Source organism: Pezoporus wallicus, unplaced genomic scaffold, assembly GCF_028554395.1.
Source record: "Pezoporus wallicus isolate ANWC-B61680 ecotype Strahan unplaced genomic scaffold, APGP_CSIRO_Pwel_v1 scaffold_3294, whole genome shotgun sequence".
Classification (NCBI taxonomy): Eukaryota; Metazoa; Chordata; class Aves; order Psittaciformes; family Psittacidae; genus Pezoporus; species Pezoporus wallicus.
In genome coordinates, this window is record NW_026635478.1 from 7337806 (window position 1) to 7582585 (window position 244780).

At 38.9% G+C, this 244780-nt stretch overlaps 1 protein-coding gene and 3 long non-coding RNA genes across 6 annotated transcripts; 1 reads left to right on the top strand and 3 right to left on the bottom strand.

Annotated features, from left to right (window-relative positions):
* Window positions 1-7834: 7834 nt before the first annotated feature.
* PPARA (peroxisome proliferator activated receptor alpha) lies at window positions 7835-39722 on the bottom strand. Of its 2 annotated transcripts, none has more exons than XM_057426585.1 (7): window positions 39600-39722; window positions 22931-23175; window positions 19913-20073; window positions 18398-18536; window positions 15855-16057; window positions 12525-12972; window positions 7835-10258 (listed from the first exon to the last, which is right to left on the bottom strand). In XM_057426585.1, the coding sequence occupies exons 2-7, from the start codon at window positions 23136-23138 to the stop codon at window positions 10011-10013; spliced, it is 1407 nt and encodes a 468-aa protein (XP_057282568.1). In that variant the 5' UTR covers window positions 23139-23175; window positions 39600-39722; the 3' UTR covers window positions 7835-10010. The 2 variants fall into 2 exon arrangements, with proteins under 2 accessions (XP_057282568.1, XP_057282578.1); XM_057426595.1 differs by lacking the exon at window positions 39600-39722 and adding an exon at window positions 26342-26556.
* A 16780-nt stretch (window positions 39723-56502) lies between these two features.
* On the bottom strand, window positions 56503-75785 carry LOC130608638 (uncharacterized). 2 transcript variants are annotated; one of them, XR_008974590.1, is made up of 3 exons: window positions 74388-75785; window positions 61926-62058; window positions 56503-56755 (listed from the first exon to the last, which is right to left on the bottom strand). It is a non-coding gene; the product is annotated as an uncharacterized LOC130608638 (long non-coding RNA). The 2 variants fall into 2 exon arrangements; XR_008974591.1 differs by lacking the exon at window positions 74388-75785 and adding an exon at window positions 68297-68929.
* An 11319-nt stretch (window positions 75786-87104) lies between these two features.
* LOC130608625 (uncharacterized) lies at window positions 87105-206605 on the bottom strand. Its single transcript, XR_008974586.1, has 10 exons — window positions 205758-206605; window positions 203667-203697; window positions 201856-202003; window positions 180975-181055; window positions 180805-180898; window positions 160554-160742; window positions 122973-123084; window positions 100618-100695; window positions 87983-88194; window positions 87105-87339 (listed from the first exon to the last, which is right to left on the bottom strand). It is a non-coding gene; the product is annotated as an uncharacterized LOC130608625 (long non-coding RNA).
* A 35-nt stretch (window positions 206606-206640) lies between these two features.
* On the top strand, window positions 206641-213156 carry LOC130608644 (uncharacterized). Its single transcript, XR_008974595.1, has 3 exons — window positions 206641-206695; window positions 212285-212429; window positions 213010-213156. It is a non-coding gene; the product is annotated as an uncharacterized LOC130608644 (long non-coding RNA).
* The last annotated feature ends 31624 nt before the right edge of the window (window positions 213157-244780 follow it).

Sequence of the window (244780 nt, forward strand, 5' to 3'; positions counted from 1 at the left end):
CATCCCCATCATCTGTCGTTATGTCAGCATCTAAACGTGATCATTTTAGTAGAATGAACTGTGTGTCTGTTAAAAGAAATCAACATTATTTCAGTGAGTGTTTTTTAGACCTTTAAGCTATATTGGCATCCTAAAATTGTCTTAATTTCTGAACTTAGTATATTGGTGTCCTCTGTCGAGGACTGGATTTTCTTGCAGTTACTAGAGAAGCAATAATGGACTTATTCATACCCTTTTCAAGCTCTTAGATGCCTTAAGACCTAAAAAATATATATATATATCTTTAATTGTGGGGAAAAAGATACATGTAAAAAATCAGTATTTCAGGGGTTTTTTTTTGCAGCAACAAGAGCCTATTCTTTTAAAGAAAGTGATATTAAGTTTATATAAAATTGGAAATTTCATTTTCATGTTAGGCACACCAAAAAACTGTAAGTGTACCTATCTGCTTAAAAGCTGTAGTGTACCTATCTGCCCTGTATGAGTAACAGAAGGACATCCCATGCTAAAACATCAACTGTAAAGAGAATGAGAGATGTTAAAAAAAGAATCACAGCACTTTTCCATCTTAAAATTCTAGTGTTATAATCAAGCTGACAGAAAGCAACAGTTACATGAGATCACATGTTTATACCAGCAAATGTTTTTCTAAAACATTTTATTTCCTGTATTTCACAATGTTTGCAGCAGGTTGCATCTTAACTCTTAGCTTGAAAATAGGCTTTAAAAGCCTGGCTTGCACAGTTCCCATCTAAATGAGAACGTGCCTTTTGGTTGTATGACGCCCAATCTGTTTTGGCACTGGGAAATGCACCCACTAATGTGCTGGGCAGTATTTCATGTATCTGAGCTATTCTCCTTCCTGTTCAACCTCATCTGTGCCCTTTAAGAAAAATGCAGTTAACTTAATCATTATCTTTACCATCTTGCTAAGATATAAGAGTCACTTTAAGCCCTCAGAAATGACCCTGCCTTTAAGTACTTATTAAGTTGAACCACAGCTTAATGGTGGAGAGGGAGTAGACTCATGTATTGAAAGGTAACAGAATCTGTAACTACAGGATTTTTACTTTGGCCCAGTACAACTCATTATCTATCTTGAGTACAGTACAAAGAGCCAAGTTAAGGATACCTCTGCTTCACAGTGCGTGGTTCTGCATACCTTTTAGGTGAAGAAAAGCACACTTCCAGCAAGTACCACAAAGTAGTTTGTAGCCCAGGGCCATCAGATATGTTCTGTTACCTCTGGTCCATGTTTTCAGGAAAGAAGGCTGACCCATATGCAACTTACTGTTTCCTGGAATGACAAAGGGTTATCATCTGTGCCCAGCTTTTAAAACTTAGGTATTCCGTGTTCTCATATTCCCACTGAACATGAGCATTATGGTCTCGGTATCATAATTCTGGTATATATGGGATTTCATGGGCCAAATGCCATCGTGCCCAACTTACCACAAGGCCTACTCTTCAAGATGAGAACGACCTTTGCAGTTTGGTTTCATCAGGTTCTCCGCGTACTTTCTACTGCTCAAAAATAAGGACTTCAGTGCTGAGCACAGCTGAGGAAGAAATGTGATTCTTTATCCTTTGCTGCAGTTTTTGCTTCATCACTGTTTTATCACCTTAATAAATCCCCAGATTCTTGATGGAAAACAGTAATCTGCGACACATTGAAGCCATGCTCATCAAATTAGTCAGCCTGCTACACTACATGTAAAAGTGGATTCAGTGTTTGTGAAGTTACAGAACCATAGAATGGTTTGGGTTGGAAAGGACCTTAAAGCTCACCCAGTTCCAACCCCCTGCCATGGGCAGGGACACTTTCCATTAGACCAGGTTGCTCAAAGCCCCATTCAACCTGGCCTTTAACACTGCCAGGGATGGGGCAGCCACAGCTTCTCTGGGCAAAAACTCGACCAGATGTCTTAAACTGGTCATACAGTCAACGAGAATGGAAGCACACAGCAGGACTGTGGGTCAGCAGAAAAACTGATGAAATATATATATATATTATAATAAATATATTATGGATGCAATGTATATATGTATGTTGCACACACATTCCTAATTTAAAAGGTGTGTCTAACAGCAAATTTGTAAGCATCAGCACTTTAAAGATGCCTTCAAAATGTCCTTGCAATACACACATTATGTAGCAAACAGAATTAATACAATTTGTTAACAGATACTTGATGCTAACCCAAAACAATGTTGGCACCAATCCCAACAAAGGTTGCTTATCTACTCTTGTTAGTACAAAAATGAGCACGATTACTCCTTGGTATAAAGTTAAGCAGCTGAGAGTTTTCTGAAGCAGGGCTTTGTGTACCAAATGAAGGCAAATCAGGTTAAGGCAAAACCATTCAAGTTTGTAACTGCAGCAGAGCAGCACAAAAGACACATTCCTGCCACTGGTACTGTTGTGGAAGGAGTGACGGGTGTCACCGTCCTCAGGTCTCAACTGCAAACATTTACACAAGCTATCAGGCGAGATCACAAGTGGTTATACCAGGGTAAAGATTTGTGTACATAAAAGTTACTCATGCAGGCATGGTCACTGAATGAAGGACTCAGTTAAGACTTGGCAGCTGCCCTGGATAACGCGCAAGAGGTATCCATCAGAGGGTAACGAGCGTGTTTGTCTCAAGCCCATGACATTACAGTGAATTACCTTCCTAGAAATAAAAGATCAGCACAAGTCATTAAATTCACTTTTAAAAATACTTTATTTTTTTCTTGAACCATTAAGGCAAATCCGTATTTCAAATTAACTGTGTTTACAGTCTTAAAGGGTTACTCTTTTTTAAAGCACATAGGTTCCTACCAGTCTCTATGCCAACACTATGAATTCAACCTCTTGTTTTTAAAGGAGACAGAAAAAAAAAAAATCAACGTAAAAAAAGAAGAAGAACGTTTAGTTCAAGTTTGTGTCATCCTAGATCAGAAGGCTGGTAACATTTGAGAACACATCATCATATTTAACCATGTGTCATTTTTACATTCACAAGTGCAAGTCTTTCCCACAAATCCCTGCAAGACCAGGGCTTCCACTCTTTCTTGAAAATGTCATTTGCATTGTTCCGACAGAAAGAAACTTGTTAACTTGGCTTGAATTAGTGGTATTTTACTGGGAAACAAGCATTCCATGAGAATTAGGTTTGACTACTCCCTGCAAGAAATGGCTGCTCTTTGTAGGTTCCGTATTTATTGTCATAAAACGTACCCAAAGCCTAAAACTAGAGGTGACTGGAAACAATGATCTATTTTTTTGTTTTTTGGTTTTTTTTTATTTATTCTTTAATATTGATCTCTTGCTTTAATTAAACACTTGTTAGCTGCAGTAATTAGGGTTTGGCAACCTTAACAAAAATGTGCTTTTTTGTGTCACATCAGATATCAGACCATTTAAGACCTGATAAAGGGTGTTAACATCATGATGTAATTAAACTGCTGTGTTACATTCCTAAAGAAAATTCAGAGCTATTGTTTGCAAAAGCTGTGAAATAGCCGGAGCAACATGAAACAGCTCACCTTCGGAGCTGATAAACCAGACTTTGTCGAACAGTCACGAGGGGTGTTCTTGTTCAAATCCCTAATATCAAAACGTTGATTAGATTTGTTGAGACTAAAGCAATAACTAAAGCCGTAAGTGTTCCTCCACTTCTGAAACCAGAGGAAAGTACTTGTGGCTACTGAGACGGAGCCGTGGTTTCACATACCCACCTGACCCCCAGGATTCATTTCCCAGGGGAGTGATTTGATCAGAAGCAGCTCCCTGCCGCTGTCTGCGGAAGCGCCAGCAGCAGAACTGCCGCAGCAGGCTCCTCAGTGACCCTGTGCCGAGCAGCGCTGCTGGCAAGTACCTGCAGATACCCGAATACACGCACGGCACCACAAACAGCTCTTACTAACAGGATGGCAAAGGCACCTTGCCTCCACAAAGGCAACCCTACGCTACCGCGTGGCAAATTGCACCTTGAGTATCCCAATGTGCCAGAGGTAACGAAGCGTGGATTTGAACAGCGCTCTGCATGGTTATTTGCATATGAATCAGCCACCAGAAGGTTTGGTAACCTTCTGATGCTGCACGGCACAAACACGTTTTGAATGATTACACTGCATTCCTACGCAGTAGGTGTAGGGTGCAGTATTCGCACGTTGCCAACCGTGCGGATGGTTTGTGTTTTCCCATGCCACCAGGTTTTTTTTCCTTTCAAGTGTAAAGAATGCCAGGAAAAGTCTTGCATTAATCATAAGGCTGGCTGGTGTCTCTTCCACAATGGGGATTATTGTACCTGCATATCCAGCCTAAGAAAACATACCAAAATACTCAAACCCAATTTTAAGTACCTCATGCTTGATCTTGCAGTCCTTATTTAAGGCGCAACCAGTAATCAGATTAATCTCTTTTGTGTATGCAGCCTATCCCCTGGGCAGAGGCAACTCATCTGAAATTGAGGTCCTTGCAATAGAAATTCTCTTTTGAAACACCCTGGCAATGGAATCTGACGAGATCGACAAGGACAATAAAGGTGTTTAAGAAAAACAAAACAGAACGGCTTCAGAAGCAGAAAAAAGATTAAAAACCCCTGTAAGCACATTACAGAAAACAAAAGAGGCAACACCCTTGCCCTAGGATGGGTTTAGTTAACAATGAATTTGTATCAGGTATTTACAGTGTAATGTGACATCTGTTAGTACCTTTTACAGGGGTTTTTATCATTGCTGCCTACGAAATTCAGAAAAGAAGTATCTGTAGGTTACCACAAGAAAGTCCAGCAGAGCTTTCACAAATATGACACAAACATCTTAGTAGGCAATATGCCTGTATGGTGACACCGAGCAAGTGAAAATTGCAAGTTGCAGTGATTTGGGGAAATAAAATACTATCTATTACAAATAAAATGCACTAAGTATAAATCGCAGCTGGAACATTCATAATAAACTGTGCTTGTACTAGATGCTATGTTTCGAGGACAGCAAAATAAGAGGCATACCTTTAAAAGGTAACTTAAAAGTGTTTCAGTACCAAGATTTGTTAGCAGGAAAGCTGTAGGCACAGACTGTCACACTTGAATCACAGGACACAGAATCCCTACAAACAGATTCTGACTTCATCTCTACTAAAAATCATCAAGGGAATGCTCCTATATAGAAAAGCCAGTAATGGCATTTCAGCATCTTGCGCTCGAAACTCTCTTTCCCATCAGTCAACTTGATTTAAATCATTAAGAATACCAACTCGATTTTGGGATTGCAGCTCTTCCTCACCTAGGCTTACTTTTATTAAAACTGTGAAAATATATTCTAAAATGTCGTTACAATTATACCAAACACTGATAGGTTGCAGAATTTGTCATACTTCTTCACAAACGGTACATTAATAAAGACAGGGATAAATAGCAGTTTGTCCTTGACTTCAGGCCCATTATCCTTGCCTCATAAAGTACATCTTTCCTCACTGTACAAAAGGGTTCACAAGATAAAGTATGAAACATATATTTAAATTAAATAATTTATATATTTTTCTTAAAGCACCTCTGTAATATAATTTAGTGAAAGTTTATACCCTGCAATTATCTTCTTGTATTTTACAAATTGAAACATGAAGAAATGGTATTACATTAATTTAAACAATAAATCCCACAACACATAACAATATCAATAACCTTAGATCAAACCCACATATAATTTAAATCTCTAGTAAAAGGAGGATAATAAAGCTGATTAAACCTAGATTTAAAAAAAAAAAACAACATATGCAATGGACTATCAAGAAAGCACTTGAGATACAAGCAAGCACCAGATGCCGTGCTACACCTTACATTTCAACACTTACTAAAGGATTAGGGTTTTCAGGGACGGACCATTATTTGTAAGAAAGACCTCGTGCCTAAGCAGTATCAGAGTAGCTGCAAATGTATTTGTTCAGTGTAGTTGCAGGTTTTCAACCAAGTAAGAGGGATGCTGTTAAGGAGAGACAGGGCTGAAATTGTTCAAACACAGTACAGGCAGCTACAGGGTAATCTCCAACTGCTTTGTCTGAGATGGTGCATAAGTCTTCCAGGCTTTCCATTAGAAATTAAGGCGGAAATTCAATTCAATAGTATGTGACCCAGCTCCCGTGATGCATAAATCTCCCCAAGTTTTAGCAGTTTGAATAAACAAACAAATGTTTAGATGCTTATTATAAGCTCTTTGATATGCAAACTTGTGCTAGCTCTCTCATGAGAACAGACTTAGTACAACTGCTGGTATTTCCTAAATCTGTGCGGGCCAGAAATGAGGCAAAAATACACTCTTTGGCAACAGTTCAGCTTCCTAGCAGCTGGCTAGAACCAAAGCACAAAGGCACATAGAAATGACAATTAAATAAAAAAGTTTCCATAAATGCAGAAAAGATTCAATTTCTCGACGTTTTTACCTATTGTCTGTCAGTTGGTGTTTAAAACAGAAGAGGGATTCTGAAATTTAAAAAGGTACAAAGCAACTGACTTTTGCTTTTAAGCAGCAGTTGTGTGCTGTTACACTGAAGACAGTACACCTTTAAAGAAAATATCTAAGAGGGAGATACAAATGAACATCAGATTTCCCTAATACTGGACATGAAAACTTTGTTTTCTTTCCCCTTGTCAAAGTACCTAGGCCATCCCAATAAATAAATAAGCCCCCCCAAAACAACCGTCAAAAATGAGCAAGCTGTACGTTTGTTGAGAACTTAAGTCGTACCATTGTTTCCTAGGATTTTTCTCTATCCATCTCCTGTCTCTTGTCTCAAGCTGTTGTGGGTACCTGGTTGCTAACCAGAGCACTTCGGTGCTATGATAGCAGTTACATTGGTAAGAATCAGACTAAAACTATCCCTAACAAGTCAGTAAATCTTTGATATTTTTTTAATTCTAAAATCTGAACCCTTTATTTCCCTCCACAGAAGGGGCATTTCAAAGTATTAGATGACCTGTATAAGATGGAGATGCTGAAGGCTCCTGTAATAGATTTCAAACTAGTTCAGACTCCAAACTTCCAAGAAAGGAACACAAATGGGGTCAGTTTGAAATGGCAAAAGCCTGTTGCAGTCACCTACTGAAGTAGTGAATGTACTTCATTAAAAGTGGAAAGTAGAAATTCAGAATTTGTTTTGGCCATTAACGCTGGGGAAGTGAATCGTCTGTCCTGTGCCACTCTTTAAAGAGGCTGTGGGTAAGTGCACAGTGCAGCAGTGTGGGCAGTGGAATCCATTCAGAATTTTAGGGTATATTAACATCTGGTTCATATTTCTGTAATTCAGAGATGTGTTCTTTCCTTTTTTCTTTTTTTTTTTTCATTAAAGGTCTGCAATTTACTTTAAAACAGAAATAAAACTTCAGTGTCCAAGGAACTAGTCAAAAAACGCTTGCTGGTTTTCAACTAACAAAACAAAATGGATCTGGAACAGGAGAAGTGCAAATTACACCCTTTACTAATGCCAGTAATAGGAACCTGTTACAAGCAGCTGCTAATACAGCTAAACATTATGCCTTTCACTGCATTTTGCTGTTTTCAGTTCTTTATAGTTTAGCTGAGAATTTATATATTTGTTATTAAATTTTCCAGGTTTTTTAAAATTTCAGAAAACTGGTTTAGACACTTTTGAGAACAAGAGCAGGAAAACCAGGTTTTGTCCACACTGACTGTGTCTGGGTTTCTTGAGAAACTTCTGTACTCCCAAACTATGGAACGTGACTTTGGGATCTCCTCTTTGCAAATATCTAAGCTTTGGGGGAAGAAAATTCAGCTTATACTTTTTTTTATAGAAGATAAAACATTTGGGTATTAGAGCCATCACAGAACGGCATTGAGTAAGCAATGTTGCAGATCAGTTATTTCAATGCTGAATGTCTTGCACTTAAACCCCGCAGTCCTCTAGTGAAACATAGCTGACTGGAAGAACAAAGCAGCATCACTGCTAAAATCCTCATGTTATTTCGGAGGGCGTACCTTGTACTGCTGTAAACCACAAAAGACAACCCATTTCTCATCTGCTGTTTCCTAGTAAGACCAACTATCTTCTCTTAATGAAGTGTTAGAAGTAGCTGTAATGTAAGGCCTATTTCTTCCTGTTGCTCACTGGCAGCAGGAAAGGGGAGAAACTTTTGTGCATGTGTTTCATTGCTTCTATCCTGACCTCAATGGTCACCAAATTTGATGCCTATGCTTCAATATTTTATACTAAATATATCTGACACCAAAACCTCTGCTAATGACCATTGCCTGGATAAATGACAAGTTGCTTTTAAACCTGTAATTTATCCAGTGTCTAGCCATGCCAGCAGGCCTGTAAAGAAACGAGTGACTAAAATGAGAATCATAGTGTGATGTCCTCACTTCAATGATCTTACTTAATTCGTCTAGTAAAGGTGTATGATTCTGAACTCTTCAAATGTGCTACAATGAAACAAGTACAAAGTGTTCTCCTGTGCCACTGCCACTGAAAGCTTAACTATTGTGAAAATGCTAAGATTGGCTCCTGAGGTCTTTGTGTTATGAAACAAACACTAAAATAAGAAAAAAATGTGAAGTCACCATATTAAAATAGAAAAAGAAATAGCACAGTGTCTTGCATGCAGCTAGCACTTTTGTGCAGTACTTTCTGATAAAAGATCCTGTAAAATGGCAAAGTCAAGCACTTTCCTTACGGCTTATTTTGCATTAGCAGTACGTACTATCGTAAAATCAGAGTTTGCTCTCAGTGATAAACTTACTCTCAACTGTGCTCTCTTTCACAATATTGCACAAACGATACCTACAAATGCTGTTCTTGGTAATATTGTCCCCTTATCCACTGCGGCTGTATGGACAAGGACAAAATTTGGTGAAGTAATCTAGCTAATACTTCTATTGACAAGGCCTAAGACAGAACAGAAAGAAATACAGGTGAGTAGACAATTGGAAAGAATGAAACACCATATTCATCACAAAAGTAAACAGATCCAAACAATTCTGTACTGCCAAGATACTTGTCAAGAAAGAAGGTGCCTTTTCTATACAATCAAATCTTCAGAATCAGCTATCACGGCACTAGAATGCTGTGCAGTTGAAATTCTTTTCTCTGGGCTAGGGTCAGAGTTTTCAGTCTCTCCAAAACTCTTGCTAAGACAAGATAGCATTTTTAAGCCAAAATTGCTTGAGCTATTACAAGTTCTCAAAAATACACATGGTATGACATCATTTTTACTCAGGGACACTTTCATACTTCCTTAAAACACTTGAAAAAAGGGTTCCATTGCTTTATCACATTTACTCTCCAAGAAACACCTGAATGGAACATCTCTACTGTATTTTAGATAACTGTTTGGACTTTAATCCATTTCATAAAAGAACCATCTTTTAAACATGCTAGTCCTAAGGTGTAACCTTACCAGGATACACCTAGGCTAATCCTAAATTATACCAATGTAATACTATATGAAGCTGTACTGCATTTCATGGAATTAAAGCAGCAGTGGATCAAAGGTCTTTCAAATTTTTTAGATGTGTATGTACAGTAATATCCAAGCATTTCATATACCTAGACTGACTGCTGTAAGGAAAAGTGTTAGTTGGTTCTCAGTAATTACCATTAGCCAGAAGTGCATAACCTTTATGATTATGCATATACCTGCAGAGAATTTGTGGGATTTGTTATAGTAATTCTAAAATGACTAAGCCAAGAGGAAATACAATTTTGTTCATTTCTGTTACTTAACATTCTGATTTATTATACAAATATGTATTCCTTACCAATCTTAAAATTTCCAAGTAAAAGAACCATTGTAAGACACTTCACGAGCACTATGATCAGTACTTTTCTGCAGAAATCTTTCAAAAAAAGACAGAAGATCCCAAACCAAAAGAAGTGTAACACTCCAGCTACCCAGCATTAGATTTTTCTGGGCTGAGTGAACAGCAGATAACTGTGCAAGTAGTTTTGCTCCCATCCGTTATTAGTATTGCTCGTCTTCAAATATTGTGGAAAAAATTACTAAAAATCCTTAGTACATATCCCTGTAGATTTCCTGTAGTAAAGGGTGTAAATGTGCATCAGATTCAGTCTTCTTAATTATCTGAACAAGCTGAGCATGCTCTGTGACTAGTTGTCGGAGGTCAGCCATTTTTTGGAGGAGTTTCGGGAAGAGGAAGGTGTCATCAGGATGGTTGGTTTGCAAGTGAAGTTTCAGTACATGCACGATGCTCTCCTGCATTTTTTCAATGTGTCCTACATTCACAAGACCAGGGCGATCTGTTCTCAACACAAGCAAAAGAATGCATGTCATAATTTTATAATTATTCCTTAAAGTAAGCTACTTTATAGGTTTTATGTTGTAGGCTACAGTTACATTATACACTGAGGGCAATGAGGCTTAAAATGAATCTGAAAAAGAAAGACAAGAAAAAAAGTAGTCATCCCTTTTGCCTGACTTTCATCAATGCCAACAGTTATTTGAGGAGAGATTTCATACCACTAAATACAACTCATGTCACAAAAGTACAAAACCCCACCCATTCTCTCACCCCCAAAACCAGAAGTATCCAGTTTTATATTCTGCATGATAACAGAATTCAAACAGTAACGATGGAAAAAGCATGTGGCTATTTCTAGAGAGTTCTTGAAGTTTGGTAGCAATGTAGCAAGAAGTAAGTAGCAGGCTTTCACTCTCGGCTCCTGTATGTATACTGTCATAGCACAAGTTATTGACAGGATGTAGAGAAGCCCCTATTAAGGATGTTTCACTCTTTCTATTACATGATCTCTTTTCAGCTACTTAGTCCTGTAATACCTTCACTCTCCAGATTAAACTTCTCTGTAAGAAGTCTGGGACAACAGACTACATATGCTTCTTGAAAACTTAAGCTAGTTCCTAGGAGGAGGATAGAGGGGTAAAGCAAAACAAAACATTTTGCCTTCACTCTCTTCATTTCTGAAAATGTGAAAATACCAATTTATTATGCAAAAATAATTCAAGATTTAATCTTGATTTGCTATCTAAACTAGCATATAAAGCTTCTGAAAGTCCACAGGTTGTATGTCTCCTTGTAATTGCTAAGGATGCAACCAGAGCAGTGAAACACCCTGTGAGTCTGGCAGAATGCAAAAAAGGCAGGCAGGAACAGTTGTTAGAACTTTCTTGATCTTTTATTTTCTTTTTCTCTGTTTAATATCTTTGTTGGCAACAATGACAGTGGGATTCAGTGCACCCTCAGTAAGTTTGCTGATGACACCAAACTGTTTGGTTCAGTCAACAAGCTGGAGGGAAGGGATGCCATGCAGATGGACCTTGACACACTTGAGAGGTGGCCAGTGCCAACCTCATGAAGTTCAACAAAGCAAAGTACAAGGTCCTACACCTGGGTCAGGGTAATTCTAAACACAAATACAGGCTGGGCAGAAACTGGATTGAGAGCAGCCCTGTGGAGAAGGAGTTGGGGGTTTTGGTTGATGAGAAACTGAACATGAGAGGGGTTCAGTGTGTGCTCGCAGCTCAGAAGGTCAACTGTAACCTGGGCTGCATCAAAAGGAGCGTGACCAGCAGGTCGAAGGAGGTGATCCTGCCCCTCTGCTCTGCTCTCGTGAGACCTCACCTGGAGTACTGCATTCAGCTCTGGGGACCTGAACATAAGAGGGACGTGGACCTGTTGGAACGAGTCCAGAGGAGGCCATGAGGATGATAAAGGGGACTGGAGCACCTCTGCTATGGAGCCAGTCTGGGAAAGCCGGGCTTTTTCAGCCTGGAGAAGAGAAGGCTTAGGGGAGATCTTAGAGCAGTCCCTCAGTGCCTAAATAGGGCTTACAAGAAATCTGGAGAGGGACTTCTTACAAGGGCATGTAGTGACAAGGAGGAATGGCTTTAAACTGACAGAAGGGAGATTTAGATTAGACATTAGAAAGAGGGGTTTTTTTGGCAGAGAGGGTAGTGAGGCACTGGCACAGGTTGCCCAGAGGACCCGTGGCTGCCCCATCCCTGGCAGTGTTCAAGGCCAGGTTGGACAGGGCTTTGAGCAACCTGGTCTAGTGTAAGGTGTCCCTGCCCATGGCAGCGGATTGGAGTGGGATGAGCTTTAAGGTCTCTCCCAACGCAAACATTCTATGATTGAAAAATAATCTTTCAAACCCCAAACAAAAACCCACCTACACTCTTCACATCCCACTTTTAACAACAGAGAGTAACTAGACCCCTCTCTAATGAGGCTTAACAGTAACTCCAAACACATCTACAATTTCATTTATATAAAATTGGAAATTTCATTTTCATGTTAGGCACACCAAAAACCTGTAAGTGTACCTATCTGCTTAAAAGCTGTAGTGTACCTATCTCCCTACAGTCAAATACAGCATCAAGACTGCTAATGGTTACACAGTATCTTCCATGAAACATGCTAAAAGGCAAAATGACATTGTTAGAGGTAGAATTGAATCTTCAAGAAGTATATAAGCTTTTCCATTAAAATTATTGATTCACAGGAATATTAAAATTTACCACCTTAAAGACCAAAGATGCAATGCTTACCTCCACAGCAAATGATGGCAGCAACAAAAAGGGATATATCACTATCATCCAGTTCCAGTGCATTGAATTTCATTGCAAAATCAAATTTTGGCTCCATTATATCACAGAATGGCTTTCTCAGGCTTTTCAGGAACTCCCGGGTTATAAAACCGTTTCCATAGGCGACTAGCATCCCATCCTTGTTCATCACAGATGCTAACATGGCAAATATGGCTTCATAAACTCCGTATTTTAACAGTGTCACTTGATCATTCAAGTCGAGATTGGAGAAGCCAGGTATAGATTTGGCAAATTCAGTAAGTTCAGTGACTGTCTCTACAGACGTACACTGGCAGCAGTGGAAGATTCGAACCTCTGCTTCCTTGTTCTGAATTCCATTGGCCACCAATTTTGCCACCAAGGTCTTCTCTGCCATACACAAGGTATCCATATCATGTATTACAAATGGCTACAGGAGGAAAAACCAAAACTAATTCAGTTTCAAAATAATGGTTATTAATCACTGCTTTCCTAAGGAATAGGAATTTTGATAATCTAACTTTCGTGCTGATCAGTCTTCAACTATCAGTAAACCATGAGTTCTTTCATATTTCTGCATAGAGAAACCAAGTATTATAGAACTACAAACGGCAATATCTAAGTCTGCTCTGCAAATAACAATGCAATTAGTAAAATATAAATATGTATGACATATCTTTAATCTAGTTCTATGTAGCAGTTTTAGTGAAGATCCAGAAGTACTGTGCTTAGTATGCATATATCCATTTTAGAGCAAGTCCCAGAAGGTTCACAAAAGACTCGTATTACCTTCTCCAGAAGTCCAGGTTATTCTGCCTACACTCCTATCGATTCCTAAACTAACTACACTTGATGCACATCATGATGCTTTCCTGAAGTATCCTAGGGGGAATACAGACAGTCATTTAAATATAGGACAGCATATTTGTACACAAACATGAATCTTCTACTACTCTTGTGTTTTATTATCAGATTTTCATAGACCATGTCCCAGCTGATCTTCCACAGAAATTCAACTCATCTTTCTAGCTACAATTAGTGCTAAGTCATCTCTAAACCCAAAATCCCACTAGAATGTCAGACAACACAAAATTCCAGTCTTGATCATGGTCTTTTCAATAATCCCCTTAGCTTAAAGAGGTATGTGCATTACAAACTGATGAGCCAGTCTCTTAAAACATCATATAAGAAAAAGTATTCAGACTTTCTTAAAAACAATTGGAATTCAAAAATATTTTGATACATGTCTGAAGAGGGCAATCCACTAAAGGAAAACAATGAAACCCAGTGCTCCCTGGCCTACCAAAGTCATGGCGATTGAAGATGTATCTAGTTCCATACATGCTAAGCAAAGCACCTTCCCTGTGCTGTTTTGGTCATCTCAGATTAAATATCATGAGGAACACCTGGTGTTCTGTTAAAAACCTACAGAATTCACTTATTTCACTTAGAAAACTGCCAAGCATGATCGTTTCCCACAACTGTCCACTTTCAAATGCTTATGGCAGCTGCACTTTCCAGCTCACTTCTATACTTAGTGTCACACAGAACGGAAATTTCTGTGTGCATCTGGATATGAATGGAAAGTGGCAAAGCAATAAACACATTTCTAAACCCTTTGAAGATGCAGACTATCTCGTAAATCTTTTTGGGGATTTATCATCATTTCACTATGCAGAAAATATGTATGGCCAATGACTTAAAAGCTAAATTTAAAAATGATACCTTACCATCGTTAAAAACACTAGTTAATTCTCAAATGAATTATAGTGGTGACAGGAATTAGGATTCAGTAAATCAGCTGTTAATGCACTGTTCAGAAGCAGGTGGATTACTAACAACAAATCCCCCCTTTTTTTCTTTAATTTTATATTAAAAAGTCACAAGAGAATTAAAATGTTTGTTTTCCCCAGAGATGATGAAATAGCTTAAAAACCATCTTCTCTTCCCTGCACATTGAAGAATGAGAAACCAGTCTGTTGATAACATACTAGGCCTTATTCCTCATTAATTTTTACTTGTAAATTTACCAAGACACACGCCAGCCACTATTAGCTAGTCAATCAGATGACTATAATCCAAGAGCCTTGATTGCATAAATAGAAACTCAACCATTAGGATGAAGTGATCTGGGATCCCTACATGTATGATACATATTTTAACTGGTGATTCTGACATGTGGCAACAAGCGTGAAAAGAACTTTATGCAGATACCTACTTGGTAAGGTGTTAAAGCATAGTATTTACTGTAGGCTTATGTCAGCTTGTACCCCAAAAAGTTTAAGCCTGGGCTTAATTTTAGACATCTCTTTAATCCAATGAAAAAGACTGGGTTTACTCGTATGTCTCTTTTAATGTAGCAGCCTGTATTCTTGGCTAGACTAGACTATAATATGCCAAGTTCCATAATTTAGAAGACAGCTTGCTTACAATTTTTATAACACTCATCCCCACAGTTACATGGGATTTTTTATTGTGGCATATGTAAAGCCTCTTCCCTGCAAATTTTTCCTGAAATTAAAAATTGTTGGTAAAATAAGAGACTGATCTTCTCCATATAATTAACATAAATCCCAACAGAATTTAAAAACATATGCATAAATGAAAGAAGTCAGTCCTTACAAGGGTTATACAATCTCATGTGCTACACAACAAAAAGAAAGTGATAGCATTAGGTAGACCTTGACTAAATTATCCTGAGAGGAAAATAATCTCTACAGCATACGTGTCTTTACAACCTTGCTTGCTTCTCCCTTTCAAGGTAACCATACAGTAAAGACCAGGAAGGCCAGGTGAGGAAGTGACCAGAACTGTAAATAAAGAATTACAAACTCAAGTTTTCTTTTCCCTCCTGCCATTAATATTGTTGTGATTAAAACAGAAGTCATACAGAGCTCCTGTACGCCTTAAAAGATAACAGTATTTATCCTGGCATTTGTGGCAGAAAAAAAATATTTATTTTTCCGCTGTCAAATAGGAAATTATTTTGGAACCATTTCCCCCACCCATACCAAGAGGTATTCACATTTAGATGTCTTTTTTTTTTGCTTTTAATTAAGAACTAATTATCTTTCCCTTACTATAATTTGAGATTTTAAGCTTCCATTTACAAGTTAATCACCTGATTTTCCTTAAGTTTCCTATTTTTCTGATGGTGGCTAAAAGCAACTGTATTTACTACAGGCATTCTTTTTACATATTTATTGTCTATATTAACATGATACTTATTTTCCAGTAGATCTGATTAGGAGTTCAACAAATTATCTTATATATCTGACAGCTTTATTTTAAAGTTAGTACAAAAGTACTTACAGGATTGTTACTAGTTTTCCCTGCAAGGATGATTCTGGCTTTAACCTTGTTCATATTGAAGTTTTTCAGGTAAGCATCATGAATTCTTTTGGCAAGTGATTTAAGATCTGCCATTTCTGAATCTTCTACATAATTTTCACCTGTTAGAATTTCTGCCTTCAACTTGGCCTTCTCAGACCTTGGCATTCGTCCAAAACGTATTGCTGATGGGAAGACACAGTTATAAAACAAATGTTAGTTACACAGAAACCTGTACCTTTTAACATTGCTGGTTAGAGCAGTAAGACTTTGTGACTAGAAAAACTGAGATAGAGGCAGCATCTTTATTATGAGAAATTCACAAGTGAAAAAATCTCATCCTTTCTAACACAGTGATTAAGTATTTATGCAAAATCTGAAGGTAATCAGATGTTTCAACACACAACCTGGTATCTACAATGAGCTAGAACGCATGCTTTTTTCCCTTCTACATTACCTAAGTAGTTGTATTTATTTTTTTTTCTCTCCTTATTGTGTTCTACAGCTCCCAGTAAGAAATTCAAAGTATGCCTTGGGAATTCTAAAAACTGAGTAAACTCCTGTCAGGAGTTTGGCAGAGAGTGCACATGCCAGCTGGAGACCTGCCTGGAAGGTTACTCCACAGGGAACACTGCAACAGGGTTGGGCCCAAATCCCACTGCTGATCTTGAACCTGCTGGGGCATTAAGTTCTTTATGCACTCCATTTTCAGTTCAACATATCTGTATTGTTTAGTGAGAACAAAACAGACCAGAGACTCTGATTTATGCTTAAAGGCTATTGTCAACAAAACCTCTTCCTAGCCTCAGCATTTTATGCTTCTTTTTCTTCAATAAATTAGTCCTTCATGACTGGAGAGGATGAGAACAGAGTTTGAGTATCCAATCTAGTCATCAGGATATACTTTTGAGAAGGAGACGTAAGTTTGCAACTCCACTGGGATGGAGGTCTCCCAGTTCTTGGGCAAGTGGTCTTGCCATTTAACAATAAAACAGGCATATCAATATCCTTCTTTAGTTTCAGTCAAAAACTAACCCAGCTCTATTTTAAAAGGGGCCTTACCCTCTGATGGTGTGCAAGGTTTTAGAATGGCTAATAGAGATGGTTACTCTACCACGTTTCAGCATCTCACCAGTGAGAGGACAGAACCTCACTGCTTAGACTGAGCAATTCAGAGCATAGGCAGAATTAGCCCTTCAACATACCCGAGCAACCTTCTCCTGACTTGAGGAGGTATCTAGGCATGATCTGAAATACGGTTTTGGATTTCAATGGAAGCCCAACATGGAAGGCCTGTTTGGAATCTGGCCATGGATCTATTGGAAAAGTGGAAGAATATCTGCTCTAAACTGAAACTTAAAGCTTCAACTGAATGTTAATTCCTGCCAACCAGCACAGCTCCCTGTTCAACTCCTGCCCCTGGGCTGTTACTTTGTTGGCTGGCGCATTCTCCCTAAGCCTGCTGCTTCAGGAAGCTTACCACCAGTCTTGTAAAGACTATTAGCTCTCTCCCAGTGGAACTTAATCTCAGTCAAGGCTCACCACAAGGAAGTCAGACTTCCCCAGAACCAGAAAGTCAACTCTCCCAATGTCATTCTAGGACTCTAGACTTACCATGTCATAGGCAGCTTCCCCAACCACATCCCCACCCAGCTATCTCGACTGCATATTTTCCTTAGGAAGTCTCCTAACCCACAGCTCAGCATTTTCACCTACTTTTCACCCATTCCCAAATTGCACCTGCTCTCGGGGTGAGCCTTGACACTATCGGACCTAGGCAGGAAAAGCAAACTACTGTCATCTGCCTGAACAAAATGTGCTTTGTCATGGCTGGGCCTCTCCCTGTTTACCAAAGTTGCTTAGCAAGCTACCTACTGTGCATAAAACTGCCTTGTGGGTTGAAATTGGCCTGTAAACCACAGGCTTACCAGCCTTATCTTAAATCATTAACACAATAACATAATTTTTAAACTGAATATCTAATCACTCTGATTTTTTACCATTCCATTTAACAATCAACCTACCAGATTTTTGTTCTACAGTCAGCACAGATCTTTGCCCTCCCTCACCACTCCTTGAACCACCTGCCCAAGAGCTGTTGCACTGTAACCTGAAAAATCATAAGTCTGGTTTCCTACAGATTTCTATCCTACGTCATTCCCTCTCACAATGAGCTAGTTGTTCTCCTACTCATCTAAAATGCTCTTGATCAGAATTCTTCCAGTATTGAAACTTGTTTCAATGGGAGTAATGGTGCAAAGTTCTGGGTGAAGAAAGCAACTAAATGAACACTCATATGGACAAATAGACATCCAGCACAATTGAGTGTAAAGCTCATAACAGTACATTTGGCAGCTATGTATCAATTACATTAACTACTCATTAGGGAAAATGGTGTCCCCCCTATGACTGTAAAAATCTGAGGTTCAACTCATATGTACAAGTAAAAACACTATCCAAGTGCCTGCTTCTAGAAGCAGACTCTGGGTAGGACCAAACAAATTATTAAGGGCACTCTTACCTACCATTATGTGACATTCCAACTGAAAGGCACTTTTGAAAACGACAGTATTGGCACTTATTACGATTTTTTTTCTGAATTTTGCAGTTGCGATCACATTTATCATAGATGAGTTTTAAACGAATTGTTCTTCTAAAAAAACCCTATAAAAAGTTTGAGAAAACAACATGCAATGTTAAAGAAAGTTGACTACTAAGCTTCAGTCATACAGGTGATTTTTTTCTTTCATTGTTTATTGATGTCACTAGCAAAAAAATACACAAGGTATAACCTCTCCAAAGGTAAGAATCTATGCAGTGAAGTGGTAAGTATGAAGGAATGTACAGAATAGAAAACACAAAAGGAAGGAGTAACTACCAGCCCTCTTTCTTGGGAGAGGACCGAGAGCCCAGAGTACCTGGCTAGATTTGTCTTTAAGGATTAAGCAGAACAGTGACATACTGAGTTTGTACACATTCTCTAAGCATCCTCTGTCAGAAATAACCTTCATCTTTCATATGTATAAGACACACAAACACACAGATTTAGCACATCTTTTCTTCATCCAGCAAATGTGAGGGGTATGACAGCACAGCACAGTGTATGGAAAAAGCCAAGGACACAAAAAAAAGCATTACAGAAGAGCCTATAAGTCAACTTCTTACCATGATGTCTTGGTACTGCAATGTAAGGTTAGTCTCATACTACAAAATCATAAGGTTAGCAAATTTAGAGACACTGCACCATTTTGTATTACATGGCATAACAAGAAGTCATTTAGACCGTGGGACACAACTGACTATGAACTGGCCCCACACCTCTCATAGATATTGTAGCATTATTCTGGAAGATTTATATTGGAATTATCATATTCTGACATTGTGCATGAAAGAAAAATGTACATGTATATAATTACTTATCTAACTTTGCATTATAATTTAGAAAAAAATGGAAAACTAAAACACTGGAAGGAAAAAGAATCTTCTAATTCATTGGCCAACAATCTGTGATAAAATAGCTGACGATAACACTGATAACATTAGTTTGCTGCAGAGACATGCACTGGCCCCAGAACTAAAAGAGGTACAATATTAAGTGATTCAGGCAGAATGTGGTGAAGATGAGAAATTCAGCATTTGTTACTGTTATAATGGAAACCTAGCAAACTGGCATGCTTCTCATAGCCATACTCCCAACACAAATAAAACACTAGTGGAGCAAGTAGGCTTTGATTTTTGGTCACAGTTTAGTGTTTTAAGTTGTTTTAGTGATTAACTACCTATATGCAGAAAATCAGCATTAAAAATATAATTGTGAATTGCCCCTGCTTGATGAAGGTCTGATATTGAGTTGTGGTATCCAGGTATGTATCTGAACAATTTATTTCAGAGAAAAGGTCACCAATATGTTTACTATTTAAATATTTTTAATGGCTAGAATTATATTAATTAAAAATTTATGTAACAAATGTTTATCTTCATATAACCCTGTAAATAAAGCAACATGATTTAGGTTCTTAAAAAGAAAATTATGACTGTACCTTACAACCTTCACAAGCATGTACTCCGTAATGGTAGCCTGAGGCTTTATCCCCACAAATTCTACATTCAATGTTTAATGCTCCACTGGGTGATTCATCTATGCTACCTGGAGCTGTGGCAAAATTAATGGATGAAGGACTGGATGCTGGTGAAAGGGTGTCTAAAAGAAAAAGGAACACTTCATAAACACTATACTATCAAACCTGATACCATTGCTATACTAAAACCACAGGAAAAAAAAAAAAGCTTATGCTAAAAAATGATGAGTTTCTAGTCATTAAGTGATATTATAATTTGGCCATAAGTGTTTGAAAATAATTCATAATTATATTAACAGTGCAAACAAACACAAAACACAGGGTGTGCCTTGCTAATTTTGATGAGACATACAATGTCAACAAACAAAAAGCCTTGCTGAAGTAACTCTGACAACAAGAGCTAGAAGGCTGATAATGGTCCTTGAGGATTCAACACACAGCACACAAAATATGAGAAAACCAAGCTATTCTGGATTTTTCTACATTCCATTTTTTATTTGGAATATTTCAAATGTTTCTCAATTTGATGTGAACATGATTTTTTTTATCCCACAATGTAAAATAAGTAACACTCCCCCCCCCCCCCGCCCCGAATTATTATTTCATTTAAATCAAGGAAATTTTCTTAACCATAGGAATGTACATGTACCATTTTCACAAATAACATGAATTTGAAACCAAAAAGCAGTATTCAACATGTCCAGAGAATTTGTGGCTGCCCCATCCCTGGCAGTGTTCAGGCCAGGCTGGACAGGGCTTGGAGCAACCTGGTCTGGTGAAAGGTGTCCCTACCCATGGCATAGCGGTTGGAACTAGATGAGCTTTAAGGTCCCTTTCAATCCAAACCATTCTGTGATTCTGTGATTCTATGTACTGTTTGTCTTGAGCAGTAGATACAAAATATATTAAAAAAACCACCAAACCCAAAACAAGAAACACCCCAACCCAAAGCAAAACCAAAACCAACCAGCCTATCAAAAAAACCCACAAGGAACTAAAACCCCCCATGACTTCAAGTTTGTATCATAATGTCCATTTAACCTGTCATTCACGCTTTCCAGAAAGGTTATTAACATCTCAACTTGCCATTACATATTCCATCTCTTGTGCCTTAGTGTGGAGCATAAGATCTATTGCTATGCTATGACAAGAAACACATTCCTAGCTCATGGCAAGTTATACTTAAGATACACTTAAGGTCCCCCTGACTTTTGAAGAGGTACCCATAGTTTTATATGCTAATCGAAACTGAAGTCTAAAAAACAGTTACACAACTTCTTTTTCTAAAGAGATTTTCTCAAATTGAAAGCCTGATCCTGCACATCAGTAGAAAGGCTGAACACGTATTAAACGGAAGGTAACGCAAACGTTTGCTTCCAAGATAATTTAGCAATAGAAGTCTTGCTCAGGTATTTTACGTTTTGATTATAATGGGAAAAGCATTTCTGAATTGTTGTACAATGAAAAAAACCTCTCCACACATTTTACTACTAGATGAATATGCTAAAGACCTAACGCATTCCAACTTTAATTATTTCAATTAATTTTTCCACCTTCTTCAAGGAAAATATTTTCTGAGGCCAGAATTTCTTTTATCTTCCATCTTGCACCACATGACTTAAGCAAATTAATGGGTGTGTTATTTTAAAAGAAAGATTAAGAAACACTCATGAATGTAGGTCAGCAAGTATTATGTTGGAAAAAAACCTTGGCATAGAACTCGGTCTGCACTGCCAGCACTGCCAAGCCCACAGGCATTAGAGTCATCAAGAACAGCCTAAAACCCAAGAGGTTTTTTAAGGTGGGATTTTAATTTCTTTTTACTTGCCTTATGGAATTTGAGCCTTGAAAGTTTACACTTTCCATCTTCTCTAACAGCAAAACTAGAACGTTTTGCAATGAACACTGAATAGTCAAATTAGAAGGTGACACCAGAAACTTGTACACCCATACACACAATTAATTTAAAAGCCTCATGTTTCAGGACGATGCTATAAACCCATATAAACTTTTTCTCTAGAAGGCATCTCTCTAATGTAAAGGTCTACAACCAAAAGGGACACAAATGGTTGTTCTACAAACATTTCTTTGGGCAGTAGTGCCAAGAGGCAGCTCTCCCTGCTGCCTTTAAAACTCATACTATTCCTTTCAACCACTTCAGCACAGAGGCACACCTCAGATCTGTTTTTGTAAGGTAAAATAGCAATCACAGCCAGTAAATTGATTTAAAGTAAGAAACCCAAAAAACCAAAACATAATGTAAACCAACCAGAAAGCTAATCATAAACTAGCTCTACTGCTAAAAGATTTGTAAACCCATAGTTTCAAAAGGAATACCTTACTGACATTATTGCAGTGCCCCATACCACTTCAATGAATTCCATTTTGATCTCTCAAAGCCTCTCACTAGGATCTTTTGACTAAAGACTATGTAATGTATTAGCAGTCAGAGTATTACTTGAACCAGGGTAGAAGTCATTGACTAAATAATATTCCTCTTTGGAAGTGGGAGAAAACAGCATGTTCAGAACACCACTACACCAAAATACATGGGAATTCTAGGGGAGCTTTTAGGGGTCAGGTTTTTGGCAAACATTTCACAACACCTTTTGAATATATGTGATTTGAAGAAACTTAAAAAAATTAGGAATTCCTTCAGTTCAATGTTGTGAATTCCTATATGACTACAATATATAGTAACTTCTTTCACAGTGATTTTTACAAGTTGTGTTGAAAAAGGCATTGATACTAACGATAATTTAAAACAGTGACTTTACAGTCATTTTTCAACGGCATTTATCTAAGTTAACTTCAGCCTTAAGTATTTTATGACTGCGCTAAAATCAGCTTATATATTTCCAGTGTCACCTAGTCATAAACAACGGTTATTATATTTAAGAGGTTTTTCAATTTCTGTCACTGTGCAATACTACATGTATTTATAAAACAAAGTTTTATGGTAAACCAAAACTCTCTTACCTGTTATGACTGATCCATCAGATCCTGGACCATTTCCCAGTGACTGGAACTCTGTTAAACTTAAAGCTCCAGAGCTATCATCACCTAAAGACTGAGAGAGGTCTTGAATGTTCTCCATATCTTGTAGGAACTCTCCAGATAAAGGGCTGCCTATATCATCCTCCTCCAAAGGAGTAAGGGGATAGAGCTGGTTTTCAGTGTCCACCATGTTGATCAAATAGAGCGGTCACTTAAACTTCTTTATGCTGGTGAAAGAATAAAAAAACCTGTACTTACAATACCATAATATTTTATTTTTTCATACATATTTGAATCACAGCACACAATACATGACTTTTAATCCAATAGTGAAATACTATACAGCATTCTGTTCCTCCAGAAGCTTTATGCACCATGAATTGTCAAAAGGATAGGGGAAAAAAAACCCAAAACATGCCCAAAATATTTCATTATGAGAGTTATGACAAGATTAATCTGTGGATCATTGTTTTCTCTCCTTTGCTGATAAAAATTACATATTGTGCATTATACACCTCCTATGAAAACTGATATGAAAAAATTACAAATATCAATACACATATATTTGGCAAGTCTTTTCTCACTTCATCCAACAGGTTTAGATATGTTGATTTTATCCTTTGTTCTCATCTCTCAAATTTGTTCAACAGGTCTTATGACACTGTAGGGAACAAAATACTGTCTTATATTAAAATCTTTGTAAAAGCGGCCAAAACTAATACCTTTTTGTTACCTACTTTAGTCAGATAACATCTTCAGCAATCTAATACATCAGTAATTCCTAGAGTTAGTTCTATTTCCTACAGTGAAGTAAGCTTTCAAAGTTGCCTACAAAGCTAGCCACCACTGTCATCAACTTCGAGTAACAGCACAAATCCCTTAGAAAACATCACAAATTGTAATTATTCTTTTGTTGACTTCTCAGATAAGGAATTAATAAATGTACTGCAGAATGTTAACTACTGCTGCATAGATATACTTCTGCTAAAAGAAACTGTCACACTGAGTAACTAACACTTGTGCATACACATAGTGCTGCAAGTCTTGTCCATGCAATGAATATGCACAAGCATTTAGAGAAGCTCTGACTGTTACTGTGGTTACCACTCAATGCTGGCCTTTCCAAAGAACCCATGTTCACTGCAGTTTATTGTGAAGCTTGAAACTACCAATAAGTGGCTATGTGGACACATATAAATGCTGATTTTAAAATAAAAGTGCGATGTTCTGATTAAAAAAACAAACAAAACTTCCTTGATATTAAAGTTTTAAATACCAACTAGTTTGATTCACATGACACTGAACGTTTTAGATTAAGAAATCAATCCTTTTCTCTGATAATCTGTGATGGATTCATCCTATGAAAATCAGTCATTTATTCTGGAAAAAAAACCCCTAACATACTGAGTAACTTAGCAGATGAAGAGTGCCTTACAAAACATTACTTTTACAAGAAAAAGAATCAACTGCAAACATTTCTGGTTGACACCATTTATTATTCTCTGCCAGTACTTTCAGTATTGAATATCTTTGTACAATTTCTCTGTTGAGGCAGCATGAACCAGCCCAGTAACAGCTGGAATTAACGTGCTGCTTGCTGTTTGTTAGATCTGAGTCCAAAACATTACATTATTCACCTGATATGCCTGACATAATTGGAATATACTTGAGCTGAGAAATGAGAAATCACTTCTGTATTTTATTTGTGAAAATGAAGTTAAATTGCTATCCCTGTGATGTAGCGGTTTTGTGATGAAGGAGAAGAATAAAGAAACCTTGACATACGTTGGTTTTGTAATGATGGCTGAGAATAACTGTTCTCCAGCAATCCAAAGCAGACTACCAAATTTGTCTCCCTAAGGAGCCATCAACAAAAAAGGAAGAATGCAATGGTGGAGCACATGATGGGCACTGCTCCTCCAGCTCCTCCAGTGCCCTCCAGATGGGCACTGCTCCGCTTCATGAACTTATCCAAGGGTAAAGAGTTGTTCACAACACAGAAACATATTCCTCAGCAGATACATAGCATGTTCTTTACTGTGAGGGTGGTGAGACACTGGAACAGGTTGCCCAAAGAAGTGGTAAATGCTCCATCCCTGGCAGTGTTCAAAGCCAGGCTGGACAGAGCCTTGACTGACGTGGTCTAGTGTGAGGCATCCCGGCCCATGCAGGGGGATTGGAACTTGATGCTCTTAAGGTCCTTTCCAACCCAAACCATTCTATGATTCCATGAGTAGTATGCCTCAGGATAGCTGGGGAGGTTCCAGGACACACTACTCTCCTTGTACTCAAATTACTTCAAGTACCCTACTGAATGACATACATCTCTCCAAGTATCACTTCTTCATCAAGCAAGAGCATTTTTAAAAGATTAAGTGAATGCTGAAGTCTACCTTGAAACAACATGGACATTATTCGACATGAAAGCAAAGCTAGCTGAACATAACATGGCAACAGCTCTTCCAGCAGCACGCCTGGTATTCCCCAATTTGCATTATACTTTTCCACATTTACAGTAAATATTTAAAATTCAGCAGTCATCTTAGCTGAATTGATGTAAGAACAACCTAACAGCTAGTGAAACATAAATGGAGTTCTTATTGTTTTAACTATTAAATTACATACCCTTTTGTACTTTCAAACACTACTAGTGAATTACAGCTGCTTAATCATTATGGCTCTTGTCAAAGATTAACTAGCTACCTTAGGAAGCATAGCCATTTCTGAGACTCTCCATTTCTGGAGACTGTCAAATTATCTTTCTTTACTGAAAAGGTTATACTTATTTTTTTCCATAAGCACAGAAAACCTTTAGGTGAAATGTCATGAGTTCATGTAGTAAACCATTTGCCTTCTGTCTTCTCTGTATTCTGTGCATGTTTATACATGCATATGCTTTTATTGGCAGGTTTCACTTAATATGTATTGATCCTTGCTTCTATGAAAGTAAAACTTCTAAAGCAAAAAGGGTAATGAGTATGAAATTCATTTAGGTAATATTCCCAGAGAGTATTCTGCTTTGCAAAAAAAGCTGTACATGTTACAACAGTAGATGTGGTAGCTGCAGCACGATAATTCCACTAAAGCATCTATATAACTTCTAACTCTTAAGACTCTAGAAAAAGCCTGTGCCAGACATTCACAGAGGATTTTCTCCATTCCCCATGTGATATTTTAGTCTTCATACCCCCTTTCCTATACCCACATACAAACATGCACAAAGTAAACTGAAAACAAGAGAGCATGACATGGAGAAATAAGACCACAATTCATGTAATTATGACTTTAAGAATAAACAGCCCTCTCTCACAGCCTTTTATCTCTGAAGTAAGTCTATTTTCAGAAGTCTTCCTTTCCCACCACTACACTGCAAATACCCAATGAGTAACTTACCTATAATCTTGAAACAGATCTTAAAGAAGTCATGGTCAGCCTATCAAAGGAAAATACCTAATCATGCAGCATTCGGTTAATTGCTTCATTTTTGGAAAGGGATAGTGGGAGACTGAACCACTGGCCCTTCCACATTCAGTACTTGCCACACTAGGGATAATCCCTTGGGTTGCCCAGATGCAAAGGTCTCTGAGAAGCAGCAACAAAGTCTGGATTTACTGCATAAACAAATTGATCGTTTAAAGGGCTTGCATGCAAACATCAAGGTTAAAGTTGAAACAATCATTACCTCTCGGTCACTTTGAGAATGCTGTAGCTGAACACAGCACATTTAAAACTAGTGGCTGCAGTAGACAGGCTTAGAAAACTTAGGTAAATAGGAAGAGGTGAATTTGTAAGCTACAGGGTATTTCCAGTATCCTGATTCAATACATAAAAAACAACTGAAAATAAAATCTGGCACCTAAAATACGAAGTACAGTCTCCTGCCTGGGAAAGGATGCATGTTTTCTCCTCTATCCTAAACTGATTCAGTTTTCATGCTTTGTAACCTTACATACTAGTAACATTTTATATATCACAAAGTATTAAGAAGTTAAGGCAAAGAGAATTTACTACGCATGGAATTAAAAACCTTCATGAGCCACCTCTTCAGGACTGCCAGATGCACCCCTCCCCAGTACAGAGTTGTACTCCAAGATATCCTATGCAACTTATAAGCATCCTTGCACTTAAAACAAATAAAAATTCCTATACCCCGATTTTGAAAAATGATACTCAAATTGCAAACTATTAAAAGCTATGAAATTTAACAAAAATCTCAGTTCTTAGAATGTCACTGTTTTGTTAGGCAGTTATTTTTACTTTGAAAAAAATCGAAGGAAATTACTTAATAAAATTACAAAATGTAATTTACTGCTCAGTGCTACAAATCCACAAGTTTCCTGGTGCAAACCTCTCTTAAAAAGTAAAAACATATGTAAGGAAATACTAACATAAGCAGCACCTGTCATGTGGCAAGAAGAGTATTATGGACAGTAAAACGTAAGATCAGGATACAAATTCTGTAGAGAAAACAAACAAGGGTTGTGAAAGATGGGGTTGCCATACTAAACATGAAAGACTCCTTACATATTACATGCAAAGTAGCCATGATGCAGGATCTGCATTAATAAAAGTTTAAGGTTCTAGGAACATCTGTCTAACATTTATGTGCCTTCCAAGTAACAATCTAAAACCTCAGTCTATATTACTACAAAAAAACTCAGTTAAAGGCAAGGTATACAAAGTCATCTTGGATCACTAGACAAAATGCTACTGTATTTCCTCATGAAATAGAATTTTGAATTGCTTATGATTGCTGTATATACAAACATACAGTTAGGAAAAAAAAACAACAAAATAGCACTTTCACCAATATCACAACCTTTCTAGGTTGTGACCAAAAAGCCCAAAATACCTACTGAAATGATTTCATAACACTGCACAATTCAAAACTTTGGGCAGACCCTACACAGAAACAGACAGAAAAAGACCGGAAGAAAGCAACTAATCAGCCAAGGATGGTGTGGAAAGGTGGACTGAAAAACTAGGGAATGATGCCATAATCACTAACATCACTATGCAACTACTTTGCAGCTACTGAGCCAGCTTCAGTCCCTGTTGGCATCTCCCTGTAGCTTCTTTCCAAGATTTAGTGGCACAGGGTAAAAGCTACATCATGGGCTCCAACTCCAGGAAGTGGGAGACTCATTGCCTAGAATATATTAAAGATAAAAGTCTCTGAGCAGGACCACTCATTCCATTCTTAAATGCAACAATTCTGCTTTACAACTGTTCAGCTTCTTTCTATACCTTCGTGATCATCCCTGGCAGTGTTCAAGACCAGGTTGGATGAGGCCTTGGGTGACATGATTTAGCGTGAGGTGTCCCTGCCCATGGCAGGGGTTGGAACTAGATGATCTTAAGGTCCTTTCCAACCCTAACTGTTCTATGATTCTATGATTATGATTATGGAATTGGTTGCCCAGAGAAGCTGCAGCTGTCCCATGCCTGGAAGTGTTCAAGGCCAGGTTGGACAGGGCTTTGAGCAACCTCATCTAGTGGAGGGTGTCCCTGCCTGTGGCAGGGGCGTTGGAAATGGATGAGCTTTAAGGTCCCTCCCAAGACAAACCACTCTGATTACAAAATCACTATTTCCTCCAGCGTTTTCTTTCAATCATGTAACACGTTCATTATACTCCAAACAGTTCTAAAAATTGTTCATTTTGCCAAGATTACTGTCTAAGAAATAGCTAATAGCAAGACAGAACAAAATTATTCAGGAAGTGATTACACTATCTATCTCAAATATCATACCCTCTCACTTTCAGATAACAGATACAATTAACAATGGAGAAAAAATATTACAAAGCAGAAATTAGTTTTCAGCAAACAGAAATAAAAGCAGTAATTCATCTCATGTCAAGCACCTCACATTTGGGTTGAGTAGAACTCAATGGGCTTTCCAGAGCCGCAACTGATCTCTGAGGCCACGATTACAAACTAAGAAGTGGTACTTTCCGTTCATCAGATTTGTGCTGGCTCAATGCTAAGCAGCTTACATGTGCTGATGGCCAACAGTTCACTGAAGATTCAATAATTGTATAAACAGCTTTACAAATATTTGCCTCTTAAGTCTCTGATGAGGGCTGAAAACTGCTCTACAGATCAGACAGCATCTCTATTACATCAAGCAGCAACGTCTTTTGACAGGGCCATGGAACTGTCATATAGGTGGGGAGATAATGCACATCCTACACTTAATTCATCATCCTTCCTTCCAGCAGTAGAACTCCCACAGAAATCCAGTAAATGGAAGATACAGATATTTACTCTGAGTTGAAACAACATACTCCAATAAATAAATAATTCCAATGCTGGAAGCTGAAGCTGAGAGTAGAATCTATCTTAAAGACAGATTTCAGCTGCTTGTAAAGAATAAAACAACATCTTGGCATCAAATGGGTTTCTAATGGGAAATTTTAAACTCAACAAGCCCCTAAAGAACTTGGTAACTAGGAACCCAGTTGAGAACACTTTACATTTAAATACACTACTTTTACACTGACTTTATATTAGACCAGAAAATATATTTTATCATATATAATCCAAAAATTAGACTGGTCAACCTCTAGCAGACAGAGCTCAACTTAAGATGTAAAGAAATACCGCAGCTCTAGGTTATCAGTACAATGAGATCAGAAGTCTCCCTTTAAGCCTGCTGACCCCTTTAACACAGGAGGTTTGACTTCATCAGCAACCGACATAAAGGTTTTGTGACCTCTGCCTTCAGGCTCTAGAGACAAGACTTACAAGTCTATCACCTCAGAGTTACATCTATCTGAAGTTATGCTTGCTTTCTGCCACAGGAATGGAATGGAATCAGAAGCATTAAAAGTGATATTACTCAAATTTGTATCAATTAATCTATTTCGTATCAATAATATCTTTTAAACTAAATTATATTCCAGTTTGATGTTTAGATGATTCCTGACTCTAAACCAAGCAAGCACTGTCAAAAAACACTTAAGTGGAAAACTTCATGTTAAATTCTTTATTGTCGCTTCAACTTTTATTGTTGAGATGCCTAAAAATCCTGAAAAACTGGCTATTTGTAACTTTTTTCTATTTATCTTGTCTCTGTTTCCACTTTTATAGTAAATAATGTGCTCTGACACACGGTTGAGAATTGATTACAAGCTTAATCTATAGAATAGCGATTCTATTATTAATATGACATTAAAAAAGAAAAATCAGCCTGGATAACAGTATGAGGGGAGTTTTTTCTATTTATTACATTAGTTATTAATGCACGTAAAGCACAATATTCAGACTGAAGTTAATTATATTCTGTATTTTTGAGACATGATCATTGCAGCAAGTATATTTTATTAACAAGAGATTCAAAAGAACAACAGTAATTTTTTCTTTCTGCAAGAAACTAAGCCATGGCAACATCTTAGTAACCACTATGTCAGAGAGTACTCTGTTCTCTGACATGTGCTCTCTTTCAAGTTGAAATACAGTTCCACAAGTACTACTTACAGCTCACCAGTTTCTAATAAAACCTCCACTTCACTGTTTTGTATACTTTTATGCTTGCAACACACTCTCCCTTTTCCTCTCCAGAGAATCTCCAGGTTTTGCGTTTTATCCAATGCATTTTGATGTCAATATCTCTTCAAGTCACTGTTCTATTTACTCAAATTATTTCATACTTGAGCAAGATTCAAATGTTTACATGCTAAGCATAGCAGCCGTAGCAATTTGTGCTTCAATCTTTCACAGATTCTAAACCCTTCATGACAATATCTTGTCATGATAAAGCTAGGCAATGATGCTAAAAGAATACACCATTTAGCACATTGATGCTCTGTGTGTTTGCTGAATAGTGAAGACCACAGCTACTGTGAAATGAAGATTTGATGCATCATTTAAGAGGCCAGGGTTTTTATATGCACATTAAAAGCTATGATTTGATTTATGACTGATATTTGAACCAATGCAAAGTCATGTTCGGACAAACATGGCACTTACGTATTTGCTATTTGATCCAAGATCACGTTCACACAGATGTATCAACTGAGTATTTGCTGTATTTTCATTACCCAGCTAATGAACTCAAAGCTCTCTCAGTTTCCCTGTGTGTCCCAAAACTCCTTACCTATTTATATGGAAGTAATTTGGTTTTCCTAAGGTTTGCAATACTGTAGAAATGTCTAACAGGCTTATTATATAAGCCAAGATTTTGAACTGATCAACATTTAGGGATACAGTTAGGGATACTGCAACTTCAGGAATCAGTGCTCAGGCTGAGGCTAAATCTGGTTGCGTGGCATCCCCGGAATTAAGACTTTTTTTTTTTTTTTCTTTTTTTAAAAGGAACAAACCAAAACCACCACAAAAACTATGTCTTGTGAACTCTAAGCACTAGTACATGTTCGAAACCATTACCAAATTTTTCCTAAAAACAATACGTAAAAGTAACTTCGGGTGGTGAATTCCAAGTTGATTCTGACATGTACGGCATTTACAAACAGCCTACGCATCTGTCCTGACACGCCACTGACTGGAAACCAGATCCTTAAAACTAAATTGGAATGCTGCAATTGTTTCCTTACACACGTGATTACGGCATCTCAGATTATGCAAAGCAGCTTCTCAGCAATTTTCTAACTATACCCTGATACTCTACAGAGACTTCATTTGTTGAAGGATAAAGATACCTGAGGGTAAAATGCAAGCAGAAATTGCATTTTAGTGTGGTGACTAAGCGATTATCTCCAATATAATCAATTTTTGAAGTAAATAAAACATCAGCCTCTTGCTAAGTCTCCTGCAGAGTCCATTTTTGCTACATATGGTAAAAATAAACTTCAGAGGGTATCAAATTAAAGACATCTGTGCAACTAAAATTGTCAATTAAAATTATAATCTAATACATACAGAGGCAGTGCCAGGCAAAACTGGCCATTTTCCATTAAACATCCTGGCTGTGCTGTTACATAAACTTCTATAAGCCAAAAGCTTTACTTGCTCACGTGCTTGATAAAAATGAAACAAAACAAAAACCCATCAAGACTAACAACTGCTCTATCCAGAAAGACATCATACCTTCTATAAGCAAAGCTGTTTAGTAACTCACACTAACAAAAGTGAAATTTTAGTCATACTACATTTATGAAAAGAAATAAAAAACAATTGCCACCAACAGTCAATTAAGGACTGATGCACTTTCTAAAACTGATATTTCAACAATCTTTAGGGTTCATGTACATGTACGGATAATTTAAAATGTGTTCTTATAAACTACGATATAAAAATCCCTTTTGTTTTATATCCACAGATTTTATGTGTGATATAGCAATTGCTATATATTACCAATAATCCCTTGGCATAATTATTGGCAGGACTGGGAGTAACACACTCTTTACAATTTAGAATCCTTGCTGTGTTATAAATAAAAGTACCTGTCTTAAGTTTAAATTTATAGTAAAATGAAGGATAAGATATAACTAATTAATTTTTTGTTCTGAGAGCATATTTATCCTTCCTGTATGATTTCAACCTTGCTTGAAGAGGAATATTCCTATGACATCAGTACTTCAACTGAATACAACCTAATTCAAATTATATTATATATAATATTAATATTATTTTTCAGCCACATAATTTAACATTATGCAGAAACCAACTAGCATTATTTTAAGTTGTACATAATTTTGTGATTTTAAACAACATGATAAAAGCTTGAGAGCATTAAGTTGTGACAGTACACACATTTGAAAGGCAGAATTCATTCAGTATTTACTATTACTGATATTAAAATACCAGGAAAAGAGCAACTTTGGTGAGAAGAAATTAAAAAAAAACCTTTAATTTCTATTCATTTGCTTCCACGAACATAAAATTTTCATAGCACTGTCACCCCACATTGTTGTGTCACGTCCCCCTGTTCCTTCCCCTTCTCACTATACTTACAGTTCCCCCTCCCCACACAATGTCCCTGAACTACTTACTATGCAAACAGCAAACATGCTGTAGCTGGTTCAGAGCCGCATGTTGCAACTGGCTCCCTACTGCTCCTATGCTGATTGGCAATTGACAGGCCAAACAGAACATATAATTGTTGAATTCATATTGCATCATTTCCTCAGGAGAGTCAATAACGTGTTTTCCTTTCTTCTTCCCAGTTACCAACTTTCATAAAAATTAAAGAGCTTTAATGCCTTTGCCACCACTACTCTTCTGTCAAATTCAACAAGACCTGCAGGTTCAAAGTTATTGGTGGGAGGAGAGGACAGCAGATAAACTGCATATACCTGACATTCTTAGGAAACTAGACTAAGAGAGATGAGAAAATCTTGAGAACAGTTTTCAGAATAGCAGTTTTGGAGCATAAATTTCCTCCAAGACAGATTTGGACATTTCCTTCCCCAGTCCCTTCCCCCTCCCCCCGCCTTCTTTTTCTTTTTTCAGTTCACTTTAAGTATTTGTTTTATATTTACTAAGGTTTGTAGAACACACAAACAGTACAATGGGTGTCTGAAATTATGTCAGTACTCAGAGTATTCTACAGTTTTCCAGGGTCACTCACTTTTTCTCCTAATCACATACTTTATTTAGAAAAAGATAACTGGCTGTCCTTGAAATACTGGTTAAATATTCACTTTGGCTGAGGATTTCTGACCCGTGGGCAAGTTCTTACAGACATCTTGATGGCAACATTCTTTCTGAATGAAGAGCTATTGTTTTGGAACAATACTTTTAATCTGAAAAGGGGGGAGGGGGAGGGAAAAAAGGTATCTTACGTTAAAATTACTTAATGTAAAAAGTTGAAAGATGACCTGGACTTTTTAGCATGCTGATGTTTCACTAGAATCTTACCTGCCCTTCAATCATAACCTAAGCCCCCTTTTTAAAAACACATAGGCACAACTTTCCACCTGACCAAGCCCAGATTTTGCCACCTTGCACAGGTCCTGCACAGGTCCTGCTCAGAATAATCAAAATAACCCCCCCACAACACTGCATCTGTATCTGTTACTACAATAGCTTTCCTACTTAGGAACAGCATTCCTTTAAAAGGAACATGAAGTCTCATAGTTTTCCCTTTTCATTTACAGCTTAAACTTCCACATCTAATCGCTGCCTGGCTTGGGGCAAAAGTCCAGTTACTTTGGCATCTGACGTTGCAACTTCTGCTTCAAAGATCAACAACAACAAATATTTTTCTGCCTCAAGTATACCTCCTTTTCAGTCTCCACATCCCCAAATCTCGGTTCAGTTTTGCCTTTACCCTGGCACACTTAGCTTCGATACTCTGTCAGCTGTCCTACCCTTCTCTTTCATAAGTCATGTCAACCCATCCTCAAATCACCTCCTTCATCCCCTCGGGTCTTCTAGTCTTCTATCTCTGCCCTCTAGTATCTGCACAGCTGCACTCTTCTCACCATCTGCACCCCCTTGCATGATTCATCACCAAACACAACAGACCGGGATTATTCACTATTTGAAAAGCTACAGTGGAATTTACATCTGTTTCTGGAAGATATTCAAGAACTCTGAATTAGCCTTCTTAGTAGAGAACACCACCACTGTGTATTTGCAGTGGTTTTATTTCACTGATGAACTTTATTTCCTTGCCCGCACATAATAACAAGTCGTATTCAAATAAACTAAATTCAGCTTAACAGAGGATACATATCCTAGTGAAGAGAATGACCCTCAGGTAAGATATTACAGGCTTAGGCCCCTTCCACTTGCAACTGTCTTTTTGAAAATTAATTGAGTAATCCCAGTGGGCTAGCTTTCACAGTCTTCTACTAGTAGACAAAGTCTAATGTCTCCTATAAACAGCACCTGGAGTTGTGTAGTTTACTCATTTTTTGGTGTAGTACAATTTTACTCATTCGTTCAAAGTATTTTTACAGGCTCTTGTTGCTCAGCTAGTACATTTAAATAAATAAATAAATAAAGCTTTCTAAAAATAAACTAACTTTGATTTAATGGCATGCCACAACTCAGAGCACCCAGACTGGAACGTGAAACAAAATTCTCTTACTTTTTGTTGCTGCTGGTTTGGGGTGGGGCTTTTTTTTTGTTAAGAAAAAGACCTTCATTTTTGTTCTGGTAATTTAGAAATTCCCACCTTAAAAAGTTTTTCTTTGTGATAAATTTATCACACAAAAGCAACATTCACACTGAATTAGCACGGCTGACAGGAGTCTTGGCAACAGGTATGAATGCAATGAATCTACATTATTTGGCAAATGGACATCAAGTACTTGTACTTCCAAGCTACTGACATGTCAGATAGAGGATATACTTGGGACACATGACTTCACATTTCTAAATCAGGTCACTCACTACAGTATAGAGATCACAAGCCTCACACTCCTGCACAATTAAAAAATGTCAAAATATAACCAATTACTTTCCTGGCATCTAACCTCTCTACTCACCCTTCAAATGACATGAAGGGCGTCTACTTACTGGTTTAACAGCCCCATATTAAAAGCATCACCACTGCTGTCTGCCTGCCACTTCACTTCTCCTTCCCACTTGCTTTTACTAAGGAAGCACCTGAACTGCAGAAAAGTGGAAGAAAAACAGCAGTCCAATAAAACAGACAGGATAAGATAAGCTGTTTAAAAAGTCATGTATGTACTTTAATACACCAGTATTAATTCACTTTGTAATGCATTTCAGCTGACTGAGATAAAGTAGTTATAGGGACATAGCACCTGAAGCCTTCTGCTGAGCTAAAGCTGGTTGCAAAATAATGTTAAGCTACAGTTAGACAAACCAGATTAAGTAATGGAATAGTTCCCTGACATCAAAAGGATATCCCTTCTATAACTCCCTGACATTGTCAGCCCTGCATCTTCCCTCTCCCTTCTTTATTTCCAGCCACGCAGCTCCATCCTGCCTGTGCTGGCTCTCTCACTTGCCTGACCTCTCTGATCACATCTGTAACAGTAAATAAAACAGGGCCAGAGCACAGGCTCAAGCCATGCTGTTGGCATCCTCTCTGACACCATTTTGGCCCATAGCAGCTTGGCACTCTCCCAGACAAATGCCCAGGCACAGTTAAGGGGACAGCAAATGAAGAGCAGCAAACTGCTCTCCACTGGTATCTGGATGCAACCATACTCCTTTTCAGAATGAAGACTGTCAGGTGCATCCAATTTTGCTACTTTGTTCTAGGTCCAGAGAACAGTCCCTGGCATATTTTATTCCCTAGTGTAGACACAGCCTTAGTGAAACAATTCAGCTCATTTAGCTGGTAGAAGTGTAACAGAGATAAATAACATTAATAGTTAGACATAGCTGAACAGACTCACTAAGGGGCAGCAAAGAGGAAGGACGGAAACATGAATGGTAGCAAAGGAAAGAAACATAAAGGAGCCTGGCTGATCTTTAACAACAGTTGCTAGATCAGATCAGGCCACGCTGTATAACCACACCTCTGGCTGTAAGCCTCAGATATGCAGGTCTGTCAGGAACAACACAGAGAGGGGAATAATCGTTGTTTTTTTTTTTCTATTTATGTGTTCATTCAAATACACAAATACACCTGTGTGTCATATAGAAGAGAAAAAAAAAGAATGATAGCTGCAAACTGAACAATTCTACATTCTTAAAGGATAATCACTATTACATTTCCACAGGATTTATAATCCTTAGAAAATGCAACTCTGTGTAAATTTGGTTAGAATTATGGCAGCTAAGTAGGCAGAAAAATCAGGTGTCCAAAACATATATTCAAGTTGAACATTTGACAGCTGTCTGAAAACACTGGCCTATTTATGTACACTTACATCTCTGTAGAAGAGATGTATAGTACACAAAGAGAAGCACAGTACACAAAAATGTACAGCTGTTCCATTTTTCAAAACCACTATCCCATGCTGATTGTCTCTTAGTTACATGAATAGTTAAGCTTTTACCTGACTTGCTTCTAATCAGACTGGCCTGCTTAAGTGCACATAGCAGTCTTGTGTCCTGAAGTGGGTAAGAAGAAAGAAATTACAGTTATGTATGTTTGTAAATATATATATACAAGTTCATTTCAGAGGTAAAAAAAGCAGTTCTAATTTCTTATGTGCTCTTCTCTGTCGGCAACTATGTGCAAGATGAATAAACACATTATACCATATATACAGTATAACAACATAAGTCTTCCTTATGCTCACAGAATAAAATTTCCAACAACCAGCTGGTCAGAAACAACCACAGCCAGAACATTCTCCTCCTTACAGCTCTCTCTTACAACGAAACTGTATCCATCCAGCATCTTTCACTGATAAAAACCCCACTCAACCCCCCCTCACAATGCAGCATACTTACTGCAAACTGAATATTAACCTAGAGTAAGAAAAAGGTTTTGAAAACCACACTTAAGCATTCCCAACCCTGCTGAGTAAACTTCAGTGACCAATATTCTGTGCATACCTGCATTGGCTAGTTTTTAGAATTAGAATTCCTAACCATCAAGAATCCTCCATTAGAAACATAATTTTTATGAATAGTTTTTGTAATCTTCCCCTGAAAATTGCCAACAAGCCACCAATATTCATTACAACCTGAAGGCTGCAATTAATTTTATTTTAATATAAGAGCGGGTGAATTCCTCAACCATTGTAACGGAGCATTCATCAGCCCTATTGTAAAGAGTACTGCTAAGCACTGCCTGCTAATGAATCCAGGAGTCACCAAAGTAGTCTTCTGACACAACACCCACCTTCTCCCTCTTCCTCCTCCTCAAACCCAAATGGTTCCATATTGTATTTCTCAGCTTTACTGCTCCAGGAAACATTTACCATCCATATTTAATAAAGATGCAGGAACGATTTGTTTTGTTTAATATGAGCCAGCACCATGACTCCAATGCCATGCACTTCATGACATTCCTGATGAAGCAGTAACACTAACGGGAGGCCAGGAAATACCATCAGGAATTCAAGTCTTCACTTTCAAACAGATTTTGAAAATAGAAAATAGTTGTTCTTTGCATCTGAATATTCATATTCTGGTTTAAATTCAGTGTTTTCTTCTGTGAATTGTTACACCAAGCATTTCCAGTAAATAATTATTTAAGCCAAAACAAAACAGGCATCTTTCCCTCTTATTTCTGTAACAAAAAAATATAATGGCAATACAGGCCTATATGCAGATAAGAGAACTTACTCAGAGTAAGTTTGCTGGATGCATAGGTTCATAAAACAAGACAGTAAGCCCTGCCCCCAATACTTAATCATAGGCTGTAGAACAGTTTCAAATGACCCCATTTTTGTTAAATCTAAATAAAAGTAGGATAGATTGTGGTATCATTTTTCCATGCAAAATAAATCAAACTCTTCACAAACTGTTCATAACAATTGTTCTCAGCTCTAGGATATTATACACTTAACTGAGTAAGAAATTACTCAACCAGCAGTTAATTTGCACATTGAACAGCAGTTCTGGTTTCCTTTTATATACTTAGCAACAAACTGAAAAGATAAAAAGTACAAGATATGAAAGCACTGAACTAAGTTGCTTTCACATGTATTTCAGCTGCCTGGAAACAAATGCCAAAGAACCTTACAACTTCAGTGGCTATTCTGAGGTCCTCAAGGAAGAGACATTTTTTAACAAGTTCATTTTACTATTTGGAAACATTAAGAAGTTGACATTTTTTTTTTAAAAACCATGACAGTATGTCAGCATTTCTAGAAAGGGAGAGGTAATACACCAAATGCCTGCAATTCTATCTCATACTGTTAGTGTTTCCACAGGCATGAGAAAACTCGAACATAAACCAATAAATTTAGATTAATATAGTGCCATAGAACAAAAATTGTCTGTTTGGTTAATTCTCATCTATCAATCTCCAAAGTAAAACGAAAATCTACTGCTTATGCTTACAGCATTTTAAAACACAGCAAACAATCACATAAACCAGTCATGTTAACAATTCAGGCCCCAGTCAGGACTAGCACACCAATGAACTGTAATTTGTATTAACCTGTGCACAAGAAGCCCTCCACTGGACACAGAAATTGTATTTCCTAGGTACTTAAAAAGACATCCTAGATACTAAAAGGCACATGCAATGCACTTATAAATAAATATTGTTTCATAAGCAGAAACTATGAGAACTGGTATGAGGAAGTGGAATTAGATTTGGCAACACTTCAATTCCACATGCAATCTGGTCACATAACAATCTCCTCGTACCAATTTAATGTTTTTAAAACATGCCAAATATCACACTTTTTAAAATTGAGAGATTTTAGTTTAATTTTGAGGATATCAGTGACTTTGAGCCTAACTTTACTGGTTAAGTACTTTTCCATTCAGTGAATACTCAGCATTCTACTTCATAAAAAGTCCTTCAACATTTAATTTTACAGACCTGTCCCTCTGAAATGCTGAGCACTCCTGAAATATTCAGGATTCTGATGAATAACACATATATACAACTTTCACATAGCAGTCTAACACAGCAATAGATATCAGAACATAAGGAAATTTTATTTACTCTGTTCTTCCAATTGTGCTACTACTTTCCATTTATCAACTATCTGTTGGCGGATCTTGCTCAGTACTTCTTTCCTTATCAGTTGACTATATATTAATCATTCTTTACAGATTCTACCTCCAATGTTTTTCCTTCTTCAGTTGTTCAAAAACAATCCCAAGATAGCTCCCAGTCCATGTATGTACTCACCAAGTCATGCAACATCTTGCAAGGTTGAAATCGAAGTTATTTTCCAGAATCTGTTCCTTTTCCATTTCATGTGCACATTGGTGATGACTAGTGGCTCTTCGTTAAGAAGAAGCTGCTGACATTCTTTAAAAAAAAAATAAAGAATTAACAAAATTTCCCAAAGCTTACTATTCTAATTTTATATTGATAACATGTAATATGCCTTTTTTTATATTTATGCTTTTTCAGAAAAAAGTCACTCATTTCACCTGAGCTAAAATTATTTTTAAATGACTGATGCTTTCAATACATTAGTTTTACAGCAGGACTACACTGACATCTAGCTAACTATGGTATATGACTAGTATATCCCAGTATCATTCTCATCTATATTTTTCATACTAGAAAAATTCAAAACCACTCAACTAAAACCACCACATTATAAGGACTGTTCTCACAAGAGTCAAAGTCTTTACATAGATAAACTGTTAGAGTAGTTACAGTTTTCAAAGTGCACACATACATGTCCCACAAGATTTCTTTTGCAATTGGCCTTTTAAGTACCATTTACACCGCAAAGTAGAGATTTTATTTTTATATACCTTATAAGATTTGTTAAAAAAAAAAAGCATACATTGCTATAAAAATAAATGATTTGTTTAAACTGACTCCCCTGTCTACTCCACTAAAAACAAATAAGATTTAGAGATTTTGATGAAGCAGTCAGATTTAATTGTTAAAATTCCAAAATCCTGTAAGAAAATGTTTGTAATTATAATAAATATAAATTCAACTATTTTCCAAGCCAAGTATAATGTTCTCTTCTTTCCCCTTGCAAAAAAATATGCCATATGCAAGAGAAACAGAACTCAGAACTCCAATCTCAGCAGGCAAGCTAAAGCAAGGTAGAGAAAACAAGTGCTAACTGAAGTAAGAGCTGCTTCTAAAAAAACACTAGGAAAATTTACATCGCCCTCTTTGACCACTTTGGATCAACAGTGAGCATCATAATCTATTTTCTAGAACAAGATGAACATCCTAGGCCATGTATCCTACTCTCCTGTAGGACATTATCTTCTCTAATATTTTTATAACACACATAAAATATTAAAAGTATAAGGATACAAAAAATCACAACTGAAATGCAACCCTTTCTAAGGGTTTAAAAATCATAATGCACTTTAAGAAGACTATAGTATTGAGGGGCATGAATAGAAAATGAAGATATTAAAGAACTACTGAAAAGCAAATGAGATAACCACAAGGTTTTCAGGATGTACAGGTTTGTAATAGGCAGACAAAACTCCCATGTCACCTGATTGTAGAGGATGACAGTCAATATAAGGCATCAGCAGATTGATAAGGACTCTTTTTTTTTGACTATGCCAAGTGTTCCTTCCAAACATGGGAAAGGAAAGGGAGCGTGCTGGCTGTGCAGTTCTACAAACCTGTGATAAGGACTGCGCATACTCTCATCCTTCTAAAGCACTACATCACACTACTTAAAATCAAGAAAGTTGCCACTAAAAGTAACTAAGAGCCAATGGCTGCTTGATAGTTCATGCCAAATAACAAAGGTTATGATACTGGTTTAGCTTTGGGTAGACTTGTGACCACATCACATGAACCACAACTGCTGTCAGTTTCAGCATGAGACCAGGTAGCCTCAGTCTTAAATCAGTGATTTAGAATTCATAAACACTTTTTATAGCCTATCAGTTTTGCTACCTGCAAAGACCATGCAAATTTCAACCCAGTAACCACTGTTAGATGACGATTAAGAAAATCTCTGTGTGTTCCATAATACAAGTACAGTTTGATTGAAACTTTCATTCCCAACAAAACTTATGCAATGTTTTTATTTGTGCAGTAGTAATAACATCCAATGCCAAACTGCCAAACATCATTATTCCGGATAATCCTGTCTGACGAATCCTACACTCATGCTTTTTCCATCAGAGAACTTAGGAACAGCTACTCGTGTCAATGAGGCTGTGCTAATCTTAAATATAAGGCAATTCCTTTTAGCACTCTTTTCCATTACTTTTTGAATGCTACCTTTTGTCACTTGCTTTTCAGAAAGCAAGTGGACAGCCCCGTAGGGATAATCAAGAACAGGTTTTTCTCATTAAACTACAAAAGCAAATACAGGGGGAACTCCCAAAGACCCACTCCTCCCTCCAAGGATACAGGACTCCCCTCTGACCAACCAACTGGCGAAAGCACAACTTGCCTGATCAAGCCAAGCCAATAGATACAACCTGCAAGCACGTATTCTTGCCTCGTGCCCAAGTTCCTTTCTCAAACCAGCTAAGGACAATTCAAACGTCCTGCACTTAAGAGACACGACAGTTCCAAAACAGCACCTTATATGACAGGACGTTGTTTTCTCCACCCCTCGGTACACTGAAGTCTCCCCACCAAGCTCCCGAGATCGCTCTTTACCTACAAACGCCAGCCTGCACCAGGGCCGGCTCCCACCCGGCCTTTGGCCGCGGTGAGCACGGGCTACCGCCCACCGCGGTCCCCGCACGGCAGGCAGCTGGCGCGGAGCCCGAGCGCGGCAGCAGCTAAAGCATCTCCCCAGGCCAAGCTAACTCCTGCTCCTGGCCTTTGCCACCGGCGGGCTTCCGCAGAGCTTTCAAAACGCGGCGGCGAGCTACCTAAATACACGATAAAATAAAACCAAAAGAAGGGAGGGGGAGGAGAATAAAGGAGAGGTCATCACCAAACCCGCCACCGTGTTACCGAAGCGGGAGGTCACCCAGCCGCTCTCCCACCGCCTCCCCGAGCCCCACTAGGCCGCCGGAGCCCCAGCCGGGGCACGGGCAGCCCCTGCACCGCAGGGGGCGGCTGACAAGGGGATACCGCTAAGGCAATACCGTGCGTTACAGCACACGCGCGCCCAACGCCTGTCCAACCGCGCCAGCACCTCTTCGCCGCCAGCCTCAGGCCCTGGCGCTGTCAGCGCGGCGGGCGGGGGTCGGTAACGGGGGAAGAGGTGAGGGGGGGTTGCAGAAGTACCCGGGTCCGGCGGCTGCCTGGCGACCGACCGACCGACCGACTGACTGACTGCCGGCGGCGGGGTGACAGGTACCGGAAGTGAGGTCGTGGCACACACCTCCCGCCATGGCCGCGCGCGATTGGCTGGGCGGGGAGGCAGCGGGGGCACGCGCGCTCTTCACCCTCATCCGCCCCCCTCCCGCCGCTATCCGCCTCAGTCTAACGGCCCCCTGCTGCTCCCGGCCCCTCCGCTCCTGTCACCGGGGCCTGCGAGGGGAGCGGGGGCCGGCGGAGGGAGAGGAGGGGAAGGGAGCGATGGGAGGGTGAGGATGAGGCGGGCAGACTGGTTGTCAAGGGCGAATAAAGCCTCGCTGGGAGGAGGAGGAGCGGGCAAAGCCTGCCCTCGCCTCGCCTGACCCGGCCGCCGGCCTCCGAACGGGCTGAGGGGGGTGCCCAGGCCCTGAGGGAACGGGGTGTGGAGGTGCCGATGGCTCCTCGAGTGCCGCTGGCTGGCAACAGCTTTATCGTGTCTGTAAATTGGCCGCGGGACGCGCCGAAATCAAACCTGAAATCCTGGATGAAATTCAGCAATCTCCTGAGCAAGGCTTTGTAATGGACTGCGCCTTCCTGAAGTTCTTAAGTGTTCGGAGGACAACCAGAAGCATGAATACAGCAGTTTTACAAGAGGGTCAGCTTCCCCCAGCTCCTGCTTTTTGGCTGTTTCACCTATATTACACCTCATGATGACCCTCGTGATTGTGTCATCACAAAAAATACCACTAGCTGTTTTTAATCACATAATTGCATTTTCACTTTCATTTTCCTATTCCATTTAGTAGAATCATAGAATCAGTTGGGCTGGAAAAGACCTGAAAGATCATCGAGTCCAGCCATCAACCCAGCACTGCCAAGCCCACCACCAAACAATGTCACTGAGGGCCTCATCTACAGTTTTTTGAACACTTCCAGGGACAGTGACTCCACCACTGCCCTGGGCAGCCTGTTCCAGTGCCTGAGCACCCTTTCTGTGAAGAAATGTTTCCTAATACCAAATCTAAACCTCCCCTTACGCAGCTTGAGGCCATTTCCTCTTGTCCTATCACTTGTTACATGAGAGACCGACCCCCACCTCACTGCAACCTCCTTTCAGACAGTTGTAGAGAGTGATAAGGTCCCCTCTGAACCTTCTCCAGACTAGACCCCCTCAGTTCCCTCAGCTGTTTCTCATCACACCTGTGCTCCAGACCCTTCACCAGCTTTGTTGCCCTTCTCTGGACCTATTCCAGCACCTCAATGTCTCTCTTGTAGTGAGGAGCCCAGAACTGAACACAGGATTCAAGGTGTGGCCTCATCAGTGCCCAGTACAGGGGGATGCTCACTGCCCTGGCCCTGCTGGCCACGCTGCTGCTGATACAAACCAGTATGCCATTGGCCTTCTTGGCTGCCTGGGCACAAGCTGGCTTATGTTCAGTAGCCGTCAGTCAGCACCCCCTGGTCCTTTTCAGCTGAGCAGCTATCCAATAATTGCATTTTCACTTTCATGTTCTCACTCCATTTAAAGGAAAAAAAAAAAAAAAGGTGGCACTTCGGCACTTTATTACTGACCTGAGCAGTCAATATGATGGGTGCCAGGAGGAGAAAACATGACTCAGTTCACCTGTTTCTAATGGGAAGTTGTTTCAGAGGTACCAAGGACACGTGCAGCTTCTACTTCTTTTTTTTTACTTGATAGAAATATAGTTTGTGGCAGTTCAAAAAATAGAAATGCATGCCCAGAAGGGAAGGAAGGAGAGCACTGTCCTGGAGGCTTAGCCCCTGCTGCAGTGAGCACCATATTTTATTCCATAACTGTCTCATAAATCTGGTTTAAGCACATGGACCTGGACACCAGAGCACTCACTAGTGGAACAACAGCAACAGTAGAGGCTGAAAAAGCACCAGAAAACAAGCCTCAATAACAAACAATAAAAGGCAGTGTTCACCATGTGAAACGGAAGCTACAAAAGCCCTCACATTTATTTAAAGACTATTTTCAGACTATTTCAATATGGTTCTGGTTACACCCCAACTTCTCAACCACTACTGATGCTCCAAGGTCTGTCCCAAGCTGGGCCAGCACCCAATGCTGCAAGTATCAGTTGATCTAGTAAGTTAAGTCTCAATTTTAACACCTATGTATTTCCCTACAGAGCGTAACAGAGCTCAGCTGATAAGGATCAGGGACTATATACATAAAAGATGTTATCTGAGCTTCCTTCCTTCTTTCCTTCCTCCCTCCCTTCCTTCCTCCCTTCCCTCCCTCCCTTCCCTCCTTCCCTCCCTCCTTCCTTCCCTCCCTCCCCTCCCTCCCTCCTTCCTTCCCTCCTTCCTTCCTCCCTTCCCTCCCTCCTTCCTTCCTCCCTTCCCTCCCTCCCTTCCTTCCTCCCTTCCCTCCCTCCCTCCTTCCTTCCCTCTTTCTTTCCCTCTTCCCTCCTTCCTTCCCTCCTTCCTTCCTTCCCTCCTTCCTTCCCTCCTTCTTTCCCTCCTTCCCTCCTTCCTTCCTTCCCTCCTTCCTTCCCTCCTCCCTTCCTCCCTTCCCTCCTTCCTCCCTTCCTTCCTCCCTCCTTCCTTCCTCACTCCTCCTCCCTCTCCTCCCTTCCTCACTCTCCTCCCTCCCTCCCTCCTTCCTCACTTTCCTCCCACCAACCCCCCCCCCAATATATATAAGAATATATATTGGTTTTCTTTGGGTATATAATCATATCTTAAAACTGTTTCCCCTCCTCTTTTGGCAAGGAAGTTACGGAGAGTGAGGTTCTGTTTGAGTTTCCATATTGAACTTTCAGACTGGATTTAGGAGGTCTGTTTCGTGCATACCCATGTTGCTGGTCCCTGAGGTGACATTGTACAAGCGCTACAGTACAGTTCTCTAAGATCATGGTATGGTTGTGAGATTTTTTACCTTGCAATATGCATATTTTGAAAGATTCACCACATCAGGACTTTGCTGTTGCTAGTGAGAGGCATGCCAGGCTGTCTAGACTTTATTCTAGCTGTTGAGTGCAGCTAGCTTTTCTGAGGGCAAATGCTTCATACATCTTGTCCTAGCTCAGACGCTGATGCTGTCCCAAAGGCAGTGAAATAGCAAAATATTTATTGGAATTTAAAATGAGTTGTATGCTGTTTCCTGTTTATGAGCTGTGGGCTCCCAGCCCACACTCCCTGATAACCAAACTCATAGCAACCTCCACCTACAGTGTGGTCAGCAGAGGACCATGTTATCCAGACATGGAGAAGACCTCTGGTTTAATCCCTGTTTTGGAAGTGTTTTCTTCTAAAGAAGTTGCATACATTTTTTCCCATAAAAATGGCTGGTGCCACAGAATGCATCTGCAGTGAAGGAGGAGAATGTATTCCGCATTTACAAAATTCACCCAGGAGACCATACTGATTCCTTTTGTACCGAAAGTGCTTTTTAAATATAGATTACTGACTGAATTGTGTAAATTTGTATCACAGTTCAAATCTTAATAACATACTAAATATTCTAAGCTCCATTAGCTATTTAAATGTGCAAGCTTTTAGAAATCAGAAATTAGATTGTTTACTAGGCTTTTAGCTGGAATAAGCTGTAACAAGCTGTAACTGGTGTTATATTCCTTCCATATGCAATAACCATATTACAGCTCAACAGTTAAACAAGGAGCCAGACTTGTGCAGTCATTGATTTTCCATCTTTCCAGTAGCCAGCTGGCTTTGTCAGAGGTCTCCATGGTCATGCACAGCATTTCCATAGCAAAATGTTTTCATTTGCAAAGTAAGAAATCCTTTCCGTTTATATAAAGGCCAGATACGGAGTCTCTCGTAACAATTCTGTGGAAGCAGAGCAGATCCAAGTCAGCGCAGGCTCATTCAGAACTCTGGGAAATGAATTATACCAGCAAAAGTTGGCAGTGCCTTTGCCACCTCTTCAACCACAGGTAAAATGCAGGAAGTGGGCTGACCCCCATGCTCAAATATTTACTGTGGTTTCTCTTGCTGATCTGATGATAGAGATCTTAGCAGACAACATGCCTCCTTTTTGCTGGGTCATCATGAAAGACTTTCTTGACAAAGTCAATATAATAAGCAAAATAGAGCTTTCCCATTTGGGAACTGAAGAGACTAAGCATTGTAGCCAGCATTTTGTAAGCTGAAACAGTGTAAGTATGGTTCTGTTTCTCTTTGTGTGACTACTGAAGTTTTACTGAACTAACATGCAGTAAATGACAATTATTCTAAGATTATTGAGCTACGTTTCTTGAAAGAACAGAAGTGGCTGGATCATCACAAGACGACAAGTTTTATAAACAGAGGTAGAAAACTATTGGAGAGTAATTGAAGACTTCTTTGAATGCAATTTTATGCATGCTGAATCCTGCTCATTTGTGGTCAAAGTAAGTTGAAGCCAAAAGTCCCATGTGATAATGAAAAGGAGATTATTACATCTCATTATATAAGTTAATACGTGGGTTACATGCATATACAGTATGCAAATTATTGTTAAAAGAGCTCACCAAATGAACCCCCTTAAAATAAAAACAACAACCAAGAAAACTGGTGAAACAGAGGAGACCTGTGAGGTTTATCCATCCTGACCTTTCATTATGAAGCTCTGTCCCAGCACATCAATCTTGTTATGGAAATGTCTGCGCTGCTTTGCTTTGTTGTTGGTATTAGGGCAGGTTGGTTTTGAGGGTTGCTTGTTTTTAAATGCACATCTCTCCTCAATTAGAACAAAGCTCTAAGACTGAAGGTGATAAATGAAAATGTTTTAAGATAAATCATATGATGCTCATCTGTCTCATTTTAGTATGACAGGTTCTGGATGGAACCATGGTGCACATTACAGGTTTACACAAGTTTTATGTTCCACAAAACAATTTAGACATTGTATATATATATATATACATTTAAATATGACTTTTTATTTCCCAACAAAACAAGCAATTAAAGTTGTTACTTATATTAATTTTCATCAGACACATTCACCATGCTATCCCATCAATGTAAGGATTGGATTGCCATTTAGATAATTTCTATCCATATCTGAAAGTTACTTTGCTCATTACTCTTTACTTACTAGTGAACTCATTCATCATTTGTCAGAATGTCAAGAACAAACATTCTAGAGGTATGTCTCCTACGTCAAAAAGGCTAAGCAAGTTACATGAAAATAATGGTGCTTTAAACTTATCAATTAACCCTTCTTAACCCAAAACATTTAGACTTTCTCTAATAACCAGTGCTTTTTATGGTGGTGCTGTCATCATCGCTATGGGCAGCTATATGATTGGCAGCAATGTTGAGAATTATTGAATTAACATTTTTTTTTTAACATGACAGTTCTTTCTTCCTCTGTCATTATTATGGTCAGTCTGTTTCATATCTCCATTTTAATAATAAAGTTCTTTAAAGAGGAACTGTTAGCAGTGAGCATTATGTTTTCCAATCGTGCAGCATACACAATATGAACGGGAAGAGAGGAGGAAAACAGTAAAGCCCAAAGCTTTTTTCTAAAGGACAGCCCATACTTGAGCCTTCTGCAGGATGTGGAGGAACCATAGAGAAGGATACCAACTTGAAAACAGTTTGTGGGAATAACTAATTACTCTTAAAACCCAACTGTGCTTTTCTTTCCCAAATCTCCCTTCCTTCTCACCTGAATCATTTCTTCCTCCAGTGTAAGATTCCTTTGCCATAAATTTCTTTTTGTATGGGACAGTGAATTACCAGATTCAGCAAGATTTAGCAGATTTATTTATGGTTTGGGTTTGGTGTCTTCTTTTTTTTTTTTTGTCTCTGAGAACTGCTAAAACCCCCGACTTAGTATAATAAAATTATAAGACTAAGTCAGAATAGGTCAGACTTAGTATAAAGTTACACCATTTTAGAAAACAAATCACTGCTCCATATCTTGAACTAGAGGGAGTTGTTATTCTGTTACTGGGTTTTTCGCTCCTGCCTTCCTTTGATGCACATGATGTGTGGCTGAAGGGATAACAGTAACCTCCTATATGACAGATTTTTTCCTATTATTCTTGGAAATAGGTGTAATCTTAGTTTAATTAATTCTTAATTTAATTGCTTAATGAATTTTAATTTATTGATCCCTGCTTTTCCACTCCTTTGAACTGAATACTATTTGAATGTTTCCCATTTCAAATAAAGAGTTTTTTCTTATCCAGGTTCTCACTTCTGCTTTTTGCTCTGTTGACTCAATGAAGCCTTTGTTGCCCTTTTTTTTCTCCAGTCTCAGTTTCACATTCAGTGTTTGATCTGACTCACTGAGATTCTGTTCTTGGATGACATCTTTAAAATCTCTCCCTGCCATCACCACCGTAACTGTGATTCAAATCTTATTAGCTGACTATTGCAACATCTCTTTTGGCCTTCATTCGTCCTCCTCTCCAGCTAAAGCTATCTTTTACTGTCCCTCTCAAGTCTCTTTACAACCCTGTACCCCTTTCTGACCTCTGCTTCCAATTCCCAACCCTTGCTTCCTGTAACAACCTGTGCTCTCTCTACTATTCTTTAACAGTTATGCAGAAAATCTACACTTTCCCCGAAGAGCCTGCATGTTAGCACTACATATCAGAACACAGAAGCAAGAAAGAATGTGTGGTGGATCGTGTTTCTTAATACAATTATTAGCACCTTCTGCTTGGTTTTCTTTTAAATGTGTCCTCCTATAAACCTCTGCAGTACATACGTATTCTCTTGCATGCCTAGACTAGCTTACAGTGTAACTGATAAATTCTCCCAACATACTTCAGTAGATACTTATTTATTCCTGTCTGGCTTTAGTTGTAGCCTTAATCTAAGCTTCAGTAGTTTCTGGCTTGTGTTTTATGCAGATTTCCAGGAGGAATTGCCATGTAAATGTCAGCTTGCCATGTTCTCATCTCTTTGTAAATAATTCAGTCCAAGTGCAGAAATTAAAGCTGAAGATGGAACTTATGTTTGCCTCCATACTGTGCATGTACACTTAAGACCAAGTTCTTCATGCACCAAATGCATAAGCATGTTTATTTAGCAAGCAGATGCAGTGATTTTTAAGAGCTGTATTTTTGCCAGAGCATCTAAGGGGAGTCAGTGTGAATCACGTGCACTTATATTTGTTCAGGTGCAAAGTCCTGTGGCTTTTGAAGGTGAGTTTAAGGCTAAGCTGTTTAGGGTTTTTTTTTCTTTTTTAGTTTGTTTTCTTTTTAACCAAGGCAATTAAAGGGAAAGTAGAGGTTGCATGATGCTTTAAGAGTGGTAGCACGTGGCAAGCAGGTAGCATACGCACCAGGTGGCACTGGTACTTTGTATCCGCTCCAGTGCATTTTCTACAGCTCATCTAATCACAGTTTTGCTGCCCTCCAAGATCCTTAATGCAAGCAGTTTCTTTTCCTGCTGCTTGTTCTACTGCAAATGCAGGTTTAGAAAGCCCCAAGATTCCCCCCAACCCCCCGCCCTGGAAAAAGGACAAGTATATGTCCCCTACTGTCAAGTAAAAATTTTGAGTTTGTGTTCTAGGGTGTGTAAATCTGAGACTTAAAGCAATTACCTGAGTAACTATTCACCTTAAATTGTTTTCCTACCGGGTTTCCAGGCCATGACTAACACTGCGCTACACCCAGTCTTTTCCAGCATTCACAACTGATACACTGAGCTAGAACTGCCTTGCATTGAGATCAATCATAGATTTCATTTCATTGCATAGTTACAAGTCAGATGTTTTAGCAAAAGTAATGCACATATAGTTGCAGTGACGATTTTCAGGTACCAGTTTTTCCCTCACACTTTGTCTATCCATGTTCTCATTCAAGAATTTCTCACTATTTACACTGGCCAGCTTTACTGTGTGAATAGGAACTGCTCACAGCTAAGACCTATATAGATTTGTTTAAAACAAGACTGTACTTCTAAACTTGTTTAAAGTTTTTGACAAAATAATTTTCAAACAAGACATTAAATAACATATAAGACAGAGGTGAGGTGAGATGAGGTTTGAAAATGTGCAGATTTACTGTGCTGCAAGACATACTAACATATTAACAAGCTCACTACTTGCTAGAAATTGAGTCAAGGCTCATCTCGGGCCACTAGCAGAAAGGCCACTGTTTTCTGATCCTTTGGCCTCAGAAACACCCCAGCACCCAGTTCCACACTTTTTGTCTTCATGCAGTACTGCACCACTCCTCAATTATCCCAAACCCAGCTCTTTGCAGAGCTGTGTTGTGAGCTAGATCAGGTTCCACTGAAAATAATGAAAAGGAACAGCAGGAAATAAAAATGATTTCCTGATCTATTTCATGGCACAGTCTCCACATCCTGGAGAGGTGGCATGCTGTGATGAAGGAATGCTGGCTGAATTCCTTCCATCTGCGCTACCTCTGAAATCAGCCTGGCATCAAACCACAGTCAAGCCTGACCAAAGAAACAGAGAAGATGACTGTAGTGGGTGATCGGATAAGAAAAGAGAGTAAAGGGCTTATTTTCGTTACAAGGCAACTACAGGGAATCCTGGAAAAAGTGGTGATTTTTCAACTGTGTTGTGAGGAGCAAAGCCAGAATATGCCTGTAGGACTGGAAAGTGTACAAGTCCCAGTTGTTTGGACATGAGGAATGCAAGCAGCAGCAGAAGCCATAGAATTGGCTTTCTTAGGGCTTCTGAGCTTGGAGAACTGGGGAAGGATATCATTTCAGCAACATGAAAACACCAGCCACTAACACTATACTTATCCAAACCGTAAAGAACAATTTTAAATAAGAAGAGGTTTCAGAGCTGTGTTTAGCTGGAAGATCTGTGTGGGAGAGGGGTGGATACCTTTGGACTTCGTTAATAATTAAGTGGAGGAGTATGTTTAAGCCTACGGAATGGATAGCATGGTAGCAAAAATGCTGTGACTCACTGAAGTTGGAGGTTAGCAAACAGGCAGCAGTAAACAAAATTGCACATGAACAGATCCCTGTGTAGCTAGACCTGTCCATCTTCAGTGAAACTGTGCCTGAAATGCTCCATTCAATTCTGGAAACCTCATGGAAATAATTTGATACTGAACCTGCAAGATATAAAAACACTTTATTCAGACAGAGCTGGATGCAAATCCGGCATGTTTTCCAAAGCTTTCCTATAATATTTGCAATATTTGGTGTATTTTCCAAACTTTTTTTTTCCTCATAATAATCCTGAACTTATGTCTTGCTAGGTAAAAAAAAAAGTACACATAGAAACCTTCTTTTCTCAGATCATTTCACTTGCTCCAAATGCAACAAGAGTCAGAACAAAAATCTGGATACACATGGTTTAAAAAAAGCAACAGTGAGGACTTCTCTAAGCAGTAGGTCTTGGCTATGGAAACTGAAAGAGAAAATTCATAAAGTTTGAACGTAAAGCAGCAAATACTCAAAAGTTGGTCTCCTGCCAGCTGCCAGCCACTCAGGGTTCACATACACTTGTCTGAGTTTCCTGTTTTGACAGCCAAAGCTGGAGACCTCAAATGTTTCCAAGCCTCTGGGAAATGCCAATGACAGCACAAGCAAATGCACCAGGTGGGTCACCAACGCTGTTCAAGAAGAGGCTAATTACAAGAACCATAGAATAGTTTGGGTTGGAAGGGACCTTCAAAGCTCACCTAGTCCAGCCCCCCTGCAATGGGTAGCGATATCTGCAATTCCAGCAGGCTACCCAGAATCACATCCAGCTTGGGCTTAAATGTCTCCGAGGCGGCTCGTCCACCCTCTCTCTGGGCAACCTGCAGCAGTATTTTACCGCCTTCACTGTAAAGAATTTCTTCCTCAAATCCAGCCAAACCTCCCCTTTTAGTTTAAAACCATCACCCCTCGTCCTATTGCAACAGGTTCTGCTGAAAAGTTTCTCCCCATATTTCTCGTAGGCCCCTTTTAAGACCTGGAAGGCCACAATAAAGTTTCCCCAGAGTCTTCTCTTCCCCAGGCTGAGGAAGCTCAACTCTCTCAGCCTTTTGTCATAGGAGAGGTGCTCGAGCCCTTTGATCATTTTTGTGGACCTTCTCTGGACCTTCTCCGACAGCATTGTACAAGAGTGTTTAATTAGAGGCGTATCAAAGTTTGGCATCCATTTTGAGTCATGTTACCCGATTCCAGTTGCTTTGGTTACCTAATTCATCCATGTGTAACTCTGCAAATATTTGCTAAAGAACACAAAATATTTGTTGTTTATCCTAGGTTTTAGCATTCCAAATGTTTGTTTAATGTCCAGGCTGGGATTTTCAAATGCACCCAATAGCTCAGTATACCCTCAATTTATTTCTATTAAACCTGGAGACAAAAAAAAGCTTGTCTGTATACCTACCCTGTATGTCTCATCTTGAAATGTTTACATTCTTGGAGTTTACCTGTTGAAGCTATGTAAAAGATAAAGTGCCCTGTCACTCTCCTGCATGTCAGCAGGCTTGTCATTACACACACAGACACTCAAAAGGCCTTTAACGCAACATACATAGCACAAGCTACCTGTGCCACTGAAAAATGGGTGAAGGCAAGGCACTGTTATGTTATTATAGGGTAAATGAGGCTGGATTAACCAAGGGTGTGAGTGTGCTGACATCACCTAATTACTTGGTGGTAGAATTACAAGTGCTGTCTCTCCACTTCAGATTTTACAGTTAGATTAACTATTACATATTGCTGTGCTCTAAGACAGGCGTTTTGGTGTCAGTAAAAACAAACACAAGCCCTTTTTTCTGACTGGGCAAAGCTCTAATTACAACACAAAGTGAAAATGTGTCTTTTTTCTTGCTAAGGATAATATCATAGGGTAATTTTAGGACTGGAAACTGAGTCAGGAAGGAATCCTCAAACGGAAGTGTCACAGGCTACAGAACTGTTTTTTGTGGTATTCTGGCAGCAGAGCAGTCCTTTGGGGTAATGTTGATGTAGCTGCTCAGCATTGCTGAAAACACAAAATCCCATTTTCTTTTCCAACCCCTTCCTTGAGGCACGGGCTTCACAATTTACCTTCTTTGGGCTTTGGTATCTGTCAAACCCTTTAGTGAGTCAAAATCTGGCTCACTAACCTGCCAAGAAGACTTCTGTAGGTTAGTGAGTTGAGTTGACTCAAATGGGAGCGACTGAACACCAGAACACGCACAAGGGTGAGGAGACGACCTCAGAAGAGGGCAGGAGGAAGCAAGAGCTTCCCCCTTGCAGCTGCAAGGTATTACATCAGTTCAGTTGTTTGTTAAACCACACTTTGGAAGAAGGTGGTAAAGGCCACTTGCTTTGGATATTCAGAAGTAGATCAAGGAGCTGTTGAAATGACTACCAGGATATTTGGTTTCCCACAGTATCAATATTAGTATTATTCCACTTTTCTTCCTCCCTATCTACAACCCCCTTGACTGGGGCAGTGTCCCTCTTAACATCCACCCATTATCCTTTCCCATCATCTTTATACAAGTCCTTAAAGCCTGTTAACCTATTTATTTTGCAAACATTTTTTAATTAGTCAACTCTCTGTTGACAGCCATCAACATAATTATACTGGAATTCTTGCTCCTGTTTACCTGAGTATTTGGGGCAAAATCTTAGCATTCATTTAATTTTGTAGAGTGATCTTAGCCTTGCTGAACAGTTTAACAACTTTCATATGCTTTTAGAGAGAAGACAATTTAACAATTTTCATGTGCTTTTAGAGAGAAGACAAAGACTCGAATCAGTATCCCACTATCAATCCCATAAACTATATAGAGGAAAGTACGTATTATTAAGTAGATGAAGGTGAACTATATAGTAAAAAATCAGAGTGAAGTGCTGGAGTCAAAGTGTACTTAATCCAAACTCAATTAATCTCTGATTAAAAATAGAATACTAAAACAATGCTGATTTTAAAAATATCTGTAATTCCTAGAAAAGCCCCACTGGAACAACTAACCCGTTTTCATTATTTTTTCTGTTTCTAGCTAGCTCTTACTTTGGTGGGTTATTTTTCACTCCATAAACAGCAACTTTACAGCTGGTATATATCTTACACTAATGATGTCTGATTTAGAGATGTATCTGTAGATGTTAAATTAATCTAGTCAGATTTCAGCTACCTTTGAGACCTAGCTAACGGGTTTTCTTGTGGAATGTATTCACATTTTATTTGTCCTGGTGGTTCATGAAAGTCAGGCTGCCTTTTGATAAATTACAGCTGATTTCACGCTTTTCTCAGATGTCCACTCATGTCCATAAATTTGAAAGATGTGTATTGTACTACCGGAGAATGTACTTTGAAATCAGTTTTAGCTTTGGCTGCTAATCTCATGGCCCTGCTTTTGCCTTCCATAAATAAGTTAAATAGTGACCAACGGGCCCTAGTCCAGCAAGGCTGATCAGTAAACAGCTTCCAGGTAGAGTTACTCCTTAGTGAAGGGACAAAGCCTACGCTAAAAAAGATGTTTGGTAATATGAACATATGAAAATCTATACTGAATGTTTCTTGCAGTATACATCTCTTTCAGGTTTCTGAATTTGGATAGCTGAGCTGGATACCATTCCAGGCTGTACCTAGAGCACTAGTACCTGACAGAAGGTTTCTGATAAGCTCCTGGGTACCAAAAAGATTATTGAGCAAATACGTTTGATACAACAGTCTACTAACTTATATAGTTTTTCCATTTCTGATCTCAAGTCATCCTAGGACTACTGAGAATTAGGTAATTTAATTCTAAGGCTTTGTCGCTCCAGCAGAATTAAAACTTTCTTTAAAAAAGTATTTAGCAAAAAAAAAAAAACAACAAACTTTGTTCACTGAATTAATCACTTGGAGCAATGTGCTAAATACACTGAGCTGTTCTTTTTGTGGAACATGAGGATCAAGCCTTGGTTCTTGGCAGTCACGTCCTTCATGCCGTGCATGCTGTAACCCACTGTTGTTATTTTTTATTCGTCACGGGAGAGCAGGGTGCTTTACAGCAAATAAAGGGACAGATCCTCCCAGAGAAGCTTGTGATACAGTAGGAAATAACACCCAGGAAGAGTTAGGGAACAAAAAAGTCACTATAAAGGTCATAATGAAAGCTTGATGTGGCACATATGTTCTGTTAACACCACTTTGGACTTGGCATGCTTCATCGATTTTTGTGGCTTAAGAATTGGAAGGCTCAAGAACTGGAAGCTGGTACATTAAAAAGAAAAATAATGGACTGCCAAGATGTACCAGATGCAGAGACATCATGGAGGGAAGAAATTGAGACCTTCCATTTGTACTTTGTTGACAGTGAAGAACTTTGAGGGAGATTGCAGGCAGAACAGCTATCGACACTTCTGCCATTTTGTCTCTATTAGTACTAAGCAACCGGCGCATCCATAACCTGTGAGCAGGTTTTATCTCTTTTGTGGGGGTGCTCTTTAAGATAAAACTGTTGGGATTATTTTTGCCTTTCCTCATTCACTGGTATAGAAGAGTGAAAAACCACAGAAAGTTATTTTTAAAAATCCCCAACAAACATCAAAATTACATTCTTGTCTTCCTCTTATGTCATTACCAAAAAGCATTAGTGGTCAACACAGCAAAACTACAGCCTACGGGACAGTTGATGGGAGGTCAGTTCTCATGCATAACAAAGACAAAGTTATAATCCCTATCTCAGAGGTAACATACATGGATGCATGTATTTCTTGTATATATTCACCTTTTACTGACATGCCTCTAAAAAGCTGTGCCAGAACTTATAGAGGGATAAAGGCAGAAGCAGAGAACACATTGACTTATACTAATCTTTCTAGCATTCAATGGATTTAAAAAGTATTGTTTTTCAGAAACAAAGGAATAATAACTAATTATTACCTTAGCTTTACGAAGTGCAATCATTCAGTATTAACAAAGTTAGCTACTTGCCAGCAAGCACAGAAACCTTGCACTGCTCACACTCAGAAATGTATAGTCAGTGTCTAGTCATCATCTTAAAATTGCTTGTAAGAATTCAGTCCTGCAGAAGACAGCAGAGCTCATCGAGAATGCTGACAGGATGTACTCATGAGCTGTTCAAGCCATTCCTCTAAGTATTAGCCAAAGTGAACTTAGCTATTGCAGGGTTTACAAGGACTGTATGTATGGAAATAAAACACGTTTTCGTTTACCTCAAGGCAAAACACATCCTCTGACCCCACATGAGATGGTGCACACTGAAGCCCAAACAGATCTGTAGGGGATAGAGAAGATGTTGGTACTAAAAGGTTGTCCATGAGGTTGTTGTCTTGCTTTAGCAGTTCAGGACACACCAAGGTGCTTCTGAAGCTACAAAAAATTACTATTAAAAAACCCCACACATTAAAACTAATGCACAGTAAGTATTGTAGAAACTTCAGGCATGATGACAAGGCAGGAGTTTGATATAACAGATCATATTTTAGAATGACTTTCTAACATTCAACATATTTACATGACTTTTCTGCAAGCACCATCTACATGAAATGAAGATGAGTGTCCACCTACAAAATTTTATTTAGATTTGCTGGAAAGCACACCTGACTTTCAGATTTAATAGAACCAGTTTTCTCTCATTTACAAACATTTCTCCTTGCATTTGTCTTACAACATTACAAGAACACAAATAGGTGACTTCCCATAACATAATAGTAATAAGTAATATGTAAGATTTTGTCTCTACCAGTAACAAAAAATACCCTTCTGGAAACAATTTTAACCTAAAAATGAAATATTTTCTGCTGAACTTACTCCCTGGTTGGAACAAAATGTTGCAGGACCCTCTTCTGGGAACTTTCTCAAAAGCACACAAATCTGAGCAACTTAGTCATCAAAGTCACTAAAGTAAACCCTAAATCCAGTTTTAGAAAAACTATAAAGTAGTGTTCTACAGTGCTCTGTGAATAGTTCTGTATTACCAGTAGCTGGTTTAAAATAGTAACAGGACAATTGTGCCATCCTCTAAAATAAAGATTCTATCATAACAAAAATATTTGCATGAAGTAAATGGACATTGAGTAACTTGGACTTTTGTACCAGTGATTACATTGCATCAAGCCATGTTGAAAACAAGGTGGAGAGACTAGAAACAACCCAGACATAAACTGACTTGCAGCCTTTTCCCCATCCCACTGCTAATAAGAATACCCATTTGTCCTTTGAACAAAGACAAAAAGACATTTCTACTACAAAAAAAACACCACCAACCAAATCCACCCCCCCCATCCCAAATAAACACATTCTTTCCTATTCCTGATCCATCTGACTCATTCTTCAAGCTTTGTGATTTTTATTCATTCTTCTGAAATCATCTTAGAGACTTTTATAGAAATAAAAAAAAAGCAAGAATATATCTCTGATGGATTATGGAGTTTTCCATATTAGACCAGATCCTGGCAGATGTCCTGAACTTACAATGCACTTTCCTTAATCATAACCCTTAGAAGAAAAATAGAGCATATCTGTCTGTGGATGAGAAGGGAGGCTAACACGCTCCAACACAAAGAAATGTAGGGTATAGTAACCCCATGTTTAGACCCTGAAGTTGGAGCCATGTGAGTTTGATGTCTTGATTCAATTTCTGCAATTTAAAAGCCACTCTCGCATTCCTTTTTGGAAGTGTAACTCCAGGACATCACCATCTCCAGGTGGCCTTTTTTTTTTTTCAACAAAAAAGGCTTAAAATCTCTAACAAAATTCACAATTTGCCTGTGAATACAGTTGATTTTACAGCTGTCTCTAAAGCTCACTGATTGCAGAGATCTGGTGAATATCAGGGTGCTCTGAGTATTTACTGTATTGCTTCTTCTAAGAGCGCAGCTCCATGTAAAGTTCAAAAAGAAAAGCCAGACTTGCTTATAGATGCAGTAGTGAGCCAAATATTTAAGGTGGACCTTGTCTTTTTGCTCTTAGAATGCTTTTGTCTTTGCTCTAAAACACTAGTGAAGTTACAGAAATCCTTTTACTGAGTGAAAAGCAAGTTTTGAAATATAATCAGGTTAACTTAGAAGATACTCGAGCCATCAAAAGAAATGGAATTCTGCTTCTGTATGTTCCTTTGTGTCATGGCAGCTAACAGCATGATTACAGGTTTAACTTTCAACTATTGGTAACCAAAACAGGGTATTACAGAGCTTCCTGGTGCTGCCCTTTATCACCCAGCCCTGAGGTGATGAAGTTTATAAATATATATATATATATATACACACACACACATATATATATATATATATATATATAAAGTGGGTTTACAGACCGATTTGGCAGTGGCCTGCATTTCTGAGAAGAAAAGTGCAATTTTTGGAATTACAGTCTTGAAAATGCTAAAGGTTTGGTTTAATGTGTGGCCTATGGCTTTCCATAGTAGTTTCAATGTCTTCTACTGTTCTGGAGTTTGATTCTCTATTAATTAAAATGAACACAGATTCTAGGGAAGTTTGGGGAAGAGAAGAGGGCAACTGCCCTGAGAAGAGAGTAAGGCCCTTTAAAAGCTGGCTGTTCAATCAATTATTGTGTTTATCTGTTTGCTAATAAATTGAATCTCTCTGGAACTTGGAGCTGCCGCGGAGTTTTTCAATGATGAAATTTATGCCACCCCTCAGCCTGTCAGGGTTCTAAAACATTGCACCGAAGGTCCCCTGCAATTTTGCGTTGTTACAGATTAAATCACAAATTCGAAGTTCTTCGTAAAAAATAGTTCATATATTTAAAACACAGTGATGACAGTGAAGAAAAGACAATGCTCAGGGACATGTGTCATGATTGCTGTTTCCATCACAGAAATCTTTGTAAGAGAATTTACTGCCTCCTGAAAGAGGTAGTGAAGGAAAGAGTAAGCTTTGTAGACAGTCTCTGTGCATTTAACACAACATATTCCGCATATTTGATGGAATGCATTTTAAAGAGAAGCTGGATTCTCTCCAGATTTTTTCTGGGGAGAAGCGTCTCCAGTGCAAAGCTAGCAAAACCAGAAGTTTAAACTTCTGGAATGGCAGCAATGCTTGGGGCTGGTTAGCACGCATCCAGAGAGCTCTCTTTTTGCTACTGAATGGTTTCTGACAAAATATTGAACCCAGCTGTTTCATTCACCAAAGGAAGGATGACAGATCCTTGCTTAGATCTATGGAACAGAGGCATGTCATGAGAACAGTCTCATGAAAGAGAAGGCTAAGTGGGGAGTTTCTTTCCTTCTCCTGAGCTGTTTTGGTCCTTTAAGAACCACCATTAATCATTTGGATATCATCTCGTGGTGTTTTCAGGTGACTTGTCAGGCTGCTTACTAAATACCTGTTGCATAGGCTATCGCATGCCATTGGCCTATAGAAGGCATCACCATAGGATCATTTAATGAGTATTCCTATGGAGACAAAGTGTTGGGAGTGCAACAGCATAGGTGGAGTTCTGCAGAGCTAGATAGTATTGCAGTGGTGTCACTGGCTCATGCTGGTTTAGTTAATTGATTTAAATAGCAGCTTATTGTAACAAGTTAAGCTCTTGATTTTTCTTAGGCAGTTTTGAGCCTTGCTCAGCAAATCATTATATAATATATATCCTGTATAAAAATAAGTGGTCATGATCTGTGAAAAGATGACATATTTGGACCTGGAATGGTTGTTTTACTTGTGTCAGTCTGTATGAATATTCACTGCATTCACTGGGAAAGACCAAACCCAATAAACTTCTACATTCTTCGTATTTTTATACAAGCTAGTGTTTACTGGTTGTGTAGCTAACGAAAAGCTTGGGAACAAGCTGGGAAAATTAAGGACTTACTTTAGTAGGACTGTTTCTATACATATACACGTTGTGTGCATGCCAGAAGACAAAGACTGATTTCTCATGCATTTTGTGTGATGGGAACATCAGCCGGCCATCTCCTCTCCCCTAGTTTCTTTAGCTCCATATCCTTGTTTTCAGGCATATACTGAACAGTACTTTTCCAGCATCCATCATTTTTGGGTAAAATAGCTGATCTGTTCCTATGCTCATGCTGCCTGCCCAGCTGACTACTCCATTTTGCAATGGTAAGAGACCATATCACTAGGCAAACTCTGATCTCTGTTGGTTTTGACTATTCAGTTGCCAATTTTTACATAATTTGTGATGACTTGATTTGTTTGAATCTAATATCCCTCTGGCAACTTTGGTTTAAGTCAAGTCAGACATTGGGGTCTACGTTGCTAAGGCTACATCGTGTCACTGTTCACCTGCCAGAACCCAGTCTAAATGCAAGAAACAGGAACATCCGTCACCAAATGAGAAGCATATTCTTCTAGTTAGGGCTGGCACAAATTGTTGTAAAAAAAGACTGTATAACGTTCAAAAATTGCAAGCACTGCATCTAACAATTGTTTTCACCATCACTAATGTGCAAAGTATAGCTTCTCTATTATTTTTGATACAATAACTCAAATCAATGAGCATTTCATTGCATGTTGGGACAGTTCGTCTTTGTACATAGCACACTAAAAACTACAAATCTCCTACCCAAAATTCTCATTTTAAGTCTTCTGATTCCTAAAGAGCACATAAGCTTGGTGTAAAGTCACAATTCATCTTTGCTCTCAATTCTAATTTGTATTTATGTTTACTTGTAGATACATAAGGCGCTTTGCAGCGACGTTATTTTCAAACTGTACAGCACTTAATGGTTATTAATGACCCTAAAGAGAATGATAAACATCTGACCTCTAGCGGCAGCTATCTCACAAATGACTGTAGAGCATACCTGATGTGGAAGAAGCGAGGGACTTGGAAAGGGGGAAAAAAGTGGTTATAGAAGAAGATGGAATTGTGAATTGGAGCCTTAACTTTCATTAATTCCTTTTTAGGTTTTAATTATCTTTTGTATCAAGGTCCCGGTTCAGAAGCCAGGATATTTTTGTTTCTGAAACTTTCATTCTTGAATTGTCAGAGTTTATTACTACGTTTATGAAGTGTGTAAATGGCCTTCCAAAAGGAGGTTTTCCAAAAAGCAATACAGCAATATTCTAACAGGTTTTATATCTTCGTATAGGAAGGTTTTGGTAAGTTGCTTTTGTTCTCCCCGCCATGCCCACATAGTATTCAATAAGCACATTTAGACCCTCAGACTTCATTCCTTCTCCTCAACTGACACATAACATTTCCCAGTGAAAATATATACTTCACTATCAGCACTCTGTACATCAAAGCTTTCATTCCTATTGGGCTAAAAATACAGAATCTATTCCATAAACACAGGTCATAACCTTTCTAATCAAGTGGTTAATCCAAATATTAAATCCCCTCCATGAGAAACAACAGTCTTGTTTTTATCCCCCCCTAGGATTCAACTTCAAAGTGCTGATTTACACGAACTTTCTCCTAAGCCAAACACATTATCTGCAAGCTGAGGTTAAACTCACTTTTCGCTACAGCCTTCTGAAGCCTTCAGTCCACTGTTAGTCTTTTTAACATGATGGTGGCAAATCTGCAGGAGGACTGGAGCAATAGCACCTTCAAAGTTGAGCTGGAGTTACAATAACATACACTTATTTCCTGAAACCAGAATAAAAATGAAATTAGGTACAACTTAAATAATTTTGTACATTAAAAACCAGTCGACAGAGCCACGTGAAGATAGGGTTTCTGTAAAAACAGCTGTGATAGCAAATATTTTAGCCCATTTATGTGACCAGAATAACTGGGACATAATAGGTATAAATTTGTGTTTTCCTTATGGCTGACAAGCAGTGATTTGAGAAGGGCATAACCAAGTACTATATTGTTTAATTCTAATGTTTCTCATTAAAAAGTCAAATTATCATGGTTAAATTTAGACATCCTGTTATCATAGAATATAGAATCATAGAATCACAGAACGGTTTGGGTTGGAAGGGACCTTAAAGCTTATATAGTTCCAACCTCCCTGCCATGGCCAGGGACACCCTCTACTAAACCAGGTTGCTCAGTGTTTGAGCCACTCATATGTTTTCTATTTAATAGAAAAATTTCTATAATATTTTTCATCAGAACCCTCTGAGATTCTCTTCTCTTCAGATTTTTCTTCTGTCTGTAGAGACTAATTCCAAATCTCTTTCCCAAGCTTCAAGGTGCTTTGGCACACACACAGGATACCCAATGTCTTGTCCTACACTAGATGTCAAAGTGAATTAACACCAAAAAAGATGTGAATTTAAAGTGAATATAACTCAAGCATATATAATTTCTCTACGGACACTCATTTAGGAGTCAGCTGGCCATAATTACCTTAACTTAATTCATTCTCAAAGTGAATTAAACTGAACAGAATTAATGGCTTATCAACATGGAAGAGACACTGTTCAATAAGCTCGGTGTAAATTCACAATTCATCAGCTACTTTGCTCTGACTTCCCTTATGGAAATACAGCGTGCCCTCCAGGTGCCGTTCTATGAGGTAACCTAATTTTTTTAGGGGAATAAAGTGCTATGTATGGAAGTGTGGGCTGATTGATAGCGGGTGCAGAATGATTATATTTCAATGGTGCTACTTGTGGAAAGAAGGTCAGCGTGTATCATTTGAGCACTTGAAGCTTTTCTACTATTTTGTGACCATAATGGCACTCGCTGTGCTGCAGGGTCCATTTTGAACTGGAGCAAGCCAAACAGCATTTTTGGTGTTTCTATGGGAGGGGAACAGGCAGCAGATTCATACCAGGTAACTTGTGTATTGTCAATTCATATTTTTATTCACCGTTCAATTACTCCACCACGTATGAGTGTAGAGAAGCCTTAACCGTTTCTGAACAAAAACATCCAAAACCAGTTACATACTTTAAATTTACGCTCTCAACCTGGCTTGGTTTAACTCCAATGAGTATCTTGGTATTAATTTTCCCCTAAATGCTTTCCCACATTTCATTATTTATTACATCGAACAGCATTTTCGGTTAGCATAAACAAAGCGATGCAATAAGGAACATGGAGAACTATCCCTACTTGCAGTACTCCCTTTAAATTGAATCACCATCATCAGGCAGTCTCTGACATTATTATCCAGTTATGAAAACATCCACAGCCCTGTTCATTCAGCCATTTCTGCTCATTTTTCCAGGCACAGACCGTTTGCGCCATAGCACGCCTTGTCAGATTTGGAGCCCTTCCAGTACCTGATGAGCATATTAACAGTGCTCCCATTCATAGACGAGAGCCTGCCAGTTCTATCTAATTTTAGTTAAGTTTCTATTTATAGTTAGATGGCTGCGTTTTCCCCTCTGAAAGCCTTGCAACTGGGAGGCGCAGAGGGAATACATTTTTGTGCTGTTTTAGTTGGCACACAAAAGGTTCACGGTTGTAATTTACCTAAGTCCAAAATACTCTGCAGTCCACCCAAAGCAACAGCGATGCTCCTCCTAACAATTTACACCAAAAATATCCTGGCACTGCTGGCTGTTTTTTTTCTCAGTCCAGCTAGATGCTTCCCGTGTTGATAGTATAGGAGACCCAGGAGGCAGATGATAGTACAGAATCATAGTCTTTGCTAAATATTACTGTATGCAGAAAGGCTCCAAGGTCAAAAGAATGGGGGAGAGAGAAAGAATTTTGGGTCATCTCTCTCTACATTGTGACACCTATAATACAGGCCAGTTGAACTGAATTGTTTCTGCCTTGTTGCACTGTATAACATGTTAACAACATTAGTAATAACACCTACCTTTTCACTACAGTATTTTTGTGATAAAACTTTGCAAGTACTGTTAAATGCCAAGAAATGTTATGGGAAGAGACTTTCTGCTGTAGACTTGGTAGTCAAATTTACATCTATAACTTGTTACAACTTAAGCATTTCATTAATATACCAAGAATTTATGCCCCACTATGTCTCTGTGTACATATGTGTATATATATATAGATATGGGATACTGACAGACAGCTAAGAGGAAATCAACATTACATATGTGTGTGTATATATACATATATATATATATATAGATATGGGATACTGACAGACAGCTAAGAGGAAATCAACATTACAGTTCATTTTATCTTGCACCAAACATGCATATGAAAAACAAGCACTTCAAAATGATTTCATTTAGAAACACAGTGCTCATATTATATATAGCCTAGTGCTGCAAAGTTGTATAATGGTCCTTGAGCAAACACAAGTTGGCCTCTTTCAGTTATTTGTTCCCAGTGTTGTTGACATGTCAAGAAGGTGGTTGAAAGATTAAATTTGTTTTCTGTAAGTTGAAATTGGGGTTCATCTTATCTTGGAATTTCAAAATGAGTTCTGACTTCGGTAGGGGGAGGATCAAGACACAGAATTTCAGTCCAGGTTTGGCCTCTAAACTCTCAAAGATGACAGTGTCTGCTCTCGTCTCTGTATAGGCTTCTGATGTTGGTAATATACGTCTTCCATGTTTGTAAGCAGTGCCTGCAGGGATTGTTTAGTATTTTTCTGATGTTGCATCATACTGATGTAGAATACATATTCTAATCATCCCTCATTCTTGCTTCCAATAGCCATGCAGAATTTGGAACAGAGGCAATTACGAGAGTCACAAGAAGTCAGAAAATAAACTTCATACTCATCAATCTTAATTGTGTTCTGGTTCCTAGACAACATGCGTATCACAACAAAAAAGAGGCATTGAACCAGTAGAGATTTGGTTCAGGTGCAATTTGTATTCAGCCTGTCTGGGATGATGCCACAGCAGAGCTGAACTGGAATTGAACCAGAAAAGTAGCTGAAGAAAGAAATAATGGTGTAATTCTGCACCTATTGTAGTTCACAGGACAAAAATTAATGTCTTCCCTATTCATTTGTAGCTAACTGTTCCACAGGATGAAGTCCATACCCACCAATCCAGAGGTCATGGGCTGGCACAGGACTGTAATTTCTCTAACTTTCAGAGGCAGAAATATTCTTTAGCCGCATGGCTGTCTCAATAAGACTGTTTACCTCCCTCCCTCCCTCCTCCTCCAACTGAACACAGATGTTCCAGAAAAACAACTGGTTTAGATGTGACTGCAGATAAAATCTGCAGCGTTGACCAATGAAAATGACAGGTAAAGCTGTAACACAGCCTTAAAAGGGCCCTAGATTGACAAATATTTAGGTTAGGTCAAGCACGGTTTGTGGCAGATGAGGATGCTCCTTGTGTGCGATTGGCAGGGTGACATTGAGAAATCCTTGCAGCTTTAGGTGTATTTGGTTCTGTTTTTTTTCAATGATGTAGAAAGAGAGGTGATACAGCATGTGGAGGTGACAGCATCAGATGAGGGCCATGAGTCCAGAAAGTTTTAAGCTCTTGTATCACTGGCAGACCCAAACATCTGTGTGGTGGGTAAAACACATACATGTGTGCTTGGGCAGCCTGCGGCTGGAATTGTACCTATGTCTCGGTGAAGTCTTCAGAATCTCAGATGGGACCAAGAGGTAAGCAGTCCTTTTGCTAGGTGCCCACACCACAGGTTTCTCTTGTGCAGTCTGACAAAACAGCCAGCCCCTTGTGCTTTGCTAAGACCATGGCTACAGCTCCTCTAGCAGAAGCCCACCCCTCCCCACAGCTCATGTGCTTGTCTGAAGGCCAATGCCTGGGCACATACATTGCCTCCCCTGCTGTAGCTGCAGTAGATTATTAACCCTGTTCTATAATCACAAATCAAGTTCATTTTTAAATCATACTTATTGTCTAATGTTTTGATGTAAGCACTTCTGAGAAGCTCCTCCAAGCACAGCAACTCACAAAAAACCCACCACAATCTGAGAGACTCGTCTTACTACACAGGCTGCCAAATCTCTGTCCTTGCATCACATTGAGCTCTCTTATTTGCTTATCTTGGGTTGCTTTGTGGTGTCTAGTAAGCAAATTAATTATACTGTCTTTCTTGTTTGCATTACTGTATTATACAAGTCTTTGCAGCCCTTCCAGAAAAAGCTGACACATTATCGCTGCTTCCCTAGGTTGCACTTTCTTCCATGTTTTCTTGTGACCAATGGAGATTTTTTCATTGTAAGATTCAGATCTAATGCAATTCTTCTTCATAAATGCTTCTAATTAAAACTAATTCGTCATTGCTTGTTGCTCTAAACACCGTAAGAGAGAGTAAAATCCGATGTAGTGACCAGCCACAGAAGCTTCTCCTGCCACCACCTGGTGAGTTGCAGCTGGGCTTTGCAGGCACAGAAAGGCAATGTCGCCATCCTTCTTGGATTTTGTCTGGCATCGGTACTCCTACTCATCCCAGGCATTTAGAGCATTGATGAGTTTAATTACAGTCACTTTATGGAATGATTTTTAAATAATCACCCAGTATAAAATTGGTGACATTTTTCATACACCTGTGGTACTCAAACAGCTGCTGAGTTTGCCTTTATGGAGATCTGGCAGATAGTGAGACAGGGATTATAGCTTCAGGGAAGGTTTTTACTTATGTGCTGAAATAAGGCACTTTCCTCTACAGCTAATATTTCCCTTTTCCAGTTATTTTAAGGTAAACCAATTGCTGCCATCCTTGCTAACCCCTCTCCAACTCCTTACCTTTTAAGTCTATTCTAGTTTATTGCTCCCAAAACCAGGAGTAGCAGAATCATTCTACAGAGTTTTGACTGATGCTGTTTCCGTAGGAAATTTAGACTTTTACAGTAATAACCTTCACTCTCTCTTCTGGCACTCTTTTTTTGTCTATAAATGCTAGCATCTATTTCCAAAGTAAAAGATAATTTGGAATACTGGAAAGACCCATGCCTCTATGTCATGGAATCTTGACAGCTTTTAATTGCTTGCCAATCTTTTCATTTCCTTTTGCAAGTTCCTTGCTGCTGCAGATTCTCTCTGCCAGTATGACCCAAAGCAGTCGAGGTTTTTTGTTCTTCTATAATTCTTAGGACATTTTCTGATCACTGACAGGCATCTGTCTGGTGGCTTTATCCATCCATCTTGTCTTTCTGAACTGGCAGCACTGCAGCTGGGCTTCCTGATTTGCCCAGACACTGTGTAGCTGCCTGAAAGGTTTTATCTCCTCACTCCTATGCCACCTGTAAGCTCATCTTGGGAAACTACCTGCTGTGGCTTTAAGTATTTTTAGGAAACATCCAGCTCTCATTTAAGATTATTTTGGCATTGTTTTGTTTTCTGAAGCTGTCAGAGTTTGTTCTCTTTAGCCCCAGCACTTTATCAGCTTTCAAACCTTTCATGTTATTTCTACTGGGAAGACTGATAAAGAAACAACCTGCACTTATTTATTTATTTAATAGAAACCTGCTTATTTTCAAAGAACATACACAGAGTGCTGTTTCCCCCAAAACACCTCTCTGCTTGTGGCTTTTACCTTGGACACACTCAACCTCACCAAAATAAGGACCTGGCTCCCACATCTGCTCTCTGAGGCAGGAGGTCTATTAATGAGGCTTCAGCTCACAACCCACCCCAGTACTGCCACGCTGATTTCCAGTGGGCATGGTGGCATCTACTACTTCAGCTTTCCATAAGCAAAACGGATGAAAGTAGCTGTGGTGTCTACAAGTTTCAGTGAGGCTGGGGGCTTCCTAAGGATCAAAGAAACACTACTTGTAGAAACGGCCCAGCCTCAAGCATAACAATTCATTACTGCTCTAAAATACGATGCATGCTGTTGGTGTGCAAACAACCAGAGAGTTAAAAGATAGGACAAAAATTAACTGTGAAGTTTACTGCGCATTGGTCATCATCCCAGAAGCAAGGTGCCCAGCTCAGCAGACTGCATGCTGGATGTGCTATTTGGAAATCAGGAACTTCTGTTCTCCCTGTGCAGCATTTCTGTCACCCACCTAACAAGCACACCACGTGTCTCTCTGCAGCCCCTTCCTTCTCATTGTCGAAGCCTGTCTTTTCCATTTTGCCCACCCTCTCTTCATGAAAGTGCGTTGTCTTTTTAGATGAGAACATCAGTTCTGTGACTTTTTTCCTGGCCAAACTCGTTATTCATTTTTCCATGAGCATCTAACTGCAGCTTTCAAGGTTTCATGCTGTGTAATTCATTTGTGAATAAACTCTTCGCCTGAAAAGTTAAAATTAAACCAAGCAGCTTCCTGCTCACATCAAAGCCAATACAAACAGGCCTCCACCGGGGAGCGAAGAAAGCAGCTCTGCAACTCAGATTTTGGTGGGAGAGGAGCACAAAGTTGAAACAGAAATATTTAGAAGTGCCAAAAGGGAAAGTAACTCTTCCTTCAAAAAGCAGCTTTATATTAAGTCTGTAACACTTGCTGCAAAAGGGTTGAAACTTTGTATAAAGGCAATATTGTACATGGAAAACATGTTAAATAAATACCAAGGGAAGAAAGAAGATGTTAAGACAGATTTGTATCCGGGGGCTGTGAGCCATAACTGAAGTTTCAATGCTTTTCTTTATAATTTCTACTGTTTCTTTACAGTAGAAATTATAAAGTATTTCACAACTTTCAAACTATTTTCTTAAATAAGATTTCCTACTATTTTAGGTGGTTCAGTTTCTGTCTTTCGCCAGGGAGCTCCACGTACATCTCCCAGAATCCCAGATGAGCCTAGCAGCTGAAACTCCAACCCAGACTCCCAGTGTCTGGAAGTTGAAGAGACCTTATTTTGTATTTCTGATCCGTCAGTATAATGCTTCCACATCCCTGCTGATCACTGATGCCCCAGTCTGATCTTTCTCCAGCCTCTCTTCAGATCTGGTTTATTTCAACTTGATGTGCTATATTAATCCAGTATTTCATTTTTCATCCTTGCCACCTTCAAAACTCATACTGCCAATTTTGACAGTGTTGAAACATCACCTTTCTCAGCAGCTCCCCTGTGTGTCTCCAAGTCCTCTCTACTGGTTCCCCCATGATTCAATCTTCAGTGGACTTTTACACCTGCAAGCCAGTAACAGTGCTTCTAAAATCTCTTTTCCCCTGACTCTTTTTTCCATGACTCCCTTTGCACATTAGGAACTTAAAAGCTTCAACAGCTGCTGAAGATTGAATTGCAGGAGATCCTTCTGGCTCTTGCTTGGCTTGCAGAATCTCACACGCTGAAGAGTTCAGATATTGTTTGAGACAAACTCTCAGTTTGAAGACCAACTCAAGTGGAGACGTTTTAAGTTACCATATACCCCTTCACTGATGGTGCTCTGTTGAGCAGGAGGAGCCTGCATTTTGAAGAACTCAAATCGGATTGATCAGGCTCAACTTCAGACTGTCTGTAGCATCAGATTTCTGTCTCCTGACGAAGCCAACTTCTTCCACTACAGGTTCCTTTTGGCATCTTCCCAGCTCAACCAACCATTTTTCCATCCTGATCATGTTGCACATATGCAATCTCAGTCGCATTTTCGTCACTGCTTGAGTAACTCCCTGCATCCTCCCTTCCTCACGCTTCTAATTTTCCGTTTTCTATATTCCCTCCTCCTCTAGGACAAGTGGACAAGTATCATGATATTGGCTTTCAAGCTTATCTTGGCTTGCAGTACTTTTAGCCCACTTAACATTTGATTTAGGATCAAGCTTGACATTTCAGAGCATTAATTATTGGATTAATGGATTATTAATCCATTGGTGCATATCCAGACCTTATTCTGCTCTTCAGGAGCTCGTTATTTAGTTAGGTTATGTTAGATAATATGAACTTAAAAATAACGAAAGGGCTTCAATACTTTAACTGTGCTGTTCAATCATGGCAGGAATGCAGGAAGAGACAGGTAGATTTTTCTATTTTTTAATTTCTATTTTTTTAAAAAATCCATTAGATTTTTTACGTTACAGCATATTGCTATGGATTTCTTATATTATATGGTTTTGACTCATTTCACCATGCTTTAGTCTTCATGCCACACTGCTCATGGAAGGACAACTGCCACGAAAAAGATGAAATGGGCAAAATAAGTAAGATGAAAAAGGCAGAATTTGTTTTAATGCCTACATTTTGGTGAAACAATCAGTTTTGTTGTTGTCATTTGGTTTGGTTTCATTCGGTTGTTTTGAGGTCTCATCTTTGGACTAGTATTTTGAAACAGGGATGAGTCAGTCTATGGTTCTGAACTTGTTCTGGTACAGAAAAAAAATTCATTCTGTATTTCCAAGCTGAGTTTCAGATGTTTTAAGATGAAGTCTTTTATTTTTTTAATTCACACATTTGGAATTTTACTATTCCATATGAAAACAAACTTGAAGTAGCAGTAAAGATGTCTTTTATCTGTAGGCTGTCTCTTCATTTACTTTGATTTGTGTGATCACTATTACAGTAAATAGAGCTTCAGTTAATGAACAGGTATACTGGTGGTTTTGTTTTGTGATGGGGCTTTTTGTTTGTTTTTTTCTTTGTTTTAAAAGCCTCCCCTCAGTACAAAATGCAGGTGTCTGTTCTGGTTTAACAGTAGCTGATTAGGATATTCCTAATTCAATAATCTTCTGGAGGTCTCCTAATACAGCTATGGATGCAAGAGTTCTCTCTATTGATCTAGCTGGGTATACATCAGCAACATACACAAGAATGTAAGAAAAGTTTTGGCTATGAAGACACCATCATTTAGCAATGCACCAGCAGAGTGCGTGAGAGACAAAACACCATACGGATGTAAATCAAAGACCACTTTAAATAAATGAGATTAATAGATTAATTTTTGATCAAAGATATAAGGCATGGTGATTTGGTCCCCGATATACACGACCTCCAACTTTCGAGAGCTAGCTAGAACTGTTTATTTCATTTCAGAAGCTGTTTTCTACAGCAGTTTGGACCACATGATCTCCAGAGGTACCCTCTAACCCAGACTTTCCTGTGAATTAGATAGGGGGCTTACAACATCACATCCAGCAAACAGCTACAGTGCACAGGGGTGCAGAGGGGGAAGAGGCCAGCTCAGGCTGGAGTGCTAGGATAGACTCAGGACAGAAATCAACAGGAAACTGCATTTCATTAAATGTTTATAGACCGGCGTGTCAAACATTGCTAACATGAGCAGAGCTCATCTGGTTCTAAAGCATCAGTGAGACATTTCCTCGACGCTGCCAAGCTACTTAAAGCCAAAATATAATCTATTGCATTAGTGCTGTCATATCCATTAACTGTCAAATGTAGTTCCTGCTAAAAGTTCAGTGATGCCTGGCTATTTAGAGCACAGGGAAATGTCTCTTCAATTAGGCAAATAACTCAACAGCTGATATACTAGGCATGTAAAGCAATGGGAGATCAGTGCATTTAGTTAACAGAAACTTTTTATGTGGAGTGTGCACAGACACTTGCTGGATAGTATTAGTTGAAAGGCTTCTTAAGTGAAATTGAAGTCTAAATCATGGAGTGTCTCTAGGAAGAGGCGTATATATATTTCAGATGCAAGAGTGAGAGATTGCATCAGCAGATTTATAAATATCAGTTTGCTTTTAATTAAACTTTTTGCTTGGCTCTGGAGTCCGCAGCATTTATTGCAGCTAGGTAATTGTGGCTTACTACAGCCCCTGGTTGAGATTAAGTACTCTGTAGAGCCAGAAGAATGTTTACAGGCCTTCGTTACTGATTCATGGGTATTTTCTGCTTGTAGCTAAGAAGTAGAAAACTAAAGCTATATTTAGGAGTTTTTGGGGTTTTCCACATAAGGTGGATCTAGATTTGCCACCAAAAGAAGAATGAACATTCTTCTGATGTTCATTCGAGCTGATGAGCAGCCTCTCTTACTTATGAGCAGTGTGGTCGTATTTGAGTCTTTGACTGTGTAGGAAACAAGAGGCTGTGTTCACCCGAAACTGTTAAATCTAAAGCAACAGCAAGAGTAAAAGGTTCAGCCCCCTTGGCTACCGTTTGAGAGTTAAGCAGTATCTGACAGTTGTGACAAAATATCCCAGTCATGCTAAATAAAACTTTATGTTTATGCCAGTAAACTTACAGGAAGTCATAAAACCGTCAGATTTTGTGCCCTTCAACTTGTAGTAAGGCTTGGTACATAAGCATACAGTATTAGCCCTGTTCTACAGCCATGTGCCATTTTCTGCAGTGGTGCAGTATTTTGACCTTTATTTAAATATGCACAACACAGCCCAGCAAGAAGTGCCAAACAGTTTAAGCTATGACTTTATCTTTTCATTTTATGGTAAAATCTGAGTTATGTATCCCACTGGAATGGTTATAATTGAGCACACAAATCAAGTGCATAGGCAAGAGGATCCTGGCAGGAAGAACAGAACCCGAGAAACATCCTTAGGATTCTCGCATAAGCCAAATGCATTATATTATAAAGGTAGTGAAACCTAATGCAAAAATTACTAACTAGCAAGTAAATTAATTACCCCTAGCAAGACTGCTTTCAGCTGGAAGTCTACCTTTAGACAAAGTGGGGGACCCGCAAAAACACAGCAGCTTTGAGATTTGCCTTAACCATGTTTATCTCCACAACGTTCACTTTAAGCCACGTCACTTACTGCATAGCAAGCATATCAAAGACAAAGCCATCTACATGAAAGCAAGTTTAGTACTATAGCAGCTTCTTGCTGTAATTTTCTTGAGCCAGTGCTCCTTACCGTAAGAAAAGCCTTTTACAACTTCAAAGTGAAAAAGTCCCTTCAGAAAATTAGACTATGTCCTCCCAAGGATCCATCCTTATCTGAGACAGAAGTGCCACATCTGCTATGGTCGTCTGCATACGCCTCTCACTCTTACTGCTCTTTGAGCTACCAAGGGCACTGTGGTACACTCAGCAGAAAATATTTCCACTTTTTAATCACAACAGATAAAGCCTCTCTGTTTGATCATTTTGAATCTGCCATTGCTAGGTCTCTTACTGCATGACAGGATGCAGTTGTTGCTCACCTGCTCACCTTTATCCATATCAATAATCAAAGACTAAGCTGAGGATAACCACATAGTAAATACATAAGATCTTCTGATGAGTTAAAACAGCACTGGTAAAAATAAAGGAGGTAGCATGTTCATATTGCACGAGGTCTTGCCATATGGCATGTATAACATATTCAAAACACACAAGAACTGACCAATTTAGATGTTAGACTTAAAACGTGCTATAATGTTAATGTTTCCAAAAGATACCAGTTTTGATGTCAAGATAAACAGCACATACTCAGTAATCAGCTGAAAACCAGAGAGCGAGCTGGGGAGCACAGGGATCCCAGGGCTAACGGGAAAACACACACCTCCCCTTACAGCAAAGTTACATCACCCACTCTTATTTAGATGCCATTTTGGAGTAGACCACATATCTCAGGAGAAGACCCACAGCTGTGACCTCCTAGGGCAAAGCCCCAGGCTTTGAGGAACAACACCTGGGGAAGGAATGGCAGCAGCGGAGCTGTGTGACAAGCCTTCTGCAGACTATTTCCAACAATTATTTTCCTTGAAAGATGTTCTGTGCTGAAAACTAAACAGGTGCTGCTAACTTTATAAACACCTCTGGACTTGGGTAAACCGACCTGCCTGCAGAAGACCCCCGGCGAGGCAGTTTTCTGCTGACCATCAGTTCTGATGTCTATTTTACATCTTGTGAGAGTCCAGACTTCCAAAGAAAAGGTGCTTCAGACTTTCAGAAATGGTGCTTCAGAGCATCTATGGCCCAGCCTTTTTTAACCTTCTTTACTTTGGAAAGGGCTTACAGTGTGACCAGCATCGAGCAGCTGGAGAGTATGTGGCTCTGGCAGCTCTGAAGAGCAGGTAGGCTGTTATTTGGACTGCTGGGTGCCTTTCAATAAAACAAATGAACAAACAGAAAACCCACCCAAAACCACATGCCATGGGAGCCATGCTATAGCCCTGGGCTGTAACCAGAAGGAAAGCAAATTTCTTTCCTCAGATAGAAAAATAGTGACAATAAATCTGAGCAAAAGGGAGCATGCCAGAGCCTGTCTTATTAATGAAGGGAATAATACTGCAGCTGGAGAAGATTATGGCACTCACCTAGGAGGGTAAAAGCTCCTCTTCCTGGCTTCAGTTTCAAGACCAGGGCCTCAGCAGTAGGTGCTGGCACAGGAATCATTTGTTGACTGTAATTACAGCTTTCCTCCCTCTTGCCAGCTGCTTTGCTTTGCATCTTGATGCAGAGCATTTAATGAAGGCCATGGTCCTGCAGGTGACTCTATGCAGATTTGCCCTTGTGCTTGTGTCATCCTGTTCGTGCTGCAAGGTCCCACATTATCCATCTGTAGAGTAAGGGCAGTGCCTGTGTTTTTGCTGTGTGCTACAGGTCTGGAATAATTGATGAACATATGTAAATAATGCTATGGAGTGCAATTATTTACAGCATTACTTTCCTCCTCACACTATCCTATCAATGGGATCAGGCTTAGCTTTTGCTCCACTTTTCTATGAAAGACCATCACAAATTATTCCCCTTCAGCACCAAAAGCAGAGTTACTCTGCAGGACATTGTTAACCTAGGAAAGCACAGATCAGTGCCACAGTAAGAGATGGCACAAGATAGAAAGCCTGTTCAGATAATGTGGGATTCCTACCTGCCCTGGTGAAATCTGTGTTTCTGGGGCTTTGTGTCTAAAATTCATTTAATTCACCTGTGGTATTTTGGGATTTCCTGCACGTGCTAAATCATAATAAAAGACATCCGCTGATGGCGAAACATCTCAGCTCAGTGGATTACAGGCTGCTCCCTGGCCATTGGATAGGGCTGCCCGAGACAGCCAAAATCCACTTGAGATTGAAAAGGTGTGAGCAGTAAATAAAAGGAAATCCTGGATCACCATGTAGTGTTCAGCTCCCACACTTTGACCTCCTTTGGTCCCTTCTCTATTTAGTTAAGATCATATTTCTTTATGTGCTGCCTTGCTTAAAAGTCGTCATAAATCTGTGGTGTGCATTAAGAATAACAGAGAAGGCACCGTGTAATACAAGGGGCTATAACTCCATCCCAGGCGCTTGGAGAGAGTCGTAAATCAGTGCAGTGAAGCTTTAGCCGGGAGAAGCAGGGGCTGAGGCTGGGAAGGCGGCAGCAGCCTGGCCTCTGCCTGAGCATGGTAGCCAGCAAACCCCAGCCTTGCTCAGGCTGAGGTGAGGCCACTTGCCTTACTAGGGCTTGCTTCCTTACTGGGGCTGGGGGGAAACAGCCTTTCCCTCCCATGCTGCAGAAGAGGGGCTCACCCCTTCCCTCTTCCCTGTTAGCAGAGAGCTGTGCCCAGCACCCTGCCCCTTCTGCCAGCATGTATCCCCACAGACTGCTCCAGCTCCTCCTGGGCTCCTGGTGCTCTCTCTCCCTCAGCCATCAGGCTAGCTAAATGAAGGTAGAAATTGTAAGCATCTAATGAGTAATGTATCCTCTGTGCTCCTGATGATTAAAAGCTTGCTCTGCAATTAGCCCAGAGCACACAAAAGATGTTCCTAGGTTTCTCCAGGCTTGGACAGTGATAAGAATGCTGGTTTTGGGCAAAAGCTCACATTGCTGCCTTTGGGGGAATACCTTGCTGAATGTGATGCACAGCTGCAGGTTTGTGTATTGGCAAGTTGGAGCAAAGCCCTGGCACTGCCCATGGCAGGGGGGTTGGAACTTGATGATCTTAAGATCCTTTCCAACCCTAGCTATTCTATGATTCTATGTCGTGTATCGAGGTGTTTGCCTCCACTTGGCGTCATCTGAAAAACAAAGTCACCACATGTTTCTATATAGTCAAACCTCTTGTCTTCCAGCTGCAGATGCTGAGTATGGTTCAAATAGCAGCAGGCAGGATTACATCGCCGTCAGCTGAGAGCAGTTTCCTTTTGTAGCTCCTTAAGCTTTACATGAGCAATGACCACTTCCTATTGTGTGTTCACATTCTTAACCAAACTCATGTAGATGTAGCTCCTCTGTTAGAAATTTGGGAACAGCTTGAGCTATGGATACACTACCTCGATAATCCAATCTCTTTTTCTTGCCTCTAGTGTGAAAAATCTTCCAAGCATGGAAACTTTCTGAGGGAGATTTTCCTACTTCTCATTTTGCTCAAATTTTAATAAAATTTGGGAATGAAAATTTCTTATTTTCTGTCAGCTAGTACAATATGATGAATGTCTGAAATGCCATGTGTTTATGGGAATTCTTTTTGCTACAGTTAAAACTTAAGCTTTGGAGAAGCTGCTGAAGCACAGAGGGGAATAAAACAGAAACTAATTTGTCCAAGCAAACTTCCAAACTCCCTCTCTGTTTTGATAAGATGGGGAAATAGAAGGTAAACCATGAAATCACGGGCCATCAATAATTTTATTTTATCCACAGTAAATAGCAAAAAAGGGGTGAAAAAAAGAAAATATAAAACAGAGGTTTGGACATGTTGAAACTTCAGAGGGAAAAAAGGGTTTATGTTGTAACCATGGGTACGTATCACATGCTACACCTCAGTGGAAGTCACTAGAACAAGCCAGCAAGCCAACCTTAAATAAAATAGAACCTGTGTGATTTCCCACCTGATTTCCAAACAGTCACTGCTGCAGCACCATTTGTGAAGCTTGCAGGGTAGCTTTAAACAGACATAAGACAGATGGTACCAAATTCAGGTTAAATCCAGAGAGAAGAGCGTGTGTGTGTCAACAGGGGAACAACCTGCACAGGAAGGCCTGTAAAGACTGAGTTTAGGTTGAAACCTCCCAGGCCCTCAAGTGCTGCAAACTGTGTTTTACTCTTAACAGTTTCACAAACAACGAGATGTTTCCATCACCACAAGCGAGATGTTTGAGACCTGGCTTGCTGTGAGAAGGAAGGATGAAGCTGCCATTTTTCACGACAGGTATATGCCAATTTACCTTATCTGGAATTCCTTTATTTGCAGTTTAGATGTTGACATTGAGAAACACGTAAGAAAGGTACTTTTATTTGTGTAAGTTCTAAGGGCATCAAGGGTTTCTTGCACTCTTCCAAGTGTTAATTAAAACCGTACACTAATATGTAAACCACTGCACACTTTCAGCTGATTGAGAGACCTTTTTAACACACTAATGCGTTTGTCTGCATTGTAAAATCTCACTTGGGCTCCTTGAGGATGGAAGTATTATTGTTTACGTTTGCATATGCAAGCTGGACAGGGAAAATCTCAAGTAAGAGCTTCAGGCCCTGGCTGGAATACAAACATATGCCACATCAGGGAACTTAGTTACAGTTTGGTTGTCTCTTAACCTGGTTACTCATGTGGTTTTGATTTGTGTTGGAGACTAGACATGAACTGTATTCCACAACCAGACAAAAGCCTTTATACCACCAAATGCTTAGCATGACTGGTAATCATTACTGTTAATTGTAAAATAATTAGAAGTGCCAAAGTGACTTAGGAACATAGACCTATTTGAAAATCAGTGTGTATTTAGGCCTTGGGTTTTTTTTTGATGTCTTTGTCTTGCTCTGTTAAGCATCGCTGGCGTTGATTTTTTTTGTGAGATCTGGACATCTAAGTCACTGAATCCCAGATCCTTGCAGACATCTTCACAGGCTCCCATCTCCCATAGTTTTTGTAATGGAAGTTAGTACCTGGGTACCTTCATGGATGGTGCACAAATGCAAATATAGCGTGAAAAATGTTTTGTAAATACTCCTCTCATTCAAGTTCAGTGTGCTGCTCTTAGGACTGGGCCAAGTTCTACTTCTTCCCACCAATTCCACTTCTTGCATCTGCATTGCAGCAACAAAGATGTCTGCAGCTCAGCTGCTCACAGCTCTGCCTGTTCTGCAAAGCCCACGGTCCTGGAGGCTTTTTAGCAGAAGCCCAGATTTGCTTCCTTGATGTTGTCTTGGTGAAACTCCTGCAATGCACAAGGAGAATAAACCAGGCAGACATGGCTATGTGCTTCAGCGTTGCCACAGGCAAGTATATCTACAACCTAGAATAAAGGAGGCTGCGCTACAGCCCAAACCTGAATACAACTTTGAGTTCAAGCACTATGGAAGACAGCTGAGGTTGTATTTAATCAGAGGTACAGGCTGTGCTTGAAGGCCCTGGAGCATATCCTGGGTAGTAAATTTTTGTAAGGGCCATTCTTTTTGCTTCAAAAACCCTCCAAACATTACCAGCAAGTGGGGCACAATTTGGTGCATCCTGTTACTGACTGGCCCCTGTAGGTGGACTTCAGCTCTTGCACTTCCATTACATGTATTAATTAGTGTAGTAATTCAGACCAATGCAGACAGCTACAGGGGAGCAGCCCAGAAGAGCCTCACACAGAGACGTGAAGATACAAACACTTCTTGGTGTCTGTAACTCTTGTAGCATTTTGATGTCACTCAACTTTGCCTGCAGTGATGGAGCATGTGCATGGAGCTGCTTCTTTCCATCTGCCTGCCTGGTGGAAAAGTCAATTCAGTGCAAGAGGCAGCACCTTTCTTCTTAATGGTATTCCTGGGTTTTGTTTTGTTTTTTTTCCCCAAGCATTTGTAGTTTCACCATGGAGTCCTGGTCAAATTCCTGCTTGTATGAGCACCACCCTGCTTTTACCAGTCCTTTTTCCAGTTTTAATCAAATCCTCCAGCCTACCTTCCCACCTCCAATTTGCTGTTGCATTTCACGACAGAAATGACTGTATTTCATCAGTAACCCTGATAACCATTATTCCCAGAATTAGTATGCATTCATATTGTGAGAACTGCTCAGTGTTAATTACACAATCCCCTACAAACCCAACGACATTTTAGCGACACCATCTCTAGGTAACTGTTGTGCACAACTGCATTCATGGTAATTACCAATATGCTGAGACCTCCGATTCTCTGAATGGCACATGTTGTTTCACCACAGATGACTTTTGCTCACATTTTGTTTTGTTCTCATTTAGTATTTGTGTTCCAGTATGGGACGTGGTCTGATGTGTGGAACCTTTCCTAGCACAAGGGAAAGCAGGCATTTTTTACTTCCAGAGGAGCACCAGCTCTCTCTCTGCAACCACAAGTGCCACCCCTGTTTAGCAGTACGTGGTGTATCATATTGAATCTGTACCAGCTCAAACTGGCATGCCAGCTACGGCCTCAGTGCATTTTTGGATTCTCTCCCAGTACAAATCCCGCTTTGTAATTCGTGCTTTCAGTGGAGTGCCTGGGAACTACTTCTGTGTTCAAGGTCTTTGCGCTCTCAAAAGCAACCATGGAGGAACAGCCCCAGCAGCTGGCATTTCACGGTACCTATGCACAGTTGCAATGCTGGATTTTCACAAGTGGGGCTGGCAGCACAGCCTGTTGCTAAGACTGCCTAAAAACATTTACCTTTGCATTAGTGTTTTGCAAAAGAAAGTAAAAATTTTCATGCTGGGCATCTGGGTTTAGAGAATATGGAGGTTTACCCACATTAAAAATAGAATCAGCAAAATCCTAACAGCTTGAACAGGATCACAGAAGAAGAGGTATAATGCTTCATGCATCCACACAGCAGAGATGTAAAATTCCACAACAGAGGCTTTAATGACAGGGATCTGCTTGATGTCTTTTTTGTACCTTGTCTCAAAACACCACATACTTTCTCCAAGGCACAGAAGGGAAACTTAACAACTGTAATCCTGGCCTCACAGAAGGCTTTGTCCTCACTACTTTTCACCTGGCCTGTTATAAACAACATGTAAAGGCTTTGTTCCAGCAAGATGCATTAAGCTTCTGTTCATCAATTACTGCTGCTGTTACACTGATAAAAAAAGATAAAAAGATTAAGATGGCACAGATTATAGAAGTGTATGTTATATTTATCAGGTTATATGTACTCATAATTATGTGTGGGCAACACAGTGGCGCGTGACTTCAAGTAGTGATGTTGACTTGAATTTTAAAAACCAGCTTGTTTTTCGTCATGATTCCAGCAGCCCAAGCTACTAGTTATGTTTTGATACAAACATTTTCAGGATATAGTTCTGGAAAACACTTTGTTCCATGGAGTTGTGCTTTAAAGTTTCTTTTGGAGTTCCCATTAGCTATAATGACACCTACTGCTAAGGACAGACATGATTAACTGCAGGCTTGCACACTGCTAAATATAGGCACATGTTTTGGCATTTACTGTAGATCCTAGAGAAGAGAACACTATGGATTTTTTTGGCCCTTTGTTTTAATGGGATTGCCAGAATGACTAGAATCTGAAAACTCACAGCTCATTACCAATAACAAAATGCTGACCCAGGCAGAGCCGGAAGATTTCAAAATGACTTCAGAGACAAGAGCTAACAGGCTGTTGTAGAACACAGAAAGAGTTTTCCCCCCTTTCACCCCTTTCTCCCATACAGAACATTTGCTATCTATTTACTGGGTATAAGACTAAGCTAGAAATTTCTAGACAATTTTGTACCCTGGAGAGGTGCAGGATGTTTTAAGCTACCCACAACACAATCACTACTCACACTCATCTAAGATGTTTCCACTGCAGCTGTGAGTCTGCACTTTCAGCAGAAGAAAGAGTTCAGAATCTGCAGTGTGTGTTCCGCAGCCCCTGAGCAAGGCCAGCATGGTAAGTATCCTTACAGCAGTTTTAAATTAAGAGATCCTCTTTAAACAGCAAGAAGAATAGAGAAGATTAAAACCAGCCACAGTATCGCCTATTCTCCTATGTTTTTCAGACATGCAGCAATTTTCCCTCTCGTACCAACGGCCTTTATCCCTCTCTATGAGCACGAGTCAAATAACATTCCTAACCTTTCATTAAAGGGATTAACAAAAGGCCCTGTTTCAAGGTGTTGAATGACCCCAAATATCATTTGAGTCCAGAGACATGTGGTATTCTTGGACCAGAGGAGCAATAAATACCCAGTTTTCCTGTCAAATATAACATCTTTTTCTTTTCATTTGCTCTCACAGTGGATGTCACAGCTTGCCTAGCTACAGATAGGAGGGTAATGCTTTTTACATGAGCAAGGCTCTATTTTATGTAACATATGTCTATAATGGACCTAATATTTTCTATCCATGGTTCTCCAGATGCAATTTGTACCTTAGATAGCAGAGAATTCTCTTCTGCGGGCATTTAAATGAAATGAGCCTGCTTATGGGAAACTGAGGGACCAAAGCAATGTCTGGTTTTGTTTTTTTAAATCTGGTCCTTGATTTTCATTGTTACTTTCTATTTGTAATATAAAGCTGACCTGCTGAAGAATGTAGTGTGACTTAATCTGCTATTATTTGTAAAACACTGGAAGATTCCTGAGGGGGAGGTAAGGTTGAACAAGAACAGTGCATTGCTAGTAAAATTTGTTTAATTCAAATTTAGATGTCCAGGAAATATGAACATCTTGAATGTAAGTTCACAGTGGTTTTGGAATCATTTCCCATGATAACTTCATTCCACTCATATGAACCAGAAACAGAACAGATCAAGAGCAGACAAACTTTGAAATAAGCAAAAAGTCTTTAATTCAATTTTGCACAATAAAGAATTTAAAAAGATAATTATTTTGCTGGAAGTTATTAAAAATAATACGAGACACTAAATGTAGAACTAGTAAGGACAGGATAATAACAATTATATGTAGACTTACTTTGCTGGCCTCAGAAGTGTATTTTAGCTCTTGTTTTTCTGTGACTTAAGACAGTGATGTTGTTATGCTGCTTATCAGGGAAGGCAGTAGGTTGTATAGTTATCTCCTGATTGGGGCAAAATCACTACCCTGAAACCACACAACCTACTACCTCATCCTGTTAGAGCACCAAGTGTGTCTTCTGAAGGAAAGTAACATTTCACCATTTGCAAGTAATACACTTTTTAGCCCACACATATTTTAGCCTTAAAAAGATCATAATTATACCCTGTTGGAACTTCCTCACAGTTCTACCTGGAAGTCAGTCAGAATTGGTAGGGTGACCACAAAGACATAACAACCGCAGTGGCAAGCACTGTCCCTCCGAATTAGCATTGTGTAATAAAAAAGCAAGTTAAATCAGTGTACAAAAGACTGATTAAAGGAAAACTCTTCACTTAGGGCTCAAGTATTTACCAGTTCCATGGCAGGATGCAAGCAACTGGAAGACATCATCATTGTTTTTTGTCCAACTCATCACTTCATATTTCCTCAAACATCCTATGCAAAGTGGATTTAAATAGCTGCTGAATGAAGAGTGGCATTTTCTGTTGAAAATGAACACATATGTCACAAAGTAAGGAAAATACATCAGTTATTTCTAAATGACCACTCTCATGGCAATCCATGAAAGCTGAGCATAGTGAGTACATCGCAGGTTGGGCTTAGCTCTGTGCCCAGTCACACCCCACCTCCTCTGAGAAAATGACAGAAAGTAAATTGTTTTTGAACCTGAATGGGAAATACAGGAATCTAAACACTATAAGGGAATTTGTGTACTTTCATAACCCTGCTATGAGAACCAAATGTAACATGTAGACAAAGCCAGAGAAAGTTACAGTTGAAAAATATTTGCTTTGTCTTTTGAATTTATATCCAGCGATGATATCACAGCCACTTCAGGAAAGACAGTAGATTGTATAGTTATCTGACAGGCAGGGCATAACCCTAAAACTATACAACCTACTACCTCACCCCAAAGGACAGTCAGACTCTGATCAGATGAAACAAAAGCTGTACTCCCAGACAGCTGGATTGCTTGGTGACAACCTAGAAGACAAAAAAACTCTGGAGACAAATATTAATAGTCTTGAGTCTGAAACAGTTATATACCAGTCAACATTTTGCTTAATGAGCTCTAGTTTCATGTTTGAAATGTTTAATAGATTTGCAACTTGTGAAGTCATGTCAGTGACAAGATACACAAGGCAAAAGAGGATACAGCATTCATTTTTAATAAATGTACTTTTGTACTTCCAGCTCTGACTTGACTGCATCTTACCAAGCCAGTTTTGTCACTTCATGAAAGGCATTGCTATTAGTTAAGAGCACAGATGCTGACTTAGAGGGATTGTTTAACATGCTTCCAGATATTTCTCTATTATCCTAACATGGAAGGGCTGTGCTTCTCTAACTGAATTTCCTGAGTTCTGCACGGTCAAACCCGTAAGACAACAAAAAATTTGTTAAGATTGTGTGGAAATGTTATGGCTTAATAAACAATATGCCACTCCTCAATGAACAGTAACAGAGCTCTGCAGTACCCTATGGTACTACAAAGACTTTGGTTAATACGACTAGTAAAATTGCCACTACAGTATAACATCACACATATGCTAGAATTTGAGGGGGCTGTTATTCCCCATCAGCTGGGTTGATGGTCCACAGCACTTCTCATTTGAGGCAGATCTAAAGAAGTGAAAATAACTGACATACCAGTCCACACTGTCATATAAATATTGCTTTAATAAATAAGTGAACTTTGAAAGCAAATACCCTGACTTATTAAGCTAACTTACTTTTTGTTAGCAGTTAGCTAAAGAAATTGCTAAATGATACATACATCATCCACAGATAAATTAAAGTGATGTTTCACTATAAAGCAGATCTCACCCCAAAGGTTGTAGGTCACATTTCAGGGTAACTGAAGTAATCTGCCACTGCTTTCAGCATAACTGATATGGGGACCTAAAAAGAGAGGAGTAAGAGAAACCACATACATATCAGTTTCATTTCACTGCATACTGAAACAGTTATAAGGTGAGTGAGAACATATGCAAAAACAGAGCAGCATCTCTGTGCATTTTCTCTGGGAGAACCATATCTAGGACCAGCTTTCCCATTCAGTTGTAACTACCACAATTACACCATGGCTCATGGGGACCCCCAGCTCAAAAGAGATAGGCAAGAGAAAAAGCATAGTGAAGAAATAGAAAAGGTGTTTTTTTAGATTTACTTAAATGCTAAGAGCATTGCAGAGACAGGCAGACAGACGTATTGGCTACTTCACCTTCAAGGAACAAACATACTTTTAGAAGAAACAGATAAGGAATGAGAATGCAGATGTCTGACCCAATTAGATATCTGTGTTAATCTACAAAAGGCAATATTATACCATAAGCTTCAAAGATCACTTCAGCTGTGAACTAAGACCACATGTAGAAAGTCATTACTGGTTGCTGCGAGCTGTACATGGTGCTGATTTGTTGCACTAAACGAGAACAGTGCAACTCCATCCATTCTGAGACTACTGTAATGGAAGAGATAGCATACAACCCTGGATTTCACATCCTGTGACATCAATGCCTTTGTAGGCCAAAAAGAATATACATTAAAATATTCTTTTTGCACTACACGGAAGGACTAGCATGAGCGATTTCAACGTCTCATTAGTGTAAATTGGTAAAAACTGGTAGTAGAAGCCACTTTGTGACCATTACCAAAGAAAGTAATTTGGAAAGCTCTGTAGCAGAAAGCATGCTAATCTTCTCTGTGTACTGAAGTGTTTTAAATATCTAAATTTTCTTAGTGTCAGGTTTTTTGCAAGGTCAATTATCTCTGAATAATCCTCTGAAAAACATCCTACCCTGTAACTCTTTTTTTTAAGGTAAAACATTTAAACCCCAACATCTTCTGCAAGGTCCTGCACCTTTGTTGGGGCAATCCCAAACAGAACTACAGGCTGGGCAGAGGATGGACTGAGAGCAGCCCTGAGGAGAAGGACTTGGGAGTGTTGGTTGATGAGAACGAGTTGACTTCAGTGTGCACTCGCAACCCAGAAAGCCAACTGTATACTGAGCTGCATCAAAATGAGCATGACCAGCAGGTTGAGGGAGGGGATCCTGCCCCTCTGCTCAGCTCTTGTGAGACTCCATCTGCAGTCCTGCATTCAGCTCGGGGGGCAACAACAGAAGAGGGATGTGGACCTGTTGGAGTGAGTTCAGAGGAAGCCACGGAGATGATCAGAGGGCTGGAGCACATCTGTTACAGAGACAGGCTGAGAGTTGGGCTTATTGAGCCTGGAGAAGAGAAGGTGCTGGGGACACTTTACAGCAGCTTCCAGTACCTAAAGGGGGCCTACAAGAAATCTGGACTTTTTACAATGGCATGTGGTGACAGGACAAGGGGTAAAGGATTTAAACTGGCAGAGGGGAGATTTAGATTAGACATTAGGAAGAAATTCTTCACTATGAGGGTGGTGAGGCACTGGCCCAGGTTTCCCAGAGAAACTGTGGCTGCCCCATCCCTGGCAGTGTTCAGGGCCAGGTTGAACTGGGCTTTGAGCAACCTGGTCTAGTGGAAGGTGTCCCTGCCTGTGGCAGGGGGTTGGAACTGGATGAGCTTTAAGGTCCCTCCCAAACCAAACCATTTTGTGACTTTACGATTCTTTATGCATTTGGTCAGAGATCTCAGTGTTTTCCCTAAGAGTCAAGAATTTGTATTGGAGCTTCAGCTAAAATTCTATGCCATCAGGGTATCTTAGCAACGCAGGGCGGGTACCTGTGTATTGTGCAGTCACCTCACAGAAAGTTCTTTCAGCATAAAATAAACCCTATGCTTATATAAATATATCAGTGTTACATAACATAACTGAAGGAAAGCTGCGTATTGTGTGATTTACTTCAAAGTGAGAGTTTTGTACAAGCATTCGCTTTATAGTGGAAGAATAAAAACAATGAAATATTTCAGTGTAGCAACTCTTTATGCTGAACGGTCCAGTGGAAAACAGTTTGAAGGACCAATCTGGCATTAAAAGGATGCATTCACAGTAGTAAAAAGCCCAAACAACCCCACAGACCCAAACACCTCAAGTAACTGGAAATTTTGGATTACGATCCTATACTTACAGCTGATTTCAGTGACCCTAAGAGACAGAAGCAAAAATGCAGATCCAAACAATGGTAACATTTTGGAAAACCTGAATAAGTTCTAGGGATTTACACTTCTTGCCTATCTTTAATATATCTTGACTTCACTTTCACTTTTAAGTACTCTGCTAGGTGGGATATTGGAAAGTGTTCAACACTGCTGAAAAACTTTTGAGCTCTTATTAACCATTTCGAAAGGATTCTCTTATTTTCTACAATGATAATGATGCTCAAGATTTTTTTCTTTATGTGCAGTTCTGACATAATGTTGCCTTGGTGTGCATTTTCCCACAAAAATAGGAGTCATTTGTTAATTCAGAAAGATATCAAAATAATTATTTGTAAAGTACCATAACCTTTGTGTAATACTATTTTCTGTAAGATCTGACTTATGGGCATTAGTAGTACTCCTTAGCAGACAAAATTGGAAGAGAATATCCAACACCCAAAATTAATTAGTCTTCTGCTCTCACAAGCTGTTATAAACTTATTTTAATTTACTAGATCACCAAACAAGGATGAACTTTAAAATACTTAATGGAAGAAAAATGCATGTTCATTTTCTTTCTATGAAGAAGACATGCATACAAAATAACTATCTGGCAAGACTCATGTTTCTAGTTTAATTACTGTTTAATATTAGGAAAAATATGACATTTCCATATTCCAACTTCCACTGCTCACCGAAAAATGTCTTGGAACTGATGTTAATAAATACCTCAGCAGTCACTTTTAAAAAGGCAGAGGTCCAAGTCTGCTATTTCTATGATGCAATAGGAAAGAAGACAGTTTTAAAGTAGGATTGTTATATAATTAAAACCCTGACTTATTAAGCATTTTGCAATTTCAGAGCACCTTCCATCCAAAGCCTCAGGATGACTGAAAACAAAACCTCACTGGGCTCCCTGGAGGACGATAAGTGCGCCTGGTGTATGTCCTAGGTAGTGCATCATGAGTACACCAGGGAAAAAGATGGCTTGGAGGCCCGCAGCAAGTTAGGGATGTTCCCTAGGAAGGCTGAGGGTCTGGATACAGGTCAAACCAGCAGTTTCTAACACCTCTCCATAAAGCAATTATCTTGTGGCTTCCAAAGTGATGTAAAGTCACTGTTCTGCTCTTACAGTCTATTCATTATTAAAAATGTCACAAACCTTTGCTGGCAAGACTGGTTGTGGGATAAATGGCTGAGGATCTGCTATGGTGGATGTTGCAGCTATGGAAAGCTTTCTGACTGAATTCAACAGGATCTGGATGGGGCAGGAAACTGAACTGCCACATCATTCTTTCAAGGCAGAGTTGTGACAGAGCAGTGCCATGGCAGGCAACTTTCCTAGAGATTTCAGATAGAAAATATTTGGTGGAGGGAAGGATTCAGTTTCCTGGGATCTATGTATGACAAACTTCACATACAATATTTTAAAATATATTTTTAACTAAATATAACAAAAATGATACTCTGCCTTCATCCTTCAAGAAGTAAAAAGTATTCTACAAATACAGATTTTGTGACTCCTGTGAAGTATGACGTATATCATTATCTTGCCCATTACTTAAATACAGCTGCTTCTAAAATGGCAAGGGACAGCTCCTTCACCAGTTGTGAAAATTTACTGTAACTTAATAATACAGGGCAGATTCTGTCAGAACTTTAGGCAGGCACAATGGGAAATGCTCACAGGACTGAGCTTCCACAGCCTCCTCCTACATTTGATGGAGATGCACAGGTTTTTCTAGAATTCAATTCAGTTAGAGTCCTGCTCAGACAGCTCTCTGTACAAGTGTCTGTCCTGTCAGTTGGCTGCAGAAGAACATTAGCCTGTGTACACTAACTTTTTAGTATCTTTTAACTAGGCGCTAGTATAGCCAGGCATAATCTTTCCATCTACTTACTTCCCAGTCGAGTTTTGTTCACCCCACTGGGCTTTCTGTCCAGGTCTAAGGTGGCTGCGAGGTGTGACATGGGTGGCTGCAAGAGCAGCAGCGGTGGTGGCACAAGGGACCCCTGCAGGGCTGTGTTCCTGAGCTCTCCAGGGCAGAAATGATGATTACTGGATCCTAATGCTCAGAAATCAGGTGAGGCCAGTGTCCAGGGGAGATGAAACCTGTGTGGAAATAGCAAATCCACCGAGGGTGAGGTATGTCTTATGAAACACAAATCATAGAATCACAGAATGGTTAGGGTTGAAAAGGACCTTAAGATCATCTAGTTCTACCCCCCCCATCATGGGAAGTACCCTTGCTATCTTGCCATACATAAAAGTAAAAACGCAAGGGATGGATTATCTGGGAGATAGGTGTCTGCAGTAAGAGCAGATGAAGCTATGGCAAATTAGGGATTGTTTCTTGTTAAGGAAACAGCTAAGAAAATGTCAGTTTTATCTTCTCTTGTCAGAGACAGCAAGAATGAAAGGGGCATAGAACACCTTTCTTATAGTAAGCACTCCCTAAACATTCATAATTTATCTCCATGCTCTAACGCAGATTGTATTCATGCAGATGACACAAAAATGAAATATTAATGACACCACATCCTCCCTTCATCCTCCCTCCCTCCCAAATATTCACAAATTTTAGGATGTTGAATATTGGACCCTATTTTTGGAAGAGCTGAAGTCACATAACCCAGCTGACATCACCTGGATTTGCTTAACATCTCTGAACACAAAATAGGACATCTAAGTCAAACACCCTTATCTTTGATTTCATATGTGATGTCCATTCCTTAAAAATTTTGCATTTCCCACCTCTCCTTGAGCTCCTTGAAAATAAAAACTGGGCACAGTCACAGATGTAGAGAACAGTCAGAATCACAGTCTGCTGGTCTCTCCAACTCAGCCATCCCACAAGCAATTGAGTAATGTATATAAGCATTTTTGGATGGAAAAAACATTTACTACATAAAGAATCTTGTCATGTGACTTTTAAGTCAAGCAGATTTTCTTTTTTAATACATGTAATTCATACCATATCACATCTAACCTACATGATACCACTGACAGGAAGTGTTATTTATTTCAGTTCCTTATGTAAGCTAGGAAAATAACATTAAACAGACTCACAAGATGATTGTGAAAACAATATTCATCTGACATCCTCCTTACTATTCCCAATCTCAAACCACAAATTCCCCTTTGGGAAAACTGAGTTTTCAATCTGAAATGGATCTAAATCCCTGGAAACTGTTTTTCTTTTTAAAAGACATGCAATAAACCAGTATGTGCAAGTCCTAACTTAATTAAGCACCAAGAGGGAATGCCTGTCAGGATATGTTCTAAGCCTCAACCAGAAACTGAAATCCATTTTGCAGAAATGCAGCTGTGCCAATAATTCTAGTTGGTAAAAAACATCTTCTGCCCTTTGCCCCATAAAGCTTTCATTTTAAATTTTAGACTTTAGTGAGATCAAGCAGCTGACAAGTAGGAGTGAGGAAATTAGTAGTCTGGGAACCAGGATTAGACCAAAGTTGTGAATAACCCAGCATTACAAGGTTTTAGACTAAAATTTTGCATTTACATCAATGCATACTCACGTTTGCCAGCACCAAAACCAGGATAAAGTTACTTGAGTGCTAATGAACAATAAGCTTTGTATTACAGCAGGCAAGCAAAATCCATCCTTTACAAACTGTTCCATTTGTCATGATCACTTTATACCCATAGCATTTGAAATCATGGATAGCATTATATGAAAAGCTGGCATGAAATCACCAATCTATGTGGTATGTTTGTTTTAAAATACTGTTAAAAGCTTAAAATTCATTTCCATTTCAGAACAATGTTCTGAGGTCTGGACTGCATTTTGGCTCAAGCCACTGGGCTTGGTTAAACCTGACAGTGAGGAAGCAGAAGCCTGGAAGTTCACATACATTAACAAGTTTGCTAGAGGCCTAGCAAACCAAAACCTGAAGCAGGCTGTTTATTTCTGGTTACTTTTTTCAGGGAAGGGGAGGCTATAGAGCTGATCAAAGAAGCCCATTTGTAAGAGCAAGTATTTTCATTGACCCCGTTAGACATTTTCATGCCCCTGGCTATGTCACACCAGGTGACAGTGAGAAGCTTCTTCCAGCCAAGGGACAGCCTGCAGTGCCTGCCTCTTGAAGGTGCAGTGGCTCTCTGATTCACATCCTGCCCTGTGTCCTCTTCCTCTGCTGTCCCTCTGGAGTCTGAGCCGGGCCCTGCCTCTTGCATGCCTCTAACTTCCAGGGACCTCCAGGAATTTGCTGCTAACAACACTGCTAATTACCGAGATCCCCTTTTCCTTTTAGTTACTCTTTTTCTTTGGTTACCAGCAGATGATCTCTGTGCACAGTAACAGCTTTGTTACCACCCTTTGATATTGTCTGAAGTTGTGTTATGATTAAAAAAATATACACATGTGCTTTTGTCACAATTGCTTTGCCTCTGCTCCGATCAGTTATTTTCCAGAGTACTCCATGCCGCAGGTGGCAACAAAGGCACCTAAAAGAAGGCTTACACACACACCTGCTGCATGAGCTTGTGAGATTACCAGCCTTATTAGCCAATGCAGAGCCCAGTCTAAGATTCAGACCAAGCTTAAACACAAGCCTTAAAAAAGCAAGGGGGGGGGGGGGGGGGGGGGGAGGATGAGGACATACACTAAAAATTGCCATTTTCACTGCAATGGTACAATTTGACCCCCAAGGGGGTTGAAGACTTTCTGGAGTGCCCAGGGTACTGGGCCAGTGACCCCAGTATGGTGCTGGCACAGGAAGCGCTCCTCATGAATTACAGGGGAGGAGCTCGGGTGGCCAGACGCACAGCACTGCCTGTTTTGGCTCCCTCTAGACAACCTGATGTTTTCTCAGGGGACCAGGGCTCTCCATAGAATTACAGTGGTGTAAGTCTTTTTACCTGAGACTAAAGCTTTCACTGGTTAAACATTCATTAACGGTCTTAAAGCAGGCTTCAGGTGGTAGAAAGTGAGCAGATCTTTGCCAGCGCTCCACAGTGTGTTAGATACTTTGTGTCCATTATTCATGATGCTGTTGCTACAGGCCCTAATTTTACATAAATGAAAGTCACAAGAGAACTGTTAGGACGAGCAGCTAGGAAAAGCACAGGAAAAGAGCGCCTCGTCAGTCGGTATTAAGTATTAAAGACACAGTTTAGTATTACATTTTCTGATTTTGAAAGCCTCTTGGGAGCGGAAATATGCAACACATTTTCTCTGAAGAGTGACAAGTTGAAACCTAAAATCTTGAAAATGGTCTTTAAAATCAATTTTTTCATGTCCTCTGCACAATTCCATTCCAATTCCCCACATATGAAAAATACATAACCTCTTATCTCCAAATTCATATGCCTTATAGTTCCTTTTCCTTTTAGCTCCTTTTTAAAAACTACTAAAATCTTATCTTAGCTATCATGTAAGCTATTGTTCCATGCCTGCCGCGGCATGCTGGAAGATTTCAGCCTTTACAAATTGTCTGGCAAGTAGCATATTATACCTTCTCTGATGATAGTAACATGCACACTAATAGTACCAACCCAGCCATACAGCAAGCAGATTCGGTGCAACTGAAATAATTAATTCCCCTTCCCTTATCAACATAAAAAATAGAGGCATATAAAAATACTTACTTTTCTATCTCACAGCATTTATAGCAAACATGTATACATAGCAAACACATATTTATACCAAACACACTGGACAGTATTTCAACATTCTCCTGTAGGAGAAATGACTTTAAGCTTCAGGCACAGAGTCCATGACATGTAAATTAATATATACTTCACAAGATATATCATAGTTGTGAAAGTAGGTCATGCATTTAAGGCATTTCCAGACTGTTTCTGGACGTAAATATTCTGAAAACATTCTTGTGTGTATAGAATAATATTTTAATTTTTTTATCAGATTTCATTTTCTAAGGACAGTAAAGGAATGGCTATTTCTAAAACTCCTCATAGGTTAATAAGTACTCTTTTGTAACCTTTTATAACTTTATATAGCATATACCTAAGGGAATTGCATGTTTGAAGCACATCACAAAAAAGCAGATACAGTAGGAAAAGTTGAGTGCAAAGATCACACTCTGCAGATAGAGGGATCCTGACTAAATGATATAATGACATTTTCAAATGTTTACTACCTTGTATTATTTAGGGACTCCTCAAGACTGGTGTTGGGTATTTGTTCACCTGGCTATAAGCAAGTTATTCCATGAGCAAAGTTAGCTGGTGGGAGAAAGTAAAAAAGGAAGAGAGTCTACGTGTTTGTAATGTGAATTGAGTTTCCAGGCCAGAATGTCTGTCAAGAGAATCTAACAAACCCAAGGAAATTAAAATCAGCACTACTATCAATTTATCCACTAGGTGTCACAAAATAATCACACAACCAGATGAAAAGCAATTATACCTAAAATGTGTCAGTGTACTACATCAATGAAGTGCTGCTTTGAAACGAAATCTGTTATAAGAGCAGATGCAGGAAAATGTCATGAATCTCATGAATATACATACTGTCAGGAGTGTATGGGAACCTGAGCCATGATACACAAAAGCTGTTGCTAACCATGGTGTATGTCATGTAACGAATTCACGTACAAGCGTATAAATGTTCCATTAAAAAAAAAATAAAAAAATCTTCTTAAATCCTAAAAGCAGTATTACCAGTTCTCAGAATCACAAGTCTTATGCTTCTTGCTTTTTAATACTCCAGCTACTGAACTAATGCATTATGTTAGATTCTCTACAAATACACGAAAATCCCTCACAACTACAGGGAAAATGCTGTAAAGAAAATAAGTTCTGAAGGCTAAAATGTATGATGGAAAGAAGCAAAAAAAAAATTATTAATATTATTATAAAATTACAACAAATGCCAAACAGTGGAGTTTACAAGATGCTGACAGACACTTCTTATTAGCCAGCCTGCTCTTACAGAAGGGTATATTATGAAGGTTAGGGTGGAAAAATACCAAATTATTTTGTAGCCATTATTCATGAGAAATTAACCTCTACATTGGAGGTATTTTTCATCTTAAATATTCCTGGACCATTCTAAATTCATAATCACATGTACACCTGCACTCATCCAAGACACTGGCTGCAATAAAGGATCAAGACTGGGCTGCTGAAACAGGCACTTTGGTTTCCAGAATGGTTTTTTAGTAACAGTAACTCCACAGAGTTGCATAAGAATTTTACAAGCCAAGTACACTCCAATGTGAGTTTATCATTATCTGTACTCACACGCAGAATCATCGAATGGTTAGGGTTGGAAGGGATCTTATACATAACGTAATCCATACAATCAAAAAAATGTAATCAACAGTATATGTAACATAAAATAAGCTGGTTAGATAAGAGGAAGAAACAGATCCTGGATATTTTTTGTCATATAAACATAACAGTAACAAGGCTATATACACTCTGCTGACGAGTGCCATTTCATAAAGCCAGCCTAAGCAATGTTAAAAAACCCTTCCCCCTTTTCAGAAATGCAGGTAAGGAACATAAGCCTTAATACTGCGCTGTCTGTTTATACTGCATTTTCTATGTTTTATCGCCATTGTAAAAGGCAAGCATTTTTAGGGGATAATTAAGCTCAAATGATAAGGTTTGGACTTTTTACATAGTCCTTTTTCTCGAAGATGTTTTTTCTAAATGTCAGAGCTGGCCAACAGTTTCCAAAGCTTTGAAATAAATACTGTCTAACTTGGGGATCATAGGAAGGACGCTTTTGTTCCCTGCAATTTTCCCTCCTTTTATGAACAACTCAATTAAATATTTGTCATTACAGGAACACAAGTACAAAGCTGAGAGAGAAACACTGGGTTTTTTGCTTCAAATACTAGGATAACTTTATCTGTATATAATAAAGGAGTCTGGTGGTTGTGAAATATACTTTCAGAAAAAATGAAAACTATTCTCTGAAGTTCTCCTCACATCAAAACCATTATCTGACTTTACAGAACCCTCCTATGATGTCAATTTAAGCTGACAGAATTCAGAGCATCATGAAGTCAATGAGAATTTTGTTATCAGACTTCAGTGAAGCTGTGATTTCACTTCAGGCAGAACCATACAGAAGAAATGCTGAGGTAACTGTTCATTACATAAAGCCCTGACTTGATGCCAGAAGGTGAATTGATCAGATGCACAGTATTATTAATTCCATTCTGATTTTTAACAGGTTGTTCCTTTTCACTATAATCTTTCAGTGGTCCAAGTCTGCAATATTGTTCTTGTTTTAGTTCTTGTTAGGAAGGTAGCAAAGAACCGCAGAATAATTCAGGCTGTAAGGGACCTCTGGAAGCATCTGGCCCAACCTCTTGCTCAAACCAGGTTTTATTAGGTCAGGTTGCTCAGGCACGTATCCAACTGAATCTTGAACACCTCCAAGGATGGAGAATCCACAGTCTCTCTGGGCACCTGTCCCAGTGTTTGACCATTCTTTGGTAAAAATCTTTTCTTTGTATCTGACTGGAATTTCTCATGTTCCAACTTGCAGCTGTTGGCCCTTGTTCTATTGTTGTGTGTTTCCAAGAAGAGTCGGGCTCCATCTTCTCCTTAGCCTGCGATCAGGTAGTTGCAGACAGCAATAAAGCCTCCCTTTTGCCTTTCTCTTTCCAGCCTGGACAGACCCAGCTCTCTCAGCTTCTTGCTTACCACATGCTCCAGCCCTGACTAGACTGGTGACCCTCCATGGGCTCATGTAAGTATGGTGGTATCTTTCTTGTACTAGGGTGCCCAAAACTGGACGTAATACTTTAAAAATAGTCTCACAAGTGATAAATTGAGGAGCATCACTTCTATAGAGCTGCTGGCTGTAGTTTTGCTAACACAGTGGATGCAGTTGGCTCTTTGTCCAAAGGGTACAGTCAACTTGTGCACCAGGACTCCTAGATCCTTTTCTACAGAGCTGCTTCCTAGACAGTTGGTCCCCAGCCTGCTTCATTATAATCTCACTGATGGCAATATATACGTATATACACTATTTCTCAAATCATCAATATTAAAACCTTCCTCTTTTTTTTTGCTTTAATTTTTATTTGAAAGCTTATCTAACCTGGGCCTCATCTGGCCTTGAAGTGCCATGAGTAAAACAGCTTAAGAATGTGAATGTACAGCAAATGTGCTTCCCATTAGCTCTTAATGCCATAAATCCAAAATCCTTGATACTGCTGTTATAGCAGAGCTTCCACTCATATCTTAAAGAAGCTTTAGACAAGATAGTAAGTCTCAAGAGCAGCACACAAGACACTTTTGTGTAGGACAGGCTTTTAAATGTATGTGGTTAAGAGGTCCTGCCCTTGTGCATCAATTTCACTTAAAATGGAGTAATTTTAAACTACATTAAGAACTATAATCATATTCTACTATCATTTACTTCTTCATATCCTCTGCCACTAGAAATAAGCTTGAAGAAAGACATCCAGCCCCAAGTGCGCTATTCTGGGAAAGTTTCGATTTAGATGAGAATGTTAATGCTCATAACTACATGACTTTCTTTTTAAGCTTAATTCAATATGAATAAGTGATTCAACTTGGTTTCTGCTCATTAGTGAGCACTTGGAAGGAACTGGTTAATCATTGTTTGCCATCTGAGTTGGAGAATCAACACTGTACAGAACCTTTTCTGTAGCCAATGTAAAACCACAATGCACAAAGAGCACTAAAGGAAAATCCTGTTTTCAGCTACAGTTTTGTTGGGTTTTTTTTTTCAGTGCACATAAAATGGTAAATATTTTGTGGTTAACCCCCTCTCACTCTTTGTCAACACTTTTCTCTGGACAGTGGTCTCTGTGGTACATACCACATCATTTAGCAGTCCCTATAAAGATACAGCAATAGTGCTGTGGAGAAGCATAGTGGTCTGTTCAGTAACAAACCTACTCACAGAGAGCCAACCTATCAAACCACAAGGTCACCTTTCAGAAGGAGGTCAGAAGGCTGCAGGCCACATACAAGATGCCACCTGTGGACTTTGCTGTAATTTACTTTGACAGAACACAAACCTAGAGAAATATTAGCAGCATTATTAGTTTCGGCTCCCCCCCCCCCACACTTCTTTCTTCATATCTGATCAGCAAATTGCTCCTATGGATTCCCATTGGACTTCCTGGCCAAAAATGAAGGCAGCCCCTTTCAGATATTTGCAGTTCTCTCAGAGAGGCTCTGAATTTCCTAAACCTCTCCAGGCTTTTTTATTAAAACCAACTCTTCAGTTCTTCTATACATACAGGCCAGGAGTTAAAATGCTGTACTGAGTCAAAGAAAAGCATTTGCCTCTTCACAGAAAAAGTGAAAATGAAAGGATAAAACTGGTTGGGTATCCATGCTACTTTCTGCTTATCTTCCCCATCTGGTGACACTGACAAGAGCTGTGTCATAATTAGAAAGGGAAGGAAGTTTTCATTTTTAGATTAGTTTTGGAATCCAGAATCTTCTTCAAAAACGTGGGTTTTCTTCAAAATGAGGAAATATATATGTGAAGGATGTAAAAACATTCCACTTAAACATAGAAAGATTGCTGAGAAAAGGCCCTTTATAAATGGAGGTTTTATTAAAATATACGCTGCTAACGAGTGGCAAAACTATTCAGAAGAAATGCTAAGCATTAGAAAATCAACACTGCTAGGCTGCCTCACCTACCAAGGGTCTAACACTGGGGACCATAATTCAGGTTATTAAAGTCTTTTTTTCAAGATTGATTAAAGTTCATTTTAGTAACATCAGCAGGGAACCCTGGCTCCAATGATCTTAATATTGAGAACGCTAAAGACTGAAGTCTTCCAGTAGAAAAAAGCATGTTCCTCTAGGCCTTCTTGCAAATGCAAAACTCATAGTGCATTCAATCACTAGAAAGGCCTGTCAGTGAATGGTATTTTTCCTTTAAAAAACTCATAAAAAGAGCACTAAGAAATGGTCCCTCTGACTTCTTTTTGCTCACGTCATAAACTTTAATCATCCTCCCTTTCTTTGTACATCTCCTGGGACATACAACAACTGGGGAGACCTACTCTTGCAGATTTCTGAGACCTGCCAGTTGTTTGTAATTTGAGATAACTGGTACCAATAGAGATCTTAAAAGGAGATCATCCAGTAAGCCTTTGGAGACTTCTAGGTTCAGGACCCAGTATTTTCTAATGTGCACTATAGGTCTTCCTGAGAGTACTGTTGGGAGTCCCCCACTATTACAGCTTGCAGCAAGAGAAAGAGAGATTTAATGAGAGCGCTTCACAGAACAGCTATATTGTCTTCCAAAAACCTCAGCAAAAAAAGTCTTTGAAACAAAAAAAGAGCATAAGGAGGGAGGGAAGAAGGTCCTTTGAGAGAGCAGGATTCATTTCACAACTGTATCACAAATTTCCTTCATGATCGTGGGCAGATACTTGTGTCAGGTTTTCAGAAAAATAAAGTCAGCTCTCCTGGTTTCTTTAGATGAAATAACCAGCCAGACTTTCAAAGGCAAACCACAACCTTGTTGTTGGTCTCCCTGAAAATGTTACAAGATGAGCTGACCCATGCTGAATGCTTTTAAATATCTGTCCTCAACCTTTGAGGCTATACATCCTAAAGTATTGACAACTGTGCTTCACTTCCACAACTGTAAAGTATTATGTTCCTGACTCTGTGAGCTGAGGAGAACGATTTGTAATGTCCATGAACCAGCTTTGGCAACGTACAGATCATGTAAGCATGTAGACTGATACAGGGTATCTGTTTCCTAGGCACCCATCTCCTACTTCCGATTTTGAGAAGAAAGGAAGTGAGATTCTACAAAGCCCAAACTCATGATCATGAGATGCCACAGATGCCAGAGTAGGTTGCTCTAAGCTCTGTGAGAAACTTGGCCTTCAGGGCAGTCATGGGACTGAGTAGGGCACTTTTCACTCTTTAACTGAGACAAAGCTCCCCTCTAACATGTGTCTGAGTTCAACTATTTGCTATGTGGGTATACAGCACCTCATTATAAATCAGACATATTTAGACCAAGATCTGACTTCCTTTCCTAAACTTCGCAATTCTTTAACAGCAACAGAATACTTAACCCAGCAATTCAGATTCCAGTTCACATCATCTTAATATGTCTTCGAACTCCTAAAGGTGTCTTAAAATACCCTGCCTCTACCATAAGGGTCTCCAGCTTGCTTAAAATTTAACTAAAACATTTGGATGCATTGGGATTAATACACCCGTGCTCAAGGCCAAACTCCTGCCACCCAGATCACCCTTGGAGCATTCCCTCATGAGGAACACCGTGTTTCTTGAATTTATTTTTGCAGAAGGATGTGGAAACACTTTAATTCACTGCTCATTAGGGCGAGATTGGCACAAGTAATGATCTGAAATAGCTGCAAAAATTTTCTCTACCATCCCTCAGCTGGGTCCAGCAGAAGCTGCAAGTCAAAGGCCTTGCCAGCAGGAATTTCATACCAATTGACTCCACATTCTGCAGCCATTTTTCTAAGAAATTATTATTTTTTGTAAAATCAATTTAAAAGACCCATAGGAGGACGTATCTATAGTTTTCTGCAGACATGTAAGAGTAGACAGAAAGCAGATTACTAATGGCAGAGTATCATCACCCTTAAACTGGGCAGGAATCAAGCACAACACAACATAAGGTTTGAACAAATACTTTCAGTCTTTTTCTATGCTAAGACACAGCTATATAGGGCTGTATTCTTGTAAACACAACCCAAGAGAGAGTCTATGCACTGACATGAACATCTCTGGTGGAGGATCATGCATTTTTTATACACATTTTCCATAAAAATCAACAACCTTTCTCTAGCATTCAACTCATTATCCACACTCCCCACATCACCATATCAACATTTTATTTGAAGTATCAGTGATAGCATCCCATCAAAATTTAATAGCCACTTTCTATAATTGAAGCCTATTAACTCTTGGTTTCACCTATGCTAAGGTTTAGCCTTCCCCTTCTTTTAAAATTCTAATGATATTAAAAATAAAATACCTTTCTACAGCGTGACTCAGAAATGCATAATATTGCTTTCTTCAACTCATGGTAAAGGAAACAGAAGAAAAGGCAAAAGAATTCTGTGTTCCAGTTTATAGATTTATACTGAATCTTGTGTGTCAAATGAACAGGGCTTTTAAGGAAAATGTCAACAACTGTAACAGTTACATAAGATACAGTTAGAAAAATATTTTGCAAGGTAAAATGACAGTTTCTGTCACTTGAGAAAATGATTTATACTTGAGTTTTAGAATGCAAGCAGCCAACATGTGACCTGACATTTACTAAAGAAAATCAAAGAGATGTTCAGCAAGATTACAAAAGGAAAATCGTCCTATACCAGCAGTTCCGCTCTGTACTACAGAAAGATCTGCGTAGTCTTCCTCTCAACAAAATGCAAAAAAATAGAAAGAGAGGTCACAATAACAACTCTCCCTTTTGGCATTTTGTGCCTTTGCTCAGTTTATAAAGGCCATCTGGTGCTATTTATGCTGGCCTTTTTGCACTGCGTCTCATGTTGTTCTTTATGGACCAGCATGATCCACATTAACTGCATGCCTTAAGTTACTCTGCAAGAGAATTTGATGGTTAAAACAGTGCATAAAGAATGTATAGCTCTTGATGTACACATTCCAGACATGACAGAACATAGTGAAAAGGACACCAAATGCAGGGATGTCCAAATAGGAAGGATGGCAGGTCGGGTGAGTTGGCTTTCATTGCTGGCTCTATTACACACTACCTATATGACTTGAAATGATTACACGAGGCCTTTGGGGCTCAATTTTATCACTTTTTAAATGGAGATCATAATTGCCTATCTCACGTTCATTAACGGGTTCAATTCAATGATAGGCAGATGGTCAATACAGATTTTATGCATCACTGAAGTAACATTTAACCTCAGAACTCAAGTGGCATATAGCTTGTGCCAGTCTCTTAGCAGTCACTGTGTAAATATTATACATCCACATTACTGAAAATATTTGAGAGGCATGAGTTGTTAGTAGTGCTGATTTTGCTTTCTTCGAGTTACAAATCTACAGGATGACAAATGTAAAAGACATATTCTTTAACTGCAGTGTAAAACGGGTACTAGCACATCTTCTTGTAATGGTTATAAATGACAAAGAAAGAGAAAATGGTACAACTCCTGCACTGAGTGTACCGTGATTTAAATGAATCCATGAAATGATCATTTTAAAGTCTCAAGAACGACCATTGATAGTATCTGGAGGGATTTCAGCTTGGTGTTGGGAGAAGGGTTGTTTTTATTGGCCTCTGCCAAAAAAGTCCTTAATTCATGAATGTGACTGTCATTTACTTGTAGAAATACAACTCCAATTCAGCATAGTAATGAGTTTAAAGATGTATCTTAAAGATATTTCTAAAGACATAAACACTCACTTTGCTTACTCTGGCAATCAAACAGAAGAAAAAAGCTCTTTTAAAAACATTTTTTTCTAGGTTTCTGAGGACTATTTTTAAATTTTATTGCCAGAAGTAATCTACCATGAAGACCTAAGCACCAGCAAGAAATGAATCTCCAGTGTGATTGCTATGCATACCTTGTCATTTCCTCTGCATAGATGACCAGTCTTCACTTATTTAATCTTCCAGCTTGGTTCCCCACTATGTTATTCTTTCTGTTTCAAAAAGTAAAGGAGAAAAAAATAATAAAATCTGTATGTTAGCATTATGAGGGGAAAAAAAGTGAGAAACAGACACACAGACATTAAATGCAGGCCTTCCAAATTCTTTTCTGCAGGTGAGGAATATGCTTCAATAGAAGGCCAGTGTCCCACTTCAAACTTACTTTGAAAGCCTTAATCGATGGTAGATGGGGCATGAATGGCACTTTGTAGAGGGATGACTTTACCGTCAGGGAAGCAATATGACTTCAGATTTTGGACACTACTCAATTTAGCTGCCACAGACCTTGAAAGCTTTGAGTTAAAAAGGTCTCCTCTACTTTTACAGCCAAGCAATTTTAAAGAAAAGTTACCAGATAAAAATATTTCAGCCTTTACTCCTGCATATCAGCGTTGTTTTCAGTCCTTTAAAACTGCTATACTGATTGGCAGCAGAAAGATTAGCTGTGTTCCGACTAATCAACAAAGCATGGACATCAATACATTATGTATCAATTAATCATAAAATAGTAGTATTCAGCTGTTTAGTCTCAGTAGCCAGTGATACTAATGTTTTTTGATAATGTGTTTGTGTCAGTAATACCTCTGCCTGCCCTTTGTGATTACAGTGAAATACAGGCGCAACTAATTACATGTAAAAGTATTTATAATCTGGTGAAATAACTTCTGTTTTCTTGTATTGTGATAGTCATAGAACTATGAGGAATGTGAAACAACACTTGATAAATTGTTCTGGGTAATCTCACAGAAGTGATGCTATGACAGTTCTCTGCCTATTCAGCAGACTGAATACTTAATCTATTCACGTCTTAATGCTTCTAGTTTTTTACAGCTAATTCTGCTGATGGTTTTTGAAGAAAGGTTACTTTTCTCCATAATGACCTCAAAACTTGCATATATTCAACACCCCATCAAATATTCTTGGAATATTGCTTTCCTCCAACAAAAAGACACCTCCCTTTTGGCATTTCCCAATTCATACCAATGCCTATTCACTTCTTATTCCTATCCTCTCTTTCTATGAAGCTGTGAAGATATCAATTATGTTATGGCTTTTAGAAGCCCCCCCCCCCCTTTTTTTTTTAATTTATGTCCCAGACTGATTTTCTGTTTTTTTTTTTCCCTACCTATTTCAGTATTGCTCTTGCACTCCACAGTATACCTTTATGCTTTCCCCACATTTTTCCTTTGGTAAGATTTTCCCTCTCTTTTGTTGCTGCTTCCATAATTCACCCAAGTACCAGAATAGTCTGGCTTATTTTTCTCAAAGCCACCATCTCAGTACTGCTTTATTTTGCCTTAGTGATCAGAGACCAGTTCCTCTTCTTCTGCTCCTTTGGTGACAAAATACTTTGCTCACAATTCAGCCTACTCTGAAAGTGTTAGTACATCTGTGTACCATTCTGAACAGCTGAAATAATTTATTTTAAATTGTCACTCAGTTTATTAATAAAGAAGAAATATACATGTGTATTTTTCCTTAAAATAGAATATAGGTACTGTACACAAAAATAATCTTCAGCTTCAGTCAGACATGCGGCCAATGGGAACCCACATGCAGAAAAAAGTCCAGACACAAGATGGGACAGAAAAGCTACAGATAAAGAAACTGTTCAAACATGACTACTTTAAAGCTGTATAAAGAGTATGTGTTGACACAGTGCTACACTGAGACTTTATAGACATGGTTTTCAGACTATTTCATTATTACAGTAGACTACAACCCTGCAGGTGTTTAGATGTGAAAAACTTTACTCAGTCATGTCAGTGTTTTCATGATTGGATCTTAAATTCCTCCTCCAGAGAGTTAATAAGTAAACCCTCACTTTTAGATTTATCACAGAAGAGCAGCAGTTCCCCAGATATGACTTATGCTGAAACATGAGAACGTACAAGAAGCACCATATTAAACTTGTTCCTGTTTTCTGAAATGCACTATGCCCACGTTTCAAGGACTTGAATACAGAATTTAAATTAAAGATGCTATGTATAATTCTGAAATTGGGTATTACTGAACATCAGATATATTGTTTCCCAAGCAACAAATATGACCTTTCTTAGCAAGAACTGTATTTTAACATTGTGAGTAAAAGCAAAAAGAGAAGGCAAGCAGCAGGAGTGTGTTAACTACAGTATTTGAGACAGCAAAGTGTTACAGCCTGAGAGTCAGTGAACTAATGATAATGCATATTTAGAACAGAGAGTAAAATTGTTCTTTGCACTCAGTATCTACACACTGAGACAGTTAAGCAAGTGTACATCTAGTTTTAGTCTAAGTCACAGAGCTAGTCATTCCTCACTATACAACGCACCAAAAAAGGTGCTAGTGATAACCTCAAGGATTAATAAGCAAATCAATTTACCTGTTTTAGCTTAACTTGAGTATATATTTTTGAAGGCCAGTAGGAAAAGCCACCCTTTTACAATAGCAGGTTTCAATACAACAGAATTGGTGTTTTAACTCATGATTACCTAAAAGTAGTTCTTACACACAATGACAGTAGTGCAATGCAAAACACCAAAAGTACAACTGACACATAATGTTCACTAAAACGGAAAAGCCACAGTTCACTGTAAAGCAATGCAAGATGTTTACTTAATGGCAAGAAAGGAGAAATTATCCGTCTAATTAATTAAAACTCCCAAAACAACATGACTGACCGGAACTCTGCTGCTGGGGTGTTTTTGACCACTTGAACAATACCATGCAAGTATTTTCTTGAAGACTTGCCATCAAGGGGAGTAGGTTTGAACCTACATTACCTCTTAGCTGACTTCTAGAAAGTGGAAGCCCATTGCTCCGTTTCTACAAGAATTATTTCCTCCATGCAGTAAGCTGTAATTTACAGTTAGCCTTAACTAGACTATTGTGCAAATTTTCACAGGCCTTACAGGTTCTCCATTCCTCCTCCTCTTCCCTGTACTGGTCAGGCTGCTGACCAATCTTTTTTGAGGAGTTTTAACATTTTTCCTCTCCAATATCCAAAGATCCCTGTGTATGACACCTGAGTCATGGACTGAAAATACTTGCTTTTCTATTGGAAAATTCGAGAACTGAAACTAGCAGCAAATTCCTATGAAGAATAAAAAGCACTTGCTGAGTGGCTCTCTTTAGTGAAATGTTTCCTTTCAGAAACATAGTCACAATAGTAACACAGCTTATAGCAACTAGGTTTTAATAATGTATCACATGAAACTTTCAAAAAGTGACTTTCTTGCCTTCCCACAGGAAAAGCCTAGCTCCGAGTTTCTACTACTACTGCTAAAAAAACCTACTGAACTTACTCAACTAATAGCACTCCTGACAGGCTCATTTCTGTTTCACATGGACTAAAGCATTTGTTCAGAGAGATAGACTGCTAAAAGGCAACCTAACCCCAACTGGAAATACAGGCCTATGCTGCCCATTACAGAATTATAACCTCCAGCATCAAGACCAGGCTAGTTTTATTCCTTTAAAATGGTTAATACTTGCTCTCTTGAAACAGGAATTGTATTTAACAAAACCTGATTTGAGCTCTAAATGGTCATTGAACAATCTAGTGTCTTCAGTGTTAGCTTGCTGGGTCTGATGCTTTTATTTTTTAACTTCAAGGAACTTAATTCAACTTTAAAGAAAAGAACTATCTCCTAAATAGACCTTGGAAAATTGTAACTCATTTCTGCTTCACCTGTTCAGATAATCTCGGTGAAAGTAGAACATATGAAAAGTATGGAATAGTATTTGTGGTCAAATGCAGTTACAGGGCTGCCGTTTCACAGGTGAAACTTACTAAAATGCAAGGGATAGGGTTGAAGTAGGATCTCGATGAGGTTGCACCACTAATCCTATTTTAGGAAAGTGTTTGCTATGAATATTTTTTTGGAATAATTTTGTAACTGCCATAAGACATCCCAGGTGTGGTAACTACCACTGTTTCATGTATCTGTAAGCTCTATAGCTTGACTGTGCGCCTTTATTAAAACACTTCTATGCAAAATGCAAATTTATGTGACATGATACTACTTCAACCAACAACAAAGTTCTTAAAACACCTGCAAAGACTAAAAGAATGGGGTTTATGCTGAAATAATATGGAAACAATCAAGTCAAATCAAAACCATTATGTAAAGAAGCATTAAGACTAAGTTAGTTATTGATTGTATTTGAACAATCTTGCATTTACTGTCACTGAAGATGAATGTTCACACAATTAGATCATTAGCAAATGGCTGGAATACATGTACTTAACTCCAGACATGTCTGGTGTTTGACAAGATACACTGTGCAGGCCTGCATGCTAAAATATGTTACTGTGAACCCAATCATACAAATTGCAGGTTTTAGTGTGAATGTTCTGGCCTATGGCAACTATAGCCTAGGGTGATTTTCCACATGCAGTGTGACTAACCTGAATATCCACAGCACTTTTGCCTATTTATTCCTTATGCATATCACCACTTGTATTTCTTCCATAACATTAACAGTCTACTAATCACTGCTGGAAACAAGACAGTAAGCCAGACAGACCCTTGGTCTGCTCCAGAGTGTCAATTCTCAAGTTCTTCAGATTTTTAACTGAGGAGACTGTTTCTCAAGCTTTTTTTTTAATACACATGTATACTGAAATTGCCCTACACCACTCAGGCTGTAATTCACAACCAAATGCTGCCACACAATATGAACAAGGAGAACATCACAGATGAGAGGTGCTGAAACAGAAGTACAGCTAATTCAGTTTCTCCAGCATCTCTCTGATTCAGAGCAGTACATTTCACATTTAGTAGCTAACAGTGGCTACTGTTAGCCACTAATATCTAGTGTTCGGATTCATTCCTTACTGAAAATTTCCACAGAAAAAGCTTTGGAAACAAAGATTACACACAGACATTATTAACTGTGCATTGTGAAAACAATTATGAAAACTGTGAAAGCAACAGCAGATGTGCCTGCTTACAGAAATTTCTCTCCACTTCATGATGTAGCAGGAGCCACACAATTACCAGAAGGGTGTCCCCTGGACCCACCTGTGTGCAGCTAAGAACATGTTGCCAGCTTCTGGGTGAGAAAATCCCAGCTCTGCATCATCTTTGGACCTACTCTGGGGAACAGTATACTTTGCTTGAGAGCTACATGAAGCAAACTTACTGCTCTCACACAACATACGGCAAGGGTCTACAAGAAGTACTGACGTACATGATTTTCAGTGCATTGGTCTGGAAAACAAAGCTAGGTAGCCAGAAAGTGCACGGCTCAGTGGATATGCTAAGGTTTTGCTCCTGTGCTGAATCAGCAGTTGCATCTGATACCGCTTTTGATAGTTTCTTTTTTGTCTTTAGCAAAAAAGATACGTAACTTTTCAGGTAAACCCGTATTCTGGAATGTGCTGAACAAATATTTCATGCAAGGGGAAAAGTTTATCTTAGGGTCATGTTGCTGTCAAATGATTTATTAGAACAGAGAGTCAAAACAGGTAAAAGCCCTGAGGAAGTGCTATTATCTTTCAAATAATTCAACTCTATTAAACTCTGTACATGAACAGGAAGATTAGGGTCTGGGAGGAAGGTGAGGAGCAGAGTTTTGTGTTTTCCACACATACGTCAGTGCAGTTCTCTGCAACAATAACTGAAGAAGGAGCAGGCACTACAGAAATCCACTGAAGACACTACTAATGAGGTTACTTGTGTATCATGAAGTCTGGATTAACTAATGAATCTCTCAAACTATCTAACTTGAAAAACAGTGTTTGGCAAAGTCCACTGACATCTGCCACAACTTTATTTAGCTTTCTACATTCCCTGGAGGTACTGAATATGAGTTGTTCTTGCAGTACCACACTAGAGCAACTGCAGACAGAAGGGAATGCAGACAAACATGCGAGGTGTTTAAAATAGGAAACACAGGCTCTGTGCTGGGGGCTAGTATAACAGGTGTATATATATTGGAAGCTTGTATTAATGAGGCTTCTGTTACACATGCACAAGGCTGCTGGCAGCCTTTTCAGAAGTAGATGGGTATTTTGGTTAAAGTCAGACAGAGTAACCTCATAGTAACCTCTAGTCTGGCTCACAGCCACTAGGGAGAACTCTGAAGGACTGTCCTTTGGTGCTGCATTGATTAGATTTCTTCCCATAATACATCCAGTGTTTTTGCTTGGTAAACCTTACTAACAACTGAATCAAGAATAAAGAGTGAGAGGGAAATAAAAGCTGATCTCCATGTGAAAATGGGCCATAAAATTAACAAGGTTCTCAACATCAAGTAATTCTGCCTGCTTTATTGTGGCCAGAAAATCAGACCCTGCAAAATATATAAGCAAGGAAGGAAAAAAAAAAAAGCCAAACAAAAAAAAAAATCCATCATTTATAAATCATCAGAGTTGAATATTTAAACACAAAACACCTAAGAAATCTAAAAGCTTGGTTCCCTACTAACATAAATATTTCCTTGTCCATATATTTTACATATCCATAGTTCTGATAATTTTAATTTGGATACTAATTATGTTGTCAAATGCACATTTTTCACACTCTTTTATGGTGCTGTGTAAATATTAATATACAAGTTTCCTACTTTCTTTGTCTTGCAGTATTGACAGTGCATAGAAAGAACTTTTTACAGAAACAAGCCAAAAAAATCAAACAATCTTAAATAAAATGAGGATGATAAACTGGGACATATGCACTGGGTCTATCATCCCAGAACACACTGTAATCTCAATGCTGGAAACTGAAAGTGCTCCATTGTCAGCTGGACTGTGTGGCTGATTTCAGTGAAGGCAGACTGAGCCAGTCCGGTAGGAGACATTTTGAATGTACAATACTTTAATGATAATTGTAAACAAACTTTCACAGAAAAGTGTCACATGAAAGAGAACTTGCAAATGCAAAGGTTCAGCACAAAAGTCTCTCAGACTTGGTGAATTCCTTAATGACTTTACAGTCTTTTGCGGCACGCTAGTCTGCTTCCTCCAAAGACAGCTGATACTGTCTATGCAAAGTGTTGGGCTGGTAGAAAACCAGGAACCTGCAAAGTTTGGTGGTGGATTACCAATATATTTGGTAATCCAAGTTTGGTGGTGGATTGCCAATATGTTTTGCTAGTTTGATCTTTAGTTTCTAAAAAAGAAACCAAGCCCCAAATAATTGTATTTGGAAAGACAACTGTAACGCTGAATGTTCCAAATAAACAGCCCATTAAGAAAGGAACATCACTTTCTATCAATAATGAAACATCTAAGCTTTGCGTAACAATATAACACTCACCTACATGGTAATTCATGTAAGATAAACTATGATCATTTTGACATAAACATAACCTACTACCAATTATTAAAGTAGAAAGGATGAATAGGATTGCCATGACTTCAACTATCCACACTGCACGATAAATGATGAAGTAAGTAAACTAAGTATTTTGCAATATCTAGAGTAAGATGTGAACATAAGACACAGGATTGTTTAATAAGGCATGTGAGAACACACAAATACTTCATTTATATCTTCTTTAATAACAGAAGGTCTCTCAGAATGGTCTGTTACTCAAAAACAATCAACATATAGATAGGAAGACTGGTATAGTATGAAATGTAATTTTTAAAGGTTTATAGCTGTGTCCAGATACTCGACTATAGCTGTGTCCAGATACTCGACTATATATACTATATACCAGACTATACTTAAGTGTATCTACACAAGCTACACATTATCATAACTGGGACCTGATAAAGTAGGCATAAGAAAAGCTCCTTGCTACATGAAAACAGGTATCTAACATCAAAGGGAAACAATGGCAATGACTTTTAAATACTGGCATTTGTCTGAGGTCCTCTCCCTGAGATCTTTTAACTGAATGTCTTTGGTAAAGTAATGTCAAGAAGCAATGATCAGACAAGAAATACTGATGTAAGCCGTCATCAAGACAAGAAGGCTAACACAGCTGATGCTGAATGTTATCAAGCTTTTTTGCTTCTGGAAACATGGACACTGCGATTTTTACAATTTTGTTTAAAAACCCGATGTGATCATTTCTGACCCTTTCACTTTAGCTATGGGAAAGGAATGAAAGCTGCCCATTCACCTGGCACTAGCTTACATTCCTAACCACTGCTGATCTGTAAAGTCCTTTTCAGAGTCCAAACACTGTGTAAACTAATTGCTTGCAACCTGCTTGTAAAGACTTGCAATCTGCATTTAGAGGAGAAAGGTCTTACTTAAAAATAGCAATAATAATAAAAAAAAAAAATCAATTAAAAATATGCCCAAGCATCTTCATAAAAGAAAACTACATTTTTCATGGAGATTCTCCATGAGCTTAAAACAATTGTTTAGTAAAGATATAACATATTTTTCACAAATGGCAATTCAAATACAGCTTTGGGTTTTGAGTGCTCTGCTGTTTCTATATCCAAAATCTCCTTTTCAGAAAAGGCTCAGAAAAGAATCAGGCACTTGATACACTCCACCATGACAGCCTGTCCTCTACCATTCAACAAGCAATGCATGGAACTGCAGGATAAATTCCAAAACATACACTAACATATGCTACTAAGAGGCCTAAGTCTTTCATTTTTACCCTGTGTGTTTAAGTATGATGAACTATAAACACATATACTTACTTATTTGACATAGAAATGTGCAATAAGTTACAAAAGCATGAGTACCAACACCACTAAAACCAAGCTGCTTCTGCAAGCCTCTGCAAAAGGCAGTTTTTTACACAGAGACTGGAAAATTTTGCAAGGAATCTAGTTTTTCATTCTCTCCACTGCCCTAGGAGTTAGGGAAACACTAGGCCTTTCCCTGGCTTTGAGCAAAACAACAGTCAAGACCTCTTCTTAGAACTACTGGAAAGCTGCAGACTTCAGCTAAGAGATCCCATAAAAGTGTTATTAATTCTGTTGTAGGACGCATTGATCATATGTGCACTGCTGGTGGAGTACCTCATTTCTGCTATTTTAGAACTGGAGTATTCTGGCCAACACTGTCCTCCAAAGTTCATTATATGCTGCCATGTGCCATGAGGATAACAGAAAGGAAAGTGCAAGACCCACTTTCCTTTCAGTTTCTTTGTCAACTCTGAATGTTATACTAATGAGACAGAGGCAGGTCACAGAAAGTACATGCAGATAATTCACTTCCAAGCGCTTTAACGACCACACAGAGAAGTCTTCCTTTCTTCTTGGAGCGTCTGTCTACAAGCTACACTCTTGCAGCTCACACACAGTAATCTGATGTACAAGAGTTCAACTAAAAATAGATGGCAATAAAGTTCTGCCAAAGGAGCTGTCTGCTCCGGATCGCACCACCAGCAAATGGTGCTTCCAAAAACTATGTGTGGAACCCCATATGGCTGCTTTCCAGATGTCAGCACTGCAGATGCATCTCAAGGAAGCAGCAGAACACGCTTGCTGCCTGTTAAAATGAAGCAGGTAATGGAAAGGGACCCAGCAGAGTAGACAAACACAAAATATAAGCCCTTGTTATTGCTACTTTAAAAGAAACCCTTTGAGATATTGCCTAATATATGGCTTATCAAAGCAGTAAACATTTTAAAGAAGTCTTGGAGCGAATGTTTATATTCTGCTTGCTGAGGCAGCTTTCCCTAGTAAGGATGTATTTAGATGTAAAAATTGCAAAAATACACGACTACAGTTATGAATGCATAAGGCTAGGAAGTACTGTCATCAGCTGCCTGGTAGTTCCAAGGTGCTTATTTTGAATTCATGGAAAAACACTTATTAATCCCCCAAGGAACCTAGATCTCAGACGCTGAGTAAAAAATTCTCTTATGTAAGAGGAAAGCAAACCTTATTAACTCCTAGTTACACCTTCAGAGAATTGACTGGAAATCCAGATGCCTTACCTATGTAACCTATGATCTGAGCCCAGATAATTTGCTCCTTTGTTTCCAATTTCACCTCAGCTATACTTGTTTTGCATTGAGTTATTTTTTTGTTACATAAATGGAATAAAAACTACATTTGTGGAGGTTACTGTTCAACTGAAACTGAAAATCTCTTTCAGAATTTCCCCCTTCATTTATTGTTGGGGCAACGAGATTTTTTGAAATTAACTAGTAATTCACGTGAGATTATTTTGGGCATGTTTGGTCCAAATTGATGGTCCTACCAGTTTGATGGCTGAAAACATCAATGTTTCTTGCTGACCCTTTAAAAAAAGCCTTTCATCAATACAATGGCTGAAAGTGACTCTCAAAATATGACTGACACAAGAAAAACCTCACCCATGAGAAAATCCACATGGAACTGTAAATATAGGTAACATACAGGTATGCCGTCACTGTAGTTGGTTATTTGGTGAAATACGGTGCTGCTACTTTTCTATTTAAATTGTGTTAAAAATTCTCCCAGTTAATACACCATTAACATTACTGAGTCACGTAATTCATATTTTATCACTAATAACAGCGATAGGTGTACCTGCAGCATATTGGAGGAACATCCAAGTAATTTACAAGTGCTAACGATAAGGAAGCATTAATCCTTAGTTTGTAGGTGAAGAACAAATGTACAAGACACTTCTGTTGTATCCAACAAAACCCAAGAACAAGCAGATTCTGTATTTCTAGACAGACTTGAGTCAGGTAAGGCAATATCTCTGTCCTTCCTAGCTCAGTCTATGACAGCAAACTACCTGGAAATAAGTCTTGTTTGGAAGATTTACTCTCTGTCATGTAATTTCAGACTTCTTTTGCAGCTTTAAGATTTTACTGTATGTGTATGGGTGAGAAAGGAAGAATGACTCCACAGGAGTTTTAGATGCTTTAACTTTACTGCCGTACACACCACTTTCTGAGGTGTTTGGCACTAAGGGTGTAATGTATTAAAATGATTGACTGCATTTTAAAAATAGAAGAACTGTTCTGATACTGGGTTTAACTATTAGCACCAAGATATGGCAGAATTTTAAACAGCTCCGAAGCTGCACCCTACTGTGAATGTAAAGCACCCTTCCTTATTCCCCCTTTGCCTATGTTATATGCAAAAACCAGAGGTTTTCATAAAGGAACCAAGTAAATGCCACTAAATTAGTTCCTCACACAGTGAGTACTGTATCCATAGGACCACAGTAACAACTCCATAGTGTCCTTTCGACTCCCATTGTGCATTTTTAGCTTGATTTCATGAAATTCATAGCCTCCCCTCCTTTTTTTTTCTGAACAACATTATGTGTTGCTCTATGGGAGAAGCTTAAGCATAGGTATTTTGATGATTCTTATTTTTTAAATAACCTACATATTCTAGATTAAATGGTGGTTAGTGAAGGGGCTACAAATAATATTAAGAATAAAAGGCTCTGCTGGTTTGAGTGAGATAGAGTTAATTTTCTTCATAGTCATTTGTATGGGACCGTGCTTTGGATTTGTGCTGGAAACAGTGTTGACAACACAGGGATGTTTCAGTTACTGCTGAGCAGTGCTTGCACAGAGCCAAGGCATTTCCTCACCTCACCCCACCAGCAAATGGACTGGGGGTGCACAAGAAGCTGGAAGGGGACACAGCTGGGACAGCTGGACCCCAACTGACCCAAGGGATATCCCACACCATATCACGCCATGCTCAGCATATAAAGCTGAGGGAAGAAAGAGGAGGAACGCTCAGAATGATGGCGTTTGCCTTCCCAAATAACCATTACACATGATGAAACCCCACTGTCCTGGGGATGGCTGAACACCTGCCTGTGATGGGAAGTGGCAAATGTTGCTTTGATTTGCTTGTGGCATGCAGCTTTTGCTTTACCTGTTAAACTGCCTTTATCTCAACCCAGGAGTTTTCTCACTTTTAGTTTCTCTCCCCCATCCCACCAGGGAAGTGTGAGTGAGTGCCTGTGTGGTGTTTATTTGCCAGCTGGGGTTAAATGATGACAATGGTGTAATTTGGTGGCCCAATACAGTGTAAACAGGTTCTGATTCAGAGCTGGGTGAGTGACTGCAGCTACAGGGAGACCCTGCCAGCAGCACGTTCGTGCCAATAGAAAAGAACAGTTAATGGCATCTACCCAAGGTCAGCTCCTCAAATTCGGGAGCTGGTTTTCTTCCAGACACTGTAAAGTTGCTTGTTTAAACGCAGCCAGTCAGCAACAATTAAGCGTCTAAATAAAACATGCAGATTTTTTACTCCTTTTGAAATCTCCTCCATACCACGCTGTTTATTTTCTATTTCTCACAGTCTTCATTATCCAAAAATCAGGCTACAAAATGGCGGTCAGAGTGAGGCAGACATTTTGTAACTGTCTCATTAAAAGCCTAACAGAACAATGAAAATGCGCCGAATGAAAAGAAGCAATCCGAGGAGCCAAAAGGAGCATGTAGCACGATGACGACCGAGCTTCTAAGCAAACCCTTTATCTTATTTTGTAGCAAAGTTAAAACAAAGCTGCACTAAGAAGCAACCTGACAGTATTTTACCCCTGTGCAGGCAAAATATAGTGTAGGGCAGCCCTTTTCAAACATTTTCACTTTGGAGAGCACAGCTCGTCACCTATCTGAGCACAGATTCTGCTGTGCCCCTGTCTACTGTGTGCCATATGGACTCAAAGACCACCCATTGACAGTGACTCAGTCTCTATAATCTTAACCACATTCTTCCCCTGAAAGTCCAGACATTAATGTTTTCTATTAGAGCTCCAGCAACTTCACAGTCTTCAGCACAGCTTTTAAAGCACTTGCAACACAAATCAGCAAATGAACTTTTAAAGAATGGAGCCTACCTCCATCTCTGCAGATTCAAATTCAAAATTCATTCAAATTTAACTATCTAATGTGTAATAAGCTAGGGACAGCAAATGCAGAACAAAGTAATACCATAGCTGATGAAAGAAAAAAGCCCCAAGAATAAGCCTGTTTCCTTTTCTTTGTGTGTGTGCCCACCTGACTGCTCATAGAAGTATTAGCAACTGATGTATCCTAAGAAGCAAATGAGCAAATCTTCAGGAAAAACTGCAAAGCACATGCTACTCATTAAAGATTTAAGTACCTGCCGAATTTCAGGTTTAGAGATTCAGACATTTCTGCACTGTTCCCTGACTGTAAAAAAAAACAAAACAAAACCTACACAAACCAACCTACACCAACTTTTAATACAGAAAACCTATGTTTTTGTCACCCTCCTATAAATGAAAAATGGCTGAGGGGATTTTTTGCTTACATTTTTTAATGATACAAAACAAGCAAAGCAGCTGGGCTAATGTTAAATTTGAAAAGGGGAATATAGGTTTTAAAGAAACATTTGAATTATATAATAAAAAAATTATTAATTTCAATGAAACTTTCTATTTGAGTGTCTTTTAATATAGAACTTAAACCAACAAAACAGGTAAGGACTAATTACATAGATAGGCATGCTGAAAACACAGGCATACAGCTACATTGACCTTAGAAGAGATTGGGCTAAAGCAATGCATCTCTGTTCCTCTTTTCTTACAAAGACTTGCATGCAGTGTGATGCTGCTACTTGATATGTAATGAACCAGGTCACAAAACAGGCAACTGAATGGAAGAAATGGCTGGCCCTCAAAAGCCAAAGTTAGGTAACCCTTCCCAGAGTACAAGAGTACAGGTGGGAGAGTGAAGCAGCTTCCTGGAAAAACAGCCTGGAGAAGTTTCTTTTGAAACTTTATCCCTTGGTGGGAAAAGGGAGAAAGCCAGTGTGCCTTACCATGCTGAAAGAAAACTACTCTGAGCTCCCCAGACAGAGCAGGGTAAAATGTTCTCAGGAAAGGGAAGAATTTAGCCTATAGTTTACATATGACTGTGACACATTTGCTGGTAAGACTGTATCTCTCTGTGCTTTTCTACATGTGAGAAATTTCCAAGCTACATACTGACCATTCTCTTACAAGCAAGTAAGAGGTACAGCAAGTGAAAGGTGATTTGTTTGAGCCATTTAGACCTCTAGCGTACATATAAAAGGACAGGAGGAGAATTGTTAGAACAGTCTGTACCCTTGGCGGAGCCAGAGCTGCCCAGGACAGGCACATGTGCGATGCTGTTAACATATGGTGGGGGTCCCGCTCCAGACTGTGCTACAGCAAGGCCTGAGAGAGACAGGTCTGAAGAGTCCAGCTGCTAAATGACCCCCTCCACTGCTTGCATGAAGGCTGTCTCTTACAACACAATATAGCCCTCTGTGTTCCACAGGAGATGTTATTTCTCCGAGACATGTTTTGCAGCGTCCCATGTCTTTGTGGCGGGGCTAGCAATCTGCCGCACTGCTGTGACAACAGGTGGGACTCCTCTTTCAGAACTTGAACAGACCTGTCAAAACCCGAATGCCTGCCAAGCTTACTACTACACAGATGCTGTATTCAAAGGTTACGACCCATCTCTAAACCCACTGAGTTAAAAGCAATGCTGATTACAGTTGTCCTCTGCTTTCATTACAAAACCCCCAAATTGTGGAAAGAATTCTGAGCTTTGTCACAAATTTGGAAGCAGGCCAAAGTTCATGAAGAAGTTCGCTAAGGGTCGTGATCCTTCAGACTAAAGCTAAGTTGAATCTGAGCTGGGAGAAAAAATGCTCTGAGCTAAAACTGGAAGTGTGGGAAACTTGTGGTTTGACAAGATTTCCTTGCAAAGCCAGGTGAAGTTCCGTGGTTTCTGTGATATTTCACAAAGAGTGCCTGAGTGCCTTTGAACTTGAAACTCAAAGCAGAATCCAGCAGCTGCAAACTTAAACACGGCAAGACAAAGATGAAGGAAAAAAATGTTTGCATGAGCTCCTGGGAAGAATACACTGCATTTCACCTGCCGACATTTGAAGAATCAGGGTCTACACATCCTACTTTTCAATTTAAATAAAAATATTATGGAGGTATGGCAGAGGCACAGTTACATTACCTAAGTGAGGCACCTGTGGGTGGACTGCAGGGTTCCTGTTAAGACTGCTGCCCATTGCTGTTCTTGGAGCTAATCACATCGACTTCTAGAAGTTTTGCAGTGCCATCCCCACTGGCTCCATCACAACTACTTTTCTAGAGCAACCAAAGCTACCTCAGGAGGGACTGAAAGAGAAGCTGGTTCTAGCCCTTAAATTTGAAGAACTGGAATTAAAAAGACAAAACTGGTGACAAAAAGACAAAACCCACAATCTGGGTTTAGGGTTTGAAGCAGTTATTTTCCTTCAAATAATACTTTCCAGTCATCTCCTCTACACTGCAGCTTTCAAAGCTGATGAAACAAATGGCTTGGACTCACTTCCATGAGGGGTATTATATTAGTTCATGACAGTGTGAATCTCTGTGCTGTTTGGCACCTGTTAGCAAGCTGATGCAGAATACTTCAAGCATCCCCAGTCTTCTGGTCACAAACGGCTTGTAAGAGAGGGAAACCAGTGTGGAATAATACCATCTGCATAGGCACGAGTGGTCTACAGCCATATAACTTAGCAGCTTTGGTTTGCTGTATGTTAGAATTGGAATAATTGTATTCTGTAAGAAATCTACAGTATTTTATGTTTTGAGGAGCTTTCCTTAATAGCACTAAAAACAGGAGAGTCTACATGCTGTGCATAAAACTGTAAGGTAAAAAGTGACAATTAATTTAGGAACGCAGGAAGCAAGGACAGTAAGCAGCAAAAGAAGAAAGGTAAAATAGGAAAGTAAAAGCAAGATGATTACAGACAGATGAGAATAAAGGTCAAAAAAATCCCAGCAAAATTGGCAGAAACATTTAGAAATCATACTGAAAATCAAGTAACTGGAATAAAAAAACACTAAGCATGTGAATTATGGCACATTTTTTTTGACACTTTTTTTCTAAAGTTTAGAACTTTTTAATCAGTAAAGAAATATTAGTTTAGTTTAATTGTGATTCTACTATTAAATTGGTAGAGAAAGAGAAAAAATCCTAAGTTTTGTCAGCACAGTTTCTGTCATTGGGCTTCCTTCTTTGGTGAAGTATTCCTCAACCACTGGTAAATTCTGGAAATTATATATGCTGATCCTAGAATAATATCCCCTGCCCCACCTCAAACTCTAACACAGCAAAACTGTAAAAAAACCCCAACATTTCCATTAAATGGTTAATCACGTCACCTCAGGGTCACTGCAATATTTTCTCTAGTTGTAGTTTCTGCCTGTCGGAGTGAAGTTTGGGAAAAGAAGAGCAGAAAAATACTTTGTGGAGAATCACAAATACTACACCTGGGGTTTTAATATATAGCTCTGTGTCTATTTTTTACAAATCTATTTCCTAATGGAGGAGCTTTATATGAGCAAGAGAGTCAGATTGATACAATTGTGAGCATATAAGCACTGTGATTTTTGATTGTGAACCTGGATAAAGCTAAAGTTGTAAAGATTATCTGGAATAAAATGAACTAGAACAATAACAACCCCCAGAGTGCTTTCTTGTTAGTTTAAAAGTACTGGATTTACCAGTATATGGTATAATATGACTCTTTATATACATTTCTCTTCATCATTTTATTAAGACCAGTTGCAGTGACAAACAATTGTTTTAATAAACAAATGTCGCCCTATATTTTAAAAACTACAGGTTCCTGAGACAAAGAAATCCACCCCACAACCCCAAAGCTAAAAAATAATACAACATAAAAAGAAACTGAGGAAAAAAAAAAAAAGAACCCTCACACCAAATGAGTTTTGCATGGAAGTGGTATTTCTTGTCCACAACTCCAAGCACAAGTTTACTGCTTATTAGGAGCTTTATTACCGATACCATAACTTCCTTTTGTGTCCCTATAGCAAGCCAATCAAAACCCATGCCTCTTAATTTGACTCTGATAAAGTAAGCATAACACAATGCACAGTGCAAGTATTGCAAGAGTACAGTCTTTAATGCTAGGAGCTCTGTACCTACTGAGACCAAGGCATCAGTCAAAATCTGATGTGAGATGGTGATGAAAGGCTCGTGACGTGCCAAGGAAGAGCAGGTCCTGCTCATCTGCGCAAACAGTCTTCAAACAAGACTACACAGATGGCCCAAAGGAGATATGTCTTTGCAGGATCAGGTCCTTGCAGTCTAAGTAGCAATCCTGAAATTTACTTCTAATTACAGAGGCATGGAAGTGTATTGGTCAGTATAAATAACCATAGCCTGGTGGGAAATTCTGGGAAGGAAAAGGTGAATATCTTAGGTCACTGGAGTGAAATGCTAACTCCCTGGATTCTCTCCCCTGCATGTTGTCATTCTTAAGGTAGTGACATCTGCATGTTTTGTGCTGGCCTGGACCAAATTCTACCTATTCCACAAAGTTATCCAGACCACTAACAGTTAACAGTAAATGTACAAAAGAGAACAATCAAACACTGCCAAGGGAGATGAAATTAAATATCCCAACAGACATTCCTGTTCATGCGACATTCTGCCCAACAGGCTCCCTCGGATTCTACAGTGATAACAGTACAATTAGCTTCATTATTAATGCTAATTCAATGTGAATAGAATGGAATAAGTAGTTCAAATTAGCAATTTCTTTTAGGAATTCTGGGGTGGCAACAGTAACATCTGTTTCTTTGTCAAGCGACAACAGACAGCTTAAACTTCAGGTTTGCCTTCCCTGCAACACCAGGCATCATGATACTAACCCAGAGCTAGGTAATGATTCTCCTGACAATTTCAATGAGTTTTCAGCTACCTAAGCAGGCTTCAAGCTAATGAGCACAGGTAGCATCAGCAGCAGCGTAGCCACTGCAGCATGGTGTTCACAAGGGACTGGTTTATCTGCCTTAGAGGCTGACCTCTTGTACTACCACATCCAGACAGTGCCTGGGGTGCAGACCAGCCAGCCAGAAGCTGGTTTGGGTATGTTCTGCTAAGATGCAGTTCTAGCATGGGCTTCAGCCTAGTTCTTACTTGTGTGACAATGACTACACTGAAAATCAGCCCTTGGACTACCAGGATGATTTGATTAGCAGCACAGCATGACTGGATTAGCAGCTGATGCACTGCGTTAACTCAAGTTTGAAGTCGCTTGCCACTTCTCTATTGCATTACCAATTTAAACATCAGTAGCACTTGCTCTTCGAAACAGGCTCCTGAAGGACTAGCTGACTCAAGTGAAAAGCACTAACCACTCCACAAAACTAGAGGTTTTTGTGGGTAAATGAAGTTAAGGTCCCAGTAACACTTGAGTTGGGTCTGTAGTTCACACTTCAGTGAAGACAGATGCTTATTTTACATATGCACACTCAAGAGTAAGACTTTTATGTTCTTTTTTTTCCTTCCCATAAAGTATTTGTTTTCTGAAACACTTTCAGAACTGCTTAATTAACACCATGTTTCTGTTTTTGTATTGGAGGCTGCTTTTTAAAGCTATTTTGAAATATAAATTCTGCACAAACCGTTCCATATAAGTTCTTTTTTACTTCTAAAAGCTTCCCTCTGCCACATTACGTTTTTCTGAGTAGGAATCACAGATTACCTAGTTTAGAATCATTGTTTAGAGGAGTTTTACATTTGAAGTCCCCATCTTTTACTCCTGCGCAACTGTGAAAGAGTTAATCTCACATCTTATGGGAGTTTGCCCTTAATAAGAAAGCATTAAAGCAAGCCAACAATAATAAGCTAAATGAAGGCCATTCTTCAGCCTTTTGTCAATATTTTCATAGCAACAAATAGATCAAACACAAGATATTTTTTGAGGCTTTTATTTTTTCCCTCTTTGTAAATCATAAATGCTTTGGTATATTTAATTTCAAAATGAGTTCCCTGTGGATTAAGCTAACACAACAGATTAAAAAAAACCTTCCAAACCCTGCTATATCTTCAATGGAAAAGTACACAAAATGTTCTTTTGCTATTTCCCCCTGCTCATTTTCTAACTGTTCCTCCTTCCCCTACACCTAAGACCAAACTGTTTGTGTTAATCAGAAAAGTTTCAGTCCTATTCTTAGACTTCATAACACTGTAGCACATATTTTTCTAAATAAATAAAAGATTTTAGCTATATCCAGAGGAAGACACTCAAGTGTCTAAACGTTTGCAACAGCACACAGATGTAGCTGGCATATTCATATAGGAAGAGGTAGAAAACTGTCCTCTGCAACATGAACTCAGCCCTTGTAAATCAGGGGGAATACCTCTGTTTTGTGACAGTCTGTGTCAGCACTACTTGGTGTCTGTTTGTGGCAGAAGGGTTTGAAATGTGTTTGAAGACCCAAAGGACTGTTGTTCCTGAAACTGTACCAGTTTTAAATCTTCTTAAACAAGGTCAGAATACAATTCTGCCCAGTGAGAGGTATTTGTGAGCCCTAACTGACTTTTCCATGCAAGGGCACTGGCCAGACTCTGAAAATATTCCACTGCAATACTTGCTTGTCAGCAGGGATTTAATGTGTGGACTTGAATGTCCTTTCTCGTGTCCTTCTGTCCTTACCGGTTACATATGGCCAAGGGCTCCTCAGTGAAATATAGAGTACAGCTGTTAACAACTGCTTTAACATATGGACACATTCCGTTAATGTATTAGGCTAGGCTTAGTTCCCCACCCCCATTAAATCTGTTTCATGCTAAGTCCTTTTCCTGGAAAAAGCTTTTGTAGAAACTGAAAATTCTGGTCTGTAGACTGACAAGAAGGCAGCAATGGTGATAATGAGACAACCTATGAATGGCATTACACAAATGACTCAATGCAGAGGGGAGGTCCAGGCTGGACCACCTCCTCCTTCGTGCAGCTGAATCAAAGAACAGAGTATCAAAACTAGAAGCAAAAGAGGTAGAACCAGTCTTATGTTTGATAAATCATCAACTCTTCCAGCTGGCCCCATGCAGCTGCGATGTCTACCAGCACCAAAAGAGCACAACACGAGAACGTCATGAAAACACTCTGGGATCACCTCTTCCTTAGGTGTTTGGTGCCCTGCCTGGCCCTTGTCCAAAGTGAAAGAGTCCCCTCTAAAAATGTTGCAAGAGTAGTAAAAGTAGTGGCACATTACTTATAAATAGCATCCTAAGTTTTGACAAATTTCTCTGGAGAGAGAGGCAGGCATACAGCATGAACACAAAACAATGAATGCTAATTCACAAAGAAATGAAAGTACCAATTGCAGTTCTGAAAGACTATGAATTTCAGCCTTAGCGTGCACTCAGTTTGGTTACTTATCGTGTATCTGAAACAACTGTAGTGGGTTTTTTTCTGTGTTTATTTTGGAGTTGGCTATTTTTAAGGTCAAAGGCCCTGCTAAGAGAGGAAACTGCCTCTCTAGGGTATTGGGAATTAAACAGAGGAAAGAAAAAGGCACAGAGAAAGTAACTGCCTTACAGAGAGAACTCAAATGTTTTGTTTCCTTCCTTGTTCAGTCTGTAGTCAAAAAAGAACTTTACAGTAAACAATTCATTAAAGAAACAAAACAAAACAAACCAACAAAACCCCAACAAACCCAAACCAATGTAATTCTGAATTTCACAGCAATTTTCTTTTAACTTTTTCCCTCCTGGAATCCCCGTGATATAAAGGGACATCTTGTTGATTGGCTTTTACAGCTTCAGAGGTTAGGCTTACCACTCTTCTCTCTGGTGACATATAAGGGCATCTATGTCAAGCCAAGTGTTTTATCCAGCCAGTATTCTGACTTGGAGAAACGAATGTGGACGTGTGGGTAAGGCTGAGAGCCTTGGAAAAGCCAACTGAAGCAGAAATCAGGTATTGCAGAGGATATGTACTGCACTGAGACCACAGACTTCTGTGCTAGGATCCAGAGGAAACCAGAACTAAAGCAATGGTACAGGAAAGGACAGGAGCAAGCAACCAGAGAGGCTGGGAAGACAACCAAGGCAATTCCACCATAGGAAAAGAGCAGAATCTACTGCTACCCACTTGCAGTCTGCTCTGACCCTGCTCAAGGAGGTCATGCAAGATGTCACCACAGCAAAACTACACTGCATATCTGACAAAAGGAATTCACTCTAGAGTCTTAGGTGTTAAATAATGTAAAGAAAGATCAAAGCCAGCAGCTATATGAAAAGAGACTTCCTTCATAACTTAATTGCAAAATACCAATGTTATTTATTTAAGCAACTATGACCTTTTTTTATGCACTGTAATGTAAATGCTTATGTGTGGGTGTCAGAAGAACATCATGATAATAAATTACTAATACCTTTGATCAGGAGTTGCTCGATTTATTTTGCTGGGATAGCATCCCTATAGAAATAGAGTGGTATTGTACCTTGCTGAGTCAGGGGTTACAGCTGTTTCTAATTCTGTCCCAGGCTCTGCATTTGAATAAGAGAAATCCATTTGGATGCACATGTCACACCCAGACATTATTGTAAGAAACTATCTTTTGTTTCAGTGAGGATTCTCAAACTTGGGATATCAATAAAAATGGGACAGGAGCCAAAGACAATATAAAATAATCCTCTCTTCAGAAATCGTTTTGTAGATGTATATGCAATTTATCTTTAGGAGATACCTATGTGTTTATATGCAGCCTGACCTGAATAGGGTACATACCTGTACAATATTTTCCAGTGACACAAAAGAGCTACACAGCTTTTTCTTTTATTCACCTGCACAGATATTCTATCATATACACGAAAGTAGGTGTAAAAATACAGATCAGAACTGAGTGCTACTAGTTCGAAGTGAAACTGTATGACCTCTCAATCCCATTTAAACACATTAGTAGGCTTTCATAAAATTAAACAATATTGTAGCTATATTAGCACAACCAAACAGTCATTGCACAGTATAAAAGAACTGTGCATGCTAGAATGAAAGTATCAGTAAACTCAAGAACTAATAGTATTAAAGCCATATGGTCACCACATTAAACGCCAAGATTTTAAGAGTTCAGGAAGGAGATTTAAAAGCCTGTAAAGCAAAATTAGACAGTGAATACACAAGAATTGTCTTACTTAAATTCCACTGAAATCAATATGTATTTTGGAAGGGAATGAGAAACTCCTCAAGTAGATGATGTTATTCAATGGAGTTTGAATATGAGAATATTCCTTCTGACATGCTGAGGGAATGTAGAATTACCAAGAAAGATGTTCTAACTGAAACATGTGAATAATTAACCTTAAAAAAATGTGGAAGCTGCACAGATAGAAGAGCACTGTGTTACAGTTCAACAAAACCAGAACGCAGTGCTGAGGGACTGCAAAGTTTTGCAGAAGCTTAAGCTGCGGCACGCCTTGCAGGAAGGTACTGGTTTGATTTGTTAACCTTCTGACAGAATAAACACTTTGCAAAATGTGTTTTTAGGATAAAAAGCATAATTTAACTACAAAGGAGCAGAAAAAAATACATGCAAATGAATTATCACTTTCTCAACTTCTTAATGCACATTAGGTGACTTACCAAATACTCTTTTCCTGAGTCACATTACTTCTAAGTCTCCCTTGCTTGCTTTGACATCTTATCTGAAACAGAGAACAGTAAGCAGACTCCAGTTTGCAAGTTGCGAGTGAATCTGAAATAAAGAAAAGAATTTTGTTCAGAATTACTTTTCTTCTCCATACCTCAAGGAACACAAACACTGTCAAACTTTAGTACTGACAGCTCTGAGAATTCCACTGAGCTGTCAAAGACAACAACATCCCAACTCATCAGAAGCCAGTACCAAATGATTCTATACAAGACGAATCTAAGCGAAGGCAATTTTAAAATAAGGTCTCACCCACAAAAGCTTCTTTCCCATAACACTTCTTGTTTAGCTGATGTTCAAGAATAAGTCTGAAGCTCACTTAATTTTTTTTGGGGGGGGTTTGTTTCCAGTGGTAGTGCTGTTCAAAATATGACCATTGCTTAAAAAACCGGAGAATTTACTATTTCTGAGTCTCAGATTTTCACTCCTCCATTTCAAAAACTCTTGCTTATGAAGAATGACACATTTGTATTTAGCAGCATGGCTCATGCGCTTTCATACTTACTGGAATACTTTGATAAGAACAAAAAGCTCTAGCTTCTTGTCGCTGAATCTTGTGAGTATGCAAAGCTGCAACCCAAAGTATTGATCTAATTAAGCTCCATGGCCTTGATTTTATAACCAATAATCCCATCCCTATTTTTATTAAAATCAATAAAGAGTCCATATGAGTTAATAATGGAATCACTGTTGCTACACAGCAACTTCAGACTGTATAGAAAGAGTACAGTATTCTGATGATCTCTGCAACAATTATCTTACACCACCTGGTTTTCATCATCAACCGTTTTCTCAGTTACCATAAGATCCAGGAAAAGTATGTGAAGCACAGAAATCCTGTTGCATCAAACATGAGGAGCTAACCGGTGGAAAAAAAATCATCTACATTTTACTCTATGTTTTGTTACCTAGGAATGATCCCTCAGGACTTTTCAAAGGTTGTACCAGAGCTCTTCAGTGCAGCAAACATTACATCACTGAGCTGCAAATTCCAATCATGGAGATAATTATGTCTGCTGGTTTTAATTACTGCAAGCTTCCTGGTAAGCAAAAGCAAGAATACACCATTGTCCTCTGTTAGAAAGTTGTTGGGAAGTAGTTTTAGGAAACTATGACCACTCTGGTGAAGTAGGACATGCTGCAATCATGGGCTTTTCTGTCATTTTTATGTCTGTAACTTGCTAGGAAAAAAAACCTTCACAAACCTTGCTTTAAGGAAGACTCAGTGCCAAAATCTACACTGTCAGCATCTAACCATCTTCTGTACACATTAAGTTATATTCAGGACAAAATGCCTTACTTTTTCAGCAGCTGAACTTTATACCTTTTCTGAACATCATACAGAAATACATTTCCTCATTCTTCCTGTGTGAAAGCTGTGCAAAAATCTGCTGCTGACACAAGCAGCAGCATATCCAACAGTGAAAAAGACTGTAAATGTCATTGGCAAAATATCTTTTAATTAAGAACCAAAGCACACCCATGATTGAACCTGATTTGCGTTTTACTGCTTTTAAAACTTCACAACTTACTAATTCCAAGTAGTGATGTGCTACTATTTTGGTAAGGAAGAACCAGCTTTTTAATGTATCATCAGCCAGTGGCAGTTGCTGTGTTTTTTACATACTCTTTCACCTTTCCCAAGATATAGCTCATTAAGTAGAAGTTGGCAGGGGTCTTGGTAGTAGTGAGATGGGTGTCTGTGTGGTCTCCCAAGCAATAGAACAAGAAGAAATGGACTCAAGTTGGGCCAGAGGAGGTTTGGATTGGATATTCGGAAACATTTCTTCACCAAAAGGGTGAACAGACTGCCCAGGGAAGTAGTTGAGTCCCCATCCTTCCAGGTGTTTAAAAGATATGTAGATGTAGCACATAGGGACATGATCTAGTGGGGGACTTGGCAGTGCTGGGTTAATGGTTGGATGTGATGACCTTAAAGGTCTTTTCCAACCTAAATGATTCTACAATTCTATAAATAGCACTACAGTGACAAAATAAAACTTCTCTCATACTTCTGCATTTCTAAAGACATAGAGTAGCATTTGTGAACTATTCTCAACAGTAGCTGCTGTAATTATTCACCAGAACACCAGGGAAAAAAAGAACTGGTACAGCTTGAAATGTATTAAAACCATCCGCAACTGGTTGTGTCCTTCAAGGCAAAGGGAATAAGCAGGAAGCAGCGTTCAAGACCAGGTTGGACGAGGCCTTGGGTGATATGATTTAGTGTAAGGTGTCCCTGCCCAGAGCAGGGGGGTTGGAACTAGATGATCTTAAGATCCTTTCCAACCCTAACTATTCTATGATTCTATGATTCTAAGGTATAATACAATATACTGTTTTCATTAAACACCTGCTGCCCCAGGTACTGAATAGGCACATTAGTTATTCCTCAAAGCACTGTGCTGAAAATGTACATATGAATTAAAGAATCATATAAAATTGTGTGTGTGCCTAACTAGGCTTGCCCCCATGCAGAGAGAGATTAGTGTATTCCTTGCCTGTTCTCTGACAGTTGCCTATGAACAGTTATGGTTTGGCTGCAAAGAGCAAACCTCTCTGCAGGGTACTTTACTGTTATTTTATTTTAAAGGGAGGAGTAGTATTTAGTCTTGCTAATGACATTTTCCAGAAACTGCTTCAGATACACACTTTCCCACCCTAAAATTATTCTTATGATCATCAGTACAAATTTGGCTCCCAAGAATAGACTGTTTTCTTACATATACATTGGCAAATTGAACTGATCAAAATCTAATCTATTTTATTTCCTTTGTGGATTTTTCCTACAGTAGATATACGTATTTATGTAAGTCTATATTCCAAGCATTACTTTATTTTTTAAATAATAAAAACTATTTTAAAAAGACAATGTCAAATAAAATAAATAATAGCAACTTCTTAAATTATAAATAATGAATTAAAAAGAAAAACAATACTCAGCCTCAACCGTTATCACTTATCACTTCAAACTGCTCTGCTTCTATTAGGAAATTAAAGTTTTATGCCACCAGTACTGAGAATCCAATATAAGACTGATCATTTGCACATAAAATGCCTTGCCTTTGCTCCAGACTCTCAAAGCCAGCTACATTCGATTATCTCCTTTGCATGCCATATGTGTCCCACAACACACAAAGTACCACAGCTTCATTCCTCTCTGAAAAAAAGTGATGCTACCCGTATTTTTCATGCTTACACACAGCAAGTCCTAATTTCACAGATTAAACAGGTTTTCTCTAATTGCAACCACAATCTATGCGTTGCAATGCCACTAGGGATTTCATTCTGCTTTACTATATTGCTATCCATTATAATTAATGTATATTTAACTATGCACATACAGATCCATAAAATAATATGTTCTATGTTTTTCTCCTCTGAAATAAAAATTAAGGATTTGTCTTTGGTGATATTTGTCTTTGTTCTTTTGTTTGTCCATTACCAGCAAAAGAGTAACAGTGCTCAATGGGTTTCAATCAAGAATTAACAAGAGGAATGAAAACTATTTTATGTAGCTCCATTTCTTCATCTACAGAACTAAATCAGGAGTGCCTTCTCCATGTTCGTGCAGATAGACACTGTTTTCATAAGTTATAAATAATCACTGAGATTATCATCACAGAAAGAAGTTAGCAGGGAACAAACACATAAAAAGCCTTTCTGGTTTTGTTTTATTTATACACTGCATTTCACAGCACTTTTTCCTATCATAAGTCAACCAATTAGATAGTGCTGAAAGAAACCTTGTAGAAGAACCACAGGAAAAGAAAGGAAGGCTCGGAATTACTTTCTCAAAGAAACTAAAAGCAAACTAAAGCAGGGCAAAATATTCAAACAATATTATATTAGAAATTATATACCAGATTTTACCAGCTGGGGGAAAAATGACAAGCTAAGCAGAGCCCTGTAGCTTTCCCGTTTTGCTCATTCTTCACTAGTGCTTGTTCCTACAAAAGACTTCAGCTGAATTCCAGTTTAATCTCTCCCTAGACTATCACGGACACATTCTGTTTAACTATGTTCTCATTTTCTTCATGTCATGTTATGTGTTTCTTCCCTGGAAGTGCACTGTGTTGTCCTGAGAGGGTAATACAGGTAACATTTAATATATAATTGTAAAATAATAGTAGCATTTATCAACTCCCAAGTCCACCGGCAGAATTAATTATCACAGAATATACCCACATAACTGAGGCCACAAGCTCTGGCAATCCAAAATGCTGCAAACAAATTTTTAGTTCCAGCAGCAGGGAAGTAGGAAGGTCAAGAGAAGCCAATGCGCACAAAGACTGGTGACTAAACCAAGTCTCTGTCCTGGTTCAGACACTTGCCCTTAGAACATTCTCTCACTCTTCCAAAAGTACAGTGCTAGTACAATCACAAGCAAGAAAAACAAATTATCCATAAAACATATTTGAGTTTTCCTTTCAATGTCATCTATTTTTCCAATTGCGGTTTTGCACTGAGCATTCATTAATTCAACAGCAAAATAGTGGATGAACCACTAGGCCTAGGAAGTAATCTTTAATTTGAATTTTCTTTGTGTAGTCATTGATGAAAGTGTCCTCAGAGTAGACACTACACAGCAACAGCCTGGTACCTAGCTCCAAGGATGTAGATGAAATATGTAAACTAAATGATGTGCCAACTAATATGTACCACTAATGCAGGTATAACCTTAAAAAACATTAATTCTGTCTAAAGTCCAGGAGATTCACAAAAGATCATTATTTCTGCTTTTTGCTAGCTAGTGGCATACGCCCCTTTCACCTGAAATACTGATGCACTTTCAAGAATCCTACATTAAATTAGATGGCACCTTTACCACATGCACTCTAATGAGTTTATTTCATCAAGCGTCACTGGAGTACTGCAATGCAAATAGAATTTGTATTCTCCTTTCTACTTCTAAACTGTCCTCCTGCCCTGAAAAAGTGGAATTCATGTGACAAATTCAATGTACTTTGTACTTTTCACCAACAACACAATTTGGGAATTGCTTGAGAAATTTAGGCATGTGATGCATGTGAGTGGGTCTCCACATCTCAGAGGAGCCTATGCCGACCAGTTACCAAAAAAACACCAAAGCCTAGTTAAGAGTAAAACAAACATCCTTGCAATGAGTGTATCTACTGCTCAAATCCAGTTTCCACTTGCATCAACAAGAAGAGCTACCTGTGTTAGCCTATATACTGGTTTGTATTTAAGAGCTTAGAAAAGTGCATCCTCTTTGCCTCTGTTTCTCTGAAAGGCTGCAGATTATCAGCACTCTGCTGAAAAAGCTGGGTGGTGTGAGATCTGCAGCTCACAAGCTGCGCTGTGTGGCCCAAGGAGGACACAGAAATGAACTCTGCGGCAGCATGTTCATACACACTGGACAGAAACACAGTCTTTCTAAAGACCTAAGCAGATCTAAATATCTACTTTTCTTTTGGAATTTGCTCAGCAGCCACAAACCTATAAAGTCTGAAAACCATTCCTTTACACACAAGCTAACCCACTGGCATGTGCCAGGATGCTCAGGTTTGTTCATACTCCCAGGTTAAACAGCTTACTTGAGCCCTGACACCCAAAAAAAAACTTAAGAAAGTTGTCTTACAATGGGAAGCATATTTTCTTCCAGTATTTATACATTACTCCAGAACAGTGCAACATGCATGAACATCTGAAATCAGTATGACTATGTGCATTTTACACATTTTGTTTTTTAAACTTTAATTATCAAAGCACAAGGAGGTTTAAGTAGTGAAGGTTCTAAGTTTAAATTCATTGACTTGGAAGTTTATTTATCTAAGCGAGAAAAATCATCACACAAAAATAACTGAAAAATATTTTCAGAATTGAAATGAAGTAACTGACATTAAGTAGGGAAGGGAAATTTGTATTTTGTTTTAACATGCAATTTTAATGTAACACCTCCTTAGGATGTCATTTGAGAGTTCACATAAATATTTTAACGCTCTAAATTGCATCTTTACTGAACTGTACATAATCACATTTATTATTATAATTTTCACTGAAACAGAAACCTATTAAACATACATTTAATTTCAGTACCTGAAAGCAATAACAGAGCTGTACCTTTGCCTGCACTCAATGTCCATCTTGACTGTGCCCAGGACTATTTTCAACTGCAAATGACTCCTTATGCTATAAATGCACAGTAAGATGCGTAACTGGCTGTGTGATTGAAACAGCTTCCGGAAGGAGGATGCAAAATCTGAACTGTCACCTCCAACTCTGTTTCTCAGTGACACGGAGGCAGAGTTCCACGAATAGCTGGGAAGTTATATTAAGAGGTTGTGTGATGTCCTGCCAGGGTCTTTACTAGGCTTCTATAACACAAAGGTCGTATATTATTTATTTATAGAGAAGGAGAGAAGGAGGATACTGCACAAACTCTGGGAGGTTTTAGGGAGCTTGTACTTCTAACCTAAATGATTCTGTGAAATAATGCAGTGTACATCAGATTTTGAGAAATGGCATTAAAATATGCCTATAACTGAGAGGTGTCCTCTTTAACTATCAGATGATTTTCATTCAAGAAGAAAATCAAGATGCATGCTTAAATCTTGTTCAGTTGGGATAGGGCTCACCTTTTTTTATGGTTTAATAGAAATTTACTGGAGAGTTCTGTTAGACTGAGCAGTGCCAAGATAAGGATTCCTCTTATTATGAAGAGCATTTAGCACACCTGTATCTTTTTTCTCTATACATAAAATGACTTCCTTTTCGGCGTTTGCTTAGCACATGGTATGAGATAATCTAAGCATAACTGCTATGAGTCCGTCCTCCTCAGCCATAACATACATCACTTTATCAATAAAGTGGTTGGTTAAGATTTGATTCCCACCCAGTTCTGCCATCCAGTATCTGCAGTCACTTGTTCAGTTGGGATAGGGCTCACCTTTTTTTATGGTTTAATAGAAATTTACTGGAGAGTTCTGTTAGACTGAGCAGTGCCAAGATAAGGATTCCTCTTATTATGAAGAGCATTTAGCACACCTGTATCTTTTTTCTCTATACATAAAATGACTTCCTTTTCGGCGTTTGCTTAGCACATGGTATGAGATAATCTAAGCATAACTGCTATGAGTCCGTCCTCCTCAGCCATAACATACATCACTTTATCAATAAAGTGGTTGGTTAAGATTTGATTCCCACCCAGTTCTGCCATCCAGTATCTGCAGTCACTTGGTCAAATCACTTCTGCCTTGTTTCTGCTCTCCTGAGACCAGGTAGTAGAGCACTTACGTTTGCCAGACAGCTGTTGTGTGGCTTAATTATGTCCACAAAGCAAAATAAAATTACTGCAAATTGTTCTTCAAGGACTTGAAATGCATGCCATGTCTGTCAATAGTATGAGCAAATCAATCAGTATTTTGAGTACATACAAATACAGGATACTCTCTGAAAAACAAACACCTTTTCCCCCTTTTCAGTTGAAGAAGGGACTAAAGTAGCTTTCAGTCCTGTTGTGAACTCTGCTTTCCCTCCCACTCTTCACTTATTAACAGGCATAAAACATACTGTGCCTCACTCTAGACATTGTTTTTATTTTAGCATTACGGATTTTCAAACTTGACAGAGCCTTTAATAAGACATAACAGGGAAGCTGAATGTCAGTCCCAAGAGTCAGAAAAATACTCCATTCTAACCTGTCTGAAATGCAGCAAACAGCTTCAAGGAAGAAAACGAACAGACAGAACTACTTCTGTGTTAAGATACTTCTACTGTACCTGTACAAACCTTGAGTATACACAAGACATATCTGCCCTCTGGAAGAGATATAAAGTCACTGATTTTAGAAGCCTGAATTTGATTTTTTTTTCTTGTTTAGACTGTATTTATTTTGATTATAAACAGCATTCTGACAATTCAATTTAGAAATAAACTGAATTCCTACCTTATCTGAAAAAAAAACCCTCTTAGCGATCTTCCTAATACAAGGAGGCTGGTACACTGCCGGCCCACACCAATCCCCTAATGGTGGGATTTATGGTGTCCTTTTATGTTACCTTGATGGGCAGTATGATTTTCTGAATTTATCAATCCTCAGAGTTTCCTTCCTATTTCTGCTTGACAGGAACACATTGTGCAAAAAATAATTCCTATTTTTTACCTCTTCTGGCATTTCAAGCTACTTTTGACGGGTTCCATCTTTCACCGACAGCAGTGTACTCTCCATGGCATCTTTGTACCTACACCTTCTCTCCTGTTGTCTTTATTCCTGGCTTTTTATTCCTTTTGTTTTCCTTCCCCTTTACTGTTCTGCCACTTAAAAAGACCTACCAAAACCCAGAAACTTGTTCTGTTTAAAAACATGGGCATCCAGGTTTATTTCCTGCACTGAAACTGATTTTCAAAACAGCTTCTCTATTTCCCAGTGCTTAAAAGCCCACCACTGATGTCAGATTTTCAGGTGAGCTCAGCAGCATCTAGTTTCTGCTTCAATTCTTATGAGCTTCAATTCTTATTCTATTCTGAATCGCTCAGGGCCAGTAAAGCTGAGCATTTTTGAAGTCCAGCCTTCTGTTCTACTGTCTAAAGAGGACTTCACAATTTTTGACATTCTGGACCTAATCTTTCAGTGCCCCAGTATGTCATATGAAATGAAAAAAGGTATTTGTCTTCTTCCAGCCTTTACCTTTGTATAAAAGGAATTTAGGATATACATGATCAAATATTGTACTACACACAGCTTGTCTTTAATTTTAACCTGGAACTCTACTATATGACTCATTTCAGAATACTACTATTATGTAATGTAATGTCATACATTCTATTTCCTATAATATTTTGTCCATAAGAAGGTTTGACATTTAAGACAGCTCAGTTTCAGGACTAAAACGTGCAAAGTCTGTTTGTATTAAGTAACCTTCTCCAATTGAAACCTAGTGAGGAAAAACTCCCACAGGCAGCAAGACTTCATGGTGATTTAGTTAAAATCAGTCTCTCAATATCATGATTTTGTGTGTTTGTTCAGCTGGTCGTTTGGTTTTGCAGAAGTAATCCTAGCAGTCTGCAAAACGTGGTGAGTAAACAGTAATTTTAATACTTTGCTCTTTCCATTGCTTTCCATTTGAAGCTTTTAATGTGTTTTACAAACACAGCAAAGAGCTTTCCTTTTTATTTAACAGAAGATACTACAAAGGGGTGACCACAGATGTGTCTGAGGACAAAGAGCAGCTCAGGTAGTTGCAACTAGCTTATTTCCAGCTCTGCACTATGCCTATTCTTAAGGATAGATAAATCTGCTCACTCTTGTCATCCCATAACCTGAGGTTTTGGTGATGGGCAGAGGCTACATGGGACCTACATGTGTTCTACTGTTATGCTCAAAAGAGTTTAAGAGCAGCCTAATCTTAAGCACACCTTGTGACTCCTGACAATGTCCTGTCATTAATCACAGGTATGTTTGTAAAACACTGGTTCTACCAGGAAAGAAAAGGTACCATCAAACTCTTGGAAGGTGGAAAGTTTCACAATTTTACTCTTAGAGTCTTTCTGATCTCCTTTCTCTAAGTATTATTTAAGCGCTTATTAGCCCATTCTAAGGAGATCTTATGTCACAATACGTAACAATCTAATAATTTCTGTTCTTCCTGTCTTTTTTAAATATCAGGGTTCCTCATGCACTTTTACTCCCCTCTTCCCCCTTCTCTCTACCATTTGTCTCTCTTGTCACTGTAAAGCTGAAAATCACTGAACACATTAATGAGCTCCCAATTAGGATCAGTGCTCTACACAAAATGATATCTAACACATACCTAATGACAGCAAAGTCAAAAGCACATGGTGTTTATCCAGCAAATATTAAAAAAAAAAAAAGAAGAAGAAGAAAAAGAAAAAATGTGTTCCAGCAGCATTCAAGTACCCCAGAATATACTTAGTCTGAAACATGGCAGTGGTGTTAAACGTATACTTAAATGCTTCCTTTAACTGGAACCTATTGTTTTTCTGCTGTTACCAGATATGCTCGTGCTTATAACTGGCATTATTTCTCTTGAAGTACAGACCTTTTAGGTTAGCAGTTATTTCATTTACGAGGCTATACTGTCCTGGACTACTTATCTGTGTTCTATCTACCACACTAATTTAACTTCTAAAAATGAACCACATTTCAAATATACTCCTTCATCAGCTTTGCTGTCAGATTCCATAAAGCATCCTTCCATCTCAAACTAGCAGGAGGTAGTTTCAAAACAGACAAAAAGGAAGTGGCTCTTCGTAATATGCATGTCAAACCCTGGGACTCCTTGCTAAAGAGTAATGTGACGCTTGGAGTTTGCCGGGCTTGGAGATCACGCAAGTTTACAGGATAGGAACCCACTGTGGTTATTAAATAGGAAGAGACAATGTCTGGCTGAATACATCTCTGGGATAGCTGAACACCAAGAGATTACTTAGCTGAAATATGATATACAATTTCCTTGTTCTTACACACTTCCTTAGGCATTCAGTTTTGGCCAGTGCTGAGGACAGGTGACAGTCTAAGCAGCTGGACAATCCACCCGCTGCTAGACAAGTCCTGGGTCTAAGCTCATGTGCTCATCCTTAAGCTCAGGTGTTCCAGCTCTTCCTAAAGGGAACTCCTACTCCTTGCACATTGATGTTTAAATGAATGATCAGAAATAGTTAAACAAAATGTTAAATATTACAAACTGAGGCTTAAGCAAAGCCTGTTTCAGCCTATTGGCTCAAATTGAGCAAAAATGTTTCAGCATTTTTGAATTTTGCTGTTTTATGGAAAAAAAACCTATCTTTTTTTTTCGAGTTCTACCCAAAACTGAATAGCTCCAGATACAGTTTTAGAATAATAAAGGTTTCATGAGCTTTCAAGGCAATTCACTTTTATAGTCAAAATTACATTTCAAACAAAAAGTTAATGACATTCAACAAAACTAAAACCGCTTTATTGATTACCTCAAGTTTTACCCACCAGTTACCAATTTTAATGACTTCAAATTCAACCTGACCAGCGGTATAGATATCCTCTGGTATTCTTAGCTACAACATGGAGCAAAAATGATTTAATCTGTGAGAAACACCCTTTTGACTTTACCCGATTCCTATCTATTCCTATTGGAATCAGATGTAAGAAGAAATTCTACCAGAAGTTTTTCTCATCTCACTGCCAACTGATTCTGTGGACTCAGCTAAATCACAGACTTCCGTGCACTTCTCTGAACAGATCTTCCTTTTCACTCTTTACAGGATATGAGAATAGAATTAGAAAAAGTGGCGGGGGACACGACTAAAGTAACGCAGAAACTTCACAGTTATGTATGTGCGATTTAATGCTTTGTGAGCAGCCAAGTATTTATTTTCATCTTTTAGGTGGAAATATTAAGATGATGAATCTTGAAATCAATTATAATTGTGCCAACTGAAATTTCATTGAAATAGATGTGGCAATCGATTCCACTACTTACAATCCATAAGAAATGCGTTGGCTGCAATGTAGCACAAAGGACGTAGTTACTTGGACACATGCTTTCAGTTTTGGGAATGGAAGGCAAATTTTAATATTTTAAGAAAACTACTGCATTGTTTAGATTGAAGGTGAGAATTTTGCCTCCTTGTCTTTATTCTAAGCAATGCAGCAGTTTCCTTAAAATGTTGAAAATTGCCTTGCATTAGCAAATTGAAACCATGTTCACACAATTTCAGCTAGGTGCGATTACCATCAAGGTGTGTGATCTCCACACACTTTTGGAGGCTCAGGGTTATCCCAAATGTAGTTTCTTTGGGGGAAGTTTTGATGTGTAGTGAGAGAAAAATCAAGCCCGTTGGAGGTCCGGGATATAACCCATCTTTATATCATTTTGAATACTAATTTTCCTGCGGCATAAATCAATCCTCCCACTATCCACAAGAGGCTACTGGGATCTGTCCAGTGAACCCCCTCCTTTTCCCCTAGCATAATTCTTCATGATGATCTCATTCTCCACTCATATATCTTCACATTCCATCTGTAGACTGATAACTCATAAATCTGCCCCTTCTTTCATGGCTTGTCTCATTTAATCTCATCCTGTCTCGTGTCTCTTCTTGGGTGTTTTGTTGTCAGTTATGAGTCATTATAACTCAGGCCTAACTCACTACTGAAATCCTCTTCCCTCCCCCCACATTACTGTTCAGTACATGCAACTTAGACCCAATCAATGCCCTGTCTCCAGAAAAAAAAAAGGGGGGGAGGGGAATCTATTCATGTTTTTAAACATTATCAAGGAATTTTAAACCACAAGTTCAGGAACTTCCAACATGAAGGCTGTCAATTAAATCATCATCATGTCTTATGTCCTATTTTCTTCCTCCTCAGTGTCTCACTACATTTACACATTACAGCTGTCATTCAACTAACCACTGCTACCTAGTAGGTATTTTGCAGTAGAAGCTGCTCATGCCTGGGCTGTGTAACGGCTGCAAAGCTGTAATTTTGAAACAAAGGCATCCGAACATCACCCTTACCTTAACAGCACCCAGACATCACTGTCATCACTCAACCCTGAATCGATGTCCAAAAAAAGTAACTGATACTTCTGCACATTCTGAAACCATTGCCTTGGTTACAAAATGCAGCAAACAGGAATGAACTGGTTAACACAATTAACTGGAATAATCCTCTATCACATTCTCTAGTAGTATTTTGATTCTAATTTTTCCTATACTCAATGCAGAGTGGTTTAGAATGAGAAGGACTAGGGGTTTGAGGGTTTCACAAAGTTTTCCTATTAGATAAAGTTCCTCTTAAAATATCATCATATTCTAGAAAGACTGTGGTAAGATACTGATTTGAAGTTTTTCAATTCCTCAAATTGCACAAAATTTGTCAAATAGAAGTACTCTTTCTCCTCCTTTGAAAATCAAAGTGGATTAATATCTGCATCTCTCAAATGCAGCACCTCTTGTAAGTAGCTTTGTGGTATTATAACTGTAATTTATTTATAAAATAGTGTATTGGGTTTAGTGTTAGAAACATGAAAGGTTTGCAATGAGTATTAAATGTAATTTTTTCTGCAAAGAGGAAAAGAAATCTTCCTTTCTAAAGTAGCTTCTTACTCATCATTATTCAAATCACATATAGTTTCAAATTTCTAAGGAAAATCTGACTTCTAGATTTTTCTTATTTTGAGAGAATTAGAAGTATTGGAATGATCACAACCTGAAATTCATAGTTAAGCCTATTTTCCCATAACTATGAGTTTTTAGAACATTAAGTAAGGTCAGTAATTCATATCCAAAATACTAGATGCTTCATTTGACCACCACCTTGAAGTACAGAATTAGTGCTTAATTTCAGGTTACAGAATGTGCTCAGGCACTATTCTTCCTACCTACTGTCAATAAAATTTGTGTAAGGCTCATTTCTCCTATCTTAGTTAATTCTTCTGAAGGAACCGCATAACGGAGTAGTTAAACACTTTTAATCTTGAGTGTACTTATTTTCAAAAAGGCTTAAAAGTTAAAATGCATTAGATATAATTAATCTTTTTCAGGAAAAAACAGCATCATTCTTCAAAGTTGAAGAGAAACCTTTTCTAAATCTACATTAGGAGATTCTGATAGCAGTTTCCTGTTCTTACAGAGAAAACTCCAAAGAGAGCCTGAAGACGTTTTGAAGACAAATGATCTGACTCAAGGTTCAAAAAACCCCAAGTGTTTTCACCACTGACTTTACACTTTGAGATGCTCCTGCTAACAACTACATGCATTAAAGGACTAATGTTACCAAAAAAACCAGAAAATGAAGACAAAATACTGAAAAGTACTAATAATGCTCCACTATCATTCACTGATCCCAGATGTTACATCTGTATTATGTGTAGTAAAACGTGGTACTGTGGGATTTAATATCGATTTTGCATATGAGTTATCTGAGGTTCATTCAGATGAAGCAAACTGCATGAAGTCAAAGCAGCAGTTTGGTAGCAAAACCCAAAAGTCAACCCACCCCCAAAAAAGCAAAACCCAAAACATCAATACTGTCTATGAACACACTGCCAAAATCATGGCAATGCACACATAATAAAATATGAACTTGAATAAATATCTGGAAGCTGATACAGTGGAAGTAAAATAACATTCTGAGTGACTTTGCTGTTTACTCATACTAGCTTTTCAGTCACATATGGTATAACATCCAAGAGTGATTTTTCACATATTAGTGACATAACTGTTAAATATATACCCTGAGGAGGTACCTCTGCTTTTGTGCTTTTGTTCAAAATACCTAGTTATGAAAAATAGTTTGCAATGTTAATTATAACAATTTAATCATTGTAACAACATTAACATAAGATTGCAATGACTATACAAGTAAAACGTTTTCTCTGAATGCACTTTGTATTGATGCATTCTGCAAACAAAACTCTTTACACCTGTTAGTAATCCCATTTGCTTCACTGAATTAATCAGCTATAAAGGGTCTTACTTGTGTACAGTCAATAACTCTACATTATTATCAAAATACAAAAATGTATTAAGTTATCAGTTTGCACATCTATAGCATGTCTGTCACTATCTGCTCACAAGGAGGTTTGAAAAGTAACCACACAATTGTTCTCCTCTCTTTAGAGACACATAACAGACTAAAGAGACCTGTATTAATTTTCCCTGTATGTACTCAGAAAACAAAAATCTATTTTTCTATAATTTAGAAATGTACAACCTTTCTTTAGATTAGCCTTGCTATAAGACTAGAAAGTCCCATTTCTGCACTGGGAAGAATTGCAAATGCCCTATTTTCTTTCATCTGTATACAGGACATATACACTATTTAAATCTCACTAAAATCTGAGGCCTGGCAAAGGTATACAGGATCCTCTGTCACGTTTTGAAACCAAAATTATACCCTCACTGTAGGCCTAACCCAGGGCTTACACAGTTCCCCAGATCTAATTCCTGAGGCCACTGGGAACTTTACAGTGCCTCCTCCAGTAGAGGAGGGCCATTCACTTTGCTCTGTATCAAGAAGAATCCACTTTCTCCACTGTTCCTCAGATGGCTGTCAACAGTCTGGGCAGTAACAGGCAGTAAAATCTGACTTAGCTAACATATGCGATGGAACATCCAGAAGCATCAATTGTGTTGAATTCTGAGGTGCAACTCTGACACACTACCTTTTTAACCCTAAATTCATCTTTAATTTTCATGGTGGCATTCTGACAAAACAGCTTTAACCCTTCTTGTGACTTTTTCATTTATGTCATTTTCTCACCTCTTTGTGTGAGTTAACAAGAACATTTTCCTTCAATCGCATTAACTGCAGAGCACCCCCCACTGAGCACCAATTACTGGTATAGATAACAAAAGCACAAATACCTGAACATCTTGCAGATTACTCTCAAGTGTCTTCTCTTTGTATTCTGAGTTCCTTTTGGAGTTTAATGCTTCATCTCTTTAGGGGCAGCCTGAGACAGATACACTGTAACAGCAGAAGAAAAGGCTACCTGAGTATGAATTTAGCTAGAAAATGCCCAAACATCATAAAATAAACATTTAAGTACTGCTACCCCCCACAGTCTGTTATACTGATAAATGTGACATGTCATGCAGAGCAGATAAACAAGAAACAGTAAACAAATCAGGTCATTTCACACAAAAGGATGCAAAATATTTACGGTGTGGTGCAAATTCCTGTAAGCAGTGGTTTTGAACTTTCTGAACTGAGCCACACTCTAGACTATTGACAGTGCTCAAAGCTTTGCTGCATTTAGTGGCTTCTTTGCCAACCTCTTCTTTCTTGCCTTCTTCAGCTGAACCAGAAATGCTATTAGCTTGAGTACAATTATCTCCATTACAATATAGACACCTCACTGGCTTGGGACTACTCACCCAGAGTATACATTTTATAGCAAAACTACGCTCAAAACCTAATGAAAACTTTCCCTCTGTTGGTTGCTCAGGAATTGGGAGAATGAGAAGCAAACCATTTGTTACAAACTGAGGCCAGATAAACTGGCACAGCTTGCATTGACTGAGTAGAGTGATGCTGGGCCAGTTCACACAAGCAGAGAAATTTGGTCACTGTGTATGCAAAAATCTCTCTGAAGTATGTCTAAATTCATCAGACTAAACACCAGAGAACCCTTTTCTCTCCAGGCCAGTAAGAAAATGTTTGCTCTATTTCTGTGAGAGACTCAGTTCACTGTCATTAAGGTAACTCCACACACACACACACAAATATTGCAGCTTCACATGGATCTGGATGAGAATGAAAATGTTACAGAATGTCCAAAGTACAACTCAGTTCAGTATTTCCCTTCATTCTGCTCATCTTTCAAAAACCCAAACCAAAAGCTGCTTTCCCCTCTAGCATCCTTAGACCTCAGGCCACTGTGAGCTTTTCTTTGGCTGAAGTAAAAGAAAATTTTGAACACCAAAAAAGACACATTCTCCTCCTCACTGCTTCTTCCAAATCCTGCTAGCCTATGGTACGGAGTACACAGTGGACATACCTGGTGCAGGACTGAAACTCTGTCACTGGAGGTCATCTGGCTAGCCCAGTTAGCACACATGTATCATAACTGCTTCTAATCTGGTTGTGTCAATTTACCTAATCAGTAGTTACTGCTGAGGTACTGTCTCAATTTAAGGTTCACATTTGCCTTAAAAAGTAACAATCGGTATGATCTGAGTTTTAACACACCTTACTCTCCCATCTACTGAAAGTGATTACATCGTTAAAAAGGATACATATTCTGAATTGCAATTAGTAATGTGCACAAGACTTAGTTTCTTCTACCTTCAAAAACGTCCGGATGAATTTCAGTGGTCATCAACAACAGCAGCCTACCAACTAGACACTGTCACAGGCCTGTAACAGGCACAAGTCCAAGCCTCAGCTACCCTCTGTTTCTTCAGGTCTCTATTTCTCCTTATTGTTAGATAATGATTACAGCACATAGTAGACTAATGTGTTACGTGGTCAAAGGTCACACAGCAGCATATAGGTCTACTTCAAATCCAGTTCCAGTAGCAGAAGACTGACACGCTAGTTCCCAGTTTCAAATGCTTCTGTTTGCTAAGGTTTGCCTTCCTGGTAACATCAGAATCTACACGTTCATTTCAAATGAGTTCTAACATGCATCTACTCTGCATGTAAAGTACTTCCCATAAAGGTATTCTTTCATTAAATACTGCTGACCTTGGATCTCTCATGAATATTGATGCAAGCCTGAAATTTTCAAAACTTGGGGCAATGTGATTTTAGAAGATGCAGTCTTCCCTAACAGCAATTTCTGAAGATGTTAGGTCCCTTTGAAGATGGCTGAAACTAACCACCCAAAATCACTCATTATTTTCCAATCTTGAGGCAAGATATACTGTGAAAAATGATAAAGTAGCAAGTATTTGGAAGAGATCAGATGATTTCCACATCAGTAAGATCCCATAGAGTTCAAAACTATGTCCTTTCCTGGTAGCCAAATTCTGCCATTAGCAGCAAGAATATGATTTTACTAAAGTAAACTGTAAGGCTAGAGTAGAAAAAGATAAAGAAAACTCTGTGCACTGGATAACTGCAGGGAGTCTAAAGCTGAGGATCTAATAATTAGTCATATCTCTATCAAGGTGCAACAGAATAAGCTGAGAAGTGCACGAATACCTGACAAGGCCCTATGGTCCCTCACAGCTGCAGAGAAGCCTCATTGTTCTGGAGGATTTTAAGGAGAGAACATGTGGGGAGAACATGAGAAATTTCTTTTTCCTGCTACGCTGCTGATGCGGGTATCTGGAAGGTACATTTCCCTACAGACTTTTCCCTTCATACAAGCCACAACAGTGCTGAAGGTTCACTGTTGGGTTCCCCTTTACATGGCTGTTGAGGCACAGCAAGCAGTAGGTGCACAGAGAACAGCCTCTGGGGCAGTCAAACTCCTGCTGTTTTGTGGTGGGAAAGCCCAAGGGAAAACTCACTGCAAAGGCAAATATGTCTTCCTTGAAGTTCTTACATTTTTGCCTTGCACAAGACTTACTCAGTGTGCTTTAGCTCACTAACGCAAATATTTAGATTTTGAGATTTATCAGTGATTATTGCATGTTCAAACTAGAGCTGACACTTCACTTTCCAAACTGAAGTTTGGAAACACCCAGGAAAAAAAAGTGGTGTGTCTCCTTCCCTGTGCTCTAATACAAACTCACACAAAATACCAGCAGGTAGGAATGCAGTCACACACTTCATGCTCATCTGGTTTCTCAGGATGACATGTGAGTGCCCAAGTAACAACTTTACAGGACTCTTCTTCCAAAACCGGGGTGGTTTCTCTCTGAAATGTGCAAATTATATGGCACCAGATTGCTAGGAATCATGTATGCCTATCTGTAAAATCTGAGTTTCTTTATCCTTCTATCTTAAAATGTAGTGGTAACCAGAACAGACATAAGATTGCTTCTTCCTAGTGTTCACAGTTGCTCCTCTTTTCCATCACTGTTTTGCTGAATAAGTAGGGCAAATGCTTTAACAATGAGTCTTGACTGTATTGTCTTGCGCAGCCACCAGGTCAGTTTTCTACAGACAGCAAATTCTTGTTTGATGGGCCATCCCTTTGACTCTTTGGAGGAATTAGGGGTGTTTCAGCAATCCAATCCTTATTACAGCTATTTGCAATGACCAACCACTTTATATTCTCTGAAGAAAATGATCAAAGAATTACTTACACTAAAACCAAAAGGGAATGTATGCTACTGACTCACAGCTTTTTCTACTCTGTGAGAAACTGCATCACGGGTCTTTTGCAAATTCCCATTGAAAGCAAGTAGAATTTTGTCACTGGCTTCAAGTAGAGCTGGAGCAGCTTTCAAGTTATTTTGAAACGCAGCAAACAGTATCTTTTTTCCTTGGGCAGCATAAAATACTGGACTTGGGATATAAAAATCCAAGTTTGACTGTGAAAAAGGACCCAAAGCTTCTGTTTTTAATGCCCCAGCCAGTTCAGTGCCCACAGCCCTCCAGTCAGCTGCACTATTTTAATAGAACAGCAGTGGAAGAGAAACTGGAAAAACCACTGTAACTGAAATATAAGCAAATGACCTAATCTACAACATGGATCTGCAGCAAGCCTGATTCCACTGCCAGTGAAGTCCAAAACAAGTTTCGTCTTCAAAGAAAACAGCAGCAGATCTTTACTCAGTATAATAAAGCTTAAGCAGTTTGCAATTTTGTATGGTTAAAACATATTGACCATGGTCAAGTGAATGGTTATGCCACGTGATTTTTTTCTCTTTTCCCAAGTTTCCTAAAGCTCTCACAAGGTCCAGAGCCTTCGTTTTGTGTTTTCTGAGAGAGATAAAAAAGAAACAAGGACAGAGGGGAAATAAATGGGAGGTTTGGGTTACTCTGCATCTTCCTTTCTCAAGCAGATGACAAATACCATTATTCTTACTTAGAATCATGATCAACTTATTACCTGGGAAGTTGTTGAGGCTTTCATGTCTAACAATTCACCCCAAGATCAACTCACAAAGCAAAATCAGACATCTGTTTAGATAGCTTGCAAAAAAGTATGACTGGAAGGCTGAAGCACACAGACAAAAGCAAATACCTTTATTTGTTTCATGATTTGTACAAAACCTTTTCAGCCTCTAGTCCACACTTATGTGCACTCTGAAAACCCACGGATATTTATACTAGACTGGGTAATGAAATCCACAAGAAATACTATTTAGATAGAAATTCTGACCCATGAAGTGACCATCACACACCATAGATCTGTTCTCTGCCAAAACCAACTGGTCCAAGTCTGCCATCATGTCCCATCTGCCTTTCCAGTGATCCTGTATCAGCAACCTCACGCAGATAAATTACCTGAGGAGCTTGTTCCAGGAAGGGCCTCTAGCACTGCATGGGGAGAGGGCAGATGGGATTTGCAGCAATCCACAGCTTGATCATCCTGAGAAAACACCACTCCTTATCCAGCCCCTTGCCTGTAATATCACACATACAAGGAACCAGCTATTGCCATTTGTTTCCAATGCATAACACAGAATAACAGTCCTGTCTTAGCTCACAGGGTAGAGCAATGGTTGAAATGAGTAAGACTTTAAAGGCTATGAAAAACTCAAATGCTACATGAATAACACCCAAGAGCCATACGGACAGTCTTATTAATGCTGAATGCAATTATGATGATGATTTGAAAAAGCCAAACTTAGTATTTACAATCTGACTGAAGGGATTTACGACCTGACTGGAGAGTTTATGTTAGAAGATGTACCTTTCAATAACCCAACCGAGTTCAATAAGACTGCCTATATCAAATCCTTATTGCTATTTCTATTTCCACAGTGAACTGCACTACCAAATATACTGATGAGATGCTCACAAATAAAATATCCTAGAAAAAATTATTCAGAAATAAATTTAGCCCCCAAAATGCCTATGCTGCCCTGCCATGTTCCATCAAGAAATAATTCACAAGATTCTGCCTTGAAGGTTACACTTATTGCTCACATGTACAGAAAACAGGACTTAGGATGAATGTTCAGTATTTTAAACACAGGGGACTGAGACATGGGAGAATAATAATGGCTCTCTGCTCCTGAGAAACAGTGCAAAAGACTTTCCAAATTAAATAAGAAATTTGTGAACTATTATGCATAGGATTTTTTTTTTTCAGTTAAATATTTCTTTCCTAATCCTTTTAGAACTGAGTATCATTAGTCTAATTAAAGACTATGTGCTTTATTTCCTCCTTCCTCCTCAGAACAAGGCCATACCAATCACTGTGTGTTGATCTTGCAAATCAGTTTCTCCGAAGGGCTTGGTTTTCTCAGCAGCTGTATGCTGGCTTCATCACGGCACTGAAGTCAGCTGCTCTCGTACTTGCCACTAAAATGCATAATGTCAATCACTTACACTACTCATGAGAATTAGCACAACACAAGTCTAATTAGAAACTAAACACTGTGTTATCTGCGATGATTTGGAGATGGAGTAAGCTGATGCATGTTTTAGGAAACTTTCTTGCTACACAGTAGTTCATGATAACACCCACCTCACAGCTCATTAGTGAATCAAAATATTATACTGTATAAATACTACTTTGCTGTTTTACATTTTACAGAAGCCCCAGGTCTCAGAAGCCTCCATTACAGAATATATGTGATTTAGTTATATTGGAACATTGTAGGAAATGGAAAGCAGCCCCAACTGTCCAAAAACAGCAAGATGGAAGCCAATATACTGTATACTTTGGTCTTCTCTCTATAGAAATAGTCCCAACCAGCCTCAAGACATTTCAAACTGAAATACGTATTGGCAGAACAAAAAGAAACTATATACTGTATGACATTGTACATGAATTCTCAGTACTTCTGCTGCTGGATTTATTTCTTTCTCTTGCTCTTTTCCACAGAAAACAATGTAACCCACTATAAATCTAGATGGCACTACTGCAAGTTTCAACCAGAAATCCAAATGCAAGGGGGGGGAAACCTGGCAAAGAACTGAAATCAAAGATGTAAACGTTTAACAGCAAAGGAGGACTTGAAAGGATATGCAGCTGTTTTGCTGAACAGTTTCTCAAAATGGGAACTGGAGAGCACAAACGTAGACCATGTTCTCACTTCTAGTTGAGATAAACATTTACAAGCTATTCATTTTAAACAGGAAGACATAACATTAGGACACGACCTTTAATTTCACTGAGTCTGTGAAGGCAAACCAGTACAGCTCTACTGCAATGCAGTTAAAACATCCAGGAAGAGATGCATGCTATTCCACTGCTTTGTTATTACAGGTGTACTTGATTTTAGATTCTACGAGAAAGGTGCAATTTTATGGCTGTGTGGAAAAATCTTTAAAATGCTTGCGGGTGGATGTCTAATAATGCCAGGCTGGTGTTGCAAAACATAATATGAAGAGAAAGCATCGAAGAAACTGTCTACATGCCAATGAAGGAGCATTTAGGTAAATAATACTAAACCATATATGCACAGATCTGATGTCATTAGACTATTATTACAGATGTGTAACCTGCTTTTGTTCTTTTAAAAGGGTGCCATTCTGAAGTGTTATCATTAGCTTTCTACCTGAAAGCCAATAGAACTTGAAAGACACCAACAAAAGGTAGTGGAATACTAATTTACAGAAAAAATCTGCAAATTTTGAAAAGCTACAATCTACTTGTAGTGTCAAAGATGAAACACATTTCTTGTTTGTGTAACATTCACCACGTTTCCCATGCAGAAATATGTGCAGACAATTTTTTACTGTGGGAACCTATTAAATACATAAGACATCACATTGTATTAATGGGCAAGTATATATCTATAGCATTTTCTTATAAAAATGAAAGAAGGTCAAAGGCTGAAAGGTGACAAGTTTGGACTTTTGCATCCCAACATGAGACACCTTATAGGTGGATTCCCTGCGTAGGGCTGAATGTTTTGAAACCTTCATAAGGGGTATTAGCAACACCTCCAGTTTAGTTCTCCAACGTCGACATTTCCAGAATTACTCGCAGTTTCCAATCCTTGGCTCTTTAAAAAAACCTTATGTTTAAAAAAAGGTTTTGTAATATCCATACATTCCATGATAGAATGTAATTCTGCAGGGAAAAAATATTGTACAAGTATATTGAAAGCAAAATTCTTTTCCATTGTATAACTGGCTTCTCTTAACTAAAGGCCTTAAAGAGACCCTCTGCTTCAGCTTACTATTACTTTCCACCAGGAGAAGACTGAGGATCCCTTCAAGAGGTTTATTTTAGGCTTAGAAAACAGTTCCAACACAGGCTGTAACAGAGTACCAATGCTCTGGAACATGCAATTCTGAAAGCTTGAGATCCTTTTTTTAAAGAGGCACTAAACACAACCATGACTTAGAAATCCAAACTAACTGTACCAAACTATAAAAAGTCTTTTGCATTACTTAATAGCCTACTAACCTGGCAAAATATTAATGCTGGGGGTTTTGTTTGGGTTTTGGTTTTTTGGTCTGTTTTTTTCTGTTTGTTTTTTTTTTTTAATTCTAAATACTATTTATTGAAAGGCAAGTGTAATATTTCCTATGAGAGAAATATCCAGTGCTTTGCAAGTTTCTCTAATTTTCAAACAGGTCACTCATATAAATATGATTTCTTTTTTTTTCAGGCAGCAAAGAACACTTAGGAACGGTATTTTATATTTCTCTTATCTTCCACCTGAAATGTCTGCATGCTCAACAAACACTAATGAAGAGGCCTTTCAAAAGATAACAGTATATTACGTGATGGTGAAAGGAAGGTACAGGGAGAGAAACCTAGAGAGGCCGTGCAGGAAGGCTGTGGCACAGCAGAGAGCCAAGCCATTGCTGCCCCAGACCAAGCCTTCTGCTTTAAGCACAAAGTCCATCTCCCTGGTTGGAGAAGCATGTGGGAGGTGTGACAGAAAAGTCTTCTACCCCACTTTTAGGAGAACAGCTGTTTGAAATCTCATGAAAACCATATTCAGCTCTTACCAGGTTTGGCTGCTAATCTCAAACTTGACAAGCTGGTTGAGAATCAGGAATACGTTTTAGAGGACTTGGATGGCACCTCACTGAAAGCTGGGGTAACCTCAAGTAAAATTCAGTTTTACACAAGTCCAAGCTGGCACAGTAATTACCTGAAAGCTTCTAGAATTTTTCAGTTGACTTCCAACTGAGAACATACGTTAACTGAAATGATGTAACTTGCCATATCCTACCTATGAACATTTGAAGACAGTATGCTAATTTGACCTGGGTCTATTAAAGGACAAAAATGAAGACAAGAATGCAAATTTAAAGGAACACTCAAGTGCTAGGAATCTGTTTGTAAGCATTATGACAGCAAATACATCAGCATTAATGACTAAAACCTCAGGAAAAAGTAAGGTGAAATAGAGAAAAAAAAAACACCAAAAACTTTGGGAAACGTGAAAGTCACCAAGTTTACCTTATTCTAATGAAAGAATGGCCCTGGCTGCTATTTCCAGGCTCTGCAATGGCACTGGCATGTCTGATTTTGCTGTAAAGTTCTGATTTTCTTCTTGTTTCCTGAAATTTATTACCCTTGGTTAAAAGTGTTTTGTTTTTTTTTACTAAGAGATTCACCTTCTATCTATATGCAGATAAAAATTATCCACCTTGAGTCTTACAAACAGGGCCCAGAAACTTAAAAAAGGGGGATCTGGTTTGTGTAGAGAAACCTTCAGTCCATTTGCAGTTTAACAAAATCCTAGGATCTTTTTGCAAGGCGAATAAAGCTAGATGTTTTCCTTTTAGTTCTACGACTGCTTTCAGGTTATAAACATTGTGAGCTGTTTTTTTCTGAAAATTAATTGCTATAGATCTGGGCCAGTGTGGCAAAAGCAGCACAGGGCAAGACTGAGTAACGAGAATTTCAGTTAAGCCTCGAAACACATTAATAAAGGCAGCATCTTAAAATATATGTACATGCATACATAACACATCTATGTATGGTTTAGATAACCCCATATTTCTGGTAATAACTGTGGTTATTGCACAGAGAACAGTAATTTGTCCAAACCCAACCATAAATAATTAAGGCCAGAATTTCGAAATCGGATCTGTGTGGGTGGATTTTTGCACCCCCGCGGATTCAATGGCAGGATCAAAGTCTAGGAAAGCCAGAAATACACTCAGAATCTGCATATTGCTCAAGTATACCACCTGGCATTTCCAGTGCGGGGAAGGGTCTGTTTTCACCACCACCCTCCCACCCGAATGCCTGACAAACAAACACTTTCAAAGCAGCAAACAATCATATTCTTGTCCCACACTCCCAGCAGTAGCTAATTCCTACTGCATCCATTTCTTTGACTTATGAGTTAGAGTTAAGGAAACAACAGAGCAAACATTGTGAGCTTCCCCCCTCCTTGCTATTCTAATTAAAATAAGTTTAGCTCAAGCTCCTCTTCCCAAGCTACATATAAAGCGCTGGTTTTCCTTTTCTTTTTCTTTGGACTTTCTAAGAAGTAAAGTTTCTTTTTATTTCAGCTGAAAGTCATCAGAGTCATCAGAGAAAAACTACACCCATTACTAGTCATGATAGTATGGAGCAAGGGCAGATCTGCTGGCTCCTGCTGAGGAAGTTGTTGACAGCTGTCATGCAAGAAGTCACTTGATGCTGACAAGGGGCAATAACTGCCCACAGGCTGAACTTCTACTTTTGGACAAAATTGTTGAGGATTGCTGTCAGGTTCAAGCATACCAACAGAGCAGTTCTATTTCACAGAATCATTAGGGTCGGAAGGGACCTTTGGAGATCATCTAGTCCAAATCCCCTGCCAAGGCATGGTCACCTAGAGCAGGTTACACAGGAGCATAACCAGGCAGGTTTGGAATGGCTCCGGAGAGGGAGACTCCACAGGCTCCCTGGGCTGCCTGTTCCAGTGCTCTGTCATCCTCAATGTAATGAAGTTCTTTCTCATGTTAAGGTGGAAATTCTGGTGTTTTAGTTTATGGCCATTGCTCCTCATCCTGTTGCTGGGCACCACTGAAGAGTCTGGCACTAGCCTTTGAGATATTTATATGCATTAATGAGATCCCCTCTCAGTTTTCTCTTTTCTAGACTAAACAGGCCCAGCTCCTCCTAAGACAGATGCTCTAGACCCCTGCATGGAGAGATCACAGCACTCCATTATTACCCTGGTACCCTCCTGAGCATTTGCGATGGTCACATATTAAGTGATTGCAACACATCTACAACCTTTAGACAATGGTCACCAGGAGACACTGCAGACACTGTTCTGTCCTCTACAAATCTTAAGAATTGCTGACCTGCTTTTCCTCTTCTAGAAATCTGGAAAAAAACCCTCTGCTATTCTCTTTGATAAGTCTTGACCACATGTTGGTTTTCCTCCTGCTCAGTATGTCAGGAAGACAGTGAGGGAGGTAAATGTCCAGTTGGTATTTATGTGGATGACACTCAGTCCATTTCAACTCAAACATGTCTGTCAAATACCACAGCAGTAACTGGAAGAGAAACAGGCTATGAATGAAGGCTATACAGCTGAAACTCAGCCTCACTATAAATGAGGGGAGCTGATTGCAGAAGCTTAAAAAGGTCATCATGATGATGACTACAGATGTCCCTAAAGTTTTTTTGAGCATGTATGCTGCCAAAGTGTCAAGCACATGCGTACACGTCATGGTGATTCTTTTTTGAATTTGTGTTTCTCTCAATACAAAAGAATTTTTTAAAGTAACATTTGGGAATCTTGACTTAAATCATCACCAGACTACAGCTCCCATTCATGTGGGATAAAAGGTAAAATACTATGGGCAACACTATCAACAGAATCAGTCTAGATGATGTCCCCCAGCTGCCTTCATTTGTGGGAGAAATTCAAAGCTGATCAACAATTCAGATGATTTCCATGGAAACATGATTTCAACTCATGAATCAAAATTGCATGAGGGCCAAAAATGCCAAACACAGATTATAAAAATATTTTTCTGCATTGGGATTCTCAAAATAAAAGGCAAATAGTTAGCAGAATAGAAAAAAAATAATTCACAACAGACTTTGTTTTGTATAATACATATCTACCTTGCATCTATGAATTTACATTCTTTGAGTGTTTCATTAAACACCCAAATATCAGTACATTTTCACAGGTTTAGTAACTTCAATAACTTAATAGCAAAAAGTGCCTATATGTGGAGAAGACTCCGTTTAGTTCAGCGTCTCACCACAAGCCATCTCAAGCTCTGGATTTAAACTTTTCTCAGATTTTGTATAGAGGAACAGCTAAATATGTTTTTACTGCATTTCCCTGTGGAAACATTATCAATAGCATGCTCTGCTTCAAAATTATCACTTCTCTTAAGTACTCAGAAAAAAATATATGATGATTCCTCTGGAACACATTTGGAATGTAAGATTTCTTTAAACAAAATGGTCTCACTTTTGTTCTAGTAGTAACTGAGGCTCTTGAAATAAATACTTGCAGTAATATTTAATTGTAATATTGGCAGTGACAAATCTATGCAAGAATTAGATTATTTAGTAACTTTTAGTGCTTCATTGAAGGAGGTTTTATAGTCCTCTTTCAAGTTTACATCATTTCTCATAATCTACAGAATAAAACCAAATCTGACTATCCAGTTAAGCTCCAAGGATACAGAACAGCATGTGGTACTCTGCATTATACCAAGAACGCTTAATTTATTAACGCCTTACTGTCTAGGAAGAACTTTTCAGGTAACATAGCTTGGTGAAATTTTAAAGCCTTTATAAAGATTGTGTGCTGTTAAGGACACTACATAGCTCAGGTTTAAAATACATGAAAATAGGGAAAAAGTTCAGCAACTTTGTTTTTCAGCTCTTAAAAGAATGAATAAATTCTCTTCCAAACTGAATATTAGGAAAAAAGGAATTAATTTGATAGCTTTAGCTGAAACTCCCGGGAGTCCTTCCATTCCATTCAATGAAGATTTTACCTGGCACATAGCTGATGCTTTGTTGATTTCTTTGTTTTATTTCATTGTTTTGTTTTGTTTTGTTTTCTTGCAAATATCTTTATTATTTGGTTAGATCTTTAAGATAATCAAATGTTTCCATTAACTTTTCGATTTTATGCCCAATTTTCTTTTTGAATAAACCACATGTACTGCAGATATATATAATGAAACCTAACAGAATACTTCAGAACTGTGTATTTGTTCTGCTATAGTTTATTTATTCTTTCTGCATATTCCTGGGCTTAAGAAATCTTCAAAAGTACTCCCAAAATAAAAAGCAAATTACATGTAATTTTTAACTTAAAGAATCAGGGTTTCCTAAAGATAGCTTCTAATGAAAGTCAGGGGTTTGGGCTTTTCACACCACCTTCACTGATGCAATTATACTTAATCACTTTAACAGTCAAGACTTTTAGCAGCTAGATGAAGTATACTGTATTAGCTTAATAGCCATATCTTTTTCAGACTTTTTAAAACCTGATTTACTTTTCTATTGGACCAGTGAGCTCAGGAATTGGAAACTTCCAGCAATTCTTTCATACACTGAAGTGGTTCAGCTGTGTCTGCTCACATAAGAGGACAACTGTAATTCTCACAGGTCAAGAATAAGAACAAACACTATGTTACCTTTCTACACTAGCCAGAAATGCGTATTCTCAGAAACCATTAGTTGCTGTACCAAAAACATACAGGCATAAAATAAAATAATTCAGGAATTTTGAGACTCAAATCTCTTCAAGGTTTCATGAAAAGGAAAGCCTATGCATTTAGATCTAAACTGGATGAATCCATCACTTGACTCAATAGCCCAAAGAAAATGTGGCACATAGTGTATTAATAAAAACCCAAACAAATATACAGCTAATAAGTCTGAAAATTCAAACAGTAAGTTCCTCATTATAAAAGCCACAAGTGACTTTCTAAGCAGAACTACCCAAACCACTATGTTGTCTCCCTTGGGACAATCAGTTTTCCTTCTCATCCTCTTTGCTGCTTTTGCATTGATGTATCAAAGTTTAGTTGTCTGGGGCCCAGCTACTTTCAGGCAGCTTTGAGCAGTCACCAGTCTAGTGATGAGATGATCATATGTGATGAAAGGACAAGGTTAACTTACAATTTCTGAGTTAGTGTTAGTGTTTCAGGTACCACATGATGAATAACAACACGAGAGGCCTCTATTCTTCTGAAATATAATTGGCTTTTCTTTGGAGAACCATGTACAGAAACACAAAAAATGGGGGTAACATTCAGGTCATGCTCAGATAGATGAAGTTCCTGGTGTCTCTTTCAAACATTATCTTCCTACTTCTCCTCTCTCTGAACCACAGATGGGTCACCACAACTTTCCTTTTGACAGCTGTTGTGCTTTTCATGCAAACATTTGGTAACTAAGGAGAGGTTACTAATGCAAAGACACCTAAAGGCTAGCCTTCACCGCCAACCCACTTGGACCAGTTTTATATCATGTTCCTTCATAGCTGAGCTCCAGTACACCCTCTTGTTTCCTGTTCTGCTGAAAAAGAACTTGCTTTCACCTTGCCAAATCCCTGTCACACTGCCTGCTGGTTTCCTTCTGCCTCCTCTATCTGTGGTTGAGGATGGGAGAGCCTATGAGGCATCAACCAGACAACACACAGCAGGACTGCACAGTCCTGCTGCTCACCACTGAATTATACACTTGTGACTCTGTTTCTACCAGCCCTAACATTACTTTGCTTTCATGTATTGCCCTCGTCTTTGTTTCGCCTCTGCTCCTCCATGGCTGCCTCCCACAGTCTGATTGCACTTGCCCTGCCTGCCCTCTGCTTCCCAGCGGTGCCTTGCTGGCTGCCTCCCCATCCCCACTGCCATTTAACTGGCTGCTGATCCATGAGTGTAGCACAAATGCAGTTGTAGCAATCAGTAGCTGAAAAGATACGTGGCAGCCATTGTCTGCAGTGGACACGTGCTACAAAATGCTGAATTTGCTTAAGTCTTGCTGGTAATTTCCTCCCATACCTTGGAAATTTCTCCACAACTCTAAGCACAGCTGCTTTTTCACAAAAGAAGCTACATGCAGCACCAAAAAGTCAATAAGGAGGATTTTCACACCCTTGTCAGCACGAGTTCAGAGGAGCATACCAGCACACTACCACAGCAGCATCCTTCATAAGCCTGTCTCTGCTCTGTTTCCTGGATTCATTTTAAGCATAGCCAATGTATTGTAACAGTGGCCACCATTTTGCTTCTTTCCGTGGACAGTTCAGCTGCTCTTGCTCTTTGATTCATTCCTGTAGGGTTAGATGTCTTTTTCTCAGCAATTCCTCCTATAAACTGGAATCACATGTCCCACAAATCATCCTGTCTCTAATTAGGAGATCTTTTATGTCTCTAATGTACATATGCATGCCAGAATTCTCAGCAACACAGTACAAGCATCTATCCCCTTCTCTGCTTCTTGCTTTCGGGACTTAGAAAAAAAGTATCCCTCTCCTACCTCATGTATATTTTCCTCAAATGTTTTCCTCAGCTGTGCCAGAGTTTGCATATTCATTCCTAGCAATTTTATTTCAGTCTTTAATTTTGTCCTATGAAAATGTAAAAAAGCTGTACCTTCATTTTTTTAATTTATATTCATTTATATTTTTAATTTATATTTATCGGGTTCATATACAGACACAATTCTTTCATATACTCAGTGAAATCTTCTTGGCATGGAAGTTTTGAATTCCTAGTAGTCTGCTTACTTGCAGGGGATTAATCGCCTCTTTCTAGGTGCTGTTAATCAGATCTTTTTCTCTATGTGGCTCTCCCTCAATCCGCCTGATGTTAACCATGTTTCCGTGCACAGTATCCTAGGTAAATAACACGAAGGCTCAATACTTTTGCAGCCAATTTTAATATGGGTATTCAGAGAGCTTTACTACATATAATATGTGGGTATTTCAGTCAGGTACAATGAGAATAAAATATACAGTGTTTCAAACTGGCAAACTATGCTCCTCTTTCCAAGTTCCAGCTGGGCTGCCACAGCCAGTCTGACAGGAGGTTGTTCTGACAAGCTTGACAGACACCTCCAAATCTTCTGAAGTATTCTTCCTCACCTCCCTCCTGCCCAAGTATTACATTTCTCTCCATAGGCTTCTCATGGCCGTGCTTAAGAAAAATTCAACATTCTCTAATGAAAAGTTTCCTAAGAAGTGACAGTATCAGTCAGTCCCAACTGCAGCTAGACATTTTTGCTTAAAGATTTGTGGAAGCATTGCTCGAACCTAACAAATCATCTACCAGAATGATTTTTCTCTTCTACAGAACAGCTCCTTGACTCTGCAGCAGACACAACCTGTCTCCCATTAATTCATGTCTCTAAGAGCTTCTCAGGTCCATAAGCTGAAGGAAATGTATGTTCTAGTCAAATACATAAGCTCTGAAAAACAGTCAGAGGCTATGCTCTGGGAAAATGCTAAAACCAGCTCCTCTTCAGGCTTTCCTGCTGGACTGAGTTGCTCTGCAGGTGCAAAGCACCTCACTGCCTTGGACTGAGAATGCGGATGGTGATGTGGAGTCACCATCAAGGGTGCACCTGCATGAGGCACAGCATCAAAGTGTCCTCTGACCATGGACTCCCAATTAGTAGATGAAGGTCGCCATCAACATCCGCATGACAGCCAGTGTTTCAAAGTAGGTCACACTTCAAAACTTACACAGAGGCACTTGCACAATAAAACAGACAGAGCATCCTCAGGCCAAGTACATGAGCCAAACAATGCTACACTTCAAAGAAGTAAAAAAAAAACATTTAATGTACTTTAGTAGAGGAAGTGAAAATACTGCAAACAAAGATGTGAGAATTGAAATAGTTTTGCAAAATATTGTCATGCCACACCACACCAACTGGTCTTCTCTCAAGGAGAACAAAGGTGCTTGAATTCAGTCTTTTGGTGCCCCTCTTGGAAGCTTAAGTGACAGCAAATTTTAAGGGCCAAGACCTGGCATTGCTGCAGGCCTTTCTTTTTGCAAATGCGATTTTAAGGCTCAATGTAATTGTTGCTAAAAATAAGGTATCAAAAGGTTTCTAGTCTTGCAATATAATGAACTGCAGGCTCAATTGTTTGAAGTAGTAAAATTGCATTGATGACACCAGATCAAAGACGAACAAAAAGTCAGGTATTTCCTCTAGAAAAAAATTTAGGAACATCATGCTTTTTCAAGCAGACCTTACTGTGGTTTAAAGGCAGAGTGAGCTTGTATTCGGATTTAATTTATTAGCAAAATAACAACAACAAAAAATTGTAGGTACATGAAAACTCCAAAATCAGAAAATGCTCAAAGAAAACCAGACATAGGAGTTCCTACACATGCATTTGTGTGCGACCAATCTTGCTTTGTTTTAAAAATTAGCTGAATCACAGACAACAGAATGGCATTAGTAACAGCTACAACTCTCTACCATGCCCAGGCAGCAAATCAGAGGCACCACCATTTTTAATTTCCTGCCAACATATACACTTGTCACGATTGTTGGGATGCCAAACGTTTCATGACAGAATCCAGACAGCCAGAATTTTTAATCCAAGGAATACTCAAAGCAACTTATGTCAGTCCCAGTGCTTCATTCCAGAGTCTGAGAATTGCACAGTTGTTACAATTAAATCTAATATACACTTAAAAATATTTAGCCTTTCATGGTTTTTGGTTTTTTTTTGGTTTTGCTGTTCTTTTTTTTAAATATAATTTTTTTTTTTTTTTTTATTGTGGCCAGTTTACTAAATTTCAATTTTGTGGACACACAATTTTATTTTCTGATAATACTCAAGAGAACTGAAACTGAGCAGAGAGGCCAGATAATTGCTTGAGCCCAGGTTTTATAAAGCCACTTTTATAGATGCACCTTCTGATTATGTCAACCATCTTGGTAGCCCTAGACTCACTGGTGATTTGTGGAGCTCTTCCACAGAGAGCTGAGTGGTCAAATGGCATTGATTAGTTTCATGTCTAACTGTTAAAACGTATCTAAAAATGGGAAAATGGCACACTGCACTTTTTTTTATACTATTATCCTGTAATCAGTGTTTGCAGTCAGAGCAGCAGTGCTGCATGAACTTATGAATTCAGAGCAGTCTGTGGGCCTGTGACCAGCAGTTCCATATTTACATTAGAAATAACATCCTTAAATTTACTTTTCAACGACAGTGTGCACTTAGGAATTTTCATATACACTTAGGAATTTTCATATAGCAGCAGCAGTTGTCTCCCATGAAAAGAAAAAAAAGGGTGGGGGGGGGGAGAGAAAGAATTTATTTAACACCCCCCCCCCCCAATATAAGAATTATATCTTGAATATCACATGCTTAGATTTAATCAAAGAATACCAGATATACCTGTGAACAGGCTTTAATCATGCCACCTTTTCCTATTGTGCTACCCATCTCAAAAATTGCTATAGTCAAGTACGCATCAGGCTGGAACTGCCTAAAGTCTTAAAAAACATGAGATGAGAGATAACAGCCTCAAAACTCATAGGGTTTTAGCCACCATCTAAACCTGGTTTCTTACAAACACATGCCCAAAATGTCCTTCCTCTCAGGCCACCTGAAGAAAGGACCTTCATTCAAGGTCCAATGTAAAGTTAAAGACTGGCCTCTAAGGAGTGCTAATGGGCCAGACTGTCTAAAGCAAGTGTCAGTGCTAGGCACTGACTGGTAAATGAGAGCAATGTTAAAGTTCCTAATCAAAAATCTCTGTGACTATTACAGGCTGTCTGGATGCTACAGCCACACTCCAACTAGACCGTGGGTGCTCTAAGTACTTAGGGACTGTCCAAGAGCATTATTTTAGACCTCCAGGAAGCAGTGAAATTCAAAGGTGAGTTTTATATCAGCTTTAATAGTTCACCTGATATGTGTTCTGCAGCAGTAACACCAATGTTGGGATCTGGTTTCATACCCGATACTTGTTCACATAAAAGAAAACTTACAGTATCACCCAGCCATATCACTGAACATGCGTATAAACTACTGGGGCATTGGTGGAAAAATGTAGGGAGCCATAAGAATAATTTGCTGAGAGGCTAAACTGCTTAAGTTGCGTAGCCTATTCAAGGGGATGTACCTGAGGCCAGTTTAGCACTAACGCGATACTATGTCTCAAGTACACCAAGGCACAGAAGTTGTCACTTTGAGATACAAGATAGCATATCCCCACATTGTATCAAATACCAAACAGAGGTATTCCTCATCATAAAGCTAGGTCCAGAACGACTGCTATTTAAAATTGTGCCTACTTCTTAGGGAAGAAGACAGCAGGTGACTTTAAGATCCACTTCTTGATTCGCTGAGTTGTGTTACTAAAAAAAAAAAAGGCATGCTTCTCAAATCCATTTCCCTGCAAGTATCAAAACCACACAGAAGTCCAAAGCCTGAGTAACATAATGTCTGATACAATAAAAAGACAGAACTGTATTAATAGGTTCATCTATCGCTGATGAACTGTAATCTCATACTAACATTTCAAATGAGAATACTGGCACCTTTTTCACATGCCCTTTCTACCCTGATTTTGAACACTCTCTGTAAAGAAACAAATACACAAACACATGAAAAGAAAAACAATGAGGTTAACAAATTATGATCCTTTCTAAAAAGAGACAACTGGCTTCAAGTTTTCAATCAGCTTTTTTTTAGAAAGACAATTAAAAAAAAATAGCAGTAACAGGCAATCTGCCACTCTGCTATTTCAAGACCTGCTTCAACAGGAATAAGCTGAAACACTAATGTGTCTAATTTAGAAATAATATATGTGTCCATGGTGAAAGAACTTTAGGTCCCAAAATACAAGAATGATTCTATGTTTCTGAGTTATACAGCTCTGCTTCCACTAGTTGGAAGCATCCTTAAGGATGCTTTGCCATCCATCGCATATACAGGTACAAAACACTATTAAGCAACCAAGTGATTTGATTTCCATTGTGGTATCTGCCAAGAATAGCCACATGTTGCTAATGCTCTTCTGCACTGTAGTGATTAGGCTGCTGGTGTAAATAAAAATACAAAGCTTCAACACCAAGAATCCTCAAAATTCAGCGCTGAAAATGTATCTGGAGTATACGATGACTATTTCCTACAATGTCAACATTTTCAGCAAAACTTCACTGATAAGGTTTAATTTTGATTTTCTGCTTTTATGTATTTAACAGTTTCTAATAACTAGGCCATTCTTCTGATAGTGAAAAGAAAAAACTTTTTATTAGAGTAATTCTTGATGCAAGGCTACGTTCTAAAAAATGCTTCTATGAATACATAAGTGAGAACCAACAGAATGAGAGAATAGTAAGAAGAGTATTGAGTATTAGTGCAAGACACAAAGGTTAGTTTTTCCAAGATGAACTACATTATTGCTGGGAAAATCGTGGAACAATATAGCAACAAAAAGAAAGGCTAGTACTTATTGTATTCATTGAAGATGTTTTTACTAAAAAAGTACTTTAATTAACTATTTCTGACAATATCATTGGGCATTACCTGATTTTACTGTTACCTAGGTTTCTTCCCCAAAAAAATTAACTTCAACCTGCAAAAACTTAAACCTTAATACATTAGAGTTCTTGGAATAGAATACTTGTTTAAAAATTCATAAGGATCAAGTTTTAGAAGATTTTTATTTAGTCTTAGCAATTTATTCTGTGGCCTAGCCCTAAAGAGGTAGATTTATTACTAAACTTATGTATACAAGACAGGCTGAGAACGCTGGGGCTCTTCAGCCGGCAGAAGAGAAGCTGCGTGGAGACCTACCTCATAGCAGCCTTCCACTACCTAAAGGGGGCCTATAAGGACGGAAGAGGGACTCTTCATCAGGGACTGCAGTGATAGTACAAGGGGAAATGGGCTTAAATTTAAATAGGAGAAGTTCAGGTTACTTACAAGGAAGAAGTTCTTTAGTGTGAGGAAGGTGAGGCACTGGAACAGGTTGCCCAAGGAAGTTGTGAATGATCCATCCCTGGATGTGTTCAAGGCCAGGCTGGACAGAGCCTTGGGCAATACGGTCTATGGTGAGGTGTCCCAGCCCATGTCAGGGGGGCTGGAACTAGATGATTTTAAGGTCCCTTCCAACCCAAACCATTCTATGATGCTATGAGAGGTAGCAATAACAACTATTTTCTTAATAAGAACAACAGTCTTTTAACCAGACTGATTTTTCCTGCATCTTCATTTTTTTTATAAAGATTCTTATGGTGAGATATTTACATTTTAAATTCAGTGTAAAATATAGGCACACCCAAATCTCAGCTTTATAACACCACTGGCACATAATTAAAGACATAAACCAAGACAAGAATCAGAAAGCCGGTAATATTTTATCAGTGGAAGTCATTACTCTATGTAATTATTTTAAGGCCTTGAAATGCACAAATTTCCAGCAGATACACACAGCCCCAAACAAATGTCCCTAGTTGTTACGTAGATAAATGGGCTTCATAGCCAACAAACATGCTGGTTTGGACCAAGCTGTGAGAGGAATGAAATCACAGACTCAAAGGGCCCTTAGAGAAATTGTGTTGCTTTTACACACCAGTGACCCTCCACGACTGCTATTTCAGCTGATCACAACTCAGAACTGACACAGAAGAGGCATAACCCTTTAAGTTTAAAGGTCCATCACACATAGTACTTTGTCCTCCAACACAATAAATCCCACTTTATCCATTTATACACTTGTCTGCATGAACAAACATATGTGTCCACATATATACTTCCAGTGCAAACCAGAGTAATAATGTCTATTCAAGAATTCCTGTTTAGCTTTAACAGGATCTTGATTTAACCTATAGTTGGACCATGCAGGCTATAGATGCAATGGATTCATCAGCAAAAGGGTAATTTACACTAGCCATTTGTAGAAATAAGGCACTGATATAACAGTTGTATAAGTGCTTGCACGTTTTCATTAATCTCTCTGGCGGTTGGGGTGTGTACAGAAAGTGGTACCAGTGTATAACTATCATTTTTATCTACAGCATTTGGGATGATAACAAAAAGAAGTATGCATGCATGTTTTTCTGTTACGGCAGATACACAGCCAACAGGAGGATAGGGGATAACCAGGTTTTTAAAAAAAGACAAAAAAAATCTGCATGCTATTGATTCTCCCACACTTATAACCGACTGCTACGTCTTCTACCACAAATATTCTCTTTGATGTTACAAAGAAAGATGAGCTGCAAAGGCTGCAAGAATTCTTATGCCCATTACTGTCTTAATTATAAACTTGTCTGACTATAAACAAATGAAAAATAGATTGTTTGTATGCCCTGGACAAATTCCTAAGGCTATAAAGTGAGCACTCCATTATTTAAGAAGCATTTCGTATTGCCATGAATGTAAATGCCTGTAATACTAAGAACTGTACCAAATACACATTTAGGCAACAAGGTCTTTGGCATGAATATTAGCTGTATATAAAACCTGAAAAGAAACAGGAGAGAAATATTTCATGTATATGAGAAAGTACCAATATCCCTCAGAAAATGCTGTTTACATGCAATGCTATGACTACAGACACAGAGAAGGTACCCTGATGACACCCCAGCCACCTGTACTAAATTGATACAGCAATCAGAAAATAAAATGGAAAAAATTAATTCACTAAATGGAAGATAACAGGTACCACTACTGAATACAAAACAAAACAACTAAGAACAAGGCAATGACATTAACTATGCATAGCACAAATATTTCAGCTATTTCTCAGGAGATAAGTAAGACAAAAGCGATTGTACTAGTCAGCAATTTATACTTTCAACTTATTTTTCATAATTAAACATTTCTGTACGTTGACATATATTATCAAAAGAATAAAGAAAACATAACATATGCTTCCATTTTTGAATTTTGAAATATTGCTTTGTCTGTATATATATATTTATTGTTGTTTCTGTTTTCATTATTTGAACAAATGTTGCATAGAGATTTTCTTATATGGTATTGCTCTTATAGACATTACAGCATAGAGGTCAATGCACAAACAGTATCTTTTATACCTTTAAGCTTCATGTCAACTCCTACTTTACAACTAAGCTGTTTGTTCCTGTTTTTAATCTTACCCCAAGTTTCAGAAGAAACTTCTAGGAGTCCTGCAGACAGCATGATAGAAAACCTGTTCGTCTCCTTTCATTCTGTGCTTTGAACGATGGTTCAGATGAGGAAGAGCTTTTTCAGTGTCAAATTCTAATTCTTCTCTTGTAACTTTCACACTCCTTAACAGGGAGACTACATCCAGACTGATTGATACACTGAAAAAAAAAAATAAAAAAATAAAAACAAAAAACAACTTTCAGCATGCAGAAACATGCAAATATGTATCAACTGAAGCAGCAAATGTCTGTGAGGGCTTTCTTTTTTTCTGCTTTTGTAACTCTTGGACAGGATCATCAATACTAGCTGTAAAAGAAAGGATGCCTAAACAACTGCATTTAGATCTCAAACATACAAAGAGGTATGTACTGAAGTGCAAGTCAAAACAAAAAAAAAAAAAAAAAAAAATTGAAGTTTTACAGAAACATCCATTTCTAAAAATCAGGTCCTATGTCAAAGTGTAGGCAGGGAAGAACAAGAGATTTTTAGTGCGTACATTTTAACTTCAAAAGGGCAGCAATTCTCAAACAATTCCCAATACAATGATTTTACTCTTTCTGTGTCCTTTTCATCAACACACCACTAGATACTTCTCTATCTTTAATCCATTAGATTCATGATTGCAGTGCACAGAACAACATTCCTTGTCAGGAGACTGTACTGTACCACAAGGAAAAAGCAACAGATCGAGCAGTGTGCACATATATAGCCAACTGCTTTCTATACAGTGAGACAAACTGTAAAATAAAAGAAGTTATCTGCATTGTAAAGCAGGAGAGCAGCATTGTTTTGAACTGTACGCTGCATGCATTTCAGCGACATGAAAAGGACAGACACCTGCTTTTTGACTTACAAGTCACGTAGTCTGTAAAATAACAGAGTAAACCTGATCTGATGAATTGTCCAGTATAGGAGCAACATTGATGGTTTCTCAAACATCTGGCAGATTATTTATTAGAAAGGTTTTCTAGTACAAAATTTCATAGACAGTGGCAGCACCTCACTTTGCAACTGCATAGCCTGTAAATTTACACTGGAGGTTTCCTAACGGCACGCTGCAACGTTCAGGAAGCTAGAGGTGGAATCAACATCGCAAACTTACATCCAAGTTAAAACTAATTAATGGCTGAAGAATTAGCATGGTTTCAACTATAGAAGGCCTCCCCCCCAAAGCTCATCACCTCTCAGTAAAAATCCGTTCTGCAAGAGAAGGGCGAAGTCTGGTGTGCTGCGAAAGCCTCATCCCTATCTGCAGGGTATACATGGAAACTAGGCATCTCAGATGATTCAAATCTTCCAGAGACAGGAATTCTTGTTGCCCTGCTCACACTGATGCTTCTGGACAGCTCGAAGACCCCTGAGCACTATTTGAGTATCTTAACAATTTACTCTTTAGTGATTATTACAGTGCAAGGTTTACCTTTAAAAATGCTTGTTCCAGACAGGTTAAATACGCGAATAAAACCCCACATATATTTAATAAAATTGAGTGCAATCTTATATGTAATAAGATTAAGTATATTACATTAAATTTAGCTGCACCTATGAAGAATGCACAAACACAGCATTTCCTATAGCAACATATATGCTGCTGTACTCCACAAGCATATCTAATTTCAATCCATACGTCTAAATACATGTCTTGAAGCATTAATATATACTTTAATTACTGTGCCAAGCAGATGAGCACATAATAGCAGCTATCATTTTGGAACGTTATAGACACGGTTCACTATTTGAAAAAACCTCTGTTACATGAACATTCCCTTTACAAAAGCAACAGACTCTTGATCTTATCAATGTTGTTTGATTTTAAAATCAAATCACAAACTTCATGATACTCAGCACTGTTCTTAAAGCCTTGGCTCCTGCAATTATGCAATTACATGACACTTAAAATTTTTTAAGACTAAGTATATCTCTAACCTTCATGCTCCATGCTTAAAATGTCTATCTCAGCAGCTGAAAAGAATACTCAGCAAAATAAAAGAAATTCTGCGTTGTTTTAACATCTTATAGCATTTCAACTATTAGCTTGAATCCAAGCTAATATTTTTCTAAATTAATACCTGAAATTAGTAATGCCACAGTATTAACCCAGGAATCTGCTGTGAAGGCCAATGCTAGGCTAGCCAACAGTATCAGCTCCTGGCACTGCTTCTAGCTGGTAGTCAGCAAAATATCCATACACCTTAGATCAGCTTGGAGGGAGCAGTACGTCTCACAACCAGCCACCAAGCTGGTCTTGGCTGCAACTATCAAGTGGACTTGCCTGTGACAGGCCCAGAAACATCCAGATAAGCCTCCTGTGTCACACATCAGGTTGCTCAGCACTATTGCAATGTAGATAGGTTAAGGAGGAGAACCCCTAAGATGGTCAGGGGGGAGGAGCATTAGTCCTCAGAGAAGAGAATGAGGGAACTGAGCTTGCTCAGCCTGGAGAAGACTGTGGTGAGTCCTGGAGGCTTTCATGACCCAACCAGATGAAACCCTGAGCAACCTGGTCCGACCTCACAGCTGACCGTGCTTTGAGCAGGCGCTTGGAGTAGAGACCTCCTGAGGTCTCTTCCAACCTGAAGAATGATTCCATGATCGTTCTTTGCTGTTGATCTTTGCTGCCTAACTGGCTTGTTTTCTGGAGTTACTCTCTTCTCACAAGGTTTTATTTGCTCTGTTCATTCCTAAGAGCCCTTACTCTGACACCCTTCATGCCCTTCAGAAAAGGGTACCTGTTTTTCCTCTAAGAGCCAACAGTTTCAGGCACTTGAACCCCAAAGTATTTTAGCAAATACTCTGAAATCCAGGAGTTGATTCTGGACTGTAATTGTTACTAATGAGCAACTCTCCTATATTATCAACATTCAGAACAGAGAAGGAACAAAAGTCCTCATCATGAACAAAATCCAACTTAGCTCAGGACATTTTTCCCTGATCTTTTAAAAAATACAGCCCTATAACTGACCTTGATATTTCCTTTCTTATGGGGGTCAAATCAGATGCTGGTATAAATGTATTTAAATTTTTTTTCCTCCTGCATATGTTCTACATTTTCAGCTCCCAAAGCATACTGCTGAGATCAAGAACAGCCCTGTGCAGGCAGGCAGCTTCCACACAAAACAGAGAAATCAAAGCACATGCACAGCAAGACCCCTGAAATGTATCTTCACATATGTACCTGTTTTTAAGACTACTATAACACAGTGTAACAACAGAAATACAGTAATATATGAAGGAACTGGGAAGCAACAATGTTGAGCAACCTAGAACTTCAACCATCTGACATTGAAAATGCTCATTTGGCTCTTACATGAGGTCCTGGGCACATTTTGGTACACAGATTTTATTATGCAAGTCTAAAAATAGTGCAGAGTGAACTCATTGAAAAAAAAAACAATAACCAAAACCAACTTACTAGGAGTAGTAAGGAATATACAAGTTTCATGAGGCCACCCCAGAGCACTTCTAAAATGAATTTAGCACAAACCTGCTATACTTTTACTAGAAGACCACCTTCCTAAAGCAACTGATTTTCATCAGTTCCTGGAGTGCTTTCACTTAATTCCTTTTTCTTGTCCAGCTGTGCTCTAACTTCATTTTCCTAACATATACAATTTTCCCTGAGCAAAAGATTAAGTGGACAAATCCGGTTCCTATGTCTGGCACCAAGATATTACTGAGCTACATAAGCTATTAAGGGGTTCTAAACTATGGCAAACAAGTCCCCCAAGGCTCACTTAGAAAAAAATATAAAAACACAGGTCTAAGCTTGCCAGAGTGTCTGCCTCTTACAGGCACAGAAACCTGCCTGAGAAGAAAAAAAGCAATCGTTATTATGCATGAGGTACAGACCATCTGCAGTGGGCTCCAAGAGCCAACTGAAAAGAAGGGGGGGTGGGAGGAGTGTTCCCAGCTGCATTCACAGACAGTGAAGAGCCTGAGACTCAGAAGCTGTGAGTGGGAAAGAGATGGTAGATTAGGATGAAGGATGTACAAGATTTGTCATTGTAAAGAATGGAAAAAAATGCTGTTAACATACATACTGTCTTTGGGGTATACAGAGAAGAGCAACAAGAACATAACAAACTTGGTGAAGACAGAAAATTCAGACCATCAAAAAGGTTTCTAGGAGAGCTCTCTCCCTGTCACTGTGGTAGTAGGAGCATACAGAAGGTAAAAAGGGATGATAATATTATTACCCTGGTTGCAATATGGACCACTGAACTCCTCGTGACATGGAAGGTAAGAACAGCAATCGCTGTAAAGTGGCAGCCACAAAGAGTTTGGGGAGGCGTTCTTTTTTACTCTTTCTTTTAAAGAATTAAACACATCTTTCCATATTAGTCTTAAAAAAATCTCTTAGTTCTCATGACACTTCTTTTCACTACTGACACTACACATACCCATATTAGCTATTTACCATTATGCATGCCATACAGCTCAGTAATGTTTCATTTCTGAAAAGGAAAAAATGACCTATTTTTTTATTTTAACCGCTGAAACTTGAGTTACATTTAACTCGCCCACCAAAAAGAAACAAAACCATAAGAACATTTTCTAACTTCTAGCAGTTTGCTGTGCACTTACATGTTTGCAGTTCAGTAAACAGGAGATAGTTACATTAGCTATAAATGAACTGTGACTAGGTAGATATGAGTAAACCTTTCAAAGTGACTGTTGCTGATTCTGCCAGGAAGCAAACATATTTACATCTCTATTCAAGCCAAAATCACCACAAGTACTTGTCCTATTATGTAAAAATTGATGGCTTTTTAAACACTACAAATTAACCCCCAGTTTCACTGATATGCCTGGCTAAAACTCTGCTCACCTCTTTGGGGCCAGGATTTCACATGGAATTTGAGTCTATATAGGGGCTGACTCTGTAAATACTTACCATTACGGAAGGGGCACTGATACTTGAGCTTGGGTGAATCTTGCTGTCACACACAGAAGTCCCTTTTCCCAGCGGTCTGCTCCACCTAGCTGCTGGAGATTACAGCTCTCCATACTGAATCAGCAAACACAGACCTGAAGCACCCTCCAGCAGCTTAGCAGAAAGCGATACATTTTGAAGGGTTTGAGCTGAACCTGTGGGTTTTGCAACAAAGCAGCTAAGGTGTGAGCACGTTCGCTTCTGCAAATTCCGCTGAGGAAGCACTAATCCCCAGTAAAAGGGCGGAGCAGGGAGTCTGGGGCAGTAGCAATTTAAACCACTTCAAGGAGGTTTGCCAGAGCTTGTCTGTCAGCACTGGAGCTTTACTCCTGCAAAGAGTCCTGTCGACTTCAAAGGGACCACGTGCACCAGTGCAATTAGTGACATCCACACTTGCAGAGAAGACCGAAGCCTAATTAAAATACGTGGGTTTTTTTAACGTGCATCACTTTTGCTTTGCTAAAGTATTACAAACACTGGGAGAAGCAGTGCAAGATTACTGTGCTTAAATTTGCTTATTTATTTAAAACAAGGTCCATTTCGCATACATGTGCCAATATGCATGGAAAATTTACTGACTGTTCCCCTGCAAATGTATGCTAATCTGTATATGCTAGCATAAATTAACATGAGCCCTTGCTATAAAAATGTCTTTTTATCCACGTATCTAGGAATATGCTTATGCCTAAGAAGGGAATTTTAAATTGTTTCCCAGACCGTTCCTGTATCCAACTGCAACCTGTTTATTTTGACCTCAGTTCTTAGAAACTGTTGATGCCACGGTAGAAATATGCTGTGTGTTCCAACAGGCAACAAACAGTCCTAATGACAGAATACTCCATCTGTGCTGCCAGAGCATACAGTCTCAGTCTATAGCTCATATATGCTCTAGCTGAGCATGAATCCTTGAAACGTGGAGAGAGCAGGAACGGAACCTGCACTGCAGCTCACGTTGTAAGGTAAGTTCTGACAGGACAAAACTACCCAAAACAGGCCTTTGTAGAGAATCCAAAGGGAGCCAGTTTACATCAGTATGATCCAATCGCACCAGAAGCACTTGTATTCCACCATCCCTGCTCTGATTTTATTAGGTTTTTTAGGTTTTTAGGCTTTTAGGTTTTTAAAAATATTTCAAAACTACAAAGTTAAAGAAAGTGGGCTTAAAAACTACTGCAATCTAAAGGTAAGAGTTAAAGCATGCAGAACACATGACACTACTTACAGTAAGCTAACACACTGTATTTGAGGGAATTTTCCATCAACCTCGTACTCTGGAAAAGGTATACTACAGAAAAATGCATGTGGGGACCCTTTAATTTTTCTTGCATCTTCTCTTCTTATGATGCAGCTGTGGAGCAACACTCACTGGTATTCGTAGCATGAAACGGCGATCCTTTCCTTTTACCAAAGTCTGGTACCAATTACCATGGACTTAGAGGCACTATATAAAAGACAGTGCTGATTTGTTTCTAAATTTGTATCTTGATTAAACTGTCAGACTGACAGCACAACTGACAGCACAAAAGCAGAGCTTACCTGACTTTAAAATGCTACTACAATAAATTATCCAGAAAGTGCAGTACAATTTGTAAGTGCTTATAAATGGATCAATGCTACACTTCATGTTTAGATTTTAAATTTTGGCCATGCCAAATCAAATGGAATAGAAGCAGCATTTTATATCCAAACTGTAAGCTCAGTATGCTCGAAATAAAAACTGTATGTGAGGAGAGACTGTGAAGCAGGATTTTAAAAATCTGCAAGTTGGCCAAGAGAGTAACAACTGCATTATTATTTTCAAAATCATTTTTGACTGCATTTTGGTACACAAAAAAAAAGCAAATATGAACTATGAAGCTCCAGAACTCATATTCTCAGGAACACAGATGTAAACCTCCATGGGTCAGAATAGTGGCTTTCAGAATTTACCCCTGTAAATAGAGCAGAATTTGGTCTTGCCCTGTTAAAGCAAAGTTATTTCCTCAAAACAGCTTCAGTGATACAGAACATATTTTAACTACCTAGAATATCAACTTCTAGGATTGGGGCTGTAAACACACATAGTGATTGTGGTCTCATGAAAGAAATAGTCAACATAAACATGGTGAAGCAAAAGCAAGATCAGCCATGCAGAATTTCCAGAGTAGTTTAAGAATTAAATTACTGTCAGTAAAGTTACTATTAAAGTGCAGTTATTAAAACTTAACAGCATACTGAACTGTTCTGTACACTGAAAATATTATATTAAAACAGAAGATTCATTTTCACTCATGATTACAAGCCATTGCTTTTCCTAAAGCGTCTGCTATTCTTTTTTTTCTTTTTTGCCAATGTTGTTGTATGTCCTAACACAATTTTTCTACTTTTACACAGTATTCATGTCAGAAAATAGCTATTCTAAATTAATTAATTAGCAAGCACCCTTCCAGAGAGGGACTGTATGATGAAAGTGTTACACAGTGAAGTTCAGGCATATTTTTATACCCTCAAAAGATGGTAATTGATCCTCCCCTCTCCCCAGTTTCAAATGTGGAACTTGGCTGCTATGAGTTCTTTCCCACACAAATCAAGGCTTGGCTCTTTTGAATTGAAACAATATGGGATGATTATTGTGGGAAATTTTTTACTGTTGCTGTAATTTAAAACTTTCTGTACCCAATTTTGCATTTTCTATAAATCAAAACCCCATTTCACTTACGGCTACAATTAAACAGAGGAAATCAAAGACTAACTTCTAAGCAAGTCTTGCTATTAATCATGGGATGAACTAGTAGTACAACTACTTTTACTGCAGTTTCTTTCTGCCTGAGAACTGTATTTTAATCTAAAGCCTGAGCTCTTTAAAGAGACTGTGTCACAGATGAGACAAATTAAATAAAGGTATACTAAATGGTGTAGCATTGCATGCTATTTAAGAGGGGGGAAAAAAAGCCAACCAAAGCATACAGACTCCTGTAGCAACTCCAAAAGAATCACTAGCTACAACACAATCCATCACAGTTATTTATAGCAACCTCTCTCACCTTTTGACACAACAGAAGCCTGCTAAAAAGTACAGCGATGGCAATGTTTGCACCATCGCAATACTATTACAGAGACAGCTACTCAGGGTTTGATGCTGCAGTTACAGAAGCTATCATGCTTTTTCTCTCACCAGAAGCAGCTATGAAGTCACATTCCCTACTTTACGTGTATGAACAGAAAGGGGTCTTTTTCTCATTTTTAATGGATAATTTACAGAGACAATTGATTTCAACATTAGAATTTAAATGTAAATTATGACATGCAAATACAAAATTAAAGTTCTCATGAAAAATGGAATTGTGTGGAATATGTCAACTTAGGGCTTCTCCTTTTTCAAGATAGAAGTCAAAATGATGCATTTTTATTTCCTAAAAAGAAAAAAATGCGCCTTGATTGCTAGACAAAATAAAATTTGAACTCTTATATCACCAGAAAGACATGTTTCACCCAGCTGTCTTTATTTTTTTTTCCCCTCTGTCTCTCAAAAAAAGAGAAATCTTATGTCATTACTGGTTTACAGTGCCCCAGATATTTTTAGAGCAAGGTTTAATGCCTCACGGTATTACTCTCAGCAAAACTCCTACAGAGGTTCAAGTCACCACATTATTTGCAGCAGTGCATCCACAGTAAGAATATGCAATAATAGCAATTTATTCATAATACATATGTTTAACATAAAAATTGGCTTCCAGTTAAAGGCAGTCAGTAATGTGTACTTTCCATATTAAAGAGGAAACTTTTACTGAATACAAAGTAAAATTAAAATGTATCTTGCAAAAATCTCCTACTCCCTTTTTTTTTTTTTTCTTTTAAAAAAAAAAGACACAAAGGAAATAGCTGTGAAGAGTTTTGGGAGTTACTGGAAGGACTTCTTAAAGAAACAAACCAAAAGTCTTCCCAACACTGACTTACTATTCAAATACTATCTTTCAATAAAAAACCAACAGAAAAGTCTTCACCTCTGAGAAGAATTAGATTTTTAGATGCAAATTACTGAGATTATAAGTTGAAACATTGTTTTGCTATTGATTTTCTTTCTAATGAAGATTTCTAATGTACTTGCAGATCTCATTCTCTCCAACAATGAACTCCCAGAGCAATCTACTCCTCTGTTTCTCAAAAAGTACATTCAAAACACATCAGTTCATCTAAGACATAATATGATACCAGGTCTTTGCTTCAGTTTGCTGAAACTTGCTGATCTTTTTGAGCATACCATTTACTGAGCAGAAGTAAAGGGGAATGCCTCGTTTTATCTTCCTCTCTCAGCAGAGCATCAGCCAAAGACAGGTACTAGTTACAAACCCTGCCCAAATTCACCATCCAAGCTAGAACATTTGTCCCTTTTTCTTTTCAGGTTTATTGCACAAACTTCTCCCAATTGACTTCAACTGATACTCTAAACTGAAGATGGAAACTGTCTAGCTGGCTAGCTTACACACCTTGGTGTTCAGGACACCTACACACAGCTTGGACTGGAACTCTTCTCACACTGCAGGTAATGAGAATATAAGAAGACTGGTTATCAAAAGCACTCACAAGCCAATTGACACCTAAATGCAAGCACTAGAACATACTTGGGGCCCAGCAGCACTCATGTGAAGATTTTCAGCGCCATTAATAATCAGGCTATAAGGCTCTCAAATTAGGCAGAGTATTACTAGGAAACATTTCAGAAAACTCTCACTTTAGGTCTTCTGTATTTTCACTTTTGGTTCAAAGCACTGTTTTTCACACAGCCTTTACCAGCTGCAGATGAGAGGAGAGGAGGGAGGATACGGAAGCAACAGTCTGGGACTACCAGCAGGTACAAAAGTCCTATGCATAAGCATCTGCAGAATGTGATTGCCACAGGCACACTTACTAAAAATGGGGCAGTGGGGAGCATGGGGGTGGGGGGGTGGACGATGAAAATAACAAAAAAAAAAAACCCACAGTTTTTACAGTATTCATTAAAACGCAGTTGGCCTTCTCAGCAACTGAAGCAGCACAACTTTAGCTGGCTTGAAGCTGTCCACATGGTGGAACCAGCGTGGCTCTCTGAGCTCAGTAAAACCCTTGTCGGCTTCCCAGCTCTGAGCATCACGTGTGTGTCTGGGGCACTCTCCAGTGTAGCTGTGCCCTTGATGCGAGTGAAAATTATAGACAGGGTGACTGAGAAAGCCTGCTCGCTTGAGCTGACTGTGATTTGCTACACAATGCAAGTGCTGCATGAACCAGGCACACTTGCCTGTCTTCTAGAAACTAAACTCAGTACAGAGGACAGGCTGCTCTAAAAAGAAATCAATCCTAAACTCAATTTCATTCAGGCCAGCAGTAGTATAGAAAGAATTGCCAGAGAGAGAAAAAAAACCAACAAAACAAAACAAAACCAACAGCAAACAGAAGATTCAAAATATGTCAATGCCTTTATTTTCAGAAGTTCTCTCCCAATTTTCTATTCTGCAGGGAGCACATAAAAGGTTAAGATTTCTAAAGTTTTAGTTGTTTCGTATCCTGTAAATGTTTGGGGCTTTTGGTTTGGTTTGGTTTTGGGTTTGTGGTTGTTTTGTTGTTTTTTGGGTTTTTTTTTCAGTCAATGATCTAATTAACTTCCCCATACAATCTTAAAATGCTGTCAATAAACTGGATTTTAATTATTTGGACAGCAGAATCCGAAACTGGAAGACCAGGCAATTTCACAGCATATTCCTATTGGGGCATAAAACAGACTGATACATTTACAAGAGGGTGGTGATGAAAGATACCTCGTGGCAAGTAAGCAGGGAGCACATCACCTTCCACTTTGGTAGAGAATACTACTGAATTTGGGAAGGCAGGAGAATCACCTCCTTGAGGTAAGAATGAAAGTCTCCATTCAAAGAAAGTCAAAGACTAGAATGGCAGGTACATCACAGACCTAGACTATGAGATGCTGCCTTGTGCAAAACAGTATTTAATCCCTCAAATTCTGCAGGCACTGCATTTCAAAACAGTTTCTGACTTCTCCCTTCTCAGCTCAGTGTTCTCCACACATACGATGTGCATGGTTTATTCAAACATCAACAGTTTCTTACTGAAGAAATCTCACAGGCAACATCAGAGTTATCACCAGGTTACACAGGGAGGTGTTGAGGAAAACTCAAAACTCAAAAGGGAGGAAACTTGAAGAGGCTCTTACTGTTACACCTGCGGCTCAGCATAAAAGAATCCCTCAACTTCTCACTTTTCCAGACATGGGCACCCTGACTCCCACATATATATACTTCATCAAGGCCCAATTTCTGGACAATAGCGTGTCTAAGTTGCATATTTTACAAATTAAAGGATATTATATTAAAAGATAGAAGAGTGACTAAATAAACTCTTGAGACTGCAGATGTCACAATAAAAACTATTCTTTGTACCCAATATTTCTCCCAGTGGTCTCTATAGCAGTAGCTGTACATAAAAGTACATAATGGACAGAAAAAAGCTGAGTGCTATCTGAAGTGGTCTGAATGGTTCTTAAACTCTGTGTAGGCCTTGAACTAGTCTTCTGCAGAGGTGAAATTTTTGTAAAGAATGGTTTACTTTCTTTAACTGCTATTAGAAGTAATACCCACTAGACAGCAAAGTGAAACACAGGCACTGATTGCCCAGATAAACCTTTTCATTATAAGCATTTTTCAAAAATACTCATACAGAGCTGTAACAAAGCCTGTATGAGTACAGTGAGCTGGCAAAGTAATTTTTCAGCTTGATCGCTTGATGTTGATAGAGTTGTAAGACTTTTCCATTTGTTCTTCCACTATTTGCTACTTTAAAACCAAGATACACAGTTAAGGCCTGTTTTTTTCACAGGCTGATCTTTGGGAAAGCTTATTAGCTCTTCCTGCTGAAACTTGAACTAATCTTCATTTTAGGTTAGAATGTATCTCAGGAGGAACACACAGATGACAAGAAAAGTTACAAAATGCAGGGATTTGATAGTGGCTCAGCCACACACACACCCCACCCCACCCCACCCCCCCCCCCAGTTTTCCATGTCAAGTTCAATCCACCACCAAGCGGGTGTTTACCCTTTCATGTATTCAGCTGGGCAGGCATCGGATGTTAAAAGGCTTAAAGCAATTATTTTAATAATAATGGAATTTTAGTGCTTTAGTGTCCAACCCAGAACCTTATATGGGCACAAATCAGCCACATCCAACTGACAGTGTAAAGAAATCTATTTTGGGAAGAGAATTATGCTCATACTTTAAAGTTCCTTCGAACTTGCTAAAACTGATTGCAAGATGTGGACTGAAGAAATATTCAGCAGCAAATAATACATGTATGTATATACAGTACTTTCCATAAGCATGAAAGCATCATCATCAAGTTACAATTACTTTGCTGTCGCTCCTGACTTCCAAACTGGCCTTCTCTGTACAACAGGTACAAATACTCTTCAGTTTGCTTTTCTCTCCCAAATCAGTTCTCCACTTCTACAAACTCTAGACCACCTTGTTGCCAGCTGGCTGAATATGCAGCCAAGTGCTATTCCTTAGCTGTTTGCCTTAAGTAACACTGTGAGTTCTGACTCCTGAAAGCATTTTAGGGCAAAAAAACCCCAAGTATCTGATAGATACCACTTTTACCCTGTTAAACAGCACCCTGTGAGAGCATTTTGTGTTACAGAGGAGTAAGTAACTGCCACTCTAAATAAAATGCTAAACAGCATCTTAAACGTGAATATTACATGTTCAGCTTCATTTTTATTTATGTCAAATAGGAGTGCATCCATAGGAAAAAATACTCTGATCACATGTGAAATATACATAGAGTGTGTTATACTTTAAATAAAATAATGTTATACAGAGATTCAGAAGGCACAGAGGAGACAGTAGAAATAATTGTTTTAGTATCATTTAAAATGTAAATGTCATGTAATACGTAATTTAAATGTAAATCTGCACCTTAAACCTTCAATCCATCAATGTAAATCTCCATTTAAGAAACAAAATTTCCATGTGATCATGTTAATTCCTCCTATATTAATTATAGAATAGGAAATGTATAACCTTCAATTAAAAACTGGTAACTACCTTCATAACAGACTGAGTCGAAAAACTATTTTTTAAAAGCAGTTACTAATAGATTTTAAAATGTAAATGATTATTCACATAATAACTAAGCAACCAAAAACTCCCTGTATTTCACACTGCATTAAAAACAAACCCAAACCGCACAATGAGCTCCTGCAGCAAAATTTATATGTGCATGCCCTTTGGGCCTGTAAGTTTCCATTCATTTGGGGATAATGTGATCAATTCCTTCCCATGCACCCCGTCATTCATATATGCATACTGGAGTAGGAATCATACTAATGTTGTGCTTCTTAAAACAAGAAAGCAAGACTGACTCTCCTTGGATTAAATCAGACAAAGTAAGAATGAAAAAGCTAACTTCGTAAGTACATAAGGTCATGCAGAATGCAGTGTTCTTTAAATGCACTTTAAGAGTCGTTTGAGTTCAGGCTTCCTGTGTCAGGTTTTTAAATTAGTGTTACTTTGGTTGAGAGTATAATACAAAACTCTGATACCTGTGGAAGACTTTCCTCTAACTCAGGTCTGGATGTACTGTTTTCTTTCCTATAGGCAAATAAGACAATGCATCTCATCGGCCAAAGGTAACAAAAATATTGTAAGAATTCTTTTTTCTTAAAAGAAAGGGAAAAAAAAATAATAAAAATCTGCAACCAGAGAGAAGAATAAATATCAAAGCAGAAAAAAGAAAAACAAATATTTATCAAAGAGCAAAATCTTTTGAAAATAATACTTGCTATATACACAAAAGTAGAAGTAAATATACCAGAGCTCTTTGTGTATGGGCAGCAAAATAAATACAGTGATCAAAATCTCTCAGATGCAATTAAATAGCTTTCCTACGCTTCTGCACACTGAATTACAATAAACAGCAAGACTAATTCTGAAAAACTGCAAATGATTTAAAAGTCATGTCAAAGTTTTGTGTTCACCAACACACAGTATTTCCTGAACTGAAACAACAGCCCATCTAAACCATTACAGATATTTGTAACTTCTTTACGGTTAATACATCTTGCAGATGAAAATACAAATTTCTTCTACAGCGTTATCTTCTGGCTGAACAAAGTCTTTTCTATCACCTATTCTATTGTGACTCTGCAAGACCAGTTACCATGAACAATGTACTAGAAAGAATAACGTAACTTGTGTTGAAAAATAAGTATTAATCATAGAATCATAGAATCGTTAGGGTTCGAAAGGACCTTAAGATCATCTAGTTCCAACCCCCCTGCCATGGGCAGGGACACCTTACGCTAAATCATATCACCCAAGGCCTCGTCCAACCTGGTCTTGAACACTGAGGGGGATGGAGCATTCACAACCTCCCTGGGCAACCTATTCCAGTGCCTCACCACCCTAAGAGGAAAGAATTTCCTTCTTATATCCAACCTAAACTTCCCCTGTTTAAGTTTTAACCCATTACCCCTTGTATGTCTATATCCTTTACAGGAACCCTAAACTGACATCTCTCTGATGAATCAACTTCAGGGTGAAGCATCTTGGCCTATCATGGTTGTAAAACACAAAAATGCTGTCACATATTTCTCCAAGCTACTCAGTGCCACCATCTGCCCCCACAACTTTAAAATAAACAGACTTGCTGCTGCTTCTTGTTTTCTAGCTCCTGAGAGCAACTGTTTCCAGTTCACTTTCCTATTTTTTAAATTACCTAAAAAAAAAAAAAAAAAAAGCATCCAGACCAGTTTCAAAAAATGCTATTTTTTCCTAATTTGACACTCTATCTAAAAATATTTGTGTCTGTAGTTATAAAACCATGTGAACACTTTTATTATTAAAATTGAAGCTGCCTTCTCCTACCGAAAATGTCTCCTTACACTGACAAAAGAATTTCAGGAGCTGAATGAACACCACAGGAAATAAATCTATATGCAGGTATTTGAATACATGGGCAACATACTAAGTATACCTCAGATTCAAATTGTTGCAAAATATCAGTTAGCAATTCAAACACAATCAATCAAAGCTACAGAAAATGATTAGTTAATTAATATTTAATAAAGGTATATTGGCTATTATAATAATACATTCAGTTTTCTTTAGCTCCTCTTCCTTCCCTTTCTCAAAGTCTTCAATCAGTATCCAAAGCAATTTACTTTTCTATTTGTGTTTTAACAAGTTTGAAAAGAGCAAATCACTTCAAAACTTCAGAGAGAGTTAAATATTTTCCTTGGCAGATAACAGGATAAGACAATTGAGGTTAATTTAAACTTATGTGTGTAAAAATAAATAAGTGGTACATTGCCATTCTAAATCTATAGACTTCTTCTAAAAAGACTGCCCTAATTTAAATAAAGAATGTATAAGGTAATGCGTCAATTACATACCAAATATGGAAGCCACATTCACTCTTTTTTTATTCATAAAACTGATTTGGAGCATCAGTGAGATGAAGCTCTTTAGAGCCCTCCCCCATACACCTTTTTAAAAAAAAAAAAAAAAAAAATTCAGAAGAAAAAGAAAAACCAGCAGAACATGATCAATGCTTAGACATGTATTTTGAAGTATTATGCCTGCACAATTTCTGCGAGTTTTATGAAGTTTTAATGGCAGGCCCTGAAAACCACTATAGCAGTCAGATCATTATTGCAAACTATTATGTATATATGCTTAATCCAAATCCCATTTGAAGTCAATGGAAAAATCCCCATCGCCTTCAGAGGCCTTTGGATCAGATCCTTTGTTTCCAGAGGTATGGCATAGGAAATTTCAAATGTATGCAAGAAGGAAGAGTGCACAACTACTAAATAAGTGGTAACACTAATCTTCTGTGAAAAAAGACCTTTTTACAAAGGGCAACTCAAAATGATGAGACCTCACATTTGACAGCATATCTTTTTTAAAAGACAGGCTACAAAGGGCCTGATTCCAGGCATTTTATTCCTTCATACCTACCTATAAATCAAGGTATCTTAAACAGAATTATGTGCTATTTTGGAGATCATAAGTAAAATTTTAATGAAATCCTACTATTATTGGGCTCACTAGCAGATTTAACACATTCTACGTGAGGGCTGGAACACCTGTGGACGTATTTCTGCATCATTCCTAGGAAAATCACAGATTGGTTTGCTCTCTAGCAAGAAGTTACAGGGCACATTTATTAGCAATTCCACAAATGTGCATACATGCTACGTTAGTGACTATGCGAGTAGGGGAGGATTGCTCCAAAGTCCATCAAACTCAACAGAATTCTTCCTATTGTGGATGAGGCATGGAGTCAAATGAATAAACAAGTACGGATTTACACAACACCATTTACAGCAGTATTAACTCAGGACCTGCAGAAGTATAGGTGCACTGAAAACATCTACCCCGCCATTTTATATCTACTGGGATCACTCTACTTATGAACGTCTATTGTGCTGGCCACAGGGATTTCAACTTCCCGTCTTCTGGCTGCAATCAGAAGTCTAACTAGCTGCAAACACACTGAATAAATTAATACCAATCTTTGCAAAAATCAAATGCATTGTAAAAGCAAACATGCTATATGAACACGTATGTAGCTATGAAGAAACATGTTCTACAGTATATCTTATGTGAGAAACAAAGACGCGCAGTCATATTTCTAAATTAGTTTTTTTTCTTCTCAGACACATTCAGCCATAAATCAAAATCAAAACTGCATGGCAGCGTTGCTTTGTTATTTATATATACGTATTAGCCCTCCACAATAACTGCCACTGCAGGGGGAGAGGGTGGGAGGGCTGATTACCTGCACCAGTTTCAAGCTGAGTGCAACTGATGCTGTTTGAGGAGGAATTCCTAATTCAAGCCTATTTCCATTTGCTTGAGGGAAGGTATCACAATCACAGGCCTGCCCATGCCCTGAGCACCCATGTGCATAGAAGACTTTGAATGCTGCCGTACAAGGTGCAAGGCCCTGCAGAGGTTTGTAATGCCATGTGGCACATGGGTGAAGGCTGATTACAGTGAAACCATTCTGCCTTCAAGAGAGCTGCTGAAACACTGAATTACACCAGCACCCCCCTCCCAAAAGTAAAAAAAAAAATAAAATCCCCAAAGTAAACTGGATGAAACAAGGCATTCCTTCCACTCCTCCTTTCTCTTTACCTGTTACAAAGTGTTTACGAATACTTAGCACATACAAGAAGGCAGTGCTGTACTAATACAGACATACAAAATATAATCCAGCCTCACAGTCTTAAGTTACCTTCTATATTCAGTGAAGATGAGAACTCCAGACTGCACCCACATCTGAAAGTGGTAACTCCTGCTCCATCCCCTTTCCCTTTCTTCTCTCCACCTCCTCTTTTTTTTCCCCTCTCCTTTACCCACAATAAAATCTCCCTTAACCTGACCCAAAGCTGGCAGCATCATCCAGGCAAAATTCCAATTACTTTCAAAAAGTTTAACCTGAATAAGGAGGCCATGCATCCCATTTATTATTTCTGAAAGTAACTATCACATCGTAACCCACCTATTTGTGTAAGATGCTGCTCTCTGCCTTGCATGTAACACTGCTCTCTGTTGAGCACTGTGTATTACTCACAGGCCTAGAACATATGCACCTTTCCCTCATGCTTCCCTCTTTCTCTGAGTTAGTATTTTTTGGTAAAATCCATATTTTTAGTCAAGATAGGTGGGAGGTTAAGAATCTACTGTTCATTTCTCAGCAACACCTTAAATATCCTTTTGGAGGACAAAAATCCATTTGGAAGATGTGGGTGAGGGAGAAAGATTATGCTTTTAATTTTTCATTCCATGCACCAAACATTTTTGTATGAGAATCTTGGCAATCCCACACCAAACACTTTCAAAATGTAAATGCTCGAGCTCACGTGCATAATTCCTGAAGGCATTCATCTGAATGTTTCTATCAGCAGCTATATTTCAAGTTACAGACTAAAACTAATTCTAAATTTAAAACCTGGAATTCACCAATCTAATGAACAGATTTTAATCCTTCCTTCCTCAATTAACACACACGTGATCTTTATGCACTATGTTCATTTTCAACATGCTTACAGAAATCCTCACTGTGAAATAAACCAATAATAAGGTAATTCTGCTTCTTTTACTTTCACAGCCACCATTTCCAGCAAGCCACCACAAGATAATGAACTAATACACCTGAAGCAATTTTATATTCCTTTAAGTGCTAGTCCTCAGCAACAAAACAACTCCAACAAGCACTGCAACTTAAGAAAAAAGAGTATCTCCTCTTTATCTAAACAGCATCATTAGGGAAGCAGTATCACTGAGTACTCCAAAATCTCTGTGATTTTATACCAATAAAAAATATACTCTGAAATCTGTTTATGATTTTATACCAGTAACTACAAGTTAGAATCCTCAACTAATAGTTTATTTGCCTTGTACTGTGCAGCTACTAAAGGCCTCCAAAAATCACTTTGAAGAAAATAATTTCAGCTATCACCAAGCCATACGATCCTGAAGTCCCTTCTTAATCTACAGAGTTCACTAAAACATTCTTTACTTACTTTGAGCTTGATCAGCCAATAAATACTGCTTTACTACTTAAAGTTATGAGTTGTTTTTCAGTTTATGTTGCCATAAAACAGTTCAAATGCATTGCCAATACGGAGATGGGTTTGAGACAATGCTGTCAATGGCCCGAGTTTAAAAACTATTTTGGTACCAGTCACTAGGTATTTCCTAATTATTTTTGAAGGTTTGAAGGTTTGGTTTTGTGTTTGTTTGTTTTTTTTTTAAATGGAGAAAAAAAACAAAAAACCCAAACAACCAAACAAAAAAAAAAAACAACCAAAAAACAAAAAACCAACCACAAACAACCAAACTTATCTGGATTTGTTTTGATATTTAATTTAATTCCTGGATATAAATAAAATTCAAGGGAAAAGAATATTTTACAAAAACATTCCCTTTTTTCAGAGTAGAGGAAAGCATTTTGTTTTACAAATACATATGAAAAGTCTAGTTTCCTCATAAAGTGTCTTCAAAAATTATTTATTTCCAGATACTTTGTATTCTTTATATAGACAAGTGCATGTGCAAATTAAAGTAAGTATTGCAATAGGTCTGGCAATTTCATAGTAGTAATAAATCTTAAGTGTACAACTAACTGCCAAATTGTGCCTAACTCAGTACATCCACATCCACATGCTACTTTGATCTATAAATGGCATTATTCTAATATTTAAGTATTATACTTAAAATAAATTCCTTCCTTAACACCCAAAGAGCAAGAGAAAGAGAGTGGGAGTGTGTGTGAGCATGTGCCCGTGCGCGCACGTAAAAGATAAAGAAGAAAACGCACTTTTGGCCCTTAAAGACCTTTAAAGGCCATGAAAAATAGTATTCTAAAAATACATGACAAAAAAATGTTCATTATAAAGTAATCCTGAGCAATGATAGGTATTATAATTCTTCTATATGAACCCTGAAAATATTTATGCCCGAATTCACATTGCTAATACAATCAGGAAAGTGTAATGCGATACAATTACTAAAGATCATCACATAGTTACCTTAAAAAATATTAGTTGAGCAATGAGAACACATACCCTTGTGTATACACACACAAATTGCATAAATCCCTATGTACTTGATACCAGCTGCATTAGAGCTGCTCTGCACATGGATGTTTCAAACATAGTGAAATATTAAATAAATATAAAAACTTGCACCACCCAACTTTCTTTTCCTGCGCTTCCTTCTATTTAAAATAAAATACAGGGGGAAAAAAGGGGGGGGAGGGGGGGGAAGGAAGGGGAAAATGCCACTGAAGAAAGAAGCTATATTGTAATCAATGAAGGCAAGACTGGCACAAGTCCTAGAACATTTGCATTCAGAAATAAAAGCTGTGATCGACCTTTGTCTGCTAAGAAAATGAAGCTTGCTGCTTTTAAACAGACTAGCGAAGGGAGGGGCAGACTTGATAGAGAGGGAGAAGAGAACCTTAAAAACAGCAACAATAGCAAATATTAGTATATCACATCCCTAATAGCCAGCAAGCGATCACCCTGCATGAGCCTAAACCTTGCCGGGCTGGTAAGGTACTACTGGTTAATCAGAAATTAATAGGCATTCACGAGCCAATTTGCCGATACCCACGTAGTTTCTGAAACTTAATTTCCCTACTTGATAAGTACTGGCAGCTCATGCCATCGTAGCGGTACACAACCACGAAATGCTGGTGGGTACCCGTCAAGGGGGGAACGGGGAAGCGGTGGGAAAGCAGCTTACCCTGTACAGGGTGGGGAGCCAGCCCGGGGAGCCGCCGATGTGCTGGTGTTCACCTTGCAGCTCTGCAGTCTCCTGGAAAAGCAGGCAGAAGGCACTGAGCGAGCTCTGTGGCATTTCTCGCCCTTGCAAGTGCACGCAGGCCTAGGAGAGGAGGGGAAGGCGGTCCTTACCTAGCAACCGGCGGCCGCTCCTCCGCCCGCTCCGGCCGCAACTGCCCCCGGCTGCCAGCGCCCGGCGGCAACAATGGGCGGCTGCGAGGGAAGGGAAGGGAAAGGAAAGGAAGGGAAAGGAAGGGAAGGGGCGAGGGGAGGGAGGGAAGGAGGGAGGGAAGGCGAAGAGAGAGAGAGAGACGGAGGAAGAGAGGAGAGGAGGGGAGGGGGAAAAAAGAAGCGTGTTAAGCTTGTCTGGTAGTTAACAAGTCTTGAATGAAGAATGTTAGCAAACAGACAAACAGCATGTCTGATGCATGCTAATAGTCCTGGCTTCACCACTGACACTATGAATAATTCAGTAGAAAGGAGGGAAAAGAAGAAGAGAGGAGGAAAAAAAAAAAAGAAAGAAAGAAAGAAGGCACCCTCCACCCTTCCTTCACGCTGCCGAACGCCTGCAGAGAAGACGAGAATAAAAAGTATGCCGCAACTTTCTCCTTTCCACCCATCGCTAAGCAAATATTCAGCAAAAAGGCCAGTCAGGCACCATCACTTTCGCCAGCGCAGCCTCTCGGAGACTTTCAATTCCTATTTTCGTTGGCTATTAATTCCCCCCCCCCCCCCCGACTCCCCCTTTACCGCCTATTTTACTTCTTTTGTCTAGGAGCTGGCACCTGTCCCAGAGACGGCATTTTACTGCACATCCCCTTTTCCCTCCTCAGCAGAGAAAGAGGGGGGAGAGGTTTGCAAGGACGAAACAACCCTATCCCCCCCCCCATATTTCCATTTCAGACATGGTCAGATTACAAGGGGTTTGGAAGGGATATCATCCACACTATTTCACATGGCGCAGATACCTAAAGCCATTAAAAATATTTGTATTAAAGAGAAAGCCAGCCACAGTGAGAGGCTTGTACCATAAGCAGCACTGTGCACTGATACTCGGGGGAGGAAAATCACAAATAAAAGCCTTCATTCTCGCAGCATACAAACTAGCAAAGCCCGATTCATTGCTCGGTCAAAGAAATCAATTCCTTTAACGGAGGGAAGAGAGAGAGAGGGGAAATAGAAAAAAGGATCAGCGGAGGGGAAAATACTTGGCGCTTTAACCTCAGCATTGCGATATACAGTGGAGCCGAGCACAGCGCAGGAGAGACGGAAAACGAGCTCCATTCTAAAACGGTGGAAGAGGAGGGTTAAATAAAGAAGAGGGGAAATAAAAAAAAAAAAAAAGGCGCTCCTATTCGCAGTGTTTTCAAAAGTTGTGCTCTGGCAAAGGCCGTCTGAAGGGGAGGCCCTTGCAGCAGGAATGCGAGCAGCAGCAGCAGCAACCTTCTTTTTTTTTTTTTTTCCCTTTCCAGAGCCCAGCCTCCCCCTTGTGAGCGACTGGAGCAATCTGGCTAAGGAAGAGGAGGAGGAGGACGTGAGCTAGCTAAACGCAGAGGGCTAGAGCTGATGATGAAAGAGAGGCACGGCCCTGCGTGAGCAGGCTCGTTTCCATCATACGCAGCAGGCACAGAGGGAGGCAAGCACAGCGGAGGGAACCGAGCGCCCATGCAGGGGCACCACCTCCCTTCCCTCCCCCGGAGTTTAGGATGAGACCCAGGGAGGAAAAGAGCAACTGGGAGGAAAGGGGCTGCGCTGGAATGTCAATGCACCCACGCAATGGCAGCACGGTTGACAGCGCAGTGCGGCTAATGGAGCTTTTAACTGGGGGGGGACGGACACGGGACGGACACGTCCAACGGAAATATCTTCCGGGATTAAAACAGAGAGAAGAGCTCCCCTTTATATGTATACGCACCTAGACCCCTCTCTGTAGTGAAGCAGTCCACAAGGACCACGGAACTGCAGTGCACACACACACACACAAAACCCCAAACCAACCACACAACCCCAAACCCACAGAGCAGCAAATGAATCTTTGAAAAAGTAAATACTGCATGTGACAAAAAACCTCGGTGATTTTGTTTTCTCATGCCCTTACTTCTAAACCAGCTGCACAGCCAAGCTCAGGCTGCTTGGCCCTTATAACTATCTTGGCACCGAGTCAAAAGCTGATAAGCATTTGGGCGAGACAGCTCAACTGCTGTGCTGGAAGAAAAACAGCTGCCATGATTGCTGTTTGATTGAGAGCGCTTACACACACTCACAAAAAAACATATCGGGCTGCAAAGACGGGCCACAAATGCCTGAGGATTCAGCTTCAGAGGATCAACACACATTTCCTTTTTTTTTTTTATAAAAAAAAGTTTTTATATAGTTTCTCCTCTGTTCCCCCTCCCCTCTTTTAAAGAAAACGTACTGTGTAGACTTGCTTTTCTTCTTCCCATCCCCCTCCATAACCTCAAGCAAACTCAAGGAATTGTGCCAAAAGTCCCGTTGCTAGTTACCAAGTGCATTTTTTCAAACGTCCCTTTGATACTTCTTTCTCTCATGCTTGCCATGGAATATGCAAGTAAGATAATCTTTCCATTACTTACAAGAAGTAATTAAAAAAGAAAAAGAACTTCTAGCTCGATGTTCCTTTCTCTTTTTCTCTCTTCAGGGGCAAAAGGAGGGAAATGAGGGGGAGAAGGATGTTTTTTCTCTTTGCCGACTCTAACATTTGGCTTTTTCCATTTGTGGCAGATCACTGTAACGCTATTGTAAAACAACTTCCTGCCCCTTTTGGCTCACGTTCCAGAAGCTGCTAGGCTAAGTTCATAGCACAAACTTTTTTCCCCCTTGCCGAAGAAGAGAGACAAAAAAAAAAAAAATCCCTGCAAATTATTTCCCCCTCCATTCTCTGGCTAATGGACTCACAAGGTGAATTTATTGCAGCTCTTTAAGAATGTTACACAAGAGACGTCGGTATCCCAGCTGGATAATTCATAAGCTGAAAAGGTGGGGTCATTATAAATATATGTCTGTCTGTGTCTGTGTGCATGTGCATTTTAATTTTGTAATTTTGAACTGTAAGTCGTAATACCATCAGGTGGATAATGAGCTAAGCCGCTTCATCTGTCGTACTAATTTGTATATCTATCATAGCACAGATCATTGGCTTAGTATATGCAGCCTCCTACTTTCCAATTGCTTTTGTACTCTAAGGTGACCTGCATCTCTCTTGCCTTCCTCCCCTCTTCTACATGCTTGGTCTAATGAAAATACCCACTGAAAGGCTCTAAACCCTCCCTGCTAGAAAGGGAAGATGTTGCAGTCTCACTGCTAGAAGCTAAAGAGGAAAAAAATAAGGCCTCCACAACTTGCTCTCTCACGATCTCTCTCTCCCTCTCCCTCTCTCTCCCTCTGTTTCTCTCATAGCAACAGCATTTCTTGGTACGCCTGCTTTGGCATACATCAGCATTTCTACCCGTCCAAGTGTCCTTTTGCGTCACATCTCGCCATTTCATTCAACCAATGAAATCTCCTTCTTGCAATAAAAATATATATACTTTTTCTGTTATTGGTATATTCAAAAAAAATTTTTTTAATGAGCTTTCCTAACAAAAAACGTTGTCAAGCATTTGATTTGCCCTACATGGGGAGGGAAGGGAAAGAGAAGGGGGGGGGAGGGGGGAAGGAGACTGTACAGGATCCAACCTTGAAGAGTCTTCTTTGTGGAAAATATGTTACCATAAGAAAAAAAGGATTACGTGGATACTTAAGGAAAGTGATAGTTGTCTCTCTCATTTAATATTTATTTTGCTTATGCTATCACTGCTTTCCTGATGTATTTTTAAAGCAGCTAGGCAGTTTCAACTAACTGGAAAAGTCAACACTGTGTGTTTCTAAGACTTTGTAAAATACTCTTCAGGACAAAAAAATAAAAGAAAAAAGGATACTAATTGATATCTTATTCCTCTAAATATTGATCATGGGCTGATAGGAAAAAAATTGCAATGGAAAAAGAAAACTGGTATTTGTGAGTTTCTATCCCTTGCAACTCTCAGATCCCATCCAAAGAGGCTGCTCTCCAACCTTCAGCTTAAAAATACACTATCCTGCAAAATGGAGCAGGGGTCTTCAGAGTCACAGATTTTTTTCTAAGATGTATTTCCTTCTCTCACAAACTCACACGATTTTTTGAAGGCAGTATTTAAACAATCTGCTGTGGTTATGATAGTGACAAAGACTTCATACAATTTACATTATAGCTTGTAATACAGCTGTTCCAGGAGCTGTATGTACTCTGCCTAACTGGTAAGACTGGCAAAAGCAAGCACTATCAAGAATAGTATATACTGTACTGGATGGAACATACTTTCTACCGAGTATATGAAAACCCATCTCCGTTTTCAGGCCTGACTTTAATCACATTTGCTCTATTAAAATGCACAATATTAGCCAAGTCTAGAAAGTACAGGGCGGCACATGTGGGTTTCTCAGAACTGGCTGGCTGTGCCACATCGTGAATGACTGCTGCAGTGGCATATTTAAGGAACCTCTGCTACACATTTTACCCAGCCTCAAATCTCAAGAAAATGCTCAACCACTGGCATTCTGAGGAGAATAAACATTTCTTTTGTAAGCCAAATATATGTTTTATGGTTTACCCCTACCAACTTTTTTTTTTTTTTTAATGGTGTGAAACCACAAAATGTTTTTAATATTTATTTTTAGGGAGTTGTAGTAAAAGCACATTAGAGATTACCAGGACATAGCTGACAAGATATTTAAACTGTATCTTTCCCACAAATTTTTATTTCGGTAAAATGACATCAAGTAATTCGGACCTCTTCTAATAATTCTGGTATCTCTTGCATACAGACTGTTGGATGCAGAGGATGTGTGTGCATAAATTGTGGGTGGTTAAAAAGTAAAAGCAATTTTGCAGTTTCTGGATAACATACTTTGCAGCAGACAGCCACAATGTCCAGTTAAAACTCTCACCATTTTTGTTTAAAAATAATGGCATGACATTCCCGATAGTATTTATTTTAACAGAACATGCACAGATGAGAATGTTTACCCTACACTGGAGATAAAAAAAAAAAAAAAAGATTATATGCAGAAACGCATTCAACAACTTTAATGCCCATATAATATAAAAGACAGACCTGTTTTTTTTAGGAAAGGATCAGATTCAAGTATATGAATAGTTTAGTTGATAGTGTTTTACTTGCATTTAATCTGTTTTCTGAATGACTTTCCCTCCTTTTTTTCAGCCACTATTTTTAGCTCCTTATTTATTTTTGTACTTTCTATATAAAAATACAGACCTTCTTGTTCTTTACTCTCCATACTTATCCTTTCCTTTCTCACTTTTTGTGTAGATGTGGAAGCAGCTGAGTCTCAACTCTGCTTTTGCCTGTTTCATAAGTGGGCTAATTCTGGTGCATTTGGAGGGTTAAAAGTGCATTGCCTTTACAGAATAATGGCTTAGATTCATGCAATGAAAATTATCTTTCTTTGGAGAGATATATAAATGCATTATATCTGTCACCATACTCGTAAAATAAGATTTAAAGTCGTCTAACTTTAGGTTACCACAGTACTAAAAAATACGGATTCAGGAAAGAGGAATACAATTACATGAAGCCCAACTTGTAAGCTTCATGTAATAGAAATAGAATTCCAAAAAGGGAAGTGGAGGAATTATTTTAAGATTCATCATGCCTGAATAAGTCAAATCATGTACATAGTAGTAAGCCAATATTTTCACACCACAGTTTATACTATTACATAATTTTACAACCTCTCTCTTTCCCCTTATCACAAGTTCTGTCTATTGGAAACTCATTACAGATACTCCTACTATACACTAATTTATTTGCTTGTATTTTAACTCAAAGTGGTATCTCTTGTTCTTTCATCTCAGTTTTGTGCAGTACTGACATCAACACTGAGGTCAGCTCTAAACAGATAGCGATTTTTTTCTGTCTAAATAATACAAGTTTTCAATAAGGGATGGTTTCTAATCTAACAACAGCCAGAAATGTTTAATGAAAAAAGATTTGGTACAGATTTAAAAAATTAAAAAATAATCCAATAATTTATATTTCTTTTTTTTGGGTTTAAGGTATCCAGAAAAGTTTTAAATCATATTTTGGGATTTTTTTTTTTAATTGTATCATTAAAATAATTCCAGTATATGCTATAAGAAAGATCACCAAGAATAGCTTTACTTAACATAGAGAGCATTTCTTTTTAAAGCCACTCTCCAGGGATTAAAAATAGTAATAATTAAACATATATATATATATATTATATATATATATATATATAAAAAGCAAAGCAGTCTCATCTATCGTTCCCTAAAGGGACCAAAGGTGCTCTGTGGGATTATAGCTGGTGTATATTTCATAGGAAGGATGGTAACTGCACATTGCACAGCTTACTCGGAAAAGTCCTATTCTGTTGAATAACATTAATTCTGATGGATCAGTGTCATATTAAATTGGGGGGGGGGGGAGGAGGGGAAGATTTAAATATCAAATAAAGACAATTTTGAAGTAATTTGAACTGTAAAGGCAAGCTGACCAAGGATATATTTCCACATTCTTCCTCTCAAAACATAATGAAGCATTTTTCAAAACCAATTCCTTCAGTACACTGTATTTTAACTGTAATGCTTTATAGCAAACTTGGCATTGAACTGGCATCAACAAATGAAACTGCAGTAGCATAAGTGTTTTGTTTTACAATTATTTTTTTTTTATTAAGAAAGTAGGATTAAACAGTGCACTGCATTAGCAGGTTTTTTAAGGGTGCACTGATACTGTTTTATTTATCTTGCAACTGTTTTTCTTCCCTTTTTTCACTGTACAGAGCTGTACATTTCAAACTGATGGTATTAATATTTTGCTTCTGTACCACGCTTACTGATTAAAATTTGCATCAGTACCAGCAGCAAATCAAAGCCCAAGACAGGATCTTATTTACTGGCTTTACTTATTTATCACAAATACACTGCAAAGTTCCTGGAGAATAACTGAACTGCAAATACGTATTTGTGAAGGAGGTGCAAGCTGGAAACTAAGCAATACTCACGTCTGGTTTTACGGCCAGATGAAAATCAAGCTTTCCTCCGCTGCTAAAACACCACCGTTTCATTTTAGTGAAAACGTAACTAAACTTTACCATGCAGCCAGTTTCCCCTGGCACTGTTAAGTCATGCTCTGACAGACTGTAATTTATTTCTCACGCTGAGAACAGACAATGCAGCTCCACACTGGAGCACTGTCTCTCGTTCTTCCCTGCTAGCCCACGACAAGCCGCTTACCCCTTCACCGCCCGGACCGGCCAGGCCCTGCCCGCCACAGGTGCCACCGTCCCGGCCTCGGCCTCGGCCTCGCCCCGGCCCCGCTCCTACCAGCTGCAGGTGAGCGGCGGCCCCACCAGCCTCAGTCCTCCCTGCTGGAGCCAGCTCTTGGCTGCGGCAGCCACCAGCTCGCCGAACAGTCAGGAAAGTGGCAGCAACAGTTTCATAACGACCAGAGAAGAGGAGAAGCTGCTGCCTTTCCCCTCAGCAGCACGTCCACCCCTGCCTAGGGGCGGGGGAGACGCTGGGTACTTACCGGCAAGGCTCACTAAAGCTAAAGCATCAGAGACATTTTTACCATCCCGTATTTCTGTACCTTCAGCAGTGACTGGCATTTCTAGTTCTCCTGCTGTAAATACTCTCCTTTGGCAGTACTTTTCTCCGGGTATCACTAGAGCACTGAGTTAAAACAAGCCACTGGATTTTAAAACACAGCCCTCCCCTTATTTCAGTGCGCACGTCTAGTTAAAATGGGATGCCTCGCAGAAATAGCTACTGGAAGGGAAAAATTATAGAAGAGGAAGATGTAAAAAAAAAAAAACAAAAAACTAAAAAGCTAAATACTACACTGGAAAAAAAAAAAAGTGCATTTTTAGAGAATGCTAAGCTGCAAAAATCAAGCAAATGTACACGATGAAACCTGTAATGAAAACTTAACATTTCTTAGGTCTAAAAGGGGACTAAAATACCTTTATATTGTGAATTACTTAAAGGCTTTTAAACTGGTCAAGAGTTGTTCAGTGGCCAAGTTCTCTGGTATTAAAAGCATCTATTTTTTTAACTACAGCAGAGCACTACGATCCTGAACAAAGTTAATTTCAAGGGGTGTGTGTGTGGGGGGGGAATACAACAGAAATTCCTTAGTGATTTTTTTTGGTAGTGAAATGTTAATAAAGGCAAAAAAAAAATTTGGATAAATTCTAAGAAAACAAAAAGGGATCTCCATCACAGTAACTGTCGCAGCATAGTTGCAATTACACACTGAGACTTAACCCAAAATGGTTATAGATACAGAATTCACAAACACACAATCTGTTTATGAGCTGAATATTAGTATCATATCTATTTTATGTTGCCAACTTCCATTTTACAGTTCAAGTTAGCATTTATTTTTATCCCATTAAAGCTAAAATACGTAGTTTATAAGGTGCATCTTAGATTGGTCAATCTAACTTGGCTATCTAAAATATCGCCGGAATCTCAGCCTGTCACAGAGTATATTGGCAAATATAACTCTCTCTTCCTGAAAAAAAAAAATCCCCAAAACAACCAACCAACCTAACATGAACAATATTGACACACCATTTTTATTATCCTAAAGTATAATGTCAAGAGAATAATGAACCTACTGAAAGTATACATTTATTTATCTGGACAGATAATACAGGCTTCTACATTCTTTGTATCAGTTGCAGTTGTGAAAAAAAGAACACCATCTTCAGTTTAGTACTTCAAAGAATCTGTGTTCCATGAACTGTCTTCCAGGGAATCATTTGAGTTTTTTCTTTCTGTCTGTCATACTTACTAAAGTTGTCAGACTTGCATTATTAAATTTCTTACATTTTGAAGGGATGTCTAAATTTACATATTCAGCTTTAACAGTATTCTGCTACTTTTCAGTTTTAGTAAACAAAATGTCACACACACATGATTCCGCATTTCCTTTGTCCAAAAAGATGTATTCCTACAGAGAGATATATTTAAGCATTCCGTGTTCTATACACACACATTTCACATTTGACAGAAATGACAGAATACGCAGAAAGGATGCTAGCAAATTTGAAGGGACAACTGCCCCATTTCCAAATACAGGCTGCAAACCAGGCACAGCATTAAGTAGCGTGCATCAGAAGTTTAAACTCACTCCAATACCAGCAGCTGCAGTGGTGGGGATACAGCTTTGGGATTCCGAAGTAGAAGCAGCAGCACCAGCAAGGCCGAAACTCAGAGCATTGTGCTCTGAAAGGAATCGTTTCTGAAAGGAGAGACCTTTCAGTCTTAATTGCCTTTACATTACATGGCATGTAAAATGTTTTTAAAGACAGAGTCATTTCAGTGTTGCTAGCAAATCATAAGTCTACTGCAAAAATCTTGTTTTTATAATTTCCCGTTCGGCTTTTCAAAAGACGAATCAGCATCTATGCAGATAAAATGCATGCTGTAATTTAATAAAGGTTATTTTAATGACATTTATTACAACCTGACAAAACCAATACAAATACTGTTATAAAGAAAACATTCAAAGGAGCTTTTACTATGCTGTCTACACTTATTAAAGTACAATATGAATGGTAACACTGGCATCACAAAAAAAAAGGCGGGGGGGGGGAGTCATGAAAAACTGCTTCAAGATTTATTCAGTGAACTATGGTTTTCAGTTGCTTAAAAACACTTCCTTTTCAGAATACTAAAAATTCCCAGGGGATATCAGTGACTAAGCCATGGAAATTTCAAGTTTCAAATTTAACCATTTTTTCCTAGGGCATAAATGTGTTTTTCTGGAGACGTTAGATGGATGATCAAAATACTGAAATGTTAAAAGGTCAACGCTTAAATTTGTAATTCCAGAAAATGTTATCAACAGAAATGTAATGCAATAAATTTTCATTGGTTCACCAAAAATTTCAAGAGAACTGCACAGTGTTTTTTTCTAGTGCAAACAAGTAACTTAATCAGAAAACTGCGCAGGGGAAAAAAGACAGAGATTTTTTTTTTCCTCGTGGCAACAGGACAGTGAGACTTGGGCTGAAATAGGGAACCCTCCCTGACTCAATTAGAAATGCATCTGCTTCTTAAAAACTTTTGAAGCCAAATACCAAAATCAGAGTTGTCATCCAAGGCCTTCCTCCATTTATTTGTAATAAAATTAAAACGATTCCCCCTTCCCTCAACAACCATTTTAACAAAATCTCATACTTCATCTCTTCTGCATGTGTGCTGTGTGCAATATGCTAGACCTATACTCAAGATAGACATGTATGTGTATGTATGCATTTATGGCCTCATGTTAGAACAGCCAACTAAGTATGAATACTATAACACTGTAAATTAATTTTAATTTTATATTAATACTGTTCAATAGAAATCACAATAATACAGCCTAAAGATTACTAACAAAGGGTTACATTTGAATCCTAACAGGAAAATCACTGAAGACATGGTTCAGGACTGACTTTTTTTTTTCCCTAGCTATGCAAATAAACATGTCTTTTAAAAATATTAATATATCTAAAATACAGCATAAACTAAATGAAAGAAGTTGATCATAACAACACTACATCAGCAGTAATTTATCCCTTCAACAGCATCGTAACAACTCATCGATAACATTCGGAGGACACCTACAACTAACTGCTCTGTGACTACCTGAGTGTAAGAGCTTGTTTCTGTACTAGACCTGAAACAACTATGGAGACTCACATGAAGATTACGGATTTCCTCTAATGAAGCACTTCACACACAGACCAAAACGTTGTTCCAGCATTCAGCTGGCAGTGCTATGAGTTTTCAGCACAGAGCGGAAAGCATTGTGGGGACTTGCAAAACACAATTTTGCTTTAATACTGTACTTATACACATGCTCATATGTCAAATGGGTATCCCATACATACAGGGAAAGATTTTTATAGGAATATCAGATTTACTGTATTACTGTTCAGCTTTTACTGGCCAGCTAATAGCCAAAACCTTGATCAGTCTAAGAAATTTATAGGAAAAGGCCATTTTGTGCTGGAACTGCTATGTTGTTCTGGCTTTCGTCTTTGCCTTTCCCTCACAGAGAACGCCATTTTGAGGCTGTCATGCATTTTTCTCTCCAGAGTGGATAATGCCAGCGGAAAGCATAAGAGGATGGGATCCTCTTACCACAGAAAAATACAGCAGTGCAGTTTCATAGGGAAGTAACATTTTTATTTTTACAGGTGCAGCTGAAGTCTGTCTTGGATTTTCTGCTCTTCCTAATCTAAAATCCACACACCCAAGTGTAAGATGTGCAGCTATCTGTACCCACGTAGCATTTTGAAACTTTCACATATTTCTTTTTAATCAAGTATTCAAAGGAAAGATGCAGAAGAAGAGATTCCACTGGAACACAAATCAGGCAAATAAGCATTTACTGCAAATAAATTTTGCTGAGTTACAGCGAGCCTAAATATATATCTGGCAGACCAGTGTTCAGAAAAACATTTATCTTCAAAAAGTAACAGACTCAATATTTTCCATAGTACAATTGAAGCCTGACCAAACCCATGGTCTAGAGGACCTTCTTTCATTTTCTTTATTTTTTCTCTCCTCACATGAACTAATGTATTGCAAATCATTGTCCAAAGGATGAAGGAAATCAATGGAGTAATAGAAATGGCTTAATATTAAAAGTGGAATAGACAAGTGTACAACAGGTGCTTAACAGAGGAAGCTTTTGCATGTGAATGGTTCTTACTTAATTTTCACTGCAGGGGTCAGATTTGGAAACAACTTTGATAAGCATATTCAGAAAAATAATTTTAAAGTTTGTATTTCTAGTTTCAGTAACACCTTTGTCTAGGAAATGAGAAAAGTCTTCTCCACCATTAAGCTTTACGAGGTACACTAGCTGGAGAAACAACTGTCAGAAAGAATAATGCTGAGGAATCAAGTTCTATTCACTGCCCATTCTATTAACCAAACTTTGCCAGGGATAAAGCTCTTTTTTAAACAGTTAGGAAAATAACCTCAACTCCTGAGAGGTTTTGGTCAAGAACATTCAAAGCAAAAGATTTCCAAAAGGCTTCACTCCGTAAGAAGCTTTTGGAAAAAGCGTTTTTACTATGACAGATTATCATATTGCATGTCAAAATAGTTATACACACTGAGAAAAATCAGTATTCCATTGAACCGGGCACTTTATATAGTTATTGTAAGGTTGCAATATCTTTTTGAGGAAAAGTAAGTATTTTTAAATTTGATCTTTCTTTTTTTTTCTACTCTAAGCAGCTACCCACATTTTAAAATTCTACAGCTCATTACCTCCAAACAAAGCACAACCGTATCAATACTTTAAGAGGAAAAAAAAAACCAAAACCAAAATAAATGCAACTGACATTGCCTTGACACTCTCTTTAGTGTTTAAATCCTGGACATAACAGAAAAGCAGTATTAGTACTGAAAAACACATGGTGAAAGGGGATGGACTTTGTATTATCGTTAGGAAACACACTAACTATAACTAGGTAACACAAGTGAGGAATATATGCATGCTAACCTGATAATAGTATTTTTCTTGGATAATGGATATGGTAGTTCTCCCTCCTTTCCCCTCTGCTTTCCGTTACGGCTAAAGCTAGTGGACTTTGGGAATTTCAAGTAAGAATAAAGGATACAGAATGTTTAGTTTCAGTAGTGCTGTAGTCAGAGTCACTTGCTGCTCATGTAATAGCTCTGCAGTTCACGTTTGGCTTCTCTTTGAATGCAGCTTTCCATTAAAAGGGCAACATGATTCAGGTGCTTGGCCACTTCTTTTGTTTAAAGAGCTTATTTTGCTGTATTACAGAATTCAATTTTAAATCTAAGAGTAGATTATGAGAAGTGTTTGTTTAAATAAAACAACTTCAAGAAAACCAAAAGGAAAGACAAAACGTTCTATTTGAAATGTCTCGAATGCAAAGAAAGCAAATTAAAAAGGGGGAAGAGAAAGAATTGAGATAAAATTTTGGTGTCTTGCACGAAAGAGAGTTACAGTATATCGGGCAAATCCATGTTATGGCACATAATCTGAAGGAGGAAAAAGAAGACTTGGAAGTCTGCAACAGTCTGAAAAAGTTGCATGCTCTCTTCTCTAGAAAGGAGAGTCTTGTACAGAAGGCAAATCTGTGTAGCAAATGCAGCAGCACCACCTCAGGCTCTCTGTCCAGCCCTGCCCTGTGCCTGGGAAAAGCCTTGGGAAATGGATGCTGTGGGCAAGGCAGAGGTGCTGTAGACCTCCTGCCTGTGAATTCCTCCCAGCCTTTGAGCAGGACTGAGCCACTTCCAGCATGTTTAAGCCTCCTGCTTCACAAGGGTGGACTGAACACGAGAGGTGCCCACAACTGAACATAAGACAGATCAAGAAGTACCTATAGGATGGCTTACTGCTTACTACTAGAACAGTCTAAAAGGAGTCAAGAAAGAGAAACACAACTGTAAACTAGCATTTCCAGGATTGTACCTTAAACCATTAGGAACATTGGGTGAACCCACCCTGTACTCCATTATGCCAATATGGTAGTCTTCCAGGGATTTACAGCAATATAAAACATGAGGGAGAGAAGGAAAAAAAAGAATAAAAAAATGAAGTTAGCCCAGAAATATCCAAGTCTGAGCACTAAAATTTGGTCATGCACATATTTACCTTGACCTTATTCATGTTGACAGCCACAGAAGCCTTGAAACATACTATCATAGCAATACTCATTTTTTTGTGATGGTAACATTATAAGCTCCCCCAACACACACTTATCTCTTGTGCTCAGTTCTAACCCTGCTGTGTTTTACACAACTTAGCTGTCATTGAAAATTATGAGCTTTTTTTTCTTTCTTAGAAGGAAGAAGTAGGAAAAAGCAGTTTTAACTGACTGTATGTGTTTACAGTTTAATTATTTTATGATCTATCATTGTATTTCACAGATTTTATTGTTGAGCAAAGAACGGCATATAGATAAAAAATAATAAACATCTTTCAGTGAAAGGTGATGGTTTTCTCTATACAACCCTTCCAGATAATTTATCTCTGCTTCCATGTTTATATATGTTCCCTGGCCACGACAACTAAAAATGAGCTGCATCGCATTCTGCCACCAGTTGCTTCTGAAAGAAGAAAAAAGTAAAATCAGCATTTTGAATAAAATTAGTGATAAATATGACAAAGTCCTAGCTCGCTTTGGCTTAGTACCCCATGCTTACAATGGTCAACTTCAGAGAGCTCTGCATTACATGCGTGTGCATTTACTTGGTGCAATACAAAGAAAACGTTATGAAAAAGGTGATGAATACAATCTTCTGGGACACAGCATCACATTTCTTTTAGGGACGAGAAATAACGCTGATTTTGAGACCTCAGAGGCCCAAGTTTATTGCTGTAACTACCATGAAGTTTCTCTCTTTCTTTTAAGAGAAACAAAGTCTAATTTTCACTAGTCTATGCTGCTTCATTTGGAAGAGTCCAGTGGGGAGAAAAAAAGAGAAGTTTAAAGTCTGAAAACAGTGAAACTGCATTGGCACAGGGGGGAAGACCTAAGCAATATATTTAGCTCAACGAGGGATTAAGTGCCATGGCCATTGATAATTAAAGAGCTAATATGTCCTCTTTGAAATAGTTTGACTTTTTCCTCCCGCGGTGGCTGCTGCACACTCGGAGGTTCGGGTGAGGCAAACCTGATACTCTGCCATTCTCTGCCAGCACGTGCCTAAATTAGTTCTCCATTTTGTGGTGGCCCTCTGAGAGCAATTCCCATTGAGAAGGGAACAAAGGCCGTGACCCCGGGGTCAGAGTGTAATGTAGGAAGCATGACCTCCCCTTTGTTCAGAACAGCACTGTTTACTCTGCCTAAGTAAAGATCACCAATACATTAACTAAAGAGGATTAAAAAGGTCATATCCCTAGGGATGGAGCTCAGGCAAGTGGCAACTCTCTTCAGTCACTAAATCATTTGACTTCCCCCTTAACCCCCCCTTCAAAATAGAGACACCTTAAGCTGCCAAGGCTCAATGGGACAATTATTTCCAGAGCAAAAGTCTGTACAAACTTCATGTGGCCTTCCTTCCAAAACCAGGTTAATTTCTGCACAGCTAGCCAGCTGGTTTAAGTTATTTTTAAAGTTACTGAAGCATTTTAAGTGAAAACTATCATCGCCTCAATGCAATTATTTTTGTCTTTTATATTTCCTTCAAAAAGTTCTGAGTTGATTTATAAAATTATTTGGGTCTTAAAATGGTTGTTTAAAAGTGTAATCTTTTGTAGCTATTATCAATGAGAATCTTAAAACATCCCGTAGTATGTGGATAGGCAGAAAAGTTGCCTGTAGCTGTTGGCAATTGCAAACTCCAGGGTGGTTCACTTGAAAAGAAGAAACCAAGGAAAATAAAGTGAAAATATGCTGCTTATGAGAATTCACATATGTCGATAGCTAGGCTTCATCAGGCTAAAGAAGCACTTCTTTTGGCTGTTAAGCTTTCTGTTATCAACTTTTTTATAGTATCTTAGAACACTATTATTAATCCGAAATATATTAACAGAAGCATCTCTTGAAACAGCAAAATGAACGCTGCATTGGTAACATATGGGAGGCAACATGGCCAATTAGATAGCATGCTGCATTGTCTCTTTTCCATTCTCCCCTCTAATCCACTGGCCTGCTGGATGATCCCAACCTTTGCTTTGTGCTTTGGTTCCCTCATCTGTGGCGGTATCACTCACTGGGATTGCAGATGTTACTATCAGCTACTCCGCCAGAATGGGAGAAAAAGAGCATGTGGAAAGGAGTGGTCTAGAATCAGATATTTCCCTTCTCTACCCTCAGGCAGAAGCACTTCTGATGAAGCTGAACATTGCTAGAGGTTCCAGAAGAAAATAATAGGAATAAGGCCTGGCAGGGGGTCCAGGCTGATCAAAGTCTTTGGCACTGGGAGCTCAGCACCACAGACAGACCCCACAGGGGCTAAATGCAGCTGAAATCAGTACTGGATCACCCATTATGCCAGCAACTTCAAAAGGAGAACAAGGAGTGCCAGACTCCAAAAACTAAGGTCCTCCAAAAACTAAGAGCAGCACAGTACTGCTGCTTGGATTGTATGGGGGAAGGGGTGAGAGCATGTCCTTCAGTTCTCAGATACTCTGTGCAAAATAGCTGTTTTTGAACCCACAATAATACATGCAGCTTTCTAGTCTCTCATAACATGAATTAATGCATGAAGTGTGGCAAGCTGGGGTCTCATTATACCCAGCCTGCATTCACACTGGTATGTTCTGCCCCTTTCCATCTTTTCTGTTTAGCCCTGCACCCTCACCCACAAGACAGGCTGAGGAAGGAAGATTCTTTGCACTCCTCTTCAAGACATTCAGTCACTTTCCCTGTTTGCAGGTTTCTTTATAGCAGGAACCTGTGCATTTAAAGTGTTTTTAAATGGATATGAACAGATAAAGGAAATCAAGAAACTAATAAAAGTAACATAACGTTTGCCTTATAATGTTCTGTTCGTGAAAAAAAAATCACTTCGTTCTTCACCCACCACTGCTGTTCCTTGCTCTTATAGTTTCAGATCTTTTCTCACCCCAGCAGGAAGAGAGGGAAACTTACTGTCATGAGGAAAACCAAAAGGAGAAAGCCTTCTTAGCATACACATCCCACTGGGAAGCACAGGGTTTAGCCCAGATGGCTCACAACAGATTCCAACATGGCCAAGTGTAAAGAAGAAACTTCCAAGCCATGTGTTTGAACCATGATGGGCAGTATTCCCACTGCAGGTAGGTGAAAGACTGGCACTCAAGACTCCCTTCTATGTTTTCTGACCTGTCCACTTCTGTGCCTGGAGAAACCACATAATACTGTTTCCAGTGATTGCTGTTCCCTGAAATCTAATATAAAAGTCTTGAGCTTTCTATTATATACCAGGAGTTGAAAAAATAACGGTAGAGTCAGAAAGCCTTGACAGACAACAAAGTTAGAAAAGCTTGTGGCCAGAGCAAAACAAGTACATAGTGAAAGAAAAAGATGTATAGCAGGTATTTAAAGTAAACTACCTGGAAATACAGTACCATATTGCCACATCGTATGTTTAATGTTTACCAGATCTTCCCATTGACTTCAATGGGAACACTTGGCTTTTATGCATGAAAGATTATGCAGGCATAGCATAACCACCACAAAAAAAAAGACCCAAACCCAAAATAAAACAAAGGGTAACAAAATCTCTAGCCGCAGAAGAAGTAAGTGGACAAGGGCAATGTGAGTAGTGAGCAAAGCTTTGTAATAGGTTGAGGCAGAGAGGTCTGCTTTTCAAAAAACAAAAGCACTGAACTGAAAGAACTAGAACAAAGAATTTACTTAGAAAGTAATACTTAAAAATGGAGATTAGGAGCATAAGGACTGAACCAAAGACATAAGGACAATTTACTGACATACATTAGAAGCAAGAAAACTGCACAACAGTTGTCTGGCAAGTTTGAAATAGTACTGGGAAACAAAGGGAGTGAATAAAGAGGAGGCAAAACACTGCAGAAAAGATAACAGCTGATTATGACTTTGAGATATTTAGTGATGCAAAAAAAGTAAACTCACCCTTTCTCACCCTGTATGGCTATACTAGCATTTCTTGTTAGCTGTGGTCTTGATCTGAGGTATTTAAAAAAACAAAAGGGCAAAACCAAAGCTGTACACCCACTACTTCTTCCAGTTCAAACTCAACATTATACCTCCTAGTCTTTCATTTTCCAGTTCTCTTTAACCTTCATACCAGCCAAGAGCACCGTCCCTCCAAGATGGTAAAACCCACACTCTAACAAGTTACAGAAATAAGGTGCCCCTTTCTTGATCAGAAAACCAGAAAAAACATGACTTTGTAACACAAAATTCTTGCATAGTCCATTTTTCGAGCAGGTGGAGCAATACTGAACTTACCTCAACTTCCTGGATACAGCTCTTTTTCTCCTGATACCCAGAAATACAGACTGACCCAAAGGCATTTTTCATCTTAGAAAGAAGTTATTTGCATTAATATAGGTGGAAAAACCTATGATGTTCAAGTGATCAAATTCTCTTCTCTTTTCCCTCCAGACAGCAAAGCCCATTAATCAATTCTTTTGCAAGTAAAGGGTGAAGGAGCAGCAGATACCAGAACAGAAAGTGCTAAAATAACTGGGTAAATTAAAAGGCAAGCCATTCTCAGGACTAGATACATACACTGGAGTCTGAAGTAGCTCAAAGTTGGAGGCAGGGTTTCCAACAAAAATATGCACTCTCCTATCAGGAATGAAAGGGTAGCATTCCTTAAAAAAAAGCCACAAATGATGATCTAGATTACATGCCAATGAATTTTAGCATTTGGTAAACTGTCTGCAAGGCTACTTTTGAAAGATTATAACTTTCATGCCTAAGCAAAGATTACATAATGAGAGAAAAAACAACATTGCTAACATAATGAAAAATATGTCTTTCCTAGGAGTGCTTCTGCACAAGAAATTATTATGTATTTGGCCTTTCAGAAGGGCTTTGATAGTGTGTCTCATAAAGACCATAAAGAAAACAAAGCAATCATGACTGAAAGTTGGAGTCATGATTAAAAATGAGCTAAGAAGCCAAAGGTAAAATGTAGGAATAAAAAGACATTTTAAGAAGAAGAAAGGTTAATAGTTGTTGCATGAAGAAGCGACACTGGTACCAGCTTTTAACTTTAGTTAGCACTCTGGGAAGATCAGCTGTAAAACAGAATGGCAAAACTGACAACTGACAGGAGTGGTTTTGGGTTACTGAAGGGTTTAGTAAAGTTGAGTGGATGTGAAACACGGAAAATATGTTTTTCATAATTGCTAAGGAAATCATACTGCAACATTCTTGACAAAGAGAAAAGAACCGGGTGCCATCATACCAGGTTGACAAAAGCTTTTATGTACATGAAACAGTGTCAAATAAGCCAAGTTTCACGATGCACACAAAAAAGCATGGAATACTGTATTGAAAATATTACCCTTCTAATATATGCCTGCCAGGGAAATAACTTCATGGAGAATGCCATCTACAGTTCTTTTTACCTTACCTCATTTAAGCTACAGAAGTAACAGAAGTGCAATGGCAGATGACTAAAATGATTTGATTTACAAAAAGACTGCCATATATGAAGACATAAAGCTATTAAACTCTTCATGTTAGTGAGCACATGAGCAACAGCATAAACAACAGATACACACTTTGAAAGTCAGGAATTGTAGCCTGACTTTCTCACCTACTTCCAGTCTTCCAGAATGGGAGATCATTCAGTTAAATTAAATAAGAAGTAAATTCAAACTACGGAAATAAATTATTTTACAAAGTGCAGGCTGAGAATGTGAAAATCAGCACCACAATCAGTCGTTAAGGGACATCAGTGGGACTCTGAAAAAATACAGTTCTATTCATGGCCTAGAAAAATATAGTGTTAAATGGGATTTTTTGCTGGAAAGACCATAAAGACCTTTGTGCAACGCCACGATAAAGCCATGGGCCAAGGGATCTAGCTGGCCCACTTTCTGACAAGGAGAGGGTATTCCAAAAGGATCAAATGTTGGTTGTCTTCACTCTCCATTCTCTTACCAATCACCCTATTGTAGGAACTGTCAGGGTAGACTTAGCATTAATTAGACTGTGGATCTGATCCAATGCAGTAATTTCTACTTTTGTTTCCTATGGCCAAAAGCAATGGCAAAAAAAAAAAAATAGACAAGTTCACTGTTAAAGAGAGATTATTCATCCTCTGAGCTAGCTACTGTGTGCCTGGTAACAATGCCATCAATGCATTGCTCAAACTTCACAAAAATACTTCAACACACGTACGTTTACTTTGCCACCTGCTCCTCCCCTCACCACAAATAATCAGCAAGAGCCTAAATTATAAGACATTGTTTTACTATACATGTTTCCTTGTTTGTTTTATTATCTTTTTCCCCATCCACACATAATTATTTGCAAAAAACATTTAATAATTACAAGACATTCCAAGATGTGTGTCAGATCCTGGGATACTGCCACTCGCATGGTGGTTTGCTACACTTAGCCTTCAGTCTTGTGGCTAACAATTCACCCAAGCTGTGAAAAAGCCTCACCACAAGCCACACACTGCTGCTCTTCAAAGGAAAACAAGGATACGTAATTAAGAGATGATGAGCTCAAATTCAAGACAAGAGATGTGGGAGCAGATTCTGCAACCACACCTTTGAGTGGTTATGCTATTGAAGAAGTTTCTTCAGCTCCATCTTCATGGCATCATTAAGAGTCACACATTTTCAAAATACATTTGCTGCACAACATTTGCAGCAGCAGAGACAAAAAATGAGTGATAAAACCATGCCACTGCAGAAAAATTGCTTTTACATCAATTACACAGGACACAAATGGTAAATAAGAATTATTAACAAACAGCCCTTGTAACAAGTGTGGAGTATGTCTTTAGAAATATAATAAACTGGAAACACTGTCAAAGTCCCATTGCACAGGAATTGTTACCTGAAAATAATCTCAAAGTCTCATTCCAAACTTTTGTGATCCTGTAATTGCCATCATAATATAAAGAACTATAGACAAAATTATCTGTATGTATATGTGCCAGCTCAGGGGCTAATGGTGCAGCATACTGCTGCATGGAAATAAAAATTAAAATGGGTACAGACATATTCTAGAGTCTACCAGATCGGTCCCTTGTCAGATATCCAGAATAAACAACACATCAAACCACCTTCCTCATTACTCTATAAAAGTTCAAACTAGTTTTTGTTGGGTTTTGTCATGACTAGTGAAAGAATTGAGAAATCCGGGACAAAACAAGATGCGAATAAAGCTACCAAACTCAGGTGAGGACAACTGACATTCCTTCAGAAATATGCATTAAGAAATAAAACGATTGTGTGCTTTCTTGATTTCTGATTTAAAAAAAAAGTGTAAATAAATTCTGTTTTACCTGGAAGAAGCCTCACTTTGTCACGACGAAGGACCGCGTCTTCATAAGTTAGTGCCCGTTTGCAGGGCCAGATACTCTGAGCAGCAGCCACACCCTCCTCTTCCTCATTTTTTTCCACTGACCATGGAATAACTTTCTAAGCCAGGCCCTGGAAAGAAAAAAAAACCAAAACACAAACCCAACACATTTTTAACGGACACCAGATACCACATTGATGATTTAATTAGGCAGATTAGAAACAAATCAATATATCTGTGCACATACATTTGCATTTTCTGTTTCATTTGAAACAAATTTGGTAGGCCCGATTTGGCTCTCTGTTCCTATCACAGGAAACAGAATTAGTGTTCTATGCTGACAGCAGAATCAAGCCCTCTATCTCTTTTCAGAATTTAATGTAACATGTTTTCTATTGGTAACGGAAATATTCTCAAATCAGAGGCTTTTCAGAGTATCTCCAGGCAAGCCTATGTATTTTGTAATAGCAACAGACAAGCTTAGAAAGACCTTCCAGAGGTTGACTCTTCAGCCTGTTCTGTGGATTTGAAACTATATTCAATGGATTTGAAACTCAGGCAAATCTGTTAATTCTGACTTTATTTAAAAAATAATAAAATTTTTTTTAAATAGTATTTGAGTAAAACTTTCCTGTGTTATGCATCACTTATAAACTCACCCAGGTTATCATATTATTTGAATCACAGTATCTTTACCATAGTTAACAATGATACTGCATAGCAAGTATCACCCAACATGTCCTTACTCTTATTATATCTCATGCAATTTATTTTATCAGTAATTCAGCAGTGCACAGAACTACTTGGAAATTGATTGTTGCTATAAACAGTTTTGCATATTGTATCATCTGCTGGCTTTAATCCATTAGTTAATTGACACTGTAATTGCACTACATTTCATATTCTATTTAACCAGAGAATATTTAATATGAATACAAAGTGATAAAAGCAAGTTTTTCCAGAATCATAAAAAAAACACCCACTTATTTTCAAATAAGCAGCTCCAGCATTCAACAACAAAGAAAAAATACAGTATTTAGGGTTCAGCAGCTTAAGCTTTTTTTTTTTTTTTACAAACAACTGCACAATTATTGTTCAGCTATCAGTAGGGCTGTGAAATTAGTATTAAAATAAGCTGCTTGTTTATGTAAATGTAAAACTAAATATGTAACCTGAATCCACAGCTCCATGCTATTGTGTCTGCTGAAAGAGCAAACCAGTATTAAAATAAAAATGTTAATGGTATAGAAATGTGTGTTAGGGGATAGCACATCTTACAGGTAGCATATTAAATAACGCAAGTCTAAAATTTGTAATCCCAGCACCTACGACATATTTATTAGTGTACAATTCCATACCCACAGAAGAACATTTTTATAAACAAATGATACACTTTTCTATGACTAAAGATTGTTCAGTTTCATATAGTCCTACGTATAGTTCGTATAGTCCCAACAGGCTTCCAATATACAGTATTGAAATCTCAAGGCCTGCATAATGCTGCATTTTGCACAACAGTAAAAACCAATTAACTTACAGAATGATATTAGTACTACAGTATTTGTAGACATGTTTATTCAAGCAGAAATCTTTCTTCTCTGAACTGCAGAATATTAGGTGATACGTGCACCTCTCATCATACTCGAGTGCTCCCAAACACAGCAGCACTGACTTTTAAATCCAGATCTCCAAAGTAGGGAATAATGTTAGCACATTAGTATTTTACTGGTCTATAAAGATTCACCCTGCAAAATCCTCCCATCCACCTATTCCAGATAAGAAAAGCACACTTACTCAGGACTGCATTCATATTTACGAAGGTGCTCTGCGAGAAAAGGAGCAAACAGAAATCCAAGGGTTAACAGAAGGAGAAAAACAAAACAAAACAAAACAACAAACCACACCACCAATATCCCCAGCCATACTGAGACCTTGCAAGAAAAGGAAAATGTTCATCACATAACAGCCTAACAAAATCAAACAGAGAATTTAGTGTCTCTGTATTGCCTGGATACCAGTTTGGGATTTAGGCAGCCTTGGATTACTTGAAAATCTAGCCCACAGTTCCTGCACTGTTTTCTACCAATACCAAATCCAAACTGTGACTAAACACCTCATTATGCTTCTCTGGCACTGCCTGAAGCAACCATATTGTATAATTTTATGTGGCACCTGAAAGCGGAGGGAAAAAAACAGCTATTTTTTGTACCAAACGGTAATGAAATGGCAAACGGCAAGTTCTGAGCAAAACCTTGCATGATCCCTATATGCTCCCCCTCCCGCCCTTTTCTTTCTGTGGTAAGCAACAGGTGACAAAATACAGCCCTCAATCTTCAACTTTAACAATGAGAAAATACACTTAATCTGCAAGACACAGATAATATACCGGGGGGGGGGTGTGTTTGTGTGTTTGTGTGTGTGCACTTAATTAAAATTGAATGAAGAGGTCTAACCGGGCCTCTCCAATTGGCTTCAGAAAGTAAATGCCTTTCTTAACATTAATTTGTAAATGTTTCATTAAAAGAAGATACAGCCCTCCCAGTTACAAATAATAACCAGTGGCTTTAGGTAACAATGTAATATTGACAGACCTTAAAACAGAAAAGCCAAACTGCATTTTCAAAGAAACTGCCTGCCTTAGATACTCCACTACAATCTCTTTTTCCTATAATTTGCTAATTGATCTTAAATACGTAGGTGAATTATGAGGCAACAACCTCCAATTTTCCCACCTCTTACTCGAGACAGACATTATACTCTGATTTATGAATATCTGAAATATTTAATTTGCTGTTCGTGGCACTTCAACAGTTAATCTAATTTCTGAGAAGTAAGAATCCCACATTAAAGATACCTTCTATTTCCTCCTTTAAGCTTCACCACTTCAAAAGCATTTTTCCTATCTATTATTATTTAGAAACAGTCTTCCTCTGTGCACTGGACATACTACTGTAGTTCAGGAGACTGTGTATCAGCGACACGATTCCTTTGCCAGTCCCCATGCTCCTTATTAAATAATTTTACTCCAATATGTACATACACATCAAGTATAAAGAAACTGCTGCTTTCAGGTACATCTCACACACTTCCACTGCAAGCTTTAGAAAAGAAAAATCACAATGCTACAAAAAATATCACCGTCTATTTCTTGAGCATTATATTGCTCACACTGCATTTGTAAAGCAGTAGCGCACTGTGCTGTAGCGGTACACCTGTGTCTCTTCTAGCAACCCATTACAATTGGCTAAAAACCTTTGATTCTGTTAATACCCATTTCTCAATTCGCAAATAAAAGGAATCTTTCTCTAAAAGACCCTGTTTCCTGAAATATTTAAATGCTAAAAAAATACATTAGTTTTCTATTTGGAAGGTTTGGCAATTTCCTCCTTCCTCCCTTTGCAAACATAAAGCTTTGCAGCACCAGCGAAGAGTACCCAGTTCAGCAGATGGTTAAAATTCTGCATCATTTTTAATAGCCTTAAGAGAAAGCACTGCCTTTTTTTCGGGGGAGGGGGGGTGTGGAGGAGAGGAAAAAAAGCTGAGAACAGCAATTTGCAGCTCTTTTTTTTTCCTTGACAGCAGCTAGCCACGCCTCAGTCTGGCCCTTCCTCCAACCTCTGCTAACCTAAAAACCAGCGCCAACCTGGCAGCACGCCATATATTCAAAAGTAAACATTATTCTCCTGCCATTTTTCGGTGGCGTCTATCATATCCCGATCTTCTTTATTCCCCCACCCCCCCACCCCCCCCTTCATTCCCCCCTCACCGTAGCTGAAATCCCTGCCTTTGCCCCGGTTTGTTTCACTTTGCAACTCCATCAAGACATCAAAGTCACACTCTTACCTAACAAGGCAAACTTGCAAAAACGCGTTACAGGGATTTTACCTTCACCCAGTGAAGCTGCGGACTATTTTGGAGCGGGAAAAACCAAAGTCAGGCGTATCTTTAGGTGCTGCTGTCCCACAGCACTGGAGGGTACGCTCTTCTCCATCACTACAGGCACGGTCTCCTCTTGACACCATGCACACGCTTCTCTCAGAGCCTGTCGCTCCCGTCACAGAGCTGCCTTCGGCTTCCACAGCTTTCCCAATTTCTTATTTTAATTGCTACGGGAGCGTTTAAGACGATAAATCGGATCGACAAGCAGCCGTAAGGAGGCACGCACAGCACTGCACCTGACTCTTTGTTATCCCTCACCATCCATCCCCATTCCCTGTCCCTTCCGCTCCTCGCTTCCTCCTCCCACCTTGGTCTGCTCCTCATTTATAAAGGCTCTAAAATAATATATAAAGCCAAACAAACCCAGGCTAATTAAACTAGTTGCCCGTTACTGGTTGTTACCTAGCCGTACACTGCATTGCATGGACAGTTGACATACCGGCAGAAAAAGATGAAAAGAGGGGGTTATGAAAAAAAACAAATAGAGGGGGATGCTGCCGCTTGAATCCTCCGAGCCATCCCCTCCGGCTAAGAGCCGGTACTACGGAGGAGAGGAGAGGCGAGGGGAGCCGCTCCTCCCCGCTCCATCCCGCCACGGGCCGGGGAGCGGAGACTAAACATCGGCCATGTTGTGTCCACGCCGCCTCCTCCTGCCCAGTCTTATCGGGTGAAGAAGGAACTGGCGGCTTGCCAAGCCGCCGGTCGCCAGGCCGGTGTCAGGCGAGGGCAAAGTTTATTGTTCAGCGGCGGCGTTTGTATCTCGTGAGGTGGTGGTGCCCTGTTATTTCTTATTTATTTTCCCTTGTGTCGTCGTCCTTCCCCCCCCCCATCTCAGCCTGTCAGCGACCGGGTCCGACGGCTGAGGAGCGCCCGCGCGGCAGCAGGTAGCACCGGCTTCGCCCCTCACCCCGCAGCCTTCTCTCCTTTTTCCTCCTCCTCTCCCCCCCCCAGCTTCATTCTCTCTAGGCACCGTGAAGTACAAATAACGCGGCGAGCTTTAGCCAAAACAGGCATGTGCGCGGAGCCGGGCGAACAAAAGCCTTTATTTATGTATTTGAGCCCGCGCACGGCCGAGGAGGAGCCTTTGTGCGCTCGGGCTTCACGCACATCAGAAGGGAGGCGCCGCGCTGCGTTCCGCGGGCTGGACGCGGCCCGTCTGTGAACGCCGCGGGACGGCCGCGGGGCTCATTAATAATTGCGAACGGTTCGCCATCTCCATATTTAAATCGCGAAGCGGCGGATGATTAATTAAGGGGGGGGGGGGGGGGGGGGGAGAGAGAGGAAAAATAACCCCACAAGGCGCAGGAGGCAAGGCCCGCCCGCGTTAACTCCTTCCCGCCCGGGCGGCACGGTGAGGGGCGCGCAGGCCGCCCTCAACACCCTACCCCCGCCTCGGCCGCGGCCTGGGAACTCGCGGGGAATATTAATTCCGCTATTTTTGTGTGGTTGAGCGACCACGTGAGGTTCTGAATAGCCTTGAACTAATGAGGAGAATTCGCCGCAGATCCACTTGTCATTAGGCTTTTCATCGGGGAGAAAAGGGGGAGAAATACAATTAAAAAATGGTTTATGAATTTTAGCGCGGTTGTAAATGGGCGTATTTTATTTCAGTGAGGTTAAAGGAATATTTACAAAGTTACTTCTACAAAGAAATGCTGCAATTAAAATCCAGTAAAATGTGTAATTTAAACTCATTGGAGCGCTCCGAACTAAGGAAATACTTCACGGCGAAACGCTGTGATTAGCTTGTATGCAGGATCCCAGATCCTCAGACATAAATGAGGATGAGTAATAAGGATGCTGTATACAGTAATCAAAATATTTAATGATAATTTATCAGCGAGCTTAAACTTCAGATTATTCTGTTTCCCCAAGCACTTGGTTTTCAGATCTAAGTGTAACAGATGCCAGATTTTTATTAATTTTTTATTATTTTTTATTATTTTTATTCCTCGAAGAGGCAGGCTGTATTTCTGACCTTCCTGCTGCCACCCCTGCGCCTGCCCTTGCCTCTTATTCACTGCCCCATGCTTGGCATCTTAACTGTTTGATTTTTGCAATCTCTCCATACTCTGATGTCCAGTTATTCCAGAATCTCACCTGTAACTGTTTAGTGGTTTATCCCCATTTAACCTTTAATTTCCTTGGTTAATGTTTAGTCCTGCACAGCAGGCAAGTACTTAATTTGGCTGGAGGGTTTGCAAAATAGATGAACTGTGCGCCAAACTGAAGCCATCTTCTTTTGTTAAGCCAAGGACGTATTTATATGACTTACTAAGAGCCTTTGCAGAATATAAATCGTGGCTATTACTTGCCAGGTGGCTCCAATTATTCCACTGGAATAATCTCTCCAGGGAAGTGATGGATTCCCCAACACTGTACATTCTAGGCTTTGGCTGGACAGGGTGCTGGGGCATCTAGTCTAGGCCATGCTTTGCTTAGAAGGGTTGGACCAGATGATCCTTGAGGTCCCTTCCAACCTGATAGTGTATGATTCTATGATTCAAACAACCTGAGTTTATCCAGGCATGATTGGATGGAATGAAGTATTGGATGGAGCTAGTTACGCTTCATCTTCTTCGTATGGTCAGTTTGCAACTCGGTACCAAGTTTGTCCTGAGAAGCTGTAATCCCATTGATATTATTCAGCATATAAATTAACATTCTAACAAAGATGAAAGGGAGAGGCTACAAAGTGAAACAAATGCACCTATAAGGCCCCAGTTTAGGACCCTAATCCACAGATGATTGGTATTAGAAAGAAATTTTCCCCTTCTACATATTCATAAATGCATGCCTAGTGAAGACCTGAACTACTTCTAATGCATTTGGTAACTGCTCCAACAATAGGAGAGAGGTGAGATACCAGTGGTCTGATCAGGGATGGCAAATTTTTATGTTTTCTTCCTGCTAACAACATTCTGTGAAAGTTGTTACTGGGTGTAATCTGTTTATCCTTGTAATACCTGAAGCCACACTGAGCAGCTTACCAAAATCTGTAACTACCACTACCAAGAACATTTTCTTCCCGTTTGCAGATCAGAATAAAGTATATTCTGCTGTGCAATATGAAGAGCAACTTGCTATACCCAAATGTTTTGCATTTGAGTTGGCATCCAAAAGTAAACAATCAAACACAATGCATGCTGAGAAAATCCTAGCCTTTAGATTTAGACTTAGGAAGGCAGGGCCAAACTATTGAGATAGGTATTTGGTTTTAGAGGCTACAGAATTCTTTGGAGGACATAATCTTTTAGCTATAAAAATGTTGATAAATACTTGGTCTGAAATGAACAAAAAGCTTGCAATTCTTTCTTAGGAAGTTTGCTAAATGTAGTCACAAGAGTAAATACCAAATATTTTGTTACAGCAAGTGAAACGCTTCATATACCAAAATGTTCTCTGCTCTCAGTGTCCATGTATATTTACTAGTTTTCTCCTGTTTAAAGTAGCATGATACTGTTGCAGCTAATATTAACTAAATAGTTAAAGACGCATGGATAAAACATCAGTAAGACTTTAATTTCTTATTTCTAAAGTAATTTTCAGACCATGTAAAAATGTGTTTTTAAAAGAATTAAAGGTATACTGAGGGTGTTAAAACTGGAAAAGTCAGTAACAATTTTAGTAAGTTTTTTCTCATTTCATACATATATGTTCAATTACAGACTTCTCAGTATTATGAAGCTTATATGGGAACTGGCTAGTGATTCCAAACCGAACATGCTGGCTTAAAATGATTTCTGTGCTTTGTAGTTGAAAGGAGTATAGGGAAGCTGCACAGTCTTCTCTTATTAAATTCTAATGGAAAAAATACTCCCTTAAAAAATCTTCACTACATTATTAAATGATCCAAAAATATGATAGGTGGGGCTAGCTAGCACAACTGCCAACCGTTATGATTGCCACATACCTCCTGTTACAAGACTGCATTTTCAGTTGCTTAAAGACTTTGCTAAACCTAAACTGTTTGGCTGAAAATTTCCCTCACCAGGTGTGTGCCTCAGGGATAACTTATTTGAAAATCTGCAGCCAAACAGCTTAGACCTTTCCAAGAACAAGCCTACCCAAGCATCGATTGTTGGGTCCATGCTGGCAAATTACAGAAACCTTTTCTTTGAGAAGCTCCTGCACCGTCGTGTTTGGGTAGAGATTAGGATGGAAGGTAACCTGTTAAGGAAGTAAATTTTGCTGCCTCACTCCAGCCAGGCTTTAAGCATTTGAAAGCTTTGTGTATATTTGCTAGGCCCTTGCTGAAGTTCAATAGGAAAAATTCTCAAATATCCCACCACTTTCACTAAACGTGCTGTTTCCTCAGAGCTGTCCAGGTTGATGAGACGGTACATAAGCCTACCACATGTTCTGCACTGGAACTGTATAATTCAACCCTGTAATGGCTGAACTAGGCTCAATCAGAAGAACCGATCCAGGTACCACAAAGCAAGCATTTTTGGCTTTTCTTACTTCTCCTGCTTGCATCCAGACAGTCTAGTGGAAGTTGTTTGGTTTCAGCATGGAAGAATTAATGATATCAGACCAAAATAGAATAAAAAGAAGGGTGAAGGAAGCAGGTTGGGTGCAGAAGATGGGAGCAGGCTCTCAGTCTGAGCAGGCAAGCTAAAACTATTTTCCAAAAGAAATTGGACTTCTTGGCTGGGGAAGCAAATGGGAGCAGGCAGAATAAAAGGCAGTGCTTAGAAGCCAGGATGTTGTCAAGAGAAAAGAGGGAATCACCAACAACTCTGTGTTGTTTCTCTATAGATGTGCTTTAAATAGGCAATTATCTGCTTATTGCCATCAGTTGGCCCAAGTAGCTGGGCACTATGGGGCAGCTCAGAATATTCCAATCCTTCTAATGACTCATTTGGATGTTACTAGACTGCTACAAGATAATATCTCTGTAGATACAATTTGCTTTTAAACTCCCCCATCCTACAAAAAATGACATACACAAGCACGTGCCCTCACACACACACACAGATATGCATACGTGTTTTAAAACAACTGTTAATCTTGTTCACACAGGATTAAGGAGTATAGAATCAAGAAAAAAAAAAAAAAGAGGAGTAAAATCTACTGTGCAGCAGCATTTCTACTATACGGCCCTTGCATGATACAGTTCTCCCTCACAAGCCTGGATGCCGTGTTTCGTGCTGGGTCACAGCTTCAGTAAGTGAATGGAACAAAACAATGCCAATATTACCAGCTACTCTATTTTGTATTCTCCCCTATGAACAAGGTGCAGCCCCATGTTTTACTTACTGGATGTGTCTCAAACTACCCACCGGCACCTGAATTACAAGGTTTTCCTGTGGCAGTTCTTACCATTGTAGTCCTTGAATGCTTCTCAGAGATCCACTAATTGATCTTAATGGAAATTCTGTGAACTAAGGAGAGATACTACCCACATCTCACAGTAAGAATCTGGCACAAGTAGCCCCTCTATTCTGGAAGCCCAAACTGAGAGATGAAGAACTTGGCTTTTCAAGTTATTTGGCTTTTATAAAGTACCACATACATACATTGGCACTGCTTGTTGAAAGCACCTTTCCCCTAGATTTCACTGGCAGTGTCAAATGCTTGCCATAGTTCACAACCAAATAAGAATACAAGGAACCAAAATTAACAGACTTATAATTTGAGAGTGTTAAAAAACAAAAGTAGAATACTTGATCTAATGTGTTTCTGCCAAATCCACACACCTCCTTCTTTACAAGGCAAAGTTTTAAAGCAAGTACTACCATGCGTTAGGGGGTTATGTAACATTTCCCATTACCCCAGTTCAATAAAACTTGTTTTCTCAGCATTACGGTGTTGGAACACAATATAAAATAAGTTTTAAAAACTATTTTCTATCCTTTAATATCTTTTTTTTAAGCAAATATTAAGATTTGGGGGAGGAGTGACTCATAAGTTGCGGAGTTGGCAATACAAGTAATGCCTTAGGGGGAGGTGTAATGGGTTGCTGAGCCTTTCCTTTTTTGTGTTTGAGTGAATTGCAGTACACATGGGTTATGATTCACGGTTGCTGTAACTGATGACTGCTCAGTGGTCCACATGGACTGACTCAGGTGTTCTGAACCAAGGGCAAATACTCACAGCACCAAGTGCCCACAAATAATATTTGCCAGGCCAAAAAGACATCAACTTCCCTCCTTATTTTGCGCAAAAAGAAGATTGGAAGAGTACAGAGAATGCACATTTCTTTTCCATTAATAGAAGTGGGAGGATGCATGGTCAGAGCAGCCAGGGGAAGACCATAGTGCTCTTACTGGAAAGTCTGCTGATATCGGAGTTTGTGGTTATTTTTTATGACTATTATTCCAGCAGCACTTTGCTCAATTTGTTCTGCATCTTCTCAGTTTTCATTCTTTTTTCTTGAATATTTTAAGCATTTTGAAGAGTGCCTAGAGCTGAAAATCGTTACTCAAAGAAACCTGTATGAACATGAATGCCAACGTTAACTTTTACAGGCATCTTTGAAACACTCTGCTTGCAGTACTGCTTTAACCTAGCTATGGAAGCAAAATTCAAAATGGGACAAATCCAAAAATCATGGAAAACATGAGTTGTGAAGTTAAATGTGAGAGCATTTGAAAAGAAAAATGTGTTTTCAAGGTGAGTGATTTTGTAAGAACTCATTGCAAAGAGATCTAACCGTCTTGATAGCAACAGGAAACCTTGAGCACCAAAAGACAGGCTGGGTCTTTGGAAGAATAAGCTTCTACATCATAATAATAATCATCCATAGCATAAAGATGCAGACAGCAAAGATCTTTGAACTGAAGTGTGGTCAGATGACAGTTTCCAATAGGAGACATGGTATGCTTTAGGGAAGCAGCAAACAGTTGCCTAAGGATATGCTAGATTTAAATTACTCTCCAAGCATGACGACAATAGGCAAAATATTGGTAACATGATTTCCGGTAGAAGGAGCAGCATCTTCTCAATGGAATAGTAATGACCATTTGGGGTGAAATGTTCTTAGTACGGTGCTATAGTGTGAAAACAACCTTGCTCAGGGCAAGCTTGACCAAGGCTGAAGAAATTACTCCTAGAAACAATTCAAATAGTCCAAACAGAATTTTTAAAGAACTGAAGCATAATTTTGAAGGCACTCTTCTGATCTATGATCTGGATAAATGAAAATTCATGTTCTTCCTTACAAATTAGTTTGCTCATTCTTGTTGTATGCTAGGACTTCTCTACAACTTCTCAAAAAATCCACTCACATTCTGGAATCCTAGATGATCTACATGGAAGAAAAGTCCCAAACTAACTTGAATTGTTGGCTAGTCTGTGAACATTTTCAATGAAAATATCCTCAAACCGCTTGCATTTGAGAGCAGCTCTTCCATTTACTTATGGAATGTTACAGAGCATTTCTTACAGAAAGGTTACTTTTGATTTTTAAAAATGTTTCTTTGGAAAAGGTACAACTTACCTCACTGCACTCTCATAACTGGGGAAAATTAATCTGGTCTAATGAAGAAAAAATAGGAAAACTAGGAGTTAAAGTTGCTATGCTTACCATACTCACTATTAATTTGGAAAGGTAAAAAGGCAAGTGAAAAAAAAGTGCGTAAGAGATGAGAAAGTACTGGGGCTTCCTTCTTAATGTGGTTCCGCAGCACTCAACTGTGGTTTATACTCAGAGTACAAGTGCAACATATTCTGGAGCAAGACATACACTCCTGGGAAGTAAGGCTGATACCTAAGTAGAAAAACAGTGGAAGAAATGGAAAAAAAAAACCCAAACCCAAACAGTCCTCTGTTCAATGAATTGAAAAAGTCAAAATCAACCAACCAGGAATTTAAGGCAATCTAGTTAAGTGCTATTTCCTAGCTTGTGTTTCTTTTTCTCACAGAGTTCAGTGTTATTGAAACACTGCTTTTTGTTTATGAATTTACTTCTAGCATAGGACTGCTTGACAAGCAATGTTTATGCATTTTGTCATATGTCATTAGTTTCTTTCACATTAACTATGCGTGCTGACACAAAAAGATACTTCCACTTTTTTAGTCTAAATAGATTAATTTTGGAATTCTTTTAAAATAAAATAGATAATGAAAAATGGGGTGGAGTAATGCAATCAATGTGAATTCAATTGCATTTTTAAGCATATTCTGACATTTGAAAAAATGGCCAAAAACATTCTGCCTGCTTGTTTTTATACAGATACATCTGTCAGAAATTCACACACAAGCTTGTATGGGACTCCTAGTATTGTGTGTGTTGTAAAATAAATCTGGATTGGTCTGCTCCCAATCTAAATATATTTGTGACTAAAGCTCTCACATGCAGATAGAAATCTAGCAAATCAAAATCTGTTTCCAGGAGCTGTAACTTCTTGAATTTATACACAAAACCTAACAGGTGATGAAAAAAAAATACATCAAAGATTACTTTAACTCTATCATAGTACACTTCTGCCATTAGATCTTATTTCATTGAATGCTTTGCACCTTATTGGCTTTTGTAGATTTGCTTTTGTATTTCCGCTTTGCTATTTTAAGATGTATTATCTTTAATCCAAAATCTGACATCCTACCTAAACCTACTTAGAATTTCTATGGTGAAATCTCATTGAGTGAAGATTAGTGAGAATTATGGATCTTTCACGGTGCAGTCAGAGGGAATGAACCAACCACAGCACAGTGTAACACAAAAATGTCTTACCCACCTTTAAATTTTATCAGATCAAGATTTAAAGCTACAAAATATGAGGGATTTTTTTCTTCACTGAGCAAAAATAATAGAAGACACACTGATATATGTTCAGCTTGTACTTCACAGCAGAAAGCCTCAGAGCTTTCTTACGTTCATGTATTCTTGTACTATGGGAAGAACTTACAAAATGCTGCGTTGTTTCTGTAGAAAGATGCTAGCAGGGATTCAAATCTCAGAGTGGAAGGGAGCTTAAAACAGGACAAAACTCATCTGGAGCTTGACTGCTTTGTAGGAAATTCTCTTATTTAGAGCCACCACAGATGTTTTGCCTGAATCTGTCTGCACATGCAATTAACAGAAAATGAACAGAAAATTGTAATTATTTGGGAAAGACCAGGGCAATTATTTCAAAAAAGTCGGTTGAAGCTTTTATATCCAGTACTTTCTGTTCACTTAATATACAACACCACTCCCCATTTAAAAACTCTTAAGAAGTTATTCTGGTTGTTATTTAAGGAAGCTGGAGTCTATTGTACATTTTGAAGGTATCAGAATTACTGAATATTTAGGTTGCAGTACTATACAGGGACTATAACTTCTGGCCTGACTGTGTTGACTGCTTATTCGCTAAATTAAATATCTTCAATTTTTAATATATATATAGTAGTTTGCTCTGAAAAAGTCCCCAAATTCTGAGTTAGGACATGACTCTTTTTTAATGAAAAATATGCTTTTTCTGCAACAAAAATGTTAAAAGTTAAAATTATTTAAAAATATGTTTTCTTACCGTAGTAACTGCAGAAAATTAAAAAGAACAAGATACTGCAGTTTGGTTCTCGTATTTTGTGTTTTCACACCGTATTTAGTTTCGCATTTGTTAAACAGAAAAAGTTCAAGATTAAAATCCTTGTGAGAGGTTTGTTTACAAGAATACAAGCCAGTTATTGCAAAGTTATTCTTTGTATGTGTAGATGGGGAACAAGTTCATGTTACTTTAAAACAATAGCTTTTGTTCTTGATATATATTTTAGAGGAAAAAAGTATTAGCTGCTGCAGCACTATAAGCTCTTGATGTATTGAACAGTAGAGGAAATAGTCTCAGAAACTATGTAAACTGCTTCCAGCCTGAACTTAGCAGGCTGCTTTTTTGCCAGTATTTCAAAACATGTTTAGCTGAATAAGCATATTTTCAACATTACAACAGAGTGTAATCACTTTTTCATCTGATCTGCTATTCATGTACGCTTTATTACAAAAAGGTGGAAAGTTATACATGGGAAAAAAACAGCCGTAAAGAAATTCAAAATGAAAAATGTCTCTAAAACATTTTCCATTCTCCTCCAGTACCCTCCCCAGTAAAATGCATGGGAAAACCGTATGTAGATGATGAGTGCATGACCCACATGGGAGTTTCATATAGCTTCCTTTTCTACTGTAAGCCTCACTGGGATTCTCTCTCTCACCAGCACTAGCTACTGCATGGTGTATGTATGTCGTTTAAAATATTTTCTTTCACCTGAAGTGAGTTAAATGGCTTAAGCAGCCCTTGAGAAATTGCTCCCTCTGCCACACCACGCCAGCACCAGGGATTGGGGGTGTGAAAGCTCAGTCTTCTAGCAGAGAGGAGAGAGGTGCTGGCACTGAGCTCTCCATGAGGAGGCCTCCTGCCAAAACAGCCAAAACACTCAGACAGAAGTAGCTAACCTTAGAGGACACAGCACAGACCGTTTATCTGCTGAGGCTTAGGAGAATACTGAAGGTTGCAAATGGGATACAAACAAATGTATATCACTATATAACTGTCACAGGATTACAGGTCCAATTCTCCTCTCCAGTCAGAGGCCTTACACCTCAAGACTTGAAAGGACTCACCATTTGTGCTGATTTGGACTGGGATAGAATTAATTTTCTTCATAGTAGCTTGTATGGGGCCGTGCTTTGGGTTTGCACTGGAAACAGTGTTGACAACACAGGGACGTTTCAGTTACTGCTGAGCAGTGCTTGCACAGAGCCAAGGCATTTCCTCACCTCACTCCACCAGCAAATGGGCTGGGGGTGCACAAGAAGCTGGAAGGGGACACAGCTGGGACAGCTGGACCCCAACTGACCCAAGGGATGTCCCACACCATATCACATCATGCTCAGCGTATACAGCTGAGGGAAGAACACAAGAGGGGAACGCTCATAGCGATGGCATTTGTCATCCCAAGTAACCGTTACACATGATGGAGCCCTGCTGTCCTGGGGATGGCTGAACAGCTGCATGTGATGGGAAGTGTGACAGCACAAGGGGCAATGGGTTTACACTAAAACAGGGGAAGTTCAGGTTAGATATAAGAAAGTTCTTTACTGTGAGGGTGCTGAGGCACTGGAACAGGTTGCTCAAAGAAGTGGTGAATGCTCCATCCTTGGCAGTGTTCAAGGCCAGGTTGGATGAGGTCTTGGGTGACATGATCTGGTGTGAGGCCTCCCTGCCCATGGCAGAGGGGTTATAAGTAGATGATCTTAAGGTCCTTTTCCAACCCAAACCATTCTATAATTCTACGAATTCCTTGTTTTGATTTGCTTGTGGCATGCAGCTTTCACTTTACCTAATAAACTGCCTTTATCTAAACCAATGAGTTTTCTCCCTTTTAGTCTTCTGATTCTCTCCCCCATCTCACTGGAGGGAAATGAGCAAGTAGCTTTGTGGTGCTTAGTTGCTGGCTGATATTAAACCATGACAGGTTTTCACACATTCAAACACTCGTTCAAGTGTAAAGGGAAAGATAACTAAGACAACAAAGCAGAACCCATATGAAGCAAACTGCAGAAAACAGCTCAATGTCCAAGTGGAGATGAGTGACAAGTGGTGTTCCCCAATGCAGGTACTATCCAGAGGGACCTTGACATGCTTGAGAGGAGAGGTAGGTCAGTGCCAACCTCATGAAATTCAACCAAGCCAAGTGCAGGGACCTGCACCTGGGTCGGGGTAATCCCAGGCACACCTAGAGGCTGGCCAGAGAACAGATTCAGAGCAGCCCTGCGGAGAAGGACCTGGGGGTGTTGATTGATGAGAAGATGAACATGAGCTGGCTTCAGTGTGTGCTCGCAGCCCAGAAACCAACCGTATCCTGGGCTGCATCAAAAGGAGTGTGACCAGCAGGTCGAAGGAGGTGATCCTGCCCCTCTGCTCTCATGAAACCCTACTTGCAGTTCTGCATCCATTTCTGGGGGGGCAACAACACCAGAGGGATGTGGACCTGTTGGAGCAGGTCCAGAGGAGACCACAGAGATGATCAGAAGGCTGGAGCACCTCTCCTATGCAGTCATTTGGAGAGAATTGAGCTTCTTCAGACTGGAGAAGAGAAGGCTCCAGAGAGACCTTATAACAGTGTTTCAGTACCTAAAGGGGTACTGGAGCGGGACTTCTTACAAGGCCATGTAGTGATAGGAAAAGGGGGAATGGCTTTAAGATTAAACAGGGGAGATTGAGATTAGACATTATGAAGAAATTCTTCACTGTGAGGGTGGTGAGGCACTGCCACAGGTTGCCCAGAGAGGCTGTGGCTGTCCCATGCCTGGCAGTGTTCAAGGTCAGGGATGGGGTTTGGAGCAACCTGGTTGTCCTGGGTTCAGCAGTAGCAGTCATGTTTCTCCTCCTTGGTAGCTGGTGCAGTGCAGTGTTTTGACTTTCGGCTCGGGAACAGAGCTGATAGAGATGTTTTGGTTTGGCCAAGGACTTTGTGAGCCTCATGCTCTGCCAGGGAGGAGGGGAAGCCAGGAGGAAGCAGAGACAGGACACCTGACCCAAACTGACCAAAGAGCTATTCCATACCACAGCACGTCATGCCCTGGATGTAACTGAGAGTTACCCGGAAGGACAGGAGCTTCCGGGTGGAACTCGTTTTCTTGGCCGGTGGTATCGTATTCTCTTCCCTTGTTATTTTCCCTTATCATTGTTTTAGCTGATAGTAGCGGTGGTGATTTGTTGCTGGACTGTTCTTGTCTCAACCCGTAGGAGTTGCACTCTCTCGATCCTCCTCCCCGTTCCTCCAGGAGCGGGGAAGGGGAGAGCCCCGGTGCAGGGAGGGGGGGGAGACGAACACGGACCTTGATTGTTGTCAGCTCGGCACCACTCACTGGGAGTGAGTGAACAAGTTACCTGACTGGGTTTAAACCACGACACTGGTCTAGTGGAAGGTGCCCCTGCCCATGGCAGGGATGTGGACCTAGATGAGCTGTAAGGTCCCTTCCAACCCAAATATTCCGTGATTCTATGAAAACAACATTCCCACTCTTTTTCTTTCCAGACTTCAGAGGAGACCCTTTGCTTGGCTTGTGTAAAAACCTGCAACTCAACCAGAACAAGATCGGTTCGCATCAGCCTGGGACCTGGGCTAGGCACGGACAAGGCTGGAGGCAAATATCACTGTGAGGGCAGCTCTGATGTGGTTCAGTTACCTTGCTGGAGAAAGATGGTATCTGGGCTCAAGATATCATTCAGTTTAGTCATCTGGTATGGAAGAGCAGAGCATGTGGTTCAGGAATGCAAGCTCATACTTGTTTCTAAATCATCTCTGGCTAATACCTATATTTAGGTTCTGTGATGAGTATTTGTGCACTTACACAGACTTTCACAAAAGAAGGGGAACTATTTAATGAAAAAAAATCTGTGGGCATTAATTGTAAGTTAAATGTTTTCAGATTGTGTACCTGTTTATAAACAAAAAACAAGGTATGGTCAAGGTATGAATGACAGGACTGTAAAGTACAGTACATTATAGAGCTTTTCAGTCACATTAAAAAACTGGGGTTTACTTGGCATTATTTGTTACCTGCTCTCCAGAATTTACGATTGATATTTATTAGCACTACGGGAGTATTTCAGATCCCTTCTTAATTTTAGGGCACTGCTGTGGTAGGGTATGCTTTGGAAAGCTGATGGGATTAATATAGATAGTAATGAGGAGAATATAATGCAGGGTAAGACTGGGAACAAGAACAGTGCTTTGGGGATGTGTCGCAGTCCATGGTCCAGTATGCACTAACAGCAGCATGTGGGATTGGAACCCTGTCCCTGAGGGGTACAGAGTGGGAGTGAAAAGAGGAGAGGAAAACTAAATTGTCATTGTGCATCAGGTCAAATAATGTAATCCATTAATTCTCGAAGCAGGACCCATATGAAAGGTGTTCACACAGATACCAAAAAGCACAGTCACAATTTGCTGTGACTTTACCACCTCTGTGTAGGAGCTGATGGGAAGGTGGGGGAGCTGTATGCGGAGGTCAAACTGGAAAACTTGCCCATCTGTTGTCAGTAGTTCTGTTTGTGAGATCAAGAACATGTTCATCCAGTGCTACCCATCTGTGTATGTGTTCAGTAAAGCTTTGCAGACAGCTAGTAATCTTACCTCTTTTTTTCTCAGAGCACATTAAGTGCCAATGAACATAATAGGGCAGAGGGGTACAACTGCTTTTGCTGTGATGGAGCTATACCTGTCCAGTTGGGTTGTTGTTTACACGTAGATCCAATTTATTGTATTTCTTCGTCTGGGTTACTTCTGCAGTTTTGCATCCCTATTTTTTCATGCACTCACTAGTTAATACCAGGGATGACAGCCTGATTAATGATGACAAGACTGAATTAGGGATGTGACTAAGGGCTGCGTGATCATACAGATTCAATCATCTTTCACAAGCAAAACAGGGAAAAAGGAGAGACTAAGAGGTAAACAAATTAAAATGCTGTTTTAAAATTAAATTCAGTAGTTCAGCAGCTTTATTTATGCTTTATTATGGAAATAAAGTAGTATCTTTGGCTTCAGAGGTCCCTTTAATTCCAGACCCATATGTAGTCGTAGAATCATAGAATGGTTTGGGTTGGAAAGGACCTTAAGATCATCCAGTTGCAACCCCCTTGCCATGGGCAGGGACACCTCACACTAGACCATGTCACCCAAGGTTCTGTCCAGCCTGGCCTTGAGCACTGACAGGGATGGAGCATTTAACACTTCTTTGGGCAACCTGCTCCAGTGCCTCACCACCCTCACAATAAAGAACTTCTTCCTTATATCTAACCTGAACTTCCCGTGTTTAAGTTTAAACCCTTTTCCCCTTGTCCTATCACTACAGTCCCTGATGAAGAGTCCCTTCTTTGGCATCCTTGTAGGCTCCCTTCCAATACTGGAAGGCTGCTATGAGGTCTCCACATAATGATTGTCATCTGTTGTTATACCAACCTTGAGGTAGCCAAATATTGATAAATATAAATAAAAAAGGGGGAGGAGGGAGAACAGAGCTATAAAAACATGCAGCTAATCAAAAGAGTATTCCTCCAACAAGTGGTGCCTCTTCTGATTGAAATTTAATTCAGAACATGAGACACATATGGCACTTTCAGCTTGCCCACATCAGTTGGGCAAGTAATGCCCTTTCATATTGATTGTGTGAGGTCAAGGGATGTATATTGAGATCCGCAACCATCACCACAGCAACTGAGTTTGTCTGGGATGATCAGGAGCAACTAAAAATGTTTCATTTGAAAGAAAACTCATGCAACTCTTTATTTATTATTTAACTAATGAGAGGGGCTATTTATCTATGAATGTTCATCTGTTATTTACAAAGGAAAATACAGCACAGTGTTTTCCTTCATCCAGCAGACTATTTCATTATGTTTAAGGGCTGAATATAACAATTTATAAGTGGACAAAAATAGCTTTTGAAAGATATTACTGTATTTTCCAAGTGACAGAATGCCTCTGAAAGAAATGCATTGTGCCTCAAGCATCCCCTCTCCAAAATACAAGACAGTAAATAAACAAGTTGTATTCCACACAAGAAAGTGATGATGTTGAACCTGCAAACATCTCCATCTTCTGCCTATAAATATGTTATGTAGAAGATCTATGCTGAATCTTTCCCCACTTCCTCAGGACCATGTCAGCTCAGGCGGCCTTGCCAAAGAGTATCTTCAGCCAGAAGAACTAGGCTGTTGGCATAAAATGCTTTACCCTGATAATAACGTTACATGATGTCTCTCTGGAAAAGTCTGATTTCCACCTGCACCACCTGGCTACTAGTTAAGCTTTGCTCGCATTTCACTTTCTGGTCAGTTGAGACTCATTCTCTCTGCTCTCAGATGCACTCAAAACTATGGAACTAAAGTCAAATTTTATGCTGGTCCTTCTGTTCAAATACTGTCACTCATTAGCCTAACATGTGTTATGTCTTATCTAGGTTATAACCTACCTACAGTGTTTATCTGCATAATTTTGCCGCAGAAGAGCCCCTGCTGAGATGGCCCTAAACTCCACAAAACAGAGTTCTGCAAGTCTCAGGTTTCTTTGTCGTATTTGGAGGCTGAACAAGGTGGGATGCCTCTATAGATGAGCCATTTTAAACTCATTTTCCACTTATCATTTACTAAGCAGAACTCAATCATACTGAAGGATGGCAACCTGCATGCTGGATGGCCAGAAAGTTTTTGCAGAGCATCCTGCTAGTGAAGCATTCCATCTGAAGAGACTTAGGCTCTGAGTCCTCCCTGCCAGCTACCGGCAGAAATTAGCCAAGATACAGGAGTTTTAAGGCCCATCAGAAGGCTAAAAGCATACCACTTATTTATAACTTTTCATACAGTGGAGTGATTTGCCAATTCTGAAGTGCCAAAGGATGTTTTATTGTGTGCATTTTCTGTGAAATGACATAACTGGAGTATCTTCTTCCTTTATAAAGCTGCGAAGGCCAGTACACACCATAAGTAGAGTCCAGCCCTTCTATAAAGATGATCTTTATAAATCCATAAAGATTTATAGTACAAACATTTCCAATACAGTCATTGGTGAGTTTGCCTGAACTCCAATATATTATTATATACAAAGAGAGTAGCCAGCAGCTATTCAGAAGTGCTCAGAGAATGTGTTAGCAGTTAGCAAGTAAATTCATTTTTCTGTTTTAAAATCCTTTCAAGAAATGAAAAAAACTACAATAACAATGGAATCTTTAACAATATTACTCAGACAAATGTTTGGACATATGACATGCTCAAGTGAAGTGTGATAGCATCTATCACCAGCCGATGCTGCACGATTAGACAGCATTTCCCTGCAATCGGGAACTGCATCAGATTGAAATGCTGGGCTGTAGAGGCAGGCAAAGAACTTCCTTGCAGAAGTAGAATTGCACAGTCCTCACAGTTTTCCCTTCTTGATACCAGGAATGCAAATTAAACAGAGGAATTTCAGGTGTGTAACCAGGAAGCACCAGGCAACTTGCCCTTCATGATTGTCAGTGGGAGTTATACCTGTGAAATAATCTTTCAGATACTTAAAACCACAAGATATTTAACTACAAGACATTTGTGGCATAACCAAATTTATGGATATGAGTTTCCTTAAGAAAGTTGTGGAAGGCTGATGGGCATGCAGATACAAACCAACATAAACCCCTATCTTCCTATATGCAGAAAGAAACCTATTTTAAGAATCCATTAGGGCGTCCACCATTTTTACTGGATACTATGTTAGTCTCTGCATTTTAAAACCAGTTACTTTAGTTACCAGAAGTTTTGCTGTGCAATGACCAAAATGCTGGTAAGTGTTAAACTCTCTAAGAATATTTTAAATGTTTCTTATACAGTGGGATGCTACAATTGTCCAAAGTCTGATATCTTGAGACTTTTGTGGGCTTGAAGTCTTAATTTGCACTCAAATAAATGCCACTTGAGGAATAAAACTCCCTGTTTCTATTCTTCCAAACAACTGTATCCTAAAACTGTGCCGCTGACCTGAGACTGAATACCGCAACTACTGTAATTCTTTCTTGAGGTACCTTTTTTATTTAGGTAATAAATAACATATCTGTGATAGATACCGATTTTTTTCTGTTAGATTTCTGCCTTACTGAGGTTACAGAAAATTTTACATGTTAGAGAAAGTCACAAAAGAGCTAGATTAATGATAAAAATGCATGAAAAGCAGTTTATCTGCTCAGTGTCACCATATTGCTAGATAGGACAGTAACAGTGAATCCATGGCATGCATATAGCACCAATACACATACCTGGAAGCTTATCTACTTTATACATAAAATATCACATTCAGCAGAAAGGAGCCAACTGCATTTGTTTCTGGGTCTTTTTGTTCATTTTCCCACTGCTTAAAAGTACACTATTTTAGGTGAAACATTATAAAATGCCTTTGAGGGTAAAAAGTTTGCCTATATCTCTTGTGCTATTTATGATTTTCTAGCAATTAATGCATACACAGAAAGAAAATGGCTGCAGAATTAAACTCACCATCATTAAAGTAATGAAAACTCAGTCTTTAGTGGTAATTATTGTCTTAATAGCCCCTCCAAATTATAAAAAGGGGATAGCTAGATCTTCCCCTCCAGCAACAGCACTCTTACCCCACCAAGGGAAGAAAAGCACTCCTTGAGAGGCCTGCCAGAAGGAGCCCCAACCAAGAACTGCATCTTCCCTTTCACAGACACCCAAAATTTACACAAAGCGGTCAGAACTGGCCACATTCCAAGCCAACATTCCCTGTAAAGTGAAAATCCTTTGGTTATGTCGAACAAAATCCCAGAGGTACTATATACAATACTTAGTTTTGTGTCTGGCAAACACAAGCCTGTGCTAAAGGCAACAAGTGCAAATCCCTCTTTTTGTAAGAAAAAGAAATTAAATGTGTATGGCTGACAATGCCGTCGCTGACTTCTCAGCCTACTTCTGTACCACATTTTTATTTACTTAGTCTGTGGTTGCACCTTCTCTCAGGCAAGTTAAAAGTATCGAAGTTGGTATTAACATGGTGACAACAGGAAGGACAAGGAGGGATCAGGCTGATACAGACATTGATACAAGGAAAGCAGCAATTTTTGACTCTGCCTCACCCATTTTCTACCATGGGTTCCTCTCCAGGCCTTAGCATTGACTAAGCGAGCCCATGCACTCCGCAGTGGCTTCCAGCTCTTGCACACAATCCTGCCCCCATTCAGATCTGAGTGCTACCAGCAGTGCATTGGAACAGGAGGACCATCTTCACGATTGAAACTCAATATATTTAACTTTTTTGTATGTTAACTATGTAACACATCTCCTTGTTACAGGAGGAAATTTGGTGTGAAGTAGAACCATAAAGGGAAGAATTTCTTATATGGGACAGGCTCAGAATTCCTGCGTTTCATTACCTCTTTTATAGCCAGATAATTCAAAATATACTTTTCCAGATTTTTAACTGCTATTGTATATGCTTTAGACTTGAACTTCATAAAAATGGACAAACAAATGGAGGTTTCACATACGAGCAATCAAAAGGAGACTCTTCTCCACAACAGTTCATCAAAGAACCTTTGCGTTTAATTACTTGTATATACACAAGAAATATTGTTAAACTTCTCCTGTATGTAGCGAAACAAAAAAGGGTGATCAAGCAGTGCCATGATTATTGCTTTAAAGTAACTAAATATGTTTAAAGTAGCATTGAGTTGTGCAGAATACTGTATCTACTTAGAGGCTGCATTTCATTCTGCAATAGGGCCACATAGACATGCTCCAAATAGTAAAGTACTATAAAGAATTCTACAAAAATTTAGGGCTTAGATTGCTAAATATTGAGATTAATGCTTTGTAAAAATAGTTCCATTTTTAACATAATTATTTTCTTAAAAACTTTTAATTGCAAAAAAATATAATTAATATCCACTTCCTTGAGAATTTGAATTCAATGAGAGCAAGTGTTCAGGAGTATTTCCTATTTTAATAGCTCAAGGAAAAAAATACTGAGATAAAATAATAGTGTATGGATGAAGAGTAAAACTATGCTTAACTGTACTGTGCATTTTTTGTGCTGAGGCCCACATACACAGAAAGCATAACCACAACTTTTCATCATGAAAAATGGTCACCTTCAAACCTAGAATCTTCTTTAACTTCCTTGCTTACTCAACATCATTTTCCTAGTATGATTAAAAAGGATTACTTTCAGTGTATCCCAAAGCAGGAGATGCAAGAAGGTTCACTAAAGTTAAGCAGAGCAAGTTTTTTCTGATCTTTCAAGGGTTTGACAGGAGGAGAATATGTCTCCTTTGCAGGGATCACAGTTCTGTTTGTCAACTGAATTTGTCCTTTAAGTTTCCCACTGTGCCTTAGTCATGGCGAGAAGTGAACAGAGAAGATGGGATTTCCTGACAGTTCCTCTAAGAACTGAGCACTAAAATCTGCCATTAGGTCCTCTACCATCCACCACAGAAACATCCTAGCATGACCAGCCTTTGCAAACTCTAGTTCCTGGTCATGACCCATACTGTTCAGTTTTGGGCTTGTGCTGGGGAAGAAATGCAGAGAAAACAGAGTAAAAAAGAGATCTTGGGATCAGTCAGCATCTGTGTGAGCAAATTGCCACTGTAATATCCAGAGAGGCAGACAATGACAGGCTGTCACAGCTCTATAGGGAAATTGGGGAGGGGTCGCACAACAGCTGAGGAAGCAGGGCAGGCTATGCTGGTGATGGGGGAACTCTCCTGAGACAGGGGAAACATGCCTGGAGAAAATGAAGCTCAGTAGGCTGTTGGCAGTATCATGGCATGTAAATACTTGTCATGTTCACGAGCTTTTCTTAATGTCTATGAATTGCATTATGACACAATGAGGAAAACAGCCATTTGTTCTAATGGTAAAATATTAAAAGCATCCTACCTCTTCAAAGCAAGGGTATGTGTATTTCCGGAGTCTGAACACAGCCATCAATCTCACTGTAGAGCTAGCAGGAGGAAAAAACCAAACAAACCACAAGGTGAGAGATTCTCAGAGATAAAATAAGTATTAGGAAAAAAAACAAAAAAAAAAAAAAAAAAGGAAAAGAAAGAGAGCAAGTAGAAGAAAACAAAGAACCAGATTAGAAAATCCCATCATCTCTTCTTTCCCCCTGCCCCCCTCCCAGTATAAAGCAACTCTAAAAAGTTGACTTATTAAGATTTATTTTTTCTCTCTGGAAAACTGAAAGCTCACAGCAGCTTTAGCTATGGGATCTCTACAAATGTCCTCACACTGCACACACCTTAATTAAAGTTTTTGTTTTCATCCAACATTACTGTGATATGTCAGTATTCTTGTCGCACTTTCTCCATGGCACAGAGAGCTCAATAACCACCTTCTGCCTTTTCCCTCCCTGTTCAAAACCAAGTCCATAAAAACAAACAAACAAATATCCCTTTACTGGTCAAGGCCGCAACCCTCAAAGAATCCACTTCAGTCTAGGCTGTCCAATGGGATCCAAAATGTGCCTGCAGCTTTTGCTTTCACTTGCAAGTAATCCAGGGAGTATAGGAGCTGATGGAACTGACCTGAATAAAAGCATGAACTAACGTAACAGCTGCTTTTTCTACATGAGTGTTTGTACAAATAAAGTACCTTTCACATTAGGTCAGAAAGCAGTGCGAATTGTCATAAAACAAGTCTCAATTCCACAGTGAGTGAACCATTACGGAATATAAAACTATTCAGTCTGTGTGCTTCTCACCTCCTTAAAATTCCAGAAACAATGAAAGAGCACATATGTATGTGTACACACGTGCACTCACACACATGTGTATTAAAAAAATAATGCCAAGAAATAATTGGTTTGGTAAACCTGATGCACTATGAAAGAATTACTGAGTTTTGAGAGTAAAATAACTGCCGAAAAGAAAGTGACTCTGAAAGCGTATTCTGTCCTGGTACAACTCAACAGGATTTGAGAGAAAAATAGAAGGTACATTTTTCTTAACCTAAAAGGAGAATATATTCTTACGTTCGTAATGTAGTCTAGATGCTTTGTTGATCTCCCTCTGTTTTCAGAGGTAGCTGCAAAGAGCTTACCACATGCTCAACTGCATCCATGATTATGAAAATATTTAAAACCACAGAAAGGATATATGACTGTGCAGACATGCTTTCTGACTTTCAAATTGCCTTCTGATTACACTGAATGCTTTACAGATAGGTCACTACTTGCATGCGTTCAGAAGTTAATGCTAAATGAAATAATTAGTGAATGAAAGAACTGTTTTGTCACATGCAAAATGCTTTATGCCTTGCAGATTGTTGGGAAAAAAGAGATAAGTGTACTAACAAAAAAAATATCACTGTTATAATTACAATATGATTTAATACAGCTACCAACAAACATACTATCTATGCATCCAACAGAGGTATAACTGGGTTCTTGTAAGTATGAAGCATACAAGCAAGTTAGAAAAAACGTTTGACCAGGATAAGGAGCTGCAGATAAAAACTTCCGAACTGCAGTCACTTGCTTCTTTGTCCATACCCAGACTTTAGCAGTGATTGGAGTTGGTGGGATTCAGCCTATGCTTTCACTGTGTGGATGATAGTCACCCACATAACTGTATTAAATGTTTATTTGTTCATTTTGAAGCCAAGATTCAAATCTGATTTCAGCGCATGACTACATTTGTGGCTAGTTTATTATTGCTCCTTTCCTAAATATTAAAACCACAAAGAAATACATATCTAATTGCTAAAAACATTCTTAATAAGTCAATCATGATTGTGTTTTAAAAATTAATTTCTATGTGTGGTAAAAGATTTGGCCCATTAAAATAGTCCAAACTGACTGAAATACTTATTTAAAAAAGCAATCTTGCGATAGAACTGAATTTTTCAAGAGCTAAAAATAAAAATCAAATTCTGAAATGCTATTCTCAGATGCATTTCCAACATCTGAAAATTTCATGCTGTTTGCACCATATCAGTAGTTGTATAGACTAAGAAAGGAGGTTCATACACAACTTTCTTTTTTGGTGCTTATTAGTATTCTAACTGTGGAACCTTTTTCAATGATTCATCTGTTAAACACTGTATCTTCCCATTAATACATTACGTGATTCTTTAAATGTTTATTTTATGAGGTGCTTTTTCACGGTAAGGTTTAATATTTGTAAACATTTCCATTTAAAACATGCTTTTGCTATTTACATGTGTCTTACCCAATATGGCATTTTAAAATAACATTCTCAACTGTATTTCTAAGGGTCAGATGCAACTTGGCATGGGTAAGACAATGAACTGATTATACCTAAGCATTTGTTTTGGGGTAATTGTTTGCAGCTAGTGCAGCTGAAGAGTTAAAGCCATGTGCTGAATTTAAATCTATAAACATGAAAAATGGTGCCAACTTGGCAGCGAATCGTGCATTCAAAAGTAAACGGGTCTCCCTGGCTGCTTCAAATGGAGGCATCAATATGAGGTTTAGCTGCTGCCTCTCTAGTTTACAGATGCAACCTTCCTTGCCTATGTCACGTTTTACTCAAAACCGCCCATATTTTGCAGAAAGTCTCTTTAAAACAGACCAAGAAAGGTCACAGTTTGCATTTCAATGAGCATGTTAAGAGGAGATCTGGCATATTTTATTACTTTTATACAAAAAAATCTCAGATCTCAAGGTACAACTATAAGGACAAACAGTTTTTTAACTGAGTTTTAAATAAATCAAACTCAAGCAGGGCTTACTGGTTTCAGAGTAATGGGGTACAGTAAACCAGCCTGGAATGGAGATGTCAGCTCCTAACAAACCTGCAATAGGATCCTTCACGATATATTCAGACACACCATTTAAAATTCAAAATGCAGTTTGCAAGGAATCAAATTACAGCAGATAAATCTATATTTCATTTTAAGAACTGCAAAAGGCCAAACCTCTTCTCAAACTGGAAGGTGTAAAACAAAGCTAAGGAAGTTCTTTCTTTGGGGAAGGCATTCTTTCTTATATTTTAAGCTTTACATGCAAGTTGTCAAAAGATCAAGTTATTGGTGATATCCCAAGATGGGTTTTATTAGATACATTTTTATGTGTGACCGTTAAAGCTATATGAATGGCTTCTGAAGTCTTAAATTCTAAAAGATGCCTATTCTTTGTCAGTCCATGCATAAAGGAAGATACCCACACAGTTTTGCATGTAGCTAAGGAGGAAGCATTTCAGGGTGTAACTCAAATATATCCAAATAAAAACAGGAAAAAAAGAAAACCCAAACCCAAACCAGAAGGGAGATTAAGCTAACACAATGTTTTCTATGAAAGGACAAATGCCATCTTTTATTCAGCTGGACCCTTTTTTCGTAGAAGAGAAAAAAATAGCAGCAATACAGTGCACTGGTGAGCACTGCCCTCTCACTGCCTCCAGATGTACTGACATTTGATTTGCTGCTGATTAGTATGGGCAGAAGAAGAGGGGGGGTGGGAAAACCTGGCATCAAGTCACGTCCTCCATCTTAGTCCCAGCTGGTACCAAGCTCCAAAGAAACAAAGCGACTTCAGACTGTGCTATCATATATTCATGACCAAGAAGAAATATAAAAACCAGCACGTTTGAATTCCTGACAACCATAGAAGAATAGTGCATTGGCATGTTGAATTTTTCCAGCCAGCCTTTGCTGACCTATAAACCTTTGTGACTGGAACAAATGCAAATAGAGCTGACTTGCCTCACAAACTACTGAAGGGTATTCAAACCGAGTTGTGTCTAACAGGCTAACAATAACCCACTGTCCCACCCATGCAAAACACAAAGTCTGGGAAAAACAGCTTTAGAAAAGCACTTGACGGAGACATAAAACGCAGACCACGCCAGAAAAAAAAAAAAAAAGCCATCTTGCTTCCTACTTCTTCCTCTAAAAAGCAATAATAAGAAAGTAATTGGGAGTAAAATCATCTATTAAAATGAAGAATGCACAATTTTCAAAACAGGCAAGGAATTAACAACTGGAAGACTCGAGGACTGCATCATCTCATGTCAGATTGGGTTTCAGCCATCAAATTTCGTGCCATGAAAGCAAACCTACAGTAAATAACACTATCTTAAAAATGGCTGTGTGCTAACAGATCACTAGCACTGACCTAAGTAATGCTTTCTCAAAGAGTGTTTAAGAGTGAAAGGTACGCTCAACTACAGAAATCCCTGGATTACATTTCTCTTTGAATGATCACTATTCTTGCATTTTTACTTGGGAAAGGGAGGTATCTGAAGGTACTGACCTCTCCAGCTTTCATATGGCCTGAAAAATAGCTACAGATGAGGAAGGTCAAACGCGTACAGTAATTCAGCAAAATCTTTTTCCATCAGAGACAGAAAGTGAGGCACCGCTGTACAGCATTTATTCAGTGAAATGTATTTGTTTTTTGTGAGGGAATTAAAATAGTGAAGTGGATGGCTCTTTTCTTGAGTATGAGCATGCCCTCACTATCCTTTTATTTGACTCTGCATAGGCCTGTGACTGAATGGGCCCAGGTAGCCATCCCTTGGTCTTCTTCCATCAAAGACCAATTAAAGCAGCCCCACTCCCTGTGCAGAAAGAAAGGGATGAACAAGAGCAAAGCAACATAGGGAAAACTGTGGTGCTGTCTCAGTGCTCCTGCTGTTTGCTAGGCAGAGTCATTAGTGATTGTCTGACCCTACACTTCATCCTGTGCTTGCAATGCTTGAACATTCATTAAGTAAGCCAAATCATTTTCATTTTAACACTGTCAGATAAATTCAGGTATCTGATTTATCACACCTAAATTTAGGTAGCCAGACATCTAATTTTCTGAAGCTGTGTGTGTAAGCAGTGAAGAAAAAGGGGCACTTTCTGATGAGCATTCAGATTACTGACTCTGTTGGAAGCCCAGTCTGAGCAAACTTCTAATCTGGTACTTTAATTTAGTCCCCAGATCTAATCTCCCTAAAGCAGAAAGAATCCAGGCCAGAGCACCAGTCCTACAAGCAGCTGCTATTAGTCTTGTTTCATTCAGCAAACTTCTTGTGTGTATAGAATGGATTGTGTGTAAATTCTTAGATTCTAAGAATGGCAGAAAGACACATTTTTGAAACCTTTTCAACATCTGGCCTTTAAGAACAGTGTCAAGGAAAGCTGAGAAGATTTGTCTCAAGTTTCCATTAAAGCGTGTATGATATACAACCATTTCATAAACATTCCCCCATGTTCATAAAAAATGCAGAGACAACCAGCACCAGGAATAGTTTAAAAGAGAGCGCAAAAGACAAGTCTGCATTTCTACCACCCAATAGCAAAAGGTAAGGCATAACCCTTGTAAGGGGCTACTGAATTTCAACTGGCAGGGGCAAGTCCCTTCTGGACCAGATTGCTGTGTAAGCATATACTAGGAGGTTTAAAATGCGGTTTAGCTACCTGTAGAACCACTTCAGAATAACTGATTCATATGCAGTGACAGATGGAAAAAAAATGCCCCCCAAAAACAACATATCTGTGAGGAATTCCCAGTGATGAACTAAAAATCTGCCATTATGCCATGTTCTTTAAGAAAAGAGATAATATATCCTCAACTCTCTTGGAGATTTGGGAGATTTGGGTCTGCACCAGCCTACAGGGTATTTAGGAGGGAATTAATCCCACATATTGCAGCTGCCCGTGTTAGTACCAAGTGTGATTTGCCTTTTGGGCTGCATGTACAGCCAGCAGAGCAAGGCAAGATGACAGGAGTTGTCTTCTGAGGTGACAGGGGCACTCTCTACCTCTACAGTTACTACAAGAGGATCCTTGATGAGTTCAAGAGACAAGACATTTAAGATTTAGGGACTGAAGTTTTCTATCCTTAGTCTTCTGTTATAAAGCAACAATGCATTCCAAAAATAAATTAAATTTCACTATGCTGAAATTGAAAATGGTTAAATAAAGCATGTATTTCATTAATACAAAAAGGTATTTCATTAAAACTCACTGATATTCACTTCTTCATTGCACTTCTGCATAAATTTTGTATCTTCTAATTTTATTTTTGTTTTAAACACTTTTTTTCCAGTGGCATTAGTAGTGATTTTAATGTGTCTGGCTTTGCCATGTGTGTAGTCACGGTGGGGCTAAAGCATGTAGAAGCCCAAACATGGGAACTGGAAAGACACTGACTATCTTCCTTCGGCTTTTTTAGATCAATGTTTGCTAAAAGTGTTAGCGGTGCAGAGGGTCGGCAATATTCTGCCTTGTGATAGGATCAAGAATGAAGAATGAAGCCAAATTACCAATATTCTATCTTAGAAACTTCTAACAGACAGTTCTGCAGAATCATAAAGGTCTATAAAAGGTCTCTTTTAAAGTTAATATAATGCAGTAAATATGTTCTATGGAGTAAAAGAAGTTTACCTTTAAAGTGTACATTAAGACACACAGAGACAAATATTATGGACTTGTTTCAATGTGAAAAACAACAGTGGTTTGGGTTTTTTTTAATCTTTTCCTGCTAAACTTCAAGAATATAAAGGGTCAGATGGGTTTTTGAATCTTCTCTAAAACCTCCATCTCATCCTGTTAAACTCTAAGAATGTTAAAGGAGGGAAATCATGTACATAACTGAGAGATGAGCTCCAGCTCTGGTCTCTACCTGTGATATTGCCCTGGTACAAAGAGCTGTATGATGTCTCGCACATTTGTTAAGTGCCTATTGTAAATACATAGACACTCTCTAGCCAAAACAATCGAATCAGATACAGAAAAGCCCGTGTTGGTTTTCCTTAGTTCAGGGTACTGCTCAGTTAATGTAACATGCAGTCTTACTTTTAGGTTCACATAAACTCCAGCTGTTTATTCATTTTATAGTTTACTATAGGCTGTTGCATACAATATATTTTCAAAAAGGTCTGCTACATTTAAGAGCTCCATCACCCAGCTAATTACAACTAAACCTGCTAATTTTGTAGTTGTAAACAACACAATTCACTCTATTTTTCTTTTGCTTGTTCTTTTTAAAGAGCACTGTATATTCCTACGGCTGGTAAAGAAATATATGACACATCCATATAGGCTTTCATGACTGGTGAGCCCACAGTGGAACTAAGAACCTCCAGCCAGAGGAGTACAACTTACATGACAGTTCATACACACATCACATCTTACATGAAACTTAAGAGAGGGGAAAAAAAGAGTTTCATAGCAGTTTTGGAAACAGCAGATTTTTTCAGTGATCCCATTTGCCCTTATGCAAGAATAGTTGAGTAGATGTCTCAGTCAATTTAACTTTGAATTCAGACTAAATGGCCTTTTCAGCCCAGGAGTTATTTAAAGAAACTTCTTCATATCAGATGGAAAAATCAGCAACAGCAGAGATTAGATATAATATCAAAAGGTATTAATTGGGATACTTTGAATGCTATTAAAACCTTAGCAATCAGAGAAGCCCACAGATGAGACAAAAGAAAAAAATAGAGCACTTGCAGAAGGATACTCATGTAAAAGGTGAGCTTACATACCCTATAAGCTTAAGAATGAACTCAGAAAGCCTGCCTTTTATGTCCTGACATTTTTGGTCAGTGATCTTCTATTTGTAGCAGGCTGTTGCCTCTTCAATCTCAAAAGCAGCACTGATTTTACACCCATAGATATATGAAAATGGCACAGGGTTTGCTTCAGCCAGCTCCCTCGTGCAATGTTCTCCAACCCTGAAACGGATCAGAATCATTACAGTAGCACCAGTTGCCGCTTTCCTGGTAAGCACTTCATGTTATAAATGCTAAAGGGCAAAGGCTTGAATAAGAAAATCTCTGGAGAATGAAGTTTGTTCTTGGCAAGGCAGGGCAAGATTGATTGGGACTAATATACCAAACAATTAACAGGGAAAAAACCAAAACCACAAGCTTTCTTGCATGTAAGCTCTTTTCCTGGCTTCACAGCTACAGCGATACTACAATTTATTGGTTAAAGACAATAGAACAGACTCTAAGACCTTCATTCAGTTCACAGCCTTGATTAAGATCAAGTGCACGATCATTGAAAACCAGGTTAACTCTTCCTAAAATCTGAAATGAGGGTGTTGCTGCTTCCATTTTCCAAGCTTGTTCATTGACACTGACTCCAGTATATAATGGTCTCTCAGTGCATAGACAGTTGTACCACCTAAAATGGGTCCTGACTAGAGCTGGCTCTGCCGTTATGCAATTAGAGGTGAAATGATGTTCCTGTGGATCCAGATATACCAGTTAAACACCCATTTGTCAGAGGCTCAAAGTAAAGAGTTGGAGGGCTAGACCTCCAAACTGTACTTCTAAGTGGGAGAGGTTCTTCAGATACTCTGAAGCAAGAGGAGCACATGCACAGCTGAATAACTTCAGGGGCTGCTTACATCTCTATGGCTCCATAGCCTTTAACCTCTCCTAGGCAATCACAATCTGTACCAGTAAGGCTGAAGAATGCTGTGTGATCTCTGTTGCCAAGGCAGATTACACATAAGCAAGATGATGGCAAAATGTTTCACTGTAATTTCCATAAAATACCCGCAGAATTTAGCCCTTATTATGCATTTTATTGAGCACTAGGTTTTGTGCCTTAGTATAACCAGGATTAAGACAGATAAAACACAAACTTGTTTTAAACAGCCCACCTCCTCATCCCTTACTTTGTATTTTTTTATCTAGCCTTTCTTACATCATTAAAGTAATACCTGATACGTGGTAGGTATGTGCTGATATTTCCTTTTAGAATTTTCTGTGCTGTAGGTTTGGAAGCATCCTTTCTTTACAAAGAAAGTTATCACTGCTAGACAACTTTAGTATGCCTGATTAGATAATACGAGAAAATATCCCTGTACTTGTATTCCTGTGAGCTGCAAATTTTCTCATGCACTGATCAGTTTCAGTTTAACTCATCCCTGTTTGAACAGAGGAGCATTATCCCACATCGGGAAAGAAAGAGCAAATCTTGCTCTTAACACAATATTTTGCTCCAAGATTAAATGTTCAAATAGTAAGATAAATTCAAGCAAGATTTGAATTCTGTATCTAAGTCTATGCAGACAAGCTTGTTGAGACAAGGTATAAAGAACAAGTAAAACAAATAAACAAGGACTGCAGAGAGAATTTCATCCAAACTCAGCCCCAGAAATCAACCAGAATTTGCAGAGGATGCTTTTGATTGGGTTGTTAGCACTGAGTTGGTTTGGTTTCATCCTGGAGAGTGGTTACCTCCCTATGCAAAACTGTATACATTTAGTAAATCTTTTGCATGAAAGGGACAATTCGTATTGACACTATGGTTTTCAGGATGTTGTAAACAGACAGCTGATAGAAGTAGAAGAGGTGACCGATTAATTTTAAAAGGATAGCGAGAGAAGGTATTCTTTCAGGATGAGTGCCACAGAAGCCTTTTGATACAGGATTTGTGATATGAAGGCATCCTTGAACAAGCAATGTCCATGAAGTTCTGTCAGATAAATTCACACATGGTTATAGACATAAAAACATGGATCTAGATATAAAAAACAGATGTTTATCAGGTGCATCTCACTAAAAAGGAATAATTTCCAATTAATTTAAACAATAAAACTCGGGGAGGGGCAGGGGGAGTGATGGTGACAGTCCTGATTGTATCATCAAAACTTAATCCTTTGATAGCTCTAACACTACTTTAGTAAAAAGTCAGATTTTGACTTCTTTTTGTTTTACATTTGATGCAACTTCTGTGGCTTTTGCTGAGTCAAAAATTAAATTGGTCAGTTTTTAGTTTAGGAAATTTCCAAGAAATGCTTGTCCCAGTTACATTTGCTAATTTTTTTTTTATGATTATGTCTATTCTTCATAGTATTACACACAGTGTTTCTCTCAGGCTGTTTGTCCTTATTCTGCAGGGCAAAGGGGACAATACAATTCTTCAGAAAAACAAATTGCTGCATCTCCCCAGAACAACTTTATAGCTCATTTTCTTCTTTTCAACACAGCAGCATGGGCAGCAGCACAGAAATCCTATGTCACTTCAATCAGATCACCAAAGTTTTACAGAATCTTCCTCTTGACTATACTTTCTTCTGCTCTAAATATAACATAAGCACCTTTGATTAGTCAACCCAAAGGTCAATTTGTATGATGTTACTGTGTAGACTGGTGAGTGATGGACCTAGATCCATGCAGGCCCCAGACCTACTACAATAACTTACCAAAATGAATTTAACTGTCAATATTACACTGGTGTTAGCCAGTACTACAGTTCACTACTTGTGAGAAATGGCTTATGCTGAAAATACTGATGGATCTTGAGGAATAAAAAGGCTGTTGTCCTACCACAGTGAAGTTGGTTCAAGTTTTGCTGTTGCTTTCAATGAAAGTAGGATCCATCCTCTTAATTTCTGGTCTTTGCTGTAAATCAGGTTGCTATGAATTATAGAACAGAGCTTTAGGAACTGATGGGTAAATGTTAAGAGGTTTGTGCAATTAGCATGAGACTCGCATATGTGTGACTAGGGAGACAAGTCTTTCTGATTATTCATTTTCTTAATATAAGATGCTTTCTTCTGTTCAGACACTTTCTCTAATATTCCCATAAGTAAGTTCATGATTGAAGTAAAATACTGCTCCCTCTTAATTTTAGAAACAACATTTAAAACCAGCGAAACAAGAATACTATCTGTAACACCACAAAACAGGATGCCACACAAGGTTATATACCTAGTTATACAAAAGGGTTGCCTGGCCAAAACATTTGGAATGGGCCATTAGGAAGTCTCCAAATGCTGAATTGAACAGCCAAGCAATACAATTACATCAATTGTTCTGCACTGAGGCAGTCTGTAGCAGGCCTGTGAAGTGGGAGGCATTTCCCACGCCTGCTTTAGGCAGCGGTAAATCACCCAGGTTGTCCCCCATCCTTCTGAGCTTACAGTTTGTCCCAGTGTACTGTAGATGTCATTACTGGAGAGGGGGCAGAGAACGTGCACTGGATATGCCTCATTTTCCTGACAGAGATGTCCCTTAACAAAATACTGTAAATTAATCTCACATTTGAGAGAAGCATTTTCATTTTTAGGCTGTTCACTCGCAGGTGGTGATACAGAATAAATTAAGTCACTTTCTCTGAGGCTATGGCAGACCACACTATAAACAACTGAATCAGTAAAAAAGAAAAAGAATACGCATACTGTCTCAAAATGAATCCCTGTGTAAATACATGGAGTTACACCCTTAATTATTCCAAGAATTAATTTATTTAGTTATTGCCTTCACTGGGAGAAGCTAACACAATAATGTGCTCATGCTCCAGACAAACTTCCTGATTGTTTTACATTCAGACTTGCAGACATTCATACCCTTAGTTATTCAAATAATGAATCTATCTATTATCTATTTCCTTTATTTGGGAAATTAATATGGTCATGCTGTAGACAATCTTCTGCATAGTTTTAACTGATGACTTCTGCCTGCCTTTTAAATTATTATTTCTGTATACTGCACTAAGACCATTAAAAAAAAAAACAAAAATCTAAACTGGGAAACACAGGAATGATCATAGAATCATAGAATGGTTTGGGTTGGAGAGGACCTGAAGGTCATCCAGTTCCAACCGCACTGCCATGGGCAGGGACACCTCACCCTAGACCATGTTGTATGAGACTGTGTCCAACCTGGCCTTGAACACTGCCAGGAATGGAGCATTTAACACTTCTTTGGGCAACCTGCTCCAGTGCCTCACCATCCTCACAGTAAAGAACTTCTTCTTTATATCTAACCTGAACTTCCCCTGTTTAAGTTTGAACCCATTACTCCTTGTCCTATCATTACAGTCCCTGATGAAGAGTCCCTCTCCAGCATCCTTGTAGGCCCCCTTCAGATACTGGAAGGTTGCTATGAGTTCTCCACACAGCCTTCTCTTCTGCAGGCTGAACATCTCCAACTTTCTCAGCCTATCTTCATATCAGAGATCTTCTATGTTAAATACTCTCAAAAAACTACAGTAGTCTCAAAAATCATTCTACATTGATGTGAACATATCCTCTCCAACAACTTTCTATTCTTGAAAGTTTATTCATCCTTTCTTTGCTTAATTTTTGTGTAACATAATAGCAGCACAGCATTGCATGTCTCTGAGGTCTGATTACTTTATTTTAACCATCCATTCTGCTTTTTGTGTGTTGATTTCATACAACTACTTCTATGTTTTCTCATGTTTTCATTTGTAGCACAAATAAAAAAAAACACATGGATATATGAGATTATTCAAAGTTGTGCTTCAGGAACATCAAAATGGGCCTTGGACCAGATTCTTTATTTATATATCTGAAATCACTGCATCTAGATATTGGATCCATGCATACTGGTAAGATTTTTCCAGATGTAGTCTCTCTCACTTATCTAGACTGCATATCAGACAGCCTGATAACAATATTTTAATAGCGAAAACCTACAGAAAGGAAAACTAATTTTGTTCACTGTGAAAGTGTGAGTGTTTATAATAAACTGCCACGATATTCTACCTTCATTCATGCACAGCAGTATCCTTTGTGTTGAAATGCACATGGTATTGATCTGAGAGAAAGAGGATGGATAGCTTTACCTCATATAAGATTACAGTAAGTGTGTCACAGGGCAAATATGGTTTCATTATATTCTCTTAGTGAATTACAGGTTCTATCTGGAGGCATTGTAACAGCCCTGTATTCCATACATATATATATATATCATGCTACTTGTAAACTTCATTCTTTGGTCTAAATCAGATGAGAAAAAGCAACACAAACAAGGTAGATGTCTAACATCCTTCTACAGCATGATTTTTTCCAGCAAAGAACAGCATTACTTTATGCTAGAAATATTTCTATCTGCCCTTTTTTGTATCATGGAATGCACTATTTTTATTATCTGAATGCTCTTTCTGTCAGGCCACACTCCCTTGGGTAGGAGGGGCTGTTTCCCAACATAAGAACAGACAACTCAAGAATTTGTAGCTCTACACTATGAGTGGAATAGATATTGCCAAGCCCTTTAGGGTCACATTTTTTGAAGGAGATCATCTTTCTTACTCAAGGCCTGCTTTGCAGAAGCAGCCAGCTCTTGCACATACAAAGAAGAGTGGCCACGTTTTTAAAAGCACTGAGCTTCTGGGTGTTGATCTGCTTTGCAAATCTTGCTCCAGCTCCCAGTTCTGAAAACTAGGTACTTAGCTCTAGATTTCTGGCTTTAGCATACAAATGCTATCAAAGTTCAGAAAGCCGTAATGTAGATGAGCACCAATCATGTGAGACTATACACGTTAGTGGAAAAAACCCTGAGGAACTGAGCCCTATGGTGAGCTAAAGCATCAAGAGTATAGCTATTACTATCAGATGAGCATACATCCCACATTTGTTTAAAGAATGCAGATATATCACATTGAAAGACAGAGACTAACATGCTCCATGAGCTATAGTTGTGGCACAAATTATTTACAACTTCTGTGAAATCCTCCAAGAGCAACTTCTGCCTTGCCTGATGAAAAGGGGAGCACTGTATTAAATATAGCAGCATCCTTCCTTTTATTTATTACTCTAACACAAAGAATATTTTTTTCATAAGTCATAAAGCAGGTTTCAAGGATTTATATTAATCTGTGACTTCTGTTCCTGTTATTGTGAGATACCACAACAAATACCTGCACTATATTTAAGAAACAATCATTAACATATTTAACGTCACTGGAATGTACTGAAATTTGTTCTGTCTTGGAAAAGAAATCTCACGACTGAAACACTTTTAACATTTAAAATGTTTTGCAAAAGACACCATCAAATGCCAAAAACATTTGGTGCATGGTGGGTTATTGAGTATTAATATGAAATTTCTATTCAGGCTTTCTGTTCATTACTGTTCATTACTTTCCTTACAGAAGCATAACAAAATTCAGATAGTACAAGTACTTGTGGGATCTCAGAAGAAGATGACATACTCTTATGAGAAAAGATAAAATCCTTATATTTATTCCTCTGAAATTGCCTCTTCTAAACCAATTCATATACAAAACAAAAAGTATCAAGCTTATCTGGCACAGTATATGTACTCTGGTGTTTATATAACAACATTTGTATACTGATCCTTCACTTGAGCAGCCACTTCTTAGGTATCACCTCATGAGTGTCCCTTCACTCACACTTCTTAGGCTGCCCTCACTAGTTTTAAAATGCAGACATCTGAGGATGGGGGAAAACATTGTTTCACATTATCTTTAATGAAAAGTTAGTTTCACAGTCTTCCTAGTTTAATACAGGATTATTTCACTACAAACAGAGTTCACTGAATATAAAATGCCAAGTTTGTTACTTTTCTAGTGGCAGTTCTGTTCATATAGGTAACATTTGTGCAGGCCTTGCACTGTACAATTGTCCTTTCAAGGTAAAGACTTCAGAGTGCTTTACTGTCCATTAAAACTTTGGAATAGTTTCCAGAGCATTTCTAAAAAGAGTTCCATGGGTCAAAATCCTCTGCTGTGTAGCACAAAGAAAAACTGCTACAAGACACAGATGCTTACAAGAAAAGCTTTCTCAATCCTGCCTTCTTAGTACAAAACTCCACATACAATTGATTTCTTAGGGCTTTTAGGAAAACAATTGCCATCTGCAGTTAATTGTCATCCATATTTCAGTTATTAATTTTTATCCTCTTACTTCCAAGTAAGTGGGTAAAAAAGCTGCCTTCATGAAAAATGTTGTGCATATTTATAATCCAGTTTATAAATCAATCTTTTTCATTGCTCTTTGTGCTTAAAGATGGAAGAGAGATAATTTATACAGGAAGTTTTATCCACACACTGTAAATATACTGCAGAAGTTACACAGAATGGAAATGCTGCGGTATAGCAGCTTTATCTCTATTATCCTCCTAACCACAAGACCCCTAAACTGTAAAGCCAAGAGCAATAAAGATCATCAGAAATGAATGCTGATATAACATTAACACCACACACAACATCACTGTATCTTGTGCATGTACAATGAAAATATCAAGAGAGTTGCTATTTTTTCTGGTTTCCTACATTATGATGTGTCTGCCTCTAAAACCCTCAGAGGTGTAAGGAAAAATGGAAATAATATATTAAAAAATCACTAAATATAACCCAGTATAGTTTTTTTTAATGTGCAAAACTCATTATTTTAAGACTTTTTCTCCAGAGATTACTAATAACAAGTGCCATGTGTCCCAAAAACTGTGACTTGCTCCTTTCCAACAGCATAAAGACTTTTTTCATGGAGATTTTAAACATGCCACTGAGCCATTGACTGTTGCGGACTCCTGGGCACAAGGCCAAAATAATTCTGGGGAGAAATTCCACATATGCAAAGGGGGAAAAAATGAAATAGCTCCCTGGTAAAGGTATATGTGTGTGCATGTCTTGCTAAGAGTAGCTTTGAGTTACTAGAAGAGATTATGAAAGCTCTTCCCGGAGATTATGTATTGATGAACCAGCTACAAAGTCTAAGGTCCATGACAAATTACGATTTATTTATGGGTATTGTCCAAAGATGTGTACATAGGTACATGAGAACATTACATGGCCACACATGAGAATACACCATTATTCCAGAACTACTGAATAAAAATAGACGATCCCTTCACTATGGCTCAGGAAATAAGTGCTTCCTTATCCTGACAGTGAAAGCCTTAACTATGAGGCAAAGCAAGCCTGATGATACTCAGTAGGAGAGTTATTCTCCAAAAGCTTTAGCTGCCAAAAAGCAGCAGTGCTGAGATTTAAAAACATGAGCAATACTCCTAGATGTAGTTGGTCAATTTCATAAACTCAGTCCATAGTGAGGGACAACCCCAGTTTTCTGATCATCCAAGCCTGAGGGACACTGCTGATGTGCTGTGCAGCTTCCTCTCCACTTACATGCCCAGGGTTTTATATGCCAGAAGGAAGGCAGTGTCTGCCAGTATATGGTTATAGCAATCAATACGCTTGCAAAATATATATCTGGGAACTAAGAATCTGGGATAGAAGGCAAAGGACATCTGCCCTTAAATAGACAACCTGCAGAGATCTGTTGGCAGCATCTGACAACAGACTCGGTTTGCAGTGGTGCTAGACATCTCCAACTTACTTCTTAACTCTTACCATCTCCATGCCCATACCTACTGCTTCCACATAGGATTGAATGAGCTAGTCAGACCAACCTAATTTGTTTCTTCTCCTATACACGAGAAGAAGATTCAGACAAAATCATGATTGCCACAGAATACCATGTGAATTTGCCATAAGCATCATATCTGTTGCAAAATTTAGACAAGTATCAGAGGAAAAAAAAAGATGTAAATGTTTTAAAGCAGTGATCACCTATTTTTCAGTTTGTACACTGCCTAACACAATAAAATAAAGACTAGTTATCAGTATGACAAATATAGAAATAGCCCTGAAACATCTATTGGACTAAGACAGAAAGTCCTGTTTCTGAACCTTTGGCTGCAGTATCACCAGAGTAGCAAATCGAGAATGCAGGTAACAACATGAATGGTTTTGTTTCCTATGTTTTTTTTAGAAATCTTTAAAGTAGAAAAACATGAGGGAAATGGAGAAGGAATAATTTTGATAATTTTTTACTTTAACTTTTAAATGTCGATGAAATAGCATGACTGTCACCTAATTTTCAAAGGCAGTCTAACAAATGATGCCGTAGGTGATGTTAAATTAATTTTCATCAACACTGTCAGGGATGGTAGGTTTTTGTTAGATGAACAGATCATACAGTGCTAATTCTTTTTCCAAGTAGGTCTCAGAAAACCCATCCCTGGCTCCTAATACTCTACAAGGCTAACCGAATTCTTCTATTGTTATAAAGAGTTTACACAGTTCTGGTTTTGCAAAAGTTATACCCTTTGACTCCATTTTGAGATTGGAAAAGTTTATATACTAAGAACAGAGTGAGAAAAAGCTGCCTTAATGTACTGATTCTTGTCTGTTCTTAGTTTATATACTAAGAACAGAGTGAGAAAAAGCTGCCTTAATGTACTGATGAGTAGTGTGGCTTAAAACATCCTAGCCCTAGGACTTACACTCTCAGAACAGTGGAAGACAGCTTTAAGAAGGGCCAAAAAGTCTAAATGCACATATGTGATATTGTCTGAGTCTGAAAATGCAGTTCTTTAATAGTCAAATATAATAAAATAGCAACATTCTACACAAGGTGGTACGCAAGAGACAAAAAGTGGATAAAATACTTAAACAGAGTAAAATAACTAATGCATTTGCTATGTTCTCTCAGCTCCACATACTGAGTTTAATAACCACTCACACAGGAAAGGCTTTACCAGACTGGATCTGACTAAGTTTGGCATAGAATATTGTACTGAAGAACCTGGAAGACAGAAAGCATAGAAACACCAGGAGGTAGATTAAGTAAAGATATTTCATGGGGAACTCTGGTTGAATAAATACATTTTCTATGAGTCAGAACCGCCCTTGCAGAGCTTGACCTTGTGCAACATCTTTTTGTAGTTTGCTGCATAAGGAGCTAAGAAAAGGATGATAATGACTGGAAGGTGAGGGCATGGGAGAAAAGAAAAATTTAAGCCTGTCTGTTCTGGTAGCTACTAAACAAGAGCAGAAGACAGGCAGGTACGTTTGGAGAGATCAGTATTTTTGTGCAACAGGGTAGCTGTGCCAATGTGCTGCTGTGACTTCTCAGCTGTCTGTATAATACACTACCTTCATGTTTCAAAACCAAGTGAATCTCATACAGACTAAACCAGGTTTCTTCAAAAGTGCACTAAAAAGCCAATTGTTGGTTCTCAACCTTTTGCTCAGAAAGATGTATTTTATCAAGCGAGTCAGAAAAGTTTATTTTGCATGTTTCTTTAATTGCCATCACGTCAAATAAAAGCAGCTCTGTTTGTGCAGCTCTCCAAATGTGCCATGTTCCAAATAAAGGCACGCGTCATTTGGGAGGCTTGTTCATTCAGGTCAGGCAGGTGCAGGTGCATGCACTGGATGTGAGAGCTATTTCTTTGCTTCATTCTCAGGAGGGAGCAGTACCTCTGCTCCTCTGCAAGCTCTCTCCTTTTAGCTGCTGTGCTGCATGCTGTCAGATTCACAGAAGGAACATCTCTTCCTGAAAAACTTCTTAAAGTGCTGCCTCACAGCTCAGCCTTTATCAGATGAACCATGTTCAGCAGTACCATGTTTACACGAAACACAGTAGGTTAAAAAGAATTGTTAAAAAAAATAAAATCCAATGTAGCTACAAGTTTGTTTTCCCTCTTAGCTAAAACACAAGACATTAAATTTAAAAGGTTGTGAGTTCTCCTAGCTCTTCATATAATTTTTCCAGAACAGAAGAGATACAAAGTGGCCTCAGGCTTTGGCCAGAACTTGAGGAGAGAGACAGAAGGAGGGAAAAGGGACTTATTTGTTCAAATGCACCATTTATCATGCTTTAATTAAATATAGCTCAGGAATTTCCCCGGAGTTGTAGAGGGAGGAGGACCACAGAGCTTGTAAGAGACATTTAGGACTTGTAGCCACAGTCTGTATCTTCCTATCAGCACAATATTCTCTAAACAGGCTACTTTAAATTAA

What these genes read in the sequence shown, in the direction of transcription:
- PPARA (XM_057426585.1), bottom strand. Translation starts at nt 23,138, where the DNA reads ATGGTGGACACTGAAAACCAGCTCTATCCCCTTACTCCTTTGGAGGAG. An exon ending in ATGCTTGTGAAGGTTGTAAG is followed by an intron (nt 18,537 to 19,912) that starts GTACAGTCATAA and finishes AACTTTTTATAG; the next exon opens with GGTTTTTTTAGAAGAACAAT. An exon ending in TGCCATCATTTGCTGTGGAG is followed by an intron (nt 10,259 to 12,524) that starts GTAAGCATTGCA and finishes TGTTGAGAACAG; the next exon opens with ATCGCCCTGGTCTTGTGAAT.